Consider the following 224,507-nt stretch of genomic DNA (forward strand, 5'->3'; position numbering starts at 1 on the left):
GTGTCTAAGAATCTCATTACGACTGTCCAGTAAAATTTTAAATACGGTGTCAATCTGGTCTAAAAGCACAATGCTAAGAATACGAATGAATTCTGCGAATGTGCGTGAACTTGGCTCGTAAAATTGCGAATAAATATAGAAATATTTAGATATTAAATTCTATTTTTGACGTAGATGATTTGAAATTATTCAATTTATCTCTAGGAATGACGGAGAAAACTGGCTAAAAAAAATTGAAAAAAAAAGGAAAATATATAAAAATATTTGTCGGCTTCGAGCCTCGAACTGAAGACCTGCAAAACTAAAAGTTACACTCTACCGATCCAGCCACCAAGCCTCTTAACACGACAGTTTCTGAAGTGTCTAAGAATCTCATTACGACTGTCCAGTAAAATTTTAAATGCGGTGTCAATCTGGTCTAAAAGCACAATGCTAAGAATACGAATGAATTCTGCGCATGTGCGTGAACTTGGCCCGTAAAATTTCGAATAAATATAGAAATATTTTGATATTAAATTCTATTTTTGACGTAGATGATTTGAAATTATTCAATTTATCTCTAGGAATGACGGAGAAAACTGGCTAAAAAAAAATTGAAAAAAAAAAGGAAAATATATGAAAATATTTGTCGGCTTCGAGCCTCGAACTGAAGACCTGCAAAACTAAAAGTTACACTCTACCGATCCAGCCACCAAGCCTCTTAACACGACAGTTTCTGAAGTGTCTAAGAATCTCATTACGACTGTCCAGTAAAATTTTAAATACGGTGTCAATCTGGTCTAAAAGCACAATGCTAAGAATACGAATGAATTCTGCGAATGTGCGTGAACTTGGCTCGTAAAATTGCGAATAAATATAGAAATATTTAGATATTAAATTCTATTTTTGACGTAGATGATTTGAAATTATTCAATTTATCTCTAGCAATGATAGATAAAACTGGATAAAATAAATTTTTTTAAAAAATAAGAAAGAAAAATATTTAAAAATATATGTCGGCTTCGAGCCTCGAACTGAAGACCTGCAAAACTAAGAGCTACACTCTACCGATCCAGCCACCAAGCCTCGTAGCCTGACAGCTTCTGAAGTGTCTAAGAATTTCATTACGACTGTCCAGTAAAATTTTAAATGCGGTGTCAATCTGGTCTAAAAGCACAATGCTAAGAATACGAATGAATTCTGCGCATATGTGTGAACTTGGCTCGTAAAATTTCGAATAAATATAGAAATATTTTGATATTAAATTCTATTTTTGACGTAGATGATTTGAAATTATTCAATTTATCTCTAGGAATGACGGAGAAAACTGGCTAAAACAAAATTGAAAAAAAAAAGGAAAATATATGAAAATATTTGTCGGCTTCGAGCCTCGAACTGAAGACCTGCAAAACTAAAAGTTACACTCTACCGATCCAGCCACCAAGCCTCTTAACATGACAGCTTCTGAAGTGTCTAAGAATCTCATTACGACTGTCCAGTAAAATTTTAAATACGGTGTCAATCTGGTCTAAAAGCACAATGCTAAGAATACGAATGAATTCTGCGAATGTGCGTGAACTTGGCTCGTAAAATTGCGAATAAATATAGAAATATTTAGATATTAAATTCTATTTTTGACGTAGATGATTTGAAATTATTCAATTTATCTCTAGGAATGACGGAGAAAACTGGCTAAAAAAAATTGAAAAAAAAAGGAAAATATATAAAAATATTTGTCGGCTTCGAGCCTCGAACTGAAGACCTGCAAAACTAAAAGTTACACTCTACCGATCCAGCCACCAAGCCTCTTAACACGACAGTTTCTGAAGTGTCTAAGAATCTCATTACGACTGTCCAGTAAAATTTTAAATGCGGTGTCAATCTGGTCTAAAAGCACAATGCTAAGAATACGAATGAATTCTGCGCATGTGCGTGAACTTGGCTCGTAAAATTTCGAATAAATATAGAAATATTTTGATATTAAACTCTATTTTTGACGTAGATGATTTGAAATTATTCAATTTATCTCTAGGAATGACGGAGAAAACTGGCTAAAACAAAATTGAAAAAAAAAAGGAAAATATATGAAAATATTTGTCGGCTTCGAGCCTCGAACTGAAGACCTGCAAAACTAAAAGTTACACTCTACCGATCCAGCCACCAAGCCTCTTAACATGACGGCTTCTGAAGTGTCTAAGAATTTCATTACGACTGTCCAGTAAAATTTTAAATGCGGTGTCAATCTGGTCTAAAAGCACAATGCTAAGAATACGAATGAATTCTGCGCATGTGCGTGAACTTGGCTCGTAAAATTTCGAACAAATATAGAAATATTTTGATATTAAATTCTATTTTTGACGTAGATGATTTGAAATTATTCAATTTATCTCTTGGAATGACGGAGAAAACTGGCTAAAACAAAATTGAAAAAAAAAAGGAAAATATATGAAAATATTTGTCGGCTTCGAGCCTCGAACTGAAGACCTGCAAAACTAAAAGTTACACTCTACCGATCCAGCCACCAAGCCTCTTAACATGACAGCTTCTGAAGTGTCTAAGAATCTCATTACGACTGTCCAGTAAAATTTTAAATACGGTGTCAATCTGGTCTAAAAGCACAATGCTAAGAATACGAATGAATTCTGCGAATGTGCGTGAACTTGGCTCGTAAAATTGCGAATAAATATAGAAATATTTAGATATTAAATTCTATTTTTGACGTAGATGATTTGAAATTATTCAATTTATCTCTAGGAATGACGGAGAAAACTGGCTAAAAAAAATTGAAAAAAAAAGGAAAATATATAAAAATATTTGTCGGCTTCGAGCCTCGAACTGAAGACCTGCAAAACTAAAAGTTACACTCTACCGATCCAGCCACCAAGCCTCTTAACACGACAGTTTCTGAAGTGTCTAAGAATCTCATTACGACTGTCCAGTAAAATTTTAAATGCGGTGTCAATCTGGTCTAAAAGCACAATGCTAAGAATACGAATGAATTCTGCGCATGTGCGTGAACTTGGCTCGTAAAATTTCGAATAAATATAGAAATATTTTGATATTAAATTCTATTTTTGACGTAGATGATTTGAAATTATTCAATTTATCTCTAGGAATGACGGAGAAAACTGGCTAAAACAAAATTGAAAAAAAAAAGGAAAATATATGAAAATATTTGTCGGCTTCGAGCCTCGAACTGAAGACCTGCAAAACTAAAAGTTACACTCTACCGATCCAGCCACCAAGCCTCTTAACATGACGGCTTCTGAAGTGTCTAAGAATTTCATTACGACTGTCCAGTAAAATTTTAAATGCGGTGTCAATCTGGTCTAAAAGCACAATGCTAAGAATACGAATGAATTCTGCGCATGTGCGTGAACTTGGCTCGTAAAATTGCGAATAAATATAGAAATATTTAGATATTAAATTCTATTTTTGACGTAGATGATTTGAAATTATTCAATTTATCTCTAGCAATGATAGATAAAACTGGATAAAATAAATTTTTTTAAAAAATAAGAAAGAAAAATATTTAAAAATATATGTCGGCTTCGAGCCTCGAACTGAAGACCTGCAAAACTAAGAGCTACACTCTACCGATCCAGCCACCAAGCCTCGTAGCCTAACAGCTTCTGAAGTGTCTAAGAATTTCATTACGACTGTCCAGTAAAATTTTAAAAGCGGTGTCAATCTGGTCTAAAAGCACAATGCTAAGAATACGAATGAATTCTGCGCATGTGCGTGAACTTGGCTCGTAAAATTTCGAATAAATATAGAAATATTTTGATATTAAATTCTATTTTTGACGTAGATGATTTGAAATTATTCAATTTATCTCTAGGAATGACGGAGAAAACTGGCTAAAACAAAATTGAAAAAAAAAAAGGAAAATATATGAAAATATTTGTCGGCTTCGAGCCTCGAACTGAAGACCTGCAAAACTAAAAGTTACACTCTACCGATCCAGCCACCAAGCCTCTTAACATGACGGCTTCTGAAGTGTCTAAGAATTTCATTACGACTGTCCAGTAAAATTTTAAATGCGGTGTCAATCTGGTCTAAAAGCACAATGCTAAGAATACGAATGAATTCTGCGCATGTGCGTGAACTTGGCTCGTAAAATTTCGAATAAATATAGAAATATTTTGATATTAAATTCTATTTTTGACGTAGATGATTTGAAATTATTCAATTTATCTCTAGGAATGACGGAGAAAACTGGCTAAAACAAAATTGAAAAAAAAAAGGAAAATATATGAAAATATTTGTCGGCTTCGAGCCTCGAACTGAAGACCTGCAAAACTAAAAGTTACACTCTACCGATCCAGCCACCAAGCCTCTTAACATGACGGCTTCTGAAGTGTCTAAGAATTTCATTACGACTGTCCAGTAAAATTTTAAATGCGGTGTCAATCTGGTCTAAAAGCACAATGCTAAGAATACGAATGAATTCTGCGCATGTGCGTGAACTTGGCTCGTAAAATTTCGAACAAATATAGAAATATTTTGATATTAAATTCTATTTTTGACGTAGATGATTTGAAATTATTCAATTTATCTCTTGGAATGACGGAGAAAACTGGCTAAAACAAAATTGAAAAAAAAAGGAAAATATATAAAAATATTTGTCGGCTTCGAGCCTCGAACTGAAGACCTGCAAAACTAAAAGTTACACTCTACCGATCCAGCCACCAAGCCTCTTAACATGACAGCTTCTGAAGTGTCTAAGAATCTCATTACGACTGTCCAGTAAAATTTTAAATACGGTGTCAATCTGGTCTAAAAGCACAATTCTAAGAATACGAATGAATTCTGCGCATGTGCGTGAACTTGGCTCGTAAAATTGCGAATAAATATAGAAATATTTAGATATTAAATTCTATTTTTGACGTAGATGATTTGAAATTATTCAATTTATCTCTAGCAATGAAGGATAAAACTGGATAAAATAAATTTTTTTAAAAAATAAGAAAGAAAAATATTTAAAAATATATGTCGGCTTCGAGCCTCGAACTGAAGACCTGCAAAACTAAGAGCTACACTCTACCGATCCAGCCACCAAGCCTCGTAGCCTAACAGCTTCTGAAGTGTCTAAGAATTTCATTACGACTGTCCAGTAAAATTTTAAAAGCGGTGTCAATCTGGTCTAAAAGCACAATGCTAAGAATACGAATGAATTCTGCGCATGTGCGTGAACTTGGCTCGTAAAATTTCGAATAAATATAGAAATATTTTGATATTAAATTCTATTTTTGACGTAGATGATTTGAAATTATTCAATTTATCTCTAGGAATGACGGAGAAAACTGGCTAAAACAAAATTGAAAAAAAAAGGAAAATATATGAAAATATTTGTCGGCTTCGAGCCTCGAACTGAAGACCTGCAAAACTAAAAGTTACACTCTACCGATCCAGCCACCAAGCCTCTTAACATGACGGCTTCTGAAGTGTCTAAGAATCTCATTACGACTGTGCAGTAAAATTTTAAATACGGTGTCAATCTGGTCTAAAAGCACAATTCTAAGAATACGAATGAATTCTGCGCATGTGCGTGAACTTGGCTCGTAAAATTTCGAATAAATATAGAAATATTTTGATATTAAATTCTATTTTTGACGTAGATGATTTGAAATTATTCAATTTATCTCTAGCAATGATAGAGAAAACTGGATAAAATAAATTTTTTTAAAAAATAAGAAAGAAAAATATTTAAAAATATCTGTCGGCTTCGAGCCTCGAACTGAAGACCTGCAAAACTAAGAGCTACACTCTACCGATCCAGCCACCAAGCTTTGTAAGCTGATAGCTTCTGAAGTGTCTAAGAATCTCATTACGACTGTCCAGTAAAATTTTAAATACGGTGTCAATCTGGTCTAAAAGCACAATGCTAAGAATACGAATGAATTCTGCGCATGTGCGTGTAATTGGCTCGTAAAATTTCGAATAAATGTAGAAATATTTTGATATTAAATTCTATTTTTGACGTAGATGATTTGAAATTATTCAATTTATCTCTAGGAATGATGGAGAAAACTGGCTAAAACAAAATTTAAAAAAAAGGAAAATATATAAAAATATTTGTCGGCTTCGAGCCTCGAAATGAAGACATGCAAAACTAAGAGCTACACTCTACCGATCCAGCCACCAAGCTTTGTAAGCTGATAGCTTCTGAAGTGTCTAAGAATCTCATTACGACTGTCCAGTAAAATTTTAAATACGGTGTCAATCTGGTCTAAAAGCACAATGCTAAGAAGACGAATGAATTCTGCGCATGTGCGTGAACTTGGCTTGTAAAATTTCGAATAAATATAGAAATATTTTGATATTAAATTTTATTTTTGACGTAGATGATTTGAAATTATTCAATTTATCTCTAGGAATGACGGAGAAAACTGGCTAAAACAAAATTTAAAAAAAAGGAAAATATATAAAAATATTTCTCTTCTTCGAGCCTCGAACTGAAGACCTGCAAAACTAAAAGCTACACTCTACCGATCCAGCCACCAAGCCTCGTAACCTGACAGCTTCTGAAGTGTCTAAGAATTTCATTACGACTGTCCAGTAAAATTTTAAATGCGGTGTCAATCTGGTCTAAAAGCACAATGCTAAGAATACGAATGAATTCTGCGCATGTGCGTGAACTTGGCTCGTAAAATTTCGAGTAAATATAGAAATATTTTGATATTAAAATCTATTTTTGACGTAGATGATTTGAAATTATTCAATTTATCTCTAGGAATGATGGAGAAAACTGGCTAAAACAAAATTTAAAAAAAGGAAAATATATAAAAATATTTGTCGGCTTCGAGCCTCGAACTGAAGACCTGCAAAACTTATATCTGCACTCTACCGATCCAGCCACCAAGCCTCGTAGCCTGACAGCTTCTGAAGTGTCTAAGAATTTCATTACGACTGTCCAGTAAAATTTTAAATGCGGTGTCAATCTGGTCTAAAAGAACAATGCTAAGAATACGAATGAATTTTGCTCATGTGCGTGAACTTGGCTCGTAAAATTTCGAATAAATATAGAAATATTTTGATATTAAATTCTATTTTTGACGTAGATGATTTGAAATTATTCAATTTATCTCTAGGAATGATGGAGAAAACTGGCTAAAACAAAATTTAAAAAAAGGAAAATATATAAAAATATTTGTCGGCTTCGAGCCTCGAAATGAAGACATGCAAAACTAAGAGCTACACTCTACCGATCCAGCCACCAAGCTTTGTAAGCTGATAGCTTCTGAAGTGTCTAAGAATCTCATTACGACTGTCCAGTAAAATTTTAAATACGGTGTCAATCTGGTCTAAAAGCACAATGCTAAGAAGACGAATGAATTCTGCGCATGTGCGTGAACTTGGCTCGAAAAATTTCGAATAAATATAGAAATATTTTGATATTAAATTCTATTTTTGACGTAGATGATTTGAAATTATTCAATTTATCTCTAGGAATGACGGAGAAAACTGGCTAAAACAAAATTGAAAAAAAAAAGGAAAATATATGAAAATATTTGTCGGCTTCGAGCCTCGAACTGAAGACCTGCAAAACTAAAAGTTACACTCTACCGATCCAGCCACCAAGCCTCTTAACATGACGGCTTCTGAAGTGTCTAAGAATTTCATTACGACTGTCCAGTAAAATTTTAAATGCGGTGTCAATCTGGTCTAAAAGCACAATGCTAAGAATACGAATGAATTCTGCGCATGTGCGTGAACTTGGCTCGTAAAATTTCGAACAAATATAGAAATATTTTGATATTAAATTCTATTTTTGACGTAGATGATTTGAAATTATTCAATTTATCTCTTGGAATGACGGAGAAAACTGGCTAAAACAAAATTGAAAAAAAAGGAAAATATATAAAAATATTTGTCGGCTTCGAGCCTCGAACTGAAGACCTGCAAAACTAAAAGTTACACTCTACCGATCCAGCCACCAAGCCTCTTAACATGACAGCTTCTGAAGTGTCTAAGAATCTCATTACGACTGTCCAGTAAAATTTTAAATACGGTGTCAATCTGGTCTAAAAGCACAATTCTAAGAATACGAATGAATTCTGCGCATGTGCGTGAACTTGGCTCGTAAAATTGCGAATAAATATAGAAATATTTAGATATTAAATTCTATTTTTGACGTAGATGATTTGAAATTATTCAATTTATCTCTAGCAATGATAGATAAAACTGGATAAAATAAATTTTTTTAAAAAATAAGAAAGAAAAATATTTAAAAATATATGTCGGCTTCGAGCCTCGAACTGAAGACCTGCAAAACTAAGAGCTACACTCTACCGATCCAGCCACCAAGCCTCGTAGCCTAACAGCTTCTGAAGTGTCTAAGAATTTCATTACGACTGTCCAGTAAAATTTTAAAAGCGGTGTCAATCTGGTCTAAAAGCACAATGCTAAGAATACGAATGAATTCTGCGCATGTGCGTGAACTTGGCTCGTAAAATTTCGAATAAATATAGAAATATTTTGATATTAAATTCTATTTTTGACGTAGATGATTTGAAATTATTCAATTTATCTCTAGGAATGACGGAGAAAACTGGCTAAAACAAAATTGAAAAAAAAAAGGAAAATATATGAAAATATTTGTCGGCTTCGAGCCTCGAACTGAAGACCTGCAAAACTAAAAGTTACACTCTACCGATCCAGCCACCAAGCCTCTTAACATGACGGCTTCTGAAGTGTCTAAGAATCTCATTACGACTGTGCAGTAAAATTTTAAATACGGTGTCAATCTGGTCTAAAAGCACAATTCTAAGAATACGAATGAATTCTGCGCATGTGCGTGAACTTGGCTCGTAAAATTTCGAATAAATATAGAAATATTTTGATATTAAATTCTATTTTTGACGTAGATGATTTGAAATTATTCAATTTATCTCTAGCAATGATAGAGAAAACTGGATAAAATAAATTTTTTTAAAAAATAAGAAAGAAAAATATTTAAAAATATCTGTCGGCTTCGAGCCTCGAACTGAAGACCTGCAAAACTAAGAGCTACACTCTACCGATCCAGCCACCAAGCTTTGTAAGCTGATAGCTTCTGAAGTGTCTAAGAATCTCATTACGACTGTCCAGTAAAATTTTAAATACGGTGTCAATCTGGTCTAAAAGCACAATGCTAAGAATACGAATGAATTCTGCGCATGTGCGTGTAATTGGCTCGTAAAATTTCGAATAAATGTAGAAATATTTTGATATTAAATTCTATTTTTGACGTAGATGATTTGAAATTATTCAATTTATCTCTAGGAATGATGGAGAAAACTGGCTAAAACAAAATTTAAAAAAAAGGAAAATATATAAAAATATTTGTCGGCTTCGAGCCTCGAAATGAAGACATGCAAAACTAAGAGCTACACTCTACCGATCCAGCCACCAAGCTTTGTAAGCTGATAGCTTCTGAAGTGTCTAAGAATCTCATTACGACTGTCCAGTAAAATTTTAAATACGGTGTCAATCTGGTCTAAAAGCACAATGCTAAGAAGACGAATGAATTCTGCGCATGTGCGTGAACTTGGCTTGTAAAATTTCGAATAAATATAGAAATATTTTGATATTAAATTTTATTTTTGACGTAGATGATTTGAAATTATTCAATTTATCTCTAGGAATGACGGAGAAAACTGGCTAAAACAAAATTTAAAAAAAAGGAAAATATATAAAAATATTTGTCTTCTTCGAGCCTCGAACTGAAGACCTGCAAAACTAAAAGCTACACTCTACCGATCCAGCCACCAAGCCTCGCAACCTGACAGCTTCTGAAGTGTCTAAGAATTTCATTACGACTGTCCAGTAAAATTTTAAATGCGGTGTCAATCTGGTCTAAAAGCACAATGCTAAGAATACGAATGAATTCTGCGCATGTGCGTGAACTTGGCTCGTAAAATTTCGAGTAAATATAGAAATATTTTGATATTAAAATCTATTTTTGACGTAGATGATTTGAAATTATTCAATTTATCTCTAGGAATGATGGAGAAAACTGGCTAAAACAAAATTTAAAAAAAGGAAAATATATAAAAATATTTGTCGGCTTCGAGCCTCGAACTGAAGACCTGCAAAACTTATATCTGCACTCTACCGATCCAGCCACCAAGCCTCGTAGCCTGACAGCTTCTGAAGTGTCTAAGAATTTCATTACGACTGTCCAGTAAAATTTTAAATGCGGTGTCAATCTGGTCTAAAAGAACAATGCTAAGAATACGAATGAATTTTGCTCATGTGCGTGAACTTGGCTCGTAAAATTTCGAATAAATATAGAAATATTTTGATATTAAATTCTATTTTTGACGTAGATGATTTGAAATTATTCAATTTATCTCTAGGAATGATGGAGAAAACTGGCTAAAACAAAATTTAAAAAAAGGAAAATATATAAAAATATTTGTCGGCTTCGAGCCTCGAAATGAAGACATGCAAAACTAAGAGCTACACTCTACCGATCCAGCCACCAAGCTTTGTAAGCTGATAGCTTCTGAAGTGTCTAAGAATCTCATTACGACTGTCCAGTAAAATTTTAAATACGGTGTCAATCTGGTCTAAAAGCACAATGCTAAGAAGACGAATGAATTCTGCGCATGTGCGTGAACTTGGCTCGAAAAATTTCGAATAAATATAGAAATATTTTGATATTAAATTCTATTTTTGACGTAGATGATTTGAAATTATTCAATTTATCTCTAGGAATGACGGAGAAAACTGGCTAAAACAAAATTTAAAAAAAAGGAAAATATATATAAATATTTGTCGGCTTCGAGCCTTGAAATGAAGACCTGCAAAACTAAGAGCTACACTCTACCGATCCAGCCACCAAGCCTCGTAACCTGAGAGCTTCTGAAGTGTCTAAGAATCTCATTACGACTGTCCAGTAAAATTTTAAATACGGTGTCAATCTGGTCTAAAAGCACAATGCTAAGAAGACGAATGAATTCTGCGCATGTGCGTGAACTTGGCTCGAAAAATTTCGAATAAATATAGAAATATTTTGATATTAAATTCTATTTTTGACGTAGATGATTTGAAATTATTCAATTTATCTCTAGGAATGACTTAGAAAACTGGCTAAAACAAAATTTAAAAAAGAGGAAAATATATAAAAATATTTGTCGGCTTCGAGCCTCGAACTGAAGACATGCAAAACTTAGAGGTACACTCTACCGATCCAGCCACCAAGCCTCGTAGCCTGACAGCTTCTGAAGTGTCTAAGAATCTCATTACGACTGTCCAGTAAAATTTTAAATGCGGTGTTAATCTGGTCTAAAAGCACAATGCTAAGAATACGAATGAATTCTGCGCATGTGCGTGAACTTGGCTCGAAAAATTTCGAATAAATATAGAAATATTTTGATATTAAATTCTATTTTTGACGTAGATGATTTGAAATTATTCAATTTATCTCTAGGAATGATGGAGAAAACTGGCTAAAACAAAATTTAAAAAAAAGGAAAATATATAAAAATATTTGTCGGCTTCGAGCCTCGAAATGAAGACATGCAAAACTAAGAGCTACACTCTACCGATCCAGCCACCAAGCTTTGTAAGCTGATAGCTTCTGAAGTGTCTAAGAATCTCATTACGACTGTCCAGTAAAATTTTAAATACGGTGTCAATCTGGTCTAAAAGCACAATGCTAAGAAGACGAATGAATTCTGCGCATGTGCGTGAACTTGGCTCGAAAAATTTCGAATAAATATAGAAATATTTTGATATTAAATTCTATTTTTGACGTAGATGATTTGAAATTATTCAATTTATCTCTAGGAATGACGGAGAAAACTGGCTAAAACAAAATTTAAAAAAAAGGAAAATATATATAAATATTTGTCGGCTTCGAGCCTCGAACTGAAGACATGCAAAACTTAGAGGTACACTCTACCGATCCAGCCACCAAGCCTCGTAGCCTGACAGCTTCTGAAGTGTCTAAGAATCTCATTACGACTGTCCAGTAAAATTTTAAATGCGGTGTTAATCTGGTCTAAAAGCACAATGCTAAGAATACGAATGAATTCTGCGCATGTGCGTGAACTTGGCTCGAAAAATTTCGAATAAATATAGAAATATTTTGATATTAAATTCTATTTTTGACGTAGATGATTTGAAATTATTCAATTTATCTCTAGGAATGACTTAGAAAACTGGCTAAAACAAAATTTAAAAAAGAGGAAAATATATAAAAATATTTGTCGGCTTCGAGCCTCGAACTGAAGACATGCAAAACTTAGAGGTACACTCTACCGATCCAGCCACCAAGCCTCGTAGCCTGACAGCTTCTGAAGTGTCTAAGAATCTCATTACGACTGTCCAGTAAAATTTTAAATGCGGTGTTAATCTGGTCTAAAAGCACAATGCTAAGAATACGAATGAATTCTGCGCATGTGCGTGAACTTGGCTCGAAAAATTTCGATTAAATATAGAAATATTTTGATATTAAATTCTATTTTTGACGTAGATGATTTGAAATTATTCAATTTATCTCTAGGAATGACTTAGAAAACTGGCTAAAACAAAATTTAAAAAAGAGGAAAATATATAAAAATATTTGTCGGCTTCGAGCCTCGAACTGAAGACATGCAAAACGTAGAGGTACACTCTACCGATAAAGCCACCAAGCCTTGTAGCCTGACAGCTTCTGAAGTGTCTAAGAATCTCATTACGACTGTCCAGTAAAATTTTAAATGCGGTGTTAATCTGGTCTAAAAGCACAATGCTAAGAATACGAATGAATTCTGCGCATGTGCGTGAACTTGGCTCGAAAAATTTCGAATAAATATAGAAATATTTTGATATTAAATTCTATTTTTGACGTAGATGATTTGAAATTATTCAATTTATCTCTAGGAATGATGGAGAAAACTGGCTAAAACAAAATTTAAAAAAAAGGAAAATATATAAAAATATTTGTCGGCTTCGAGCCTCGAAATGAAGACATGCAAAACTAAGAGCTACACTCTACCGATCCAGCCACCAAGCTTTGTAAGCTGATAGCTTCTGAAGTGTCTAAGAATCTCATTACGACTGTCCAGTAAAATTTTAAATACGGTGTCAATCTGGTCTAAAAGCACAATGCTAAGAAGACGAATGAATTCTGCGCATGTGCGTGAACTTGGCTCGAAAAATTTCGAATAAATATAGAAATATTTTGATATTAAATTCTATTTTTGACGTAGATGATTTGAAATTATTCAATTTATCTCTAGGAATGACGGAGAAAACTGGCTAAAACAAAATTTAAAAAAAAGGAAAATATATATAAATATTTGTCGGCTTCGAGCCTTGAAATGAAGACCTGCAAAACTAAGAGCTACACTCTACCGATCCAGCCACCAAGCCTCGTAACCTGAGAGCTTCTGAAGTGTCTAAGAATCTCATTACGACTGTCCAGTAAAATTTTAAATACGGTGTCAATCTGGTCTAAAAGCACAATGCTAAGAAGACGAATGAATTCTGCGCATGTGCGTGAACTTGGCTCGAAAAATTTCGAATAAATATAGAAATATTTTGATATTAAATTCTATTTTTGACGTAGATGATTTGAAATTATTCAATTTATCTCTAGGAATGACTTAGAAAACTGGCTAAAACAAAATTTAAAAAAGAGGAAAATATATAAAAATATTTGTCGGCTTCGAGCCTCGAACTGAAGACATGCAAAACTTAGAGGTACACTCTACCGATCCAGCCACCAAGCCTCGTAGCCTGACAGCTTCTGAAGTGTCTAAGAATCTCATTACGACTGTCCAGTAAAATTTTAAATGCGGTGTTAATCTGGTCTAAAAGCACAATGCTAAGAATACGAATGAATTCTGCGCATGTGCGTGAACTTGGCTCGAAAAATTTCGAATAAATATAGAAATATTTTGATATTAAATTCTATTTTTGACGTAGATGATTTGAAATTATTCAATTTATCTCTAGGAATGATGGAGAAAACTGGCTAAAACAAAATTTAAAAAAAAGGAAAATATATAAAAATATTTGTCGGCTTCGAGCCTCGAAATGAAGACATGCAAAACTAAGAGCTACACTCTACCGATCCAGCCACCAAGCTTTGTAAGCTGATAGCTTCTGAAGTGTCTAAGAATCTCATTACGACTGTCCAGTAAAATTTTAAATACGGTGTCAATCTGGTCTAAAAGCACAATGCTAAGAAGACGAATGAATTCTGCGCATGTGCGTGAACTTGGCTCGAAAAATTTCGAATAAATATAGAAATATTTTGATATTAAATTCTATTTTTGACGTAGATGATTTGAAATTATTCAATTTATCTCTAGGAATGACGGAGAAAACTGGCTAAAACAAAATTTAAAAAAAAGGAAAATATATATAAATATTTGTCGGCTTCGAGCCTCGAACTGAAGACATGCAAAACTTAGAGGTACACTCTACCGATCCAGCCACCAAGCCTCGTAACCTGAGAGCTTCTGAAGTGTCTAAGAATCTCATTACGACTGTCCAGTAAAATTTTAAATACGGTGTCAATCTGGTCTAAAAGCACAATGCTAAGAAGACGAATGAATTCTGCGCATGTGCGTGAACTTGGCTCGAAAAATTTCGAATAAATATAGAAATATTTTGATATTAAATTCTATTTTTGACGTAGATGATTTGAAATTATTCAATTTATCTCTAGGAATGACTTAGAAAACTGGCTAAAACAAAATTTAAAAAAGAGGAAAATATATAAAAATATTTGTCGGCTTCGAGCCTCGAACTGAAGACATGCAAAACTTAGAGGTACACTCTACCGATCCAGCCACCAAGCCTCGTAGCCTGACAGCTTCTGAAGTGTCTAAGAATCTCATTACGACTGTCCAGTAAAATTTTAAATGCGGTGTTAATCTGGTCTAAAAGCACAATGCTAAGAATACGAATGAATTCTGCGCATGTGCGTGAACTTGGCTCGAAAAATTTCGAATAAATATAGAAATATTTTGATATTAAATTCTATTTTTGACGTAGATGATTTGAAATTATTCAATTTATCTCTAGGAATGATGGAGAAAACTGGCTAAAACAAAATTTAAAAAAAAGGAAAATATATAAAAATATTTGTCGGCTTCGAGCCTCGAAATGAAGACATGCAAAACTAAGAGCTACACTCTACCGATCCAGCCACCAAGCTTTGTAAGCTGATAGCTTCTGAAGTGTCTAAGAATCTCATTACGACTGTCCAGTAAAATTTTAAATACGGTGTCAATCTGGTCTAAAAGCACAATGCTAAGAAGACGAATGAATTCTGCGCATGTGCGTGAACTTGGCTCGAAAAATTTCGAATAAATATAGAAATATTTTGATATTAAATTCTATTTTTGACGTAGATGATTTGAAATTATTCAATTTATCTCTAGGAATGACGGAGAAAACTGGCTAAAACAAAATTTAAAAAAAAGGAAAATATATATAAATATTTGTCGGCTTCGAGCCTCGAACTGAAGACATGCAAAACTTAGAGGTACACTCTACCGATCCAGCCACCAAGCCTCGTAGCCTGACAGCTTCTGAAGTGTCTAAGAATCTCATTACGACTGTCCAGTAAAATTTTAAATGCGGTGTTAATCTGGTCTAAAAGCACAATGCTAAGAATACGAATGAATTCTGCGCATGTGCGTGAACTTGGCTCGAAAAATTTCGAATAAATATAGAAATATTTTGATATTAAATTCTATTTTTGACGTAGATGATTTGAAATTATTCAATTTATCTCTAGGAATGACTTAGAAAACTGGCTAAAACAAAATTTAAAAAAGAGGAAAATATATAAAAATATTTGTCGGCTTCGAGCCTCGAACTGAAGACATGCAAAACTTAGAGGTACACTCTACCGATCCAGCCACCAAGCCTCGTAGCCTGACAGCTTCTGAAGTGTCTAAGAATCTCATTACGACTGTCCAGTAAAATTTTAAATGCGGTGTTAATCTGGTCTAAAAGCACAATGCTAAGAATACGAATGAATTCTGCGCATGTGCGTGAACTTGGCTCGAAAAATTTCGATTAAATATAGAAATATTTTGATATTAAATTCTATTTTTGACGTAGATGATTTGAAATTATTCAATTTATCTCTAGGAATGACTTAGAAAACTGGCTAAAACAAAATTTAAAAAAGAGGAAAATATATAAAAATATTTGTCGGCTTCGAGCCTCGAACTGAAGACATGCAAAACTTAGAGGTACACTCTACCGATCCAGCCACCAAGCCTCGTAGCCTGACAGCTTCTGAAGTGTCTAAGAATCTCATTACGACTGTCCAGTAAAATTTTAAATGCGGTGTTAATCTGGTCTAAAAGCACAATGCTAAGAATACGAATGAATTCTGCGCATGTGCGTGAACTTGGCTCGAAAAATTTCGAATAAATATAGAAATATTTTGATATTAAATTCTATTTTTGACGTAGATGATTTGAAATTATTCAATTTATCTCTAGGAATGATGGAGAAAACTGGCTAAAACAAAATTTAAAAAAAAGGAAAATATATAAAAATATTTGTCGGCTTCGAGCCTCGAAATGAAGACATGCAAAACTAAGAGCTACACTCTACCGATCCAGCCACCAAGCTTTGTAAGCTGATAGCTTCTGAAGTGTCTAAGAATCTCATTACGACTGTCCAGTAAAATTTTAAATACGGTGTCAATCTGGTCTAAAAGCACAATGCTAAGAAGACGAATGAATTCTGCGCATGTGCGTGAACTTGGCTCGAAAAATTTCGAATAAATATAGAAATATTTTGATATTAAATTCTATTTTTGACGTAGATGATTTGAAATTATTCAATTTATCTCTAGGAATGACGGAGAAAACTGGCTAAAACAAAATTTAAAAAAAAGGAAAATATATATAAATATTTGTCGGCTTCGAGCCTTGAAATGAAGACCTGCAAAACTAAGAGCTACACTCTACCGATCCAGCCACCAAGCCTCGTAACCTGAGAGCTTCTGAAGTGTCTAAGAATCTCATTACGACTGTCCAGTAAAATTTTAAATACGGTGTCAATCTGGTCTAAAAGCACAATGCTAAGAAGACGAATGAATTCTGCGCATGTGCGTGAACTTGGCTCGAAAAATTTCGAATAAATATAGAAATATTTTGATATTAAATTCTATTTTTGACGTAGATGATTTGAAATTATTCAATTTATCTCTAGGAATGACTTAGAAAACTGGCTAAAACAAAATTTAAAAAAGAGGAAAATATATAAAAATATTTGTCGGCTTCGAGCCTCGAACTGAAGACATGCAAAACTTAGAGGTACACTCTACCGATCCAGCCACCAAGCCTCGTAGCCTGACAGCTTCTGAAGTGTCTAAGAATCTCATTACGACTGTCCAGTAAAATTTTAAATGCGGTGTTAATCTGGTCTAAAAGCACAATGCTAAGAATACGAATGAATTCTGCGCATGTGCGTGAACTTGGCTCGAAAAATTTCGAATAAATATAGAAATATTTTGATATTAAATTCTATTTTTGACGTAGATGATTTGAAATTATTCAATTTATCTCTAGGAATGATGGAGAAAACTGGCTAAAACAAAATTTAAAAAAAAGGAAAATATATAAAAATATTTGTCGGCTTCGAGCCTCGAAATGAAGACATGCAAAACTAAGAGCTACACTCTACCGATCCAGCCACCAAGCTTTGTAAGCTGATAGCTTCTGAAGTGTCTAAGAATCTCATTACGACTGTCCAGTAAAATTTTAAATACGGTGTCAATCTGGTCTAAAAGCACAATGCTAAGAAGACGAATGAATTCTGCGCATGTGCGTGAACTTGGCTCGAAAAATTTCGAATAAATATAGAAATATTTTGATATTAAATTCTATTTTTGACGTAGATGATTTGAAATTATTCAATTTATCTCTAGGAATGACGGAGAAAACTGGCTAAAACAAAATTTAAAAAAAAGGAAAATATATATAAATATTTGTCGGCTTCGAGCCTTGAAATGAAGACCTGCAAAACTAAGAGCTACACTCTACCGATCCAGCCACCAAGCCTCGTAACCTGAGAGCTTCTGAAGTGTCTAAGAATCTCATTACGACTGTCCAGTAAAATTTTAAATACGGTGTCAATCTGGTCTAAAAGCACAATGCTAAGAAGACGAATGAATTCTGCGCATGTGCGTGAACTTGGCTCGAAAAATTTCGAATAAATATAGAAATATTTTGATATTAAATTCTATTTTTGACGTAGATGATTTGAAATTATTCAATTTATCTCTAGGAATGACTTAGAAAACTGGCTAAAACAAAATTTAAAAAAGAGGAAAATATATAAAAATATTTGTCGGCTTCGAGCCTCGAACTAAAGACATGCAAAACTTAGAGGTACACTCTACCGATCCAGCCTCCAAGCCTCGTAACCTGACAGCTACTGAAGTGTCTAAGAATCTCATTACGACTGTCCAGTAAAATTTTAAATACTGTGTTAATCTGGTCTAAAAGCACAATGCTAAGAAGACGAATGAATTCTGCGCATGTGCGTGAACTTGGCTCGAAAAATTTCGAATAAATATAGAAATATTTTGATATTAAATTCTATTTTTGACGTAGATGATTTGAAATTATTCAATTTATCTCTAGGAATGATGGAGAAAACTGGCTAAAACAAAATTTAAAAAAAAGGAAAATATATAAAAATATTTGTCGGCTTCGAGCCTCGAAATGAAGACATGCAAAACTAAGAGCTACACTCTACCGATCCAGCCACCAAGCTTTGTAAGCTGATAGCTTCTGAAGTGTCTAAGAATCTCATTACGACTGTCCAGTAAAATTTTAAATACGGTGTCAATCTGGTCTAAAAGCACAATGCTAAGAAGACGAATGAATTCTGCGCATGTGCGTGAACTTGGCTCGAAAAATTTCGAATAAATATAGAAATATTTTGATATTAAATTCTATTTTTGACGTAGATGATTTGAAATTATTCAATTTATCTCTAGGAATGACGGAGAAAACTGGCTAAAACAAAATTTAAAAAAAAGGAAAATATATATAAATATTTGTCGGCTTCGAGCCTTGAAATGAAGACCTGCAAAACTAAGAGCTACACTCTACCGATCCAGCCACCAAGCCTCGTAACCTGAGAGCTTCTGAAGTGTCTAAGAATCTCATTACGACTGTCCAGTAAAATTTTAAATACGGTGTCAATCTGGTCTAAAAGCACAATGCTAAGAAGACGAATGAATTCTGCGCATGTGCGTGAACTTGGCTCGAAAAATTTCGAATAAATATAGAAATATTTTGATATTAAATTCTATTTTTGACGTAGATGATTTGAAATTATTCAATTTATCTCTAGGAATGACTTAGAAAACTGGCTAAAACAAAATTTAAAAAAGAGGAAAATATATAAAAATATTTGTCGGCTTCGAGCCTCGAACTAAAGACCTGCAAAACTAAGAGCTACACTCTACCGATCCAGCCACCAAGCCTCGTAACCTGAGAGCTTCTGAAGTGTCTAAGAATCTCATTACGACTGTCCAGTAAAATTTTAAATACGGTGTCAATCTGGTCTAAAAGCACAATGCTAAGAAGACGAATGAATTCTGCGCATGTGCGTGAACTTGGCTCGAAAAATTTCGAATAAATATAGAAATATTTTGATATTAAATTCTATTTTTGACGTAGATGATTTGAAATTATTCAATTTATCTCTAGCAATCATAGAGAAAACTGGATAAAATAAACTTTTTTTAAAAAATAAGAAAGAAAAATATTTAAAAATATCTGTCGGCTTCGAGCCTCGAACTTAAGACCTGCAAAACTAAGAGCTACACTTTACCGATCTAGCCACCAAGCCTCGTAGCCTGACAGCTTCTGAAGTGTCTAAGAATTTCATTACGACTGTCCAGTAAAATTTTAAATGCGGTGTTAATCTGGTCTAAAAGCACAATGCTAAGAATACGAATGAATTCTGCGCATGTGCGTGAACTTGGCTCGTAAAATTTCGAATAAATATAGAAATATTTTGATATTAAATTCTATTTTTGACGTAGATGATTTGAAATTATTCAATTTATCTCTAGCAATGATAGAGAAAACTGGATAAAATATATTTTTTTTAAAAATAAGAAAGAAAAATATTTAAAAATATCTGTCGGCTTCGAGCCTCGAACTGAAGACCTGCAAAACTAAGAGCTACACTCTACCGATCCAGCCACCAAGCCTCGTAACCTGACAGCTTCTGAAGTGTCTAAGAATCTCATTACGACTGTCCAGTAAAATTTTAAATACGGTGTCAATCTGGTCTAAAAGCACAATGCTAAGAATACGAATGAATTCTGCGCATGTGCGTGTAATTGGCTCGTAAAATTTCGAATAAATGTAGAAATATTTTGATATTAAATTCTATTTTTGACGTAGATGATTTGAAATTATTCAATTTATCTCTAGCAATGATAGAGAAAACTGGATAAAATAAATTTTTTTAAAAAATAAGAAAGAAAAATATTTAAAAATATCTGTCGGCTTCGAGCCTCGAACTGAAGACCTGCAAAACTAAGAGCTACACTCTACCGATCCAGCCACCAAGCCTCATAACCTGACAGCTTCTGAAGTGTCTAAGAATCTCATTACGACTGTCCGGTTAAATTTTAAATACGGTGTCAATCTGGTCTAAAAGCACAATGCTAAGAATACGAATGAATTCTGCGCATGTGCGTGAAATTGGTTCGTACAATTTCGAAGAAATATAGAAATATTTTGATATTAAATTCTATTTTTGACGTAGATGATTTGAAATTATTCAATTTATCTCTAGGAATGACGGAGAAAACTGGCTAAAACAAAATTTAAAAAAAAGGAAAATATATATAAATATTTGTCGGCTTCGAGCCTTGAAATGAAGACCTGCAAAACTAAGAGCTACACTCTACCGATCCAGCCACCAAGCCTCGTAACCTGAGAGCTTCTGAAGTGTCTAAGAATCTCATTACGACTGTCCAGTAAAATTTTAAATACGGTGTCAATCTGGTCTAAAAGCACAATGCTAAGAAGACGAATGAATTCTGCGCATGTGCGTGAACTTGGCTCGAAAAATTTCGAATAAATATAGAAATATTTTGATATTAAATTCTATTTTTGACGTAGATGATTTGAAATTATTCAATTTATCTCTAGGAATGACTTAGAAAACTGGCTAAAACAAAATTTAAAAAAGAGGAAAATATATAAAAATATTTGTCGGCTTCGAGCCTCGAACTAAAGACATGCAAAACTTAGAGGTACACTCTACCGATCCAGCCTCCAAGCCTCGTAACCTGACAGCTACTGAAGTGTCTAAGAATCTCATTACGACTGTCCAGTAAAATTTTAAATACTGTGTCAATCTGGTCTAAAAGCACAATGCTAAGAAGACGAATGAATTCTGCGCATGTGCGTGAACTTGGCTCGTAAAATTTCGAATAAATATAGAAATATTTTGATATTAAATTCTATTTTTGACGTAGATGATTTGAAATTATTCAATTTATCTCTAGCAATCATAGAGAAAACTGGATAAAATAAACTTTTTTTAAAAAATAAGAAAGAAAAATATTTAAAAATATCTGTCGGCTTCGAGCCTCGAACTTAAGACCTGCAAAACTAAGAGCTACACTCTACCGATCTAGCCACCAAGCCTCGTAGCCTGACAGCTTCTGAAGTGTCTAAGAATTTCATTACGACTGTCCAGTAAAATTTTAAATGCGGTGTTAATCTGGTCTAAAAGCACAATGCTAAGAATACGAATGAATTCTGCGCATGTGCGTGAACTTGGCTCGTAAAATTTCGAATAAATATAGAAATATTTTGATATTAAATTCTATTTTTGACGTAGATGATTTGAAATTATTCAATTTATCTCTAGCAATGATAGAGAAAACTGGATAAAATATATTTTTTTTAAAAATAAGAAAGAAAAATATTTAAAAATATCTGTCGGCTTCGAGCCTCGAACTGAAGACCTGCAAAACTAAGAGCTACACTCTACCGATCCAGCCACCAAGCCTCGTAACCTGACAGCTTCTGAAGTGTCTAAGAATCTCATTACGACTGTCCAGTAAAATTTTAAATACGGTGTCAATCTGGTCTAAAAGCACAATGCTAAGAATACGAATGAATTCTGCGCATGTGCGTGAAATTGGTTCGTACAATTTCGAAGAAATATAGAAATATTTTGATATTAAATTCTATTTTTGACGTAGATGATTTGAAATTATTCAATTTATCTCTAGCAATCATAGAGGAAACTGGATAAAATAAACTTTTTTAAAAAATAAGAAAGAAAAATATTTAAAAATATCTGTCGGCTTCGAGCCTCGAACTGAAGACCTGAAAAAACTAAGAGCTACACTCTACCGATCCAGCCACCAAACCTCGTAACCTGACAGCTTCTGAAGTGTCTAAGAATCTCATTACGACTGTCCAGTAAAATTTTAAATACTGTGTCAATCTGGTCTGAAAGCACAATGCTAAGAATACGAATGAATTCTGCGCATGTGCGTGAACTTGGCTCGTAAAATTTCGAATAAATATAGAAATATTTTGATATTAAATTCTATTTTTGACGTAGATGATTTGAAATTATTCAATTTATCTCTAGGAATGACGGAGAAAACTGGCTAAAACAAAATTTAAAAAAAGGAAAATATATAAAAATATTTGTCGGCTTCGAGCTTCGAACTGAAGACTTGCAAAACTTATATCTACACTCTACCGATCCAACCACCAAGCCTCATAATCTGACAGCTTCTGAAGTGTCTAAGAATCTCATTACGACTGTCCAGTAAAATTTTAAATACGGTGTCAATCTGGTCTAAAAGCACAATGCTAACAAGACGAATGAATTCTGCGCATGTGCGTGAACTTGGCTCGTAAAATTTCGAATAAATATAGAAATATTTTGATATTAAATTCTATTTTTGACGTAGATGATTTGAAATTATTCAATTTATCTATAGGAATGACGGAGAAAACTGGCTAAAACAAAATTTAAAAAAAGGAAAATATATAAAAATATTTGTCGGCTTCGAGCCTCGAACTGAAGACCTGCAAAACTAAGAGCTACACTCTACCGATCCAGCCACCAGGCCTCGTAACCTTAGAGCTTCTGAAGTGTCTAAGAATCTCATTACGACTGTCCAGCCAAATTTTAAATACGGTGTCAATCTGGTCAAAAAGCACAATGCTAAGAATACGAATGAATTCTGCGCATGTGCGTGAACTTGGCTCATAAAATTTCGAATAAATATAGAAATATTTTGATATTAAATTCTATTTTTGACGTAGATGATTTGAAATTATTCAATTTATCTCTAGCAATCATAGAGAAAACTGGATAAAATAAACTTTTTTTAAAAAATAAGAAAGAAAAATATTTAAAAATATCTGTCGGCTTCGAGCCTCGAACTTACGACCTGCAAAACTAAGAGCTACACTCTACCGATCTAGCCACCAAGCCTCGTAGCCTGACAGCTTCTGAAGTGTCTAAGAATTTCATTACGACTGTCCAGTAAAATTTTAAATGCGGTGTTAATCTGGTCTAAAAGCACAATGCTAAGAATACGAATGAATTCTGCGCATGTGCGTGAACTTGGCTCGTAAAATTTCGAATAAATATAGAAATATTTTGATATTAAATTCTATTTTTGACGTAGATGATTTGAAATTATTCAATTTATCTCTAGCAATGATAGAGAAAACTGGATAAAATATATTTTTTTTAAAAATAAGAAAGAAAAATATTTAAAAATATCTGTCGGCTTTGAGCCTCGAACTGAAGACCTGCAAAACTAAGAGCTACACTCTACCGATCCAGCCACCAAGCCTCGTAACCTGACAGCTTCTGAAGTGTCTAAGAATCTCATTACGACTGTCCAGTAAAATTTTAAATACGGTGTCAATCTGGTCTAAAAGCACAATGCTAAGAATACGAATGAATTCTGCGCATGTGCGTGTAATTGGCTCGTAAAATTTCGAATAAATGTAGAAATATTTTGATATTAAATTCTATTTTTGACGTAGATGATTTGAAATTTTTCAATTTATCTCTAGCAATGATAGAGAAAACTGGATAAAATAAATTTTTTTAAAAAATAAGAAAGAAAAATATTTAAAAATATCTGTCGGCTTCGAGCCTCGAACTGAAGACCTGCAAAACTAAGAGCTACACTCTACCGATCCAGCCACCAAGCCTCGTAACCTGAGAGCTTCTGAAGTGACTAAGAATCTCATTACGACTGTCCAGTAAAATGTTAAATACGGTGTCAATCTGGTCTAAAAGCACAATGCTAAGAAGACGAATGAATTCTGCGCATGTGCGTGAACTTGGCTCGAAAAATTTCGAATAAATATAGAAATATTTTGATATTAAATTCTATTTTTGAGGTAGATGATTTGAAATTATTCAATTTATCTCTAGGAATGACTTAGAAAACTGGCTAAAACAAAATTTAAAAAAGAGGAAAATATATAAAAATATTTGTCGGCTTCGAGCCTCGAACTAAAGACATGCAAAACTTAGAGGTACACTCTACCGATCCAGCCTCCAAGCCTCGTAACCTGACAGCTACTGAAGTGTCTAAGAATCTCATTACGACTGTCCAGTAAAATTTTAAATACGGTGTCAATCTGGTCTAAAAGCACAATGCTAAGAATACGAATGAATTCTGCGCATGTGCGTGAACTTGGCTCATGAAATTTCGAATAAATGTAGAAATATTTTGATATTAAATTCTATTTTTGACGTAGATGATTTGAAATTATTCAATTTATCTCTAGGAATGACTTAGAAAACTGGCTAAAACAAAATTTAAAAAAGAGGAAAATATATAAAAATATTTGTCGGCTTCGAGCCTCGAACTAAAGACATGCAAAACTTAGAGGTACACTCTACCGATCCAGCCTCCAAGCCTCGTAACCTGACAGCTACTGAAGTGTCTAAGAATCTCATTACGACTGTCCAGTAAAATTTTAAATACTGTGTTAATCTGGTCTAAAAGCACAATGCTAAGAAGACGAATGAATTCTGCGCATGTGCGTGAACTTGGCTCGAAAAATTTCGAATAAATATAGAAATATTTTGATATTAAATTCTATTTTTGACGTAGATGATTTGAAATTATTCAATTTATCTCTAGGAATGATGGAGAAAACTGGCTAAAACAAAATTTAAAAAAAAGGAAAATATATAAAAATATTTGTCGGCTTCGAGCCTCGAAATGAAGACATGCAAAACTAAGAGCTACACTCTACCGATCCAGCCACCAAGCTTTGTAAGCTGATAGCTTCTGAAGTGTCTAAGAATCTCATTACGACTGTCCAGTAAAATTTTAAATACGGTGTCAATCTGGTCTAAAAGCACAATGCTAAGAAGACGAATGAATTCTGCGCATGTGCGTGAACTTGGCTCGAAAAATTTCGAATAAATATAGAAATATTTTGATATTAAATTCTATTTTTGACGTAGATGATTTGAAATTATTCAATTTATCTCTAGGAATGACGGAGAAAACTGGCTAAAACAAAATTTAAAAAAAAGGAAAATATATATAAATATTTGTCGGCTTCGAGCCTTGAAATGAAGACCTGCAAAACTAAGAGCTACACTCTACCGATCCAGCCACCAAGCCTCGTAACCTGAGAGCTTCTGAAGTGTCTAAGAATCTCATTACGACTGTCCAGTAAAATTTTAAATACGGTGTCAATCTGGTCTAAAAGCACAATGCTAAGAAGACGAATGAATTCTGCGCATGTGCGTGAACTTGGCTCGAAAAATTTCGAATAAATATAGAAATATTTTGATATTAAATTCTATTTTTGACGTAGATGATTTGAAATTATTCAATTTATCTCTAGGAATGACTTAGAAAACTGGCTAAAACAAAATTTAAAAAAGAGGAAAATATATAAAAATATTTGTCGGCTTCGAGCCTCGAACTAAAGACCTGCAAAACTAAGAGCTACACTCTACCGATCCAGCCACCAAGCCTCGTAACCTGAGAGCTTCTGAAGTGTCTAAGAATCTCATTACGACTGTCCAGTAAAATTTTAAATACGGTGTCAATCTGGTCTAAAAGCACAATGCTAAGAAGACGAATGAATTCTGCGCATGTGCGTGAACTTGGCTCGAAAAATTTCGAATAAATATAGAAATATTTTGATATTAAATTCTATTTTTGACGTAGATGATTTGAAATTATTCAATTTATCTCTAGCAATCATAGAGAAAACTGGATAAAATAAACTTTTTTTAAAAAATAAGAAAGAAAAATATTTAAAAATATCTGTCGGCTTCGAGCCTCGAACTTAAGACCTGCAAAACTAAGAGCTACACTCTACCGATCTAGCCACCAAGCCTCGTAGCCTGACAGCTTCTGAAGTGTCTAAGAATTTCATTACGACTGTCCAGTAAAATTTTAAATGCGGTGTTAATCTGGTCTAAAAGCACAATGCTAAGAATACGAATGAATTCTGCGCATGTGCGTGAACTTGGCTCGTAAAATTTCGAATAAATATAGAAATATTTTGATATTAAATTCTATTTTTGACGTAGATGATTTGAAATTATTCAATTTATCTCTAGCAATGATAGAGAAAACTGGATAAAATATATTTTTTTTAAAAATAAGAAAGAAAAATATTTAAAAATATCTGTCGGCTTCGAGCCTCGAACTGAAGACCTGCAAAACTAAGAGCTACACTCTACCGATCCAGCCACCAAGCCTCGTAACCTGACAGCTTCTGAAGTGTCTAAGAATCTCATTACGACTGTCCAGTAAAATTTTAAATACGGTGTCAATCTGGTCTAAAAGCACAATGCTAAGAATACGAATGAATTCTGCGCATGTGCGTGTAATTGGCTCGTAAAATTTCGAATAAATGTAGAAATATTTTGATATTAAATTCTATTTTTGACGTAGATGATTTGAAATTATTCAATTTATCTCTAGCAATGATAGAGAAAACTGGATAAAATAAATTTTTTTAAAAAATAAGAAAGAAAAATATTTAAAAATATCTGTCGGCTTCGAGCCTCGAACTGAAGACCTGCAAAACTAAGAGCTACACTCTACCGATCCAGCCACCAAGCCTCATAACCTGACAGCTTCTGAAGTGTCTAAGAATCTCATTACGACTGTCCGGTTAAATTTTAAATACGGTGTCAATCTGGTCTAAAAGCACAATGCTAAGAATACGAATGAATTCTGCGCATGTGCGTGAAATTGGTTCGTACAATTTCGAAGAAATATAGAAATATTTTGATATTAAATTCTATTTTTGACGTAGATGATTTGAAATTATTCAATTTATCTCTAGGAATGACGGAGAAAACTGGCTAAAACAAAATTTAAAAAAAAGGAAAATATATATAAATATTTGTCGGCTTCGAGCCTTGAAATGAAGACCTGCAAAACTAAGAGCTACACTCTACCGATCCAGCCACCAAGCCTCGTAACCTGAGAGCTTCTGAAGTGTCTAAGAATCTCATTACGACTGTCCAGTAAAATTTTAAATACGGTGTCAATCTGGTCTAAAAGCACAATGCTAAGAAGACGAATGAATTCTGCGCATGTGCGTGAACTTGGCTCGAAAAATTTCGAATAAATATAGAAATATTTTGATATTAAATTCTATTTTTGACGTAGATGATTTGAAATTATTCAATTTATCTCTAGGAATGACTTAGAAAACTGGCTAAAACAAAATTTAAAAAAGAGGAAAATATATAAAAATATTTGTCGGCTTCGAGCCTCGAACTAAAGACATGCAAAACTTAGAGGTACACTCTACCGATCCAGCCTCCAAGCCTCGTAACCTGACAGCTACTGAAGTGTCTAAGAATCTCATTACGACTGTCCAGTAAAATTTTAAATACTGTGTCAATCTGGTCTAAAAGCACAATGCTAAGAAGACGAATGAATTCTGCGCATGTGCGTGAACTTGGCTCGTAAAATTTCGAATAAATATAGAAATATTTTGATATTAAATTCTATTTTTGACGTAGATGATTTGAAATTATTCAATTTATCTCTAGCAATCATAGAGAAAACTGGATAAAATAAACTTTTTTTAAAAAATAAGAAAGAAAAATATTTAAAAATATCTGTCGGCTTCGAGCCTCGAACTTAAGACCTGCAAAACTAAGAGCTACACTCTACCGATCTAGCCACCAAGCCTCGTAGCCTGACAGCTTCTGAAGTGTCTAAGAATTTCATTACGACTGTCCAGTAAAATTTTAAATGCGGTGTTAATCTGGTCTAAAAGCACAATGCTAAGAATACGAATGAATTCTGCGCATGTGCGTGAACTTGGCTCGTAAAATTTCGAATAAATATAGAAATATTTTGATATTAAATTCTATTTTTGACGTAGATGATTTGAAATTATTCAATTTATCTCTAGCAATGATAGAGAAAACTGGATAAAATATATTTTTTTTAAAAATAAGAAAGAAAAATATTTAAAAATATCTGTCGGCTTCGAGCCTCGAACTGAAGACCTGCAAAACTAAGAGCTACACTCTACCGATCCAGCCACCAAGCCTCGTAACCTGACAGCTTCTGAAGTGTCTAAGAATCTCATTACGACTGTCCAGTAAAATTTTAAATACGGTGTCAATCTGGTCTAAAAGCACAATGCTAAGAATACGAATGAATTCTGCGCATGTGCGTGAAATTGGTTCGTACAATTTCGAAGAAATATAGAAATATTTTGATATTAAATTCTATTTTTGACGTAGATGATTTGAAATTATTCAATTTATCTCTAGCAATCATAGAGGAAACTGGATAAAATAAACTTTTTTAAAAAATAAGAAAGAAAAATATTTAAAAATATCTGTCGGCTTCGAGCCTCGAACTGAAGACCTGAAAAAACTAAGAGCTACACTCTACCGATCCAGCCACCAAACCTCGTAACCTGACAGCTTCTGAAGTGTCTAAGAATCTCATTACGACTGTCCAGTAAAATTTTAAATACTGTGTCAATCTGGTCTGAAAGCACAATGCTAAGAATACGAATGAATTCTGCGCATGTGCGTGAACTTGGCTCGTAAAATTTCGAATAAATATAGAAATATTTTGATATTAAATTCTATTTTTGACGTAGATGATTTGAAATTATTCAATTTATCTCTAGGAATGACGGAGAAAACTGGCTAAAACAAAATTTAAAAAAAGGAAAATATATAAAAATATTTGTCGGCTTCGAGCTTCGAACTGAAGACTTGCAAAACTTATATCTACACTCTACCGATCCAACCACCAAGCCTCATAATCTGACAGCTTCTGAAGTGTCTAAGAATCTCATTACGACTGTCCAGTAAAATTTTAAATACGGTGTCAATCTGGTCTAAAAGCACAATGCTAACAAGACGAATGAATTCTGCGCATGTGCGTGAACTTGGCTCGTAAAATTTCGAATAAATATAGAAATATTTTGATATTAAATTCTATTTTTGACGTAGATGATTTGAAATTATTCAATTTATCTATAGGAATGACGGAGAAAACTGGCTAAAACAAAATTTAAAAAAAGGAAAATATATAAAAATATTTGTCGGCTTCGAGCCTCGAACTGAAGACCTGCAAAACTAAGAGCTACACTCTACCGATCCAGCCACCAGGCCTCGTAACCTTAGAGCTTCTGAAGTGTCTAAGAATCTCATTACGACTGTCCAGCCAAATTTTAAATACGGTGTCAATCTGGTCAAAAAGCACAATGCTAAGAATACGAATGAATTCTGCGCATGTGCGTGAACTTGGCTCATAAAATTTCGAATAAATATAGAAATATTTTGATATTAAATTCTATTTTTGACGTAGATGATTTGAAATTATTCAATTTATCTCTAGCAATCATAGAGAAAACTGGATAAAATAAACTTTTTTTAAAAAATAAGAAAGAAAAATATTTAAAAATATCTGTCGGCTTCGAGCCTCGAACTTACGACCTGCAAAACTAAGAGCTACACTCTACCGATCTAGCCACCAAGCCTCGTAGCCTGACAGCTTCTGAAGTGTCTAAGAATTTCATTACGACTGTCCAGTAAAATTTTAAATGCGGTGTTAATCTGGTCTAAAAGCACAATGCTAAGAATACGAATGAATTCTGCGCATGTGCGTGAACTTGGCTCGTAAAATTTCGAATAAATATAGAAATATTTTGATATTAAATTCTATTTTTGACGTAGATGATTTGAAATTATTCAATTTATCTCTAGCAATGATAGAGAAAACTGGATAAAATATATTTTTTTTAAAAATAAGAAAGAAAAATATTTAAAAATATCTGTCGGCTTTGAGCCTCGAACTGAAGACCTGCAAAACTAAGAGCTACACTCTACCGATCCAGCCACCAAGCCTCGTAACCTGACAGCTTCTGAAGTGTCTAAGAATCTCATTACGACTGTCCAGTAAAATTTTAAATACGGTGTCAATCTGGTCTAAAAGCACAATGCTAAGAATACGAATGAATTCTGCGCATGTGCGTGTAATTGGCTCGTAAAATTTCGAATAAATGTAGAAATATTTTGATATTAAATTCTATTTTTGACGTAGATGATTTGAAATTTTTCAATTTATCTCTAGCAATGATAGAGAAAACTGGATAAAATAAATTTTTTTAAAAAATAAGAAAGAAAAATATTTAAAAATATCTGTCGGCTTCGAGCCTCGAACTGAAGACCTGCAAAACTAAGAGCTACACTCTACCGATCCAGCCACCAAGCCTCGTAACCTGAGAGCTTCTGAAGTGACTAAGAATCTCATTACGACTGTCCAGTAAAATTTTAAATACGGTGTCAATCTGGTCTAAAAGCACAATGCTAAGAAGACGAATGAATTCTGCGCATGTGCGTGAACTTGGCTCGAAAAATTTCGAATAAATATAGAAATATTTTGATATTAAATTCTATTTTTGAGGTAGATGATTTGAAATTATTCAATTTATCTCTAGGAATGACTTAGAAAACTGGCTAAAACAAAATTTAAAAAAGAGGAAAATATATAAAAATATTTGTCGGCTTCGAGCCTCGAACTAAAGACATGCAAAACTTAGAGGTACACTCTACCGATCCAGCCTCCAAGCCTCGTAACCTGACAGCTACTGAAGTGTCTAAGAATCTCATTACGACTGTCCAGTAAAATTTTAAATACGGTGTCAATCTGGTCTAAAAGCACAATGCTAAGAATACGAATGAATTCTGCGCATGTGCGTGAACTTGGCTCATGAAATTTCGAATAAATGTAGAAATATTTTGATATTAAATTCTATTTTTGACGTAGATGATTTGAAATTATTCAATTTATCTATAGGAATGACGGAGAAAACTGGCTAAAACAAAATTTAAAAAAAGGAAAATATATAAAAATATTTGTCGGCTTCGAGCCTCGAACTGAAGACCTGCAAAACTAAGAGCTACACTCTACCGATCCAGCCACCAGGCCTCGTAACCTTAGAGCTTCTGAAGTGTCTAAGAATCTCATTACGACTGTCCAGCCAAATTTTAAATACGGTGTCAATCTGGTCAAAAAGCACAATGCTAAGAATACGAATGAATTCTGCGCATGTGCGTGAACTTGGCTCATAAAATTTCGAATAAATATAGAAATATTTTGATATTAAATTCTATTTTTGACGTAGATGATTTGAAATTATTCAATTTATCTCTAGCAATCATAGAGAAAACTGGATAAAATAAACTTTTTTTAAAAAATAAGAAAGAAAAATATTTAAAAATATCTGTCGGCTTCGAGCCTCGAACTTAAGACCTGCAAAACTAAGAGCTACACTCTACCGATCTAGCCACCAAGCCTCGTAGCCTGACAGCTTCTGAAGTGTCTAAGAATTTCATTACGACTGTCCAGTAAAATTTTAAATGCGGTGTTAATCTGGTCTAAAAGCACAATGCTAAGAATACGAATGAATTCTGCGCATGTGCGTGAACTTGGCTCGTAAAATTTCGAATAAATATAGAAATATTTTGATATTAAATTCTATTTTTGACGTAGATGATTTGAAATTATTCAATTTATCTCTAGCAATGATAGAGAAAACTGGATAAAATATATTTTTTTTAAAAATAAGAAAGAAAAATATTTAAAAATATCTGTCGGCTTCGAGCCTCGAACTGAAGACCTGCAAAACTAAGAGCTACACTCTACCGATCCAGCCACCAAGCCTCGTAACCTGACAGCTTCTGAAGTGTCTAAGAATCTCATTACGACTGTCCAGCCAAATTTTAAATACGGTGTGAATCTGGTCAAAAAGCACAATGCTAAGAATACGAATGAATTCTGCGCATGTGCGTGAACTTGGCTCGTAAAATTTCGAATAAATATAGAAATATTTTGATATTAAATTCTATTTTTGACGTAGATGATTTGAAATTATTCAATTTATCTCTAGCAATCATAGAGAAAACTGGATAAAATAAACTTTTTTTAAAAAATAAGAAAGAAAAATATTTAAAAATATCTGTCGGCTTCGAGCCTCGAACTTAAGACCTGCAAAACTAAGAGCTACACTCTACCGATCTAGCCACTAAGCCTCGTAGCCTGACAGCTTCTGAAGTGTCTAAGAATTTCATTACGACTGTCCAGTAAAATTTTAAATGCGGTGTTAATCTGGTCTAAAAGCACAATGCTAAGAATACGAATGAATTCTGCGCATGTGCGTGAACTTGGCTCGTAAAATTTCGAATAAATATAGAAATATTTTGATATTAAATTCTATTTTTGACGTAGATGATTTGAAATTATTCAATTTATCTCTAGCAATGATAGAGAAAACTGGATAAAATATATTTTTTTTAAAAATAAGAAAGAAAAATATTTAAAAATATCTGTCGGCTTCGAGCCTCGAACTGAAGACCTGCAAAACTAAGAGCTACACTCTACCGATCCAGCCACCAAGCCTCGTAACCTGACAGCTTCTGAAGTGTCTAAGAATCTCATTACGACTGTCCAGTAAAATTTTAAATACGGTGTCAATCTGGTCTAAAAGCACAATGCTAAGAATACGAATGAATTCTGCGCATGTGCGTGTAATTGGCTCGTAAAATTTCGAATAAATGTAGAAATATTTTGATATTAAATTCTATTTTTGACGTAGATGATTTGAAATTATTCAATTTATCTCTAGCAATGATAGAGAAAACTGGATAAAATAAATTTTTTTAAAAAATAAGAAAGAAAAATATTTAAAAATATCTGTCGGCTTCGAGCCTCGAACTGAAGACCTGCAAAACTAAGAGCTACACTCTACCGATCCAGCCACCAAGCCTCATAACCTGACAGCTTCTGAAGTGTCTAAGAATCTCATTACGACTGTCCGGTTAAATTTTAAATACGGTGTCAATCTGGTCTAAAAGCACAATGCTAAGAATACGAATGAATTCTGCGCATGTGCGTGAAATTGGTTCGTACAATTTCGAAGAAATATAGAAATATTTTGATATTAAATTCTATTTTTGACGTAGATGATTTGAAATTATTCAATTTATCTCTAGCAATCATAGAGGAAACTGGATAAAATAAACTTTTTTAAAAAATAAGAAAGAAAAATATTTAAAAATATCTGTCGGCTTCGAGCCTCGAACTGAAGACCTGAAAAAACTAAGAGCTACACTCTACCGATCCAGCCACCAAACCTCGTAACCTGACAGCTTCTGAAGTGTCTAAGAATCTCATTACGACTGTCCAGTAAAATTTTAAATACTGTGTCAATCTGGTCTGAAAGCACAATGCTAAGAATACGAATGAATTCTGCGCATGTGCGTGAACTTGGCTCGTAAAATTTCGAATAAATATAGAAATATTTTGATATTAAATTCTATTTTTGACGTAGATGATTTGAAATTACTCAATTTATCTCTAGGAATGACGGAGAAAACTGGCTAAAACAAAATTTAAAAAAAGGAAAATATATAAAAATATTTGTCGGCTTCGAGCTTCGAACTGAAGACTTGCAAAACTTATATCTTCACTCTACCGATCCAACCACCAAGCCTCATAATCTGACAGCTTCTGAAGTGTCTAAGAATCTCATTACGACTGTCCGGTTAAATTTTAAATACGGTGTCAATCTGGTCTAAAAGCACAATGCTAAGAATACGAATGAATTCTGCGCATGTGCGTGAAATTGGTTCGTAAAATTTCGAAGAAATATAGAAATATTTTGATATTAAATTCTATTTTTGACGTAGATGATTTGAAATTATTCAATTTATCTCTAGCAATGATAGAGAAAACTGGATAAAATATATTTTTTTTAAAAATAAGAAAGAAAAATATTTAAAAATATCTGTCGGCTTTGAGCCTCGAACTGAAGACCTGCAAAACTAAGAGCTACACTCTACCGATCCAGCCACCAAGCCTCGTAACCTGACAGCTTCTGAAGTGTCTAAGAATCTCATTACGACTGTCCAGTAAAATTTTAAATACGGTGTCAATCTGGTCTAAAAGCACAATGCTAAGAAGACGAATGAATTCTGCGCATGTGCGTGAACTTGGCTCGAAAAATTTCGAATAAATATAGAAATATTTTGATATTAAATTCTATTTTTGAGGTAGATGATTTGAAATTATTCAATTTATCTCTAGGAATGACTTAGAAAACTGGCTAAAACAAAATTTAAAAAAGAGGAAAATATATAAAAATATTTGTCGGCTTCGAGCCTCGAACTAAAGACATGCAAAACTTAGAGGTACACTCTACCGATCCAGCCTCCAAGCCTCGTAACCTGACAGCTACTGAAGTGTCTAAGAATCTCATTACGACTGTCCAGTAAAATTTTAAATACTGTGTCAATCTGGTCTAAAAGCACAATGCTAAGAAGACGAATGAATTCTGCGCATGTGCGTGAACTTGGCTCGTAAAATTTCGAATAAATATAGAAATATTTTGATATTAAATTCTATTTTTGACGTAGATGATTTGAAATTATTCAATTTATCTCTAGCAATCATAGAGAAAACTGGATAAAATAAACTTTTTTTAAAAAATAAGAAAGAAAAATATTTAAAAATATCTGTCGGCTTCGAGCCTCGAACTTAAGACCTGCAAAACTAAGAGCTACACTCTACCGATCTAGCCACCAAGCCTCGTAGCCTGACAGCTTCTGAAGTGTCTAAGAATTTCATTACGACTGTCCAGTAAAATTTTAAATGCGGTGTTAATCTGGTCTAAAAGCACAATGCTAAGAATACGAATGAATTCTGCGCATGTGCGTGAACTTGGCTCGTAAAATTTCGAATAAATATAGAAATATTTTGATATTAAATTCTATTTTTGACGTAGATGATTTGAAATTATTCAATTTATCTCTAGCAATGATAGAGAAAACTGGATAAAATATATTTTTTTTAAAAATAAGAAAGAAAAATATTTAAAAATATCTGTCGGCTTCGAGCCTCGAACTGAAGACCTGCAAAACTAAGAGCTACACTCTACCGATCCAGCCACCAAGCCTCGTAACCTGACAGCTTCTGAAGTGTCTAAGAATCTCATTACGACTGTCCAGTAAAATTTTAAATACGGTGTCAATCTGGTCTAAAAGCACAATGCTAAGAATACGAATGAATTCTGCGCATGTGCGTGTAATTGGCTCGTAAAATTTCGAATAAATGTAGAAATATTTTGATATTAAATTCTATTTTTGACGTAGATGATTTGAAATTATTCAATTTATCTCTAGCAATGATAGAGAAAACTGGATAAAATAAATTTTTTTAAAAAATAAGAAAGAAAAATATTTAAAAATATCTGTCGGCTTCGAGCCTCGAACTGAAGACCTGCAAAACTAAGAGCTACACTCTACCGATCCAGCCACCAAGCCTCATAACCTGACAGCTTCTGAAGTGTCTAAGAATCTCATTACGACTGTCCGGTTAAATTTTAAATACGGTGTCAATCTGGTCTAAAAGCACAATGCTAAGAATACGAATGAATTCTGCGCATGTGCGTGAAATTGGTTCGTACAATTTCGAAGAAATATAGAAATATTTTGATATTAAATTCTATTTTTGACGTAGATGATTTGAAATTATTCAATTTATCTCTAGCAATCATAGAGGAAACTGGATAAAATAAACTTTTTTAAAAAATAAGAAAGAAAAATATTTAAAAATATCTGTCGGCTTCGAGCCTCGAACTGAAGACCTGAAAAAACTAAGAGCTACACTCTACCGATCCAGCCACCAAACCTCGTAACCTGACAGCTTCTGAAGTGTCTAAGAATCTCATTACGACTGTCCAGTAAAATTTTAAATACTGTGTCAATCTGGTCTGAAAGCACAATGCTAAGAATACGAATGAATTCTGCGCATGTGCGTGAACTTGGCTCGTAAAATTTCGAATAAATATAGAAATATTTTGATATTAAATTCTATTTTTGACGTAGATGATTTGAAATTACTCAATTTATCTCTAGGAATGACGGAGAAAACTGGCTAAAACAAAATTTAAAAAAAGGAAAATATATAAAAATATTTGTCGGCTTCGAGCTTCGAACTGAAGACTTGCAAAACTTATATCTTCACTCTACCGATCCAACCACCAAGCCTCATAATCTGACAGCTTCTGAAGTGTCTAAGAATCTCATTACGACTGTCCGGTTAAATTTTAAATACGGTGTCAATCTGGTCTAAAAGCACAATGCTAAGAATACGAATGAATTCTGCGCATGTGCGTGAAATTGGTTCGTAAAATTTCGAAGAATTATAGAAATATTTTGATATTAAATTCTATTTTTGACGTAGATGATTTGAAATTATTCAATTTATCTCTAGCAATCATAGAGAAAACTGGATAAAATAAACTTTTTTAAAAAATAAGAAAGAAAAATATTTAAAAATATCTGTCGGCTTCGAGCCTCGAACTGAAGACCTGAAAAAACTAAGAGCTACACTCTACCGATCCAGCCACCAAACCTCGTAACCTGACAGCTTCTGAAGTGTCTAAGAATCTCATTACGACTGTCCAGTAAAATTTTAAATACTGTGTCAATCTGGTCTGAAAGCACAATGCTAAGAATACGAATGAATTCTGCGCATGTGCGTGAACTTGGCTCGTAAAATTTCGAATAAATATAGAAATATTTTGATATTAAATTCTATTTTTGACGTAGATGATTTGAAATTATTCAATTTATCTATAGGAATGACGGAGAAAACTGGCTAAAACAAAATTTAAAAAAAGGAAAATATATAAAAATATTTGTCGGCTTCGAGCCTCGAACTGAAGACTTGCAAAACTTATATCTACACTCTACCGATCCAGCCACCAAGCCTCATAACCTGACAGCTTCTGAAGTGTCTAAGAATCTCATTACGACTGTCCAGTAAAATTTTAAATACGGTGTCAATCTGGTCTAAAAGCACAATGCTAAGAATACGAATGAATTCTGCGCATGTGCGTGAAATTGGCTCGTAAAATTTCGAAGAAATATAGAAATATTTTGATATTAAATTCTATTTTTGACGTAGATTATTTGAAATAATTCAATTTATCTCTAGCAATCATAGAGAAAACTGGATAAAATAAACTTTTTTAAAAAATAAGAAAGAAAAATATTTAAAAATATCTGTCGGCTTCGAGCCTCGAACTGAAGACCTGCAAAACTAAGAGCTACACTCTACCGATCCAGCCACCAAACCTCGTAACCTGACAGCTTCTGAAGTGTCTAAGAATCTCATTACGACTGTCCAGTAAAATTTTAAATACTGTGTCAATCTGGTCTGAAAGCACAATGCTAAGAATACGAATGAATTCTGCGCATGTGCGTGAACTTGGCTCGTAAAATTTCGAATAAATATAGAAATATTTTGATATTAAATTCTATTTTTGACGTAGATGATTTGAAATTATTCAATTTATCTCTAGCAATGATAGAGAAAACTATATAAAATAAATTTTTTTAAAAAATAAGAAAGAAAAATATTTAAAAATATATGTCGGCTTCGAGCCTCGAACTGAAGACCTGCAAAACTAAGAGCTACACTCTACCGATCCAGCCACCAGGCCTCGTAACCTTAGAGCTTCTGAAGTGTCTAAGAATCTCATTACGACTGTCCAGTAAAATTTTAAATACGGTGTCAATCTGGTCTGAAAGCACAATGCTAAGAATACGAATGAATTCTGCGCATGTGCGTGAACTTGGCTCATGAAATTTCGAATAAATATAGAAATATTTTGATATTAAATTCTATTTTTGACGTAGATGATTTGAAATTATTCAATTTATCTCTAGCAATGATAGAGAAAACTGGATAAAATAATTTTTTTAAAAAAATAAGAAAGAAAAATATTTAAAAATATATGTCGGCTTCGAGCCTCGAACTGAATACCTGCAAAACTAAGAGCTACACTCTACCGATCCAGCCACCAGGCCTCGTAACCTTAGAGCTTCTGAAGTGTCTAAGAATCTCATTACGACTGTCCAGTAAAATTTTAAATACTGTGTCAATCTGGTCAAAAAGCACAATGCTAAGAATACGAATGAATTCTGCGCATGTGCGTGAAATTGGCTCGTAAAATTTCGAAGAAATATAGAAATATTTTGATATTAAATTCTATTTTTGACGTAGATGATTTGAAATTATTCAATTTATCTCTAGCAATGATAGAGAAAACTGGATAAAATAATTTTTTTAAAAAAATAAGAAAGAAAAATATTTAAAAATATCTGTCGGCTTCGAGCCTCGAACTGAAGACCTGCAAAACTAAGAGCTACACTCTACCGATCCAGCCACCAAGCCTCGTAACCTGACAGCTTCTGAAGTGTCTAAGAATCTCATTACGACTGTCCAGTAAAATTTTAAATACGGTGTCAATCTGGTCTAAAAGCACAATGCTAAGAATACGAATGAATTCTGCGCATGTGCGTGAACTTGGCTCTAAAAATTTCGAATAAATATAGAAATATTTTGATATTAAATTCTATTTTTGACGTAGATGATTTGAAATTATTCAATTTATCTCTAGGAATGACGGAGAAAACTGGCTATAACAAAATTTAAAAAAAAGGAAAATATTTAAAAATATTTGTCGGCTTCGATCCTCGAACTGAAGACCTGCAAAACTTAGAGCTACACTCTACCTATCCAGCCACCAAGCCTCGTAACCTAACTGCTTCTGAAGTGTCTAAGAATCTCATTACGACTGTCCAGTAAAATTTTAAATACGGTGTCAATCTGGTCTAAAAGCACAATGCTCAGAATACGAATGAATTCTGCGCATGTGCGTGAACTTGGCTCGCAAAATTTCGAATAAATATAGAAATATTTTGATATTAAATTCTATTTTTGACGTAGATGATTTGAAATTATTCAATTTATCTCTAGCAATGATAGAGAAAACTGGATAAAATAATTTTTTAAAAAAAATAAGAAAGAAAAATATTTAAAAATATATGTCGGCTTCGAGCCTCGAACTGAAGACCTGCAAAACTAAGAGCTACACTCTACCGATCCAGCCACCAGGCCTCGTAACCTTAGAGCTTCTGAAGTGTCTAAGAATCTCATTACGACTGTCCAGTAAAATTTTAAATACTGTGTCAATCTGGTCAAAAAGCACAATGCTAAGAATACGAATGAATTCTGCGCATGTGCGTGAAATTGGCTCGTAAAATTTCGAAGAAATATAGAAATATTTTGATATTAAATTCTATTTTTGACGTAGATGATTTGAAATTATTCAATTTATCTCTAGCAATGATAGAGAAAACTGGATAAAATAATTTTTTTAAAAAAATAAGAAAGAAAAATATTTAAAAATATATGTCGGCTTCGAGCCTCGAACTGAAGACCTGCAAAACTTAGAGCTACACTCTACCGATCCAGCCACCAAACCTCGTAACCTAACAGCTTCTGAAGTGTATAAGAATCTCATTACGACTGTCCAGTAAAATTTTAAATACGGGGTCAATCTGGTCTAAAAGCACAATGCTAAGAATACGAATGAATTCTGCGCATGTGCGTGAACTTGACTCGTAAAATTTCGAACAAATATAGAAATATTTTGACATTAAATTCTATTTTTGACGTAGATGATTTGAAATTATTCAATTTATCTCTAGCAATGATAGAGAAAACTGGATAAAATAATTTTTTTAAAAAAATAAGAAAGAAAAATATTTAAAAATATATGTCGGCTTCGAGCCTCGAACTGAAGACCTGCAAAACTTAGAGCTACACTCTACCGATCCAGCCACCAAACCTCGTAACCTAACAGCTTCTGAAGTGTATAAGAATCTCATTACGACTGTCCAGTAAAATTTTAAATACGGGGTCAATCTGGTCTAAAAGCACAATGCTAAGAATACGAATGAATTCTGCGCATGTACGTGAACTTGACTCGTAAAATTTCGAACAAATATAGAAATATTTTGACATTAAATTCTATTTTTGACGTAGAAGATTTGGAATTATTGAATTTATCTCTAGGAATAATGGAGAAAACTGGCTAAAATAAATTAAAAAAAAAAGAAAAATATATAAAAATATTTGTCGGCTTCGAGCTTCGAACTGAAGACTTGCAAAACTTATATCTACACTCTACCGATCCAGCCACCAAGCCTCATAACCTGACAGCTTCTGAAGTGTCTAAGAATCTCATTACGACTGTCCGGTTAAATTTTAAATACGGTGTCAATCTGGTCTAAAAGCACAATGCTAAGAATACGAATGAATTCTGCGCATGTGCGTGAAATTGGTTCGTAAAATTTCGAAGAAATATAGAAATATTTTGATATTAAATTCTATTTTTGACGTAGATGATTTGAAATTATTCAATTTATCTCTAGCAATCATAGAGAAAACTGGATAAAATAAACTTTTTTAAAAAATAAGAAAGAAAAATATTTAAAAATATCTGTCGGCTTCGAGCCTCGAACTGAAGACCTGAAAAAACTAAGAGCTACACTCTACCGATCCAGCCACCAAACCTCGTAACCTGACAGCTTCTGAAGTGTCTAAGAATCTCATTACGACTGTCCAGTAAAATTTTAAATACTGTGTCAATCTGGTCTGAAAGAACAATGCTAAGAATACGAATGAATTCTGCGCATGTGCGTGAACTTGGCTCGTAAAATTTCGAATAAATATAGAAATATTTTGATATTAAATTCTATTTTTGACTTAGATGATTTGAAATTATTCAATTTATCTCTAGGAATGACGGAGAAAACTGGCTAAAACAAAATTTAAAAAAAGGAAAATATATAAAAATATTTGTCGGCTTCGAGCCTCGAACTGAAGACTTGCAAAACTTATATCTACACTCTACCGATCCAGCCACCAAGCCTCATAACCTGACAGCTTCTGAAGTGTCTAAGAATCTCATTACGACTGTCCGGTTAAATTTTAAATACGGTGTCAATCTGGTCTAAAAGCACAATGCTAAGAATACGAATGAATTCTGCGAATGTGATTGAAATTGGCTCGTAAAATTTCGAAGAAATATAGAAATATTTTGACATTAAATTCTATTTTTTACATAGATGATTTGAAATTATTCAATTTATCTCTAGCAATCATAGAAAAAACTGGATAAAATGAACTTTTTTAAAAAATAAGAAAGAAAAATATTTAAAAATATCTGTCGGCATCGAGCCTCGAACTGAAGACCTGCAAAACTAAGAGCTACACTCTACCGATCCAGCCACCAAACCTCGTAACCTGACAGCTTCTGAAGTGTCTAAGAATCTCATTACGACTGTCCAGTAAAATTTTAAATACTGTGTCAATCTGGTCTGAAAGCACAATGCTAAGAATACGAATGAATTCTGCGCATGTGCGTGAACTTGGCTCGTAAAATTTCGAATAAATATAGAAATATTTTGATATTAAATTCTATTTTTGACGTAGATGATTTGAAATTATTCAATTTATCTCTAGGAATGACGGAGAAAACTGGCTAAAACAAAATTGAAAAAAAAAGGAAAATATATAAAAATATTTGTCGGCTTCGAGCCTCGAACTGAAGACCTGCAAAACTTAGAGCTACACTCTACCGATCCAGCCACCAAACCTCGTAACCTAACAGCTTCTGAAGTGTATAAGAATCTCATTACGACTGTCCAGTAAAATTTTAAATACGGGGTCAATCTGGTCTAAAAGCACAATGCTAAGAATACGAATGAATTCTGCGCATGTACGTGAACTTGACTCGTAAAATTTCGAACAAATATAGAAATATTTTGACATTAAATTCTATTTTTGACGTAGAAGATTTGGAATTATTGAATTTATCTCTAGGAATAATGGAGAAAACTGGCTAAAATAAATTAAAAAAAAAAGAAAAATATATAAAAATATTTGTCGGCTTCGAGCTTCGAACTGAAGACTTGCAAAACTTATATCTACACTCTACCGATCCAGCCACCAAGCCTCATAACCTGACAGCTTCTGAAGTGTCTAAGAATCTCATTACGACTGTCCGGTTAAATTTTAAATACGGTGTCAATCTGGTCTAAAAGCACAATGCTAAGAATACGAATGAATTCTGCGCATGTGCGTGAAATTGGTTCGTAAAATTTCGAAGAAATATAGAAATATTTTGATATTAAATTCTATTTTTGACGTAGATGATTTGAAATTATTCAATTTATCTCTAGCAATCATAGAGAAAACTGGATAAAATAAACTTTTTTAAAAAATAAGAAAGAAAAATATTTAAAAATATCTGTCGGCTTCGAGCCTCGAACTGAAGACCTGAAAAAACTAAGAGCTACACTCTACCGATCCAGCCACCAAACCTCGTAACCTGACAGCTTCTGAAGTGTCTAAGAATCTCATTACGACTGTCCAGTAAAATTTTAAATACTGTGTCAATCTGGTCTGAAAGAACAATGCTAAGAATACGAATGAATTCTGCGCATGTGCGTGAACTTGGCTCGTAAAATTTCGAATAAATATAGAAATATTTTGATATTAAATTCTATTTTTGACTTAGATGATTTGAAATTATTCAATTTATCTCTAGGAATGACGGAGAAAACTGGCTAAAACAAAATTTAAAAAAAGGAAAATATATAAAAATATTTGTCGGCTTCGAGCCTCGAACTGAAGACTTGCAAAACTTATATCTACACTCTACCGATCCAGCCACCAAGCCTCATAACCTGACAGCTTCTGAAGTGTCTAAGAATCTCATTACGACTGTCCGGTTAAATTTTAAATACGGTGTCAATCTGGTCTAAAAGCACAATGCTAAGAATACGAATGAATTCTGCGAATGTGATTGAAATTGGCTCGTAAAATTTCGAAGAAATATAGAAATATTTTGACATTAAATTCTATTTTTTACATAGATGATTTGAAATTATTCAATTTATCTCTAGCAATCATAGAAAAAACTGGATAAAATGAACTTTTTTAAAAAATAAGAAAGAAAAATATTTAAAAATATCTGTCGGCATCGAGCCTCGAACTGAAGACCTGCAAAACTAAGAGCTACACTCTACCGATCCAGCCACCAAACCTCGTAACCTGACAGCTTCTGAAGTGTCTAAGAATCTCATTACGACTGTCCAGTAAAATTTTAAATACTGTGTCAATCTGGTCTGAAAGCACAATGCTAAGAATACGAATGAATTCTGCGCATGTGCGTGAACTTGGCTCGTAAAATTTCGAATAAATATAGAAATATTTTGATATTAAATTCTATTTTTGACGTAGATGATTTGAAATTATTCAATTTATCTCTAGGAATGACGGAGAAAACTGGCTAAAACAAAATTGAAAAAAAAAAGGAAAATATATAAAAATATTTGTCGGCTTCGAGCCTCGAACTGAAGACCTGCAAAACTAAAAGTTACACTCTACCGATCCAGCCACCAAGCCTGAGAACCTGACAGCTTCTGAAGTGTCTAAGAATCTCATTACGACTGTCCGGTTAAATTTTAAATACGGTGTCAATCTGGTCTAAAAGCACAATGCTAAGAATACGAATGAATTCTGTGCATGTGCGTGAAATTGGCTCGTAAAATTTCGAATAAATATAGAAATATTTTGATATTAAATTCTATTTTTGACGTAGATGATTTGAAATTATTCAATTTATCTCTAGCAATGATAGAGAAAACTATATAAAATAAATTTTTTTTAAAAATAAGAAAGAAAAATATTTAAAAATATATGTCGGCTTCAAGCCTCGAACTGAAGACCTGCAAAACTAAGAGCTACACTCTACCGATCCAGCCACCAGGCCTCGTAACCTTAGAGCTTCTGAAGTGTCTAAGAATCTCATTACGACTGTCCAGCCAAATTTTAAATACGGTGTCAATCTGGTCAAAAAGCACAATGCTAAGAATACGAATGAATTCTGCGCATGTGCGTGAACTTGGCTCATAAAATTTCGAATAAATATAGAAATATTTTGATATTAAATTCTATTTTTGAAGTAGATGATTTGAAATTATTCAATTTATCTCTAGCAATGATAGAGAAAACTGGATAAAATAATTTTTTTAAAAAAATAAGAAAGAAAAATATTTAAAAATATATGTCGGCTTCGAGCCTCGAACTGAAGACCTGCAAAACTAAGAGCTACACTCTACCGATCCAGCCACCAGGTCTCGTAACCTTAAAGCTTCTGAAGTCTCTAAGAATCTCATTACGACTGTCCAGTAAAATTTTAAATACGGTGTCAATCTGGTCTAAAAGCACAATGCTAAGAATACGAATGAATTCTGCGCATGTGCGTGAACTTGGCTCGTAAAATTTCGAATAAATATAGAAATATTTTGATATTAAATTCTATTTTTGACGTAGATGATTTGAAATTATTCAATTTATCTCTAGGAATGGTGGAGAAAACTGGCTAAAACAAAATTTAAAAAAAAGGAAAATATATAAAAATATTTGTCGGCTTCGAGCCTCGAACTGAAGACATGCAAAACTAAAAGCTTCACTCTACCGAACCAGCCACCAAGCCTCGTAACCTGACAGCTTCTGAAGTGTCTAAGAATCTCATTACGACTGTCCAGTGAAATTTTAAATACGGTGTCAATCTGGTCTAAAAGCACAATGCTAAGAATACGAAAAAATTCTGCGCATGTGCGTGAAATTGGCTCGTAAAATTTCGAAGAAATATAGAAATATTTTGATATTAAATTCTATTTTTGAAGTAGATGATTTGAAATTATTCAATTTATCTCTAGCAATGATAGAGAAAACTGGATAAAATAATTTTTTTAAAAAAATAAGAAAGAAAAATATTTAAAAATATTTGTCGGCTTCGATCCTCGAACTGAAGACCTGCAAAACTTAGAGCTACACTCTACCGATCCAGCCACCAAACCTCGTAACCTAACAGCTTCTGAAGTGTATAAGAATCTCATTACGACTGTCCAGTAAAATTTTAAATACGGTGTCAATCTGGTCTAAAAGCACAATGCTAAGAATACGAATGAATTCTGCGCATGTGCGTGAACTTGACTCGTAAAATTTCGAACAAATATAGAAATATTTTGACATTAAATTCTATTTTTGACGTAGAAGATTTGGAATTATTGAATTTATCTCTAGGAATGATGGAGAAAACTGGCTAAAATAAATTTAAAAAAAAAGAAAAATATATAAAAATGTTTGTCTGCTTCGAGCCTCGAACTGAAGACCTGCAAAACTAAGCGCTTCACACTACCGATCCAGCCACCAAGCCTCGTAATATGAGAGCTTCTAAAGTGTCTAAGAATCTCCTTACGACTGTCCAGCCAAATTTTAAATACGGTGTCAATCTGGTGTAAAAGCACAATGCTAAGAATACGAATGAATTCTGCGCATGTGCGTGAATTGACCCGTAAAATTTCGAACAAATATAGAAATATTTTGATATTAAATTCTATTTTTGACGTAGATAATTTGGAATTATTCAATTTATCTCTAGGAATGATGGATAAAACTGGCTAAAATAATTTAAAAAAAAAATATATAAAAATATTTGCCGGCTTCGAGCCTCGAACTGAAGACCTGCAAAACTAAGCGCTACATTTTACCGATCCAGCCACCAAGCCTCGTAACCTGAGAGCTTCTGAGGTATCTAAGAATCTCATTACGACTCTAAAGTAAAATTTTAAATACGGTGTCAATCTGGTCTAAAAGCACAATGCTAAGAATACGAATGAATTCTGCGCATGTGCGTGAACTTGGCTCTAAAAATTTCGAATAAATATAGAAATATTTTGATATTAAATTCGATTTTTGACGTAGATGATTTGAAATTATTCAATTTATCTCTAGGAATGACGGAGAAAACTGGCTAAAACAAAATTTAAAAAAAAGGAAAATATTTAAAAATATTTGTCGGCTTCGATCCTCGAACTGAAGACCTGCAAAACTTAGAGCTACACTCTACCGATCCAGCCACCAAACCTCGTAACCTAACAGCTTCTGAAGTGTATAAGAATCTCATTACGACTGTCCAGTAAAATTTTAAATACGGTGTCAATCTGGTCTAAAAGCACAATGCTAAGAATACGAATGAATTCTGCGCATATGCGTGAACTTGACTCGTAAAATTTCGAACAAATATAGAAATATTTTGACATTAAATTCTATTTTTGACGTAGAAGATTTGGAATTATTGAATTTATCTCTAGGAATGATGGAGAAAACTGGCTAAAATAAATTTAAAAAAAAAGAAAAATATATAAAAATGTTTGTCTGCTTCGAGCCTCGAACTGAAGACCTGCAAAACTAAGCGCTTCACACTACCGATCCAGCCACCAAGCCTCGTAATATGAGAGCTTCTAAAGTGTCTAAGAATCTCCTTACGACTGTCCAGCCAAATTTTAAATACGGTGTCAATCTGGTGTAAAAGCACAATGCTAAGAATACGAATGAATTCTGCGCATGTGCGTGAATTGACCCGTAAAATTTCGAACAAATATAGAAATATTTTGATATTAAATTCTATTTTTGACGTAGATAATTTGGAATTATTCAATTTATCTCTAGGAATGATGGATAAAACTGGCTAAAATAATTTAAAAAAAAAATATATAAAAATATTTGCCGGCTTCGAGCCTCGAACTGAAGACCTGCAAAACTAAGCGCTACATTTTACCGATCCAGCCACCAAGCCTCGTAACCTGAGAGCTTCTGAGGTATCTAAGAATCTCATTACGACTCTAAAGTAAAATTTTAAATAAGGTGTCAATCTGGTCTAAAAGCACAATGTTAAGAATACGAATGAATTCTGCGCATGTGCGTGAACTTCACTCGTAAAATTTGGAATAAATATAGAAATATTTTGATATTAAATTCTATTTTTGACGTTGATGATTTGGAATTATTCAATTTATCTCTAGGAATGATGGAGAAAACTAGCTAAAATAAATTTTTTAAAAAAGAAAGAAAAAAAAATTTATAAAAATATTTGTCGGCTTCGAGCCTCGAACTGAAGACCTGCAAAACTAAGCGCTACACTCTACCGATCCAGCCACCAAGCCTCGCAACCTAAGAGCTTCTGAAGTGTCCTTAATCTTATTACGATTGTCCAGTAAAATTTTAATTGCTTGCGACTTTGAATATATTTTCTTTATTGCTTGCGCCATCTATTGGTAAAATATAGAACTAAATTAAACAATTTAAATAAATGATATATATATTCAATTCAAATTTTTCAGAAAATAGTTTGCTTCAAGAAAGAAATTAATTAAATAGTTTTGAAAAAAAAATCAAATTTAGGAAGTATGCTGAAATAGATAAATTAATTCAATCACACGTTACTTTAAATTAGTAAATTAAGTATTTATTAAATTATATATTTATTATTAAGTAATAATTTTTAATTAATAATATAATTGAAATAACAGATATTTGGAACAAATATTTAAAAATAACAATAGCAAAATCATTTGTTATTCAAAAAATCGTGGATTATGCATCTCTATCTGCTGTAGATAAGGCAATGACGGTAAATTTTTTGTGGCGGAAAATTCCGCTGTGTGTAACCAACGTTATAAAATCACGTCAACAAATAAAAGCATATAAGGACAATTCTTTACGGTATACTTCAAAAATATTTACAATGGAAACAATAATTAATGAGGTCTCAGATGGGTTTCTTGCAGTAAGATAATATCGGGGTTGTGTTGTTTATAAAGTCATAGAGCTCGATTATCCGAGTTTTAATGCTGTTGACATTCCAGAACACAATCATTAGGCTAGGTATAGAATTAATTATTTATTGTAAGTGTAGCTGCTTCAAGAACAGTTTCGACTATTTGCTCAGGACTAGGGATTGCAATACCGGACCAAAAGTTCAATACCGGTATTCGGTACTTTTTAAATCTTAATACCGGGATACCGGTTTAAATACCGGTATTAGAAATTTTAGAAAAAGAAAGAAAACACAGGGGTTTCTTTCTTTGATTTGCCAGGTTTGTTAGAGATATGTAAATATCACAAAAAATAATTCTTAACTTATAAATTATAACAGTATATACTCACAAAAAAGTAAAGAAACATCTTATTTATTTAAATCACAAAAAAGTGTAAATATCATTATTCAGTCTGAGGTACTATTACAACTTTTTGAAATGTGATCTTAAAAAACATAATGCATCAATTGTACTCTCATTAAGCCTGAAAAGTAATTTTGTGTAAAAATTACCAGCTGTCGAAAACGCTCTTTCGGCATCTACACTAGTTGGTGGTACTGTTAGCAATGCGCGATATACTTTTTCCAAGTATTTACCTCTAAATCCCTCATCTTCAAATAAATTGATTTTTCGTCGGATGGTTTTGGATATAACTGATTTCTGTATTGAATTTTGGTTCGCTGAAATTTTTTTATTTATCGCTAATTCTAATTTTTGTTCAAGAAACAATTCCTTTTGACTACCGACAGTAGTGACATCATAATCTTCGATAATTGAACCGAATTCTTCTGAATGTGGATATGTTTGTGGGTAAAAAATTTTAAGAAAATTTACTCTAAACTTAATCAGATTTGAATTGGTTATTTTCTTTTCTTTTTCATTTTCATTTTTAAAATCATTATAATTATGTAAATACCGTAAGACATTTTCTATTTCGGTATGCCTTTCTTCTGTGCGATTTTTCAATGTAATATATAATTCTTCAGATAGTGATGTGTGCTGTTCTTTCAGTGACTGCAACATGAAATTTATTGTTGCATCAGCTGTTAATAAATTAGAATCTCTCCGACATAATGCCTCAATAGTCAGTTTTATTGGAAGTAGAGATGATATAGTTCTGGATATTAAGTCGAATTCACTATCTGAAAAATTAATTTACAGGTTTAAGTCGATTATTGCTTTTTGGATTGGACTTCTCAGTTTCAAAAATCGTTCCATCATTAGGAGTAAACTATTCCAACGTGTTATAGAATCTAATATTAACATATATTCTGTTTTATTTTCAGTTAGTATATATTTTAGTAAAATATCGTTTTTATAGGGGAGCGTTTAAATATCTTAACAATTTTTCGAACTTTATAAATTATAGGAAGCAATTCTTGATAGATTAATATTTCATCCTCATTAGCAATATCTTCGTCAACAATTGCATTGTCATTATCTTCATTGTCAATATCACTCTCACTCTTACTCTTTTCAAAGTTGGAATCCGAAATTTCTATATCCACAGTATTTGGATTCTTCTGTTCTTTATTTTTTTTTTGTATAATACATCTATTACTCCTAATTGAATTCCATGTGCATAGCACAACTGCTGATTTGCACCAATCAACTTTCCAACTTTTTTCATAATTGTTGCTCCATCAGTCGTTAAGGATATAATATTTTCTTTCAGGGATAATCCATGTTTCGCTAATTCAGATTTAAGCAATTAATTAAGCCGTTAATTAGTTAATTAATTTCGCCCGTTATGGAGACATAAAAACAAAAACGCATACTATTTTGCTATGTTCGCGATACCTGAACATATAATGGAGAAATTTTGAAAATTTCTAAAAAATACCGAAAAACCGGTATTTAAACTTGTGAATACCGGTATTACAAAATTGTACAAATGGCTCAAAATACCCGTATTCGGTATCCCGGTATTGCAATCCCTACTCAGGACTATTGATTTTAACATTTTGTACAAAGCTGCGTTTGCGATCAGAGCTTTTCTCAGGTTAATCAGTGCTTGGAGTAACTCAATCACTTCGTTAAGAGTCTAGATTTTCTTGGCCGGTGTTTCTTTTAGTGAGGAGTGGTGCCATCTGTTGGAAGTCGTCAAAGTTATAGGTTTGCTGCGCTGGTTGCTGGTTTGGAGCCGGTTTATTTGAAGTAACATCTGCGAAGCTTCTGATAGATCTGTAGGCGCTGTTGTAATCTGAGTTGGCATTGCTGGGGTGGGAGATGGTGGGAGTAACTGGTTTTGGTTTGGGGAACATCTCGCAACCTCTCCACGAAGCGACGTGGCATGTTTTGGGGCAGTTGATGCAGGTGGGGGTCGGCAGTTTTTCCTTGATTGTGCATTATGATGTTCGATGGTTTTCTCCACATTTTAAGTATCTGGTTTGTCCACCGCATGTCGATGAACTGTGGTGAAAAAAGTTACAATTCCAGCACTGTGTATAACCTGAGCGCTTCTGAAAACTTTCTTTCTTAATTTTTAAGTATTGTAATTTATTTAAGTGATATATTTTTTCTGTTTTATGATTTTTTATTAACTGGACCATGAAAATTGGTAGGGGTTGTTTAGACATTTGTTGTTTAAGTTGTATAACTTTATCTAAACAGAAATTTAGCTGTTTCAATTCCAGTTTGATATCTTCAACGTTAGTATTGATTGGTAAGCCTTTTATAACTACTTTTAGGGGTCTGTCCTCCTTAGGTGTAAGTACGTAGTAATCTTATTTGTTTTCGTTTAGCAATTTAATTATATTTTGGTAATCTTCATTTTTAGGGGAGATTCATATATAACCATTTGAATGACTATTTTCAGTTAATTTCATATAAACTGAAACAGCAAAATGATGTGTGCTGCCATTTCTTTTTTCAGTTTCCTCCAAAATTTCGCAATTTCAATGAGAACTTTATTTTAAGTGGTTAAAAAATTTTCAAAATAACAGCGTATTTCCAATATGGCTTCACGCTGGTTATGTACTTACCAAAATATTTTCAATCTTGAATTTATATCTTATTCTTTCAATGATTTATATAATACATTCACACTATAATTCGCATTATATATAACAGAATTTTAGATTATATATTGATTATGTTAACTTATTAATGGTTATTCAATATATTTATAATAAATAAAATTCACAGATATTTACTTCTCGTAATCTGTTGCTACTTACTCTTATCAAACTTTATACATTTATCATCATTTCAAATGTAATCAATATCCTCAATTCAACTAGATCTATATTGTTTTGTTGCTGAATAAAGTAAGTTGTTTGTTTACTAATTCTCCATTCAATTTTTTGAAAATTTCAAGCTATACCAAAAATCAGACAGCTAAACAATTGGTAAAATAGAAGAAGCATTCTTTATTATATTTCACACAAATATCAAAGTTCTGGAGCTTTTATTAACTGTAACTTAAGGATTTTGTTTTACATTCAAGGCTTTCAACGATTCAAAAATTAAGAATCTGTATTTTATTTGTTGTAAATTTATTTATTGGCTATTTTATTTGTTGCATACAGTATTTTCCATCAATATAACTAATTAAAGTATGATTTATCAAAAAATAAATAATTTTTATTAAACATACTAACAAAATTATGAAATTTTCTAAATCTGTGCAGTAAACTACAAAAATTTCAGAAAGAATCTTTTTTCTGGAAGGAAAGGATATCACAGAACAAATTAACACAAATGGAGCAATGAGTGGGAGCAGAGTTTTGACAACTCTGCCAAGGGCGCTGGACCACCTAGGTATCGCCTGGTCAGATGAAGTGGGCAAAATTTGTAACATCACTTCACTTTTCAATTTTTTGCGCCGTATGAACTTGAGAACGTTATCTCATGGATGATGGCATGTTTAGTATGTGCCAACTTCTCAATACATAGAACTTGAATTTGATTTCGAACCTGCAATCATTCGATTCGAAGTGGAAACCTCCCTAGGGCAGCTATGGTTTTGTAATAAAATCTTAACCTTCTACCGGAATATTTCAGTTCGGAAACTCGATTCCATCAACGATCAGCTGTATAGTGTCTGAATCTGATTCAAGATCTAATTGCACCCTGAATCTGATTTCGAGATCCAATGTCATCCTGCTAGTATGGGCAATTGCTCCTCTCCCTGAAATTGTGAAGATTGAATAAAGTATTGATTGTCACGTATACGAACACTTCTTAATATAGTGAATAAAATCGAGTATACAGTTTGGATGGCTTTTTTCAACCAGTTGGAACCAACATTTGACAATTAGCTACAATTTTAATAACAAAATCACATATCAAATTTCACTCATCTAAATCGTAGTTTTTTTTTTTTTTTTTTTTTTTTTTTTTTTTTTTTTTTAGTCATGCCATTTAAATGCAAGCGAATATACAGATCCACAGATGCTCAACCCAGGCATGTATTTGGTTCAAAATTTGATACCGTTCAACACTTTAGATTCTCAAACTATGTACAAAATTTCATCTATTCTATCTCTTTAAATTTTGCAGTTATCGTATTCCTTTGCTTTCGGGCAGAAAAAGTTCCCGGAAACGGGTTTCGTTTAAAATCTGACAGAAATCTGTAAATTTAGTAATAAGACAGCATGACGAATCTTATCCGTCTAGCTCAAAGCGTTTTTGAGTTATCGTGTTTACAGAAAGAGCGGCAGAAAGACAATTCCAAACGTGTTTTCATGGAGACAGACTCAGGGAGGTTTGAAACCAGTAGATTAATCAAAATCTTTTGTCTGAATTTTTTTAAGATTACAATACTTTCTCTTTGTATTCTTCGTATATGAGAGGGTAAAATGTCCCTGTGTTGTTTCAATATAGGACGATAATGCAATTAAACTAAACCTTTCTTTCTTAAACAAAATCTTTCAGTAAATAAGCATATGCTTCTTTAGAGTTTGAATCCAAATCTTTTCATGATTGATTAACCACTATGACTTTCGAGCAATATCCTTGAAGAAATTTCTGGAAGAAGAGACTGGCGAATGAGTTGAAGCTGTTCTTATTCTGACAGAGCAAAAGCATTAATCAGTTTTCTCTTTGGAGTTCCTTGCGTAGTATCTTATACAGTACTGAAAGAAATTTAAATGTCTTCCGTATAGTTTAACTGAATTACGCTTACTCTTTGGTTGTTCTTCTGTGAAGTGGCCATATTTTATTTAGTTGCCTTCGTTTTGCTCTTTAGCACTATGTTGGAACTTGGGCATTAGGATATGGATAATAAAAAGGTAAGTTATTTTACTTGTTTATAAATACGGCGATATTTTTGTCTGTAAATTTGTTTTTGACCTTTTAAAATGATGTGATTTCGCGAGTAATATATAATATTTAAGAGGTTGCAAGTCATTATCAAACGAAATTTTCAAAAAACTTTATTTTCCCTAGGTGCTATTCTATATTCAGAAAACGTAAAAATTATCAAATGATTATAACTGTTGCACTGAATGTTTTACTGAAGTCTCAATATATTCTTTATCGCATAGCTGAATGGATGCCAGGTCAATGACCCATGCCTTATGCCACAAATTTGGTGTGATATAAAAAGTTCTGGAAAATCAAAGAATTTTAGCCCTATCTCTATTGGGACTCGAGGACTAAATTCTTCTGGAAAATTCCATAGCTTTCGAGAACTGATATAAAGCGAAGCGCTCGCACGAGATTTCTCTTTGTATTATAGCACGGAGAGCTGGTACAAGAACGCTATTGTGCTGTTGCCGTTATTTAAACGACCGATTTGCTGTTTATCAGCTTGTCTGTTGCCGACTTGTTGCTTGTGCTGCTAATGTCCTTCAGTGTTTTTTGCGTACATCTCAGCCGTATTTTTAGTGCCTTTGCTTCGTGGGTTTTTGTGCGAGTAAAGCAATTGCCATTATTCCGCATATCAAGTTCATTATATAACCACCAGATGTTTTACATAATATTGATAGATTAGGTAATGCATTTTCTTTAATTCTTCTTTAGGGATTACAATCAATTTTTCGTGCAGAATATTTATTAAATCAGAATGACTTATACAGTAAAGCACCGTTTATACTTTCAAGAGACCGATGTATAAAAAAGACATTATTAAAATTTCAATTGACCTTTATGACGAATTTCAATGTTATTAATGTAAGTTTCGCAATTTCTTTAGATAGTACTAGCATATATTACATAGAATTTTTAAATTGAGCATTACCTCATCATAAAAGTAAGAAATATTTTATTAATAGCTTTTAATTAAATTTTCAATAGCCGTCTGGTGTGCTGCTTGTAAGTATTAAATATTCCTGAATTGAATTAAAATCAATGAATGTTCCTCTCTAGTATTTCAACAAAGTTTGAGGTTATTCTTTGCGCCTTTCTAAAGGAATATATAATAACTTTACATCTTCGATTAAATTAAATAGAAGGGAAGAAAAAGGATGTTATAAGCTCTATATTATAGGGAAAGTTCCTGTCTTAAAAGAAAGGGGAAATGATAACCAAGGCAGAAAATTTGAGTATTTTAAAGAGATGGAAACAATGCATAACCGATGCTTTATGTCGTATAAACTAAGCACTTAACCATTAGAATGGTTATGAATAAATTGGAACTATGATGAAATGATGTATAAATTGGAAATATACTTTGCTGTAGTTAAGAAAGAAAAAATATAGATGTCAAAAAAATATCATAGATGCTGTATCCGTGATAGACATTGCAATCATTTAAAGATTACAGCTAATATCGCTTTAAACTACTGTCGAGCTTTTCATTTTAGTTTATCTATCACGAATACAACTGAGATTTAAAAATTTGTAAGCGGTGTATTCAAATAGCAATTCTATATCGAAAAGGTATAATTAAAACTTTTTAATGAAAATGGAACGTTTTATAAAGAGCAAAACTTTCAATGAATCGTAGTTTGTATAATAAGTTAAGTGGTTTTGTAACAAACGAAAGAAATTGATTGCATTTTAATTAGGATTATCAGTGCAAAATTCTAAATTTTCCCAAGCACTTCCAGGAAACCACCTACTATTTGAAAATATATGAATAATTTTTTCGTTTTTACGATGCAAGTCCTTAATTGAATTTGGTATTTAAAATTGTTTGAACACAGGCAAGCATCTTTTATGGTTAAAAACTTTTAAATTATTTTAAACATTACTTTTCATTGCTTTATTTTCTACGTTTACATTCAAGTGCGTTTATACGAAAATTCATTCCTTGTGTGCATTCAATTATTGCTATAATTAAGGGCAAACTTTAGGAAGCATAAAGCTCAAAGAAAAAGCTTCGAAAGCATTAAACTTCAACTTCAAAGCTTAATGTTTTATTCGCTTAATAAAACATTATTAAGTGAATAACTAAAATTTTAACAAGATATTAGAAATTCTTCTTTAATGATTTTTGGGTATAATTCTTTCTATAAATTGCGCAATTTAAAAGTCGTTACTCGTAGAATGCAAAGATTGATTCTCAGGGCTGCTGAAGACAAGGCAAAATTCTATAACTTATTATGATACAACGTTAAGAGCTAGAAATTCGCATCTTTTAAAATGTTTGTGGGAAAAATCGAGAAAGAGCCAATTGAAAGCCTTGAAATGAAAAAAAAAAAAGCTTAAAAAATGTTAAAATTTTCTCATTATACGTATGGAAATTTAACATTTTCGATGCTTTTGTTCTATTACCTTTGATCTCTGGAAAGCAAATAGACGCTCTAATTATTCACTGAGTATTAAGGATCATTTCTGTGATGCAGGAAGGAAAAATATAGTTGCTTTTTCTCGAAAAATTGATTTCCGGCTTCTTGCAGTTCTGAAAGTATTTAAAACTAGCTATATGAAACTTCGAAATGATGTTCCGTTTGAAATAGCTCTTCCGAACCGTCTCTGGAATGCAAATAATTATGTTCAGTTGAATGTCACATGTAAGAATTTAATATATTCAGTGTTTTTTAAATTACGAATCGTAATCCTTTTAGGGTAAGTGTAGGAAAGCATTTCTTTGATTCTTCAATGTTTGGCAGCAAAATAGTAAGATATTTCTTAAAGTTTTACAAAAATGCCAACTATTTCTTAACATTTCTATATTTTACTTTGAAGCATTTATTTTGTTAAACTGATCATCTTTTAACGATCCTTTAACCTTGACGAACCGACTTTGCATGATTAAAATTTTAAATTCCCCGTAAAAATGGTTCCTACGATAACCCGAGTATAAGTAGGATTTAGTGATCCAACAAGGAATGAAGTCTGATCCCTGGGACATATATGCACATTAGGATCGAAAAGGTTAATCTTTTTCTTAATTTTCGAGTGAAAGTAAAAATTTTCGTGGATATTTTTTTTTGTTCAAAAATGGTTTAGAGATTATAATGGTTTAAGAAATTCGAATTCGCATTATTTCTTATCAAATATTTGATAACATAGTGCACTATCTTAAATTCTTCTAGGAATATATTGGTAGACGTAATTCGAATTTGTAAGGCTTTTGACCAAAATAATTCACAGCATAACTTCGGATTGTTTGTTCTTGGCTGCGAAATGAGGACTACACTTACCAAATGAGATGAATTGTTGCTGGCCGCATACATGGTGCAATTTCTTACGCAAAAAATATATTTGAAAATGACATCTGACGGAATGGCAAAGCACATGCAAATAAATGCATTTATTATGCAAAAATTACAATTATGCACAAAACAAAATTCTCTTACTAAATGCGTTATTTTTGATTAAAATAAGAGTATAAACTGTACCAAATAATTTTGAAAGAAATCTTAGAAAAATCAGTGCAAAACAAGATTTCAGAATTGCCAAAATGCAATTTTTTCTCATTTTTAAAGAATTATATAATTTATTTAGCAATGCGAGTGAAATCTGGGAAGCATATAAAATTATTTAAAATGTCTACAATATTTTGGTGCAACTGGAATGACAACATTAAAGATAAATTAATCTGTTCTTTGTATAAGAACAGAATACTAATAAAATAAGCCCTTTTTGCCATGAAGCTTTCGCTAAGAGCTATGTGAGCAAAATTTGAGGAAAATATTTGGATTTTGAAGTTTGCAAATTGTTTAATTTTTTTATATATCTAGATTTCATTTTATAATTTATAATATTTATATAATTAGATTCATAACCATAAAGGTTCTATAAGCAGCTTGGTTGAATTTTTTTTAATTTTGTTCCTTAAAAATAGAATATTGTGGATGGAAGTGGAACCACATTCTTTTAGCAACCAATATTTTCAGACCCTATCCGAGAGTTAGCAATTTCTCAACATTTTCACTTTCAATGCCTACAACATTTGCCGCTTTTACTTCTCGATTCATGTGGAAATATTTGTACTTTTGGTTTAAAATGTTTAAGAATTTTACTTTCCCAACCATTACCCAAAACAGTCCACATACGGAGTTTTCCATTCGATTCGCTTATTTTGCACTAATTATAGCATTTTCAATTAAATGCTTTAAAAAGCAGACTGAGTATGTAGAATGTCTCTATTTTAAATCTTCGCAAAAATTAATTTTTTTCTTTTCAGCTCAAATATTTCACAGGAGGATGTTGCAATCTGAAGAATTGGACATCTAAATACTTCCATGCAGCATGCGACAAAAAATGCCTACGATTTTCAAGATAGTGGGAAAATGGCTCCTCGTAAAAACGTAGTATTCCTGCAAACTGGAGATTCGAAGCAAGTACTGGATACAAGATGCTTGTATACTAGAATATTGATGCTTTTATGATGAAGTATTCTGCTTGATCTATTTACATTAACAATGGACTAAAACAAGTAAGACAACTCAATTTTGGAATTTTCATCGGCCCTTAACTCATTGTCAAAACTTTCGAAGCGTTTAAAATGGTAGAAAGGGATCAAAGAACTCACGGAAGGTATAAAAAATTTCGGAAATGACAGCCCAAGGAGAAATAACTCCATTGAAGTTAGAAGAGAGGTCAATATTCGCTAAGTAGTCGGTAATCTAAACACTTTGACGGATTTTCGGAACTTAAAATTTCAGTTTGATAAAAATACTTCGACTTTTTCAACTATTTGGTAATTTCATCTTTCTAATGAGTACTGACGTGTTTTGTTCAAAGGGTTTCAATTAATTTCACTTCGGTACATTTCTAATGCGGCTAAAATGCTATTTAGACGCATTTTGAGGTCAGTAAGTTCATTCTAATTCTGATCTTGTCGAGTTCCTAACTTCGGTTTATACAAGGTTATGCAAAATTTGATGCTTGTATTCTGTGCATTTTGAGATTTGAAATTCTGGTATCGAAGATGAATTGAAAATTCAGGATGCATGAAAGGACATTTGTTATACTGTAAAATTTTTTAAGGCTGTTCTAAATTTGAAGGTACTGAACTAAGATTACCGAGACCTATATGTTCCGTTATACACAGGGGCGTTTAACCTTGTTTGTTAGTTAACAAGAAAAGTTAAGAATGAGGACTTCCGACAAACTACATTTTAAAGCAAAGAATAAAATTATAACATTTTAAAAGTAAGGAATTGGATATACTTGCTAGATGCTTCTAAACATAGAAGAGTCGGCTTGGATAAATTTTACATAATGAAATCAATTGGAGTATTCTTCCTTTGACTACCTCGTATATGCGCACTAAACAAGATTTCTTTTTAGTTTCGCGGTGTAGTTAAAAAAATCGCTTATAGTTTGAACTTTCTGTTCACTGATAGATTTCGCCAATATTTGACACAGTTCTATTTTTGATGAACTATATACCGAATTGTATCCGATTTATGTGCTTAGTAATGTTCACATGCACATGGTCAGATAGTCTCTTCCTATAGTTAAAAATTAAAGCTACTTTGTATTTTGATCGTGAAGTTCTAGAATTAAAATTCATCCAGCTAGTTCTTTGAAATTATCGCACTAACATTCGTATATATGGAAGTATTGACAAATACCTTCGACGATGACGTCTGAAATCGATACAAATTCGTAATTCTGGTGATCGAATCATATCCCTATTTTAACCAATAGCAGATCTGTATTGTTCAATTAATGTTTTCACGTGCCTAGTAACGGACGGTCGCCTTCCAGCAGACGTATTATCGAAAATTCGATAGAAATACACAAATTGGGTCTAACAACCGTTTAAGAAATTCCATTTATTTTGATTCGGTTTCGAGTCATCGAATTTACAAAATTCTCAACGGTTTTTGATTAGAGGAGGGGTTAAAACGCGATTATTCAAAATCCCGAAGTTGAGTTTTGAGAGAATAACATTTCATCTTGTAATATGCGAGAAAATATGTAGATGGTATGAGCATTTAACATTTATGTTAAAAGTTAAATTCAATCGAGCTCGTGATTTTGTATCCAACTTGGACGTTAAGAGTTTTAGAAGACTTCGATCGGTTCGTCCAAAAACGAATAACAAACTGTAGCGGAAGCTGAATATGCGCTTCTGGAAATTGCTTAATAACTGAGAACAAACGGCGAAAGTATCAAACCTTAAGATAACATAGTTCACTCTAATTGCCACTCATTATTAGTCACTCATAATTGCATTAGTTCTAATAACTTGGTTATCAATTAATTGAACAGAATTTGTAAATCATAAGTTTCTCTGTATATCACCTGCATTGCCTAAAAAAAAATTCAAATGATTTTTAAAAACTGCCTTAATTTAAACAATTTAATTCGAAATTTCAAAATTTATTGAAATTTTTATTGTGTTTTTCAGTTGACTGCCATCCAATACAATCCAAAATAGCCAATTGAAGAGAAGATATTCTCGATCTTCTAATATTTCGTAATGTCAAAAAAAAAAAAAAAAAATCTTGGGCATGAGCTAGTGCTTCACACATTTGTTTTCGGTTGTGTAGACGCTGAATTAAAGCGAAGCTGTTCTCATGAACGCGTAAAACACAATCTGCCAAAGTAGCGAAATCTCAACTTCTTGGAGGTTTCTCATCGTATACTTTTCTGTTTTCCGATTTAAAGTCAATATCTCAAGTTTTATGTTGCCATATTTTTATCTGATAAGGATTACGAGATTCAGACTTCATAAAATGTGAGCTTTTCATTGATAGAGGTTGAAAAGTGTAACGAATTCGGTTCTAGAAAAATTTTTGAAAATGAGATCGTATCGTAGGGCTTAACCGATCACTTTTTAAAAATCAGATTTATAACTGTCCTACACTGTTGGAATGAAAGATCTGTTTTGTACTCGGATTCCTAGTTATCAGCGCAATTTTTCTGATTAGTATGCAAGGCCTGTATTTTGCAGTTTTGCGTAACTGTATTTAGACAAGATTTAAAGACTAATTGTTGGATACAGATGTCTGAAAAAAATTACCATGTTCACCATATGCACTAAAAAATGTTGTAATTTTAATTTATATACTTGAAGTTCAATGGCCAGGAAAGATTTCAGATTTTTTAGAAAAATTAAATCAATGGGAGATAATTTTAAATATGGATAGGGTAATTTAGTATGTTTATTTGTAATTGTAACTACCCAAAAACAAACTAAGCAGTAATTTTTCTATATAAAGACAATTTTTACTTCATCGACAAATCTAGGAATTTCATTGAAGCAATTCTGCACTATTGTTGAAAATAACCTTATCGATAGTTCTAAAATGTCGTACGTCGAAGGAAAAATTGTCATGGGCAGGATTCATACGAAACGCAATCGCCTATTCGCAAAGTTTTGGTATCCCAAATAAGTGAAACTTTATTCTATCGGTTTGAAAAAAATCTTGCAGGCTACTTGGCATGCGATATAGAATTCGTTATGTCATATATCAAGGATGGAAAATGCGAATATTGCTCTAAAAGTAATTGGGGATTACTATAATTCGTATAGTAGAGTGGATAAATGATAACGGTATGAAGTAATTTTTTGGATCCTTTCTTTGTTTTCTCTAGAATATCGCTGAATGTATATTAATCAGTGATTATGGTAAATATAGTGAATGTCTGTTCTGTATTGGCATACAATATGTGGATTAAAAAGTGTACATGCAACTTAGAGAATGCGGGAAACTTTAAATTGTGTCAATGAGTAATCTTTGAGGCATGCGAACTGTAGATGGTGACGGTGCTTAATATATTGATGCTGCGCAGTACACGGAATGAGAATTTTGGAGTGAGCATTGAGCGGGAAATTAGAATTGAATCATTGAAGTGGGTAATGCAGGGAATCTAAGCATTGAGTCTGTAGGTAATGTGTGGAATGAGAAAATTGATAGAGCCAACGAGGAAAATTTTGGAACTGTGCTTCGTGAAAGTAGAAAGATCCGAAAGTTTCAAATGCGAGATGTGTACATAATTTTATTGGATTGGTGAAGTCTGTAATATATGCATTAAGTGCTGCCTGTGTATTTGAGTGGACAATGTATGGTGAGGGCTGCCGGGTCGTTGGCGTAGGCAATGTGTGTGTGTGGTGAGGGTTGCCGGTCGTTGGCGTGGGCAACAATGTGTGTGTGTGTGGTGAGGGTTGCCGGTCGTTGGCGTGGGAAACAATGTGTGTGTGTGTGTGGTGAGGGTTGCCGGTCGTTGGCGTGGGCAACAATGTGTGTGTGTGTGGTGAGGGTTTCTGGGTCGTTGGCGTGGGCAACAATGTGTGTGTGTGTGTGTGTGGTGAGGGTTACTGGGTCGTTGGCGTGGGCAATGTGTGTGTGTGTGGTGAGGGTTGGCGTGGGCAATGTGTGTGTGTGTGGTGAGGGTTGGCGTGGGCAATGTGTGTGTGTGTGGTGAGGGTTGGCGTGGGCAATGTGTGTGTGTGTGGTGAGGGTTGGCGTGGGCAATGTGTGTGTGTGTGGCGAGGGTTGGCGTGGGCAATGTGTGTGTGTGGCGAGGGTTGGCGTGGGCAATGTGTGTGTGTGGCGAGGGTTGGCGTGGGCAATGTGTGTGTGTGGCGAGGGTTGGCGTGGGCAATGTGTGTGTGTGGCGAGGGTTGGCGTGGGCAATGTGTGTGTGTGGCGAGGGTTGGCGTGGGCAATGTGTGTGTGTGGCGAGGGTTGGCGTGGGCAATGTGTGTGTGTGGCGAGGGTTGGCGTGGGCAATGTGTGTGTGTGGCGAGGGTTGGCGGGCCGTTGGCGTCATGGAAATTAATAATTTTGTTAAAGGGGGAAGTTGGATTGAGATGTTGTGAAAGATATGGAGTAAAGTTTGTGTAGAGTGTGGAGATGTGTAGCTTTCAGATAACTGAATACGAGAGGAGTGCTTCTGGACTAGAGAAGTGAAACTTGAACTGGGGTTCGTGGTAAATGTGGAATGAAATTGATATTTGAAAGATATATTGACTACAGGTGCAGTGGGAAGTACCAAGGAAAAATTTTCTTTTTTATAGAATGCTTTTTATTAGAAATCATCTTCATTCTATTGTATGAGAACATTGCCGTTCCTTTATCAAGAGCTAACTATTCTGTTGTATTTTGTAGGTAAAACTCGCTTTTTTTTTTTTTTTGTAAAATAATTTGGAAATACTATTTAGAATCTTTGAGATAAACCAGTTTAAGAGGGATTTTGGTATATTTTAAATTCATAATTCTACGAGGATTTTCCTGGTGGAAGACTGATCTCTTGTTTCCTTCTTTATGAGTAAATCTGTTCATAACTGAATTGTAATGGTACAATTTCCTTCAGTATATATGCATAATTTTTTGGGAAACATGCTATGTAACGTTTAATAATTAAGTTTCCAACAACCTATTCTGATAAACAGAATTATTCTTTAGAGTAAAGCAATTCAGTCTCAGAATCGTGATGTATATCGGTGTTATTATGGATTTTATTCTACACGAAACATTAATAACAAGGTCCATGATTCTTTTAGGTTTTAATTTTTTCCTGCTTTATTTTTATCAAACTTCAATCTCGATAAAAATCGCAAATTAGAGAATTAGTCTTTTTCGTTCTTTCTCGTTAGTATTTAAGACTTGATTGTATCTGTATTGCTAAGTTAGATTTTAAAATGTTTAGATTAATGGTTGCAGAGAAATTTGAGCTTTTTTTACAAATGAATTTTCTTGTTTATTTCTGAGTAATTAAAAATCCGTACTAAATTCTCTCCATATTTGATAAAATTCTGTCGTCGTTTGATTATTTCGATTTTTTTCTTCTGTAAAATATCAAGCTTTACCTGATCAGCGAACAAGTATATCTAAAATTGGTCTAAGTTGTCTAAAGTCTAATAAGTTAATAAAAAAAAATCGTAAGTTTTATTGGACTCAATACTTCACATAAAAAGGCTACGGAATTTTTAGAATTTTCCGGATTTCTTAATGCGATACTAGCTCAGCTTGAAAATTTTATTAGGATCTACTTAAGTTTTTTAACGGATGATTATATTTTTATATCTTCGGAAGATATAAGGCTATTGACAAAATAGTTGATTTACGAAGTTTCGAAAAATATCCATGCTTTTTTTTTTTTCTGAATCTTAAAAACCTTCTGGAAATTATTTCTGAGCGTGAATAGGACGACTAAAAAAATGCAGCAAAACTCGACGAATAGTATTCATTAAACTCTCTTTACATTAAACTTCTGTATTACTATCAAATTTCAGGTAAAATGTCTCCTAGAAGTCTATCAGCTCTCTATTGTGTACGTGAGCACATCACTTGAACAACGCAACGAACTTCATAGATAAAATTAGGAATATGATTTTATCACCAGACGTATGGATTTGTATCGATTTCAGACATCGTCGAAGGCGTTAATTTTTCTATACGTACGATTGCGAGTGAGAACTTCAAAGAATTAGCTGGATGAATTTCAGCTCAAGAATTACGCGTTCAAAGTATAAAGTCTCATCTTTAATTTCAGAAAACTTGTCAGTGGATAGGGTTTCTGATCGTGGGTAACAGAATCCAAGCATGTAAACTAGATAAAATTCGGTATATGGCTTCATCAAAAATAAATCTTTGTCAAATATTGGTGAAATCAGTGAACAGCAAGAAGTTCAAACTATGAGTGATTCTTTTAATCGTATTACGAAGAAAAAAATCTTAGTTAAGGGTACATATACAAGATAATCAAAGGGAGAACACTCCAATTGATTCGTTTTGCAAAATTTATCCAAGCTGGTTCTTCGGTGTTCAGAAGCGTATAGCAAGTATAGCCATCTCCTTGCTTTTAAAGTATTGGAATTTTATTCTCTACTTTAAATTGTGAAATGTAGTCCAATCTGTAGACCTCATTTTTTAATTTTTCTTAACTGGTATTGGTTAAACGCCCCTGTGTATAGCGGAACATATCAACCTCATAGTTTTAGTTTAGTACTTTCATATTTAGAACAGACTTGGGAAATTTGTTACTGTGTTAATAAATGTTTTTTTCATGACATCCTAGATTTTCAATTTATCTTCGAAGCCAAAATTTCAAATCGCCAAAAGGACTGAATTGCATGCATCAAATTTTGCATAAACTTGTATAAATTAAAGTTGAGAACTCGGCAAAATCAGAACTAGAATGAACCCCATTGATTTCAATGTATCTAAGTTAGCATTTCAGATGCATTAGAAATATCCCCATTTAGTGCACATATACGAGGTAGTCGAAGGGAAAACACTTCAAGCGTTTAATTACGTAAAATTTATTCAAGATGATTCCTCCGTGTTCGGATGCATCTCGCAAGTATAACCAATTTTTCTTTTAAAAATGTTGGAATAAAATTTCCTACTTTAAAATGTAAAAATTAGCGAAGTCGTAAGAATGTTTTTGTTAACTTTTTAGTTTTAAGTGCCCCTATATATGTCTGAACTTACAGGCTTTAATTTGGTTAACACCAAATATGGAATAACTTTTAAAAATTTTTTATATAGCATAACAAATTATCTTTTTCCTGCCCTGGATATTCTACTTGTCTTCATAGCCTGAAGTTGGAGTCCCGACATGCATTATATGCATTCAAATTGCGTTTAAATTTTTATTTGCCGGAATGAGGAATTTAGTAGGATTAGGGCTAGGAATCTCTTTGCTCTCTTAATACTTCGGCAGGAGCATTTCAGATGCTTTAAATAGTTCTGAAATGAATGTTTTGGTTAAAAAGCAAGCACCCATCAATATTAGAATTAAATTTATTAGGAAGGTGCCAATCCCAAAATCTGAACAGGGAAATATAATAAAACGCAGATAAAATGATTAGACTAATTAACTATAAAATTATAATGTAAAATAATTAGTTTCTGGAAAATCCAGCGAAGTGTCTAGTTTAGACTGAACAAATATTTGAACTTTGTTTCAACAACAGTTTATTCATTTCTTTTTCATAAGTATCTTTTTAAACGATTTTGTTATTCTTTCGGCCATTTAATTATTGCCATTGTTATGTATTTTTATATTTTAACTCTTCGAAAGTTCTTGCAGTGGGTTTTTGATAGGAGGAACTATAATTACTCGGTGTTACTTTATATATTCTAATGTGACTGAAACGAGATCATGCAATATTTCCTGTAAATACCATTAAGCAATAAGGAAGTGAACCTGGAAAAAGAACTCTCGGATTTATCTTCAATTCCAGCTGGTGAAAGAAATCGGGGCTTCGTCATACAATCGAATTCTGCAATCGGGCATTTACGAAATTTCTTACCCTCCTAAACATTTAGGTGGCTGATATTTAACAAGATCCTATTAAATATCTGAGATAACAGAAGTTCCCTACGACTCTAACGCTCTAAGAAATGCAATATTTGAAATGAATATATTTGGAATAAATGTCAAGAAACTAAAATCAAATTTCAATAATGAAGTATGTTACAGCTAGTTGTGTTTAATAAGAAACTATTAATCAGACTTTACATCTTCCTATCAATATCGTTCAGTTAAAATGAGAGAACGTATCAGTCTGGTCTTCGAACTCGATTTAACAATGATAATTCTAAGAAATGGGAATTATTGAAATATTAAATTATATAGTTCTTCAAAAAATTTTGTAAGTTCACTTTGAGATCTTAACTCGCTTGGATACTTCGCTATGAATAATGCTGGAATCAATAGCAGTCGAGCTCTTTACGATTTCGCAATCATTTAGAAACAGTGTGATCTTTATTTTGTATGCAATTTCTGTATTGCAGGCCAAGTTCTGTTTTTCTACAATTCATTCTGGGACTTCAAAATCCAATCCTAGATTGAGGAACTCGGAACATTTCGACTTCCGAAAGCAAGTTTCTGTAAATATTGTGTGTAGCGATTTTAAAATGGCCGAAGGTTGTACACTTGCTGTGGATTTTGCTTATTTGGTCAAATAAATGGAACTGGTTCCTCAAATGAAATCATGAAATATGGAACTTGCCTGCCAATTCCATAGAGGATAAGACCAGAATTCACAAACGAGGCTTTCTTCATTGATGCTATCGTCTTGGATACGGAAATGACTCCTCAGTGACAGCGTATTTCAACCATCTCTGGTCGATATCTTGTCCTAGATGTTCCAGAAAGTACCACTTTTCAGCAGTTGTATAGCAGTTCAAGGTCTCGGTAAGTTAGGAATTATAATTTAAAAACAAATTTCAATTGAAAATAATATTGTACGATCATTTAGTATTTCAATTTCAATTTTTTTGAAATATTAAATAATTGCACTCTGAGACCTGGAAAGTTTCTACGAGAAACGTATATTCAGATATGTTCTCATCAATACTGGATTCGTTTTAAATTTTCAGTTTATTTTTACTTTCCAGGTATTCTTTGATGCTGACTCTTCATGTGGAAGGATAAATGAAGATTAACCACCAAATCATCCCGAGCTAAGAGTTTCAATGGCAATCAATGCGTTGGCAGAAGTGAATAAAGTAACTCATTTAATGAAACTAAGAAATGGTTAAACGATCTCATCTAGTAAGTCAAGATAATTCTCTTCTGTTGAAGCGAATTCCAGAAACTGAATAGTTAAAGCAAAGAGAATTTATCGATTAGCTACATTAATGGAAGTTCTAAAACAAGATAAGCTATTGTGAAGTAAAACTATACAAATCAATCTGAGACTTTGAAATAATTCTTGAAGCGAGCAAAGTCGTTACTTTCTGGCTGATCGACACATCACCTGATAATTACTATAAGGTAATAAACAGATCTTGGATGATTAATTTTTTAACGTGCTATAATAAGTTGGCACACTAACAGCAAATTGCTAATTGGATTCAGATGCGAAAATCGTTGCGCAGGCAAACGGTTGGTTCTATATCTACCAAATCTTGCACGTATTCATTTCTTGGATAGTTTGAAAGGATAGATTTTTTAAAAATTGCATTGGATTTTTAATTTATAGAATTACTAACATTTTTCCTCATAACTTCTAAACGAATTTTAAAGCCACGTTCGAATGCAAAGATAATTTTCTAATCTTTATAAAGATTTTATTTCTGTGTAAATTTTAATAAATTTTTTTTAATAAAATGTTATAAAAATTAGTTTTAAGCATAATTCTTTTCTTTATATAACTGTGAAACAAAATAGCACGAATGTGAAATTTTAATAGCTATCGTGAATATATTAACAATAAATTTAGGTTTTTCAATTTGTAGTCAATACTTTATAATTATTAAATCATCCGTTTCAAAATGTTTTTATGCCAACATTCTTTAAATTGCAGGATAACTTAAATTTCTTTGCCCTTCCAAAATTGTTATGATTAGGCAGAATTTTTGAAATTGTAAGATCAGGCAGGGACAAATTAAGAATTTAGGGGGAATTTCCTTGGGCGCTGTTTTAAGGTAACTTGTTTTGACTAGTGAAGCTTTGGGTGGAAGGTTTTAAAATAGATCTAATTCGATTGTGAAAAGGTGCATAGTATTACAAATTTTGAGTCTTAATAAATTTTTACAGTTCACCAACTCATTAAGGGATTTTCCAATAAGCTCGCAGTTTTTGCGACTTAGCACGTTTTTAAATCTAAATAAGAAGCAATTTGAAGAAAAATATTCAGATTTGTTCCAGATTTTAGATCTTTTTAACTGTTGAAAATTTTTTAAAGATGTGATCCAAGAATAGTACGAGACTGTCTTCAGGAGCTGCTGGATCGTAAAAAGGAAATTTTTGTAGAAGTTCGTTATGAATCAATCGTATTAAAAAAAAAAATATCAAAGTTATTTACATTTTTACTTTAAGGTATACGATATCTTTGAATCCGATTAACAAGTTTTTTGGAATTGTCTTTATGAGAATATAACTTAAAGGCTTTCAGCTAGACTTTGACGGTTCGGATGAAAACTGGTATTTGGTCTTAAAACCAAATTTGTAGATTTCTGATAAATTCTGAATAAAATCCATTCGCAAGAAAGCTTTAAATCTGTAAATAAGTGAACACTATAGCTACAAAATTAGGTAAAAGCATGACATTTGGGATGATTTGAGTATCTAAATTGGTTTCGTGTCAAATTTTGAAGCAAATCCGTCAATTGTTTGAAATTCTCATGAATGTAAATACGGTAACTTAAGGTTTTAGATAAAATTCGGGCTCGGATATTGTTACTAAAATAGTAATTCCGTATCAAATTTTGATTTCAATCAGTCGAAAATTGTTTCCAAAATACGTACTCCAATTTCTTCATTATACTATTGAAATGGGGGGGAGGGATAACTGCACTCGTGGCATTCATGGCCTTTCCCACAATGTTTATGCCGGGAAAGGGGTGACACTTTCAATAAAGTACACGAAAACGCTTACGAGAGACAAATCCTTCAAATTCATACTGCCCATAATCATTTTAATGCTTGAATAATATGTTAAGCTACTTTCATATCTCCTATTCTCGCTTTGATGTATCAATTTTTCTTTTTACAGTTATCAAGTCTGGAAGTTCTGAATGTGCATATCGACATACATCATGATACTTCAGTTTATGTACGAAGGCAAGATATTTAGATGTAGATGGATCCTTCAACTCCAATCCTTTCCAGAACATGCGGTGACGGACATGTAGAAAACAGCTTAACGCTGACGGTTGTGAAATCTTGTGGCATTATCAGTGTCGGATTTAGGTATAACTTGCACAAGCTATAGTTTAAGGTCTCTATTTACATGGTGGTTCATAAAATTATCAAAGTTAACAAACTAGGTATGTACTAAATGTTCTACATAAATGGACTTGAGGTCCTAAGCTATTTGATATACGGAGCTCTTTCCAAGTCTAAATCCAGCACTAGATATTTGCCAAGTTTGAAATATATTAGAACGCAGTTATATCTTAATGACACACGGATGAAAACTATTCAAAGTTCAGCTGCAATGTGTTCCCTATGGTGAGCAATCTTTTTATGGTACTTTCAAAGTAAAGTTTTGAAATACATACTGGTCACATTTAAAAGACCTGATGTTGAATGCTCTGTTTTTTTTTTGTTTTTTTTAATTTCTTGAAATATAATTTCATCAGTGCATTATAACATCTCCGTGAATAAATTAGAATGCTTTTTTGGAAGCTAACATCTTTGCGTTACTAAAAATACTAAATATGTATTTCAAGGAACTAATCATTTCAAAATTATAATCAAATATTAATTGAACTTTTGGTTAAAATAGCAACATTATTTTTGCATGAAACAGAACTGCTTGTCAAGATTCTGCAGAGCAATTGTTAAATTTGTTTTGAAAATAATTAGTTTCATATTTGTTGCTTAGAAATAAGCAAATATTTGCTCTGAAAAACTCTTGGCTTACATGAAGTTAAGATAGATGATATACATTAATTTCAATTAATTGCGGAATATTTTAAAGATTGTGATTGTTTAAGATGGTGAATTAAACCATTTAAAAAATTTGATAAAAATACTGAGTTTTTTCATGTAATTTCTAATGAGCTGTTTTACAATATTTAGTATTTTTGCTGAAAGCTTAAAGATATTAATTTCTTAGAACAGTTAAGTTCAAATACAGTTTCAATGTATATTAGTTCAAAAGTATCTTTAAATTCTAAGTTTTAAAATTTCCTTTTTCAGTTTGAGTAAATATTTTAAAATATATTGCCATTCTTTGCATTCGTCAAAAAATTTATTTTTTAGAGAAAATTCTTGCTTTTATAGTTTTAATTTTAAAATTCATCTTAATATTTTGAATATAAAATATTTAAAATATAATTTTTAAATTTTCTCGTATTTATAGGAAAATTAATTTTATTAAATGAATTATATCCCCCTTTTTTTTTTTTTTTTTTAAATGGTTTTCGCGCAAAAACATCCGATTGCCTCGGCCGGCCAGGCAATCGGATATCCCCTTAAAATAAATAAAAATATTGATTTTCATGCCTGATCAACATGATGATCAATATACTTTATTTTAAAAACTTTTTCTAATGTACTTTGCAAAAGTGAAGCGTTATAGAAATGACATTATTAAAACAAATTTAAATTTTTAAGTGGCTTATGATGAATCATTATTACGTTTCCGGAAAAAAATTGAATGCAAAGAATGGCAATGGTACAAATACATTTAATTTTTTATGGCTTTTAAATCTTTAATTTTAATGATTGACCTCTTCTAAAGCATGAAAGATTTGCATAAGCGTTTTTACTACTGAATTACTAAATTTCTAAAATTTATTGCGAAAGTTAAAAGAAAATCTTTTGAATAAGCTCATTAGAAGTTTATAATATAGTAATTTATAGAAATACAATGAATTTGTTCTTTCGCACTTAAATATCATATTTGAATTTTTACTTGGGAAACTTTTCAATATTGCTATTAAGTACAATAATAAAATAACTGATTATTTTATCTGAATACATTGCTGTATTTTTCTATTTTATTTGTTTCGTTTTTGTAAAGATAAAATCTTGTAATATTTTCCTTCCTGCAATGAGCTTAACATATTGAAATTTTGTTCATTTGCCTTCTCGATGTTCATATATTTTAATGTCATAATTATCAGTTAACTTTATTTTTATTCCGTATCAATGGTGCCATTTTGTGTTTAATTTTATAAAAAATGATCATAATTCATTATAAATACGAAATCTTTCAAACTTTCATTTTATTTTAAAAATCGGCTTTTAAGTACATAAATAAGGTTTTTAAACTATCTTATTTCATGCCTTCAAAAATTCTTTTTTAAAAATTCATTTTCTAGTGTTAAATTTCTAAATACTTACGTATTTTCGCTGCAATACGCTATTTTAATATTGTCTTAGCTTCTAATTAAATTAGTTGATTAACTTAACTTTTTATTTTATACAAATGGTAATATTTAGTATTAAGTAAATTTAAGAAATATTTTTAGTACACTAAATTTTAAAGTCTCTAAATTATTTTTGACAAAAATATTATGCATAGATTCATTGTAAATGCTCTACCTGTAATGCTGTAATCTTGCTATCAATGTATTATCTGTATATTAAGCTTGTAAATAAATTTTTCTGTTTCGAATTATCAGTGTTTTTAATGAAATTGTAAAATTCATAATTTATACAAACCTCTTATGTAGCATATTTCCTGGAATTTTATGCCGTCTGAAGATGCAAATGAGGATACTTCTTAAATTGCAATAAAATAATACTGAGAGGCGCGATGACTTTCAGAACGAGTTCCTGTTGAATTTTTCAAGGTTTTTCTTACCCTTTCTTAGTTCAATCTTCACTTTGTGTATTTCATTTGAATTTGCTTAGTAATCGCCTTAAATTGCTACGGTTTCTTTATCCTAAATCAGCCTTGTTTCTGATCGATAAATTTATGTATTAATTTAATAATCAGTTAATTTCTCGTATTCAGAGTTAAAATATAATAATCATAATAATGCTAACTCAACATTTTGACGGATCTTGTTTTACATCTCCCCCAGAACAAAAAATATTCTTGGAATTATATTCACTGACGGACATAACTCAATCTTTTGAGCTAAAGGGATGGATTTTGGAATGTGATCTTTATACCAAATTTGTAAATTTTTATCGAATTTCGAACGAAATCCATGCAGATGAAACCTGCTATTTGCTCCAGTGCGTGTGAACACGATAGCTACAAAACGTAACAAATTAGATGAATAGAATTCGGTACAGTTTTGAGAAGTTATATCCGAATGAAGTATGAAAAAAGACAGTTTCGTATATTCGAATGCGTGTAAAAGCAATAACTCAAAGATGCAATGACTTGGATGAATGAAAACTTATGATTTTATTACTAAAATTCTAATTCTAGTCTAACTTTTCTTTAAAAAGGTATCCAAAATGCACACTTGATTTCCTTTGTCATACTATGAAACCCAAAATACCCATGGGCGATACTCTGAAAATAAAATTCTGAGCACTGGTGGCATTCGCGGCCTAATCCAAGGTCTACAATTTTTAGGTACGGAAGAAGAGAATAACATTTTTATTGGAGAACATGCCAATAAAGGTCCGAGCCGAACACTCCCTCTCGTGTTCACAGGCACTTGGTAAACGCTAATGGCTATTGGTTATGCATGTTAAACAATTAATGCTCACTTGGGATGCTTCAAATATGTTGGGAAATTTAGTTTCGTATTTCATTCGACAGATTGCTATAAAATAGCATCTTTTCTCCTCCAGCAGAGTCGGAGAACATGCGCAGTAATTTTTTTGCTATATGAATGCAGCACCAAGTGCATTGACTCCATTGGAACTGTAAATTTTACAACAGGGAAAGAAACTTCTCGCAATAGTGTTATGAAAGTGTCGAGTGTCAGCTTAGCTGTAGTCTTGGTCTTCCGATAATTCATAATTACTAGGATCGTTCTCGAGCAGTAAAATGGAATCTTAAAGTAAAAACAAATCCTTTCGTTAATTAATGTTATATTGCAGAGCAAAAAAGTATTTTCCATCGAATAAAAGTAACTTATCGGTAACAATTTTAATTCGAAAAAGATAATTATAGGCAAAATAACATTAATTTAAAATTGATTTGTTACTTATCGGGTAGACCAGCCCATTAAAGTGATTTCAATAACAAAATTCAATTGCAGTCATGAACAATAAGATAATAATTTTGTTTTAATTTCAGCTATTTAAAATATTAACGATTTGTTTTATTTGTTATAAATTCGTTGTGCACATTATCTTATATCGATAAGTATTCTTCAAAAAATATGCCCTTCTTATTAAACCTTTTAACAATTTTGTAATTTGCCAAATCTGCACAGCAAAAAAAAAGTTCTTCTGAGAGGGAAGGAGATCAGAGGAAATTAAAAAATGAACAAATGTAGCAATTACTGGAGTGGGGGCACAACACAGCCTTAGGATGGCCCTGGTCTGTGCCAATCTAATGGGATGTGGGTTTCTCCAATATCATTTCCGACATGGATGTTGTGGATAAATTTTAATGTTCATAGGTTAACAATGAATTAATATTTTCCCTTGTTTTGGTAATTATTTTATTTTACTGCGAGACTTATATTATGAATTTGTTTCTAGTATCGGTGCAGTAACTTTATTTGCTATGAGATTTCTACTTTTAAATTGCCATTTTCTATTATTGCTCTTCGTTACGCCTGACAATTATTACCGACTCCTCATGATAGAAAAAATTAATTCTTCCAAATTTTATTTTTACTATGATTGAATTGGTTTGTAAAAACCCCTCTTTACATGCGATTTCTTTAGTGGGAGCGATAGACAGTGATCACTCCAAATTAGTACCAAATTTTTTTATTCGCATATTGATACGGGGCACAGCGTAAAAATAAAACTTATAAGTACGAAAGAAACGCGCATTAACAGAGCACCATTCTCCTCTCCGGTTTCAGACTGATCTCCCCTTCCACCCCGCTCTCTTCCCCTACTCTCCGTCAGGCAAGCGGGGTTGCTGAAATTGGCGTGCCTTAGATAATAAACAATTCTAATTAATATAAAATTGTTATTTTAAGCTAAGTTAGAACACTTTTGGTTGCCCCCCTCTTCGGAAAATTTCTGCCACCATCCCTGCCCTCCTTATTCTTGGTCTGGGTCCCCACCACAAATTTCGTTCCCATCTCCAGAGAAACACTACTTTTTAATTTACTACTAAATTTTTAAAATTTACTCTTCTTTCATTATCATCAAATTTTTAAGAAAAGTATTAAAAAGAAATTTCAGCAGAAATTATGAAACAAGTGGCCTCTTTTATGATTGACAAAATTCTTAGATTGTTTAAATCTGAGTTTATTTTTGATAAACTGTATAATGCTTTGATATAACAATTTACCAATATTCTTAATATAATTAATTTTCTTTCCCATGAGATAAAAATTTGAGTGAATAATGCATCATCCTTATTAAATTTTTTGTCCATCATTTTAACCCTGGAAAAATCTTATTTGAGGAAGTACTTGAGATGCATAATTTAGCTTTCCCGAATATAGTAATTCTGAGCAATTAAGTCTCTTATGACTTTTCAAGAATGGGGTTGAACTGCATTATTAGTATTTTTTTTTTCAGATTGTTGAATCTTTAAAATTTTTATGAAAGTGCGATAAAACATACCTAAAGGACCGATTTTTTTATTTCGAACTGAATACTGGTTAGCAAAGGGAAAGAATTTAGAAAGAAATGAGAACGTTAAGTAAACTTCCATTTTTGTTTCATATATTTATCGATAGATGGCGTAAGGCCTGCAATAAACAGAAAGCAGTAACTGATTGAAAAGAGAAGCGTCTTTCATGTGAGAATACAATGTGTTTGCGGCTTATCAAAAATAATACATTCAGAAAATGAAATTCACTTCTAGAATTTTTCATAAATTAATCACCGATTTATTAAAGAAGTTTTTATTTTTTATTGTAGCAGGCATTTTATTTCGTTCGGGAAGTTCTAAAGAAAACTAATAGAACTTAAATATTTAATATTAAATGTAATTATTTTTTATTTATAAATAACACAAATTTAATACCTTTTTTGAATTTCATTAATTTTCATATTTTTACTCGTTTGTGCGATTCGTTCAAATACGGTTTCATTTTTTCTTCTCTTTTTTTTTTTTTTTTTTTTTTTTTTGCACCATCTTGCATATATTTTTCCTATTTTCACTATAGTAATTTTTTTTGCATCTACTGTACAACGGAAATGTGCTATACTTTACTCTTAAGTATTTCTAGACAAATATATTGTAACTCAAAAGACTTAAATAAATGCAAGTCTGGTCTTAAGTTATTCTGGTCCATTAAGTGATTCTAGACGACCCCAAGAATGACCTCAAAAATGAGTTCTTTCTGTCAGATGAAACCGCCCTTTCTTAGCGAAAGATGCCTTATGCACAATGATTCTCGATAAAGCAGATGATGGAAGTAATTTAATTAAAAAAATTTCAATAACAGTTCAACGGATTTCCGAAAATAGATCAGCAATTGATATCTCCAGGTACATATCAATATAAAATAGAAAACAGTGTTACATATTTATTAATCGCTTTACGGAGAATTCTAAAAGCAGCTTTTATTTGCTGCATTATGGTCAAACACGGATCTTGCGCCAATACACATAAATTCAGCCAATTTAATACTATCAGCATCAGCAGACAGTTCAGAATAAAATTTTAATAAATGAAATTAAAGCATGCACTTGATCGACCATTGTTTTAAAAATATAGAATTATCTGGCTGTAATGAGTTTAGCTGTAATTTCCTGCTAAGCTTCAGGTGGATATATTAAATCACATATTCGCAACATATAAAAAAATTACTTTCTCTTGATGAATAAAAATTTTTAACAAATTTATTTTAATAAGGAATATATTATTAGGTATATTAAAGAGTTATTGAATTTTGAAAGGCGATTTCAATATTCTTTAACATTGTCCTGTAACGATAGTAACAGCTGGTGAATTTAATTTGTTGTATAATGATAGTAGCAAAATGAAATTTGGAATGCCATATTTTTTTAAAAAAAACTAGATAAACAATAAATATTTTTAAGAGAATTTTTTTTATTTAAAAATATATTTTTTATATTTTCCATTTCAAATTTTACATTTGTAGTAAATATTTTTATAATCGCACTTGTTTAAGGTTTAAATTAAATTCAATCAGTTCAATCGGTGAAAAAAATGTAAAAGTTCAAATTCTGTATTTTTTATGAATAAGTTCGATAAATCTAGATCAAAACATTGAATGCAAGATTATACCAGTTTCACACTACTAATTACAGGCTTGTTTTAAATTTCAGTAAGTAGAGCACATTTCATGTCCAAACAATAAATCTTGATTATCTGAAATTCAGAATTGAAAGTTCATTCTTCTTTCCAGCTATTAAATTAAATCCATTAAGCTTTCATCTTTCTATTTTATTTTGATTATCCGAGAGCACGCTGGTATGAATTCTTAAGCAACCTCAGTTCGATGATGCATTAAGTCAGCAAAATAGATGCACTTACTTCATGTACTTGTAATAGATGTACTTGTTTCTTTAATGAACAGAGTGCTAGCGTAGGGAAGAAGTGAGCAAATTACGGATCCAGAGTTGCATGTGGCTCTTTTGATGCATAATCGCGGCTCTTTTTAAGCTAATAAATAAAAAATGTGCAATAAAATTTTAAAATTGGGTGGTTGAAAAATTCCTAATATCTTATAGTTTGTATATATTATCTCTTTTGTTTAACCTTAAATATTTTCTCTTAAAGACAAGTCTCTAGTAATAAGAATTCAAGCACATTCAATGATCACAAAAAAATGGTGCATTATCAGATTAAAAATAGTTTACCTTAACTGATATAAATACAAAAAAAAATGTACTGCTATCGACTCTCGATTGACATACGTTTGCGAAAAGATGTTTTTAAATCCAAATTTTATTAAAAATGGATTAAAAAAATACCCTTAGTTGCACAACTCTGCCGTCTTGTTTGAAAATGAAAATAACAGCATTTTTAACGAATTTAAAAAAAATTTTAGAAACGCCTTATGAAATTCAGCAACCGAAATCTCTTTAGAACTATATATTTTCTTATGTTTGATTTATATTTTGCATTATCAGATTAAAAACAGTTTACCTTATTTGATATAAATAAAAAATGTATTGCGCTTGGATTTCTGTCGACCTTCGATTGGCATATGTTTGCGAAAAGGTGTTTTGAACGTAGATTTTATTAAAAATGGATTAAGAAATACCCTTAATTGCACAACTCTGCCGTCTTGTTTGAAAATGAAAACACTTTTTTTTTTTTTTTTTACCGAATTTGAAAAATTTTAGAAACGCTTTACGAAATTCAGCAACCGAAATATCTTTAGAAGCTGTATATTTTTCTTATTTTTGATTTATAAGTTTACATTTTTTTCTAAAATTTAAATATATTGTTAAATGCCTGAAATTCAAACCTGTTGCTTGAAGGGGGAAAAAAATAATTTAAACGTAATAATTTTCAAAATTGTTTATTTTTGGCTGTAATAATATTTTATAAAAATAATTACTACTAATTTTAACATTAATAATAAATAGCAGAATTGCAGTGTTATTTTATTACAGTATATTTTACCGAAGGAAAAAAAAAAACTCATTTTATTTACAATTGTTCTCCCCCCCCCACATTTTAAAATCAATTTTCAAAAAATTTCATAATTCAAATTGCTGACATGTGGCTCTATATCAGTTTGTATTATTGTTTGACTCAGTATTATTTGCTCTGTATTATTTTGTGAAGTAGAATGGCTCTTTATGAAAGAAAAGTTATGAAAGAAACCCTGGCATACGGTCTTGGTAAGATGAAATATATCATTTTTATTTATTATCTGTTATGATCAATACAGATGTAAGTAATTTAACTTCTATTTTAATCAGAATCAATAGGCCTATTATGAAATTTATACGAACATAAAAGATGAATTACCTCGTCTGAAGTACCAAGGAATTCGGCTGTTTTCTGCGGTAAATGGCCAGTTTATAGACAAACTTAATGCAACAAATATGATGCTGTGCATATTTATGTTGTTATTTAACATTAAAATTACTTACAATAATATCAAATTGTACTAAATTTCCTTATCATTATAAATATTTATTATATTTTACCAAACATTAACAGCAACTAGCCAGTACTGCTTGAAAGACAGTATTTAATCAGTTGGAAATGTATTTATGTTTGGTAATTCAGCCGTAAAGTATCTAGAAAAAAAAACACAAATTTAAGCCAAATTCTTCATGAAGTATTAATTAACTTAATATACTTAATAATTTACCATTTCCTAATTTTTTTAATTCGGACTATTACAAAAATCTCAAATTGTAAGAAATTTATAAAAGTAAAAGTTTCCAGATTTTTTTTTCATTTAAACATTTTAATACAATTTTTCTTAGAAGAGTTATTTTCTGTATTTTTTAAGGTGTTTAATATTTTTTAAAAAATCAAAAGTCTGAAGAACAATGAACGGCCTTCCAACAGAAATGACATTATTATAAAGTTCTAAAAAACTGAAAGATAAATTTTCAATCTAAAATAATATTGTTGCCTTGTGCTATAATGCACAGTGACGTATGTTTGCATAAATTATTATTTAGTTCTTTTTAAAATTAATTAAATTAATTACCATAAACAGGGATAACTTTGCCAATTTTTGAAAAAAAAAAATCTGTAGTAAATTCCTGAACCAAGCAATGGAAATGACAATGACTTCATCGTACAGAGAAGACATTTAATTTTGTGTGCATTTTAACTCCTATTAGTTGTTTGCAGATTTTAATCGGCACTTTTGTTTTTAATTTGTTGAACAACTGTGTCTGATAGTTTTTTAAAAAGTTAATCAATAAACCGTTTATTAAAATGTAAGTGAAAAAAAGTTTTTGTCTTAAATCAGTATGTAACCCCTTATCAAATTCACTTTTCGATTTAAATTTTATGCTACATTTAATTTCAGTTTAATAATATAAAGTGTAAAATTGTACCAGAAATCTTGGTAAAAACTGGACGACTTTGCAAATCTAGATTTTTGTCTTTTCCACAAGCTCTTGTAAATTCTTTTTCAAATTTCATAACTGTTTCAGATATGTAAACTTAGTAGAATCAAGTTATGAAGTCAAGATTATAATGATATTACGTTTAACTTTGCTGTCTCTATTGTGGTTAATATTAGGAATTGGCAAGTGGAAAAGCATAGGAATGTTATAATATTGAAGAAAAATTGAGAATAAAAGTTAAATGCCTCTAGTCAAAGAAACCAATACGCCAGATTTTTTTTTAACCTTGATAAGGAAGATGAGATGCTCGAACAAGTCCTTTCATGTGCAGATTGGGGAATGCTTTTTGATACACTTGAACTACTGCTAATAATGAAGATTTTTTAGATTCTTTGGGAAGGAAGATTCCATAATTTTATCGGTGACAGGAAAACACCGGTCCGTTTTAAGTACTTCTACTGCAAATCATACTTGGAGTGAGCTCATAAATGGAAATATGATCAGGAGAATTGCTATCACATCACAGATGAATATGGCTGCGCAATTCGTTTGTATGAAACATATGACAAACATGATCAAATACTGAAGTTCAACACGATGGCGGAGACCGATGTACGGTTTTTCAAAACTAAGACTTCAAATATTTGCTGTAGTAAAATTCTTGAGGAAAGAGTTTGTCAAGAATTTTATTGGGAAACTCGATTTATGGAGACAGGGTGTCGAGTAATCATCTTGCGAATGAATGACAAAGAAAAATTTCTTTTACTTCCTGACATGCATAATGAAACTTTATTGAATATGCAAGGTATTGTATTTATAATTTATCCTCCTTAGAAAGAAAACTGTGAAGAATTTATTTATCCTAACGAACTTGTAAAACTTGTTTTGGATTAGGGAAATTTAAACATTCCAATTTGTATTTTTCGAATATTTTGAGTGTTTCTTTAGAATAAAAAGTTAATACTAATGTGCAAAAAGTTTTCATAATTAAAAAACCTTTATTTTTTGGGGGGAGGGGGGGGGTCGGCGAATTTAGCACAATTAGTAAAGTTTTTCCCTTCCTAACGTAACTTTGCCAACGTTTTTTTTTTAACATATCAATATTTATTTAAGTTATCCCGTTTCCATTGAATGTAAAACTAGATATCAAAATTGATAGTTTATGATGATTCTGAAACATTTTTATATATTTCTAATTTATAAAGCAGTTGAAAGAGATTTTCTGTTATACATGTAAAAAAGATATTTATATTTGGATGAATTTCTGAGCATCACACAAAATGTTTCTAAAAATCTATGAAGATAAATTTATCTTTGATTTAAAATATTTTTAAACGATTTTAAAATAAGGCATAAATATGTTTTAAAAAATCGGGCAATCTTTCAGAGCAGCAGTATTCTCATGCTAACCGGGCACAAAGAAAATGCGAATATCAAATCTTTTCCATTCTGGAAAAATATTAAATGTATGATAGTAATTATGGTGTTTATATCTATTTAAAGATATTAAATGGGGAAGCTCTCGGCATGTGATCAATAGGTCCCGCCGCCCGCCATAACTATTTGTGGGAGGTTTTGCATGCTTTCTAGAAAACTACCCATTTTCTTAAGCTTCAAACTATAGCTTGCAGAGCATCTTAAATTCTTAAAACTAAAATAATATTCCAAGCATTTTAGAATTCCAATGGCTTGTTTATTCTTTCAACTTAACAGGGTATATTACAAACATTGCCAGATTCCAGAAGGTTTACAATTGATCATCAGCTATTATACAAAAAATAAACGAGATAATATTAACAAAATATGTTTATCAAAGAAAAATTCGTTTGCTTTTACCTTTTAAAAATATTTAACAGAAATAAAAATAGTAGCAGTTATAAAATGTCTGAAAAGGAATCGTCTGCTAAATGCCTATTAACAGAGTTAGACTATGATATTTACCGAACACTCCCACCTTTGATTATTCGTTAATAATCAAACAAAGAAATAATAATATCATCAAATAAGGTAAATAAGCATTGGATACAAAGTAATTTGCATTGTTCAAGTCCTCAAAATCTTGAAGGCACTTTTACAGTTTTACCTCTTCTTGTTGTAAGAGGTTTTTCACTAAGAGGGCTTTCATCTTCTGTACACTTTATCTCAAGAGGATAAATCCGACGAACAGGACGTACAATCTCATCGCTTGGTGTTTTCAATCGCACTATTTTAACGTTTTTATCTTTACCTGGATAAACTAAGAATTTTAGCCATTGGCCACATTAATCTTTTCTTTGAATCATCTTCACTTAAGACGATTTCTCCAGGTTTTACTTCATAATAATTGCTTTTCTTCCGTGGTTGTAATAATATGCCTAAATATTCACAGCGAAATTTGTTTCTTATGTGTTGTCTATGATTTAGTCGATATTTCAGACGCCTTTTAACATCGGTAATGTCGAGTTTATCTAACTCGGGCACTCCCACCGTCGGAATATCTTGTATAAACATTGATGGAGTGAGCGGAATGAGATCATTGGGATCTTCGGATAAGTACGTAAGAGGTCTGGAGTTAATGACCGCCTCACAATCACATAAGATAGCAACTAATTCTTCATAGTACAAGCAGGCATTCCCTAAAACACGTCTAAGAAGTTTTCTCACCATTTGTACAATCCGTTTCCAAAATCCACCCCGCCAGGGTGCAGAGGGGGGTATAAATTTCCATGTTATTCTTTGGATAGAAGTTTCTCTTTCGATCACATCCCAATACAGGTTTTGCAGAAAATTTTCAGCGCCTACAAAGTTAGTGTCATTATCGCTGTAAATAACCTTTGGTGGGCCTCGTCTCGCTATAAACCACCGAAGGCAAAGGGGGAAGGATCTAGTATCAAGTGACAGTGTCAGTTTGAGGTGTATTGCTCGATACACTACACACATGAAAAGAACTATCCAACATTTTTCACCTCCCTTAAGCGTAAGTGATCCAGCTAAATCTACGCCACTCACTTCAAATGCAGCTGATTCTTCTACTGTGTCCTGAGGCAAACCTATAGGTTGGATCTGTATGTTTCTGGAATCGTATCTCTTGTATCTAAAGCATTTGTTAATTTCTCTACGAATGGTTCTTCTTCCATTTATAATCCAGAAATTTTCTCGCAATTTCGATAATAGAATCTGCACTTCAGTATGAGAGTTTTCCATATGAGCCTCTCTGACAAGAAGCTCTACTAACCTATGTTTTCCAGGAAGAAGAATGGGGTATCTAAAATTTCGTAAGTCGTCCATCTCAGTTAATTTTGTTTTAATCCTTAAAATACTCTCCTCATCTCTAAAGATATTAAGGGTCTTCAAGCCTTTAAATGATTCTTCTGTGGAAGACTCTTCTTGAATCATCCTAATAATCCTTTTTTCTTCATTTATTTCAGATATAGTCAAACATCCCTCCTTTCTGCATTCCTTTTCGTTCTTAGAATTATGGTGAAATCTTGAAATCCAACCCAAACTTTTAATGATTTTGGCGTAGCTGAAAAACCGAGAGAAAAGACTTGCAGTAACCGGAGAGTTGCTTACAAGACTAATTGATTTGCCACATTTTTCTTCAGAGACTTCATTAATATGGTGATTCGATTCTGGCCCCAAATCCTCACATAAAAGTAACTATTTGGGTCCCTCCCACCATTTAGAAATCAGAAGCTTAAAAACGGAGCATCCACGAGAGGGCAAATCGGCGGGGTTTAATGGTCCAGGAACATTTCTCCAGTCGTCTATATTTGACAGCTTCCGAATTTCATTCACTCGATTGCAGATAAAAACACTCCAAGGTTCGTCTCGTCTGATCCATTGAAGAGCTGTGGTAGAGTCGGTCCAAAACTGTGTTTTCACATTAACAGTATTTAAACTCTCTTTTACAAATTTTGAGAGTCTTGCACCAATGCAACAGGCAAGCAGTTCCAGTCTCGATATAGTAATGGAACTATGGTTAATGGAGCTATTCTAGATTTAGCAACTAGTAATTGTACAGAGGTTACATGGATTGATTGGCATCGGATGAATACAACTAATGCATATGAAATGTCGATAGCATTGCAAAATGCGCGAAAGCTAAAGGAAGAAACACTGCTGCTAAAAATTTTCCTCGGAATTTTCACAAAATGTAACATTTTAATATCTTCTTTCCCTTTAAGAATTTTTTCCTTTATATCCATTGATACTTCCGAATCCCAGCTTTTTTTCGATCATCAACTCTCTTGCAATAATATTTTAGGTTGCAAAGAGACTGGATAAGTAAAATCAATCGGATCAAAAACTCTATTGGCATAAGATAAAATCACAAGTCTAATAATTGTATTGGGAGGCATTTCCAGTAACGAATTATCACAAGAAAGCACATCTGATTTTTCCCACAAAAGTCCTAAAACCGGAGTTGGTTTGGGATCTTTTAATGAAATTGCCTTTCCTGTGTATTCCCAACTTCTAAGGTCAAACTTGTTTGTGCCATCAGCTTTTTTGAATCTTCAATAAAGGGTTGCAGTTTCTGCTCTGAATCTACAGATGTTACACAACTGTCGACATAAAATGAGTTCTTTAACTTCACAGCAGTATTATGGTAAGGAGAAGATAAATACTGGTCCAAATGATGGTGGATGACAGCACTCAAAAGAAACGGGCAGCAATTCAGGCCAAAAACTATTCTGGTATGCTGATAAACTTTAGTCGCATCTCTGCTGTCATTCTTCCACCACAGAAATTTCAAGTATTTTCTATCTTTAGCAACAGATATTTGAAGAAACGCCTTTTTGATGTCTGATACAACACCAAAAGTTTTCTCCCGAAATTACAAAAGTACTGAAGGTATCATCTCTATAAAATTTGGACCTTTCATCAAACAATCATTCAATGTGAGATTACCTCTTGATTTGCATGAAGCGTCAAAAACTGGCCGCACTTTGGTGGTGGAATCATTTTTAAATACTCCTCGATGAGGTAGGTCGTGACCAGTGTTATGTATCTGGCAACAGCCAGATTAGAGAAAGGAACTGTTATGTATCTGGCAACAGCCAGATTAGAAAACACCTTCCAGGCTGTGTGACGCGCGCGTGTTGTTTGTACCTTTTTGAGTTCCGTAGTTCTTCGTATTGTACTTGTTCAGGTGTAGTTGTTGTTATGCTCGTTCGTGCCTGTGCATCTTAATACTAATAAATGTTCTTTGCGTGTATGTAAAACGAATCGTATCGTCTCTCGGTCTACCTGGCATACATGACAAAAAGTTGGCGACGAGGATGGGATCTTCGAACATTAGTTTTGAATCTTATGATGCGTCTGTGGAAGACTGGTCCAGTTATGTGGAACGTTTAGAATCTTACTTCGTTGTTAATGGGATCGAAGATAAAATGAAAGTCCCTGCTATTTTAAGCCTTATGGGAGCAACAACGTATAAATTGTTAAAGAATCTGGCCACTCCCAACATTCCTTCTGAATTGACGTATCAAGATATCGTAAAATTACTTTCGGAACATTTGAATCCTAAACCACTGGAGATGACAGAACGGTTTCGTTTCTACAAGAGGAAGCAATTTGAAGGCGAGTCCATTGCAAATTATTGTGCCGAATTACAAAAACTGTCGATACACTGTAACTTTGGGAACAATTTAAGTACGATACTTCGTGATAAATTGGTGATGGGTCTCAAAAACGAAAATATACAGAAAAAGCTGTTAGCAGAGGATAAGTTAACATACGAAAAAGCTAAGAGCATTGCATTCGCTATGGAATCTGCTCAGAGAGATGTGTGTGAAATTCAGAATCAAATGGTATCGATAAAAAAATTACATAGTTCGCAAGATAAAACTATCAAAAAAGATTTTTCTAAATTTAAGAAATCTGAACCTACAAAGAAGTTTGATAAATCTAGGAAATGTTACAGATGTGATAGTACTCAACATTTAGCTCACGAATGTAAGCACAAGAACACTCAGTGTAGGAATTGCTTAAAGAACGGGCATTTGGCAAAAGTCTGCCGCTCAAAACGTAACGAAACAGTTAAACAAATAGAATCTTGTTCTGAAACTGTACCAGTTAATAGCGTTAAATCACCACGACATGCAAGGGATAAGATTTTATTAGAAATTTTTGTTGAAGGGAATAAGTGTTTATTTGAATTAGATACTGGAGCTGCTATTAGTTGCATGAATGTGAATGAATTTAAGAAACTTTGTCCGGATGTAGCCATTAAGCTACCAAATTATTGCTTAGGAATTTCGATAATTCTATAACATCAGCTGGCCAAGCAGTGGTGCAAATTCAATACAAAGATCAAATTAATACAGAAACTATTTATTTGGCACATGCAAAAGTAAACGCAGTCTTTGGTCGTGAATGGTTGAGAAATTTCCAATTAGACTGGAGCTCAATTAAAGCAGTTTGGGTTGGAAATTGTAATTCTCGAACCAATAAATTAAATATCTTGCTTCAAAAGTATGAGAATTTTTTCTCCGGGTATCTGGAAACTGGAAAAGTTTTGTTGCCGTCTTCAAATGAAACCTAATTACAAACCGGTATTTTTTAAACCTCGACCAGTACCATTTGCTTTAAAAGAAAGAATAGAAACTGAACTTAAGATGTTAGTTGCAGAAGACATAATTGAGCCGGTGACATATAGTGAGTGGGCTACACCAATTGTTCCTGTTATCAAACAGAATGGGAACCTACGAATCTGTGGTGATTATAAGGTGACTATAAACCCGGGACTAAAAATTGAGCAGTATCCTTTACCCCGTATCGAGGACATTTTTGCTGAACTGTCAGGAGGGGAGTTCTTTACTAAAATCGACTTATCTGAGGCATACCTTCAAATGTTAGTTGATGAGCGGGACCGACATCTATTGACGATCAATACTCACAAGGGTTTGTTCCGTTACAAGAGAATGAATTATGGTATAGCCTTAGCTCCGGCAGTGTGTCAGAGAGCCATTGAACAAGTTTTGTCAGGCATCGCGGGGGTACACGTATTTTTAGACGATATTACCGTAACGGGGAGAAATGATCAAGAGCATTTTGAAAGGTTAGAATTAGTACTACAGAGAATAGAAGAATATGGTCTCAGAGTAAATTAGCGGAAAAGTGAATTTTTTAAGAAATCTGTGAATTATTGGGGTCATACAATTGATAAATTCGGCCTCCACAAAACACAAGAAAAAATCGATGCAATTACGAAGGTACCAGTTCCAAAAACTGTATCTGATTTGAAGAGTTTTTTGGGTTTAGTCAATTACTACGGAAAATTTATTCCCAACTTATCTACTCGTGTCGCTCCTTTCAATAATTTACTGCAGAAAGGTACTAAATTTTTGTGGACTGCAGAATGTGAAAAAGCTTTCAAGGCATTGAAACAAGAAATTGCTTCAGACCGAATTTTATGCCATTATGATCCTAAGTTACCTCTTGTATTACAAACTGATGCATCACCAGTTGGAATAGGAGCAGTTTTAAGTCACATTATGCCAGATGGTTCAGAAAAATCAGCCATGTTTGCATCAAGGTCTTTGACTAAAACGGAACGTAATTATTCGCAGATAGACAAGGAAGCATTGAGTATCGTATGGGGAGTAAAGAGATTTTATCAATATTTATTTGGTCGACATTTTGATCTCGTAACCGATCATAAACCCCTAGTATCAATTTTCGCACCTAATCGTAGTTTACCATGTCTATCAGCAACACGAATGGTTCATTATGCACTTTTTCTCCAAGCATTCAGTTATACAATCAAGTATCGAAACACAAAGAATCATGGCAATGCCGATGCACTTTCACGGTTACCACTGACAGTTGACAAGGACTGTGAGTACTTGACTGAAGCAGACGTGACAAATATTTCGCAAGTTGAATTAATGCCTGTTACAGCAACCGACATAGCTAGAGCTACTAAAACTGATAGGAAATTGTTCGAACTGTATGAAAGTTTAAAATCTGGAACTGAATTACCTGTGCCTTGGAAAGGTAGAGAATCTGAATTTTCATTGCAAAATGGTTGCATGATGTATGGTCATAGAGTATGCATTCCTGAAAAGTACCAGAATCAAGTTTTGGAAGAACTTCATGTTGGACATCCTGGAATTGTCAAAATGAAGGCCTTAGCTAGAAGCTACTGCTATTGGCAAGGTATTGATGCCAGTATAGCCAATTTTGTTCAGAACTGTTCAGCTTGTATCGCAACGAGGAACGAACCAGCAAGGATAAATCGGCATCCGTGGGAATGGCCAAATGGACCTTGGCAAAGGATACTCGTTGACTACGCTGGTCCTTTAATGGGGAAAATGTTTTTTGTAGTCTCTGATGCATATTCGAAATGGATAGAAGTCATTCCGATGAAAAATATTACAGCTAGTTTTACAATTCATCATCTTCGTATTCTTTTTGCTCATTATGGAATTCCCTTAACTTTGGTTAGTGATAACGGCGCAAGTTTTACTAGTTACGAATTTCGACATTTTTTGAAACTGAATAATATTAAACATATAACTTCAGCACCTTACCATCCTGCTACGAACGGACAGGCAGAAAGAATAGTGCAGTTGTTCAAAGCTTCGTTGAAATCGAGTAGAGGTGATTCTGGAGATCTAAATGTGAAATTACAAAGATTTTTATTACAGTATAGAATAACTCCACATTCCCTCAAGGGAGAAACTCCGAGTGCCTTGTTTTTGAAGAGATGTATTCGCACTAGGCTTGATCTTTTTAAACCAAATTTGAGAGACAAAGTTGTTCAGAAACAGAGTTCGAGACTTGACACAGAATCTATCTTGCGTCAGTTTCAGGAAGGGGAGAAAGTAGCCGTAAGAAATTATTCCGGACCTAACAAATGGAAAATTGGAACAATTATAAACCGGGATGGAGCTTTGAGTTATAGCATACAAGTTGGAACTGAAATTTGGAAGAGACACGTAGATCAAATAAGGAAATGTGGGAAGTCGATTGAATTATCCCAACCTGCTACTGAAATTCCAATTTACGATAAAGAATTGAATTTTCCAGATGAGCCAGTATCCGATGATGTTGCTGAATCGGAACCGCCTGCACCTGTACCTGAAGTTGTCCCTGAACCTAAGGATGTACCTGTATCTGCCACTCCAAGTGATGATATGCCACCTGGCCCTGTACCAGACGCTTCCGGAAAGACGAAAACTGATGTGCCACTCCGACGCTCAAACCGAATCAGGAGACCTCCAGAGAGACTCCACCTGTGACTCTATATTTTGTCGGGGAGGAACTGTTATGTATCTGGCAACAGCCAGATTAGAGAAAGGAACTGTTATGTATCTGGCAACAGCCAGATTAGAAAACACCTTCCAGGCTGTGTGACGCGCGCGTGTTGTTTGTACCTTTTTGAGTTCCGTAGTTCTTCGTATTATACTTGTTCAGGTATAGTTGTTGTTATGCTCGTTCGTGCCTGTTCATCTTAATACTAATAAGTGTTCTTTGCGTGTATGTAAAACGAATCGTATCGTCTCTCGGTGTACCTGGCATACATGACAACCAGAACCCTCATCAGAATGTTCTGTAATACCTTTTTTCTTCCACTCTTCGAAGACAGCATCATAACATTCGAATTGATTACCCTTGTTGTTTCTTACGGCACTTGCCATGGACAAGCCCGCTGTTCGAAGACAGAGATTTTAAGCCAGAGGGGGAGCGTCTCTTGATTTTTTAGTAGCACCAACTAGGGCCAACAGTACGTCTTTGCTACTCACGCATCACTCATTCGCTTGCACAAGCCTTTTTTACAGGAGGGCACATTCACACCTCTCACAGATAGAACAGAGGAAGAACAGCTATGCCCAAACTGGGACTCGAACCCAGGACGCCCATATCACGGGGAAGACGCGCTACCCCTACGCCAGGACGCCGGCTGATTGCCCTTCAATAACTTCATGCTAGTAGAAACGAGCCTTTTTCCAGCAATGTCTCTATTTGAAGGTAGGTCATCTTGACTGCGTATCCAGGGAAGCTTGAGCTTATATCTTCCATCTTTGTCAATTTTTACATTTCTGGAAAAATAATCAAAAGCTTTACTTTCTAAGTCTTTTAAATTATCAGACTCACATGGGTACATTATACCTAGAGTTTCTAGTCTCCACAGGTCTGAAATGTCATTACTTTGAATAAAAAGAGATATAGAGGAGTTTTTGTTGAAAACAGGTTTTGGTTTTCCCATTACTCCAACCCAAATAGGTTTCAACAGCAATCAAACCAGATGACAAGGGGCATATATTTCCTGTGAAGATATTTCCAGCATAATCAGCTCCTATCAACTTCAAAATATATGATTTTTGTGATCCTGTATCGAATAATGCTCTTACCACTTTGCTTCTTCCACCCGTCTCAATTAATACTAAAAGTGTATGCAAAAGAATTTCCTATTCGCTTTGATTTGATAACACTATATTTCCATCAGTGCTGGGACTTTCTGCGATGTTAGGTTTGGCGTTATTGAACTTTTCAAAACACATAATTGTTCAATGTCTTTGCTGACAAAGCATACATTCAACACTAGATTTATACTTTCTAGAAACGTGTGCAACCTTTAAACAGGCAAAGCAGGCCTTATTCTTCTTTAAAATATCTTGTTTTTCCTCAAGACATTTTTTGTGCTTTGAAACAGTCTTGAAAATTATGGACTTTTCCACAAAATAGACAAGATTTCAAAAATTTTGCTTCATAAACCAAATCATTAGCCGTGGGAACAGGAGTTTCGAATTCTCGATATTTTTTATCATGCCTCCGAGTTTCTGTGGAATTGAAGCCTGATTTTGCCATCAATATCCTCTCTTCCTCTTCAACTTCCGTTCGGAGAAATAATAGCAATTGCGACAATTTATCGCCGTAAGAATTTGTACCATCTATTTTCTTTTTCACTGGATTTCGTAGCCAAACTCTCAATAAATTTTCAGGAATGCAAGATTCCACTAGCGGGAAAAGCATAGCAGCATACTTTTCCGTAGTTATGTTAATAGACTCCAGTGACCTTAAATATGATTATAATTTATCGTAGCATTTTTTACTACCAATGAAAGTAGTTCTCTTGCATAGTATTCAACAAGAAGTTCTTCACGGCCAAATCTAGCCTTCAGGCTGCCAACAACTTTAGCATAATTTTTTGCAGTTGACGGATAACTATCAACTATTTCCTGCTCTCTACTGCCTATTATTGTACTCTGTATGAGATATTGAAATTTTACTTCATCGCCCATGGTAACGTCCTCGTGAATTCTGCCAAATTGGCTCCAAAAGCTAAGCCAATCTTTAACTTCACCGCCAAACTTAATTAATTCTATTTCGGGAAGTTTTAATTTAGCTTTCTCTACATTAATTGATTCCGGCGCTTCGGACATAAAAGAAAGTTTTTCTAAACATATTTTTACACGAATCCGTGCAGCATCTAATTTTTCGCGATAATATTCTATTTTTTCGTACTCTTCTTCATATTCTTCAGATTTAGCAGTTACTAATGCTTTACATACGCTGTCATCAAATTCTGCCAAATTAGTAGCAACTCTTTCTGAAGAACAAAGTTTTATTTCAATATCATAACGATTTAAATTTTCTTCATTCAACGCTGTTATTACTGCATTATAACGTTTCGTAAAATGCACCCTGACTGAACTACGTCTTTTCATCAGATCTTCCATAATTGAAAACGAAAGTTTAATTTACTGACTTTTTCTTCAATCACGTCCGGGTCACCACAATTCTGCATGCTTTCTAGAAAACTACCCGTTTTCTTAAGCTTGAAACTATAGCTTGCAAAGCATCTTAAATTCTTAAAATTAAAATAATACTCCAAGCATTTTAGAACTCCATCGGCTTGTTTATTCTTTCAACTTAACAGCGTGTATTAAAAATATTGCCAGATTCCAGAAGGTTTACAATTGATCACCAGCTATTATACAAAAAATAAACGAAACAATATTAACAAAATATGTTTATCAAAGAAAAATTCGTTTGCTTTTACCTTTTAATAATATTTTAACAGAAATAAAAATAGTAGCAGTTATAAAATGTCTGAAAAGGAATTGTCTACTAAATGTTTATTAACAGATTTACATTATGATATTTACCGAACAGGAGGTCTATTCCTGGAAAGTGCGTAAGTGCGAACAATGTGGAAGGGACTTTCCCGAGGCATGATTGAATTCTTGTTCGAGAGCTTCCATTGGACAGATCGTATCGATTGTTACTTTCTATCGTAATCCGACCTATAATCAAAATATCGCCAGTAAGATCATATTAAGGATTTGAATCATACCCCTTTTTGAAAAGTATTAATCAATGGTATTTGGGACTTTTTGATGTTGGTTAAGTAATAAAAGAGTGTAAATGATTCGTCATCCCTACAAAATAGCAAGATATGTAAGCAAATTAACCTGACCGATTTGCAATCGGTGATATCTGGTAATGGGAACTTTAATGTAATAAAAACTTTTATTTTTTATGCATTTTGAAAAAAATATTATATTATGGGAAAGTCATCCGTAGGAATTACGACCCTGAAACGATTTCGATAATTGCGCATATCATTTTATATTTTTAGATTTTGGAGCAATAACTTAGTAAACGAAAAATGGCAATCGCGCTGTGTATTTTGATTTCTCAGCTTTGATGGTTTGTAAATAAATCGGTGTTTTGTAACGTTTGTGCTGGATTGGTTATTGTGCTGTAATCGCTGGCAATAATTATTTGAAAATGTTTCTTTTTTGATATTATTTAATTTGCTCAATTTAACATGCCTAGACCTGAAACCAAAAGATCAAGTGGGTTTTTCAAAGGGGTACTCGATGGTTTGCGCTCTTCTGTCAGTCAGCGATCAGACTATATTGCTGATGAAAATCTGCAGCCTGAACTCTTCCGGATTCTTAAGGTGACCTATTTTTTTTTCTTTAATTGAGATTAAATCATTTTTTTTCCTCAAAATTAAAATTCTTTAAAATTTTTACTTCTTCTATATATATATTAAAAACAAACTACCACTTTTTCTATTTTCTTTGATTGCAATGACGAGCATAACAAATAATTTTTTTCAACCAGTTCTGTTTTAAAGAGGAAAGTTTATTATATCCAAATTTTGAGAAGGGGAATTATATTTTTTCTTATCTTTAATTTAATATTTTCTTACCCTTATTTTTAAATTGGTTTGTAAAAGGTATAGCAGAAAGAATTATATTCTATATTCACTAAGTTTTGTGCATTTTAATTTGGCAGTTATTGTAGATAAGTGTATTTTATGAACTTTTTATAATTATATTTCCCCTGAGATGTTTTTAAGAGGTGTATTATTCTTTTCATTTATTTCATCATTGCATTAAGATATGAATTTTGAGGAGATGTGAAAAATTGTGTTAAGGAAGCAGTTGCCTTTGAATTTAGCAAAAGTGACCAAAATATGGAATTTTATTTTTAACATTTTATCTCAAAACTATATGCTTATATGTGACTGAGATAGGATGATAAAATATATTGTTAACTAAAATGAATATTTAATAATTCATTGGAGTAATTATAATCACTTTTTTTTTCAAAATAATGTTCTAGATTTAAATTTCTTTGAAATGTTCCAAGTGCCTTAGTTGTAAATATATAATATAAAATAAAGATTCCTGCAAAGCTTTAAAATAAAATTGGGTATTTATTTAATTCTTTTTTTCATTTTGAATTCTTTTAGAAAATTAAAAGTGAATTTTAGTTTTTGAATTCTTGTAGAAAATTAAAAGTCAATTTTAATTAAAAAACACACACAAAATTTTTAAGAAAATACATTAAATGCACATACAAATATTTCTAGCAAATTAACTTTGAAATAGAACAACAAAATAATATCCAGTTTTATTTCAAATGTAGTTTTATATGATACTAGGAAAATACTAGAAAAAAATTACTTTACTTGGAATATTTTATAATTTTTGAAAATGATAAATTAAAATTTTTTAGAGTAATATGATTTATTTTTGATAGATTTATAAATTTATTTCAATTATTCTAATGTATATGCATGAGAAATTTCTGAACTCTAATTCAGTAATTTGCAAAAATGTTTAGCACTGAAAATTGTCTCCTTAATCAGTCATCATAGTTGGCAAATCAGTGTATATTATTGATACAAAGTGAAAATATTCATTTTTCAGCTGTGATTTATGGCTTTTTCTCTTGGCTAACTATTGGCTTTGTAAATACTATTGGTGATTTCCCTGTTTACTCCATTTGTTGGTTGTATCTGACTTTTGATTCTTTATTCTAATTGTGTTTAAAATTTTCTATGCTGAGCAGTAAACATTGCAAAAGAATGTTATCTGTCTTGCTTATTTCCATTAACTGTTGGTTGTGTTTATCATCTTTAATATTGCATCTGTTTTATGATGAAAATTACTTAATTAAAATGTATAAAATCAGCATATTTATATGTTTTACTTGAATATTTCAAAGAAATGGTAATATGAATAGTAAATTTTTACCTTTAATAATATGCCATATACCTTTTTATGTGTAACTTTATCTCAATAGTAAAAATATTCTTGAACACCAACATGGAAAACATTTTTTCATGACCTCAAAAATGCATGTAATTAGGGGGAAAATAGGATAAAAAAATATTAATGATAAGAATCTAGTTTGCATATTTATGGAGCTTTTTTGAAATGTTCTAAATCAAAATACCTTTTTTTTGTAATTACTTGCACTTAGTTGTAGTGGAAAAAATATATGCAATGGATATTTGTCACATGTATTTTAGTAATCTTAAAAATTTATATATTTAACTAATTTACAGAAGGAGACCTAAATTTTAAGCATTGAATTATAAACATTAAATAAATAAATGGATGAATGTGTATTTAAATAAAAGAAAAACTGAAATCAAAACATGATCTAAATACAAGATATATATAAATTATAATTACTACAAAGGTTAAAATGAAAGGAAAACAGTATTGAATCCATTGTATGTTTTTAACTTTGAAAAACCATATTGGGTTTTTAAATTTTTACTTAATAATATCACAAATGAGTAAAAACTGAAAAAAAAAAAAATTAACTTGACTAATAATTTATTCAACTCTGCAGGCTACAAATAAAATTTCCATTACAATGCAAAGTTCTTTATAATAACTCCAAATTTATCATCTGATCATAGTTTATTATTTGAAAAGTGAAGAAATACAAAATAAATCAGTGACCATTTTAGTTTGCTGCTGGAAAGTCTTGTGAATCAAAGGTAATAGGTGTTATAAATATTGTTTTTGTAATTGCTTTACAATTATTGCAGAAATTGTTATATATACTGTTTAAACAGAACCGAAAGCAACCTTTTATATTTAAATCTAAGGCATGAATTGCTGCACCAAAAAAATAAAAAAAGCCATAGGGCCATGGTATTAATTGAAAACAATGACTTGCTTGATAAACATGCTTTAGGAGGCCTTGTTGTTAAAGATAATATTAGTTAAACTTAGTTTAAAAAGCTGATGAAATATTAGAAATTGCTTCTCACTTTCATCATGTTTTATTCTGTATCTCTCATTGTTCTTACTAATATTTGACAATATTATATATATATATATATATATATATATATATATATATATATATATATATATATATATATAATATAATGTAAAAACATATTTTTTAAGCAGCTTCATGGCTAATGAGAGAAGACACTTTGAATATTTTAAAGCTTTGTTTTTATTCTATTCCGGAAGGCATAATTTATGTACAAGCAAGAAGCAATGAGATATGTCAATCCACAGTGCGACACAAGACAAAAAGAGAACAAAATATTTTTCCTGAGTGAATTTATTCTATGAGATTCTGATAGGGATTTTTTGACACTTGTTGATTTAGGTAAGGAAATATAGGTATCTTTTAAAAGAATTTGCTTGGCATGACAGATTTTTATCCCTTCACTTGGAGTGTGTGAAAATGTCGATTAAAGCAGTTTTAAAGAGCTTGTGTAGCATTAATTAAATAAAAAAAGGTGGAATTGGATCAGGAAATAAGAGAACATTTTAGAAATAACATGGGTTAAATTAAGATACAAATTAGGAAATTAAGTTTAAATTAGAATTAAGATTAAGTTTAAAATTATATATATGCATTAAAATCTGACAAAGTAATATTAAAAGATTTAAACTAGTTTTACTGAATTTAAAATAAAGTAATATTTGTTTTTCATTAAAATTAATAATAAATCTAGTTAAAATTTTATGCAAATATGTCTTATAAACATATTAATAACCATGCATCTGAGATTAAAATTGATCTGATAATTTATTTCCTGTTATTTTTGAAACTTTTGCAATTTTACTTTAGATTAACTTTGCTATTTCATTGCTGTTCAATTTTTTTTTTTTTTTTTTTTTTTTTTTGTTGTTGAATTTGACAACTTTGAGTGTAACAATCTAAGAAATACATTAGTAATTCATATATTCAATCATTGTGTTTGCTAATAGATGGTTTTGTACTATTTTTTACATGTAATTTAGAATAAAAGCATTATTTATGAAATTTTATTAAAAAAATCATCTTTTGTTTATAGAAGCATATGATGTGCATTCATTATCTAAAATAAATTATAAAAATGTATTTAAATTTTTTAAATATGATATCTGAAGTGGAAAATTTAAAAAGTTTCTATTATATTAAAATGTTTAAAATTAATATAAATTTTGATTAATCAAGTGATACATATGTTTGAAAACCATTGGATTTGTTCAGAAACTGGAATTGTATGTCTCATACAATTTGAAAGAAAATTAAAGTTCTTGCTTATTATTTATAAAATGTGCATAAAAAATTGAAAACCATTTTTATATTGCATTGTGAGCGTGGACAAAAAGTTTATTCATTATGACAATCAAAAATGAAAAGTATGACAGATACTTGGTGAACAGATCTATGAAACTTAAAACAAAATGTTCATATAAACGAAATTAGTTCTAAATGATTATACAATTGGGCCAAACTATCACTTCTGAGTGAGTTGCTTAGTGAGATAAATGATAATCATTGCATAGTATGATTCTTTTCCCACAGTCTTAGTCATTGATACATCAAGTGTAAATATTATCTGGGGTATGGGGCAATTTTTTTTTTGGAAACTTTTACAGTTATTTTTCTGTGTTAACATAGCACATTCACTGATATTGCTGTTTTGGATTGCAATTTGTTCTCATTTATTCAGTTTGGTGCTGCAGAATACCAAGTTTGTTTTTAGAGGCAGTAAAAGTAAGACTGGATAAATGAATTATTGCCCGATATTCTAAATCATATATTAATTAAAAAGATAATGGTATATCAAGTCATTTCATGGGTGGGGTGATTTGATGCCCATATTTGTTGCAATATTTATATCTAATGTCAGATTAAAAAAAGGTGACATGATTTATAAATTTATTTTTCAAATAAGAATATTTGGGATTTTAACTCGTGTCCAAGCATATTTCCCGAGTTATGAAACATAATAAATACAGAATTTCTTGTTTGTTGATTAATATTATAACAAAAACAACATATAATAGTATTACATGTATTTAATGTTGATTATAAACTTCTAAAGGGCAGTACATTTATTAAATTTTCCAGATCCAAACTTATTCGAGACGGACAAACAACATTTCACACTCTGTGGATACCCAAAGCTCTTATTTTTGTTCTTAGATCGCACAAAATTGTAAAAACTTTTTACAGTCCCCTTCTTGCTTTAGCCCTTTCTCAGTTGGAAAAATCAATTTTTGCAATCATTGTTTGTTTGTGAACAAAACTCAAAATTCAAGCAAGAATCAACATATAATGTGTTACCTTACCTTAACACCAAAATTATATTCTAAGAATTTTGAATGAAATCTGTTTTTGAAAAGTTTGCTTAAGCATCCATTTGCATATGAACATAATTTGTTAAAAATGCAACGAATTAGATGACTGGAATGGCAATATGGCCTTCATAGTTAACTATGAGTAAAATTATGGGTACTTCAGAGGAAGGTTTTACAACTTTGCAAAATGGTCTAAGCATTTTACAAACATCTCTGGATAGACGAACTACTTGGATTAGTTCACCCAATAGTTCCGGTAGTGCGTCTTTCAGCATGTGAGCCTTGACATTTTTTCTTGGAAATATCAGCATAGGAAGTACATTATTTCCTGTGGCATTAATAGAAGCAATAATAGTTACAAGCTGCCCACATTCTTCTGAAGTTACCCATCCAACTTGTTTCACTCTCTTATCTGCAACTACCTTTGGAGGAATATTGTTGGATTGGAGTTGTAATGTCTGACTCATCCAAATTATGAATCTGTTCATTTCTTTTGAAAACTGCTTTGTAATTGTTAAAAGAGGCATTGTCATTTTCCCTGTTGAAACTAATAGCATGGGAAAGGCTAGTGGAATCAGGCATTCGAATACTCAATTTTTGGGAGTATCTCTTCAGAAAAACTAAATACCAGTCTTTTCCAGCCTTTCTACTTTTTTTTCTTTTTTTTTTTCTTGTTTCTATTTTTTTTTTTTTTTTTTTTTGCACATTTTTGTTTACAACCATAGCAAACTGAAACGCTAGTGTTCTAACTTCATTTATTGTTCATATGAAGTTTAGATGCTTGTAAAAGATAATCTACTAGCATTACTCCATTGAAATCTCTAAATACCAAACGGCTTTCTATTTTGTTTTATAGTGGAACCTTTTATTAAGTTCCATATTCATTTAAAATTTATTTACATGGCGACTAAGAGTACTTTTACTTAAATCATATGTTTTAGTTGCATTCCTAATTGGCAACTTATTATTTAGGATATTTACTGAACTGTTTCTAGGTCTAAAATATCAACAATAGAAAACTTCCTAATTTCTTTCCTAGATCCCATTATTTTTGTTATTTTGATATTTACCTAAAAAGAAAAGAGTTTTCTAAATAACAATGGTCTTTCCTCCTATTTTAGCACATATAGAGTCTCAACATATTTATATAGGGCATGCAAATATTTCCTTTGGACTACATTATGGTGGGGCAGCTTGGGACAGCATCCCAAGCTGCCCGACCACTGTGTGTCCTAACCTGCTTCACTTGGATCATAATTATGTAACAATTCTCAAAAAGATAGGCTTAGTAATACAATGTCTTTTTTAATATTAAAATTATTATGAAAGCACCTGTTTTAATTCCCATATGATTTGATTTAAAATATTTTATTTCTTGCATAAAAAACATTGTGTATGAAATTACCCATTAATGTAACTCTAGATCTTATAAAACAAAGAAAATTAGATGAATTTCTACCTGCTAATGCGAGATCCTAAAGTACAATGGAGAGTAGATTGTGCTGTCCTTTGTAATGCCTTAAGAAAACTATATTCTGTTCCAACCTAACTTGGCTTGGCTGTATATTCTACGCATGCCGAGTCGCAGTCGTTGTCAGGGGAACTGGGTTACTTTAAAGTACGAAGTTACTAGAAATGCTGATGGCTGGCGAAACTTTATCTCGCAAATTTTTCACCAAATAGTAAATATTTATTAACTTTATTATATTATCATTTTAAATGGGAGAATTAATTCTTTTATTATTTTGTTCAATATTATTGATACATTATTTTAATAAATCTTTAAAGTTATTTCATTTCGTTTCAACGTTTTTCAAAGGGGGAAAAAATCCCAAATCTTTCAATATTTTGTAAAGCTTTGTTCAGCTAATGTTTTTCGAAAAAGATATCTCTATCATCGTTCACACCTTTTAAAACTTTTATCTAATGTTGGGATCTCATTTCTACGAAAAAAATGCATTGATTTTTCGTCGAATACAGGATGATGTAAACTCATCATATTTTACAAGCCTTGAATGTTTACCTACTGAGCCTGGTCGCTTTTTTCCAACGGTACTAAATGACTGGATGCCTTTATTTCTTTTTTCAAGCGGAAAACTGTTCTTTGCGAAACTTTATCAACGATTTGATTGGTAGAATCTTGAGGGTTTTCTTCCAGGAGTCTAAAATAAACATTTAATTTGTTTCTGCGTCCTGCACTTTTTATTGGTTTCCCTCGTCTGGAAAGTGTATACAGCGTGGTCGGTGATAGCACTTTTTCAGACATTTTAGAAGTGAATAGAAAGCACGACTTGAATAAATATTCAACAATCGAAACTAATAACTAGTAATGTGATTAACATGTATAAAAAAAATCAGCTGGTAAAAAAGAGAGAATAAAAAAGTACGAATAATGATAATAACGGTTGCGAACTAAATGAAGCAAAGTTGGCGGTGACGTACAAGAAAAGCGCGCCAAATATTTGACCTTGAAGACCGGTTCTAGCCAAAGTGGAATTCATTATGTCAATCTTTTGGTTTTATTCATTCGCTTTATTTACAAAATACTTAACAGGTACAAGTACTTAGTCAGCATTTCTAACTTGAGAATAATTTTAAATACATACTGATAATACAGCGATTTTTGTAATTTGTGATATTATTTGATAAATTTCTGCGTATTTTAGTTATTTTAAAGTCAAAAGTGATGGGGAACTCTTTCCCAACGCGGAGCGTCACATTTTCTGTCTTTTACATTACTGCCAAGTTAGGGTGAAATAGAGTATAATTCCTATTTATAAATTCAAAGTTGAAATTTAAGGTGTCCCAAGGTGAGGCATGTCCCATTCTGGCCCACTTTGATCTGCATAATTCATCTGGATTCAGTACATTTCTCATTACTGAAATACGTTATTTTTAAAAATAGTTTAACATCTTGCCCACAATTTCGAGAAAACATTTTATTTTCGTGTTCGTAGTACTTCTGTGAAATACTTTAAATGTTCAGTTTTTCAAGTTTCTCTTTCCTTTTTTATTAAGTCAAAGTTGCAACTGTCAACCAATCAAAGTGAACGCCAATATTCACGATTAGCAATTTTTTTTTTCAAATTATGATGATTGAATGATGTACTAATTGACAAATGTTTGTATATGACATTTTTTTTGTGTTGAATAAATTTGCATTGGGTCGTTCCAGGTCAGATCACCACAATTTTAAGGTAGAATTTACCCACACTGTCGGATTTTTGTAAAATTTTACCCAGATATATTATTTATATATAATTGGAAAAATCCCCAATTTCATATAGATGTGAAATTTCCTACCCCCCCCCCTAATTACAGATATGTAAAGACTCAGAAATTTGCCCAAAAATGGCGAATTGCTTTAGGAGCTCTCCTAACTGAGCTATAGAGCTGTGAGAGGTGTCATTTTTCAACATTTTTTGTCCTTTTTGTGATGATTCGCAACACATATAGGTTAATGTAGACAAAAAAGGTTGCCCCAAAAATACATTTAAAAAATTCCATATTTACTCCAGGAATAGTTACTAAACTGTAGATTACTTGGCAAAATATAAATTTAGAACGATGCTATGTTAATTGTTAAAATAATTTAAAAATGAGACATAAGACTTAGGCCGTTTGGCCATAAGAAATAAGATCGGAACATAGAGAGACTCGGTCCTTCTTTAGAATCTGTGTATGTGAATCTGATTTGTGTCGCTGAGGCTGAAACGTCCTTCATATGATGTGTTGTGGAACTCTGGAGACATGCTCAGGTGTTGAGCCTGTAGCCTTGTATCTGAACTAGTGATAAGATATCGGCTTTGGGCTCGATGGGCTTCCATTCGAAGTCAGATTCCATTAACGATTCGTCGTGTATGCATGCTAAATCTGATATCAGGGCTAAAACATCTCCCTGTTGGTGTTGTACTGAAGTTTGGAGATGTGAGGGAAATGCCAGCTCAGGTGCAGCTCTTGTCATCCGACAATAGTTTAATATTTTGATGCCGGTCCCACTTTAACTCTCGTGTTGTTTTCAAACGGGACATTTATAAAAGTAAGTTAAAAATGTTATTTTTAAATTCACGTCTGTGAATAAGCAGAATTGCTTTAACAAGTTAAAAGAGTAACAAAATTTAAGAATTAATTAAATTAGAAGAATTACAAACATTAAAAGAAAAACAAGTTACGAATTCTTTCGAGTAGAAACTCAGCGTACTTCTTCAGACGCTATTAAATTTTATTATTATGCAATTTTATTTAACCTCGCTTAGTCTGCAGAATTTAAGATTTTGTTCATTTTTATAAAATGTTACAATATTTTTGCTTGAATCGGAATTTTTCGTTATTGGGAAAATAAATTCTTTGTAACATTAACTTATGGGCAGCTTTCATCCTTTTTTTTTTTTTTTTCCTTTCTTGTATACAAAAGAAAAATATCGTTATCGTCGAAAAATTCGATCTCGAGATTTTGATGAACCTCACCTGTAGATGTCCTTCACAAGGGAGAGCAAGAATTGGAAAACTGAGTTCGAGATGAGATTTAGTATTACGATGGTATGCCTTTAGGGTGCTCATTCATTAAAATATTTAAGCGCAATAGCCAGCTAATTTCGAGAAAATAATCATCAAGCTTTCAGCGTAACTTATATACTAATAATGCAACGCCGTTGCAGAGCGCCCGAAGAGCATAGTCGGTAAGGTGCTGGCATAGAATTCGCTTTTTGTTTTTTATATGTTTTCTTTCTAAATTATTTAAAATTAATTTAACAATTTACAAAGAGTTTTAATTAATATGTTTTTAATCTTTTAGAAGAAAAATAATTACAGATATGAATGTGTTTTTTTATATTCAAAATTACTTAAGTTAAATTTACAATTTAAAGATAGTTTTAATTAATATGATACTCATTTTTGTATGAGAAAATAAATGTATTCTCTCTTAATATGTGAGTTATAACTTATTTTTTAAAAGAAAAATAATTATGTTCATTCATACGGTTCTTGAATTATAGAATAATTTAATTTTTAAATGTTAAAATAATTATAATTTTAACGATAAGAAATCCTTTATATAGCTATTTTTATTTTAAAATCATTAAAAGTTTAAAATTTTTGTATTTTAAAAATGACATTATTTGTTATAATTCAGCGAAGCTGTATTTATATCTGTAATTAAAGAGAGCATGTGAAATTAATAAAATTATATCAGCAAACATTCTCAATATTTATAATCGAAGAGAAAAAGTAGAAAGCAGGTATTAATTTATGGAATGCTTGGGCAGATGGTTCAAAAATTTTAGTAGCATTATACGGTATGCTTCATATGCTGTTCGTAATTTTATTTAAATAATTTTTAAAAAACGTGTTCAAATCATTAATTTTTAAAAAAATTTAATTATAATTCAGGTATTAAGAGACATTTATTTTTCCATTTATACATTAATAATGCATTTATTTTTTTCATACAAAAATGAGTATCATATTAATTGAAACCATGTTCAAATTGTTAATTTAAATAATTTTGAATATTTAAAAAAAGCGTATTCATATTTTTGATTATATTTCATCTGAAAATTAAATTCTTATTTTTAAGTGTGCCAAGTATTAAGAGTATAAGTATTTATTTTTGCATAAAAAATACATTTATTAAAACTGTTTGTAAACTGTTAAATTAATTTATAATAATTAAAAAAAAAACACTAGCCCTGGACCGAACTCAAATCTTTTGAATGCTATGCCTGCGCCTTATCGACTACATGTTGTTGCGCGTTCTGCAACGGCGACACTTTGTTAATATGTAAGTTATGTTGAACGTTTGAGGGCAATTGTCTCGAAATTGCGCTTTACTATTTTAATGAATGAACATCCTAAAGGCATATTACCATTATATTAAATATCATCTTGAACGTGGCCTCTCCTTATCAGTTCAGAAAACACAATTTCGGAATTATATGAGTTTGTCTATTCCTGAACACGATAACTGAAAAACGCATAAATCTAGATGGATGAAATCTTATTAGTTGTCTTCTCCAGATTTGTAAATTCTTTCAAATTCTAGACGAAATCCAGCCGTGACAACCTATGTGTTTGTTTATACATGCGCATGTGAATCCAGTTTTTTTTTTTTTTTTTTTTTTTTAAAGTGAGAACTCGATGATTAAAATTGGTTTTATCATCAGTATTTTAGATCTCTTTAAAATTTTGTTTCAAATCTGTCAACAGACTGACCATCCATCTCTGTTTGCTCAGATATAAATGCAAAGGCATGGGAAAAGAATCTTGTAACCAAAATTGTAAACATGTGTCTTATTTTGGAAACAATCTGTCGATAAATATTCGGTTTTCTTCATCATACTACGAATCACTGCCAAATTTTGTTCACTTTTCTGATTCAGTAGATAATAAAAATCTGAGTCTCATAGCCCTCTCAGCCTTGCCATGGTCTACGGTTTTCATATGGAGCGAGGAGGGGAGATAAGACATCTGTACGAGGAAGTCTATAGGAGACGACTCCCGCTAGTTAAACGCTTATTTAACTTCTTTCTCGTTTGTTGAGATGAAATTTTATGATCGATTATTCACTCACTTTTAGATGCGCCAGAGTTATCAAATTGTGTAAGCGTTTGTCTTATCAGTGTCACTGTTTTAATTGTTTCAGATTTTAAAGTAAGTGAATACGTTGAAAAGGTGATTTTTGGCGATGATATCGGATATTTTTTGTCAATATTCTTATTTTCTGAACAATTTTTTTTTTAATGAAACCATTTGAATTTTGTTTCTACATTCATTCCTTATGAAGTTGCTTCGCTTTTAGATTTACGTAATTCACGTTTAAATCTGCTTTACATTTATAAATGCTATATTTTCAGGTTGTACATTTTGGTAAAATCGTTTCAAAAAACTTCATAATTAAAAAAATCGAATGTATTTTTAAAAATTCAAAATGGGTATAATTTCTCATCATGTTCTTCAGTTTTTGAACTGTAGAATAGGGTATCTGTTTATTTAAAAATTTTTTTAGTTGTTTTAATACCCCCTAACGCGAATTAAAAGCGACCATTTCATATTATTTATTAGTTGAACCCCAGTATTTAAAGATTGGATTGAAATGCAGCTTTTATCTTGGTTCAGGAACTAGGTAATATTTTTCTTAAGTTATCTGGAAAATTCTGAATAAATCATTTGATAAACTTCCAAATTAGAAGAATTTTGCTTTATATCGCTTTTTTTTTGAGAGGGGGAGACACCTTGCAATTTACAAAAAAAAAAAAAAAAAAAAAAAAAGGCTTATAATTATATATTTTTGTTTCCAGGGTATGTTTTTTAAAATTTATTTTATGCAGACATTTAAAAATATAAGTGTTTTCCTAAATGTAGTCACATGTACACCTTAATTGTCTGTTAATCGATTAATTTAATTACATTTTAATTCCATGCGAGTGATGCCATTTGATAAGGAAATTGAGATATAATTGACTTCAAGATTCCATAATATTTTTAATGATTTATAAATGCAAAATAAAGAAAAAATGAAATAAATTTTTAATGCACTAACTAGTGTGTTTTTAAAATTAAATGTGTTACATTTATTATATGCTTATTTTAGGAACTTTGTACAATTTTTATTACATTTTGTAAATAATATAATTTATATGTGAAACTTTACTTCTTGAGTTCCGATTCCGTGGAAACTCTTTTCGACTTTCTCCATAAATCTGTTGAAGGAAGGGAAGGAGACTTGCCTTTCATTGGTGCGTGTGTTTAAGATGTAGGCCTTGTCATCGAATGATGGTTCTGAACAGCGTGATCAGACTAAAATAATTATCATGCAGCGTCAAAATATCCAACAAAAGAAATGAAATTCTAATCAGTTGAAAATATAAAATTCCTGTTTTTTTTATCATGAGCTTAACTTTTATCTTTTAATCATTTCCTTATACGTACAATTTTTAAAACATGTTTTAATAGCTTCTTGAAAAAATTCAATTTTTCTAATTGCATTGTTGATAAAACCAGTTATTGCATAGTAATTAGCATAATCTTTTTTATGGAGTTTTAATATTTTTTACGGTTGAAGTTCATTTGCTTTGGTTAATAATTTTTAAATCTTAAAGCAAATGGTATTTCATTACCCTATCGCCTGCAGTAAAATAAGAGTTGGATGTTCTTAAACACGGCATTAAAAAAAATTGTTAAATCTTGAGTGGTGTTGCGATGACAGATAAGATATTTAAAAAGTTTCTTATGAATATTTTAATAAAATTTTTCGTATCCATATTATATTAGAACCCAATAATATATATTAAAAATTATGCATTTCTTCATGAATTTCATATACTATTTCTTTACTATATTTGTTTGTGATGCCTGTTTCTTGTACTAGTTGTGCTTCTAAAAGCTTTATTCTATTTTCAGACAATGCGCCATGGATTTCCTTTCCAACCAACAGCAATAGCTTTTGATCCTGTTCAACGCATTTTAGCATTAGCCACAAAAAACGGTTCGCTCAGGCTGTATCCTTACTCATTGATGTGCATTTGATATGTTACTGAATTTTTTATAAAACATATTAAACGATAAGTTGAAATATCAAATCATGATACTCTGTGGAATTAGTAAGAATAAAAAGAATTTGTCTAAAAAAAAATCTAAATATAATATGTAATTTGCATATTGATTTTGTATCTTGTTTTGTTTAGTTCTAAAATGCTAACATTTTGTGGTGGAATCCCAATTTCTAGGTGACCAGAGATCCTTTCTTATCTTAAGGGGTTTAGTAAGTACTGGTTTCATGACCATCAATTGCCCACGATCCTTTTATTTTTATTTTCTAATTTGCATTATTATACAAGAGAGATCAGTTGACATTTCATTTCTATTGGCTTTTTGTTTGCGACTTTGTACACAGTTTCGTACTTTGGACCACACTGAAAGTACCGATGAATATTTCTGACCGGTGTCCATGTATGTCTATATTTCGGCATCATTCCTATGGTCAGTGCCGTGGCTGGAGAGTACCAGAATCGGCAACGGCCTTCTTATGTTCGGTGGGGCCTACCGGGATGAACAGTGTCTTTTTACTTTGGGTTTTCCTAATTTTAAGTCCCGACGGAGGGGGTGTTCGTCAACCCTCTTGTAAAGGAATACCATGTGTCTGACAGATTTTTCATATTTAAAAGGAATGACGGCTCGTTTTGTGTTTTATTATTTTATGCTCTATGCTCCATATTAATTCACAAAGCAATTTTAACAAACGCTGGTGATATAAAATCTGTAAAAGAAAAAAAAAAATCACAATCTTTTAATTAAAATAGCGTTTTAACAAGAAATAAAAATGAAAACATTGGTAATTGTAAAGTGACCGTCACCGTTTACTCTAGTTTGAATAAATTTAAAAACGTACTAAATTGATGTTTCTAAATGGCACACTTCTAGATCTGAAAAACCAAAATGTAAGTAAGTAAGTACGCAGTAAAAAGGTCGTAATCAAGAGAAACGGACCTTTGTTATCAACGAACATATTATTACTTTTAACTTACCATCAGTTCCAAAGTCTTACATAAGGCATTTATCAACTGTTTGTACGCTTATACATTCCAAATCTTGAACGCTGCTTCACATGTCAAATATTTATCTCCACGGTACAAGATTTTCGAGGTATACAAACTTGCGCACTATGCTCTTTGCCCGGCCATGATAGACAGACATGCACTTCAGATCCTCGGACCTTAAACTTTAGAAAATGATCATCTAACTCATCCAAATTCCAAATCCTGTCTTTGTAGGAAGAAAAAAAGAAATTAATAGTTAAAATTAAACAAAACTATTCCTTCAAAGAAGCACAAAAAAGTGAAACAAGATTTAACTTCCCGAGCAAACTTTCGTATTCTGTTGCAGCGAAAAGTACGGTGATGTCAACATTCACTCGAACGCTGAAAGAAACTCAACCTTAATCAGATCAATATTTTTACATCTAGTCAAACTAAATCCGTATCTCAAACTGAAAAAAAATTTAGATAAAACTGCAAACAATAGTAAACTCAATCAATCAAGCACTTTTAAATTAAATAAAGATTACCATCGTATAGTGTGAATCTCACTTCATCATTGCATCATTCTGCAAAATCTCACAAAAAGGATCAGCCGAGGAAGGTACCTTATATCTGAAAATAGAGCAAATCATTGAAGGAAGCCAGATTGCTGTTGCAAAAGAAAAATTTAGATGATAAAGATTTTGTTAAAAACATGCAATCACAGAACAACACATTTTAAAACAATTGGAATGCGATGAAGATTATGATGGGAGAGATGGTATTAAAATTCAGCCTTCCAAGGAGGATGTAATGTCAACTAGTGGGGGGGGGGTCATTTCATTTATTGGTGCAAGAACACGGCCATTCAATTTATTGGTTGGAATTATCTAGTATTATGTATCCATATTGATGATTTAAAAAACGTTATAAACAAACATCAGCGCCACTAAACCTGGGCTTACAAGAAAAATGTCTTGCTCCTGAGCATTTTATCAATATTAAATTTTATATGGTCCTTAGAAAAGATTGCACCCAAACTTCAAGAGTTTCAGATTGAGGGATATTTTGACTCTCCCAAAACTTTTCTTAAGGAAACTCTTCACTTTCTTCTAAATTATTCTATCTAAGCGGCTGCAATCCAACTTCTCATTGGTTCTCAACTAACATTGTACTTTGTTTGCTTGCTTGCTATATCTACTTTCTTTCTAATGTTAAACTTTAATGGACCTAATCATATTTGGGAAAGTATAAATTTTAATTTGAAAGGATAATAAATTGGGGCTTTACTAGAAGAGAAAATTTTTTTATTTTCTAAATTGCAAAAACTATACATACTTTCACACACCTAGCAGAACCTCTCTTCCTTTGGACCTAGTCGTATTCTCTCCATCATTAGCCAGAAAGAAAGTTGCTAGTGTCGCTGATGACTTCCACAATAGTGATAATTTCCCATTGTTTTATGGTTCAATGATGATGATGATGTCACTTCCTTCGAAAAACTCAAAATATACATTTTTGATTAAGCAGATTGTGTTCTTTACTCGCTAATTTCTTCTCTTTCACAAGAAAGTGTAAAGAGTGTTGACGATGCTATCCAAAAGATTACTGATAAATTATTAGATACAACTGATACGGCAATTCCAAAATACTGGAAACTTTGATGGTATCCTATAAGTCTGGATTAGGTTTCTCTTATTACCAACTACGGATAATTTTATAAATTTTAAATAATCAGACGCGAGATGAATATGACGAAGCAATCAGGGAAATTTATTAATGGTATTTGATAGTTCCATAAACAACCTAATAAGCTCCAAGTTATATGAAATTCAACCTTTGATGAAACTTTCTTAATGTTGTAATTTAAGCCGAAAACAATAAGTTATGTTAAATCGTCTTAGAATCGAACACACTAGATTGACACATAAACATCTACTCAACTCTGAATCTCAATTAACACATAAATATTACCTCAACATGCAAGCATAGCCATTTTCTTTTGTCGATTAAACGTATTCCAGTGCAGGGTATCACAAACTTTTAAACATTGCGACTCACTTTTTAAGAAACGAAATCTGTAGCGTCCCATGCATTCTCGATACAGTTACTTTATTTAGACGAACAGCTCGCGTTTATTCGGAAAAAGATTTTATGTGGTAACTTCTATTGTGAAAAAAAAAATGTATTATTAATATAACAAGTGTTTACATAAATGATAACCTGGCGCTTCAAAATTATTGCGCACATAAACTGTATTGAACATTCCTAACGAAACGGAGTTTCTGATTAGGTGGCCCGGGTCTGAACTGACATGAGCCCTTTGTTTGCATGTTGTCATGTTGCTACCATGTGACTTGAGGAAGATTTTAAGCAAGCATCCATCACATTTTTGCAAATTGTGTAAAGATACGTATATCCCCCTTGATATAAAGGTCCGTTAATACAATAATTCACGGAATAATGTAGGTAGATTTTCTGCGGGTTTTTCTGTTAATATTAACTTTACTAGAAAAGGTACTGCAGCTTTACGATCCTATCGCCATAAGAGGAGTATTCGAATGGGTAAAGGCCTCGTAACAAGTGTAGTTATGAAGAAAATGATTATGGTTGTTTAGATGATAGACCAGACACAAATCCTACTGTTGCTCAAACAGTGCCTGAAGAAATTGAGACTTTAACGGCTTCGTCTACGCTTAGGAAGTCAGCACTCATGAAGTCGCACGCCTCCCCGGCATTCTATGCACTACTGTTTGGAGAGCACCGTGGCGTATTCTCCAATGCCATCCTTACAAAATCCAGCATCATCATGAACTGTTAACTGTCGATTTTGTAAAGCTGAGAGCATTTGGGTATGGGCATTTCAAAAAATGGGGTAATATAACGAATGGTTGTCTAACGTGTTGTGGACAGATGAAGTCCATTTCGCACTCCGAGGATCTATCAACTTTCTTAACTGCAGAATTTGGGCTACCGAAAATCCTGGAACTGTCATAGAAACTCCATTGCATGACGAGAAAGTCACAGTTTGGTGTGGATTTACCACATCTATCGTGATCGGACCCTTTTTCTTTGAGTAAATACGTGGTCCTGCTTTTCAAACTGTGAGCGTGACGGGTGCGAGATACGCCGATATGTTACAGAATCGTATCATCCCTAGCTTGGTTGAACACCTACCGGAAGGTTCGACTTTTATGCAGAATGGCGCTCCACCGCATATTGCTACATATGTGAAAGATCTCTTGCGCACATCGTTTGGTAAGGATCGCGTGCTGAGTCGTCACTTTCGTCATGCTTGGCCTCTCATGTCCCCAGATCGCAGTTCGTGGGATTTTCTGAATTTGCAAGTCTACTGCAATCGTCCAATCGCATTAGAGTTGTTAAAAAACAACATCCGACGACAATTTCTCACCTACAAATGGGTTTTAGAGAGCTGTTTACATTATCCCTCGTCTACAGGTATTGTGGTGAATGACGACCGACATATTGAGCATTTGTTATAAAGAGCACAGTATTTGCTAAAAATCAATTGTTGTGCCAATTACTGCTTTTGTTATCATATAAAATGTTATCGGCTTTTTTTTTTCCACTTTTTTTTTTTTGTTTCAATAAAAGCCCATGACATTTCAAGCTCGTGTATCAATTTTTTCCTCTCTACTTACATTATTTCGTAAATTATTGAGTTTTCATTGGTGCATTCAAGATCTTTTCGCGTCTCATAAAAAAAAATAAAATTAAAAAAAAAAAAAAAAAAAAAAACACGAGCGACCCAGGATTTGAGAAAACTGTTCTGGTGTTAGTGCTATTGTTTTAGCATATTTAGACGAAACTGGTTTGGTAGTAATAGTATGGGACTAAAAGATGTACAGGTATATGTCTCCACCCAAACTTGTTTTTGCGCGATATAGAAACTGATTTGTTCATTTGCATTTTTTCTTCTTTTTCGTGTGTTCTTTTCTAATTTTTATTGTGCTTCCGTCTTGCCCAAAATTTGAATAAGTTTTTTCAAATCATATTTGGTGCAGCATAGTCAAAAGTAGCTTTTGCACTTTAAAACCAAACCTTGTTTTACTTAACGGACATTAAAGATTTGGTCGACCTGGTGTGGACGCATGTGTGCAACATGACATTGACTCTGCAGTTTTTCAGATATTGTTTCTAGTCAATGAGGTAACTTATTAATTTTATTCTATCATTTCAAAATATTTGTAAAAATCGTATACAAGTTTGTAAATTTTAATATAGGGGGCCTTAGTTACAGTTTGTGCTGATGATACCATGCATCTTTGGAATATTCGACAGAAACAACCTGAAATTGTTCACACGCTGAAATTTCAAAAAGAAAGGTAAGTTTTTCCGAAAACTTGATTGCTTAAAGTGTTTTTACATTGATTTAAAATAACGTATTTCATGATTGTAAATATATAATTTTTGTACGATTTTTTCCTCACTTCCTGATGTATTAGAATTATGAAATATCGCTCGCCTTTTTGTTCTCAATGATAATATACTCTTCGGAACTTAGTATCAGTTAATAGATTAATGAAATTGAATTTTAGTTTTAAACAAGTTGTGTCACCTAGTAGGAAAGTTCAGGAAAAAGTTTTCAGAATATTTATTATAGTTAATTATAAATGAGAGATTAAAAAATGGGAAGCATTTAAGATTTAAAAAAAAAAAAAAAAAAAAAAAAAAAACCAACTTTTTCCTACATACTTGGTCAGAAAGAATTTCTATTTATGTTAGTGTAGCATTATACACTATACTCAGTTGGATCATATATTTTTTCTACCTAGTTTGTTGAATTGCAGCTCATGCAACATCGTTCTGCAATGCATGAGAAGTGACCAGTTGAAAAGGAGCCTGATTATACCAGGTTTAATCTACAGTTTAAAATATTTCTGGTAGATAGTTTACATGTCGGTATAGTATGGTAAGTGTAGTGTGTGTTTGAATGAACAAAAATATATGATGTTCTGTCATGTTATCCTTGGCACGACATGTTCAGCACACAGTAATGGTTTAATTCATCAATTTTTGTGGGCAATTTGTGTTATTGGATTTGGTGTAGTGAGTAAATTTTGTAATGGGAAAGGTATTAGTAAATTGCGCATAGAAGTACTAGTGGACAAGTTATGTATGTTCAACTCACATTATTCTTTTTTTGGACATTTGATAATTCACATCATAAGATCGTATGCTGCCAGTAAAGTATCCATTTATACGTTCGTGGACATGAATATTATTGCATTCATTTTCATAGTGATGCAAAATAACATGAATGCTTTAACATTTAATTTAGAAACCACATTACCATGCATTGTATTCTATAGAGCCTTAATTTTTTTTTAAAAAAATTGGTATGTGTTATAAAGTAATTACTAATTGGCTCAGTGAGTATTTTCATTTTTTTTGTCTTTTCTTTCTATTGCCCGCAAATATTATTGCTTAACAGTTCCATTTCCTAATATATGTACGTGTCCTTTTAAGATATCTAGTTAAAACTTTATCACTGATGTTCTCGCAGCATTTCCAACACGGATATGATTTCTTCACGATGGAGGGCCATCTAATTTCAGTTTTGACATCTAGTAATAAATTATGTTCAATATTCTTTAAAAAATATTAACATATACAGAAAATTATTGAATAACTTATTCAAAAATAGAAATTAATAAATAATTATGATAAGTGATAAAAATTGTATTTTTAGATTTGAAAGACCGCATTTGTTTGTCCCTACACTTTAAAAGATGCCTTTGACTTGAATAAGGAAAGTTTGATTTGTATATTACAAATAATGCTCGATTTTTGTCTGATTATACAGTGACAATATGTTAATTACTGTGTATCGATTTTATTATATTGAAAAATTTTGCTGCATTGAAGACCTACTTGAATCCTATACTGATATAATAAAGATCGAATTATAGTCTCTGGAATGGTTTTTAATATTTTTCTTTTTTAGACAAAATTATGTGAAAAAATTTAGTTGCACCAATGGGTTCGTAGAATGATACACTATTATCGAGTTCGCTGTCCAAAGAGGAAGTAATCTGAAAATTCTTTTTATTTTCAGGCCAAATTTCAAAAATCAGGTTTCCGATATACCTGATAGTTCTTAAGGCTATCAAAATATTATTATATAATATAGGGGGCTGATTTTTAAGCATCCGTTTTTAAATTTGAATAACATTTTTGATCTTTCTAATGCGCAGGAAACAATAAAACATTTAAATTGGTTTGTTTCAAATAATATCATTTAACTATTTTCAGACCAGAAATGTCAGTATCCAGGAAGAAAATTTGAAGTTTCAACACTAGTGAATGAATTATTATTGTTAGCTAAATCTTCTGTTCTTTTTGTACTCGTTTTATAGAACATTTATTTGATAGCTAAATTTTTTTTTAAAAAAAGTAATAAAAAGTTTTTTGTAAACCAATATGGTTTTAAAAAAATGCAGCCACAATTTTAATTTTGATTTTTAAGAATTGAATAAACACATTTTAGGAAAAATAGCCACATTATTATAATTATTATTAGTTTTTTTTTTTTCACCATAGGATTTTTAGGCGACCTATTTCTTTATATTCCTACTTAAACACTAGAGAAATCAAACATGATTTGTGACATTTTTAGGTGGTAATCCAAGAAGTTGAATTATTAATTTCAGACAAAGATTGCTTGAATTTCATCAATAAGGCATAATTGAGAGTCAAGACTTATATGACTTTTTGGTATAGTTACTGCATAATTTATTTTTGTATAGTTACTCCAGATTGTTAATTATATGTTACAAATTATTGGAAATATATTTTTAAAATTTATTCATTATATTCTATCTTAGGATAACCTATACATGCCTTCCATTTCAATCTAAATGGCTCTACGTTGGAACAGAAAGGGGGAATGTTCATATTGTGAATGTGGAGTCTTTCACTTTGTCAGGTTATGTCATTAATTGGAATAAAGCTGTGGAAATGTAAGTTTTTTTTCTTTTGAGTATTCATGTTGTGTATTTTATAGTTCAGTTTTTCAGCATTCTCAACGTGATTGTATTGCCTTTGTTTTTCATAATCATGTTTTTTGTCTTCTGTTCCTTATTATTATTATTCGTCCTCTCCTATATTCTTCTCTTGTTTTTCAAAATCATGTTTTCTGTCTTCTATTTGTTATTATTATTATTATTATTATCCTTCTCTTGTATATATATATATATATATATATATATATATATAATTTGTTTTTCTGTTTTAAAATTATTGTATTATCAAGGTATGAATTTTATACTTTAAGTACCATTTGTAGAGACTTAATGTAATAGCAATTCTTCATATCTTTCCCCAATGAATTAACTTGAAAACATATTTTAATTACTCTTAAAAATTTATTTATATATCATAGAAAATCACATTCAATGTTCTGTATACTTTTTTTTTTTTTTTGGTCTTTGAAACTGATCGAATTTTTTTAAATTCCCTTTGATGGTTAGATGTAACAAATGAAAAGCATATTGAATTGATGAATCAGCATTCCATATCTGTTTCATTGCAGAAAAATGAAGAACCCATTTAATTCTATTTACTTATTTCATATACATTATTTATTTAGAATTTCATGTATTATGTAATTTATGTTTGATGGTGAATTTCTCGATTCCTGATGCCTTTCAATTTTACAGTGTATGTTCTAATGAGTCAAAATTAAGTAGACAAATAGAGTAACCATTTAAGTACTGCCAGAAAAAAAGTGTAGAATTTTTAGAACCATCAACAGAAAAGTAATATATATGAATTTAATAAATTTGAATTTTATTCATAAAAAATATCGATATTCTTCTCATTGTTGAGACCAGATTTTCTGCTGACAAAAGTTTGTTAAAGTTATCCTTTAAATTAAATGTTATGGTTAGAAGTAAATATAGGATGAAATTTATTTGTTTAATCATTGGTTTATAGTGCTACATAGATTTTATCAAACTACATCATGGTGATCCGGTGACAGAACCTTAGTTTCTTTATTGGAGGATGAAGGATTTGAAATCCTCTTCCAAAGATGTGCCTTGCATATTAAATAACAGAATGTCAGAACTATCATTCCTTTTGTGATTGCTGTTCAAAACTTCAAACTCTTGTCTTTGCACTCCTTTTGTTGGGCATGAATAGAATTTCAAGTCAGTAAATCAAACATTTCAAATGTGATTACATTTGGATGAAAATGGTTTTCCTTGTAATATACTTGAATTCTTCCTTTGAATTTTTCCTGCTCTTTCTTTTTTAGACAAAAAAGGGTAAAAATTCAATTACTTACAAAGAATATGCTTATGGAGAGAAGTATTAAATTGTAGTATGGATGCATATTTGGAGAGAAGTATTAAATTGCATGAATATATAATTATTCATTTTGCAACAGGGGGCGGCATCCTAATCTTCAATCAATCACAACTCTATTTTCATATGATGCAAAGGTAGGAATATTTAAACAAGTGTTGTGTTTCAAGATCTTTGTGATGTCTGTTGCAGTTCAGAATGAAACTAGTTGTCTCTATTTTATGATGCATTTTGAAAGTTAGACTGTTTAATTATTTAAGATATGCTGCAATAATAACTTTTTTATGTTCTGTGTAGGATTAAAATGAAACAGTGAGTTATTAAAAAATTCTTACATTTATTTGTATAACATATAATTTTCTTTTATTCCAAATGAAATTTTACTGGGCCAGTATTGTTCCAGTAATTTTTATGGTCGCCTATTCTTATAAACATCTTGAACCAGAGTGCACCAAAGACTTTCCATTGGATTAGGATTGGGACACTGAGATTACCATTGAAGAGTCTTTACCTCTTCAATGCCTTGCTTGCCTTCAGTCATAATTTTGTAGCTCTCGAAATATGCGCAGGTGCATTATTTTGTTGAAATGCCCCATCTCTTGATGTAACAGTGGGGTAACTGGCAATAAACTATGTGTAAGGATGTCCTAATATAACACTGAATTCATTTTGTTTTCTACAAAAACAGTTTCAGTTGTATCACTGATTGCAATTGTGGTTTAAACTATGACAGATCCTTCGACGAATTGACATTTTAAACAAAAGTAAGTTATTTATGCAGGCCATACTAGAAAAACGTAAATTTTAATAACGCTTATCTGGCCCCATCTAAATTAATTTTATTTCCTTTCGAAATTACCTCATTATTCCAGTTGATGCCAAACCATGAAATGTTTCAAAATTAGGCGTAAATAAATATGTCGGTTATAAAGTGGAGGTTTCCCTTTCTACTCCTTATACACAATATTAGGATTTCTGTGCAATGAATTTCTGATTGTTTGGCTGGTACAAGAAATTACACCTCATCTTTGTAAGAAATACATTATTTGCTTGCAGACGAGCCTCTGGATCTGGCTCTCTTGCTTTGAAAAAATTATCTTTGACATTTCTTTCGTTGTTTTGTGCCATACGAAGGATGCAACAAGGATTATATAAAAACTCTTAACTACTGCCTTCGATCTTCCAATTTTTCATGAAATTTCTGTATTATTTTAACCAGGATTCTTAAAAGCTAGTATTTTACCTTATTCAATTTCTAATAAATGTAATCCACTCGACATAATATTAAAACAAACTAGAATAAAACAATTCTGTATTCACAAAACTTGTATTTCTTTCTAGAATCTTAGAGATCGGATATACTTTCGCTGCTTATATATTCTTTCAGATATTGCTATCAGCAGACAATTTAATACTTTTTCCCCCAACCAGTTTACCTATATCTTTGATAATTTTTACATAATCCAAAAATAAATTAATAAATGCCACAGTATTTTACATGTATTTTTGTTTAATTTTCCGTAACATTAATTTATGTTGTAAAAAATGGGGTTAATCAGAAACTGCAGTAGTTTTCCAAATACTTCTCATATTCATCAATAGTTTTTCAGCGATATACTTTCATCCTTGAGGAGTATATAGCCTTTATCATAAAATTATTTTCATCGCTTTGTTAATTCTTTAATTTGAGCCGTTTTAATATTTCTTTATTGGTAATTTGAATTGTCTCTTTTCATTGTACTTTTTCTTTTCTTTTTTTGGTGGTAAAAAGTCTATTTACAGTTCTAGAAAATCTCATCCAGGCTTTGTTGTGCATTTAAGTGACAATCCTGTTGATCCAAATAAAGTAAGTCTTAATTTTATTTTTCTATTCTCACTGCTGATTATCGAGGGCATGATTATATTTTTAGATATGATAATATTGTGATGATAATAAATAATTACGAAGTGCCTATAATTAGCTGATTCGGCATTAACAGAATGTAAATTTCTGCATACAAAAACATATTAATTGTACAATATTAATTCGATACTGGCATTAATCAATTAATTACACAGGGTAGTAGCAATTTCCTTGTCTCAGATTTATGGCTTGCTTTTGACTAACTCTGGATCCAAAAATAACTCCAGTTTTTTTTCTGTCACATTAACTTTTTAAGGTGGAGGATACGCTCTCTCCGTCTAAAAAATCATACAAAATGCGCATATAAATTAAAATAAAGGTAAAACTTACCTAATAAACTATGCATTACTCTGCTATCGATCATCCTATGTGAAAACTAAAAATATCATTTTAAAAGTAGCAATGAATACTAAAAGATGCTTTGCCTAATATTTTCGTAGAAGGTTGTCTGCATATTTAAAATTGTTCAAACTTTGAAATTTCCAATAGCAACTTAATTTTTTATATCATAAATAGATTTCCCATGGAAAAATTGCCCCGAGTACAAATTTCAATTGATATATCAATATTACATTCGAGAGATATTTGTTATTTTCTGTTAATGGACCGTTTCCATATTTAAATTTATAAAATTTATAAATTCTGTGGCCGTTGGAAATACCATTTTTTTTTCTGAAACTAAAGTTACAATCTACATGTTATAATAGATTTCACTTGATGCACTGCATAATATTTAGAATGAAAGTTTCTGGTGGAAGTTTTATTCTTCCGCAATGTGTGTTTGCGCGCGCGTGCGTGCGTGCGTGTGCGTGTGCGTGCGTGCGTGTGCGTGTGCGTGCGTGCGTGCGTGTGTGTGTGTGTGTGTGTGTGTGTGTGTGTGTGTGTGTGTGTGTGTGTGTGTGTGTGTGTGTGTGTGTGTGTGTGTGTGTGTGTGTGTGTGTGTGTGTTTTACGAATATTGAAAGTTTCCTTTAAAGTATATCTAAGTTTGAATCACCATTGCGCACAAAATATCAAAATGGAAAATTTCATTGTATGAGCGAAATTAAATATAATCTTTATTATTTAAAAGAAATATTAATTTTATTGTTAAAATTAATATCCTACCGATAGAGAAAAGAAGAAAAAAAATTAATTTTTATTCGTTTGGTGCTTTTGTTCAGTAGTTTTGTATAAGTAATTACTATTCCTGTTATTATATCTTACTATTCATAAATAGAGACTTCAAATGGTACAATTTATTTTATGAACATATATATATATATATAAAGTGAATTTCGTGCACTGATGAATTGAAACCGATATTCTGCCATGCTGTACCTGCAATATAGAATTCTAAAGAAATGCTTTTTGATTGCGAAAGATTTCATTGCATGAAGGCACGTATGCACTATACTTGCGTGTTACAAATGTGGAATGCAAATAGCAGAGCCTTACTTTACATATACGTTCATTTGTTCTATAAATCTTTCCATTACTTAAAGCTAATGAAATTTGATTCCCGGAAATAATACTTGTTGCAGTTTTGAATTTCGGCTGGGTGGCTTTTATTAACATTAAAGCTGGGTGGCTTTTATTAAGAAGAACTGGATATGTTGTAGGTAAAAAAGTATTTTACAATTTTTAAAATTTTGAGACGATGTGAAATTAATATATGCGCAATAATATTTTTGAAGTTATCATTGCAAACACCGAAATTCAGTTTAATTTTTAATTAAAGTTTCAAATAAATCTCCGAGGTGCGCGTTTCTAACCTCCAAGGTATATATGTACCAAATTTGGCAGCTGTAGATCAAACGGTTTGGCTTATAGAGCGTCAACACGCACACACACTCGCGGATACACATTCTTCTTTATTACTAGTGCAGATGAACAGGGCGGTAGAGTTGTTTCTCTTAGTTCTAAATTAACTAAATAGTTTTGAAAACAATCGTTATTTTATTCATCCCATTATTAATTCCTCGTCAATGGATTTGTAAGTTTTTCTAATCTCTTATGCTTATTTTATTATGATAATTCTCTGACTAAAATCTGGTTAATGGTTAAAGTAAATTTTATAAAACTTAGGCAATTACTGTCGACACTCTTTTGCAATATGTATACTAAAAAATTGTTTTGTTTTTGCCTAATTATGTGAATTTATTATTAATCACTGGAATAATTAAATTGTGTAATTGTAAATTCGGTTTGTTTGACAGTAAATTTTTTTTGCAATTAATTATTTCACTAATGAAGTATTATCGACTGCGAATGAGGTATATATATATATATATATATATATATATATATATATATATATATATATATATATATATATATTCATATACGCACTAGATTTTCTAATTAAACTAATACTTAAATTTTTCAGATTCTACATTCAACATTACAATTATGCAATCGGAGAATGTAATTTGTTTTTCCTTCTTTAATTTTTTTTTTTCAATTTCACTTCAAGGCAAGAACTATATAATTTAAAGTGTTTCTAAATTTTGATTAGACTTTAGATAAAGGTATCTTAATAAAAGAAATACGTACTTAAAAATGAAGATGGAGAGTTCACATTCAAGATCTAATTGGTTTTGAATAAAATGCATTGGTTTTTGATTTTAATTATGCATATGTAAATGAATGCATGGGGAATCTAATATTTGAGTTGTTCATTTTTCACATGTAAATTTTTTCTCATTAAAGAATTGCATAAAAGAATAAGTTTGTACGTATATTAACAAAATATTTTCTCTAACCTTAAAATAACCCATTATCGTAATTTTTTCATATTCTGTATTGTTTGTGTGAACAGTAGTAAGCTTTTGTTAGTGACGCAGCTTATTCGGCTCAGACTCGAACACATTTGAATTCCTGCTCATTGTTGGAATCCGTATACAAAACCTTTTTTTTAGGTAAGTGACTAAGCTAAAAAATTGATTTTTGGCGGAAATATCGAAAACATGTTACTGATTATTCTGGATATTTGAAAAGTTTCTTTTATTTAAAAAAAAAGTTTGAATTTAGTTTCTACATTTATTTTATGTAACCTCCATTACTATAAGAATATACCTTCATTCATTTTGCAAATCGACACAAAGCCATTGTTTGATATTGCTGTGAAGCATACCCGGCAAAATCGGGTCTTGGAAGTGGGAAAGGAAAAATCCATGCGAAATTATTTCATCAAAAGTTGCTTGATGGAAGCTCTAATACTTTCTTCAGAGTACTGTTGTCGAAGACATTTTTTTTTCTCCTTCCTTTCGGAATTGTAAGGGCTTTATAAGAATGAAGATGCGATTTTTTTTATATGTGTGTGCTTTCTCTTCCGTCGACAGCATCTGATACTTTAATTCTTTTCGTATAATTATATATTATAAAAGCATTATTCGCTTTCCAGAAAATTAACTAATCAAGAAAACTTTTTATGGATTTTTATATTTAGTTACTTCATTTTATCAAATATTATTTTGCATTTGTTATCATTATCCAATATTATATATTTATAAATTACTATAGTCCTGTTCGATTAATACATTTTTGTTGTAATTGAAATGTTTTACAAGTATGACTAAAGATCCAGAATATTGGGAAGTTTGTTAAATTCGAATCAAATTCAAAGTAGTTAAGAGCATATTCCTCATTGAAGTATTTCCATGGTTTGGCTACTACAATTTTAGATATTTTATTGCTACGACCTGTATTTCTAACTACATACTAAAATCTAGCAGGCAATATAATCATATTCTTTTCCGAAATTCGATGTCATTGGAAATAAATCTCAAGAGTCTCATAAAAAAGGACTGAAATAGTGAGAATTCTTTGATTGTCAGTAAAAGAAACTGCGAAATTTTGTTTACAAATATCCTAGGAAATTTTTAACAATGAGAGAAAAATTAGGTTCAATATCTGAATAAAAAAAATGAAAAGTAAGATTAAATTTTATTAAGCAAAGTAATACTTAATTGGTTTTAAATAAATGTAAAATGAATGATGAGAAGTTATTTGAAGCCCCCACCGCTTCTGTTTTTCGCTGGTTTAAATGTCGATTTTGATGTTAAATGTTTTACTTATTCATATATTTCCACGTATTCATAATTTTATAAAGTGGAAAGAAAAAAAATGATAGGGGTTTCTGTTGATTTCTCATGAAGTAATTGCATTAATATTCAATACTGCAGTTTCTATATAATATGCATGTTGTAATAGATAAAATCTGCTATGAAAAATAAATGATAAGTTCTTTTAATAAAAATAATGCAATTTGCTTAATACAATTTTCTCATATGGTATAGTTGCTTATTGGTTATGAGAGTGGAACTGCTGTACTCTGGGATCTCAGGAATAAAGCTGCTGACTGCAGATTTCAGTGCTCTGAGGTAAATTATTTATTTCAAACCCAATTTCTTTTTCTCTGGAACTTGCGCTATAAATCTTTTGCTGTGGTTTTAGTTATTGAATAACTTTTATTTTTGTAAAATTATGTGTAAAACATTTTTTAAAATTCTTTTTGGAAAATCAGAACTGAATTTTTCAACCAAATATCTAACAAGACTGTAACAATTAGCATAACACACTTTTCTATTATAAATAGCCCTGAATTTATTATTCTATATTTTTAGCTTCTCAGAAGTGCGTCTTGGCACCATGAAGGACGGCAGTTTATGTGCAGCTATAATGATGGAAGCCTTCGAACTTGGAATATTAAATATCCTTCAAAACCTGAATCTGTTTTATATCCTCATGGTAATTATGATTAAATTAAAATTTTTATTTAGATGATAAAAGAGTTTTTATAATAGTAAGATGTCTTATTATTCTTTCAAGGTTTTTTTTTTTGTTATTATTGCATACGATTTCGATGAAATTATCCATTCTGAAAAAAATATATACAAACTTAAATGTAGTGCAATTTGTATAAGAAGTATTCACATTAATTGCTATCGAAAAATAAATTATGCACTTCAAAACCAAAAATTGTCGTTGAGTTGTAAGAAAAAATAATTTATACAGATACAATCAAAATTGTGCTTAACAGTACTGTTTATTACGATAAAAATGCTTGTAACAAGCTTTTTTTGGTTCTGGCTGAATTTCTGTTTAGCCAACAAATTTTGAACCCTTCTGTAGTGATGTTCACTTTTTAGAAATATCTCCTTAAAATGACAGTTTTTTTTCTCTTCTGAAAATTGTTACAATACAAACCAGGGTTGTTGTTTTTTTTTTTTTTAACCGAGGAATCTGCATTTCATGTTTCAGAATATAAGGTGTTTGAGAAATCAGGGGGAGGGTGGGTGTCAAGAAATCATTACCTATTGTAGCATGGGGATCAGGTAGAAGTTACTAATTATTATTTTTTCTCTAAAGATGCTTAAAAAGTACTTATAAAGTGCTTATTTTTTAATGTAAAACTAGTCTACTCACCTTTTAAGAGAACATGTGTACGGAATTTGGATGAAATTGACTAGGTTGTTTCCCATATAGAGATGCACCTCTTGTTTAATTTGGATTATCTTGTACTTTGCCATAAGATGCATCAGTCTTGCAAATAGTAGTTGATTGAAATAGATTTTCTAGCCTTTATATTATGAGTGTGAGGGAAAAAAAACCAAATTGCCATTGGATTTGGTAGATTCAAATAAACTCATCGGGGCATATTTTTATTCATTGAACACCCCCATTAGTCAGCAAAAAAGCGGTTTTTTTTTTTAGAGAAAAAGCTAGTAGATTATTTAAAATTTCTATAAACTGAATTGACTGAGAAAAACTAAGAATAAATTCCTCTAAAAATAAAAGTGCTAAGGGTAAAAATTATAAGCATTAAAAGCTTTGCTGTGTTGAACGCTGCCGCGGATAGAATCAATCTGTCTGATATTTTGACTACTTCTTGCGACAGGATTGAATTCATCTTATGTTAAAATCAACAAAGAAAAAAACGTTGACAGTTTTTGCCTTTATTCATAAAGAAAACATTGGAATTACACTTAATCGGAGTTATAGCTTTGTCTTACCAATTGATTTAGTTTAAAAAGTTCTTATAGCCTAAAGGATGAAATTTAATTAATTTCATTTCATTTAACTCCAAAACAGAAATAATTGCTATAAATTTCAGAAAAATTCGTAATACTATTATATATCGAAATCGTACAGCGATTTGCTAAAAAAGCAGCATTCTAATCGTTTTGTCTTCATTGAATTGAAAGAAAAAATTTGAAATACAGTTGACTGTCAGTAATCTGACAGATGTCAGACAAGAGGAGTACCGGATTAGCGGAGCTGCATTAAATTAAAAAGGACGCATTTTTGTAGTAAAACATGTTTATTGCACAAATATTACAAAATTATATTTAAAATTACCCTATATCTAACACAAAATATGATTGAAATTCTGAGCTACAGTCTATTATTTACGTCTCACCAAAGTCACTGATATCCACTTGCAATGACTTATTTTCTCGTTAATTCTCCCCGCTCATTCAGCTGAAAGAGAGACTGGGTTGGTGCAGTACCGGATTACTGAAGGTTTACTGTATATAAATATGTATGTTTAAGAGGACGACGGACTTCTGAAATATGAGTTGTTTAATATCTTAATATAAATTTGTCTCTATTAGTTTTGTTATTTTTGGTTCCAGACACAAAACTAGAATATTCTAAAGACTATGTAAACTTTTCTCTTTTTGAAGATCTCCTGTGAGATTTTATTTTCATCTTAAAGTTTTCTTCTCTGTTTATTGTATCAACGCGGTTTATCATTAGTATTTTTATAATTGGTATATGTGGCAAAATCTTACTCTTGTTTCGTCGGTAATTATTGATTTTTTCGTAGGTACTATTTGCAATGAATTGTGATGAAATTGATGCAACGATTTGATAAATAGTATAATAAAGTATTTTCTAAATATTGTTGTATATTATATACTACAATTTATTCATATTCTAAGGGTTGCTATTAAAATTAACTTTTTATATGATTCTTGGCAATATTAATTCCTTTTTGATGTTACTTGTGAATTAAATTTCTTCCTTTGTCTTCTATCTATCAGTTATTATTTTTTATATCTATAATATTTTTTAGCTAAGACTACAAAAGATAAAAATTCAGAGGTATGCCATCCTATAACCAAAGTAGAGTGGAGAACTGCTCGTGGGAGGTAATGTTTTATCTAAATTTTCAACACCTTAGTTTGTTTAATTTGTACAATGTTTGTGTTAGCTGAAACTTAAGATACTTATAATGATCTGTTTTTATTTAACATCCCTATCAAACTGTGATAAGTTGTATTGATGTTAAAGGTTCAGTGATTTTCACAAAGATGTATGTTGCAAGTTTCTAAACTGCAATTCTTTCATCTTCTGATTAATTCAAAGTTTCATAAACCGTCATCATAAACAATCCATTGCATAATTTTAAACTGCATTATAATTTAAATTAGTCTTTTTCAAAATTGTAAGTGGCCCAGCGAGTCGAAAAATATCAGGCTAACTAATTTTATGTTATCATATTTTGTTACTGATGGAATGCATGTAAGAATTACTATGATAACAGATTATTAATGCAGTGTTAATACAGGATATCGATAATCAGTTATTAAAGTTTGAAGCCATTAAGCAGATGTTAAGGAAATTTTGTGTGATGAAGGAATCACACAAAATTGGTTGGATAGATGGAACACATTATCTAGTTTTTATTTTGCTTTGTTGTGGAAAGAGAGTTTTAAGTGAAGTATCAAAATAAAACTGATTCTTTGTTAAACATCTGTATCAGTGTTGAGTTTATTTTAGAACTGATGCATGAATTAATTCTTTATAATTAGCAGAATTCGTTATCCCCTATTTTCAGTAAGAATTCAAAACAACTTCATAATGGGTTTTTATCTGGCATTCTTCAAGCTAGTGATGAGAAATGAAATTGATATTGCTTAATATTGTGTATAGAAATGAAAAATTAATGGATATAGAACAGCATTTCCCCAATGTAATGTACTCAGGTAATGTGGAAACCATAAGAGCATATTCAGCTATTGAATTTAGGGTAAATATTTATTAACATTAAATACTGGATATTAGTTACTGTTCCCAAGTATTAGTTCATTATAATTAGGAATCTGAATGCATAGAAAACTTGTGGCGGATTGTCCACTGAAAATTTGTCTGGTTAGAGTTTCAACCATAATCAATTTGAAGTATCAGTTTTCAATTACAATTATGGTTAGGAAGAGTCTAAACATCACAAAATTCCCTTGCATACTCCTAGTGCATAATCACTATATATGGTCATTTTTCCTTCAAGGCCCATTTCCACATTTGCATCCGGTAGTATTGTAAGGATAAATGGCACTGGATTATATTAATATTTTTTCACCTTTTCATCATATTGGACTTTAAAAAATTGCATTAACAACTCTAATGTTTTCTTTCTATACCACCGACCAAGAGCACTGCGCGAGGTATTTATACCTCCCTTGACCCCACTTGCTACGACTCTTGTCTGGATTACTCCTGCAACACATTTACGAAAGCAATTAACATATTTTTACCAACTATGGGGCCCCGCTTGACGAATACGTTGTACCCAACATTTTATCCGTTGTCTCTATTAGGCCTTTTATTTTTGAGTACTCTTTGCTGTCATATCTTTTTCCTACCATCCATACACATAGAAAAGTTTTTATTAATAATGCTAAGGCCTTAGATTAGTTTAAAATGACTCGAGTTCGCTTAATAGCAATTATAAGATTTATTTCTGATTTTACATTTTTTTTATAATATTAGTGTCATGTCATGACAAATAAAAGCAGCTTTAAAATGATATCGCATTATATTATGATGGCTTCTAACAATTACTCATTGTGATAATCATCTTTTCAAATGGAAACCAATTAAGTTCAAATGAAGGCGTATATAACCTGTTCGAACTTTTATATAGCTTACTCCAATATCTGTTATTAATATGCTCTTAGAACTAATATGTTCTTCCTCCAAATTCTATTCTTATGAAAGATATTAAATATTTCAATGCTTTAACACTAAATTCCTGTTACTTTTCTTTCACTACTACCCGGAAAACTTTGGATACCCGGATAACTTTTGTTTCTCATACGAATTAGGAAAAAGCAAAATTTCTCTCTCTCTCTCTCTCTCTCTATATATATATATATATATCTAATATATAAAATTCTCGTGTCACAGTTTTCGTTGCCATACTCCTCCGTAACGGCTTGACCGATTTTGATGAAATTTTTTGTGCTTATCCGGTATCTATGAGAATCGGCCAACATCTATTTTTCATCCCCCTAAATGTTAGGGGTAGTCCATTATTAATTAAAAACTGACTTTCCCGCCAAAAAAATCTTTCATTTTTCCCAACGCCAACTTTTCCGCCAAAAAAATCTTCCATTTTCCCCATCGCCAAATAAGTAAGGCATCAGTTGTTTTTTTCTCCCAACAGTAATTAGGCTAGGGTTAACATTTTTCGACGGATTATTTCAAACGATTCTGTTTATTTTCTTAATGTTTTATGCATTTAAAATTAAACATTGTTAATTAATCCATGTTTCACATTCATTCTGAAGTACTTTTGAATTAAAATAACACAGAATAAAGGAAATTAAAAATGTCTAATCTGCATAGCGTTACCCCAACTGGCGTAGAAAAATTTACGCATTTGCGTTGACGTAACTGGCGAAGAAAATCCACGCATGCGCATTGTTCTGATTGTTGGCATGACAACCAACGGACGATTTAAATTATTTTTAGGTTAGTTGCATGCTTTTGTAAGTAAAATGTATTTATGTTAGTTATATATTTTTTGTATATGCTTATAGTTTTAAGTACATCGTTTTTTAAGTAGATTTTTTTAAACCTGTTTTCGACCGATTATTTTAAACGATTCATTTTATTTTCTTAGTGTTTGATGCATTTAAAATTAAACATTGTTAATGAATCGATCTGTTCATGATGAATCTGAGAAATTTTTGTTGACAAATTCTTGAGATATTACATAAATTAAGAAAGATATTCTTTAGTGACCATAAAGTTTAAACGCGCAGTGACTCTATTATCAGTAATCATATTATTAAAAAAATGCTTTGTTTCAGTAAAAAATATTATATTAATTGCAGATTAATCATTTACACTGTAATTTAAAGCATAATTTCTACGAGGGGTAACAGAAAATTAGAGAGATATATATCACGCAATAACTGAAGGCCTTTATAATATTATGAGTGAATTATATGACTATCAAAATTTGAAGTTTTAAAATATTTTGCTGAAGAATCTATTAAAGTTGGAATTGCGTAAAATGTTTAATGGTACGACCGAAGTTTTATCCCCTGCTTGGCGAAATTTTTAAAAATCGCAAACAACGGCCTTGCGAAATGTTCAAAAGCAAAGAAGCAGATGTTCAATTATAGTGCATAATAAAGATTGCCAGCTTTGGTGCGTTATCGCAACTTGGCGAAGAAGGGGGTTAAACTCCGGTTAAACCTATTTAATTATTAAAATTTAAACGAACATTAAGATTGGCGAACCGGCTGGTCGCCAAAGGCGGCTAGTATATATATATATATATATATATATATATATATATATTTGCTTTAATTTCTTATTTTGTATTTTCCACCATTACCAAAATTACTTTTGTATACCTTTACTGTCACTTCATATTCTGACAGTGTGTGTACCATAGGTTGTGAATTACTGTTGTAGAAGAATAAAGAAAATTATTAATGAATGCATCAGATTAATTATGTTAAAGTATGACACTATGAATTGTAAGTTGTATTGAAATAAAATTGTGATAAACCATAATTGAATATTGCATGATGGCGTATGTGTAAAATTTTTGTGTTTAAGGAGAAAAAAAACAAAAAAAACCAATACTGGTCTTTTGAACTCACTCATTGGATGATTTGATCGACGAAACTTTTCTGCTATTGTACTTTTATTTTGCTGGTGCTTTAGCCTTAATTTATACATGATTTTTAAAAAAAATCAGGAATGGCATGAGAGTTCGCCCTACGGAAGGGGAGGGACTTGATCTATCCAAATCTTTACAAGGAGAAAGACCGAGAGATGGTTGTCTGTCTACAGAAATAACGAATAAACTTATTTAACTCTCCAATTAGTTAGTGTATAACTATTTTCCTTTTTTTCAAAAGACAGTTATTTCTTAAAAATAAGAATTATTAATTTGTTTTATCCTTTTAACATTTAAGTATTACATATATATGACAGGCAATATTTCAAAAATATTTTAAATATGAATTTTTAACTTGGCTGTTTCAACTGCCTTCTTTTTAAATGCTTTAGACATTTTTTTTCGAATTAATGCTATAAAAAATAGATTTTTCCTTTTTAAATGAATACTTTTTTACTTAGATTTTTTTATTAATTCCTTTTCATCGTCATTTGAGTTAACTTTAAAATTTTGATATAATTAATGCTTTTATGACCGAAATATAAAATCTAAATATAATTATGATTTGCTCTATCAGGATATTATACTATGTAAAACTGTAATTTATACTAAATGTTGAAAAAACTCATTTAATTCCTTTCGTGATTGAATTTTATTCAAAGATAACTTGAAATAATCTTTAAAAGATAGACGCTAAAAGAAAGATAGTATATCAAATTTTAGAATAACAATCATGTATAATAATTCATATAATTATTAAGATGTTCAAAACACATTAATTTCAAGAACTATCAGTATATCATTTTAGCAGGAGTAAAATTCTCCTAACATTTAATTAAACTAGACTAAACTAGAATTACAAAGCATTTTATTTTTATTTTAGTGATTCTTTCATAGCATTTGTGGGTGGAATGTCAGTTGAAAAGAAGAAACAAAATCCTTGTGTTACTGTACTTCATGGGAAAACAACTACTGTCTTAGAAATGGAACATAGCATTATTGACTTCATTACATTATGTGAAACGCCTTGGCCAAGTGGTAAGAATATATATATTTATATATAATCTGTCAATTGATGATACAGGTTCTTAACCTTGCTCTTAATTTTGTAATGAAGTTTTTGAAATAATTAATGAATTCTATTTGATAGATAGCTTTCATTTTAGTTAATGTATTTTGACAAATGTGACTGAGTTTCGTTTATGATTATAATTAGTTTGATTCTTAATATTGATATATATTGAGTTAAATTTGAAATTACTCATATTTACTGATGGACAATATTGGAATTATACATGGTTTAATTATAAGGAAAACAACATCAGTAAAATCTTTCATTTCTTTATTATTTCTTCTTGAGTGCTCTAGACTTGCTTAATTTAACGGTAATACAGTAACCGTAAATTGTTGAAATAAGAAATAATTATGAAAATATGTATGTTTTTTGACAAAATACAGACAGAGTATTTAAATACTGTGTAAATGAGATCAAACCCCATTGTTTCTGAATTTGTACACAGATCCAGGAAATGGCACACCAGAAAATGGCAAATAGTAGGGAAAATTTACATATTTTTTTAAACTTTGGTCAAATATTCTTTAGGCCTTCAGGAACTGAGAACCAAAAAGTTCCCACTTCTGAGGGAAGGACTTTCTTATTACTTACCCCTGAAAATTCGAAAAGGTCAAATCATAAAACAGTTATATCTATGATTTTTGTAAATTACTTTTTTTCTATTTAGATGATTTAGAATAATTTTATTTTTATTGTACTGATTATATAATTGCATCATCATTGTCTTTTATGCCTATGAATGCTGCTTGGATATTAGAACAGCTATTGTTCTCGTAGTTCCCTGAGATTCAAATACAGCAGGTTATCTTTTACATATATGTATTTGTTCCTCAACCTTTATTGCATCTAGAGATAATTAGAGACAGCCCCCATTTCCATAAGCAGTTTGCATGAAATCACACCATCCGTAACTTCCAGAATTTCCACCGCAGCAGCAGATCAATTTGGGTAGTATCCTCCGAAAATCTATCGGAAAATCGACCGACATTGTCATTTTCTAATGTAATGATTGGCAAACAATCATTTTAATTTATCAGCGAGGCACACCCAAATCTGTTGGTCTTCCAAAAAAGTCGTTTTCAGGGGATGTTAATAATTCCTAAATTTTTACATACATTTTTTTCAGGCTTAGCTATGCTTATGAGGAAATAAACAATTTCATTTCTTTTCTTTAAAGTATTTAAATTGCACTGCCAGCAATTCGTGTTGCATCCCACAGTGTTGATATGGCTTACTTTCTCTTCGAGCAATAAGTCATTTTACGTAATCAAGAAAACAACCCCTCACATTAACATTCAGTTATTTCTTTGTTATAAATTTGCATTCTTTTAAAGTTGGAACACGAATAGCTTGAGTAATAAGATTGCCGAGATACATGACTTTCTTATAGAGCAAAGTTTTGATGTGTTCTTAATCCTAGAGAATGAGCTATTGTTAAATTTCGCATTTCTTATTGCTGATTATCGAATCTATAAAGATGACAGATCTGATATTGGTAGCCATTCGCGACGCATTTTCGGAGGCACTTCTATTTATGTAAAATCAACTGTAAATTATCATGTCCTCCCCACTCCTGAATTGCAAGGAATGGACGCAATGGCAATTAATATTAAAATTAGTAATTATTCCTCTCTAAAAATCGTTTCAGCCTACATGAGAATCAGGGATGCACGTGGGTTTCCACTGCAGGATTTTAGAACCCTTTTAAATTTAAACCCTAATGTCATCATTGCAGGCGATACAAATGCATCTCATATCGCTTGAAATAATCATCGAACAATTCACCGGAGAAGTAAATTGCAGGAGGAAGAATTAAAGAATTAGAAAAAATTGCAAGAAGCGAGCTTTTTTGTAATGTCCTAAAGTGCATACAAAGAAGCTAAATTTAAATAAATAAATAAATTTATTTTTTTTAGATTACCAAGATCCATATGCAATAATAGTATTGCTGTATAATGATTTGGTTGTTATTGACCTAACTAGCTCTGGGTGAGTAAATACTATTTAATTGCTTTTACATTTGAAAAATTGTGTACTTTAGTTTGTTTATGACCTACGATTTGTATGTAGTTTATAATTATTTTTCCTTTAATAAATTTAAGAAATGTTTTGCTTTTGCAAAACGCTTTTATTTTTGATATACGTTTCTCCATTTTTTTTTTTTTTGCGTCTCTTTTCGATAATAGTATTTATGTAGGACTGGTTGGGACAAAATGCCCATTCAATCCCATTTGGATCAGTGTCTAGGGTACTGATTAACAAAACTTTTAAGAAAAACAAATAATTTATTTACAGTAAACAAAATTAAAAGGACATTAACAATTAGGACGGGAAAGATGTTTTACATTAAAGTTAGAAGTAAAATATGTAGATGGCACCAAGGGCGAAGCCTAATACGATGTCTGCCCATAGCTAAACTATGTAACGCCGTTGCGTATTAAATACTCATCGTTATCGGACACGAAGAGCCCTCTCTCCTATGCTCTCGAGCGAATGCCAACAGCTCACTTCTTTATTAAAATTTATGGTCACGTGACGTAGCACTTTCGATTAGTAGAACCCATGGTGCCTTCTATTACAATACAATAAAACTACATTGAATTGGATGCGTTCAGTATAACAGTGGAATGCTAATGGCCTCTAATTAAAACTCTACATTTATGTCTTCAGTGTTTGAATAATTCTTTTTAAAACTTCATGCAAAATTTTTCCAATAACTTTCGCACCGGATAAATATTTGGAAAATTTGAAACGTTTAAACGTATTTCAGTAGTTTATGATTCGAAAGATGATTGCATCCTATGAACAAACATATTTGATGTTGGTAGTTCTGAATCAATATCTCATAACATTTTCTCCGTTTTTATCAAAAATTTAATGAACTTAGTATATCATAAAACTACTTGTTGTTCATGTTTTAAAGTATTCGACATAAATTAAAAATTTTGTTTAATTCATTTTAAGGAATATAGGTTGAAAAATTAAATTTATTTGAATTGTTTGTTTGAGTGAGAATAAGATTATAAGAATTTCTGAAAAATTATAAAGCTCCAGGATAAATTAATTCGCTTAAGGAAGAATATATGGTTAAATTTTAAGCTTTAAAATGTACGGTAAGTAAATACAGAAATAATAAATTTTGCATTATCCGGAATATCAACTATAATCATTTTTTAAAGTATTGCTGGATTTTTTTTTTCATTTAGTAGCATTTAATATCGAGTTTGTTGCATCAGTGCTTAAAAGCTGAAAAAAGTTTTTAAACATTTATGCAATGAATGATGTGAATCATACAAGATTGAGTAAAATGTTTATTGCTGCAGAAACTCAATCTATCATTTTAAATGGTCCTAAATGTTGTATGAAAGTAGAATTTCTTTATGAAATTAAAAAAAAATTATGTAAATTGTGCTGTCAAAACAAATTACTCACAAGTCCTTTACAGAAATGTATTTCCTCAATTGATACAGCAGCTAGGGGGAAAGAGGTCTCACTTAAGAAACTACATAAGTTGCACTTTTTGTAGCAAATGTATTGATGAGCAATTTATATATATACTTAGTACTTTTTGAAGTTATGATTGAAAATTACTAGCGGTTCGATATATTTTTTACCCATTGCAGGGTTTTAAAGTGATTCATTTTAGCTCTTTTAGATGATTGTCTTGATTTATAGTCGTATTTAGTTTACAATATCCAGTGAAATTAAATTTTTTAGATATCCATGCTATCAAAATCCCTATCCCATGGACTTGCATGAATCTCCAGTTACAAGTTGCTCTTATTTTGCTGATTGCCCTAATGACTTAATTCCAGCGTTGTATTCAACAGGCACAAAAGGAAAAAAGAACGTGTGTTTTTCAGAAAAGGTAATTTTTTGTTTTGTTTAGAATGCTTTTTATTGATAGAAATCGGCATTTAAATTATTGTATTGTGGATAATTAATGTGCATAATTAATTCATATAACAAAGAATTATTCATCATGCCAAAATTTGTGTATTTGATACCCAAGGGCAAACAATAGGATTAATTTATTTCTTTATGTCTTATGTCATTTTAATTTCTTTATGTTCTTTATATCATTTTTTTGTAAGTTTAGCATCTTGGCGTCAAGTTTTACAGTTTTCTTCATTAAGCATTTCAGTGACATTGCTTAACAATTTACGACATAAAAACTAATTGTTGGAGGTGCATGTAAAGCAGATATCAGATTTCTAGCTTTCATTTTGCTGTATTTTTTTAGTGATAGATTTTTACAAATCCGTCAGTGTTTTTGAAGATAAGAATGAAATAGTTGCCTCAATAAATTTACTTGTACCTCTTTAACAATTTTCCATTCGTGATTTTTAAAACATTTCTTTATATATCTTATTTGAATTTAATATTTCTCTTTAAATCTTAAAGCTTACTTTCTTAATGAAAATATCCGCATACAAATTCTGAAGTATGATAAAATTTAATCTTCTTTGAAATTTTTTTTCAAGAAAACCGTTTTTCTGTTTTTGGAGAAATATTTTTTATTTTCAAGTGCATTTTCCCCCTTAAATCTAGTTAAAATATTATTGAATTTTAGTCTTGCCTGAAATTATTAGTTATTATGCTATTTAATATTTTATTCTTAAACATTAAATAGCACAGCTGAGCATTGATAATCCAGGCTATGACAGATCAGAGTATTTGTTTTTCCACTTCTCAAAGTGAGCCTCATGTATATAATTTCGTTTCTATAAACTGGACACAATTTAAAATATATCATGCTTTTGCTTGGATAGGAGAAATGAATGCTGTAATCACAAAAATGATATAGACTGAACTCACATTATCACGCAATAAACAAACTGAGAAATTGAGTCCTTAATAAAAGGAAGTGAGACTGAAAGTTAAAGTGAAATTAAGCATACTGGTTTTAATTGGACGCTAAATTCCTTGGTTGTTTATTGATTTTCTTTTACAGTTGAAATCACTTTTTAAAATAATGTCATTGCATAAAAAGTAATTTCTGTTGTTCATTGCTTTTTTGTTTTGTAATAGGACTGGCCAGTTGACGGAGGTAGCTGGGGAATATCTACTCTTAGTTATCCAGAAGTTATAATAACTGGGTAATTTTTAAAATAATTTAAACTTTTTCCATTAAATTGAAATTTTTTGACTTGGCATTGATTTTTTTTTTATGTATATATAGTCATGCTGATGGTTCCCTGAAATTTTGGGATGCCTCTTCTGGTATGTTTATTTTGAATATTATTTTTCCACTTACTTACTTCGGCGATAAACTGATTGCCCATCTTTGTAGTAATAATAATTTAACCTAATCGAAAACGTTTAAAAATTGCAAGTTGTACAAAATAGTTATCAGTTTTATAATATTAACTTGGATGTAAAAGTGTCCAATGAAATAATTTCAAACTAAAATTTCCAAAGTTTTTAAACTGCTAAATTAAATAATGTAGACAGAGTAGTAAATAAATGCAAGTAACCATGGTCTCTTCTCAAATAGTAGTTTGAACTTATTTCCATGAAACAATATAGAAGGCATTTTTTAGCGTTAGAAAGATGAAAAGTATTTAAAAAATTTCTGTAATCCATATAACTGAATCTAGTAATTGATTGTGCTTAAAAGATATATGCTATCAGAAAAAGCTAATTAATTTATATAAATTAAAACTGTTTATTGGGTAAAAACTACTTAAATGCTTATTTGATTTTATGTTTAATTATCTATTCCATTTTATTCATGTTCTGTTGTTCTTTATATGGGTGATAATAAATTATGTTTGATTCCTTATTCCATTCTGTTTGTGGTTATAATATCCTGATTGAGTTTATTGAAAATTGTGTTTGGTATACAATTTGAACAGAATTAAAAATTTGGGAAAATTGTATAAAATGTTATATGACATGAAATTTAATATCACTAGATCGATGATTCTTCGCATTTTAATATGATAAATATTTTGGAAAGTATTTATGAAAATTATAATAGAAATGAACACTGTATTTAAACTTAATTAATTTAAAATTAAATTAAAATTTCTTTTAAAAAAATCTTTGCATGGCTGTTTACGCAATTTGTTTCTTTCTTCCTTTCCTTTTTTTTTAATTTTTTTTTTTTTATTTCCCATGTTTCTACCATCGGCACGGAACAAAACAATCACAATGTTGTATAAAAATTAACTTTAATGGAAAGTTACCTTTTTTTATCTTTGAAATGGCAACGAATTATTATTATTATTTAGTTTTTTTCATCTAAAAAAACGCTGATCTTTTTTACATTGCAAGAATAAAAGATCGTCGTCTTGGCTGTAAAAATTAAACAATACCATTCGTGGAATCTGATTCATTTCCTTCTCGCTTCCCTTTTCTTCTGCATAGATAAATCCAATTTCCAAGACTGAGGGGGAAAAAATATTGATATTGGAATAATAACTACAGTTACTTGAATAATAGTGGAGCAACTGAAATTCAGCAAAGACACTTTTTAGTAGTTTTTTTACACTTGTAAAGAATACTATAAAAAAGTATTTAATTCATGTTCAAAAATTTTACTATTTTGAAAACTGTATTTTGTTTAAATCCGCATTTATTGGAAAACAATGCAATATTGTTTGAAAAACGAGTAGTAGATTTGATTTTTTATTCTAAAGCACTAATTTCCTCTGCAACGTCTGTTCAAATTTGAAATTTTACTGGGAAAAAAAAAAGGTGAATACAAATAGCAGCTTGCTTCATTTAATGAAAAAAATTCATTTAGACAATTTTTATTCTAATGTTTTGAGGTTCAAAAAATTTTCTAATTTTTGGAAAGTCGTAAAAATAATTCTTATATTGTGACATGGCAGTGCAACTTTGGAAAATGGATTTGATCGAAAAGGTTATGGTTATTGAAATTCTTAAAGAAAATTTTTTAATTGGTCTGTGTATGATAGCTTAAACTTTTATGGAGGTGTCTTCAATTTTTCAATCTTAAGACATTCGTTACAATATGCAAAATTAGCGCATATGAGGTATTATAAAGCAGAAAAAAAATTCAGGGAAAAAAATGTCAGAATTCAAAAAATGCAAAATAATTTTAAATAAAATTGTTGCAAAGAAAAAAAAAAAACTGATAACTAAATATCTGCAGAAGTAGCAGAAATTGATGCTCAAATGTAGGAATTGGCAAAAACAACAATAACTTTGCAATGCTGTTAAGTAATCGTTAAGTTGTTTGTATCATGATAACATAATTATTATTTTGTATTTTATTACACCCTAGTCCTTAATTTTGCTTGACTTTAAATTAGAGAGGATAAGGTAAATTATCAATATATTTTTTCCCTTAACTTGTGGATTTGTCTTGCAAAATTCCAGGCAATAATAAAGAAAAATTGGTTTTCTGTATGTAAATATTAACATTCATTTAATATGCTATTATTTCAGGTAATTTTGAGTTGTTGCTACTCTTTGTTTTTTTTTCACTGATAAAAGCTAGAATATTGTTATTCTATAGTTATTAGAATATGAGTGCTATTCATGCGCTTCCTCTTTTACTGCGTATGCATACAGGTATAACTTTTTTTATTTGAATGGAACCCCTTTAATTTAATTATCATAAATAATTATTTGCAATAATTATAGATTTGTGTGATGTCAAGCAGTAGAAATTGTCATTAAAACGACAAGCAATTATAAGAAATTAATATTTAAGAATATCTCAGTTGAAGTATACTTCACTGATATTGATTTGATATCAAATAAATTATTTAATCAATATCAAATAATTTATTTATTTACAATACTAATTTAATATCAAATAACTTTAACTTATTATTAAACCTGACTTTTAAATGATATTTGACACTAATTGAATAAGCATATGCTAAGTAAATGGAAGCTATATGAAATGAAGTCAATTGTTGAAGAACTTTTCAGAATCAAATTTCGATTATTCATCAAAGCATAACATTTGAGCTGCAGTTGTTACTGTTATTTTTAGTGAGGCAAATAAATATTTAATTAAAAGGAAAGTACTTCTCAATAAAAGCAATGTTTTATTACAATAATAGCAATTTTTTTTATTAAATAGTACTTTTGGTTGGATATTTCTTGTAATAAACTTCTGTTTGTAAATGCTTTTATTTAAATAATAATTTTTGTTTTTAAATTCTTCAAACCCAAAACCGCTATAAGCCCTTTTAAAAATAGGAATTATGATAACTTATATGGAGCAATATTCATGTGCTTTGAAAGTTATGACAGTATTTTTGATATTCCAATTTTAAATAAAGATTTTCCATAAGATGACACACGATTAAAGGCAACTTTAAAAGCATTTAGTGTGAAAATGTAAATTAAAGTGCTATAATTAAATTTTAAAATAGAGAAAGGATTTCAGTGTGAATTTAAAAGCATAAAAGGGGGAAATATTTAAAATTACATTTAACCATTTAATCAAATATTCCTCCCCTTCAATATATTTGCAAAATTAAGATGGCAGCACATGCATTCATTCTTGAAACATTTCATACTGCATGAATGGGATTTTTTCTGATTTAAATGTAACAAAAATTAAATTAAAAAAGTTAAATTCATTCTTTCTTTATAATTAAAGACAAGATTTCAACATATCATATACCTGACTTGAAAGAGTAATCACTTGATCACAAAATTAAATGCAACTTGGTTTATGTTGAATTTGGCTACGACAAAGTAACTCTTTGCAAGCCTATATTACAAAAGAGTGGTGACAGCAGCTGATTATATTTTTACTTAATTGTTTTAGCCATTAACCTGACAAGAAATTAAAATAATGAAATGAAATACAAATTAGAAAATCTTGCTAAATTATAGATACAAAAAGAAATGATTAGGTAAGTAAATTATTTCTTCTTATTTGAAGTGCTTATTAAAATTTGAATCAGAAAAAGCAAATCGAATATATATATATATATATATATATATATATATATATATATATATATGCGTGTGTGTGTAATGATATCTCTTAATATAATTTAAATTCTAATTAATTTCCTAATTTTTATCTTAATTCAACCCATATTAACTTCATTCTAAAATATTCTATTATTTCCTAATCCGATTCCTACTTTTTTATTTAAGTAATCTTACACTCGTTCTCTAAAAATTTTGAAATCAGCGGGTTCTCACTTTCCGATTGAAGTGATAAAAATCCTCAATGTTTGCAACAACATTCATTTAGATACCTAAATTTCCCTACCCTAAATAGACACGTGTCAAAGAAATCCCTATCAAAATCTCATTGTAAAAACCACCGAGGGAAAAATTTCGGTCTCTTTTGCTCTTTTGTTTTTGTGTCGCGAGGTAGACTGACGTATTTCTGACCACTTATTATTTGTACATAATATGCCTCCAGGAATGGAATTAATTCAAAAGTGTCTTCTTCTATATATATTTATGTAATGATATTTTAAAATTTAATTTAAACTTAATTAATTTCCCAATTTTTAGCTTAATTTAGCCCATATTAACTTCATTCTGAAATAGTCTCTTATTTCCTGCTCCTATTCCACTTTTTGTATTTAATTAATTCAACATGAGTGAGTTGTAAAATTGCTGAATCGGCTAAAAGCCGACACTGTAACTCTCTCCGCGTGAAGGGGTAAAATATTGTGTGTATATATATATATATATATATATATGTGTGTGTGTGTGTGTGTATATATATATAATATACAAATTCCACGAAAAGATCCTGTGTTTCCTTTACTTGTGATTGACAGGTGTTAGAAATCCCTATTAAAATCTCACAGTATATATTCACAGGGATGAAATTTTCATGAGCTTTTCCTCATATCGTTTTGTGTCGTTCTGTGTTGTGCTCGTCGCTTCTGTTTGTTCATAATTCGTTCCTCCCGGAATGCAATAAAGCGAACTTACAACAAAATTCTCTTCACTGTTTTCGAAATTGCCTCCTGCTTTAAAATTATGCTTATATATATATAATATACACATGCCGTTTCTTATCTTAATAAGACTGAGATAAATAAAATGTTTCTTTCAGTGTTCACTTACATTTAAATCTTGGAAAACAAATCGAAAGGCGTTCATACATTCTCTATATTATCTTAAGACTATAGTATCTCTTGTATAATGTTGGCACTCTAATGTTTCGTAATAGTACCGTCGGCAGATGATCAAACGAGCAGATGAAAGTAACAAACCTTAAAATATTTTTCAGTCATTTTGATTTTTTAGGCGACCAAAAATAGTTGTTAAAATTCGACATTTAAATCACTTGTCACAATGTTGGTTATTTTCCCAGATGTATAGTGCAAATCACTGGGTGAATGTCTGACATTCTGCGAACTTAGATGAGGTCAAATTCAGTCAAAATCCTCTAATTTGGTCTATAATAAGTTTAAGATGGGACTGGGATTTAAATAATCAAATTCTTCGCTATCCAGCTTTCTACTGCAACTTTCCAAAGCGAGAGAGACTTCTAATTTCCGAAGAAACTCTTAATTTCTTGCTGATGGGGATGGGCAGTTGCCGTCCGTGATCAATACATGCCTCCAATTGTTGAAAATAAACATTTTGAATTAGTATGCGACGCTGTGAACTAATAATAACAAAAAGCAGAATTTTTATAACAATATCTAAGAATAAAATTCCAAGAATGGTGACAAGGCATCAAATATTTATTAACTCAAGCTGCCGCTGTTCAATTTTGCTTAGTATATTTCAAAGACAGTTAAAAAAAAGTTTTGTAAAGTAAACTTTAGGAAAATGTTTGTAAGAACTATGATTTAATTGTTAGGAAAGTTCGTTCGTTTTATTTCATGGCATTTAAATCTATGCTATCCTTACCTGCTTAAAACCTATTTGCTCAGTTTTATGTTCCAATTAATGTACGAAAATTATTTTTTGCATTAAAATTTATTCAAGTTAGCAATCGATGTGTTTACAAAATATTTTTTATTATTACACATGTTATGAAAAAAAAATCAGTTTACGAATTAGTAATAGTTTGAAATAAAACGATTTTTTCCCCATATTCTGTCAATATCTTTTAGCTGTTTTTCTTCGTAGCCTGAGTTTTCAAGTGTCTGGTTTCAAAAAAAGTAGTCAGACAATACATATGCTTTATAATGTTTATGTATTAATTTCGTTTTTAGTTTCACTCCAAATTTTGTACAAGCTCAAGATATCAAGACTCTTCGAAAAGCCTAAACTTCTGCCTACTGGCGAACATGAGGATGATCCGTTTGCTATTGAACGTGTTGCATTTTGTCCTGAATCTCGAATACTGTGTGTGGCTGATGCAAGCTCTCATGTTATAGTTTTTGACTTCCAACAGCAAGAAACGCAGTCCGAAATAACAGTAGGTTCTTTTAAACACAAATTTCTTTTTTTTTTTTTTCCCACCATCCTCCCAGCAATAATACTAGTACTATAATCTATTTGCTTCACTTGCTCCCTAGGAGATCTTGATTTTCGGTATTTTTCAGGGGAGGAGAAGTGTCTTTTTGCTATTATTTATTTATTTTTTTAATTTGGGACCCTTAATTTTTTAGCTCAATTTATATGGTCTTAATTTTTAAACAGCTGCTAAATGTATCTTAGTCATTGAATGTTGGGTAATTTTAGTGTTATAAGAGAAAAATAAATATTGTGGAATAAACTGTAATTCCGTCTTAAAAAGTTAAATTTTGCTGATTATTTGGAAGTACGTCTGCTTGCTGCTTTGGTTAAAAGTCTTGAAAGAGGATCAAGAGTAGCATATCAAATTTAAATCGATGCGCAATTTGTATATTTTGGTTTTATTCACCAAGAACATGATTTCTATTTTAATCAAGTAATTTAAATGGCAACTAGATTTTTTTCCCAGTCTAGTATAGGGATACTTCTTAAAAACCTCTTCTAAATTCAAATGTTATGATTGGTAGAAAATTGTTCAAAGTGTGACTTTTCATGATTTAGACAATCTTATCACATAGTTTCGGTGAAATTTAGTAGATAGAGGGGGAGCAGAGAGCTGTTATGCTTTAAAAAGATGTGTCCCTGAGACTAGTGAAGTAGAAAATATCTTCACGTTGACATGATTTGAAAACTTTGAGATCCAAGCTCCGATTCAGATACCACCGCCTTCTTAATCAGATCAATTTAGCATATTAAGTGAGTAATCATATTTAGTTTCACCGAAACTAAATACCACTTAAATGGATATTTATTAATACCGCTTGAATGTAAATCCAAAAATTATGATGGCATTTGTGCTTAAAACCCCACAAACAGTACATACATTCCTTCATATGTAACAAGTTTTATATCGTAAGAGAATACAAGAATGAACATGTAAATGCTAGTATTTTCTTTTTTTTTTCTTCTTAAAATTGAAGGTTTTATTTCTAAACCAAGCGTAATATTTTTAATTTAGTTTAGTTTCCCCTCTTCTTAACCACCAGAGAATTATTAAATAATGATTTGTTCAGTTTTGAGTGTGCTGAATGGAAATCATATTTTAAAACGAAAAATGATGTATAAAGTCTGGAATTTGTTTTTTTGTTTTTTCAAATGTTGAAGTCAGTTTGGATTACACGTTTCTTTTGATTGAAACTATCTAGCATGTAAACCTTATTCGGAGAAGGATAAAGAATTTTTACGTAAAATCCAAAATGACTGGTATATTAAAATCAAGAATTACATGTTAAGAAGCGATAAATATCGATTATTTTCTTTGTAATATATTTTATATAAGTTTTATGCTATGTTTTATATAAGTTTCGATAAATTTCATAATATTTTAGTTAATTTTTTATATCATCTATGCAAAGGGGATTTGAAACTTTAATACTATGCAATATATGAGTGTTTTAAAAATATTGTTTTACATGTTTAATATCGTTTCTTGATTTTAGGTTTTAGAAATTCCTGTTTTTTATGAAACTGATGAAGATCTAGATAATCCAGATGCTGATATAGCAGTTGCCTATCAACAAGTTAAAATTGAGAATCAGAATTCTGCATCAAACCAAGATAGTGCTAAAACGGTAATTTTTTTTTTTTTTTCCTTATGAAAATTCATTTTATTTAACTTCTTAATGTTTTAAACATATAGATGGAAAAACATTGTAGTAATAGCCTGTGAGCTATAGAGTTTAATCGAGAATATAATTCTGGATTAAAAAATCATCCATTAACTTTATATTTAGTCATTATCTGCATGCATCAAATATTATGTTAAGCTTTCATGTGTTGTTAAAATTAAATTAATATTCAGAAAACAGTTATTTATTCTAAATGAATAGATAATTTTCGGCATTTGAATTTGGACAACAAGACTATATAACATTCACTTTTATGAAATTTTTGTATTTGAGTATTATTAAATCAGTAAGTTTTGTTACAAATTTTGTTTTTATTGTATTTCTGCTGGGGTCGGATTCGGAAGACCGAGCTGAAGGTTTGCTCCACATAGAACTTTTTTAACAGCGTTTTTGAATTAATTTTTATGTTAAGGACGCTGTTGCTTTTTCTTTCTTTCTGTTATTTACTTTGATATTTGTCAAAGTGGCAGTTAAGGTCTGTCTTTTTTACTTTACATTTTTTTTTTTTTTTTTTTTTTTTTTTGCGCAATTGCTGAAGTGTGACTGTTAAAGATTCTGACAGTTTTCCTTTCTCAATAAATTCAGAAGCAAATAAATTGAAAATACATCTTCACAAAACAGAAAACTTTTTGTAGGTACAAAACTCACTACATACTTGTTTACAGTTGGTTCAATGACAATATAAAGAAATAAATGTCAATATCCAATATAGATGTAATATTTAAAATTCACCAATTGGAACTTTTGCACTACAATCATATATAACATTAATAGTCTCTCTAATATTGCAAATATGAAATTAACCATTAATTTACATATACATGATCCAAAACCTGCTTATTATGACGCCAAACTGGAAAAGATGGGCCTTCGTGAAGCACTAAAAGAAAGCTAGAAATCCTGAGGGCAAAGGAAGACATGTAGCTGGCTGATTTGTAATAAGATCCTGAAGGACGCCAACTAATAGAATCAAATGGCAGATAATAAAATAATAGAAAATATAAAAGAAAACAGTAAAAGTATTAAAGTATGTATGAAAATATGATTCACATAGCTATTGTTGACTATGTATTCTCCAGTTCTTTAGTGAATAGATTCTCAGCAATCATAATTCCAGAGTTTTAATGAGTTGGAATTTCAGTAAGGTTTTCGGTTCCATTTCCATCCAGATCAAAGGCCATTGTTCACGTTGATTATTCCAATGCTCACTCTCATTGATAACGTGTGGAATCATTCCTACTGCTGGGAACATTTATTATATTTATTGAAAAATATGGCCAAATGAGCACCGTACGCAATGAGAACTAGTTTAAGTAAAAAAAAAAAAAAAATTCTTGCATCCTTATGGTATCGACTCTTTAATGTCGACTATTGACTGATACATTGTCTATATGTCTTCAAATATTTTGCCATGAATTCATTGTTTTAATCTTGCCTTCACTTTTAATTTCAGTACACGATTTATTGAAATTAATATCAATTAAATCCATTTTAGAGCAATTTTTGCTAGGTTCTTTGTCCTTTCATTTCTAGCAAACACCATAACTAATAACACTTAAACTTATAACACTTTTACCTAGAAGAGTTCACTTTTAGGTCGATACATTTCAGTGATACACTAATGATTTGTACCCATGGCTCCCCTCATTCGATATTCCAAGGCACAGGTTTAGACTAAAAAGCGATTGAAGTTCGGGGTCGAGAATTCTTTTTTAGCCTATAATTTCTCATCAGTTGAAGCTGTCCAAAAACTTTCCTTCATAAAGTTGTTCGCTGTTGTGAAGAAACAATTCGTCTGGCTACTTTCTTATCTTGAATAGTAGCGGAATTATGAGGATATGAATATTTCAGCCCCTACCATTTCCATCTTTTTTTAATTGGATGGCCCGACTGCGAAGTTGATTGAGATTTTAACTTTCCTAGAACAATTTATTTCTCTGTTCAAATCGAATATAAATTACTGGAGTTATCGTGTTCGCAAGAAAACATGGGATATATTGCTGGAAAACGCCGTCTAGTGCTTTATATGTTGAGTTCCGAGCGGAGCATGAGGGCTTTTGTACTGTTCTAGTTGTGTTCGTCAACTAGAACAGTACAAATGCCCTCATCCTAACTTAATTTCCATGAAGTTTAAAGTACTCCATGTCAGGATTCTCATTACAGAACCATGTTAGATTTACCTGTTTATATGATTGCATTTTCTCTGCTATGTTTGATCTTTCATCTCTTATCGGGTCTCAAAGAATGCAGAAGTATGTGGGAAAAGGTTTTATCTGAGTTTAGGGAGATACTGATAATATAGAGAACGCATATTTCTTTCATTTACTTTACACTTCTTTCACTCTTGCTTGTTAAGATATGAAAAAAAAAAAAAAATTCTCTTTAGGGATAATTTTATGTATCCATGTAAAACCACGTGCGTTAGTTTTTTCAGTTCGTCTTTGTGTGCTTTTTTTTTTTTTTTTTGTAGAACATTTGTTAGCTGTTTTTCAGCATTGTTTAGTAAATCACAATAGTACTTTAATTAAATATTTTTACCGCATGAAATGTTTGCGCAAAAAAGGTTTGAGCAATGTGTAACAATATCTCAAGTAAATGTGTATTTAATTCACTGTGAATTTTCAAATGTTTGTACGCTAAATGGTTCAAGGCTTCCAAAGATAAAGAGGAAAGCAAATTGTTCTTTCTACTGAAGTTACTTGTAAGTCATTTGTTATTCTTGCCCAATACATCAAAAATAAATTAGTGCCAATAAAATTGCTTTTTTTTAACTTTCTCCTATACGAAATATTCAAAAAGAAAATCATTGTAATCAGCAAATTATTCGAGATCGAAATTTTAACCTATCTCCGTGATGCAAACCTCTGAACAGGCCCCCCCCCCCCCACGCTGTTTGGCCGAGTGCGAAGTGAGTAGGATAAATTCAAAATCCAAAGAGTTATATCAGTGAAATTTGGCGCACACTTCTAAATTACTGATCAGTATCAATTTTTAAACCAGATCTGTCAACAAATTGACCGTCTGTCGGTATATTCATTCGCATATATGTAAATGTGACAATTTGAAAATGTAATAACTTAGAAATCAAGTAAGTGATCTTGTTACGAAGATTGTAATTTTGTGTCAAATTTTAGCTTCAATTAGCCGATTGAAAAGCATCCAAAATGCTCACTTTCTTTATTGCTTTGCGAAGCTTAATACTTTCATGTGTTAGATTCCGAAAATAAAAAACTGAGTTCTTGGGATTTTCACCGCCTGGTCCAGTGTTCCTAATTTTTATGCGAGAGGGAAGGATAATACCACTTATATTGGGGCGTGTGCTTGAAAGTTTCGGGGAAACTACTTCCGCTGCATTTACTTGCGTTTCTAGAGTGTATCAAGCCATTTCTTCGAATAAATTGGAGTGATGATCCGCTTTTTATCATGCATTTAATATATATTAGTAAAGCCATGATTGGACTTTTTTGATTTCAAAAGAAAGTTTTTCAGATGAAATTATTTTTCTCTGAAATAGTTAATGCCAGTTTAATTTTTCTAATAATGCATCATGTTCTGCAATTGCTAAAGTGAGTGTAGATGTTAGAAATGATAAATTATTGAAAGCTTTATATTCCATAAAAGTAATATCGATAAAACTACATGCTTTTCAAGCATGATTCCAGTAATTTGTTTTAAAATTGTTGGGATTTCTAATGAATGGATCTCCAGTGCCAGTACACTATGTAGCAGTGAAATATATATATATATATATATATATATATATATATATATATTTGGCAGGGAAAATTAGTAAATGTGAAAAAATTGAAGCATGTTTTGTGTTGTTCTTACGTCAAAAAGTGTAAAAAGGTTATGTGTTATCGTTCTCATGGAGTGCATGGATTTATTTCATAGAGTATATGGATGATGGCAAGTCATCTTTATTTTATGTCAAGAAAATGAGATTGGTTGTTTTTTTAATCGTTTATTTGGATACATTAAATTTACAAAAATATCGACAGTTTTGAAAATTATTTTAATTATTTCTCTTGAATAAACATCTGATGAAAGAGGATTCGTCATTGAATAAAAATAACACATTTCACAAAATATAGTCTATGATAGTCTGTTACCTATTCTACAATATTATTAACAGAAGATATCATCAGCTCATTCGAAAGATGGCATATTTTGGGAAGAAATGGTAAGTTCGAATCTGCTTTCTTTACGGAAAATAACATTCCTTTTGGAAAAGAAAAATTCAGTAGAAAGCTCTGCACTTATTCAAGAAGCCATAGACAATGAACGAATTTTTCACAATGTTTATATATATATATAATGTTTTTTCTTAATATTGCTGACTGTAATGTAATTCAATAATTTTAAATGTGCAATAAAGTGCTTTAATGAGATTTATATAAAAAAGATTTCGAATACTTTCATTTCAATGTTGGTGAAAAATATTCAGCAAATACTGGTAATATTTATACTTATATCTTATAGAATTAGATATTTGCTACCTGACTTAGTTGATTCCATTGTAACGTGTAATGCTATAATCAAAAGTATTTTTGTTTATTTTGATTCTTATTTTTTGTGGAGGTGTTTGTTAGGTACTTATTTTTTAAACTAAGATTTGACTATGTACCCTGTTTATGTAAGTATGTATTATAAATTCAATTTAACCGTGTACTTAGAATTAATTATTTTCTAATCTCTTGAATTGAAACTTCGTTTTTACTTCTAAGTACCACAAAGTTCTTTAACTCTCCAATGTTAAGCTGCAGTATCACGTGAAAATCGCCTGCTAAAATAAATGCTTACTTAATTAAATTCCAATGAAATCTCTTTTTGAGTCCCTTTGTGAATGTATTCTTACGTCCTATTTTTCTGATTTCTGCTTTGATGTGGTTAGAGTGGTCTCGTAGTACAAAGAACTCGTTATATACATCTCATTAACAAAGAACTTTTAGAAGTAGCTAAAAATTGAATATTTTGTTTAATAATAAGAAGAATAAAGTTATAATTTAGAGCAAACTTGTCCACTGTTAAGTTACCAAATGAATTATTATATATGTATATGTGTTTAATAATCCGCATTTTTTTTCTTTTAAATATTTGCGAGCATTTTGGTTTCCAAATAAACGCTCCTAAAATCAATGAGCCAAATTTTTGGAAAGTTTCCTTCAAAGCCGTACGGAATTACACAAACATGCGTTTCATACCTGTAGTTTTTACTGGAAACTGTTTCATTTTCACGGATGATAATTTCCACTTCATCGCGTGTCTTTGATTGATGCGTATTATATTGAGGGGTGGATACTTACCTTATTAAGTTTTCAAAAAAAGATTCCACAGATTTTTCTGAGCTCTCCAAAAACAACATTAGATGTGTTTTGAATTTTCTACTCTGTATATTCTATATTTTTCAACATTTTTTATTTTTTGCTTTAGGCTTGTTTCTTAAAGCCTTTATTTGCAAAATTGTTATAACTTATTTTTCTGTTACAAAATTTTGTTGTTTCTTTATTATTGATACCAATGTATGTAATATCGGTGGAAATCTGTTATGAATTGTAGAAATCTAAAATTTTCTCATTGTTTTGTAAATAGCATTGCGGATATATACCTACAAAGGTAAAAGCAGGTGTCTTGAAAAGGAATCCAGGATTTCAAGCAGAAATAGTTTGTCTTGCTCCAGTTATAAATAAAAATACTCCTTTACATATAACAGCTTTAACGATCAATGCCACAATTGGTTTGTAAGTATCTTTTATTTTGTTTATCATAGGAATTTTTCTTCCAGGTTTTGTTAGTAAGCTGATTTTTCCAATTTTGTCTTTTATAGGATTGCATATGGCAGTGAGTGCGGCGTAGCTATTGTTGACATCATACAGAAGTGTTGCGTTGCAAGCATGAACACTGCTGATTTATATGGTGAATATTGATTTCGGTGCTTATTAATTAATGATTATAAGGAATTGTTGTGTTTAACTATAATCTATTGTAAACTATCAAAAATATAGGCTACCCCCCAAAAAATGGACGAAAATTAATTGCATATTTATTTACATATTTTTTTAATATACCACATTTTTAAAATGAAACTAAAAAGTAAAAAAATAATTTTTCCTATCCCCATATTTATTTATAACTCTATACAGACTCTTAACCCCATATGGATTGTCCTATAAATTTGTGATTGCGAATTTTTAAAATTCATGATCTAGTTATCTGATCCGATGACGCAATCTTCCTGTCTTGCATGAAAAACTTCTGTGCGAAACTAAGGCCTTACAGAAAATACAACTGGAAGCTAATTCTTACGAGTTTTCCATGGTACAAAGAATGTTTTCGATACTATCTTGAATGTAATTCTTTCCTCGACTCTGACAAGGCGCAGGTCTGTCGCTATATAAAATCTTGTTGAATAAGTTAGTAAGAAACGGAGAATGCTGGAATCCCAAGCAACGAGCTGGCCAACCGGTATTCCGATATATTGAGTTTGGAGGTTGTATATTGTACGTATTTGTACGGTTGTACATATTTTTTTCTTAAAAGAAAATTCAAAGAACTAAAGTTTTTTATTTATAAAAATTTTCCCATGTATTTTTATTTAGCTTGCATGTAATAAAAAATATACACGGTGCACATGCAGCAGTAACATACTAAGTTGTTAATTTTACAAAGAATCTCTTAAATAATTGAAATACTTGTAGGCTATTATATTTGATAATGAAAAGAGAAAAGCTATGTAGTAAATTTGTAATGCTGAAGTTAACAGCAAGTTAATATTTTTATTTACACTAAGAAACAGTTTTATTTCAATTTTCAGTACATTATGCAAAATGTCATCATATTTTTCAAATACAGGTATCAGATAATCTCTAACCTCAACAATGACATAAAAAAATTCTGCTATTAAAAATACTCATTTTGCAGCTTTTACACTTGAATAAATATGCTGTCTTCAAGAACTAAGCCCAAGATTTTATTTAAAAATAAAAACATTTTTATTACAGAGATCTGATGACTTAAACTCCAACTATGTAAGGGCGTTTTAAAAAATTTGTGTCTCAATGTAAAGGATAGGGAAGTATATTTGAACGCGCTCAGTTATTTTTCTGGATGGAAAGATAATAAATCGAATTCGAAAGCACATTGTTACGAGCAAAATATTTTCTTTTCTTATTCGAACATTCCAGTGCTTCTTTAAGATATCTTAAATGTTGAAATCAAAAATTAAATTTGTTCAATTACTAAACTAAAGATAGGAGACGAAATTGAAAATAATAAAATGAATTTAATGCATTTGTAAGCTGACCGTCTAAAGCTGATAGATTATAAAAAAATTTTTATGTAAATCTCTGTTAAGGCTTAATTAAAATTTCAATTTTAGCGCTCCCTTTTATAACGTTTTGGAGGAGGTATATGTGGATTGCAATTTTAAAAAAAAGAGTGGGAGGGGGGGGGATTGGGTATTTGCTTTTGTGTAGGTATGCCTCTGAATATCACCATTACTTAATAAGCACTGTAGCAACAGTACCAATTTTACTATAATTTTCTTTTTTCGCGTCTTCTCACCTCTTAATAATATCGGAATTTTGCAAAAATTGATTTATTTTAACCAATAAAATATTTTCTTGTAATTTATTCCCTTTTAGTCGTTTTGTTTTATTTTTTTTTAAACTTTGAATTTTTTTTAGGGTCATCAGATCCTTATCAAAAAGTTCCACGTTCACCTAAAAGAACCAATATGACGTTCGGTGAAAATCCGATTGAACCGGATAAATGTCGCTCATCTGCTGTTGAACAGGTAAGTTTCTTTCTGTAAGAAAAAAAATCGTTACCCCCCCCCCTTTTTTTTTTGAATATGTACTTTCATTACTTTCTCGTATAGAAAGTATATAGAGAGTATTTTAATCATTAAAAGTTTCCAATTCCGGATTTTGACGATTATCCACGTTTTAAACCATTTTGAATTCTAAAAACACAATTTTTAAAATATTATTTCTGTTTGTAAACACGATAACTCAAAATCACTTTGAACTAGACGGATAAAATTTGGTTTATGGACTTAAAACCGAATTTATAGATTTCTATCAACTTTTAAATGAAATCAATTCAGGAGAAGTCTATCTGTCTATTCGAATATAGATTCAAATTGATAACTTCAAAAATGTTAAAGATCTAGATAGATACAATTTGGTACGCAGGTTTATCATCTAAAATGTAGAAGCTTATCGAATTCGGAACCGAATCTGTCAAACGTTAAACTGTCTGTTCGTCTGTATTTTCGCATGTCTGTTCGTCTAATTGATAAAATTAAGTATGTGATTTTTTGACTACAGTTAGTTCCGTGTCAAATTTTGATTTTAATCAGCTAGGAAAAAGGTTTTCCAAATTGCATATCTGCATGAAAGATCCAGTAAAAAATGTTAGATTCAGACCAAATATCAATATTTCATAACTGTTGTTCGTCAATATCATGCTAGGCATTCGCGATCTTATCCAGAGTCCACAATGAAATAAGGGCTTTATTGGGTAGTGTGCTGGAAAGTTTCGGAGATCTTCCCGTTGGTCTTATAGCTAGAGCAGAATCTGAAAAGAAATTATCAACTGAACAAACAAACTGATTTTTAAAAATTCAATTACAATGTTGTAGTGATACTCTGGAGTGTCAATAAATTTGGAATACTTGCATAGCTATGAGTCGATTGTCTTCAATTCTTTGCTGTCACACAATGAGGCATAAATTGATGTATTTTGCGGCGTGCTTAGCCATATGTTCTGTTCCGAAGGTATAACTTGCCAAACATCTGAAAGGATCTACATCAAGAACAATAGCAAAGGATGAAGCATTGTCTGTATATTATTTTTTCAGTATATCATAAAGAGGACCATTCAGATTCATTTTTGATCTCTCAGAGACTATATTAACAGAAATGATTGACTTTAGACTTTTGAATTTTAGTTATCCTTAATGAAGGGTATTAACATTTCCATCTGGATAGCAGAAAAGCGTAAAAGAATTTAAATTACTGTTCTAAAGATCTATATTCTTAAACAGAGATAGAGTACATAATACAGATTTTCTAATAATGCATAGAAAAAACATTCTGGGCCATCACTGAACCACTATGGCGTTATGAAACCTGGCGCTTGAGTCCATGACTATGAATCGGGTAATATCATGTAGTGCAGTTGGACATCAAATCTTATTACTCGACTCTACCGTTTTCCAGTCGTCGATGGGAGTCCTTTAGGGTTAGGTTGATGCCCGGTTTGTTGTATCAGATACAGGTTGATACTGATACTCGATTTTACCTGAAGCATTTACTTGACACTTATGTACCTGATACAGCCTGTAATTGATTACTTTTCAGTTAGAAATCATGTTCTTGGTGGTTATCGGCTCTCGCATTTGTGCTGAAACTGGTAGATAATACTGAAAGGAATTGATTCCAAATTGGGATGTCGCTTCTTTGGAAGAGATGTGCCAATGTCCTTGGTTTCGACAGTGATTGATGGATTGGTAAGAAGAGGAAAGAAATTGTTTTAGTGATATGTTTAGTATAAGTAATGACGGGGATTCTTGCGTTATATATGCGCCATTACATGGGGTTGAGAGCAGTAATGGTCGAAGTTGAAGTATAGGGTGATTCAAATTTAAGCATCACTCTTTGGGATACTCTGGTGAGAGAACCAGTTGACGTAACACCTTCATATTTGGAGGGTATCCATTTCAGGCAATGGGAAATTGATTGGTGCAGTATAAAATTAGTCCAAACAGAGGCTGCTAGATGAAATGTTGCGCTATGATCGGTCTAAGGCAATGAATATGAAACATGACACCAAAAATTAAGGACAGAATACGAATTAAAAATGCGTTATTGCATAAATTTTAATGATGTAACAAACGATAGACAGCAAAAACAGCAAACAAAAGTTTCACAGGTGGTTTTCAATGTGCCCACCTTGCTTCAGGGCTAACATGTTACACTGTGTTATAACATGATTCACAGCGGCATCTAACAGATCGGGTTTGATGTTGCGTACGTGCAAGATGATCTGGTTCTTCATGTCCGCCGGATTTCCTATGTTTCCTCGATATACTTTATCTTTGAGGTAACGCCAAACATAAATATCACAATAGGTTAGATCAGGTGAACGTGGAAGCCATCTTGTAGTAAATGCACAACTGATAATGCGATCCTCAGTAAAATGACGTTTCAGCAATTGTTGAACCTCACGTGCTATGTGAGGAGGAGCACCATCTTGTTGGAATATTGTTGTAGTGAGGCATCCACACTGCTGGATTTCTGGAATGACAAAAGTTTCTAACATATCCCGATAACATGATGCGGTTACGGAACAGGTTGTTGGTCCCTGCGAAGTTATTTCCTCAAAGAAAAATGGCTGAATGAAAAAGCTCGCAGTGAAGCTGATCCAAATAGTAACATGCGGTGAATGCCAGGATATTTGTTGAACATGGTGAGGATTCGAAGTGGACCAGATACCTCAGTTTTTGGGTGTTCACTGTTCCGCACATGTGAAAATGAACCTCATCGGTCCACAGCCAATTATGTTCCACGTCCATCCGTGCCAAGAAGGTTAAAGCGATTGTTTCACGCACATCGTTATCGACTGGTTTTTACTCTTGCAAGCGGTGTATCTTATAAGAATAGGCTTCGAATTCCATCTACATGCCCTTCCAAACTGTAGTGTATGGCAATTCCAGTTCTCTTGATTCGGCGCAAGCACTAGATGTCCCTGCTGTGTTCGAATTGGCTTGCTTAACGACATAGGTTGCGAAGTCTTTAATCACCTGCGGTATCCGTGTTTTACATTCACGGCTTGCTTAAACAACAAAGCTGCCTCTTTCTTCGAAGCGTTTGACCATTCGCCGCAGAGCGCAGGGTGTTATTGGACCCGTGCGCATTGATTTCGACCCTCGATATAAGCGAAGCGCTTTGGCAGCGTTATTGCTGCCAAAATAACTTGAGTAGCAAAGAGGGACCATCACCGTGGCCTAAGAATGTCCGAAATCTATACTTCCAGCTTTTTATCTATTACGAACCACCTTTTGTCGCCTATTATGCAAATTTTGTTCTCCAGTGTAGCTCGCAATATCGAATATTTAATTTTTCATCTAGCTAGTGAAATTTGTGCGTTAGAAGTGCAATAATGGAGTTTATTTACAGATACCTCGTATTCTGTCCTTTATTGTTGGTGCCTTGTTTCATATTCATAACCTTAAAGCGGTCGCAGCTTCACATTGCATCTAGCGGTCTTTTTTTAACTAATTTTTTTTTTATTTCACCAATCAATTTCTCATGGCTTGAAATATATATCCTCCAAATATGAAGACGTTACGTCGACTGGTACTCTCGCCAGGGCGTGCCAAACAGGGATACTTTAATTTGAATCACCCTGTATATACAGTTTAAAAAAAGCGCACGCTCATAGCGTCGCCGCGGCAGAACGGCAAACTAAGCTATATCAATCAGTATCAATAGATTCCAGAAACGGGTACCTAGTACCTGATATTCTTTGTTTGTATCAGTTTTGTGTACATGATACTTTTGCTTATCTGCTAGAAAGTATCAAGTTGATACAGTATCATTCAACTCTAATGTCCCTTTAAAAATGCAAGTTATCAAGCATGAGGCCACTCATAGTTAAGTAAACGCTGCATATTCCTTGTGCTAATGTATGACTCACTACCTAGTCTTCGAAAATATAATCATTTGAATGGTCATCAGAAGTTTCATTCTTTAAATGCAAAATCAAATGTGTTTTGAATTTTCACTGTTGCTCTTTGCTTTGAACTATTTCTTAAATTGAATGGTTCAGTATCAAGTGCCTATTATTTATCCTCCATCGAAGATGTCTAATTCACGAGTTCTACCCATTGTGTAATATTTATCAGTTGTTTAAAAGTCAATATAGTTCCAGCTACAGATGTCTTACGGCATACAAGCAGAGCGCTGAAAAGAGGTTTACCAAAATTTCCCACAAAGTAAAAAAAAAAAGGGGGGGAAGAACGATAATGGAATGTTTATATTTATTAATTTCTTGCTCTGATAATTTTGTTTAAAGGACCTTTGTGATCTAATTGTAAGGCCTTGATTTCTTGATAGGAAGGTCGAGGAAACGAAGATTAGCCGTGTATGTTGGTAGGTCTGCTATCGAGGCTCAATTTTTTTGGTGTTGATGTTGAGTGAAAATTTGGTGAGTGGGTCAGGAAATCGTATTTAACATCAGACTATGATTCGAAACTACACAAGATATGTTTCAAAATAGCTCTTGTGTAACTTCGAAACGAGAACTTAATTAAATTAAGAGGGAAAAAATCAAGAAAAGTTACGTTTCATTCGAGGATGTGAAACAATAGTCAATAGATTTTTAATATTATGGTTTTTAAAAATATTAAATCTAGGAATAGCAAAATTTATTCTCCATCTTCTGTTAATCTAGTTCAGTAATTTATTCAATTGTCAATTAACAAATTTTAAAAAAGAAAACCCAAATATATCTAGCTGCATGGCTAATCATATGTTATTATAATTTTTTAGTTGAATTACGGTTTTTAAATCTACCGCAGTATCAACAAAGTTGCAATTAAAAAATTTGTCGTTTTGTGATACCCAAAGCGTTTTTTTTTAAACAAATTGGCAAATAATGCAATAATATTCAAATTTGGTTCAATAATAATTAGCATTTAGCTAATGAAAGCAAGGGATAATTAAATTTATTGTTTTTTGAATACTAGAATGACTATATTGTTCATGAATTAGGTTTAGGAACTGAAATCTTTTAAAGAGTGGAATATCTGTTGTATAAAGATTTTCCTTTTATATACCATAATTTCTTGGTATTAGTTTCAAATAAATTATCATTCTTTTGCTGTACTTTAATTTTATTAAGAGCGAATGAAAGAAATCTTAGTAGAAAACGGCGAGAAACTGAGTGGTTTGATAAAATACCGGCTTTTCTTTTAACAAAACCGTTCTAATGTTGAGTTTCCATAGTTTATTATACTTTATTTTTGTAATCGCTGGAATGTCTCTTCCTTAACCTTTTCGAAGCAAATGAGTATTAGTAAGAATGAGTAAATTAAATGAAATGTATGGCTTGTAAAAATAAGAAATTTTTAGTTGTGAAGGTAATAAAACTTATAGAAAGACAGGTTTTTTTTTTTTTTTTAATATTGTGCATTAAAAAGTTTTCCAAAATTTAAAACTTTCATGAGTTTTTCTTTCATTTTCTCAGAATTTTCAATAACCTTAACGAACTAGTTAAACAAATCGCGTCGAGGAGATAATTTATTTAAATGCATTAATTCAATCCGTTTATTCTGATTGTATACTTATTCTGTGTTTTTAAACCTTTTTGTGTTAATTCAAGAGATAGTTTCGTCATATATATCACTTTCTTTACACCAGTCAGATGAAAATATGCACATTTCTATCTTATAAATTTGCCATCACGTCTTCAAATACATTCAGGATGGTCACAAAGTCTGTCTGATTACAAAAAAAAATATTTTTAAAAGCTATTATAATTTAGCACATTGTTGTTTCAATATGAATGTCTTTACAATATATTGTAAAGACGTTTATAAAGTTATATATAAAACCACTTACGTCAGTTAATTTTAGTGTGAGTACCCTTGATAGCCCGAAGAATATCAAAGTGGTATTCCAGTTTTCGCCAAGTATTGTCCAACATTTCAGTTGTTTCACTAAACACAGCATCTGCGATCCGAACATTGAGTCAACCAATATCTTCAGTTGGCAGTGAAAACGCTCTGTCTTCTATGTAACCCCAAAATTGTCAGTGAACAGTAACAGCCGATTTGAATTCATAAAACCAAAAAACACATTAATTTTTTCCTTCATTGACGGTATTTGAATAACAATCAAGTATAAAATTACTATTTCTACATACTTGCGCTGTCTTTTGGACTAAAAAAAAAAAATAAGAACACGTCTGTTCCAGAGTAAAAATTTTAAAGTATTTTATTCAATAGTTCTTTCGTAATAATTTTTTTGTAATGAGTAAAGTCTTTAAGACCATACTTTATCTGTTAGCTTCGTTTCTTTCTCTTCCTCTTTTACACTTGTGTTAGCTTCGTTTCTTTCTTTTCCTCTTTTAATTCCTACCTGTAGTAATGCTTTGATTTTGCCGCCTGTCGGATGCATTTCTTTTTAAATTTTGATTTTAATATGAATAATTATTGATACTTAATTAGAATTTTTTGAAAAGTAAAGTCTAGAAGGACTTTGATTCAATTATTCTACATTTATTTAGCTTCCACATAACACTTAGTTATTAAATTGGGAGTTAATTGCCTATGAACTCCAAAACTGTAAAGGCTCCCGGCCCTTCGAGAATTTTTTTTCGGATTTTCAAATTTATTTAATTGTGTGCTTTCCTATTTAATCATAAAACCCCGCAGTCAAATTTGTTCACATTTAAATCTAGTATTCATTAAATTTTGGAGTATTATTCTAGTTACGTTCCCAATTAATCACTATTTGCAAATTTTTCATATGTTATTTTATAATTCGAAAAAATGTATGGTACTTTGTAATTTGAATAATGTTCAAAACTCTAATTGAATATTGTTTAATCTGTGTTAAAAATTGTGTAATATTTTTTAGTATTTTGTTTGAAATTTAATTTTTATATTTTAATTTTTCTCTAAGCAATATATTGAAACTCTTTTGGAATTGATTCGCTGTTAAATGCTTTGCTATTGCAGTTTTCAAAATTTCCTGCTTAAAACTATTGAAATAAATTGAAATCATTAAAAAGATGTGGATTTAAAAGTTAGGAGGACTTGCATTTTTTAAGGGCCCCTCGAAAGCTTTACTTCTAGAAACCGGACTATAATTATCTGTTCTTATTTCTTTAGACGTAAATTAATGAATACTTTATGCTTTTATTTTTTCAATTTTTAGAATACATAAATAATCGGTGTTGGACGCTTAAGTTTCGAAGTAAAAGTGGATTATGTTTAACATTGCCATATGTTGTATTTACAACTTTGTATCTATTTCTGTGACATAGATTTTTCAACTACAGCATCATTTATGAATGAGAATGTTTATGTTAAAATACATTTTTTTTTTACTCTTATAGGTGAACGGTATGTGCCTCAGTCCAACTACTCGTAAGCATTTATTACAAAGAAAACCTCCATCAGCTGAAATGCGTCGGACCAAGTCACAAGGTGCATACTATATGTATAAGATTATTATCCCTTGGGAAAATGGTTAAAATTCCCCTTACTGTATTTATGCAAATGATTGTAATGTGTTTTATATGGGGAATAAGTAAGTAACCAGTGAATAATAAGTAAATAATCAATGAATAATGCATAATATGATTTAATTCAAGTAATAGCATATAAGTCATTAAGCTTCTAAAAGACAGCGAATTAAAATCAAACTATTTTCAGAAAATTATACGAAAAGCTAAATTTTGCAACTGTTTTGGCATTTATTAAAACTCACAGGTGAATAGTTATGCATATGGTTTCTTTGCCATGTTAATCTTACGGCTAAAAAAAGAAGTTTACGAAGATTCATATTGAGATTCAAGTCAGTGATCGTCTACCTTGGCTGTTTGACGGTAAAATAACGCTTCTGGAAAATGCAAAAATTGTGGCCCCTTCTCTATTATAATTCGAGATTCTTGTGTAGAATGCCATGGAACGTCACGCCCTATTAGAAAGCCATAAATATCCGAGTTGCTGAAATGAATTAATTAGTCTCTGGAATTGTGTTTGCAGAGCGAGCGTTTAAGTTACTAAATGCTGAGTTGCCATTCTATAGTTTTGTTACAGTCATTTAATTAGTGAATTGTCATTCTCTTGTGTTATTAATTTCTGTTAGTGCTATTCTTTTTGTACATCTTAGCTTTTTTTTGCCTGTGCTTCGTGTTTTCTAGATTATTCGTGTTATAATAAATCGTTTCCAGTTATCCAGCTGAGTGGACTGCATTCACCGTACACATAGCAATTAATTTTTTTAACACAGATGTCAGAAATGGGATCTGAAATGTATGGTGAAGGTGAAATCTCAATATAAAAATGGTCATAAACGTCGATTTGTTTGCTTTGTTAGTCGTTGTAAAAAGTATTTGTAATTTGGACACGGAGATATGTATTATCACAAGAAGGAATAATGAATATAATAGAGCAAGGCCAAGAAGTAATAAAGAATCTAAGCCGAGTTGATAGAGAAAAAAGACTTTCGACAGTCGGATCAAAAGAATTAAAAATCATGTTAATAAATGCATAAGAAAAATAGAATAAGATGTTCGAAGCATGAAAAGGAGGATTGAAAAATCAAGGGAGAAGGCTTGAAAAATAAATATTCAAGGTATTGAAAGGGGAATTGAAAAAAAAAAAAAGTGATGTTTTAAGGGAGATTGGCGACATCGAGAAGAGACTTAGTGATCATGGAAACAAATAATGCAATTTCCCAGTAAATTCAGAACTCATCTGTGAGTTCTGACCAACTGTCAAGCCATTGACGCTCGATAAGCAAACATCATGGATTGTTTGAAGCCTCAGTTCAACATTATGAGTTCTATAAATGGATGAACGGATTTTGTAAACGCAAATCAACTTGCAGCCTATCTCCGATGATCAGTGGAGCTTAGACAAAATATTTGTTGTACTTTTAAGCTACAATAAATTAACCGAGCAAGGATCAGAGGCGGAGATTCCGCGAGGAATACGAGCTGATAAATTGGCGGATTTAACAACTATCGAAAAGCTCTAGAATTCTGAATTTAAGATAGCCATCTGATCCACTTTATTGAACTGAACAGAAGACAAGACGACAGAAAAATATTTTCAAGATAGGAGTAAGACTTCGAGTATTAGTCACCAATGTGGAGCGACTAATGAGCCTGACCTATTCCGAGTGTCCTCTAGATATTTGGAGAGCTTGGCAACCCAATATTTCGACGACGTCATCAGGGACGAAAATCCGCGACATTCAACGAGTCTGGTGAACTCAAAGGATTTGAAATCTATTCTAGGATATAGCGTGAAGAATGTAGCTGCGAAAACCGCTTTGAAGAAATCTAGGCACGTAAGATCAAAGAGGATAGAGAAGGTTGTCGATAAAGAGAAATATGATATATTTTAATCTTTATTAAAAACGCCGGAGAGATTATCGAAAGTCTTGCGGCCGGAAAAACATTCTTCTGGACGAAGTTCGAACGTAATTTGTTGGAAGTGGGATAAAGGAAAACTAATTTGCGACAACCTTATGGGACGAAGATTTTCTTTTCTGAATAAAGCACCTAGAAAAGAATTGAAAGTTTCCGCCCTTAACGGAGGGAAAATTGGACTCTACAATAAGAATGTTGGGTTGGCAACTAAGTAATTGCGGATTTCACTCAGATGGCTTCAGTTGAATTTTTAGGTTTGCAGACGTAGTACAAATGTAAACCACATTTTGTTATTTGATAGTTGGCAATTCAGATGTCAATCAGTAAAAAAAGTTTTTTGATCGGTTGCGTAGTTTTCGTTTGGCGTTCGTTGAAAAATGGAAAATCAAAAGGAACATTTTCGTCATATTTTGCTTTTTTATTTCCGCAAAGGGAAAAACGCATCGCAAGCTCATAAAAAGTTATGTGCTGTTTATGGTGACGAAGCCTTAAAAGAAAGGCAGTGTCAAAATTGGTTTGCCAAATTTCGTTCTGGGGATTTTTCACTCAAAGATGAAAAACACTCTGGTCGTCCAGTTGAAGTTGATGACGACCTAATCAAAGCAATAATCGATTCAGATCGTCACAGTACAACACGTGAGATTGCAGAGAAGCTTCATGTATCACATACATGCATTGAAAATCACTTAAAACAACTTGGCTATGTTCAAAAACTCTATACATGGGTTCCTCACGAACTGAAAGAAACGCATTTAACGCAACGCATTAACAGCTGCGATTTGCTAAAGAAACGTAATGAAAAGGATCCATTTTTAAAACGACTGATAACTGGCGATGAAAAATGGGTTGTTTACAACAATATCAAGCGGAAAAGATCGTGGAGCAGGTCAGGTGAACCAACTCAAACAACATCAAAAGCTGATATTCATCAAAAGAAGGTTTTGTTATTAGTTTGGTGGGATTACAAAGGAATTGTCTACTTTGAACTCTTACCACCCAACCGAACGATCAATTCTGATGTCTACATTGAACAGCTAACGAAATTAAACAATGCAGTTGAAGAAAAGCGGCCCGAATTGACAAATCGAAAAGGTGTTGTATTCCATCATGACAATGCAAGGCCACACACATCTTTGGTCACTCGGCAAAAATTATTGGAGCTTAGTCGGGATGTTTTGCCACATCCACCAGATAGTCCTGACCTTGCACCATCTGATTACTTTTTGTTTCGATCTTTACAAAACTCCTTGAATGGTAAAAATTTCAATAATGATGATGATGTCAAATCGTACCTGATTCAGTTTTTTGCTAATAAAAACCAGAAGTTTTATCAACGTGGGATTATGATGCTGCCTGAAAGATGGCAAAAGGTCATTGATCAAAATGGGCAATACATTACAGAATAAAGTTTAGTTCCATGAAAAAATTGTCTTTGATTTTCTAAAAAAAATCCGCAATTACTTAGTTGCCAACCCAATATTTATGATATCCTCTGATTGATGTTGGTAGAGACAGATGCAAATGTAACCCTTTTAAGAGCAGACATGTCTAAGAAGTTGAAGGAGCAACTTATTTACACGACACCTAATCGGTGGCAGCTCTTCAAACTCTTGAGGGAAACTTCTGATTCTCTTTCTTTATGTAAGGAACTTGGAGGCTGGATAGTTTGCTGGATCCAAAAGCTTCAAAAATATGATTTCGAAATCCAGCAGTGCAAAAAAAAACTCTCACAAAAATTCTGATCGAAAACCTTCGAAACTTTCCTATCAAAGACCTTGAAATGAAAGCTGCTAACTTTGCTCTAATACCGAGAAAAAAAATTCGGAATGAAAACAGATGTTTTCATCCAAATTTGTGACTAATACTGGAGAAGAAACTAAATTCGTTGGATTGACCTTCTTGATAAGAAATCTTTCTGAATAGTCCTATGCTTTTTGGGATTCCTTGCATCATGAGGTGAGTATTTTATGTCATATGTGGGAAATTGATGATGGCTCTTGTCGATGATAACTTATTCTTCCGAAGAGTAAAATTTAAGAATTTCTCTGAGAGACTTATGACAGCGTAAGTGGAGGACATTTTTTGAGTCATGGAAACTTTTAAGCACAACCTGAAACCAATTTTATTGGGTTCGATTTCGCGCTGACATTGAAAATGGCCGCTGGGAATAGTACCACGCTAGTAGAGCCCGAAAAAGATTCACAACAATCACTAAAGTTCGCTTGCTGTAGTATAATATGAATGCACTTTTCGAAAGAATTGTTTTAAATAATCTAGAGTAATTTTTCATCTAGCTAGTGAAATTTGTGCGTTAGTAGTGCAATAATGGACTTTATTACAGATACCTCGTATTCTGTCCTTTATTGTTGGTGCCTTGTTTCATATTCATAACCTTAAAGCGGTCGCAGCTTCACATTGCATCTAGCGGTCTTTTTTTAACTAATTTTTTTTTATTTCACCAATCAATTTCTCATTACTTGAAATATATATCCTCCAAATATGAAGACGTTACGTCGACTGGTACGGCAATATCGATATACCATGCTATTGTTGGGTTATTTTATCTAGTGACCTGAAGCAATTCCCTTTCCAGATCAGGAAGTTTCGATTGTAGCAGAGAATGTATTTGGATCTGGACTTACAGATGTTATTACATTCTTAAACTTCATATGAAGTCTGGTATATGTTTTAATTCCGCTCTGTTTACTGAGCTTTGCAAACTTTTGGGAATTCTGAAGACTCGAATAAAAGAGTTAAATCCTAAGTCTCCGATGGCATGATCGGGAAGTTTAATCGAATAATTTCAATTGATCTGTCTGAATCAAACTGAGCTACGCATACGCAATTTTTTCTCCTGGCATGTTGGAGCACAGTGTATGAAGTGAGGAGATGGAGTCCTTCAGGAATGTTTTTGGTCGAATTCTGCGATTGGCGTGTGATATCCTTTTTGGATGAGCGAGTGGTCCGCCATCTTCGTCAATTGTATACATGAAGAACTTAGAGGAACGTTTGGAAAGTACACACACCTTTGCCAGAGAGCAAAGTAATCCATCCTGTGAACAAATGATGACTCGATACGATGCCAGAACATCACACCATCATTTTAAAACGAAAGTGATCAAGACAAGATGTATAACCTAAAACGGCGGAGAGATTGTCAATATAGTATACTATCGTCCAGAAACGGAACATTGCTGAATGCAGAGTTCAGAGGTCGCTCAAAAACCAAGCCAAAAGTCATTCACATATTTAGTTATCTCTATGTTGGGCTACTGAATATTGTTCTATGTTATGAGACTGCCGGGGCGGGCAGTCTTCGAAGTAGGGTGGAGGGGGGCAGTGTTAAGAATCTTTAATACTGTTTCTAATTTTTTGTTTTTTTTGTTAGAAAGAAGGATTTTATTAGAGATTTTTTTTTGCATGCCAAGTCAATGATTCAAATTTGTCATATTTATGACCTTGTTCTTATTAAGATCAATTAAAATATTCTTCTAGAGAATTCCATTTGAGATCAAATACTGCCAAAAAGCTATAAATGTCCAAGATACTCAAATGAGTTATCATCTTTCTGGAACTGTGTTCGTAGAGCCATCGGGCAATTAAACGCAGAACATTTTTGCTTGTATTTTTACAGTTATTTAATTAGTGAGTTGCTATCTACTTTTGTTACTAATTTCTGAAAGTGTTGTCTTTTGTACTGATCCGTGTTTTCACTACCTGGGCTACGCGTAATAAACGGAACAAAGTTTCGTTCAAAGTGTCTATTAACCATTTTTTTCATGCATTTCATATTTTTCATGTCCTTTTTTCCCCACATATTTCCTTATTTGAAGTGTCAATTTTACATCTGCAGAGCCTTGAATGATACATTTTGCCCTTGCATTGACTATTAATTCATTAAAATTAATAAAATGCGTTTGTTGATTTTGCTAATATTTGTGATTTTCTATATCTTTGTGAAATATTTAATTGGAATTAACAATGTATTTTAAAAATGATTTTTATTTCTTTTTTTATAAATTTTTTATAGATTTAAAACGAAAATCTTTGAACTGAATCTAAGCAGAAAACGTACTGTTTAGTCAAAAAGTTCTTTTTACAGAGATAATGTATTATAAATCTTATAAAATGCTTTGTATTTTTAAATATAAGAGTTAAAATGTTTTGAATTTTTAATATTTTTTGTAATTTAGCAATATAAACAGTTTGATTCAAAGTTTAGTAAAGAATATCATAAATAATCTATGAGTAGAAACAGTTTCGAAAAATGGTGTATGCATTTGTAAAAGAAAAATTGTTTCATATGAGAAAAAGTTCAAATATTTTTCGTGTACTTTTACTCTCTTGAAACTTATTAACGACAATTTCCAGATTTTCTAAACAGAAGCAAATCAGATAGAAACTTTTCTCAATTTTTTCTTTAAAATATTTAAAAATTGTACTAAATGTTTGAGTTTAATAAATTTTAAGCTATTTAAAATGTTCACTGAAATGTACGACTTAAATACAAAAACAGAAAGGAAAAAAATACAACAGTTATAGGAGCAGAAATTACAACAACAAACTTAAGCAATATCCCATGAAATTTTATTATAATTTTTCCTTTTTGTTCTTAAGTTTTGATTTGTATTTTTCAGTGTTTATTGTCATACATAAATAATATTTCTGTTGCAGATAAAATAGATAGTTCCTTCGCACGATCTCGTAGTTCCAGTATGTCTAGCTTAGAAAATATGACATCAGAAGCAGTGCAATGTCTAGTTTTTGCTGAATCGTACTGTAGAAAATCAGGTAATATATTGTGCTTTTATTTAATTCCTGCTAAATATATACTTAAGAAAAGAAATACACTGTTCAAAATTAAGATCACAAACATAAAATCTGTGAAAACTGATGAACTGTTTTGCCGTGAAATTTGGCCAAAAGATATGTTACAACAAGGGAAAGATTACTGCAAATAATAATACGGAAAAGATTTTAATTGTGAATTAAGAAATAGGGTATATCAAAAAGTCTTAAATCATAAATCAAAGATAAAGCATTTATCTCCATAAAGTCTGTCTCTGAAAAGTCTGTCTAATGTGGAATGTGACCACTGTGCGCTGCTATAAAGCCTCACAACGAGCTCTCATACTATTTATGAGGAGTCAATAAATGTTTGTGACAGCAAAACCCATTCTTCCAAAAGCGCGGCTTTTAACTCCTGGAGTATCTTGGGGGGGGGGGGGGGTACGCTGTGCAATGGCTCTTCCTAGACCATCCCATACACGTTCAATAGGATTGTATCCGGAAACATCGAGAACCAATCCATACGGCGAATATCTTCTTTTGCAAGAAAAATCATCAACAATCTGAGCTCTGTGTGGCCACACATTATTACCAATAAAAATGAAATCCGGACCCAATAGCACCTCGGAACAACCTCTCATAGGTGTCAAGGGTCTCATCTCTATAGCGATGTGAGGTGACAATACCCGCATCGAATACGTGCTGTGGTGTACGACTGGCCAACACTATGCCGCCCCAGACAAGGATTAACTGACCGTTAAATTTTTCGATTTCTTTTACATATGAGGGATGATAGCAGATTCCTTGTTCTCTCCAGATGGAGATTCGACGAGAATCACTCTGTATAGTGAATCTCGCCTCATCACTGAAAAGAACTCGTGCTCATTCTTGTGTCCAAGACTGATGTGTTTGGCTCCGCAACAACCGGGCTTTCTTGTTGGATACAGTAAAATGGATATATACGATTGTATTCTGGACGTATAGTGTCATCTCTGCTAGACATCTACGTACTGTTTGCCTAGAAATTCCTATTCCAGACGCAGCAGCAATGTCACGAACAAGCTGAGGAGCCAAAGCTTGTGCACGTAATGCCAAGTAGCGATCCTGTGCAGGTGTCGTCGCTTTGTGGCGGCATTAACCGGCCTTCTTGTTGACAATACCACTTGTTTAGAAATTAATTCCCCAATCTGGATATCACTTTCGGTGCTATGTGTAATCATCGAGCTACCTCTGCTTTAGATTGGCCAGCTTTGAGCCTGCCAACGGCTCTCTATCTCAAGGAATTATCTAAACGATTATGAGAACTCATTCTGACTACGAATAGGCTACCTCGTTTGTTTCAATACAATATTCACAAAACTAGAGGCAAAAATTCCAGATGCTTAAACGGTCTAATTCCAATAGTTCTGCAAAAATCAATGCTAAACAACTTCTTTTCTAAACCGAAGGTTGAAATTGTTTTTCCCTTTCTTCAAAACATATAAATCAAGTATCGTTTAAATCAAGTATCGTTAAAATTTCATAACATTATTGCTTACAAGTTTGTTGATGAGCTGCCTTATCCGAATTAATTGGAGATATACATTGTAGTACACAAAATTATGTGTACGGGAATAGGCATCGCGTGATTGAAGAGTTCAAGAAGTAGTGAATCGACGATTTTGTGGTTTTCAGCATGCCTTTTCATAATGCGAAGTAATTCACTAGGCTTGCGATCACCGAGAATATTACCGGCCAGCAGGCCTCGAATTTCTTGCGCTTTTGTTTCCGGGAACCTGTCTATAATTTTGCTCGAACAACAGTTGCAATCTACGCTGGTTAATGAGCTACGCTATAGTTATATTTCGTTTTCAATTCGGTTATAGCTTTCGAAAAAGACAATTAGAAGATGGACCCAAGTACATGAAACCAAATGCGAGATCTGGGTGAATAAATGGCGGAATTACCACAGCTGCAGTTTCAGGAGTCGTCTTGTTTAGGAATAGATGTAATTCAATTCAAATCGAAGCCAGAAGTACTGGCGTGAAATCCAGCGGTCGCCAATGCTAATGATGGAATCACCATACTAATAATAAAATAAGAGGTATGCTCGATCTGACTTTATTTTATTAGCTTGGTAGTAATATCAACAGGATATGCAAAAATATATTTATCTCGCTTCCAAAACCAACGTGACTCATCACTGGTGAATGTTCTGCAGCTACACGCCGAAACTGAATTTCCCTCTTTGCTCTCTGACTGCTGATTGATTAAGAGCGGAGAGAAGTAAGATAACGAAGCGATAGAATAGCGCTTCGTTATCTTACTTCGTTAAGGCAAGCGCGGTGCACTACGTCATTAGCAGTATTTAGAATGCATAAAGAAAATCTTGCAATTTTTTTTTAAAAATTACCAATTTATTTAAAATTGCTTCCAAGTTGACATTATTATTATTATTGTATGCGAAATACCGAAGCCAACTTTCTTGAATGTAACCATTAATTAAATACATTGTTATTTCAGTTATTTTATATTGTTCTATTCTTTAAAATTGCTTATACAGAAAAAAGTACATTACAAAATATATAAATATTTTGTTTTCGGAGGAGAAAAGGAAGTCCCCTAAATTTGAATCGTCTAAGGAGCTTTACAAAGCTTAATTTGTCCATGCAAATAAATAAAAGTATTCCTTGCTTTTCTACGCTGTTTTAAAATAAAAATAATATTTTATTCGTAATTATTTTTGTCACGATCTTCAGAAAAAGCCAATATCAAATCAATATGAATCTTGTTAAATTTGGTTTAGCTTAATTATTAACGTCCCGTTTGGATGCAACACTAAAGTTATTTTGAGGCGGGCCTCATAATTTTGAATCCCTGTTAAATGATGAGGGCGACTCATAACTAGCGCCCTTCTTTCCACCTTTCTATGTCACATTAACAAGAGGACGTTTGGCCCACAACATCGAATTTAAAGCGCACTGAGTCCGAACACACTACGGCATTTCAGTGGTATCGTGTTGCAAGCCTGAAACCCTCTAGCCTCGATGTCTCGATTTTATCAATAGACCGGCCTCTGCTGGAAAACTGAAAGAATGGGGTTAAGACATTACCAAGAGACTCTGTGTTCACGAAGTTCAATGACATACTATTTTCCCTTTTCTAAAAATTTATGAAAGCGAGCGAATTATTTTTCTGGCGAATGAATATCTTTGTGATTGTGATGATATAGTTGTATGCGTGTAATATTCAAAATGCTGTGAACGCTATTTTGTAAGTGTTTTATACTTTAAAATCATCTTTATTATTATATATACAGGATAGCCATAAAATAACGTTCCTTGTTTCGTGGCATCTGCAGATGTAATGAATGAACGAAATGAAACTACATTCCATATACAGATCGTGGAAGGCATAGAAAGATGAATTCTGCAGAAAAAAAATTAATACCAAAAGTTGCCAATAGGAGAAATACTGGCGTTGTATTAGTACAGTTATGAATGAATTCATGAAACTCGCAGAAAATAATCTTTTGTTCATCAACATGAGTGTCTCCTGGATTCTGTGCAACATTTTCAGTATGCTAACATTACCTGTGTACAGCAAACTGCATACGATATATAACGTTCTCTACTGCTGCGTGTAAACTGTCGTTTTCGATGTTCATAACAGCCCGTCTTATATTTTGTTTCAAGACATGCAAGTTTGGAATGTCACCAGCTTACACTACGGATTTTAAGTGCCCCCACAGCCTAAAGTTATATAGGGTGATATCCGAGTAACGGGGTGGCCATTCCATCTGAAAATATTGACTGATATCTCTTTCAGTACTGAAATCCTATCGTAAAAGGCCCTGTACTGAACTATGAATATGTGACAGTGCTCCATTTTACAGAAAAAAATATTGAGTTCAAGCATTGCCTTTGCTGCAGTTGCAGAATAACAAAAGTTTGCAGCGTTTGTCCATATTTTTCACCAGATAAACCATTTTGATCGTTTTCTATTTATAAAATTGGTGATTTTCTAATTTTTCTTGAGTTAAATTATTTGTTAATATTTCTTTTCCACTTTTTCAATATCAGTTTGGTGAAACATATCTTGGAAATGTTCAAAACAGTGTAAGCAGAATATTTTATGAAATATAATGCTATTGTCTGATATAAAATTATAAAATATTTGCATTTTTATTAAATTACTTACCATTACAATATTCACTTTCAGATTTTGTTACCTCCCCAACTCTGTGGGTTGGAACGAACCTTGGCTCTGTTCTTATCATACTCCTTACTCTTTCTTCTTCTGATGATGAACGATATACTCAACCTGTCATCGTATCTCCTAGTGGTAATATTTCTTTTTGCTTTCTTTCTTTTATAGTTATTTTCGTTTATTATTTGATACCATGGCATGTCTAATACAATCAGGAGTAGAGGTTTTGTTATTAAATTACCAAGAGGGAATTGCTCTGTTAAAAGTTTATGCCATCATAATAACATACTGTCAGCATAAAGTAAGTAGACTGAAAATGACAAAAGAAATTTATACTATAATATAATCATTCACTGTAACAGCTGTAGGAGTAGCTGTCCTGTCTCTTTTGATTAATCTTTTTTCATTTAATATATCCATAATGGCAATTATTTTTGTAATAAATTTTCATTGTTAATTTTTCCATAACTGGTCTTTCTCCTGTAAACTCATGGTTGAATTGAAATTTTTAATAACTGCTTTAATTTATATAATATTTTTTATAATCATTTTAAAAGTTTACGATTTTTATTAAATTATTGCCATTAGTTTGAAATTCATTCTGTTACATCTTTTGTTACCCTAGACGTTTTATTTTAACACTCTTTGTATAATTCTATGATTTCTTAATTGTTTATGAGCTCTCTAACTTTCAGTTGATATTCCGGGCTTCTTTCTGACTCAAAGCGCTCCTTGTATTTAAAAATATTTGGTGACATGTAGGACGAACGTAGTATTGGTTTCAAGCACTAACATGGACTTAAATATCACTGCTAGAAACATGACTGATCTTAGATTTTCTCATAGAGGGAATTTTCTGAGAGTTTTATGAATTAATTTATCTAACATAAATTTGATAAGAATCTGTTAGCGTATTAGTAGCGATGTAAGTGGCTGATTTTAGTCTGTGTTTTATCCATAGATGCATGGGTAAATTCTGAAGTTGTCTTATTTGATTTCTTTAGTAAATTGGAATTTGTGAAGGATTTTTCTACTCATATAAAAATCTATTACACTCACAGATATTTAACGTAAGTCCATTAGTATGAGTATGTATGCATATGCCACCTCCCCACGGTTTTTACTTTAATATTCACCTAATCGCTTCTGACTCACCATCCTTATTTTATGTCGAAAATTTGAAATGAAAGCGCGAATGTCGATTAAAGCCGATAAAAAAGTATATTTTCATAATGTATGTACATATAATACTATAAATACATATATTACTATTAAATTCCACAAGTGTAATATTGATACCTAATGATATTGTTGGATTAAAAACCGAGAATTGTAATTGTGTGAAAGAAATATTTTTGCTTCTTTCCCATCAATATAAGAATATCTGCAATATTTGTATGCTTTGGACGTTTAAAAATTGAATTTTTCAAACTTTTTGTTGTCATTCTTCACAGAAGCCCGAGCTTTTTCCTAAAATTGTGTACTTCATTTAATGAAACTTGGTAATTTGAAGTGCATATTTGATCGTAATAAATAAGGAAGTAAACTCTTGTTACAGTTTTTTTGGACACCCTGTAAAAGAAGTAGACGAGTTTTTTAAAATAAAAACTTTGTTTTCATGATTTAAGGAAAGCGTCCGAGTTTTGACTATTATTCTTTGCTAGATCATGAAGAGGTAGTAACACATTCCGAATAGGAATGCAAAAAGCAGAAAATACATTTAGATCGTATATAGCTTCTGAAGAGAGCGTAGCTTAGACAACATTTTGGTTTTGCCGTGGGTAGACTCTTGTCTTGAAAAAATAAAAACCCTCGCAATCCGATCCGATCTTGTCCCGATCTTCTCAACTTCTACAATCACTAGAGAATGACTGAGAGAAATAAAGAGATGATGAGAATATGATTTTTTTAAAATCTCTAAAACGTGAGAACTGCTTCTCTATTTCTCCTAACAGAAAGAAAATATTTCGAATTCCATTTATAGTAGTCGATAAAAGTATGCCGTCAATTTGAATGTCTCTGTTGATTTTTTTTATTTCTGAAATGGAAACTGACGTTCAAATTTGTTTATAATATAAAGACGGTGATCAATTTTTAGTGAACAGTTTCAAAAGCTCTTTTAAAAAAAAACATCTCGCTATATCTTTTTATAGCAAAAATTTCAGATAAAGAGAAGGACTTGATATGTTTAATTGAGAGTGCACGTGACAGATTTATTATCATCTATAAGTATCAAAGACATTCAGCATTCTGATTTCGAGGTGAAGATGAAATTATGACGGTAAGAAGGGTTAAAAATAATGTATGACTGACTCCGGAATGCAAATTCTACTGTTGAATAATTTACTTTATTTTTTCGGGATATAATATAAATTTGTGTCTGTAGATTCAAGACATCAAGCTATAAAAATACACAAATATTATTTTTCTCTTGATTAAAGAAATCTTAATCACTGGAAAGCTTTTCTCTCTCTTTCCCGCTGGAGGAAAATCGTCTTGTCTGCTTGCCACTGAATAACCCCAGCTATTCTTCTGTGAAAACACAGAATCTTCTATAGAAACAGAAATTATATCTGAATAACTGAAATTTTTTTCTTTCATATTTTTCATTGTTGAATTAAGAGCAGAAGAATCAAAAGTTTTAGAGAGATTTTTGATAATTAGTTTATGTTGGTAAATGTATGTATTTAGTAATGTTGGCAATGCTTCAGCGTCTTTAATTAACGTTTACAAAATATTTTACCTTTCATAAGTTTAAATCCGCTCAAATAAAATTTACATCTATTTTTCCGAACTCTCTTTTTGAATATGGCTTTTAAATAACTGGAAGAATGTTATTTAAAAATTGGTGTGCTTGTTTTTTTTTTCCCCATGAACGGCCTTTAATGGGCATTTGAATTGAATGAGTTTTTCTTTCTGCGTCTGATATTTCTTAAATTTTTTAGGAAAATAATGTGTGCTATCATATTTATAATTTTTCAAAATGTGCAGTTTGTCCAGAATGTGAAAATTTTTATCAGTTTTTTTTTTGTTTGTTTTTTTGTCCAATTTATAAATGAATGATTCGATGTAATTTGTGACGCTTAAATTAAAATAGTATTTTTTTTATTTAATTTTCTAGGGACTGTTTATCGGTTGAAAGGTTCTATTTTGTCAGTATCCTTCCTTGATTCAACAGGAACCATGCTATCACCTAATTTTGAGCCATGGAAGTCAGAAAACAAATCAAATAACGATAAAGAACGAAAGAGTAAGTTGCTTATTTCTTTAGAATTCATGAAATCGCTTCATAATTTTTCTAATGCAATTTACAGTGAAAATCAAATATCTCAATATTTAGAAAGAAAAAAAAATCTATTTGGAATGGCTCTTTTTTCTTTGAAGATATACGAGATATGCATTGCAAGGAAAGTTACATGATGTATCATTGCGCTGTGTTAAATATGGTTGTATGTATGTCTAATCGTTTAAAACTATATATTTCTGCAAAATTTAGCTCCAACACCAATAATATGTTCTTTATAATTATATTTTATTTTTAAGTTTAAAGTTACTTTCAGAAATCTGTTTAGATTATCGTTTTGTCTGGATTCATTCACAAACGTTGGGGGGGGGGGGAATTGGTGTTGCAGTCGCTTCCAGTTGTCTACAATCTCTCATTTTGAATTATCGAAGTATTGGGACTTTTTCGTACGGATCTTAAAAGTCTAATAAATCATCCGTAGTTCATTGAAAACAAGGGTTAGGGAATGATTACATGTTGCTAACCGTATTAACTATTGGCAAGAATTTTTGTTGAGAAACTGTATTAATATTTTAAATAAATTTTGATGCTTAAACATAAAAAAAAATGCTTTTTTCTTAAAAATAGCAAACTTTTAAAATTGTTTTAAAATACTCACCTAAATATATTAAGAATATTTGGAAGTCATAGCAGCTCTATGAGTCATTCATTCACAATCAAAGTAGACCAAATATAATTCTAAAACGATAATCAATAAACTTTAAAAGCAAATCTAAAACAGTAAAATTCTATCCTTAAAAATACACCTAAACTTATTTATTGCAACCATATGTGATTCCAATGGGTTTAAGATAATTGGATCATTTAGATATATATTTCAGTTAATTAATAACATATAAACCAATTTACAGAATATAATAGATGGCAAATTTCTAATTAAAAGACAAATACATGCATAGCTTTAGAATTTCAGGTAATCGAATAAATAATTCATATACATATAAAATAAAACATCTAACAAATTTAAAGGTTTATTATATTTACATGCGAAAATTTTATCCTTACATACATAAATATAAGTAGAAGATTTTGAATTAAGAAACGCATGATATTTAAGATTTAATTTAACACATTAATGACAGAGAAAACAATAAAATTAATGAATTTTTTTAAAGATAACTTGCGTTAAAAATAATGAGAATTATTTTTGAGCTTTAATATTTTGGTATTATCACTAAAAGACAGAATTATCATAAAATTTCAGAAATTAAAATTAAAACTTTGAAAAAAAATCGCTCTGAATTTCACATTCCTTACTCCAAAATATATCTATTAAATTTAATAATTCTACGTCCAGCAATCTATTTGGTAAAACGGACAGACACAAATATAGACACACATTTACTTTTATTTTTAGTTGAAAACTTTTAAAAAATGATGAAGAATGCATTTTTTCTATTTTTAGTAAACCTTTCTAATATTTAACGCTTATTTTTTATTTTTTAAGATTTGCTGAGAATCAAATATTATTTTGGAATATTTTCCACATGACTTCCTTGGACATTCGTGGCATTGTTGCAAATTTAGGCAGTTTGTGAATTAAAATTTTTCGATTAATTTTTCAATATTCGATACCTTAATTTTTGTAATTGCATACATAATTTTAAACGAAACATTTGGAGTTCATGTCTGATTTAAAGCACTCCCTTTTGTGTCTTATCTAAAATAGTATTTTTTAAGTTTTTAATCTGTTTTTGTTTTATATTACGATAATTAAAATTGAAATTCCAAACATGTGAGTAGAACCTAACAGCTAAAAAGTTTAATAAAAAATAATAAAGAAAGCATTTTTTTTTTTTTTTTTTTTTTCTATTTTTATGAATTCCAAACATTTAAGTAGAACGTAACAGCTAATAATGGGAATAAAAAATAATAAAGAAGGCATTTTTTTTCTATTTTTATGAAACTTTTCTAATATTTAATGCTTGTTTTTTGTTTTTTAACATTTGCGAAGAAGCGATTATTATTTTAAGATATTTTCCATGAGATTTCCTATGGGTTTCGCGGCATTGTTGCAAATTTAGATAATTTTGAATCACTCTTTTGTCATAATTTTCCATTGATGCTGTAATTTTGGCCTGAAAGCATGTAAAGGATACTTATGATAAGTATCAATCGCTAAAGGTATATTCAGGTCGGGTTACATGGATGTTCAATTTGGTTGACTGAAGAAGTATTGAAATATGTCGTTGCTGACTGAATGACAAATGGTAATGAAAACTGATTCGTCAGGAAAGCAACTAAGAAAAATATTCCTTGGCTTAAAAATTAAAGGAAAGAGTGAGGGGGGGGGATTGCACACGAAATTGGGAAATATTAGAGATATGAAGAATTTGGATTCTTATTTTATCAGAATTAGTAGGCATATTACTCAAGAAATATAATATCAAGACTGGCCTACTTTCTCTGTCATTCTGGGGAGCAGGGGTTTTATTTCACTATTTGTTAGCTACAAAAATTCATCTATGAATTGACTCCATCAAATAATGCTAAACACATTCTTGATTAAATGATTATATTGAATTTAAAACATTCATAAACACATTACACATTACTGCACATATTAACATTGATGAAGAAATAGAAAGTCAGTCAGAGTTCAATAATTTGTATTTCTCTGCCTTAAGTTTTGTCACTGCATGTGCGAGGTGACTTTTAGCGGATATATTTTGATGATAGTAGAAATATCCCATGATGAAGAGAAAGAGCAAGCTATCCTGAACAGGAGAAATGTCCTTCATCCTTTGCAGTGTAAATTATAAAAATAAAGCTTATTTTATTGAAATATTCCATAATTTTTTATTCTTTAAACAGATATTTAAAGTTTTATTTTAAAAATATCTGCCTAAAGTTTGGCATAAGTTTCAATCAAAATGCTACTTAGACAATAAACCTATTTATCGCCGTAATGATAATCCGTTTCAGTCATGTAGTTTTCAGATGTTACTGGAGTTTTTACTCATATTATCGCATTTTGTCCAGCTGGTAAGGAGATCGCTATGCTTTTGTGCTTACTATGTTTCATAAATAAAATGGCAATTTACATAACCAATAAATAATTTATTCCTATCAGAGTACAAATAAGAAAAAATGCAGCACCATTGAAATTTAGCTTATAAATAGAACCAGAAAGGTTTAAATTTGTGATAATACTGCTGTTCTCCAAATTTATGTTTTGAATTTGATATAACACGCCATCTCATAAAAGCATAACATCCATACTTCAAGCTTTCTGTAAGTTATTTATGGTTAAGCTATTTTTCTCTAAAGTTATTTCAAAACTATCCCTTTAGCAATCATCTGTTCCTTATAAATCATTTCAAGACCACTAACATCGCTTAATTGTACTTCAAGCTTAAGAAACAATTTTTTTAAGTGACCATAATAAAATGCCATAGATTTTTGCATCCGAAGTTATTGAATTAAACAAATGATTCAAGAAAAGATATATGGCAAAAATTGATGAAACTCAGTAACCTACGATTAATGGAAGTCGTTATATTTCAACAAAGTAAAGAGTTGATAATTCATATGGTAGTTATCTAAAATATAGAAGACATGATTATTGTTTCGATATAGGTATAATATTTTATGATAAGAAATATCATTCGTTCTTGATTTTCTTCATATATTTTTGTATAAATTCAGTAAAAAGCGCTTCATCTCTCATAAAACACAATGTGGAAATTATTAGATTCAATTAGACATGACTTTTAATACAATTATTCAGATTGTATTAAAAGTCATGTCATAAAATATTCAATAATGTATTAAAACATGACAAATTTCACCAAATCTCACTCTTGTAGATAATGTTTAAAATATTGTAACCTCTTCCAAAAGTAATTCTTATCAGTAATACAGTCGGCTGTCAAAAAATTATTGACTGACTGTTTTATGACTGGTACGGAAATATCTTGTACTTAAGAATCATACAATCAATTATCTCCTACTGGGGTACATGTTAAGTTCACCCACTTGTTGTGAATACCAACACATAAAATAATTAGGTAAGAAAATCATGCATTTCGCGAATTTGTATTTTATCTAGAAATAATAAATGAAGTTGGAACCCTCTTTATTGGAATTTATTGTTCCTTGAATAGCTGTTGAATAGGTTTCTAATTTTGATTTCTGAAAACAACCATTTTGAATTAGTTGGAAGAATGAGAAATGGCTATTGCCTATTCGGTTAGAGTAAAGAGAGAAACTCACTTTTCTAAAATGAAATCTTAAGCCTTTGTTTAAATTAATGGTTCTCATTTTTTTTTACTAGATAAATAAGAATAAAAAATATATGAATAATAATAAAAGCATTCTCTGATTAAATACCAGTACAACTAAATAACATATAACATTTTTAGATAGATAGTTGCTATATTAAGGATTTATGAAGGAAATTTTAGATGAAAGTTTTTTGTGATTTAATGATTTGGTTCTATGAGCTACAAATTAAGATGTTAATTTATGTTATAGTAATAAAAATTTTGTATTTCAGAGCTTTCATCCAATAATCATTCAAAAAGCAAAGTCTCTCCAACAGCTGATTTTCAAGATTCTCAACTGGTATTGATGTGCTCAGAGAAACAAGCAATTCTTGTAACAGCCCCTTCTCAGTCTTGTCTTCAAAAAATCAATCTGACAGAAACTTCATTTGTTGTTAAAGCCGAAGTTATTTTGCTTAAAGATCATGGTATGCATATAATATCATGTATTAATCAATTGAAAATGTGTTTGAACATGAAATGAATTTCTTCATTTTAGCATTGCATTCATTAGAGTTAGTGGCATCTATATGCTTTTATTAGTTAGTGATGCAATTTACAGGCTTTACAGAAGAAACACTATTAGTTCATAGTACGTTTCTTATATAAATTTTTAGCTAAACGGAGAATTGAAAAATATAGTTAATTATATATTTTATCAATTAAGGTGATTAATTGTTTTTTCGATATCTTTTTAATATTAACGACTAATAGCCAGACATACCAGAGAAAATGGCCCTTAGCATGGTTGATATACTCTAATTAATCCGTCTCCGTTGCTGAGCATCCAGACAGCGTACTCCGGAAGGTATTCGCGTGGACAGACAATGGTTTTTTTAAAAGTTTTTTAGAATTATTCCAAATTAAAATAACAATTTATAAATATTTTCAATGTCACTGATTTTTATATAAAAGTATCTATTTATATATTATTATAATTATAATTTAACTTTTAAACGTTAAAATAATTGTAAATATAACTTTAATGGGGATAAATAATTTTAATTACTATTAATATATAAAAAAAATCATAAAACATCGTAATTTTTTGGATTTTAATGGTGAAAAATAATTTGTTTTAACTCTTCGTAACTTTATTTATCTCGTAAATTAAAGAAAACAGTTGATAATTTATCAAATACCTAAGCAAAAGGTAGAAAGCAGTTGTCAAGTTATCATATGTGTATATTCCAAAATTTTAACAACAATTAAAAGCATCCCTCATACGAAGGCAAGCGTAGAATTTTTACATAAACATATACCCTGTTAGAACACTAAAACAAAAAGAGAAGTTTATGAAGTAACGAAATATGACTGATGTAATAAATATTTTACAAATTACTCTATATTTTGAAATTTTTCTTACAGAAGAATTTCTATATGAATTATATAAATTCTTTCTACAATTTCTATTGATCTAGAAATTCTAATACATAACAATTTTTCTCAGATTTTGCTGCGATTGAAGAGCCTTTTATTGCTCTTCGATTAATACAAAATATAAATAATTAAAATTTTCTGAAATGAAAATAAGTCTGAAATAAATATGGATAAGGCTTGTGCATCTTGAGAATGAATATGATATCATGCTAGAATCACTATACAGTAAATTATCAAAGCTTAGATTAAATGATTCAGTTATTTATAATCGAAATTTGCTAGCTAAAAATAATTGGAATTCACCGGAATCCTCAGACTCAATTTCTCATGTAGCAATATTGATGGGCGAGAAAATTTATAAATGTAAAATGAAATACCCAGAATTATTGAATAAAATGGTTTTTGATGTAATTAAAGGCAATATTTATGATAATTACAGTTACATTTATAATTATTTCTATTGAAAAATAAATATAACTTTAAATTAAAATAATAATTTTAATAATAATTATAACTAAAATAATTAATACGTTTTAACTATAATTCAGGTATTAGGTGAATGAGTGTTTACTTTTTCATAAAACTGAATATCATCTTAATTAAAAATATTTACAAGTTAATTTATTTTGAAAAAAAAAGTTTAAGGAAAACATGCCTAGTATCAAACTCTAATCTTGTGGATACTTAGGAAATGGCTCTCTAAGTACGCTATCTACACAATTTGCCATAGAATCAGATTACTATTATATAATCTATGCTAAAGTTTTGAGAACCACTTTCTTGGATTTGACTGATTATTGCATTTTTATATCTTATTGAATGAACACCTTAAATGAGTAATATCATTATATTAAATCCCCTGCCAAATTTAATTTTCCCACTCTTATTCTTCTCTTTTTAAGGTAAAATAGATTTGAATTATTTTCTTTTGTAATTTCAATGTGTTTCTTTTGTAACTTCCAAAATACAATTATTGAGCATTTATTAAAAATTATTTTTTTATTAAAATAATATGATAATATTCATATTGTTTTAATTTTGGACTGCCAGTCCTAAAAGGTTCTATTTATTTACATTTATTTCAGAATTCTATAAATGTCCTCAAACTTCAAAAATGATTTTTGATTATTATTTCAAAAGCAAAATGTACAACAAAACAAAATAGAGAAGAAATTTAAGCTCCACTTTCCCTTATCAGAAACATAAATCCAAGTTGAATCATAGGGATCTTTTTGTTTATTGCCCGAACCATATTATTAATTATTTTTTAATCTATTAATCTAAGGAATTGGTCTAAGGTTTTATCAATCTAAGGAAGAAAAGTTCCCTAAGCTCTCTTCCTAATGAGTAACAAATGCAAGTAATTCAGATCATTTTCTACTCTCCCGAATTGTAAAAGTGATTCCAGTATGCTTTGCTAAAATTCTTAAGCACAACTAGACTAATTAGTTTTCTTCCGCAAATGCTTTTGATAAAATGAAATTGTTCCACAGCATCCTTAAATTATTGAAAAACAAATTGTGACATACAGTGATGACTCGTCTATTAAGGCTGCAGAACAAACAACAAACATGAAACTGCTGAACAACAAACATGAAATAATAAAAGTAGATAAATAAAAAGGAGGAAGGCAGAAAAGGAATCAATAAGTTGGAGATATTCAAGATGGGGCTGCACTGAGACCATCCCCAGACGACATCAAAATTCGTTCTCCACTGGAAGTGAAAACGAAGAATTTCTCCTATTAAATCAATAGTGCTGGATTATTTTGGATGCATATGAAACTTATACATTTGTGATACTTTTTTTTTGGGGGGGGGAGATGCTCTCTTATATATTTTGCTCTGTTTCTTTGTTTTTTTCCCGCTTTTTCTTCTTAGTTATCATTTGGTTCTAATTTCGCTTTCACACTACTCCGATCAAAACTCTTCTACTTAATATACATTCGTTTTCCTTTAATAGGTGTTGCTTATTGTAAAAAATATACTGCGATAATTTTCTAATATACAATTAAAATTCTTTGAACTATTTCAGAGACGCGAGCTTTAAGAAAAAATTTCATTTTAGTTGTGAAATATTTCTTGCAGCACTGCTCGTTTCAGAAGTCACCACATAAACATGTTTTTCAAAATGGGGTATAAAACTTCTAGCTATGCACTTTCATTTGCTATATTTGCCAAGAGAGTTACAAGAATACAGAAGAGAACATAGTTTTGAAGAGATTTGAGAGATTTTTTATTGTTGGCTGATATTTTAAGAAGCCTGGATTTGATTAGTTTAGAAAGTTATCTGGTTTTTTCTTCTGGTACCAGCTTTTTTTAAATCTCTCTTTCTTTCTGTGTGTGTGGGTGTGCGTGTGTGTTACCGGCAAAGTATGAAAAGCCAGCATTCCATAGTTTGCCTAGCATTGTATATTATTCCGAATGTTTGTAACAAAGTATAAAATATGAGAATTATTACGCACTTTTCCTTAGTATTATATATAATATTTAGCATTATATAGAATGACAAATGCTATTTAGGCAAATTATGAAAAAAAGTCCAGTTAAGGCTATTATATAAATGACGTACATTCCTCAAAAATATAAATGTTATTCTGCAAAAATAATGGGAGTGCCGTTAAAAAAATTATTCAAAATATGTAAAGAAAAATTAAAGGTATGCAAGTCAAAATTTATACCTTTCTTATTAAAGGAAATAAAATTTTCATATAAAAAAGAAATTAAAATTAACCTTCTTGTTGCAACATGGTAGGCTTGAATGACATTTTCAATTACATTTCATTACATTTTTCGCTCAAAGACATTTCAGATTTTGACACATTGTTTTACATGCACATTTGACGAATCCTCGGTAGCTTCCACTGGACTGAGCAATTGCAACTAACCGGAGGGGAATTTCGTAGAAAGGAATATCTTCAATTCTAAGCTAATTTTTAGGGCATAAAGTGAATTGTGATCTCGCATATACTTGTTTTAAAATTCTTTCAGAAGTTCCAAGTCGGTAGAAACCATCCTCTGTTGCACTCATTTAAACTGTCAATATATTGCGCAAATCACCTCGCCTCATGTCGACGTTTTTTTTTTTCCCGAATTTATTTTTTTTTTTTTTCTTTGCTTGTACTGCAAGACAGATTTTAGAATTTATTTTATCTTCAATAGGATTTTCAGTTTTGAAACAAAGGGTGCACAAAATATCCATTTCATCACCTTTATTAGCATGACCAGAGAAGGTATGAATTTTTTGACGACAGTTTTTTTGCAAGCACGTCTGTCACTCGTTGTTTTTTTAAATACACAAAACAGGTTACAGAAACGGAAATCTCATCCATATTCGTCGAAACAGACTCTTTTTCTATCATACTCTGATTAGTTTCACTTTTTCCATTGTTTGGACGCTTTTTATTCTTTTTCCTAGCTGCTCCTCTGCATTTATGTCTTGTAAAGAATCTTCGGGTAGAAAGACCAGAATGATAAGCTTTATTTTTCATAAATTGGTTCCACAAGATGCATTTCATACTGTGCCGATTTCCCTTTTGGCATTCTATAGAATGGCCAGGAAATGTGTGAAATATGAATCGTTTCTACATTGCCGGCCAGTTTTAGGCATTCTATAGAATGACGAATTTCTAATTTACCTATACCTGTGTGTGTGTGTGTGTGTGCGCGCGCGCGCGCAATGATATTTTAATTCTAATTTCAATTTAATTAATTTCCAAGATTTTATCTTAATTTAGCCCATAGTAACTTCATTTTAAAATATTCTCTTATTTCGTGATCCAATTCCACTTTCGGTTTAATTAATTCCTTTGTATAACTAATGTGCCATCAATGCTACGTCTCAAATGAAAGTGATCCCTTCGGTCCCTTGAAAAGGTGTCAAAGGTCCGTGGCCGGAAATCCTATGTTATATAAGATTAATGATAATTTGTTTCGGACTTTTTTTCTTACTTCTGCTTTTGTGTAGCGCTGCGTCTGCTTGTAAATATATTGCTTCCCTATATATATATATATAATATATATATATATATATATATATATATATATATATATATATATATATATAATATGTAACATTTTTCGGAATCCTGTCGGCTCTTTAATATGTAAGCATTATTGTATGTGAAGCAGGATGCAGTTTGAAGACATTGAAGAGACTTTTTACATTTTTAAATTCTTTTTAATCCATCGGGAAAGCATAATTATTTACAAGCAAATTCGCGGACATTTCGTGTCCACAGTGCGGCCAAAAGCGGAAGTGAGGAAGAAGGGCCGAAATAAATTATCCCTCGCCTTATATAACCTTAGATTTTGATAGGGAAAATATTTCTTCATAGTGCTAATGTATTAATAAGATTCTGATAGGGATTTCTGACGCATGTCAATCACATGGAAAAGTAACGGCGTTTAGCTGATTCAACAGTTTTATAAAGCTTATCTTGAATTAATTAAGTAGAGAAAATGGGATTGGATCACGAAATAAGAGAATATTTTTAGAATGAAGTTACTATGGGCTAAATTAAGATAAAAGCTTGGAAATTAATTAAATTGAAATTAAGAGTTTAAAATATCATTATATATATATATAATATACAGTAGCTCAAAAAATTGAGAGTACACCTTACTTTTACTTGATAAATCCGACGTTCAATATGAATAACACATTACTGGGAAGTGCAAACATGTTTTTATTTTTGCACATAACAAATGGTTTAATTTAGAGTATAAATAAAAAAAATAACGAAAAACTTCTAAATTGAAAAATTTCGGAAGCATTTTAAATAACCATACTCAGATTTTTGCCTCAAAAAATTGAGAGTACACCAATGAAATTTTTGCAATATCACGCATAGAAACAAAGTGTCACTATTAAATTGCATGTCTTTTGGCTCCTATAATGACCTCTAAACGTCATGGTACCGATTCGACCAATTTTTGGCGATATCTGAAGATATTTTTATCCTATTCTTCTTGCAACACTTATTTTAAATAGGTTTTGTTTTTAATTTTGTGTTTTCGAACCACTTTTTCGAGTATGTCCCACGAATATTTTATGGCATTGATGTCGGGGTACTGTGATAGTGTGTGTAACTGCTTTTTACAATGCAAAAGACACCACATTTTGACGTTACTAGCATTCTGTTTGGGGTCGTTGTCTTACTGGAAAATGAAATTTCCATCTAAATCCAAATTTTTAGCACTTTCCTTTAGACTGCTGCGAGGTATATAAGTAAACCATATGGTTTATCATGCCATCTATAAGAATCTAATTTCCTACCTGGGATGAAGCCATGCAACCTGAAATCACGATTTGGTCACCACCATGTTTACCTGTAGGGCATTAACTTTTTGTATCCAAAGCAGTATTGGGCTTTCTTCATACAGTAAAATGGCTGTCACTGCCAAAAATATTCAGTTTCTTTCATTACTAAATATAACTTTCTTTCAAAAGTTATTGGTCTTCAATTGATGAGTTTTTGCAAACTTTAAATGCTTTATCTGAATTTGCAAGCTGATGAACGGTTTCTCTAACAATGCGACTTTTATATCCAGCTTGTCTAATGGCATTTCGCAAAGTTTCAGCACTTACACTTTTGCCTATGATTTGAGAAGTTTCTGCAGCAAATAGGAAGAACCATATAGTCGCAGCAATCTAAAGGAAAGTGTTAAAAATTTGGTTTTAAACGGAAATTTCATTTTCTAACAAGACAACGATCCGAAACAGAATATACGTAACGTCAAAATATGGTATCTTTTTCATTGTAAACAGCAGTTACACACACCACCACAGTACCCCGACATCTATGCCATTGAATATTCGTGGGCTATACTCGAAAAGGCGGTTCAAAAACAAAAAAATTAGAAACAAAATCCATTTAAAATAAATGTTGGAAGAAAAATTGGATAAAATATCTTCAGATATCGCCAAAAATTGGTCGAATCGGTATTATGACGTTTAGGAGCCATTATAAGAGTCAAAAGACATGCAATTTAATAGTGACACTTTGTTTCTATGCGTGATATTGCAAAAATTTCATTGGTGTATTCTCAATTTTTTGAGGCAAAATTCTGCGTATGTTTATTTAAAATGCTTCTTAAACTTTTCAATTTAGAAATTTTCCGTTGATTTTTCTTTATTTTTACTCTAAATTAAACCATTTGTTATGTGTAAAAATAAAAAGATGTTTGCACTTCCCGTTAATGTGTTATTTATATTGAAAGTCGGATTTATCAAGTAAAAGTAAGGTGTACTCTCAATTTTTTGAGCCATTGTATATATATATATATATATATATATATATATATATATATATATATATATATAAGCATTATTTTGTTTGAAGCAGAAGGCAGGTTTGAAGACATAGATAAGACATTTTCCATTTTTAAATTCATTTTAATCTATCGGGAAAGCATAATTATTTACAAGCAGAGACGCGGAAAAGGCACGTCCGCCACAGCGCGGCACAAAAGCAGAAGTGGGGAAGAAGAGCGAAATAAATTATCCCTCGTCTTATATAACCTGAGATATGTATAGGGAAAGTATTTCTTACAGTGCTAATATATTATTAAGATTCTGATAGGGAATTCTGACGCATGTCAATCACAAGTAAGGGAAGTACAGGGATCTTTTAAAAAGAATATGCTTACTGGACATTTTTCAATCCCCTCACTCGGAGCGTGAGAATGTGTCGATGTTTAGCCGATTCAGCAATTTTATAAAGCTTCTCTTGAATTAATTAAGTAGAGAAAGTGGAATTGGATCAAGAAATAAGAGAATGAACTTACTATGGACTAAATTAAGATAAAACTTTGTAAATTAATTAAATTAAAATTAAGAGTTATATATATATATATATATATATATATATATATATATATATATATATATATATATATATATATATATATATATATATATATATATATAAGTAATGATATTTAGGATTGCAGACTAATAGCGATTTCTCGTGACCAAAAATCCCCTGAAATTAGGCCTAAGAGATATACCATTTTAACAGAAAGGAAAATACAAAACAATAAATTAGAAGAATACGTCCACTAATAAGCAAAAATACAATAACAAAGATAACATAAAATAACCATATAATAACACTCAAACCAGTAATGGAAACAAAAAGGAAAGAACATACCAGCAACAGGCAAAAAAATTTTAAGCTTTCGGTTGTGTTTCCCGCTCTCAACACCTCCAAGCTAACGCATTCAAGGTAAAAAATATTTGGAGGGTCTCAGCGCCATCTATTGAGTTATCTAATATGCCACGGATGGTCTATTTTTATTTTTGGTAAAGGATTAATCCCAAATCATTCCTTGTTTCATTAAAAAATTGACATTGAAGTAGTTTCTGGGAAATTCATTATTAATTAAATGTTTAATGAGGTTATTTGATGCTTCAATATAGGAATTTTTGTTATTACAAACCCTTTTGATCCTGTTAAATTGTGAGAAAATTAGATTTTTGAAAATTTTAGAGTTTAGATTGGAATGATAATTACAAAATTTCGTTATTTTAAAGTTGAATTCATCCCTTTTATCGTAGATACCAACTATTGTTTTATCATTAGCAATTTCGATTTTTAAATCCAGAAAGGTAGCCTCAAGTTGATTTTTATTTGTTTCTGTTAGAATTAAATCTTTTGGATAGCAATTAGTAACGGTATTGGTATTGTCTAAATTTATCAAAAGTAGGTCATCAATATACATACCTCCACCCGTTTATTAAGTTATATTTAATTATTTTTTTCTCATAGTAATGTAGGAAAATATTAGCTAAAGCATGAGACAGCTGTTCCCATTGGAATGCCCTTTACTTGTTTATAAAAATTAATTCCATTAAAAACGTAATTTTCAGTAATATTAAAATTACATAACTCTAGCCATTTATTTTTAAGAATAGCATCTTCATTTAAATATTCGTCATATATAAAAGTACAGACCTTTATTAACTTTTTTGAGGTAGATTGGTGTGTAAGTTATCGAAATCATAAGTATTAAGTTTATTAATGTTATTATCTTAAAGAAAATCCAGTACTTCTTTGTTATTAGAAATTACAAAGTTGTCTTCATCTTTGATTTTGTCCAGGATAATTTTTAAGTATTTAAAAAAATGTTTTCCCGTATAGTAATTATAACTGCCAGTGCTACAAGTCACGAATCTGAATTTTAATGAATTTTTATGAAATTTAACTGTTGGGAATAAATAAGGATAGTTTAGAGAACAAGTCTTTTTTTTTTTCCGCGAAAGCTAGCATTTTTTTATCTAATTCCTTTTTCCTGGTGTTCTTTAAAATATAAGTTGCGTTAGAGTTATATTCATTAATTAAAAATTTCTTTTAATAATATTTACAAATTAAACAGAAATTATTTGCTGATTTATCTATTACTGTAATAACAAATTTTTCTTTTAAATTTTTTATTTCTTTTTTTAATGTTTTGCTAAAATAAATCGCGCGTTCTTTAGATCTCTCAATATCAGAATTCATTTTTATTTTAATTTCTTCTAAAATTCCATCTCCGAAATCTTCCGCAGCCCAATGGTATTTTCTAGGTAATTTAGCAATAAAAATATTCAAATCTTTACCAATAGAAATTAAAATTTTACTATGGTTTATTTTTTCTCTTAATCTAAATTTAGTTTCTCTTTCCATTAATTCTCTTAAAGAGTAGGATTCAATAATTTTTAAATTACCTGCAATAATATGACCTTTATCTACATCTATAAAATCTTTAAAGTTTTTCTTTGTTACAGTAACAATCTGTTTTATTTATTTTATCTAAATTTCTGCTAATAGTAATTATAATTACAAATTTTTTTCTTTAAAGTTGATGTATAACTAAACGCTATTGAAACAGTTGTGTTTATCTGATAGAGGAAAAAAAAATTATTATTATTATGTACAATTTTAGGTAATTTTAGATTTTCGAAGTAAATATCTAAGAATTTAATCGCACAGAATTCTTTGTAAACATTATTTTTATTATTAAAAAGTAAATCGTTTTTTTCCATTGTTAAGCTTACATTTAATTAGATCAAGAATTATACACTATGTGTACGAATTTTTAAACTCTAAATCCCCGAATTTATTATTTAATAACCATTTAATTTTATTATTTCTAAGACCAAAAATGTATTTCCTAATTTTATGAAGGTTTTCACTATTGTGCTCCAGAATAAAATAATTTTGAAATTCCTCAAATATAATTTGAAAATTGCCACCTTTTCCTTTTCCTCTTTTAAATCTTTTTGTATAGTTATCTTTATTTAGAAAATTTTTAAATATATTAAATTTGTAATAAAAGCAATTTTTGTTTAAATCTGCGTAACCTTCCCCATTTAATTTACTATTGAGTCATTAAGGAAATAAAGTTTTAAGGTTACAAATATAAATGTTTTCTAGGTCTAATCTTTTGTTTAATTCGTTAACATTGTCTTCTAGAATGTAGATATTTATATTATTAAAGTTATGGTTTTGAAAGTGTTCCAGTTCAAAGTCAGTAGTCTGATTTTTTATAAAGTTTTTAATATCGGATCTATGATTATTAATTCTTAAATTGAGCTCGGTGCTAGTTTGACCAATATATTTTAAATTACATTCTGAAAAATTTTAAAGATAAATCAAGTTTTTGTTTTTACAGAATGCTTGTAATTTTGAGATTTCATTATTGATTTGTTCCTTACCTGCTAATGGACATGTCTTATACTTCCCGTTTCCACAAATTTTATATTTTTAAGATTTTTATAACATAACGATTGTGTCAGTAATTTTTTGCCCGTGAAGGCTCCTGACACAAAGCTATCCACAGTGCCCTTGGTTGAGCGCGCGACGCGCCATGCGATATGATAAATTTCTTATTAACTTCTTGCATAATTTTATTTATTTATTATAATGAAGATACTATATCTTCCTAACGCCAAAAAAACATGGAATTCTCGAAAAAGTAAATTCAGAAGAATTATCCGAAAAATTATTTTAAATTTTAAAATTTTTTAGCAATATATTAAAAAACCTTTTGAAAACCCCTTTAAAAACTTTTATAAATCTTTTTTTTTTATTTGGTTTAATTTTTATTTTTTCCTTTTAACTTGGTTTTTATTACTATTGTCACAATTCATCTATGTTTTAGAAGTAGCTGCATTTGCACTCTCTAAATACTATGGTGCTTTTTCTGTTCCTTTTTTGGTTTTAGATTGAATGAGAAATAATTTTTAGTTGCAATTCCGAAACTATTTAGTTTCGTTTTCAAAATATTTCTAATTTTAGATTGGTTACTTATATATATATATATATATATATATAATTTTAAAGGACCCCTTTTGAACCCTTATAAAAAGAAGATAAGTTTTGTTTGTTTTGCCAGTGTACTTCCATTTTATATCCCCGCAATTCATGAATATCTACTTCTGTGCAATTTTTAATTAGAGTTGCCATTGGAAATGACTAACTGAAAATCAATGTGATGGTAAATATAAAAATATATTGGCCATGGTGGTCTGGTAGTAAAGTTGCTTCGTCCGATCTGTAGGATTCCAAAATCAAATTTCGCTGTGGCTCTGGTGTACGTTAAATGTGACGTCAAGGTTCAAGCATCCTACTGTTGTTGTGACGTAGAAGTTTGCAGATAAGGTTAGTAGGCGTCACAAAATCTTTTGTTATAAACCTGGGCAAAAATACTATAAAAGTGGTTCGTTATTTGAAGTGAATCGACGTTTGAAAAAGTAGTCATGCGTAATAAGAAATATTTAATGGAAAATATTTTCCAGTAAATTTTTAACTTTATGAATAGCTTGAAAATAATTCTGAAACAGACATGAAACTTTAACTAAATATCGTTTTTTCAGATAAAATATGTTTATGCTGTTATGCTGCCAGTGGAAGTATTACTATCTATAGTTTGCCTTCTCTGAGAATCATTTGTACTGAAGAGTTTCTACCTTTAGTTGATATGCGGTAAGATTTTTTCAGATAGTGTATGACATCAAATGTGTCTACAAAATTTTATATTTCATTTTATATAAAGGTTTTCTACAAAATGAATTCTGTTTTGTGTATTTGTTATAAAATATTCTGTCGTTGTTTTCAATTAATAGTCTTTATTTCTTTTATGCCATTTGAAGTCTAAGGAGCATTGCTTAAATGAATTTTTGTAAAATTATATAATTTTAAGCTCAAAATCCTCTGCTCTCTTAAATGTATGTATTTATCAAGTATTTTCTTGCATTTCTTGTAGCTCAGCTCAATTTTGTATTTGAAATTGGCGAATGCAAAATTAAGTAAAGGTTTATCACACAGCAGATTCACTTTGAATTCTGTGGTATATTATTTATTATTTTTACGAAAATTGTTCTGTGTGTGTGTACAGTGAATTTAGTCCAGCTAGATGGATAGAGGAAATCGATGCTTGATCACGCTGATATTCCAATAAACACGGTTACAAAAACCCAGCCTAGATGTGCCCAAGAACAGCACTTTTAGAAATTAATAACACTAGTAGATTTTTTTTTTCCGTTTAATACATTGTTGACCTCTTACGAGTTAACTCTTATGTTCATAACCAAATGTTCTTGACTGTTTACTAATTCACTCGTGTTTTTATGACTTACTTTCCAATTCCTTTAAGAAAATAACAAGAAGTGAGATGACTTTTGCATTAAATTACCTGTTAACTGTGTGTTAAAAAGAGATGTTTCAGGTAAGACAGGAGGGGGGGGGGCATTTTGCAGTCTCTGAAGTTAAAATGTGAAGAGATTTGTTTTTATCTCCATTTCAAAGAACTATAACAGCATAAACATAAGTACACACGCATATTTATATCTTAAAAACTAAAAGGTTCATTGTAGATGTTTACCAATTGCATGTTGTGCAAGAGTTATTATATTAATCATTAGCAAATTGTATTAATATTAAAATAATTCCTTCATAGGGAATTAAATTACTTACCTGATTTGTCGTAACAAAATGCATATAATTTTTTAAATTTCAGCACAACTTTTGTCAATTATTTAAGTTTTATGAGATTTTATTCAACTTAAGTTTAATAACATTAAAATTCGTCTCGGGTATGTTAGCACAACCTCGTGTGAGTGTCTGTTGTCTCATCATTTACGAAGACATGCTACCACAACCAGCGGCATAACTGGGATCAGGCAGGGCGTCATTATTTACGGAGTAAAATATTGAGGGGAAAGAGTGGTTGCAAATTAAGTACATTTTTCATTTTTTTCGCCTATTACATAGATTCTTAAAAATTAAAATATTGTTCTTTCTGCTCAAATTTTATCGCTGATATTGACAATCGACTGTTTGAATATATTTTTTGATCAGTAAGCAATAACAGATATATCACCATAACACGTTATCTACCAATAAGTATATTGACACCCATGCAAATAAGGATATCTGCGGTCCTGTTCTACATCACGCCTTCTGGGTTTAAAGATCGTATAGGAAATAGCATTAGCATTAGTTGCATACAAGATGCCACGAAATTCAAAGCTGTCTGACTTCGAGAAAGGTGTTGTTGTCGGATATCATAGAAATGGCAGATCATTAAGGGACATATCTAGTGAGATAAATATTCCAAAATCGACAGTCTCTTTTGTGATTAAGAAGTGGAAAGTGAATGGTGATTGTCGGAATGTGCTTCGACCCAGCAAACCCACGAAACTAAGAGATAGAGACCGACGAGCGCTGTCCTAAGAAATTTGGAAAAACCACACCAAACCGATGGCCCACATACTCCAGGTTTCCAAATAAGTAATCATGGTAAGACTTCAGATTAATTTATGGTTTCTTGCCACGTGTCAGTCGTTCTAAAACTCTCCTTAAAACTACCATCCTGGATAAATACCAGAACTGGGTAACAAACTGCTTTTTAAGGTTGCAATAAAAAAAAAAAATTGCCACAGTTATATTTGATGAGAAAGAAGCCCCCATATATTTCAGTTTTGGTGACCGTACATGTATCTTAAGTCTAGTCGTAATCGTTGTGATTTGCATACAGAAATTAATATTTATATCTCCTAAAACTATTATCTTACAAAAAAAAAGACTGTAGTATCTTAAAATTTAAAAAAAAAAAAATGCTTTTTTAATTATATCAGTTTGATTTCTGTACAATTTTCCCTTAATTCAAATAATATTTTTAATTTAATTTGATAATGAATGCAACATGTATTCCTTCATAAATGTTATGAAGGAATTCAAATTCATCCATCTAAACACCCAATCGCTTGTTTCTACCAGTCATTAATTTACTAATAGGATTTTCATTTGCGCTTTTATTTGTTATGTACGCACTTTTTAATTTGCAATAAAAAAACTGATAATAATAAAACTGATTCAATTAAATTTATGTTTTTCTGTCGTGTCAAATTATTAATTAATCATTGTACAGCTTAATTAATCGTTTAAAAAGTCAATATACTGGACGAACAAACTAGAACAAAGGCAGCTAGTAGTTTTAATGTTTCGTAGAATTCTTATACAGTTTTAGAAACAAAAAAATTTGTTAAAATTTCTAGTATTTTTTACGAATAAGAAATGTAATATATTGTTTTAATAATTTTTTTGGATGCTCATTTCATTTCTGATTGAAATGAACAAATTTTTAGGAATTTCATTTAAAAATGAAATTCATAAAAAAATTTAAAAGTCAAGGAAATTTGTTTCACAGTTTTTGTAGCCATGCTGTTTCGTACGTAGTTATTAATAATAATTGATCCCTCCTTATAAAAATGTTCTCCCGAATAACATTGAATTATCTACATGCCTTGTTTCGGACCTCTGACAAAAGAAAATGAATATTCAGTCTATCTACATAAACTTCGTCCCACAGAATTGAACTACCATATCTACCTAACTTATGTCCCACCGTCTTAACATATCATGTATACTATATTTTCTTCTCTTCACCAAGAATATTTTATTACTATAATATAAAAATCCGGAATTATCTGTTTGAGAAATAGCTTAATTTCGAAAATTTGATGTTGGCGGTTTCTTACAATTTCTATAGAAATGTCGTTTTTCTTTTGGAAATGGTAGTACATTGTTTCATAAAATATAGTTAAAGTTACTTATGATCTTTCATACTACCACTTTTTATTTTATAATTTTGAGCATCCCAAAAAGAAGCTCTATCTTAACTTTTTCCTGGCAGTATAAATACATGTCTGAACTATTAAAATAATCTTTGTTTGAATTCTTTTGTTTGTTGATTTTGCTGTTTTGCTTTGACTTTTTAATCGATGTACTACGTAAAAATGAAGTGCACTGTTAATCATATTTTCTTACATGTAATCATATGTAATGAATTTTTTTCAGTGTTGCTAGAACCTTTTGTTTTAGTAAGAATGGACATGGGGTATATTTATGTTCACCTACAGAACTACAGAAGTTTTCTATATCTGCTGATTATTGGTGAGTTTATAATTATTTTGAACGTTTATGCTCATGGAAGAGGAATGTAATGCTGTTACATTGATTTCAGATTTCATTCTTTTGGTATTTTCTATTATTTCTTATTGAATGTCCATTCTTTTTATCACTAGGACCTTGCTATTTCCACACTGTTGAAAATTGCGAGAAAAAAAATGTGATATCATTAATAAGGATTCATTTATTATAATGAATTTTTATGCATGACAAATTCTGTGAGACATCATTTGTAGTATTACAAAATAAGCAAATTACGAATGAAACCGCAACGATTTCAAACAGCAAAATCTGCCAACAGCTGACAACTTACATTTATGGAATCATCAGGCTAATAAGGAATTTGCCTCTCACCTTGACATATATGCTTCGCTGGTCCCGCTGCAAGCCTTATATGATTAACATGTAAAATTTGATAACTGATCCTCGATTATGGCACGAATTCCATTTCTTTCATTAATTTTAAAGTCTAAAGGGTTATTGTCATGCAGTAACTTTTTCAGAATACCTTTATGTGGAATTCTGTACGGCAATCTCATTTGCTACCACGGATAACTTCTAGAAGATGGTTGGCAAACTGACTGGCCTTATTTTCCATCTATGAAAAGAAAGGTGCTCGCTATATCTTCCTAGAAAAGCATTATATAAATATTAAAAATAACCTATTTTGAAGTTTATTGTCACAGAAATGGCATCAAAAGTATACAATAGTGCACAATATATCTAACTGATATTTTCCCTTTTAAGGATTCCACTTCCACCCAGGTACTTGTTTCTCTTATGTTGGAGAAAAAATTGGGGGGAAACATCATATTGGATAGTCATCTTTCTCCAGAGTAAAATTAATCTAAAATTGCTTTTTGTATTGCATCTTGGCCCATTAGTGAAGAGGACATGTTGTCAATCTTACTTTGTCCAAAATTGCTGTTTCTAGCTCAATAATAGTAACAATCAGAATGTTTGTTCTATATGAAGCATTATAATCCCAAGATTTTCTAATGTATCATTATATGGTATGACTTTTAATGCTACGTTTTGATTCTGTACAAGTGTTATGGTTTTTCGTAATTTTTTGGCAATAATTCCTGTTATTTAGAATATCTTCCATAACCATTGCTCAATATCTTCCATTCCGTTACCATTGCTCAAGACACTCTTAAAAAGCTTGCCATCTCTGCTTGAGATTTCCCAACCTCAAGCCTAATGATTCTTTTTATTAGATCATCTTCTGAAAGATACCGAGAATTCTTTTTAACTATGATCAAGCAATCTTATTATTGTTATTAGAAGAAACACAATTGATGTAATTCCCTTTTAACCATTTAACAGATAGTAGGGGTTTACAGTGCAGTTATAATTCTCTTAATTTTTTATTACATAAGTTTATAAAATATTTGTGATAACTATTTTGAATAATTTCGAATGTTATGCCTGTAATTATTAATTTAATTTTAACATTATACCTGTAATTATTAATTTAATTTTAACATTATACCTGTAATTATGAACTTTAATTTTGAAAATCAGCGGATTTTGGGATTTAAAAAATGATGATAATTTTATTAACACTAAAATAAATTAGGATCTTAAAGGCCATCATATCTAAAGAAGATATGTTCCTAGAGGCATCTAAAACATAGCGATTCATGAAATTTTGAAATGTAATTTTATTTCGGTTTCAGCTTCTTTTTCTTTGCATGCTTCGAATACAAGAAATTGGAAAGAACAGTATTGTTTGTTAATATTATACCGGGTGATTATAAAAAAAAAAAAAAAAAAAACTATTCCGAAGTATGAGACCACAACTATCATAGCATTCACAAGGACGGATTAAAATTTTGGTTCAAGGTATTTTGAGGTATGCGCTCAAGAATCATATGAAAAACAACATTTAAACTCTTAACAGTTACGATTGCAGTGACAAAATTTAAAAATTTTCAAATAGCACCAGTTTTTTTTTATTTTTTTTTTATTGTTATTATTATTATTCGAATGTGCAAAACAAAAGTCCATAGCAAAAAAAAAAAAAAAAATACCTTTGGAACGGTACCTGTAGTACGAAAATCACCAGAGTTAGACAGACTAAGAAAAGAGAAAACCACTGTGGTGTGCCTACTAGAGACGTGAAATTTAACAGATTCCTCTCGGATGGTACTTGTATTGGTTCTAGGCGCCATCAGCAGCAAGCAAAATATCATAGTTGAGTAGGTCAAATAGAAAATTTGTGAAACATAATAAAATGTTTTGTTTTTTGTTCCTTTTTTGCTATTATTCAGGCTACGTAGCTTCATCAAAAGTGCTTAAATTTGAAAAACATTTTTATTCCTTAAAAGTGCTTAATTTTCAGAAAAGGTCCTTAAAAATATTTAATTTTCTTGTGAAGAACGAAGAAAGCTTTACGTTTGTCTTTTCCCCCACAAGTTGAATATGATAATTCGAAATCATGTTCATAAAGGCTTGTTTACCGGATGTATCAAAAAAGAAAAACCAACAGGGAAGAATTCGAAGAAGTATTCCAAGGGTTCCAGCACATTTTAAAATAATGCTCAATGATTCTCCCCTCTTTTTTTTCTCCCTTTCGATACGCGTTTTTTTTTCTCCCCTTTTTTTTCAATAATGTGCATTGCTGTTTATTAAAATACTGGAATAGTTATCTGGAAAGGGCAGTACGAAATCCGTACTATGCTATACTTATTGCGACTCAGAAAACATTCGAATTTCAATTTTTAATGTTTTAGATGTTGTTAGAATTTATTTCAGTTATGCCTAGTAAGTATATATTTAAAATTTTATGTGGTGTTAAAGAAGAATATGCGATAGGGTCCTATCAACGGAAAATATGAAAGTAGCAGGATGAATTTGACGCGCCAAAACGAGATATCGAACCTGGGAAAAGCTGCTTTAAAAACACTAACATATTCGATCATCATTCTCATTAATATGTCATTTTTAGCAATCGCTTGAAGTACCTACTAGAGGTATTCAACTGTACTATATTGAATTTTAATTAATTGTGTATGTAATTATGTTAGTCAGTCGCGCAAAATATAGTATGAAATTTTAACTTGAAGCCTTAAATTTTCAATGATCGTGATATCTTTCGCGGTATTTTTTGAATGACCCCATTCATTTGAACATTTTTATTTGTTGAACAGTCTTACAAAAAAAAAAAAAAAAAAAAAGAGAAAAGAAATTGCTGGATCTGGTACTTAACTAAAAAAAAAAAAAAAAAAAAAAAAAAAATTTCTCAAGATTAAGTTTTTGTTATTTTATTATAACTTTTTTTTCCTTTTATAACTTTTATAGAAATTTTTTCCCCAATGAAATCTTTCTCTATATATATAATGTCTTGCCCTGAGCAACGCTTTGCATAAAGCCATTGAAGAATGCAGGGGCATGGCATTTAGGAAGTTATTTTTCGGGCATTAGAGACACACTAAAAACGGATTTCTCAAACTTTTAATTCGAAGTTTAATTAAAAAATAGAATTTTAATGTATTTTCAAACACCGCTTTAAAGGTTAAAAAAGAATAACTTTTGAATAATTTTTTTTTTTTTTTTTTTGTTGAATGTAATTTTAAAAATTGGAATTTTTAATTCTGAGAAATTAGTTTTGGACAATGCGATATATTGTCTCGCGCTGGTATCAAGAAAGACTTTCTTAAAAAATGCTTCAATTGGCATTTTTACTTTTTCGTATACAAAATTTAGAGAAAATATTGCAATCTTCAAAAAATTCGAACTCGAGATTTTAATGAATCTCCACGTTTCATACCTCCTTGAATTCGAAAACACATTTTCAGAAAATATCTGTCTGTGACAAAGATAACAAAGAAACACTTTGAGCTAGATGGATGAAATTTGATATGCTTTCACACAAAACTTGTAGATTTCGATCAAATTTTCAGCTACATTCGTTAAAGGAAATCTGTTTGTCTGTCCGACTATTCGAATATAAGTTAACATGATAACTACAAAACAAAGAGAGCTAGATAGTTAAAATTTTGTACACAGATTAAATATTTATTGTTTAAACAAATTTTGAGCCAAATCCAACAAGGGATTCACCATATGTAGGTCTGTACTTTCATAAATATGTAAATGCGATAACTCAAAAATGTAGAAATTTAAATATATCAAATGTGATATGTAATTTTGTGACTATAAGTGTAGTTTTGAGTCAATTGTTTTGTTTCAATCAGTTGGGAAAAAGGCGTCTAAAACCCACATTCGCTTTTTGGATACTTTCAACCGCATTCCAGAGATTAATCTCAAAACACTTGCCAACGATCACACGATAGAATCAGTAAAAATATTTAATTACAGCCGTTAATTCCAGGGTCTTAATTGTTGTTGCCTATATAAAAGTCAAATACAAAATTTGTGGTCATGCTGAGCTTCTACACCACTATCGACATTTTCAGAAATGTTGTGTCTATCTGATATTTTATTTTAATTTTAGGAAATGTTGAAAAAGATCACAAATCTTTATTGTTAATCTTGTAAAAGTAGTTGACTTAATTTTTCTTGGTGTTAATAGTTTTTTCTCCATTTTTATTATCATTTCTATCTTTTTGTCAAATCCAAAAAGAACAATAGAAGAAGAACAATAGTTTTACAATAGAAGATGTTGCGCAAATACAGAAATAAATATTGAAATTTAAAAAATAAGTGTTTAAAATTAATTTTTAAGAATTTTTTTTCTATGAGAACTACGCATTATTATAAAACAGAAAAAAAAATACTATGCTTAAAAAATATGCAGTTTACATATGCATACTTATGCAAAGGTGCTTAAATTTTGGAGTTAAGGTGCTTAGAAAGTGCTTAAAAGTGCTTAATTTTTGCAGAAGTTTCTCACTACGCACCCTGTCATTGGTTGTTTACTCTTTTCTTTTTAGTGTGTCTACCGCTGGGGTTTTTTGTGCTACAGGTACAGTTCCAACGCTGTATTTTGCGATGAGGAACACATTCGAATAAAAAAAAAAAAGTCGGTGTTGTCATTTGAAATTTGTCATTGTAACCGCAAGTGTTAGAGTTTAACTGTTGTTTTTCACTTGATTCTTGAGCGCATAACTCAAAATACCGTGAACCAAAATTTTATTCCGTTCCTGTGAACGGTATGATAGTTACGGTCTCATGTATCGGGACAGTTTTTTTTCTAATTTTATTTTAGAATTACCCGGTATTTAAATACATATAGATATACAGAAAGTAATTGCATTTGAAAGTAAATATATGTTATCTTCTATTTGGATTCTTATGAATCTGAGTAAGTAACGATTGCATATGAATTCCAATTTCCTGGATAAATGAATTGAATATATATTTTCTTCAAATCTGTTTCAGTAATTTATTGCAAGATATGCTTGGAACTCTTTTTGTTAACAAAGAACTTCCCGAAGCTCCAAAACAAAGTTTCTTTAAAGGACTTTTTGGTGCAGCCCCAAGTATACTCGACAGAGAGGAGTTATGTAAGTTGCCTTCGTTATTGATTTCAATAGGCTTGTTTTTTTTCTTTCTTATTCTGCATTCATACTAAAATGCTTTATTTTTTTTTCTTTAGTTGGCGTTTCCAGTGGTAAACCTTCCAAAAATGTAGCTAGCCATGTACATATCAGTTCAAACAGTGAACAAATAAAAGCGCATGCAGGAACACTGGGTGGAGAACTTGCTAAAGTGAAGCAGGTATAACTAATTTCTTTTTACTATTTTCGTACTGCAGTACAGTCGACTTCATATGATAGTAGGGAGATTCTTTAAGATTTCGCTCCTTTATCTTACTCGATAAACCTATGCGTGATGACCAGAATTATTGTTAATGGGAAACATAAGAAAATCGAAAGAGGAGATAGATCTTTTAGTGACTTGAAAAGGTGTGGTGGTAGTATCAATTTCTATGCTTAAATGCCCCTTTAAAAAATTTTAAAGCTTCATTCATCTTTAATATAAATAAAGTTTAATTAATGTAATGGTTGAATATGCTTCTACAATACTCATAATTTAGACCCAGTAGCTAACTTAAATCCTTAGAATCATTAGAGATATAGTTTCAGTTGGGGGAAAAAACTATTATTGATGCAGATAATTATGTATCATATTGTTAGAGTCAATAAATGTACTGCTGAAATAATTGATATCCTTGTTGATTTTTTTGCGTCTAAATTTTTATATCCCCCCCCCCTTATCATATTAGTCTGATATAGTAAAATACTCTTGACACATGCGAATTTTAAATTTAAAAAGTTTTATTGTTACGACGCTTTGAATTTCATTATTTTAAGCCAATCTACAGATGTTTCGTTGATTGGCTGATCTTTCAGGAGAAGGCGATTGAAATGGTCTAAAACAGTAGTATTCAAATCTACATTTAAGCTACAGATGATAGAAATTTTTCTTTTTGGGATATTATAATGCGAAATTTTTTTAAATAAATATGACTAATCGGATCTTAGGAGAAATAAAAATTTAGTTTGTAATTTTTTTAACTATCATTAACTCAATCAGCATAAAATATAATTATTTGCCCCATTAGAGTATTTTTCCAATTGGAAATATATTCCATCTGTAACGGTTTAGAAATTAGCTGTTAGGCCACAGCATGCACATCTTATATATTTTACCCTTTGTTTCGCCACCATTCTCTTATACTCCATAGTTTATCATATTTCAATAGAATTTTATAGAAGACGTTCTTTTGACTTTGAAACATAGATATATGAATAAGCTTATATATATGTTTCATTAAAATATAAGTATTTCTATGAAGCACTGACATATAAGTTTTAACTTCAGCTAGATTATCTAGTTTTTTTAAGAGCACAATGTTCTTAGTAGCCTTTAAATGGATCTGTTCAAATGTAATAGCAGTTTATTAAATGTTTCTTATTGGAAAACTGCTTCGTTTTCCATCCTTTTGTAATTTCAAAGGGGCAAAACCATCCACTTAATTCTAATTATTAAATCCATTGATAGGGCTCCTTTGCTAACAGCTAAAACTATTATCTATCATTTTAGATGATTATCTCGATTGTGACAAGAAATAAGAAATACCTGTGGTTGTGGTCTAGCTTTCAAAAACTTTAAGCTTGAGGAATAATGTGTAATATTGATTTTTTTGAATCCATTGTTTTATTGGATAACTTAAATCAAGAAATGATGCTTATATTTCATTTAGGTCTGATTCAGGTCTGGGACTGCAAAAGTATTGCAATACAATTTTTGGCGTTTCCTTATTGGAATTTCGTAATTAACCCATACCATTTGCTAACCAATTCTTGTAATCACAATTTGGATTTAAAAACTTATTTCTTCATGAAATGTCAGTGTACAGATAAATCAAAAGCATAGGCCTTTGTATTCAACGTAGAATCATTTGTAGGAAGAGCCTGCATAGTAGCTTATGTTCTCCATTCAAATAAATGATCAGACGAAGGTCTATTTAAAAAAAGCTGCCTCTTCGTCTCTGGTGGTAAGTTCTCGGATCTTGAGTTGGAGAGTTATGTATGTAGACCTGGTGTACATTAAATGTGACGTTGAATTTTAAACATTTTCCTACAGATGAGACAAGGAAATTCGTAGAGGGGACGTTTAATTGTCATCTTCGTCATCTGTCGTCGTTAGTTCAAAATTATGATATTTATCTTAAAAGTTTCCTAGTGTGGCTTCAAAATGGAACGTCAATCCTTATTGGCTAAAAGTTATTTTTAAGTTATAATGATACAATATCGGAAATGATAATATGAAAGGAATTAGTTAAAAAATTATAAAGATTAATTAATGATTTTTCCCCTTGAAGCGTTTGTCATTACGTTAAAACAAATAAACTTACCCTTCTGTGCTGCATCAGATGAAATCCATTACGATGTATGGTATTTAACCATTTCATTGTGAGCGTTTCATCTTCAAGGAAGCTAAGAAACAATGACTCTTGGGCCATTCCTATAATTTCCATTATAGTTTGGAAGATAGCAGACTAAAAGCATTTGTATCTCTTATTTTTAGAAAACTCAAATAACTTTTCTGGCAAACATCAAAATATGCTTCTCTATCTCCTCAAATACATCGGTGACCACTATATAAATATGGCGTAGGAAGGAAAGAGTTAATCTTTTATCTGTAAACTTGACGAGGGAGAATTTTTTCACTTGATTCACAATTTATTTGAGTTGGTACTCTGACCTTGTTTACTGTTACTGTTACTCTGGCCTGAAAATGCGAGCGCTCTGCCTGATCCCATTCAGACGAATCGCTCTAGTGGCATGCTAGCGACTGAATTGATATACTGGGGACTACAATATACTAGCCATCTAATGAGTCGCTATGCACTGCTAATACGTTTGGTTTCCGGCTGTGCATAAGAAGAAAGATGTAAGCAGAGTGCAGTAACTTCTCATGGAGAGCTCCCTTGCTTGCTATCGACAGATGGAAAAATCAGGCTGAAAACGAACAGGAGGATAAATTGAAGAGAGTAAATATGCATGGAAGCCTCAGGATTGGGACACCCGTACGCACATCCAGAAGTTGAGCCCCTGAGAAAAATTCTAAATTATTATGCAAGTACTGTAAAGCTCTATTTCTGTATCTCTTAGTTATACATCGTTTCATCGCAGTCTCGATTTATTCGTTCCAGTTATAACCATAAAGTTATTCATTTATACGGCGCAAAGCGTCGATTGTGTAGTGCTTTTCACCTTTCTAAAATCTGAAAATTTTCTACATTACTCAGTATTTTTCTATTCCTATTAAAGGGGGAACTTTTCTTTGAAAGCAGGAGTGTAACATTAAATATTTCACTGCCATTTTCATTTAAAGGACAGAATAACAATAGAGCATATGGGGACATCCTATAGCAGGCTAGTGGAACGAACGATAAAAGGGTTACTTCATCGAATTATCTTTATGATAAGATGTCATTCTAGAATGAGAATCTCCAGTTTTTCTGCTTTATTGTTCTTTTTGTTTTTGAAAAACCTACGATGCCTCTAGAATGTCAAGCATTTTCATTGCAAGATAAAACTGAAATTCTGAAAGAATGGTTTTAATTATAATTACATTGGTTTTGATAAGTTCTTTTAAGTGTGAAGTTTTCCAAGAAATGGTATAATGTATAGTATGAAATTGGTGTGAACGTAGTAGGTGTCAATTAGATTTTTAGTTTGAGTGTTTCATCTGCAGTTTGATATCCCCTCAGCGCTCCCCACTGGAATAATTCACTTAAAAAAATGAAATAAATGCACTAATGTTTTGTTCCCATGTTGCCCGGACTAGACTGGTTCCCGGGACATCTGTTTTCCCCTCCCCTACCTTTTCCTCTGTCTGAATATTCATTGCTAAATTTGGATGCCGGAAGTGTTACCCATATTTTTTGGAAGAAAAATATTGTATGTGTCTAGTCTCATTGTATTGTCAATTTGATTCAAAATTGCTATGCGAAACAAATGTAAAGTTATACAAGAAATATATGTATATAAAGACCTATTTCTAATTGTCAATGAAGTGTTTCTTAAGAAATATATAGAGAATTGCAAACGATGCGTTTTATCGAATGAGTGGCCAAGAAGTGATGGCTATATTCTGTATAATTTCTCACTTTTTTGCATTTGAATGTACACGTCATTACTTGATATGAAATTTTCACCTTATTTTGGACTTCTTAAAATAAACGTAGCTTTTATTGATTATTGCCATTCAGTCCGAAATGACTAACTATTAAAAAAACAAATGAAATTTAAAGAGTTGAATGCAATATAAAAGAGAATATGATTCATAAAATATCAGCCTTCTAGAATGATCTCCTAAATGTACCATCACCGTTTTGTACGAATTTAAAAATACAGAACACATTTCAATTAGTTTAAAAAAGTTATGTTCTTTTGACTAATGTTAGATCAGTTATAGTAATTTGCAGAGATTTTTTCTAATGTAAATAAAAGCTTTATTGTACTAATTTTTTTTTGTAATGTAATTATTTGGTTGCTTTTATTAGATCATTTTCCATTATCGAATACTGAGCATAAATATTTGTTTTTTTTAGCAGTAGATTCATTCAATTTTTATATAAATATTTTCATCAATTTAGAATCTAGCTGAGAGAGGCGAAGCCTTATCGCAGTTGGAAGATCGGACTGAGAAAATGATGTCTGAAGCTGAAAGTTTTCAAAGCGCAGCAAGACAATTAGCAACAAAATTTAAAGATAAAAAATGGTATCAGTTTTGAAAGCCACAAGGGAACATTTTTGTTGGCACTGTCTTTGATATGTTAATCATATTAACAACTGTTCTTCATGAGTTAAAACTGTTTCTGATTATATGTGTAGCTGTCAAATAACTGTAAGGTCCAGAGTTTTTTCTTTTCCTCATGGAATTTGAAGCTTCTGCATGTAAAATATGATCCCAAGTATGAAATGAGTTTTAAAGTCAGTTCCCTTTTATTTTCTTGTATCTAAAAGATGGCTATTATATACATTTATGTTGATAGTTTACAATTATTTTTTATGAATGCTTCTAAAAAGAAACTAAATGTTGATTTGCGCAAAAGTTAAACATAATTTTTTAAAAAATCATTTTTTGTTGAACATGAAGTTGTGTTTCTATATATCTCAAATATATAAATATGCCTTTTACAAATTAATGAAATGGAAAAGTAAATAACTTGCTTCCATTAATTAAATAAGCAAATTTCCTTTCTTTTGACCGAAGTTTTCTTCCTGTATTAATGTGATTATGTTGTTGCTTTGCTGGACTCTCTCATGGAGTTTTCTACTGATAAAGATCATTTCTTTTTAAAACCCTTTCTCTTTCAACTAACCATCTATCGTCTTTCATTTACTAAGTACATATTATTCTATTTATTGTTTGAATGTGAGAACATATATTTTTGTTACAGGCTTGAAATTAAAAATTTCAGTCGGTTTTGGTAGTCATATAAAATTTGGATAAAAACAGTCTTTTATTATTTTCATGCATTGCAGAACTATAACATCAAAGTTATTTTTTCTCTCTGTATATAACTCGAAAGAATTGTGTTATGCTGACTATTTAAAAAAATACATTGCAACGATTGCAAAGAAAACAAGCATTATGCTGCGAAGTGTAATTGCTGTGTGTCCATAATGAGAACACTTCCAGACGAATGCCTAAGTTTACGGCGGCCGCTAAAGAAATAGGTTATTGTCGGAAGAGTAGTTATAAATTCATTCAAGTTTCTTACATTGGCTCGTTTAGCGCCAAATTGACGATATTTGGTATTAATGCATTTATTTTTTGAAAACAAATTCAAAATTAATTTTCTAAACTAAAAATATTTGAATACTCGGAATATTGAAAATTTCTGTTATTCCTGTCATATGTATACAAAGAACAATGCAAATCAAATAAAAAAAATACTAAATAATTATTTATATGCCTAACGATTGCGCTAGAAAAAATAAAATCTAAAGTAGAATCATGTATGACAAAAAATTAATCGTCTTCATTTCATTTGATTTAAATTTATGTAAGTAATTAATGCCAAATTCTGTGCGAAACGCGAGGTAATCTCTCTAATTTAAATTAAAAGTAATAGTATAATTAATCGTAATTTTTCCATAATTTTTATAAAAGCTTGTTTATATTTTAATATAAAGTAAAATGTTCATTGTTAAATATGCTTGAAACATTTTGAAATTTATATTTATTTATTCTCGAGTATATTCTATTTTCCGTAACACAAAATTAACAATTATCATACTATTAATTTTTAGATTTAAAAAAAATCTAACTTTGATTTGTAATTTATTTTCAATATGCACAAGCTTTCCTCAACGTAATTAATTTTGCAAAGTTTATATGTAAAAGTATTCCGAATTTGAAAATAATTCAAGTGTTCATTCAAGTGCGTGCCAGAGGTCCCGGACTTAAAAGGAAAGCCCAAATAAATAAAACCAGCATCGCTTTACATTATTCTATGAAAAAAGCTGTAAAAGGTTTGTTTTAAAGTAATATTCCAGATGACTATTTCCTCGGGTTAAAAAAGAAATTATTTCAAAGAAAACTTTTTCTCGCGAACTGTCATTTCAAGTAATATAGTGATAACTGGGCTTTTCTTTTCAATGTATATCGGTGGTCATGAGCAGCGTAGCAATAAAGGATCCATAAATTCCTGCGTTCATTTTATAATTTTGGAGTTGAAAATTCTTCATTCCCAATATCCTTAAATTTCTTCTTCACATTTCAGTTCAATGCTCATCAATGTCGATCGATCAATCAAATTCTCATTATCTCACTTTTTTTTTTTATCACAATCAAAGCACCTGAGTAGAAGAAACATCGTTAAATATTTTATTTCTTATAGTTCATATTAACATGCGTAAATTTTTAGATTCTTGGAATTATATCTAAAAAGGAAAGCCTGAACAAATGTCTTTTTTTTTTTTTTTTCACAAAATTCTGCTACATTATGCACAATTTTATGTGCTTGTGATTTTAAAGTCACCCCTTCCTTAAATTGGAAAGGTATTTTAAAGGATACCTGCATTTAAGGGAAAGAAAAAATTATTAAATAATGAAATGCAGTTAATATTAACCTAAGAAAAGGTTAATAAAATATAAAGGAAGTAAGCTAAGCGAATATAAAGACACGTGCCACTGCGGCTAAAGCGAGAAGACGAATGAGCAACAGCTTTTTTTTAAGGTTTCAAATTGACGCCAAGAAAAAAAGACACCGCCGGACTTCCATCAGATTAATCTTATTCGAATGGATCTACAGAAACTTGTTTCTATAACGCCCGCCGTAAAAATAGGCATTTGTCTGGAAGTATTCTCGTGGTGGACACATAGTACTAATATCGTGCAAAATTAAAAAAGAAAAAAAAATTTAATACCGTTGTTATAGCTTGCATATGCTGTAGACCAAATGCTCCGACCAAAATTAAAATGTATTGGAAGTTCAAAGTATAATTTGTTTTTTTTTAAATGTAATTTTTAGAATTAAAAAAAAATTTTTGAAATTTTACAAATATATGTAGGATCATTACATATATAATCAGTTTTATCAAATGCAATGTTTAGATAAAAGTCTATATAATTGATCAATTTATTATGTTTTTCATATTCATGTATTACATTAAAGTTGAATACTTTTGAATTTGAAAATTCAGTATTGTATGTCTATTTGTAGAATAATTTTATGCTCATTTAGTCATTACCTTCAGGAATGAATTCAGGAGATTTCATAAATTATTTGGTTTCCATAAATTTCATGCATTTTCATTATCTTAATCGAACGTTTGTTGAATTTATTTGGTATTTGAAAGATCAAAATATAAAATTTTATCCTTTCTGTAAAATTTAAATTTCTGGGAATCGAACAGTTTAATAGTATAATTTACTATTAAACTGTTCCACCAACTTCTTTTGTCCTTTTTGTGTAACGACTAAACATTTAGTTTTGTATAAACAGTTTAAATTATAGCTTTTTGTCATTTTGTTCACTGCACCATTATTTAAACTGAGCAGGGCAATATCAGTAACTATCTGTTTTAAATTTTATTTTTGAATGGGAATTTTCTGAGCAATTTTTATTCTTCATTTACGAGTAGATTTGCTGATTTAATATTGTATGATTTGAATTCTATTGACATCTAAATGCTACGATTATAAAAGTTTTTATACGAGAAATTGTTTATAAGGATACTTGATAACTTGAAAGAAAGAAAATTATTTCCTTTTAAATGCAAAGCGAATATCTTATTTTATACGCTTCATAATAATTGGTATTATTAGTTTATAATGCTGAGAGATGAAATAGATTTTTTTTATCCAAATTCTTTATCTTCAACTTAATTCTTGTTCATTTTTTTAACAATTCACCGTATAATCAAATACTCTTGCCAAATATGTATGATATTTGTTAGCATCGTTGTGTAATTTAATTGTGTAGAATTTAAACCGAAATAAGTAGCCTTATCTGGTATTTGAAGATATTCCTTTACCAGAATCATAGCATTTATTACATTTTTGTATAGGAAATAACACTTCTCAGTGACAAACTGTAGTGAGAAACTGTGTATGCATACACACGCGCGCGCGCGCGCTCACATACATACACTTACACACACACACACACACACACACAAAACAAACAAACGCATGCAATGTATTAACTCGTACTGTAGCATAGGATTTGTATTTTTTCATTTTTCTGAATTGCCATCAATTTCTCCATACAAATTTTTTTTCAATGATAAGTGGCAAATTCTTATAACAGTTGAGTAGTTTAGCCTTCTTACATAAAAATGAAGTGGGAGCAATTTGACTCTGGAATGTTTTCCTGTTTCAATGTTTATTATTATTATTAATATATATATATATATATTTGTGTGTGTGACATGTATGAGAGAAATAATCTTTTAAAAGCCATCATGTATTTTATGTATTTTATTGGACAACCATAAATTAGATTGAAGATTTTCGGCTAGTATTTTTAGAAAATAGTGAAGTTTAAATATCTAGTTTTTATCAAAAGTGTTTATGAAAAGCCTTTTTGTAGTACTTATGAAAATCGAAGGAGTAACTGTTTATACATGAAATTTGTTTTTAAAAATCATCAGAACATTTATTTTCAACCTCATAATAATGCAATATTTTATTATGTAATTTTTTTTTTTAGTTTTGTGTTTGATTACTGAAGCGGACAATTAACTTTATATATGCGATATGATATTGACATTTTCCAAATTAAAATATTTGAATTCTGTCTTAAATGCCTTCATCATGTCTATATTGTTGTAGAAATAGAAATTTCAAAATGGAATAAATAATTTCATGATGAGGCTATGATATCTAATCCGAAGAAGGGTTAATTCATTTACGAGTTATATAAAGATAACACTTTTTATGGTCACTGAAAGGTATTTAAAAGAAATTTTTATCTAATAAATAATAGTTGGGATATTATTTTTCAACTAATTTTTTTTGGTCCCAGATCACTTGTACCAAATTCGATGTCATATCTGCAAATATGAAAAAATAATGGAGGCCAAAAATAAATTTTGAAATGGATGGAATGGATTCAAAATTTATTTTAATTAATATATTTTTTACACATCCAAACTTTTACATAATTATATTCTAAATTAAAATGGTTCATTGTTTATGGAGGAGAAATGTGGATTATCCATTACTATGAAAAAAGATTATTATTCATGCTCAAACTTTGAAAAAGTGTGTATTTAGTTTAAAAATCTAGACGTTATTACTTTCGTATTAATAAACGAAATTAAATGCGATGCCTGATAAACAATTTAGACTGATTATTTATTTCAAACAGTGTTTTACTATATTCAGGGTTTTTTTTTAATCATTGTTTCTTTGTGTAAGTCTCACCTATTTAGTCTACTTAGTAATGTTATTTTAAAAAGTTCACTTTTTTTTAGCATTGAAAGCGATGAAAGAAAAGAACGTAAAAAAAACCGAATCAACAAGTAGGAGACAATTTGCCTTCAGCAAATGACCGAACGGGGCGCTTTCTCTCCGCTTGAATTTAATGAGAATAAAATTCTTTCAGCGCGACCAACTATTTCCTTAAATCCAAAGCTAAATTTTTCTCTCGGCCCCCTCTCCTTCTTTTGCTTTCATCCGTTCTCATTTATTAGAAATTACAACACATCGAAGGGTATGTTGATGATTTTCTTAAATGCCATTCATATTAACAAACTTAAAGATTTTGTACTACTTGTCTTTGAAGTAGTAAATTCTTTTTTTTTAAGTTGTATATATTATTGTGAAACGTTTCTTTGTGTCACTGCTAATTTTTGATCTGATGAGCCGCCTCTATGTATATTACTTTTTTTATAAATATTCTGTCAAAAATGCAATGTCATCCCTTATACATACATATACAAATTATATATTCTAATATGTGTATATCATTTTATACTCTACAATTTCCCTTACTTTCTTCAAAATCAGGGCATTTGTTCTTGCTTAAAGAAAAATATTATCCGCGTTTGAATCAATGATTGAAATTACTTTAAGCATAAAGGTAATACACACAAATGACGATTTTAGTTCATGACTTTCCAATACACATTAAATAAGTGATTTGAAAGGGACCAATTAAAACATTTATTTATTAAAATGAATGAAGAGTAACATCATAATTAACTATAAAGCTTTTTTTATTCAAATTATTCAAAAATATTTTGCAATTTTATAGATATGTATTTATTTATTTGTTTCATCTCACGTTTTTAAGAACGCATTATTTTTTAATGCGCTATGATGGATATATATACTTCACTTAATCGATCATTCGATGTCATGCTATATAGATAATCAAAATCAGATTAATTTGTAATCGTGATTGATTATACTGATCGTAGCCAAAGGATGTAATAGTGCTTTCTTAATACAGATGCTGTGACTTTGTTGAGACTGTCAAATGTAATATAAATTGAAAATTTTTATAAAGTAAAGGTATTTTTCATTGTTTTTAAATTTCACGATTTTACAGCTCTTTTGCTTTTGTTTGAAAAATTTATTGTCTCGTGTTATATATATATATTTAGATCTTGTACCAAGCGTTTTGAAATTGCAGATTTTTTTAAAAAATTGCTTGCCGTTAATTAATTTGTACTTATTTTTTGTTGTTTAAAGAGTCAGTGGACAACACCCATGTTGTTTATATTAGGGTCACAGAGTTCTGGTAAAAAGATATGATAAAATGAATTTTGCTCATTTTTTTTATAGAAGAATATTTGTTTTGTTTTGTTTTTTTTAAAAATTTGTTGTGTTTTTTTCCGTCGTTTATGTGTTTAAATTTAGACTTGAATGTTACGATTAAATTTGTGAGTGAAATTAACAGTGCATTATGCAAGACTATTTTTTCACTAGAAATCATTATAATATGTGTATGTGTGTGTTTTGTATAAATTATACCTTTAAAATTTTACAAATGAATGCACCTTATTATGAAAGCAATACAGATTACCTTTATGAAAGGCAATGTTTGAAATTTGTACCTGGTTCGTGACTTTATGATGTGATATAACAAGAGAGATTACGGTTATTGCACTTTTATTTTGTAGTTTGTAAAAAAATAGTCGTAAACCATGATTTAATGTATTATAGAATGTATATTTGTAAATTTCTTCAAAAAAAAAACAAACTAGTTTCTACTTCAAAAGAGATCACATTTTTGTTGTTTAAATTAGGTAACTGTTTAATATTTGTGTACTTAATTGTTGTTTAATAATTTCGTAAATAAACAATGATGGACTCTTCATGAACGTTTTTCTGTGATTTGAGAAACATACGTAATATAAATCTGACATACGTTTGACATAAAAAATTAAATCACAAATCTTGTGGAATATATTTCAAAAGTTCTTCGAAGAAAATTATCCATTAATATGTTTTTGAACAAATTAAGGCTATCTTTTAGCCATGCTTATATGCTCTTCAAAAGACCTTAAAAAGCGTCTAGTCTACAAAGAATTTAAACGCTTTCATATTAATGCATTTCTTTATTGAAAATATAAAATAATGACTCAATATTTCTTATTTATGATTTAAAAAAAAAGTTTCTTTTTAAATAGCTGACGGTGAAATAATAATTTCTAAGAGTTTAAGATGTGTAATATTTTGCCCACACTAATCGCGCCAAACATTTGTGAATATTCTTTTAAAAGCTCTTGTCAAAATAATCGTTTCCCTCGTTTCAAAATATTATTTACAGTGAAAAAAATGGAAGAAAAGGCACCCTGTTTCAATGAAAATCTTTTGTTTTTTAGAAAAAGGTGTATTATGCTTTAAAAAATTGCCTTTTTTTTCTGTAATTTTATGGGAATATACAAAAACTAAAAAATTGAAAACATGTCACAATGTCCTGCAGTTCTCTGATTCTCCCTAAAGAGTTGATTCGAGTCAAATTGCTACTATTTTTATCGAAAATGAATTTTGTATTTAAAGACTTAAATATTTCGTCGAGTAACTAGCAACCCACTTATCTTATTTTGAAAAGTTTAGAAGAGGAAGGAAAAACCAACCTATTACTAATATTTCTAATTTTTCGATATCTGTTATGAACATAGACTCTTTTGTTCCTATCAAATATGAAAAACAACAACAGCAATTAGAAACTAAAAAATTGAAAACATGTCACAATGTCCTGCAGTTCTCTGATTCTCACTAAAGAGTTGATTCGAGTCAAATTGCTACTATTTTTATCGAAAATGAATTTTGTATTTAAAGACTTAAATATTTCGTCGAGTAACTAGCAACCCACTTATCTTATTTTGAAAATTTTAGAAGAGGAAGGAAAAAACAACCTATTACTAATATTTCTAATTTTTCGATATCTGTTATGAACATAGACTCTTTTGTTCCTATCAAATATGAAAAACAACAACAGCAATTAGAAATATTCGTTTTGGTTGCAAAAAAATTATGTTTTTGTTCCTTTTCTAAAATTTGCAAAATTGACCTGTGTGCGCATGATTTAACCCTTAGCACTCGACTGGCGCCGCTACGGCGACATTGGATTGTATGCACTCTTTAAAGAAAACACAAGTATAGAAAATAATGATAAACAGAGTAATAAAAAAATTTCACTAGGGAAGCCGTAGTTGCTTTTATGTACTTAATAATTGGCTCACCAGGTTTAGTCTATCGCATCATTTAGAAACCCCTTCTAAATAAGATAGTATGGAAGTGATACATGATTTTAGATATAAAAATAACTACAAATCAGGATACCAAGTGTTATAGTGATGCTGATTTTGGAGGATGAAGGGAATTAGGATGATCCTCTAGTGGCATTGTAATTTTGGTTCAGTGGCGCTGTATCATGGTTCAGGCAAATGCAGTAGGTAGTTGCAACTTCTACAACAGAGGTTGAAACAATAGCTGCAAATGAATGTTCCAAAGAAATAACGGGCTAACACGATTGTTTTCTGGTGTCACAAAGTAATACAAGATAGAATATCAGTCTTTCAGATTGTTAACAAAACTGTAATTAGATTGGCACAATATTTAGAATTTCATAGTCGTACAAAATATGTCAGCAACACTTTTTCTTTTAAAAAAAATGGTATTAGAATAGCAATTATTGTTTCTTAATTATTCTCAGAAGATTAAATTGCTGATATGATGATCAAATCTAACTAAATCAACATTACTGACTATTTATTCTAAGATATTACTTTTGTGGTTGCTTTACTGAGAACTTTAATTACTTAAATACTTGTTTCTTCTTTTAACAAGATTTTTTTTTGGAAATAGTTTTGTTAGCTCTGAATATTAATTCAATTTGATTAATTTCGTAATGTTAAAAAAAATGGTATTAGAAAAGCAATTATTGTTTCTCAATTATTCTCAGAAGATTAAATTGTTGATATGATGATCAAATCTAACTAAATCAACATTACTGACTATTTATTCTAAGATATTACTTTTGTGGTTGCTTTACTGAGAACTTTAATTACTTAAATACTTCTTTCTTCTTTTAACAAGAATTTTTTTTTTTTGGAAATAGTTTTGTTAGCTCTGAATATTAATTCAATTTCATTAATTTCGTAATGTTTGAAGTCAAAATATTTGCTTATGCAATGTTAAAATTATAAGTTGAATTTAAACCAGAACTAGCAATTCACAAGAACTACAAGCTTTATTCAATACAGTACAGGGTGATTATAATTAAAATTTAAGTTTCAAAACGCTATAAAAAAATAACCACTCATGAGAATGACGTCAAATTTGAGCGGCATGTTATTGAAGAAGGCGGAAAACGTATGGCAGGGGAAAAAAAAATTAGTTTCAAATTTTAGCTACAGATGGCGCTGTAAGCGGCAGAAGATGTAAGTTAAAATACCTGTCATGCGCACGACACATTTCAGTGTTATAAAATCGCCAGGTTCGCGTTTCAGACGTTCGCCATGGATGTCTCACTGCAGGACCGCGCTCTGCTGGTAAAGCTGTATTACAAGAACGATGATTGTGCAAGAGTAGCTCTGCAAAAGTTTAGGACACTGAAGGGTATAAAAGAAGGCGTTGGTACAATGAGTGTCGTGGATCTGAAGAAAATGATTGAAAAATTTGAAACGACAGGTTCGTTTGATGTGCAATCTCGTAGAGGGAGAAAACGAGTGCATTCGACGGTAGTTGAAGAAGTGGCCACAGCATTACAGGAGGGGTCGGCCGGTGGTGTGCAACCGTGCAGTGCACGAGGAATTGCCCGAACATTTGACAGACCTACGAGCATGGTGCTGAAAATTGTACGAAACATCCTGCAATGCTATCCGTACAAAATTGGCCATGTGTAGGAGTTACTTCCATCTGACCCGCCAGCAAGGGAGACGTTTACGTTAGAATTTCTTGCTCGTATAATAGTTGATAATGAATGCTCGTAGAAAATTTTGTGGACAGATGAAGTCCATTTCCATCTGACAGGGTACGTCAATACCAAGAATTGTCGAATATGGGCAACAGAAAATCCACTAGGAACGCACCCCGTACCACTTTTTCCTGAGAAGGTCATGGTGTGGTGTGGCCTTATGGCATCACTCATCCTACAGCCATATTTTTTTGAGCAGACGGGTGCTTCCGGTCCTGTTACCGTTACCGTCAATGGTCATCGCTATGCTTATCTTTTGCGCAACCAAGTCATTACAGCTCTGCAACAGCAAGGATGTGTGGATGGAATCATTTTTATGCAAGATGGCGCTCCTCCGCACATTGCACATCCCGTGAAGCAGCTGCTGAGACGCCATTTCGGAAATGCTCGAATTATTCCCTACAACCTGGCCGTCCCACTCACCAGATCTTACTCCGTGTGACTTCTGGTTGTAGGTTTATCTAAAAGATGTTGTGTCCCGTGCTCCAATTGCAAATTTAGCGGTATTAAAGGCATGCATTTCGCAACACATTCTGTACATCACTCTGGAGACACTGCGATCCGTTGTGGAACATGCTGTTTGTCGCTTTCAACTTGTTGCACACAACGGTGGACACCATATTGAACATGTTTTGCGACAGTCTCGCGATATTTCCGAACTTCTTTGATGAAAGGTTCTTATGCGATATGTCGCCGCAAAACTCTTGAAACCGATTTGTCCCTTTCGATGTGACATGTACAGTCATGCAAATAAAACTACTCAACAATTCCAATTTGTCACTGCGTTTTAATGTGTAACTTATACCTTAGCCGTTGTTTTACTAATCATTTCTCGTCGTGATTCTGCCGCTTACAACGCCATCTGTTGCTAAAATTTGAAGTTATTTTTTTTCTTCTGCCATACGTTTTCCGCCTTCTTCAATAACATGCCATTCAAATTTGACGTCATTCTCATCAGTGGTTCTTTTTTTATAGCGTTTTGAAACTTAAACTTTAATTATAATCACCCTGTATATAAAAATTTTGGATTTTAATTCAGTTTGCAAAAATCTGCAGTTATCTTTAATCACCATTTTCAAAAATACATCTGAAATAATTCTACTATTGCAATTTTTGCAGTTGATGTTAAAAACAGGTTTTGAATTGTGGTTTTCCACAAGACAGAGTTTGCAGCACCTTGCAAGCCTTTTGACAAGTATAAAATATTCGACTTGAAAATGAAATCTTTGTTTTGCAGTTGCAAGAGTTTAAACAAACATAATTCCATGAGCAATAAATTTTAATAAACGAATGGTCTGAAGTAATAAGATCTGGCAACACTTAGACCATTAAAAATGCTGACACACAAGACAAACAGTAATTGAAAAGCAAATGCCGTTTGCATATCAAGGTCTTCATTCCGGAGATAACGAATAAAGCAAATTTAACCTCAAACCTCTAAAAATATATTCGAGAAAGAATTGCTAAAAAGTTCCAACTATATTTATAGATAGCTTATATGAGAAAATAATTCGAGATATTTGTAGCGCACATTTATTAACAGATAGTAATACGTTTGAATTACAGCATATTCTTTGAAGATGGAATTAATCGAGATGTGTTTAACAAGATTCAATTTAATATTATCTAACTCTATTGATCTAAAGTTAAGAAATCAAACAATTGAAACTTAATGACTTATCTCACAACTGAGAAAAATTGGATGGCATGAGAGAACACCTAACCTGTAGACAGAAAATAAGAAAAGTAAAAGTTTGAGGAAAAAAAAGTGCATAAATTGTAAAAGTAATTGAATTATTTGCATGACAATGGATAAAAACATATAATTCCATACATAATGTATATAAACTGTAACAACTTGATATCCACAAATTTAGTAAAAATCTAAGATTTAAATATTATGTGAAAAAGTAATTTCCTATATATATATAATTCCTTTACTACAAAAACAACTATTATTGATGACTTTTATGAAACTTTATTTCCTAATTAAAAAATAATAAAAAAGGTCTAAAATTTTAAAACTGAACACATATTCTATATTAAAATTATATTCAAAATTGAATAGATATTAATGAAAGCATTCTATTGTTTAGAAATTATTAGATTAATGCTTCAAAAATCAAATGTTGATTGACGAAGCTTCACCAAAGGAACCATGAAATGAGGTGGGAACTATTCATTTACATAGAGCGACCACAGTTTTTGTATTTTAAGCAGGCCAAAAGTGTTTCAAAATTTTATTTTCACAATATGTAATCAGCTAAATTTTTGAGACCTCAAATGGGTCACTGCAGATCAACTTAACATTATTTCAGATTTTCATAAATTTTGACACAGCTATACTATTTAGATAGACATGAGAAATACCAAATTTCACGTCAACTCGATTTTGAATTGCAGCAACATAACATTTGTTCTAAAACAGTCGATGAAATTTTTATGAATTGTTCTGGGAGCTCTACCAATTGTTGTAGATCAGGAAAAAATTACAGAATTATTTTACAGAATGTTTTTTTCTAGTGATAAACAAAATGCTAAAGAGTAATGAACAAAAAAATTGTCAGTACGTTTTTCTTTCTTTTTTTTTTCAAAAAATACACATTTTGAAATTAGTTCCATGAATATTAAGAGATGTTATAAATCTCTTGAATTAATATAAATCTGAGGTGTTGAGGGATTTTAAAAAATTATGACTAAAACTTGAATTTTCATTAATGTTGAATTTTGTGGAACTCGAGGATGCTAATTCTTACACTTTCTTGGGACTAAATCTGAACACAAACTTGAAAAAAATAACAGTGATGTTCCTAAAGTAAATTACAAATTATTTAATAGTGTTATATGTTTATCTTTTGAATTTTGAAAAAATCACATTTATTTGGCATACATAATTTTCAAGTAAAGCATAATTGTTTCTAGTAAGAGTCACACGATTCACTTTCATCAGAACATCCACAAAATATTCTTGGATATGAGAATAGTGAAGAAAAGTAATACATATTTGATTAAGTTCTTCATTTTTCTGTAGAATATGTCAGAGTCGCCAGTTTTCTTCATATTTAGGCGTGATGTTGTGTGAGATGTCTTCTAATTTACGCTTACCTAAAGATTTTTCCTTTTCCCAACTTTGCAAATCTTTTGAAAAGTATTTTACAATAATTTCGATGTACTTTCAGGACTGAACACATGGTATTACTGTATTCCTTAGATAGTTAATAATTGAAAAAAGCGACTCTTCAAGAATAATTCTGATTCCGAATCTAACTTTAAAATATTTTCAATTCCTACTTCTCTTACTTTCTTTTTCTTTTCTTTTCTTTTCTTTTTTTTTTTTTTTTTTTTTTTTTAAGATTTTCAAATTCATCAATATTACTTCAGAACTATTTTATTTTATACGCTTTGTTGGTTGAAATCGCACAGTTATTTGAATTTATATGAGCCTCAACCCTATCGTCTTTTATATATAGAACTAATAATTCACTATTACAAAAATATATTATTTGAATTGATAACATAAAGCAAGGTTTATTGTCTTCTATAGCCTTCAAAATGAAGCACAGACTACCGAATTTCTCCTTTCAAAAGGAGAAACATATAAAAGGCAGGTTACTGTTATAAAACGCATTCAAAACAATTAGATAATAATGAAAACATCATATCTTATGACAATGCAACACATTAAAGATTATATGAAATAATTGAGAAAGTCATTTAGAAATGAAATTGCACCAGGGGATTGTATGATTGTAAGAGTTATAGGTGGCTTAGATAACAATAGTACTAATAACTTTATTTTATTTATCTATTAAAGTAATATCACAATTGAAGATATCTCTAACAAAAAATAATGGTAATTCAAAAGTTATCAGTTAGAAAATTGCATTAACTTTCCACCTTCAGGAAGAAGCAAGTTTTTGGAAACTCGATCGTAAAAAAGGGAAATTTATATTCAAGAACACAGACAAAAGAAAAAAAAAATACTGCTGGAATTTAACTATCTGGTACTAGGAAATAAGATTGTACTAGCAAATAAGAAATTTTTACACGCTGTACAAATATTAAATCAATTTCGTGATTAATCAGTTAAAAAAACAGCAAAATGAGCAACACTGAAAGTAAATTATTTATAAATTATATTCAGAGTCTCGAAAACAAAGGAAGTCCTTTCAGAATTAGAAGTTGAAAAACGCACACTATGAATGAATAAGTTAGTTAAAATACTTAAAAAGAAGAGCAAGAAATGTCTTCCAAAAGTTGAATGAATTTATTTTTTAATCGAAACAGTTATTTAAATATACAAAATTTAAAATAAAGAAATTCTGAATAGTTTAAAAAGCTTCAACCAGTTGTTTTGTAGTTCACTCAAAACATGTAATCCTTCAATTGAAAATCAAGATATTGTTTTGAATGACATCCGACACTTTTTAATAAATACACCGTAGACACACACACGCTCATTTTCCTTTCTTTTTTTTTTAAGTTGTTGCATAAAATAGTGGATGGCTTTGAAGGTAGACACAGATCAAAAAACAATTAGAAGGTTTAGGAAATTGGTGAAACAAAATCATTTCTAAATAACAGTAATTCTGCAGAGAAAACGCCTCCCCCCCCCTTCAGAATGTCACAACTATAAATATTAATTTGAAGAAGGGGGGGAAAAAAGACGAGACAATGAGAATCAAAATACTAAGAATGAAAACATTGAAGCACACAGAAATTAAACAGGAACCGTGCAACAATGGAATAAAAGAATGCTCACTGTATTACTAAAGTGAATGAAAAACTACTTAATTATTAAATTGCATGACTAAGGGCACAATTTCAAAAAAAAAAAAGGATATTTAGTAAATACATCTAGAAACCTTAACCTTATTGATTGTTTTATTAACTTATTAACATACTAGCTATTACCCGCTACTTCATTCGCATGGAAATTTTGATGTGTATGTATGAGAAATGACGGTCTGATCAGCAGTGTCTGTCTAAAATCGCCTGCGAGCAAAACGGCAACGCCGCCCATCATTGCCTGGTTGCCGCGGATGTCCTGCAGGCTGCGGTTGAACGCCTCTAATGCATGCTTGTGCGCCATTGTGCACTCGTCCTATACTATTAACTTGCACTGCTGCAAAAGGACTCCCCGGCCGCTGTTTTTGGTGACGTTGCATGTTGGGGTATCTTCGCTTGCAAGATTAAGCGGCAATTTGAAAACGGAATATGCAGTCCGGCCACCGCAAAGTTGCAGCAATGCCCAAGGAAGCTACAGCCAGAGCTCCTTCACAACTTCGCCTAATAATTCCTCTCTTCTCTGCGGTGGGGGTAGACCGAAATCAGCGAGAGATTTTCCAGATAAGGAAATCATTTTATCCTCAATCAATACCAAAGCTTTGTTAATGATTAGGTCATTTGAGTGCCATCCAGCCTATGCACGATATCTTCTGATAGAGCGTCCTTGTATTTATCCCACAGCTGGAGGGAGTTCGATAGTCCGCAAGTGCTCACTAAAATTGCAAACAGGTCTTCTAGCTACTTTCATAGTCCGAGCTTTATTACTCCACTTCGAAAGATTAGATTTGCGTTTTCTGGGCATTGCTGCACCTAAAAAACGATGCACTTAACTATAAGCATAAACCGAAAATATATAACTAACATAAATACAATTTAATTACAAAAGCACACGACTAACCTAAAAACAATTTATTTAATTGTATACCTGAAATAAAACAAAACAGCAAATCAAGTCCGTGTTTCTTTAAAATCAAGTCAAGTCTATTTTATTTATCTATCGAGATTGAGATAGTAATACAAATACAATAATAACAGTGTAATACAAATAATTTTTAAACTTTCAATTAAAATGAAAACACAGTTGTCAACAATCAGAACACACTGCACATGCGTGAATTTTTAATGCCAGTAGGGTAACGCAAATTCGTGAATCTTCTACGCCTGTTGGAGTAAGGCAATGCAGAGTAGAAATTTTTAATTTCATATATTTATGTTTTATTTTAATTTAAAAGTACTTCAGAATGAATCCGAAAGATCGATTAATAAGGAATGTTTAATTTTAAATGCATCAAACACCAAGAAAATAAATAGAATCGTTTGAAATATTCGGTCGATAGCGTGGGAAAAAAGAACTGAAACCTTATTCATTTTTGGCGGGATTTGTCCTCAGATTTTTGGCAAGAAAGTTAGTTTTTAATTAATAAAAAAATTAACTACTCAATTAACCGGAATAAATAGTAGCCTATGTCCTATTCCAGACTATAATCTACCTCTGTGCTATAAATTTCATCCAATTCAGTTCAGAAGTTCTGACGTGATTGACTAACAAACATCCATCCATCCAAACTTTCACATTTATAATAATTATAAAAGGACAATAATTTTTGTAAAGAAAAGGCTATTTTTAAAAAGAAAAGCAGTATCTTTTGTGATTTCTCAGACAGAAGAATTGTATTATAAAAAAAAAAGCAGATGTGGCAATATTCATGATAAGTTATCATTTGCATACAGAATTGTCCCCCCTCACCTTTTTAAGGAACATTTTTAAGGAACTGTATAAACTTAATGTAATTGAAGCATCACAAATATATTTTGAATGTATAAATCTTCAAAACCTTAGAAATGATTAACATTAATTACAAAGTGACTTTATTTATACATAAATCTGTATTAAAAATGAATATTTACCTATCCATACCTCAAAAAGGAAAATCTTGTTTACAGAATAGGGTCCTGGGACGTTTTCTGATGAGACTTCATCGCTTATAACACTAAAGCCAATGCACGCCAAAATATATAATTTCGTCAAATTTTCCTATTATCCGAATTTTCTATTTCCAAATTCTAATTATTTTTCATTTAATGCTTTGCTAATATTTCATTTCGTATTGTTCAATTCCACACTATAACACTTATTAATAAAATTAATAAATGTTAGGAAAAGAAATCTACATTCCATTTCTTTACAATAATGCAAAGATCTCTCCCATAGATGCCACGGACATTATTTTAAGTCAAAGTTAAGTTTTATAATGTTAAAGCATTTCATATAGTCAGATTTTTTTAATATATTCATAGTTCATTTCCCTAACAAGAATCCAGACCACTTAATGAAAAAAATTTTAACTAGCAATAAAAAAATATTATTTAGAAACCAATGTACGTACTTAACACTGTAATCTTATATAACTCTGCCAAAGTACATTGTAGCATGCATTTTATTCTAATTTTTTTCAACAATTCATTAGAAAAATATATCATTAGCAGAAAAGTAACAGTTATAGGAATAACTATAGATCAGCTGGAAATGTGCTGAATAAAATTACAAAGGTAAAAATCGCACAATGTAAATGTATTTTTCGGGTCACATAATGCAAATATGACCTAAGTAAAGTTCCTTTTATTAAACGTGATTATTATAAAAATAAAAGATTAAATTGTCATGATTGATTTTCAAATACATCTGATGAAGACATTATTTTGCTAAATAACCAATTTCAACAAACTAATCATTTCAAAATCTTGGAAAAAAATGCGGAAATGAAGTTTCATCACTAAAATAATTATCTAAATTCGCAGTTATTACTTTCCTCACGCTAATCGATTAATTTTTTCGGTCATGCTAAAATTTTAATAATAACAATTCCAAAGATATGCTGTTTATTGCAGATATAGCTGTTCTGTTAAGTAACAGCTATATCTGCAATAACATTTTATAATAATCATCTGAATTAATAATTCAAGTGAAATTTTTAAAAATGAAATCTATTTACTAATCCCTTTTCTCTGCTTTCTGCTTTTAGGAAGTTAATTAATTTGGTAAGTGAGCAGCACAAGTAACTAAGAAGACTATTGCGCAAGACGGCATTTCTAAATATTTCAATTATAAATAATTTATTTTCTCCACTGTTACCATTCATAATTTTTCTTTCAATAATATTTTACCATGAATGAAGATCTAAGATCTCAATATACTTGCGACGCAATGCATATCATTTATTTGAATAATTTTCAGTTTCAATATTTTTTAGTCATATTTCGCTAACGCTGAAATCTAAGCTTATAAGCCAATTTTTAGTCTTAAAATCAATGCATATCTGTAGTATTTTGATTGAGAAGATTTTCGCTTATTCATTATATGATGAAATACATTATTTCTACAGGATACAATTTATACAGTATTTTAACGCTGATGTAAGACACCCTTTAGGGTATAAGATAAAATGTTTACATTTTCAGAGTGAAATACAAAGAAAATTTCTTTAAAAAAAAGTTTATATCTTTACTTTGAAAATAACTCTTCTGAAGTCAAGTTATAAACAGACTTCTGGTATACACTACGTACAAAAGAAAAAGGACATTTTCATTTTGTAAATAATTCTTGTACTTTTATTCTATTGATCTAAATTTCTTGTTTATGCTATGTGACAATTTCTTCTTCTATTCTATGTGAGTAAATTTTATCTATCACTAATAAAAATTGAAAAAAAAAAAACAGTACTTAACTATTTTTGATTACTAACGATTGTGATTTAAAGAACACGTGCTAAAATAATTGTTTTGGAAGATATTGCAACACTGAAAAGTTGGTGTTTTATTCTTTTTTAACTCTTTGTTAAGAAAAACATTTTATTAAAAACCATCCCATTTTTTTGTTTTTATATAAGAAAAAATTCTCAAAAGATACAATTTATTTCTGAATTAGTTTTCTCAAGAAGATATGGAGCTTAATTTGTAGCAATCTTGTAGAATACGAATTCAAAATGACAATAAAATTCTGCCGTGGGATATTCTATTTCCCATCTTAAATTGAGATAAAAGTTAAGCGAATGAAGGGAAAATTAAGTTTCAAACGAAAGCAGATACGATATTAGTTTCGTGGTCAGCTACAGGTGTGCAATTCGTAATATTTTTTCTGTTCTTATTCAATTCGGGCCTCATTTTTTTTTTTTTTTTTTTTTTTTTTTGCTTTTAAATTTTGCTTTAAAATTTCTCCAAAAATCTCAACTATGTAAATTCTTTTCGAAACAATCTTCTTATTTAAAAGTTTATTTTAAATACGAAGCGCAATCTCTAGAATACGAATACGAAATGACATTGGAATATTGCCATAGGTTTGCATTGCGACTTTTTCCAGCTCACGTCTTCGATTCCGATACGAATAAGTGTATGAAAACGATGAGTGATGATATAAAGTGTGGAGGAGAGTTGTAAAAGAATTGTATCCTATGAACACAATAAAGATGGTTAAGCATAGGGGAAAATCCGTCCTCGTTTAGGGTTGTTTGGTAGCAATTGGAGTAGTGGATCTTATTTTCATTGATGGCATTATGGATAGACTGGTATATCTTGACATTTTAAAGAATAACTTACAAAAAAGTGGATTACAGTCAAACTTCATCTTTCAGCAAGACATTAATACAAAGCATACTGCAAGGATTATCAATTTATACATGTTGTACCACTACAAACAGTAGCTACACGCTCTACTCCAATCTCCAGACTTAAATGTTATAGAAAATTTATGATCTCAGTTGGAGAAATCCGCCCATGAACATGATGTGATAAGTAAAGATCTCATAAAAATCTTAAAGGAAGAGTGGGCCAAAACTTCAGTTGAAACAATAAAAAAATTGGCTACTTCCATGCCTGAGTGATTACAAGTTGTGGTTCAGTCAAAAGGTTTTGCAACTAAATATGAATTTTATTATTGTAACAAAATTAATTAAATTGTATACTCATTTTTGTGACATTTTTTTCATCTAAGTGCTGTGTTTATACATTTTCTATAAAAATAAAATTTTTTACATATTTTTTTTTATTCACCTATTAGTGGGGGATGAGCCCAAGAATCATTTGTAAAAAACACAATTTTCTTAAAGCAACATTTAACCTTTTAAGTAAAAGTGTAGTTTACACATTCAGGTGTACACTAAACTTTGGGACTGACTGTATATCAGCGGGTGATAGTAGGCATCAAGAGGATCAAGAGGATTTCTCTATTTCGATATAAGCATGTGGTGCGAAAACTGGAGAGTTTTTAAGATAATCAAGAAAAATTAAAATGGGTTTAAGCAATCTGAACTGTAGAAAAACAGCCTGAATCAATAAAATTACCTTTTAATAGCTCAGATAATTTTACAGTTTAAAGCAAGAATTCCGTGTTCTTAGAGATGAATGTAAGGGAAAATTGTTCTCGTTGACACATTTTTGTAATGTGGATTGTATAAAAATCTAACTTTTTAAATTGTTAATGCTAAACCTTCACAGAAGCTAAATTATTTTCATGCAATTTCTTACCTTATTTAATGAAACTTTGTTGTTGAAAGTTTATATTTAGGTGCAATATTTAGGAAAATAAACTCTTTCACCTCTTTTTTGGACACCCCGTATGTATTTTAGAAGTTCCAAGTGGCATAGAGTTAAACAAAAGTACTTCATAAAAATGTTTTAAAATTATTCATCAAATGGATAAGTTGCAGGGGCAAAGTTGGGTAATTTGATAAATCAATTATTAAAAATTCGCTTGTTGATAGCTGTATTTCATAACATTAGAAAAATGTAAAATTTTTATCCTATTTGGGATTTAAATAGTTTAATTTCCATATTCATTTCAAGTAATTCACATTCATACATCGGTTTATTTCCCCCCAAGTTAATATTTCACAGAGCTCATAAATAATTATATTCTCTTTAGCTTCCATTGAAAAAGAAGTCAATTGAGTAAAAATGGATTCTTTGAAACTCGTAACTGTGTTGCAGGAAAAAGTTGTTTTGTTCTTTAACAGACAAAATGAATTGGAAATATCCATTATTATTTATACAAAAACCCTAAAATCCCCTGAAATTCGATCACGTGGGGTCAATATTATTGGACAAAAGTCAGAGACCTCACAGAAAAAATCCCTTGTTTGAATCCCTGCTTGAGGGTGACCCTTGATAAAGTCTTCAGACCGGATTCTTAATTTCTTCCTGTTTGATTCTATATTTATCCTTTTTGCTAATATTAACTAGGTATTTTTACTAATTTGGTTAAGTTCATCTGTGCTTTAGTAGTAGCAGCATTAGCGCTCTCTAAATACAATTTTATCTTTGTTAATTTAATTCAGAAATAGATTTAATTTTAATTGAAATTTCATAGTGCTTATATTTTTGATTTTCTTATATATATATATATATGTATGTGTGTGTGTGTGTGTGTGTGCATGAAAATGCATTTATTTATATGAGCGTTGGTCCTTGAGGAAAGGATATTATTTTTTTTTATTTCCCAGGAATACGACGTTTATTCAAAGTGGGCAACGGCCCTAAATGTGTGATATGTATAGTCTTTGTTATGCTACATAATTAAAATCTTACATCCAATTACTGAAATATAACCAATAAATATAATAAAAAATTACTATCATCCTACGCATCCGGCATTTAATTGAGTGAGCATGGTAGTTGTCTCAATAATAACACAGAAAAGGTAAATTTCTAAGAGGCATCACCTGCAACGTTCTAATCCTTTTGCAGAATGTATTCCCCGTCATCAGAATGGAGGTAACTCTATATCAATCCATTTTTTTTGCCTCTGGAAGAAGTGAGAACACTCTAACTTATCAAGCAGCTTCTCAGCCACATTCTTATGCTGTCTTCGGATCAGGTTCGTGACACTTGTAGTGACTGAAGTATAACCAAGTTGGTTTTACCCTAGCTTTGGAAAATGAATCGACGTAATTCAATGATAATCGTCACCATAGACGACAACGGGAGCCATACTGACTGAGATGCAAACCCTCCCGAGAAGATTATAATCATCATTGAGTGGAGGTAATTATTTGCCACAACATTATTTTACCCACCAGGGAAACAGCTCATTTATTCGACAACCTCTCATCCATGTATTATTATTGGTCCTGAGGGGAAAGGGGTAATAAAGCATCCGGTAATAAAGCATGTGGACGATTTTAGTGAAGTTAATGATAACTAATTAAATAATTAGATTTTCATTAAGAATGTATCAGTTGTGTCAAATAAAACGTAAAGATATATTTTATTGTTCGTTTAGATTTTATACCATTTATATGTTTTTTTTTCTTTTATCCCCCCCTCCCCAAAGTTACTTCAGAACTGATACACATTATAATCCAAATACTGAAATATAATTCATTACCCACCACAATGTTACCACCATTTATATTCAGAAAAAATTACAGCGTCTTTTAAAGAAAATTACTCTATTGCTTTCACTATGTTATGAAAAGTTTAATTATTTTATTACTATAAGGAAATTTCAATTAAAAAAATAATGTAATGCATAGGCCCTCATTAGAACATCATTAAGTTTCAAAGCAGTTAAATGGTGTTTCCCAACTAAGAGTATCATTTAGCCTCCTATGCTCTGAGATAGGAATAATAAAATCTACTTATTTATTTTAATCTTAGCAAAATTTTTATTCAAGAATGGATTTTAACTAATCTTCGAAGAATATAATTTGGTTTTTTAAACCAAAAATCAAGATTTCAGCTTATCTCAATATAATTTTTAAAAAAATCCTAAGTAGATGTCTTGGAATAGGAGATGCTTTGAATGTACTAGCAATTATGACTCAGGTTTTTTTTTTTTTTTTCTAATGGAAAGCATCAAATGATTCTGTCATTCGTCAAGAATAGTCTGTCCAGAATTAATGAAAGGAAGACAAACGAACATTTTTTAAGGAAAAATTTATTGTATCAAAAAATTAGATTTTATTAATGAATATATTAAACATTATTTTAAATTCAATTTTCAGTTCTCAGATGATACTAGCATTAAACTAAGATCATTTACATCGAAATTCTCAGTTGTCTACCACCACAGAGAAGTACATACAAAGGCTTTACAAAGAAATTCCATAAATGGTCGCAGCGCCACCTTTGTTGGACCAAGGAAACAGTTAAGATAACCATGTTTTTCGAAAAGAACTATAAATTCGACGCCATATTAAATGATACCAGGCAGTTTTTTAGAGCTTGTATTTTGAGATATATTGTAGAGTAATATGATTCGACAACAAAAATAACCTAAACTATATTATTATATCTTTGATTATTA

The 224,507-nt window shown here is 31.1% G+C and overlaps 3 protein-coding genes and 1 long non-coding RNA gene across 4 annotated transcripts; 3 read left to right on the forward strand and 1 right to left on the reverse strand.

Moving 5' to 3' along the window:
* Nucleotides 1-53,218: 53,218 nt before the first annotated feature.
* On the forward strand, nt 53,219-58,176 carry LOC129958122 (uncharacterized). The gene is made up of 2 exons (XR_008783153.1): nt 53,219-53,315; nt 57,602-58,176. It is a non-coding gene; the product is annotated as an uncharacterized LOC129958122 (long non-coding RNA).
* Nucleotides 58,177-81,072: 22,896 nt separating this feature from the next.
* LOC129959159 (uncharacterized) lies at nt 81,073-82,224 on the reverse strand. The gene has a single exon (XM_056071981.1). It carries the CDS (start codon nt 82,222-82,224, stop codon nt 81,073-81,075), a length of 1,152 nt encoding a protein of 383 aa, XP_055927956.1.
* A 3,224-nt stretch (nt 82,225-85,448) lies between these two features.
* Nucleotides 85,449-88,076, forward strand: LOC129959160 (uncharacterized protein K02A2.6-like). The gene is made up of 2 exons (XM_056071982.1): nt 85,449-85,934; nt 86,046-88,076. The coding sequence occupies exons 1-2, from the start codon at nt 85,449-85,451 to the stop codon at nt 88,074-88,076; spliced, it is 2,517 nt and encodes an 838-aa protein (XP_055927957.1).
* Nucleotides 88,077-91,484: 3,408 nt separating this feature from the next.
* LOC129958844 (syntaxin-binding protein 5-like) lies at nt 91,485-204,084 on the forward strand. Its single transcript, XM_056071566.1, has 29 exons — nt 91,485-91,747; nt 105,093-105,190; nt 110,296-110,377; nt 110,453-110,553; nt 113,056-113,190; nt 116,321-116,384; nt 120,721-120,804; nt 121,048-121,171; nt 123,504-123,579; nt 128,233-128,387; nt 130,341-130,413; nt 132,142-132,292; nt 133,456-133,523; nt 133,607-133,647; nt 139,560-139,765; nt 141,303-141,434; nt 147,084-147,232; nt 147,319-147,407; nt 149,177-149,286; nt 156,621-156,711; nt 163,341-163,457; nt 167,655-167,777; nt 170,764-170,892; nt 175,445-175,639; nt 187,452-187,560; nt 190,936-191,031; nt 196,396-196,520; nt 196,613-196,734; nt 201,128-204,084. The coding sequence occupies exons 1-29, from the start codon at nt 91,613-91,615 to the stop codon at nt 201,263-201,265; spliced, it is 3,318 nt and encodes a 1,105-aa protein (XP_055927541.1). The 5' UTR covers nt 91,485-91,612; the 3' UTR covers nt 201,266-204,084.
* Nucleotides 204,085-224,507: the final 20,423 nt, after the last annotated feature.

Source organism: Argiope bruennichi, chromosome X1 (genome assembly GCF_947563725.1).
Source record: "Argiope bruennichi chromosome X1, qqArgBrue1.1, whole genome shotgun sequence".
In the NCBI taxonomy this organism is placed as follows: Eukaryota; Metazoa; Arthropoda; class Arachnida; order Araneae; family Araneidae; genus Argiope; species Argiope bruennichi.

Bases quoted from the DNA above. Each gene is read 5' to 3' on its own strand.
- LOC129959159 (XM_056071981.1), bottom strand. From the start codon at position 82,224: ATGATTCAAGAAGAGTCTTCCACAGAAGAATCATTTAAAGGCTTGAAG.
- LOC129959160 (XM_056071982.1), top strand. From the start codon at position 85,449: ATGTTAGTTGCAGAAGACATAATTGAGCCGGTGACATATAGTGAGTGG. The intron at 85,935-86,045 runs GTAAATTAGCGG...GCAATTACGAAG, and splicing joins TAGAAGAATATGGTCTCAGA to GTACCAGTTCCAAAAACTGT.
- LOC129958844 (XM_056071566.1), top strand. From the start codon at position 91,613: ATGCCTAGACCTGAAACCAAAAGATCAAGTGGGTTTTTCAAAGGGGTA. The intron at 113,191-116,320 runs GTAAGTTTTTTT...GTCTATTTACAG, and splicing joins TGGAATAAAGCTGTGGAAAT to TTCTAGAAAATCTCATCCAG. The intron at 132,293-133,455 runs GTAATTTTTTGT...GTTTTGTAATAG, and splicing joins ACGTGTGTTTTTCAGAAAAG to GACTGGCCAGTTGACGGAGG.